General features: G+C 46.7%; 3 protein-coding genes and 1 long non-coding RNA gene across 6 annotated transcripts; 3 read left to right on the top strand and 1 right to left on the bottom strand.

The window, feature by feature from the left end:
- Positions 1 to 24,197: 24,197 nt before the first annotated feature.
- On the top strand, positions 24,198 to 67,828 carry RIMS3 (regulating synaptic membrane exocytosis 3). The gene is made up of 7 exons (XM_029571616.1): positions 24,198 to 24,247; positions 37,399 to 37,647; positions 54,840 to 54,981; positions 57,957 to 58,069; positions 65,180 to 65,281; positions 65,527 to 65,666; positions 66,065 to 67,828. Exons 2-7 carry the CDS (start codon positions 37,434 to 37,436, stop codon positions 66,275 to 66,277), a joined length of 924 nt encoding a protein of 307 aa, XP_029427476.1. The 5' UTR covers positions 24,198 to 24,247; positions 37,399 to 37,433; the 3' UTR covers positions 66,278 to 67,828.
- A 6,619-nt stretch (positions 67,829 to 74,447) lies between these two features.
- On the bottom strand, positions 74,448 to 87,807 carry SMAP2 (small ArfGAP2). The gene is made up of 10 exons (XM_029571203.1): positions 87,538 to 87,807; positions 78,840 to 78,973; positions 78,635 to 78,720; positions 78,145 to 78,223; positions 77,888 to 77,962; positions 77,217 to 77,298; positions 77,012 to 77,121; positions 76,503 to 76,659; positions 76,101 to 76,375; positions 74,448 to 75,879 (listed from the first exon to the last, which is right to left on the bottom strand). Exons 1-10 carry the CDS (start codon positions 87,638 to 87,640, stop codon positions 75,751 to 75,753), a joined length of 1,230 nt encoding a protein of 409 aa, XP_029427063.1. The 5' UTR covers positions 87,641 to 87,807; the 3' UTR covers positions 74,448 to 75,750.
- A 4,081-nt stretch (positions 87,808 to 91,888) lies between these two features.
- Positions 91,889 to 146,142, top strand: COL9A2 (collagen type IX alpha 2 chain). 3 transcript variants are annotated; one of them, XM_029571539.1, is made up of 32 exons: positions 91,889 to 92,010; positions 93,126 to 93,191; positions 95,977 to 96,012; positions 96,105 to 96,167; positions 96,546 to 96,599; positions 104,129 to 104,164; positions 104,260 to 104,283; positions 108,196 to 108,249; positions 110,332 to 110,385; positions 112,895 to 112,942; positions 113,773 to 113,829; positions 114,804 to 114,857; positions 115,419 to 115,472; positions 118,265 to 118,318; positions 118,750 to 118,803; positions 122,984 to 123,037; positions 123,136 to 123,189; positions 123,842 to 123,895; positions 124,526 to 124,579; positions 126,704 to 126,748; positions 127,066 to 127,119; positions 127,604 to 127,657; positions 127,757 to 127,810; positions 128,639 to 128,710; positions 129,291 to 129,326; positions 129,477 to 129,521; positions 129,624 to 129,656; positions 131,325 to 131,471; positions 140,681 to 140,735; positions 141,260 to 141,448; positions 141,582 to 141,659; positions 145,378 to 146,142. In XM_029571539.1, the coding sequence occupies exons 1-32, from the start codon at positions 91,939 to 91,941 to the stop codon at positions 145,575 to 145,577; spliced, it is 2,058 nt and encodes a 685-aa protein (XP_029427399.1). In that variant the 5' UTR covers positions 91,889 to 91,938; the 3' UTR covers positions 145,578 to 146,142. The 3 variants fall into 3 exon arrangements, with proteins under 3 accessions (XP_029427399.1, XP_029427401.1, XP_029427400.1); XM_029571541.1 differs by lacking the exons at positions 141,260 to 141,448; positions 141,582 to 141,659; positions 145,378 to 146,142 and adding an exon at positions 140,820 to 141,253; XM_029571540.1 differs by lacking the exons at positions 95,977 to 96,012; positions 96,105 to 96,167; positions 96,546 to 96,599.
- Positions 146,143 to 166,717: 20,575 nt separating this feature from the next.
- LOC115073326 lies at positions 166,718 to 183,960 on the top strand. The gene is made up of 4 exons (XR_003851985.1): positions 166,718 to 167,179; positions 182,301 to 182,486; positions 182,929 to 183,114; positions 183,542 to 183,960. It is a non-coding gene; the product is annotated as an uncharacterized LOC115073326 (long non-coding RNA).
- Positions 183,961 to 264,576: the final 80,616 nt, after the last annotated feature.

The raw sequence follows: 264,576 nt of genomic DNA, 5'->3' as shown, positions 1-264,576 counted from the left end.
TGCGCAAGGAGGGAATCAGGAGTCCGTCCCTATCTAGATGACTGATTGATAAGGGCAGTCTCAAGGCAAGAAGGGGTTTAGGCAACAGAGAGAGTTATACAATGACTGGAAAGCCTGGGGTGGATAGTGAACAGACTCGAGCATCATTTAGACCCATCACAGATGTTAAAGTATCTGGGGGTCCTCTTCAATACATGCAGGGGACACTAATCCTTCTGGAAGAGAGAATAGCCAAATTGCAGCAGCTGGTGGAAAGTGTACTATCCTCCAGAAAGCCCAAGGCAAGGGCTTATCTACAAGTGCTGGAATCAATGGCGGTGTCCACCGTGGCTGTGCCCTGGGCAAAAGCACCCATGAGACTGCCGCAGGAATACCTACTGGCCAGCAGAGCTCTGCAGAAGCTGGAAATCAGATTGGCAGCTTTTCCCTCCGCCACACATAAAAGAAAGCTTCCAGTGGTGGTTGAACAAAGGCTGAAGCTTGGACCCTCCCTCAGTGGGCCCTGCTGATGACAGATGCTAGCAACAAGGGCTGAGGGGTACACTAGGAGGGACATCTGGTCCCGGCAGGAGATAAAATTATCCATAAACAGGGGGTAGGGCAGCTCACCTAGCCCGAATCAGTTTCAGAGCAAGGCTGGAAGGCCGCCCAGTCAGGGTCCTCTCAGACATCAACAGGCAGGGAGGAACCAGGAGCCCACAGATGCACTGGAGATTGCACGGCTCTTGGCATGGGCAGAGGGGCCACCTCCAAGACATCTCAGCAACTCATATTTCTGCAGTGGAAAATATACAAGCAGACTTCCTAAGCCCACAAAAGATGAACCCAGGAGAGTGGGAACTGTTGGAGGAGGCGTTTCAGCAAATAGTGTCCCGATGGGGATGCTCCGAGTGGGATCTGATGACCAAAGAAGAAACATCAAGACAGCCAATGCAAGACAGCCAATGCAAGACAGCTAATGCATTGATTCCAAAGGAATCAATGCATTAGCACTGAAGTCCTTCTACATGTGTTTTCCACGTGGCCTATGATAGGAAGAGTCCTGTTGAGAATTGGGTATCAGCAAATAATTATACTGGGCAATAACAGTTTCACAAACAAAATGATTTTTTATTCTGTTTGTGCACACATCGATTGTGCACAAGTGTTCAATACCACAATAGACCAATGTTTATAATTGGGAGACCCCACACTTGTGCACAATCGTGCTAAACTTTCAAAAGGGAAACTTTGATAAAATGAGAAAAATAGTTAGAAAAAACTGAAAGGAGCAGCTACAAAAGTAAAAAGTGGTCATTGTTAAAAAATACCATCCTAGAAGCACAATCCAGATGTATTCCACACATTAGGAAAGGTGGAAAGCAGGCAAAATGATTACCGGCATGGTTAAAAGGGGAGGTGAAAGAAGCTATTTTAGCCAAAAGATCTTCATTCAAAAACTGGAAGAAGGATCCAACAGAAGAAAATAGGATAATGCATAAGCTTTGGCAAGTTAAATGTAAGACATTGATAAGACAGGCTAAGAGAGAATTTGAAAAGAAGTTGGCCGTAGAGGCAAAAGCTCACAGTAAAAACTTTTTAAAATATATCCGAAGCAGAAAGCCTGTGAGGGAGTCAGTTGGACCGTTAGATGATCGAGGGGTTAAAGGGGCACTTAGAGAAGATAAGGCCATCGCAGAAAGATTAAATGAGTTCTTTTCTTCAGAGTTTACTGAAGAGGATGTTGGGGAGGTACCCGTACTGGAGAAGGTTTTCATGGGTAATGATTCAGATGGACTGAACCAAATCACGGTGAACCTAGAAGATGTGGTAGACCTGATTGATAAACTGAAGAGTAGTAAATCACCTGGACCGGATGGTATACACCCCAGGGTTCTGAAGGAACTAAAAAATGAAATTTCAGATCTATTAGTAAAAATTTGTAACCTATCATTAAAATCATCCATTGTACCTGAAAACTGGAGGATAGCTAATGTAACCCCCATCTTTAAAAAGGGCTCCAGGGGAGATCCGGGAAATTACAGACCGGTTAGCCTGACTTCAGTGCCAGGAAAAATAGTGGAAAGTGTCCTAAACATCAAAATCACAGAACATATAGAAAGACATGGTTTAATGGAACAAAGTCAGCATGGCTTTTCCCAAGGCAAGTCTTGCCTCACAAATCTGCTTCACTTTTTTGAAGGAGTTAATAAACCTGTGGATAAAGGTGAACCGATAGATGTAGTGTACTTGGATTTTCAGAAGGCATTTGACAAAGTTCCTCATGAGAGCCTTCTAGGAAAAGTAAAAAGTCATGGGATAGGTGGCGATGTCCTTTCATGGATTACAAACTGGCTAAAAGACAGGAAACAGAGAGTAGGATTAAATGGACAGTTTTCTCAGTGGAAGGGTGTGGACAGTGGAGTGCCTCAGGGATCTGTACTGGGACCCTTACTTTTCAATATATTTATAAATGATCTGGAAAGAAATACGACGAGTGAGGTAATCAAATTTGCAGATGACACAAAATTGTTCAGAGTAGTTAAATCACAAGCAGATTGTGATAAATTGCAGGAAGACCTTGTGAGACTGGAAAATTGGGCATCCAAATGGCAGATGAAATTTAATGTGGATAAGTGTAAGGTGATGCATATAGGGAAAAATAACCCATGCTATAATTACACAATGTTGGGTTCCATATTAGGTGCTACAACCCAAGAAAGAGATCTAGGCGTCATAGTGGACAACACATTGAAATCATCGGTTCAATGTGCTGCGGCAGTCAAAAAAGCAAACAGAATGTTGGGAATTATTAGAAAGGGAATGGTGAATAAAACGGAAAATGTCATAATGCCTCTGTATCGCTCCATGGTCAATACTGTGAATACTGTGTACAATTCTGGTCGCCGCATCTCAAAAAAGATATAGTTGCGATGGAGAAGGTACAAAGAAGGGCAACCAAAATGATAAAGGGGATGGAACAGCTCCCCTATGAGGAAAGGCTGAAGAGGTTAGGGCTGTTCAGCTTGGAGAAGAGACGGCTGAGGGGGGATATGATAGAGGTGTTTAAAATCATGAGAGGTCTAGAACGGGTAGATGTGAATCGGTTATTTACTCTTTCGGATAGTAGAAAGACTAGGGGGCACTCCATGAAGTTAGCATGTGGCACATTTAAAACTAATCGGAGAAAGTTCTTTTTTACTCAACGCACAATTAAACTCTGGAATTTGTTGCCAGAGGATGTGGTTAGTGCAGTTAATATAGCTGTGTTTAAAAAAAGATTGGATAAGTTCTTGGACAAGAAGTCCATTACCTGCTATTAATTAAGTTGACTTTTATAAAAAACCACCGCTATTATTAGCAATGGTAACATGGACTTAGTTTTTGGGTACTTGCCAGGTTCATGGCCTGGATTGGCCACTGTTGGAAACAGGATACTGGGCTTGATGGACCCTTGGTCTGACCCAGTATGACATATTCTTATGTTCTTATGTTCTTATGATGTGTGCACAAACAGAATAAAAAATCATTTTGTTTGTGAAACTGTTATTGCCCAGTATAATTATTTGCCGCACATTATTTTGTTGCTAATTACCTAAATGTGTGTGCTTTCTACTCTGCTCTCTCTTTGAGAACTGGGTATCACCAGGGATGGGTGATCCTGGTAGCAAAAGACTGGCTATGGCCAATGGCCATGGTATGCAGACCTAAGGAGATGGGAATAACCTTTAATTCACATATTCCCACATGAAAGCTTAGATCTATGAATAAAGGCCTTTTTGAAATCACAACCATAAGAGATTCTCATCTAACTCAAACTAGAGACAGAACTGGCCCAAAGCTTTGGAACTCTGCCAGAGAAACTTCGAACAGCAGCAGATATTACCTGAAAACTTGGCTATTCGATTGTGCCTACTGTTTGACTGGTACATCTAATCCGCCTGGACTCCGATGACCAAAATATGTCCTGATCTTTAACCCCTTATCCTCAACCCTCCCTATAATCTGGTACACCCAATTCCCCGATGACCAAAATATGTCCTGATCTTTAACCCCTTATCCTCAACCCTCCCTATAATCTAGTGCACCCAATTCCCCGATGACCAAAATATGTCCTGAATACCCAATTACTGTCAACCCTCCCTATAATCTGGTTACGTTTGCTCTGCATGTGTCTATCTTTATAGTATTCCCCTAGTTTTAGATTGTTTTCCCAGTTCATCTCTGAAGTGTATGCCTACCTCTGTTGCTACAGTTTATTTTCCCTGCCCACTTCCATAACTCATCGTCTGTGAGTGTCAAACCTGTACACCATTGTGAACTAGTGATTCTCACATGGAATGACAGTACATAAAATTCTCAAATAAATTAATTAAATAAATAAGAATAGAGGAGCCAACAGGTTTTACCCAGTGCCAGACCTTCTACAGCAAGGACCAATCAAGATGGAAGATCCAGCTACGTTCTCACGCCATGGCTATTGAGAGGGATAGGTTTGAGAAGAGGGGGTATTTCGCAAGGGTAATCACCACGCTCCTTACGGCAAGAAAAAGATCAACTTTGGTAGCCTATGCACGGACCTGGAGAATATTCACGTGCTGGTGTGCCCAAAGAAGCCTCAGCCCAGGGAAAGCTGACACAGCAGCAATACTACAGGACGGCCTGGATAAGGGATGGCAATCAGCTCCCTGGGAGTCCAGGTGGCAGCTATTTCTTGTTACAGAGGGCGGATCAGAGGCCCCTCCATTGCCGCACTCCCGGAGATCGCTCTGTTCTTCCGAGGAATGAAACACATACGGTCAGCATGGGAATTGAACTTGGTGCTCAGGACGCTGGCTAAGGCTCCCTAGGAGCCACTTAGGATTATCCAACTAAGAGACCTGGCCTGGAAATCAGCCTTCTTGGTAGCAGTCTGCTTGGCAAGAAGGATATCGGAGGTCCAAGCCCTGCCATGCTAGGAGCCACATCTTTCCTTTTCAAAGGAGAAGGTGATAATTAGGCCAGTCCCATCCTTCCTCCCTTAACCAACCAATCACCCTGCCAGGATTCAGGAGGGTGGAGTATTCACAGAAGAGGAAGGGCTTGCACTTTCTGGATGTCAGAAAGATCCTCCTGAACTGCGTCTAAAAACTTTCAAAGCTGTTTAAGTAAGCTTTTCACTAAACTATTACGAGCATCTCCTGATTCGGCTGCTGTCTGCCCACGTTCAAGTACATTTGCTGATATATGTATGTAAGGTGTATTTATTATTTTATGTATGTTTTATGCTGTACATCGCCTAGATTTTTCTAGGCGATTACTACGTTTAAATAAAAGATAGAAAAAGATTTAAAGTCTACAAACAGGTTTAGAAGGTCAGACAGGCTGTTTGTTGAGGAGAGGCAGTGTCCAAACCCTCTATTGCAAGATGGATCAGGGAAGCTATCACTTCAGCTTATATAGTAAATGGCAAGGAAGTGCCACAAGGCCTGAAGGTACCATCAACAAGGGCACAAGCCTCCTCCTGGGCAGAATACAGGTCAGTAACGCCCATTGGCATTTGCAGGGCAGCCACAAGGGCCTCAGTGCACATATTTACGAAACATTATAGTCTGCATCTCCACGAAAGGAAGGAACACGAGATTCTCACTGGGGGTCCTGCAAGCAGCCCTAGCACGTTCCCACCTGGGATGACAGTAGCTTAGGCACTTCCCACCGTGAAGACTGGTCTGGCAGGATGACGAGGAAGGTACAATTAGAGCTTACCTTGCTAATTTTCTTTCAAGTCCTAACAGACCAGTCCGAATTCCCACCCTTAAAAGGGAAAAAATAAATAAATAAAGAGGAGAACCTGAATAGAAGATGGAGAAGGAATAATATCCCTCCCAAGGTGACCAGCGGGGGCAGGGAGAAGCTGCCCCTCCCCACAAGTGAATGGCTCTCTCAGGGTGAGGGGCAAGGGCCAACCAGGGCCGTCCCTGCCTCTTTCGTTCATTGGCCAGGAAGCAGGCCATGTTTTAATTTCTTATTATTTATTCAGGCTACCTCAGGGCACAGGAGCCAAGATATTAGTGGTAAATGTCAATGGGAGAGGGGAGGAGGCGAGTAGGTGGCTTGCACCCCTAGGAGATCCCTCTGATCATTACAGTCCGGCTTGCCCCTTCTTGGCTGGGTGACCAGGGGGAAGAGAAGGGCAGCTTTCAGGATACAGCAAGGAGTGGACGGCAGATATGAAAGAAATAGCACCAGCTTGGGCAAGAACCTACCGACACCTTCCCTGCTGACCAGCCTATAAAGGAGAGGGCCTCAGGGAGGAGGTCTGGAACTCTACCGCCATCTGCTGGTAGGGGGACCAAACCCACTGAGAAGACTGGTCTGGCTGGACTTGAAGAAAGAAAATTAGCAAGGTACGCTCTGATTGCACCTTGATCCATCTCTTTCTGCTGCTGTTTTATCCTCCACTATCAGTTGTTTGATATTCCTCATTAGATCTTGTTGCTGCCATATCGTGCTTCTTGTTCCTTTGTTCTCCTACCTGGATTACTGTGGTAGCTTGCCATTTATTTAAAAAAATGTGTAACCTGCACACTCCACTGTTTGCAACAGGTTACATAAACACCCAGAGCCAAAACTCTGATACACAAAGCCACTCTCTGCGTATCGGTCTAAATGCCACCAGCTTTAGGAAATCTTATATTGGTTTTTTCAGAACAGAATTAAGAATAATTTTACTAGAAAACGAGGCCTTGAAAGGTTTTTAGATTTTGCAGCAAGGGCAAAGAGAAGCCTGCTGCTCAGGTCAGGGCAGGTGATTTCTCAGTCAAAAACAAACAAAATTGTTCATTTTTCTTTTGTTTCATTTTCGAAATGAAATGTAAAAATGTCCTGTTTCATTTCAAATGAAAGCACATTTATTTATTTATTTATTTAAGGTTTTTTCTTAACCGACATTCATCAAGAGACATCCTACCGGTTTACATATAACAAGGGTAACATGGAAAAGAATAATAGTTACACATAACAGGGGTGCGAGGAACTGGGAGTAACCTGCGTGATAAAGGAGGAAAGGCAGGAGAACTGGAGGATCAAGGCTGGTAAAGGGAGGAGTTACCAGTGGACTTTAACAACAGTACAACGAGAGTGATAACTGAACTTTATACATCTAGGATAGCGAGTTAACCTTAGTTAGAAAGCATTTCTACTAAACAATAGTCTGAGCAGAGTTAAGGAGACTATACTGAGCTGCAATGATTTTGCCCACAATTTCAAACTAAAAACTGGCAGGATTTGAGAGGGTCTGGACTCTCAGTCTTGTTTTTGAGGGATTATTGAAGCCTGTGGTCAGGGCCGGCGGAAGCACTAGGCGAACTAGGCGGTCGCCTAGGGCGCCAGCTTCCCGGGGGCGGCACTGCCCCGGTAAAATTAAGAGAGCCGCGCTTTCAAGCATGTGAGTCCTTTGCTGTCAGCCCGGGCGGAACGCGGCAGGACAGCCGGAGTCAGCGGCACCGGGCGTGCTCTCTTCTTCCCGCCCCCCCGCGGTCCGGAAGAGGAAGTGGAGAGCATCGGGTGCCTGTGTGGGAAGAAGAGACCACGCTAGTGTGGTCTCTTCTTCCGTGCAGGCACCCGATGCTCTCCACTTCCTCTTCCGGGCCGCGGGGGGGAGGAGAAGAGAGCACGCCGGGCACGACTGGAGTCAGCCGGGTGCCAGCGCTGGAGTCATCGGGTGCCTGCGCGGGAGTCTTCCCGCGCAGGCACCCGATGCTCTCCACTTCCACCGGGCCGCGGGAAGAAGAGAGCACGCCGGTGCCGCTGAGTTAGCGGCACCGGCGTGCTCTCTTCTTCCCGCGGCCCGGAAGAGGAAGTGGAGAGCATCGGGTGCCTGCGCGGGAAGAAGAGGCCACGCTAGTGTCCGACGGGAAGAAGACTGCAGCGAGGCTCGGAGGAAAATGGAGTTTCAACCGCGGCCGATGGGACTCCGCCTCCGCGAGGGCTGAAAATGAAGAGGTTAGCGTTGGGAGGAGGCTGCTGCTGCCGCGAGTTCCCGGGGTGGGGGAGAGAGAGAGTGAATGAATGAGCAAGCATGTGTGTTTGAGATCCTGTGTGTGTGAGTGAGAGATTGCATGTATGTGAATGATTGAGAGCCTGTGTATGTGAAAGAGAGTATGTCTGTGATTGAGAGCCTGCCTGTGAGAGAGAGAGCATGAATGTAAGTTTACCATTGGGAACCTGTATGTGTAAGTTTGTGTGAAAGAGTATGTGTGTATGATTGAGATCCTTTGTGTGTGAGAGAAATCATGTGTATGTATGATTAAGAGCCTGTGTGTATAAGTAAGAGAGAGATCATGTGTGTCTGTGTCTGATTGACAGCTGGTTTAGGTGATGGAGCATGTGAGTATGTGATTGAGAGCATGTGTTTAAATGAGAGAGAGAGATCATGTGTGTCTGTGTGTGATTGAGAGCTGATTTAGGTGACGGAGCATGTGAGTATGTGATTGAGAGCCTGTGTGTAAATGAGAGAAAGAGAGGACATGTTTGTAAGCATGTGAATGAGAGTCTGTGTGTGAGAGAAAAAGACAGCATGTATTTATGTGATTGAAAGCCTGTGTGTGTGTAAGCGTGAAAAGATAGACAGCATGTGTGTAAATGTGTAATTAAGAGCCTATATGAGAGAGAAAAAACATGTGTATATGTGAGTACTGAGAGCATGTGTGTATAGGTGTGTCATTGAGAGCCAGTGTGAGAGAGAGCGCTGGTATGTGACTGAGAGAGGAGAAAGTTCCAAGCAAACCACCCCACCTCCTGCTAATTCAGAACAATCTCAGGACACCTGGATATCAAATGTTCCCAGGTATGCAGAGCAAAAAAATTTTTGTATCCTTATTATTTTTCATTACTGGGTCTTTGTGTCTGCTATTTTTAAATATTTTGTTGGTATCTGGAAATGTTTTATATGAGTTTTTAATTATTGGATATTCCACTCAGCTGTTTCGAAATATGTTCTTTTTGTTAGTACAGTTTTACTGCTGATGATTTTATATTTCTTGATTTGTTTTATAAGGATGGGTGATGTTTCTTTTTTCCTTTGTTACACTGCATACAGAGACTCTGGCTTGTTGCAGTTTCCAATTCAGTTTTTTCTGCATGCTTCTTGTTATGCGTTTTGGTCTCTTTATTCTATGTTAGGTGAGGGACAGCACGTGATTCAGGTGAGGTTTTCTGCTGGTGTGTTGTTTCTGTGTAGGACTCTATAGCAGCCTGACTTGGTCCGTTTTCCTAATAGGAGATGTATTGGTGTCTTAAGGCCTGGTGTAATATTTTCAGAGACTTATTGTACTTTAAAAGTGTGATCTTACATAAAATGCACACATTTACTTGTATTTAGTTTTAAACATATTGTATGGCTCTCATGGAATTACTTTTTAAAATATGTGGCGATTATGGCTCTCTCAGCCAAAAAGGTTCCTGACCCCTGGTATAGAGCTTAGCCACTACTGCTGCTTCTGGTGTGTACTACAGCCTGCATGGAAGAAGAGTAAGAGAGCTGCTGGAGGGGGTAAGTAAAGATGGCTTTTTAAGTTCATTTTTCTTGATTGACTGCCATTTTAATTATTTAATATTATGTGATGTGTCTGCTTTTTTTGTTTGAGCAACAAGTATAGCTTTGGTTTATGTTTATTTTATATATTTTTATTTATTTATTTATAAAAGAGTTTCTATACCGTCGATAAGACAAATCATCTCAATGGTTTACATGGCATAAAAATGTCAAATAAGTGTTCTGTTATAAATACAGACTTCGTTATTTTCATTAATGCACAATGTAAGTTAATTGTGTGTGGAGGCGAGGGGGGGGGGCGGCATAGCTGACGTTTCGCCTAGGGCACCTAATACCCTTGCACCGGCCCTGGTTGTACCTGCTGGTGTTAGTGTTTATTTATTTGATTTATATTCAGAGCAGATTATATTCAGGTTCTGTAGGTGTTTCCCTGTCCCCAGAGGGCTCCTAAACCTGTAGCTGCTCCCTGGGTCCTGCTAAGTGTAGTTAGGGAAATAAACTTACAGCAGCCTCATTTATCTGTTTCAAAACATAAATTCCTTTTTGGAACAAGAAACTTCCAGAGGAATTGAAAAAGGCAGTTATTTAGCCTTTAAGAAAACAAAAACATCTAATTCTAACACAGATTGTACCGAGAGTTACCGCCCAATTTTGAATTTGCCTTTTTTGAGCAAATTAGTAGAAAGCGTGGCTGCCTGTCAATTATTTCAACTTGTAGACATATTTATAACTATCCTGGAAATGCAAATAATGAGGGAGGTGATCACATTTGCATAGGTCCTGCAATAAAAAAAGTTTACCAAGGACACAGAGGACAACATAGACAGTGTATTTCTTATGAATAATAGCCTTTATTTCTGTTCATTATTTATTTCTTATGCATAAGGAAGTCAGGTCTCGTAGGCAGACAGTCCCTATGATACTATATATATGTTTGTATTGTGATTCAAAATAACCCCTCAGTGAACTGATTACGGTCTTGTTTCAGGAGGAAATCCATGCAGAAATGAGCTAGAATGTTTTTTAGGTAAGAGATGGCCGGCGCTGGAGTCAGTAGTACCACTTCTCGCCTCCTGAGGGAAGCCTGCCGCTGTTTTAGGTCTGGCTCCTTTGTAAATCCGTCTCCGCACTCACCTTTCCTGCCTCCTTTTCTCATGCCACTTGTAGTCTGTATGACAAATTGCAGGTGTCCATGCAGCCCTGATCACCACTGCTACATCTCATGAAATGAACGGCTTTGATAAGTACTGTATTATAATACAGTGACATTTGCTGCCATGAATAAACAGCAGATTAGTTGGACTTTATAGCTGTTTCAGTACCAGCACCACATCCATTCCTGTCCTGTAGCACCTCCTTCTACTACAGACACACACACAGCTCTGCCAATGCACCTCACTCCTGCCCTGCAGCACCCCCTGCTATTCCAATACTGAGACCCTCACACACAGCTCTGCCAATGCACCTCAGTCCTGCCCTGCAGCACCCCCTGCTATTCCAGTACTGAGACCCTCACACACAGCTCTGCCAATGCACCTCACTCCTGCCCTGCAGCACCCCCCTGCTATTCCAGTACTGAAACCCTCACACAGCTCTGCCAATGCACCTCGCTCCTGCCCTGCAGCACCCCCTGCTATTCCAGTACTGAGACCCTCACACACAGCTCTGCCAATGCACCTCACTCCTGCCCTGCAGCACCCCCTGCTATTCCAGTACTGAGACCCCACACACAGCTCTGCCAATGCTCCTCACTCCTGCCCTGCAGCACCCCCTGCTATTCCAGTACTGAGACCCTCACACACAGCTCTGCCAATGCACCTCATTCCTGCCCTGCAGCACCCCCTGCTATTCCAGTACTGAGACCCTCACACACAGCTCTGCTAATGCACCTCACTCCTGCCCTGCAGCACCCCCCTGCTATTCCAGTACTGAGACCCTCACACACAGCTCTGCTAATGCACCTCACTCCTGCCCTGCAGCACCCCCTGCTATTCCAGTACTGAGACCCCCCACACAACTCTGCCAATGCACCTCACTCCTGCCCTGCAGCACCCCCTGCTATTCCATTACAGTGACCCTGACACACTGCTCTGCCAATGCACCTCACTCCTGCCCTGCAGCACCCCCCGCTATTCCAGTACTGAGACCCCCCACACACAGCTCTGCTAATGCACCTCACTCCTGCCCTAAGGCACCCCCTATTATCCCTGTACGGGATGCTTAGTGAGTAACTGAATGAAACTATTCATATTCTCATTCAGACAGGAATATTTTGATTTGTATTTATTTAGCTGTATTTTGCCTCTCTGCTGACTGTGTACACTGATCTCACTTTATACATATTATTATTAGACAGAACAGATATGTGTTATGGAAAAATGCCTGCTATGACCTTGGTTGAGCAACCTCCAAATTCATATCTTTGACCGGAGTCACTGAGATCATCACAGGGGATAGGCTGGTGTCCAGGATTGCCAATTCAGGAACAAATGTTTTTTTCTAACTAATTTCTTTGCAGACATATGTTACTGTCATTTTGTGCACAACTGGACTTACCAAGCCGAGATGGACCCTCCTTATGTACTGAAACGTAGTACTGCATCCTGGCAGAGCCTGAGCCCTCACAGCACAGAAACAGACCCCTCACGCATGATGTTTTTACCCTTCTCCATCCCGCCCTTGGTTTGTTAAATAATGCTACACAAAACAAGAGAAGCAAAGGTCACAGTCAGGAGGTGATCAGCTGAGACAAAGTCCCAGAGTGTACAGTGCCTGTTGAGCTCTGACTGTGCCGATTAGACCAGAGTGGAGAAAAATACTCAGACCACAGGACTGTGCGGTCCTCTTATGAGTGTTAAGGGCACAATCTGATTTAAATGAAGGTGCTACTTTTGCATCAAAGCAAAGCACATACAGACATATACAACATAACACAAGCAACACACCCACACACTCGACAAAGGGCACTCTACCAGCATCTACAGAACAGCATCTATTCTGTACCCAACTAAAGGTCTATCATCTAATTATTATTTCAGACATTGATTACTGGAGCTGGAAAGCTTCAGAGCCAGAGAGGATCTTTGCATGGGTTTTTAAGACTCGGGTCATGTCTGAGCCTTCTCATTTACTGCTTGTGCTAAGTGCCCTGGGTCCCGTCCTGACACCCTGTGATTGCCCCACAGGTGCTCAGGTTGGGGTCGGTCAGCTCCATGTTAAAGAGGTCTCCGCGGTGAGATGCGGAAGCTTAAATACTGCATGAGGTGTCAGTTTGGTCAACGCTGTGCCCAGAGTCAGGTCAGGCAGAATGGTACAAGGAGCAAGACCTTATTTTGGTGCCACTCCAGTTCTCTAATTCTTAGAGCCGCAGGCTTCTAATCCCACCGCTGTTCACTGGGACCTTCACCCTCCTGTGCCTCAAGGCCTGATTTATTAAGGCTCTTTTCCCATTCTGCGTCTAAGGGAAAATGTTGAGCAAATTGGAAGCGTTCTGGGGTCAGGGAAATACCTGAGCGGCGGCTGAAGAGTCAGGAAAGGTGGAACATAAATGAAATATCTCTCCGGGAGAAGTGGGCAGGCTCCATGCCCCTTGTGCTATTTCCTCAGCAGGCACACAATCCCTCCATCCCTAAAGAAAGGTTTGGCTGCAGTCCCCGCTGCCTGGGTCAGACCTGCAGGCAGGGAGCGGGGGCAGGGCCGCCCAGGCTGAGAGTGGGCTGAGCCGAGCTGCCGGGCCCAGCAGCTGCCATCCCTGCACCGGCAGCAGAAAGGCTTCCCGGTAAGCGGCCACCTCGTGTGCGACCACAGAAAGCGGAAATGTTTTCCCCTGTGAAAGATGAAACATTTCAAATGAATGGCCTCTTCCAAAAAAGGAGTTTTTCCCATCTTATGACTATGATACAGTCTTTATGGACTAAGCCCTGTAATGCCTAGAGGGGCGTGGAGAGAGAAGTGTGTGGGAGGGCTGTGTGGAGAGTGAGAGAGGAGAATGTGGGAGGGCTGTGTGGAGAGTGAGAGAGGAGAATGTGGGAGGGCTGTGTGCAGAGTGAGAGAGGAGAATGTGGGAGGGCTGTGTGGAGAGTGAGAGAGGAGAATGTGGGAGGGCTGTGTGGAGAGTGGAGAGAGGAGAATGTGGGAGGGCTGTGTGCAGAGTGAGAGAGGAGAATGTGGGAGGGCTGTGTGGAGAGTGAGAGAGGAGAATGTGGGAGGGCTGTGTGGAGAGTGAGAGAGGAGAATGTGGGAGGGCTGTGTGCAGAGTGAGAGAGGAGAATGTGGGAGGGGCTGTGTGGAGAGTGAGAGAGGAGAATGTGGGAGGGCTGTGTGGAGAGTGAGAGAGGAGAATGTGGGAGGGCTGTGTGCAGAGTGAGAGAGGAGAATGTGGGAGGGCTTTGTGGAGAGTGAGAGAGGAGAATGTGGGAGGGCTGTGTGGAGAGTGAGAGAGGAGAATGTGGAGGCTCCATGTCCTCCCTGCTCCCACTGCAGTGCGGGCCAGAGCTGGGAGTCCCGTTCCTGGATAGGGTCAGGGTCCAGGGACCGGATTTCCCGACAGCCCACAGGCCGCCTGTGAAGGGCTGGCATGGGCCAGGACTGTGGGTCCCGGTGCCACGTGCGAGAGAGAGGCAGGGGGCGGGGCCGAATGCAGGGAATCAGTCCTTGCGCGTCTTACTGATCCGCTCCAGGTACAAAGGCAGAGGAGGGATTCGGCCTCCGTCCATCCGAAACGAACAGATTTCCCAGCCTTCGGGAGCCCTGTCCCCTCTGCCTCTCACCGGTTTGGGGTTTGCTGCTCTGACTCGGTGCTTTCCAGGAGGATTGTGGGGGAGCTGACTGGGAACAACGCACTCCCATTATTGGCTTCCTTTTCTGATTTTAAACTAATAATTCTCTAGTGCTTAAACATCTCAAACCTTCCAAAATGCGCAAATACTGCTGCTTCCTTCACGCTGATTTTACTTAACAGTTTTGGTCTGGTTTAGTGCCTCTCTTGCTGAATCTTGCAGGGCAGCAACGGCAGGCAGAGGAGCCAATACAATAAAATGCGCTCAGCCTAGCGCACAGCTTCAGGAGAGGTTGGATGGGCGTTTTGTGAGCGCCAGACTAGCACCTGATGCAAGACAGAGAAGATTAGCATGTCCAAAGAACTGCGTGGCTGATAGCGCTCATTATATGTAAATTCCATGTAGATGAAGCTATTACCCCCCATGCAGAAAATCACTGGGTGCCCAACACGCACTTTTTAATGTGGCAAATTTAACTCCAGCCCCAGAGCTGGCATTAAACCAATCCACGAGTCAAGGGCTCAGGAGAAATTTAAAAAATATACTGTCCTGTGTGGTTCCTACCTTTACTGCGTGTGGTGTTTAAGAATAAAGGTACAATGTAAAGAAATCCTGGATGCATAATATCCACACGCACAATGGACAGGTTCCAGGCTGATTTTGCCCCTTGCTATTGTGCCTGTATATTGTGCATCCAGAAGTGGGATAAAACGGACGCTTGTATTGAGCACCACAGCCACATCTTCTGGGCAGCTGATGCATTTCAGGGCTAGGGAGGCACAATGTTTCTCTAGGGTGTCCCTTTTAATGTAGCAGCTCATTTTACTATTGCATCAGGCGCCCAGGAGAGGTGGCTGTCCGTGTGTTAGGAATGTGGGTGATCAATACCAGTGCCCGTTTTAACACACATCTCATTGCATCAGGCACCCAGGAGGGGTGGCTGTGCGTGTGTTAGGAATGTGGGTGATCAATACGAGTGCCCGTTTTAACACACATCTCATTGCATCAGGCGCCCAGGAGGGGTGGCTGTGCGAGTGTTAGGAATGTGGGTGATCAATACCAGTGCCCGTTTTAACACACATCTCATTGCATCAGGAGCCCAGGGGAGGTGGCTGTGCGGGTGTTAGGAATGTGGGTGATCAATACGAGTGCCGTTTTAACACACATCTCATTGCATCAGGCGCCCAGGAGAGGTGGCTGTGCGGGTGTTAGGAATGTGGGTGATCAATACGAGTGCCCGTTTTAACACACATCTTATTGCATCAGGAGCCCAGGGGAGGTGGCTGTGCGGGTGTTAGGAATGTGGGTGATCAATACGAGTGCCATTTTAACACACATCTCATTGCATCAGGCGCCCAGGAGAGGTGGCTGTGCGAGTGTTAGGAATGTGGGTGATCAATACGAGTGCCCGTTTTAAAACACATCTTATTGCATCAGGCGCCCAGGAGAGGTGGCTGTGCGTGTGTTAGGAATGTGGGTGATCAATACGAGTGCCCGTTTTAACGCACATCTCATTGCATCAGGCGCCCAGGAGAGGTGGCTGTGCGAGTGTTAGGAATGTGGGTGATCAATACGAGTGCCCGTTTTAACACACATCTCATTGCATCAGGCGCCCAGGAGAGGTGACTGTGCGTGTGTTAGGAATGTGGGTGATCAATACGAGTGCCCGTTTTAACACACATCTCATTGCATCAGGAGCCCAGGGGAGGTGGCTGTGCGAGTGTTAGGAATGTGGGTGATCAATACGAGTGCCCGTTTTAACACACATCTCATTGCATCAGGCGCCCAGGAGAGGTGGCTGTGCCTGTGTTAGGAATGTGGGTGCTCAATACGAGTGCCCGTTTTAACACACATCTTATTGCATCAGGCGCCCAGGAGAGGTGGCTGTGCGTGTGTTAGGAATGTGAGTGATCAATACCAGTGCCCGTTTTAACACACATCTCATTGCATCAGGCGCCCAGGAGAGGTGCCTGTGCGTGTGTTAGGAATGTGGGTGATCAATACGAGTGCCCGATCTTATTGCATCGGCCTAGAAGTGTGAAGGAAGCTGGAGCTGTTTTCCCGTCAGGGACAGACAAGGGAGTTTTGGTGCTTTTACCTCCAACCTCCTGTAAGGGCCTGTACAGAGTAGCAGAGGGCTGAATGAGATTGAAAGCAGTAAATCTTCGCCATCCTGCTGCCCCCTAAATGTGTGCCACCCTAGGCACAGACGCAATGGGTGCCTATTGACAAATCCAGGACTGGAGCTGCTGCTACTGCGCTGTCTGCTCTCCCGCGTATTCTCAGCACTGGGTTAAATGCAGATTTCACAATCCTTGCAAGCAGTAATTTCATTTTGACACATAACATACATGGCAGAGCCAGGGAAAATAATCCACCCCTTCTTCTCTGCCACCCCAGGTCCATCCCATTCTCTTCCCTCAGGAAATCCTCCAATGAATGGAGACAAGCTGTGTGCACGTCAATCTTTATTTCTTAAGCTCTATTGTGCTCCAAGCACTGTTGGCACTTCACACACTATTTACTCAAGTTTTCCTCCTGGGATAACAGACGATTCATAAAAATAATATTTGATTTGTGTGTGTACGTGCGCGTGCGTGTGTGCGTGTGTGTGTGCGTGCGTGTGAGCGCGCACATGAGTGTGCGTGCGTGCATGTGTGTGCGTGCGTGTGTGTGTGCGTGTGTGCGTATGTGTGTGCGTGCGTGTGTGTGTGCGTGTGTGTGCGAGTGTGTGTGTGTGCGTGCGTGTGTGCGTGTGTGTGCGTGCGTGCATGTGTGTGTGCGTGTGTGCATGCGTGTGTGTGTGCGTGTGTGTGTGTTTGCGTGTGTGTGTGTTTGCGTGTGTGCGTGCATGTGTGTGTGCGTGTGTTTGTGTGTGTGTGTGTGAGTGCATGTGTGTGTGTGCATGTATGTGTGTGTGCGTGCGTGTGTGTGTGTGTGTGTGTGTGTGTGTGAGTGAAGGGCAGAGGCAGGTGTTTTTCCTTTATTACTCCCTCACATGAACAGAGTTGATCCGGCTCTCTGTACTGGTTCTTGCTATGGCACCTTGACATGATCAGACAGCTCTTGATTATCTGATAAAATCAAAATCATGATTATACAGCATCAGAGTCCTGCTCAAGATCTTTTCCATGGATGCCACATTCCTGTCCCAGAGAGCTTACAAGCTAAGTCTGACTGCAGGGGCCTGAGCCACATGACGGGGGCCACATATTCTGCCTATTTTCCTCGTGCTGCAGAAACCATGTAGGGGTTGGATTGGAGGATACTTGACTCTATCCCAGGAGATTTACTTTTGGGCACACTTTTTGCATAGTTCTGAGTTTCAGAGACTAGAGGCCAGGGAGATTGTGAGAGGATCACAGTTATACAGGGAGTGCTGCAGATGAGACTTGAATTGGGAGTTTATCATGTCTTTGTACTTGACTCACGAGTCGCAATGCTGGTCCAAGACCAGAAGGTACGTACACAGCCTACTGTTCATCAGCTGCATCCTGAGGCAGACCTTATTGTACTACAGCTGCCTCTGCAGGAAGATCACCTGAAATCTCCCCAAATCCACAATCAGAGGATTTGGGACCAGGACGAGTCGGACAATAACTGGTAAGTCGCACATTGCCAGCAATAAAGAGACCAAAATTCACAAGTGTGTTCATAGTAATCCTCACAGGATACCCTCCTGATTTTGTCTCCATGCATGCTGGATCCCTAGCAATTACAGGAGCAGTTCCTGCCCTGCTGGGCCTGGTGTGCTCAGCATAGAGACTTTTCCAGAACCAGAGACAGAGAAACACTTGTAGTCTTTCAAAAGCACCAAACAGAATAACAAATAAATCCCGACAGCAGTGCTCTGTGATACATTACCTAGGATATCCCATACTGAATACAACATTTAAAAGAAGGATGAAGCCCTGAGCCTCACAACAGACACAAGGAGCCTGGGGCACAATAAGTCCCCAGCACGGTGGGGTGTGTCAGAGTGTGAGGGGCGCTGACACTGACTCCTGTCTGAGAGCAAAAGGAGCACCACTTCCTCTCTCACTGCCTCAATAATCAGATCAGACCCTTAATCAGCAATTTGATCAAAAGCATCCTCCACCAGCAGCAAACAGACGGGTTCCAGTCCCCCGCTGTCACCCTCCAATGTCGGGGCAAGGATTCAGGGGACCTGTCTGTAATGAGTTAGAATAGGGAGGAGGGAGAATCAGAATTACAGCAGATGCTCCCATTTGTTCTCCGCAGGAACCCCTAAATTTCAGACTTTTTCCTACAGGTGGTTGGTTTTACAGCCTTTGAAGTGGTGCCAGGCATCCCGGTCACTCCTTTCTTCTTGGGACCTGGGTCCAGTGTGCTGAATGCTGTGTTGCGTAGACTCGGTGGCAGCTGGAATGCACAAATCATTTTGGATTTTCAAATAAGGAAACTGCAATCATGTAGTCATTGCTGGGTTACATTTGGCTGGCAATATCTGTGTTTTATTTGCTGGTTTAACAATTTTCCCCTAATATTCTCTAAAGTGGTTTGTTTACAATTGCAGAGAACTGGAAGCTAGCTCTGAAATGCTGCCTTAAGAGCACCACTCACCCTGCTGGCTGATTTTCTGTACAGACTGTTGTGCAGAGAATTTAATATATTGATCCCTGCTGAATTCTGGGAGATTACAAGGAACATAAGATCACCTTAAGTCAACACCATTTCTTCTTCTCTTTGCTTCCTAATGACTCTGTTTCACTGAAAATGTTTATTTGCCTTGTCTGTGTTGACGACCAGATTGTAAGCTCCTGGAGTGGGGAATATCTCCTACATGGGTCTGTATAGTACTGCAGTGCATACAAAGTGTAGCACTGTATAAATAATTCATGGAAGCAGTAGTGAAGCATCCTGGGTTAGGGGGCTTTATAAAAGGAGAGCTGTGTCCTCTCTGCTCTTCTCACATTAAGGAGTGGGCAGTAGTGGGTGAGTGGCTGCAGTTCCTCTTAAGTGAATGAGACTGGCAGATACTCTGAACCCACTGCTGCACAAATCCTCAGACTACTTATATGCAGGGTCAGATTTACGATTTGGGCACCCATAGGCAGGATTAGAGAGTGAGGGATGGGAGACTCTGGAGATCACATATGGGTGCAATCCCCTCCAAAACCAGAGTGCCATGGCAGTGCCCCTTTGATTGCTGGATCAGTCTCCTCCATGGCACACTGCACTCCTCTTTGGTCTGTGGATTTGGTGCCTTCAAAATTTGGCATTCGAGGCAATTGCCTGTGTTGCCTGTTCCTAAATCTAGGACTAGTTCTTTGTAAGGTGCTTAGTCAGCTAAACATCTTCATCAGAACACAGTACTTACCTGTGTCCCTTTCCTTAACATTTTGTGACCTATTCTTGGAACTTGTTACCCTCCTAACCACATCATTCACCTCCATACTCTTCAATGGCATCCCTTTCCTAACCATATCACTCACCTTCATAGACTCCAATGGGATCTCCCCCCTAACCATGTCACTCACCTTCATAGACTCCAATGGGATCTCCCCACTAACCATGTCACTCACCTTCATAGACTCCAATGGGATCTACCCACTAACCATGTCACTCACCTTCATAGACTCCAATGGGATCTCCCTCCTAACCATGTCACTCACCTTCATAGACTCCAGTGGCATCTCCCTCCTAACCATATCACTCACCTTCATAGATTCCAATGGGATCTCCCTCCTAACCATGTCACTCACCTTCATAGACTCCAATGGGATGTCCCCACTAACCATGTCACTCACCTTCATAGACTCCAGTGGGATGTCCCCACTAACCATGTCATTCACTTTCATAGACTCCAATGGAATCTCCCCACTAACCATGTCACTCACCTTCATAGACTCCAATGGGATGTCCCCACTAACCATGTCATTCACTTTCATAGACTCCAATGGAATCTCCCCACTAACCATGTCACTCACCTTCATAGACTCCAATGGGATGTCCCCACTAACCATGTCATTCACCTTCATAGACTCCAATGGCATCTCCCTCCTAACCATGTCACTCACCTTCATAGACTCCAATGGGATCTCCACCCTAACCATGTCACTCACCTTCATAGACTCCAATGGGATCTCCCCACTAACCATGTCACTCACCTTCGTAGACTCCAATGGGATCTCCCCACTAACTATGTCACTCACCTTCGTAGACTCCAATGGGATCTCCCCACTAATCATGTCACTCACCTTCATAGACTCCAATGGAATCTCCCCACTAACCATGTCATTCACTTTCATAGACTCCAATGGAATCTCCCCACTAACCATGTCACTCACCTTCATAGACTCCAATGGGATGTCCCCACTAACCATGTCATTCACCTTCATAGACTCCAATGGCATCTCCCTCCTAACCATGTCACTCACCTTCATTGATTCCAATGGGATCTCCCCACTAACCATGTCACTCACCTTCATAGATTCCAATGGGATCTCCCCACTAACCATGTCACTCACCTTCATAGATTCCAATGGCATCTCCCTCCTAACCATGTGACTCAAGTTCATAGACTCCAGTGGTATCTCCCTCCTAACCTTCTCACTCACCTTCATAGTCTCCAATAGGATCTGCCTCTTAACCATTCACCTCCATAGATTCCAATGGCAACATCATCTTGTTAATATCAGAGTTACTGAATTTTAATTATAAAAACAGAAGCCTAGTCTTCTCTAAATTATTTTTATTAGCATTTTGAGAGCAATTGGCTGGACACAGCTCGTTTAGAAACTGCTTTGGCTGACATGGAGATTACCACTTCACCCCAGGTCAACCAAACAGGCTGATCCAGTTCTGGTTTTACCCCACTGCATGCAAAATGAAACTCACACACAAATGAAACCAAAAATATAAGCCAAGACCTAGCCATGTTCTTAAAAAACAAAATAAGCAAAATAACTGGAGCCATCAACAAATCCTCAATCACAGAAAACCAACTATCCATCACAAATATAATACCATGGTCTAATTTCAAACCAATATCAATCACTGAAACAGAAAAAATGATAAGAAAAATAAACCCAGCACGCCATGACCTAGACATAATACCAACACGTGAGCTAAAGGAAATAGCCCATATCATAGCCCCAACCATAGTAGCTATTATAAACAAATCTCTTGAGGAAGGTGAACTACCAGTCAAATTAAAAACCGCAATGATCAAACCAATATTAAAGAAAAAGAACCTAGATCCAGACGATCTGAACAACTATCGTCCAATCTCAAATCTACCCCTGCTTGCAAAACTAACAGAGAAAGTGGCCCTGAAATAGCTCAATGAACACCTCGAATCCAACAACATACTACATCCCACCCAACATGGTTTTAGGACAAACCGCTCCACTGAAACCCTGCTACTCAACTTATCAAACAATATTTTAAGAGGCTTCGATAACAAACTAAGCCATTTACTAATCCTACTTGACCTCTCCGCTGCATTCGACACTGTAGACCACAAAACCTAATATCAAGATTAGCAAACATCTGTCTCTCTGGCAAAACTCTAGACTGGTTCACATCCTTCCTCAACAACAGATATTTCAAAGTCAACTTCAACAACAACTCATCTGAAGCCATCCCCCTTGAAACAGAAGTGCCACACTCTTTAATATTTACCTACTCCCTCTCTGCCATCTCATCTCTGGTCTAGGCATAACATACTATATGTACGCTGACGATATACAACTCCTTATACCAATAACTTCTTCCATCAAAGATGCAATGATACTAGCAGCCTCTCACCTTGATGCAATTAGAAACATGCTAATCCACCTAAAGCTATGCCTCAACATGAACAAAACAGAATGCATTCTGATAGAAAGAAAAAATACAGGATCAAAAACCAAACATTCCATACAAATAGACAACATCTGTATCCAACTAAAGGACAACGTAAAAGACCTCGGTATATGGATTGACAATGAACTAAACTACAAAAAACACGTCGCAATGAAAACCAAAGAAGGCTTTCACAAACTTCAAATTCTTAAACACCTAAAACCGCTGCTCCACCACCAAGATTTCAGAACAGTCTTACAATCTCTCATTTTCACTAGCCTCGACTACTGCAACTCCCTCCTGATTGGACTCCCAAAAACGGCCCTGAGACCCCTACAGCTACTGCAGAACGCTGCAGCTAGAGTACTGTCCAGCAAAAAAGAAAATCAGACCACATCACCCCTGTACTCAACAGGCTACACTGGCTACCGGTAGAAAAAAGAATTGAATTCAAAATCCTGACAATCTTACACAATGCAATTTTCAAAGCAGATAACAACGCCCTCAATAACGTCATACAGATACACAGATCCCAACGCACGACAAGATCCACAAGTAAAATACATCTAGCCGTACCTTCACTTCTTATAGCTAAGCTATCCAACACTAGAAACAGAGCCATTTCTATTGCAGGTCCGAAATTATGGACCACACTACCAGATCACCTGAGCTCTCAAAGTAACATCAAAACATTTAAAAAAGAGCTCAAAACATGGATCTTCAGTCAAACTTTCAAAGATGGTATAGGTTAACCAAACATAAAGTATCTATGCAAGAACAATCTAAAGACTATGTCAGAGAACATTTAAGCTTGATAGTTCACCACCAGGATCTATACTACATACTCACTTTTCCCAGTTTATATCAGTTATCCCTGTTTATATCAGTCATTGCCAAAATGTATTAGTTGGTGACCATCTTCCGGTCTAATTACAGTTATAACTCGTTTGTATCAGTTTCTGTCAGAATGTATTAAGTTGTTGTATCTGTAAACCGGAGTGAAGGCAGATAGCTAAATTTCGGTATAGAAAAACATATAAATAAATAAATAAATAAATAAATAAATAATCAGTGGGAAGATGTGAATTACAAGTCCATGCATGCAGTGGGGCAAAAGCAAGACTGGATCAGACTCTTCGGTTGACCTGGTATGAGTGGACTGTCCATAGACTCATCATTGACCTGGGACAGCAGTTTAAGCTGTGGCCTGCTACATTAGGACCCCCAGAGTCCTGTTAGAGCCTCCTCTCACCCTTCAGGCAGGTTGGGAGAGGGAAAAGTTCTTTGCAGTTTTTCCTGCTACTGCTATATAGGGCTGTATGAAAAATACAAAACCCATGCAGAATTCCCAGACTTCCCCTTTCCTGTTCCAGGAAGCATTACATAGATGCCTGGAAATGCTTTGAGTATGATTTGCATCAGGTGGTGTCGAATACAAACATATAAGGAGGTCTTTAAAAGATGCATAACAATAATGCTTTTGATTTTTACCTAATGCTCAAGGCGATTTACAATATCATTAGAGTACTCAGGTATAGTAAGCCCCTGCCCCAAGGAGCTTACAATCTAAGCAACGGGGGACATGGGATTTAAACCCTGGTTTCCCTGGCTCTCTAATCTCTAGGGCCACTCCTTCCTACATTTTTGGGGATACTGGAGACTAAGCACAGTAAAAGACGCAGGATGATGGGGTCCATGGCCATACTCTGAAAACTCAGAAAGACTCCATGACAGCAACTCCATTGTTAGCTTAGATTTGTGGGGCTGGGAATGGCTGACACTGGGGCATTCTGCATCTTTTCTATTTAACCAGGACGAGAGAGAGAGGGAGAGGGAGTGACGAGAATAGGCGAGGAAGGGGGGAGAGAGGGAGGAGGGAAGACGGAGGAACTCGAACATCTCAGCAATAAGAAGCAGCGCAGCCTCAGCCCAGCCCAGCCCGCCTGGCAGCTTCCTTTCTGCTTTGGGCTGGCAGCAGAAGTGGGTCAGGGAGGGAGTAACCATGGAGATGCTCTAGCAGAGCCTGCAAGCAGGGAGGGGAGTGGGGGGCCGGGGGTCCTGGATCATGTCTGAGAGCCCTGCTGCTGCTGCTGCTGCCTTCTATGTGTGACAGGACAGGAGAGCATCGGACGCTGCTGCATTACAGGTATTTTTAACGATTCAGACGTCTTACGGTGCTGCTGCTCGGTCACATTGTGCAGTGCAGACAGGGTAGCCTGCTTTCCAGAGAAGCTGTGCAGCCAGATTTCTGTTCCCTTTTGCTGGATAAGACGATGGCTGCTGGGTGGGGTAATGACGATCTGCAGGAGCTTTGGGTCTCTCTGGATGAGCAGCCATACCATGCAATGGGACTGGCAGACCCGCTGCACTTACACTCCCTCCCCAGGCACAATTGGCATTGCTCATACCCACCTCCCATTCTTCTCTTCATTCGCATGCTGTTCATTTTTCTCAGCTCTCATCTTTCCCTCTTATGCTCCGTCTAGGAGGGCAGAGAATACAAAGGGGGAGGGAGTAAGGGTGTGGCAGTTGCTTCTTCCTGTCACAGTTAATGCCAACCGGTTGGTATTACTGCCTGCTGGTACTGCCTGTGGCTCTCTGCTTTGTGTTCATCCTGTGGGGAGAGAGTTAAATAGCAAGCGTGTCCCTCACTAGCTGTCTGATACAAGTCTCTAATCTAGACAGAGAACCTATTTGCTAGCTGCTGGCTGTGAAGGTTTCTGCAAGACTTAGTATTCTAAGGCAAGCTTTAGCTGCATATTCTCAGAATTTCAGCTGGTGAGGTGCTACCACTGCTACCACCTACTACAGTACAGGGAATGGCTCACATCCCCACAGATTGGGCAGATAAAGCTGACAATGGCTTTTTAGGATTAAGAATGGAGTACTCTGTATGAATCCTGCCATGGGTAGAGCATGGCAGGATTCATGTGGTTAAGGATGTCACAGGTGTGAAGTATTTACTAGATTTCCAGGGATCACCAGTGCACACTGAAGGAGCTTCAATCACTTCCTGACAACAGTGCACTCTGTCAGACACTAGCACAGACTGAGAGAGTATAACAACTTTTTATCCACACAGACAGAGATCATATATGGTATAATATCCATGTATTATGTTATATTTGCATGCAGGAATGCTGTGCTCTATGCGTAAGTACTGTAATGTTATCAGATACCCCATTCCTTACATTATACAGACAGTGAAAATGTATACAGCTAATACCCAAGGATTTCACATTGGGAAAATGTATTCTCCCAACAAAGGAGCTAAGGAAGATAATTCTATATTACGACCTTGATTGCTGACTGTAATGAATTGGTTTGAGCTCTCTAGACATGTGCTAATACTGCCTGTTAGTGTATGGGTGTGTACTCTCTAAACATGTGCTAATACTGCCTCTTAGTGTATGGGTGTGTACTCTCTAAACATGTGCTAATACTGCCTCTGTAGTGTATGGGTGTGTACTCTCTAAACATGTGCTAACACTGCCTCTGTAGTGTATGGGTGTGTGCTCTCTAGACATGTTCTAACACTGCCTCTTAGTGTATGGGTGTGTGCTCTCTAGACATGTGCTAACACTGCCTCATAATGTATGGGTGTGTGCTCTCTAGACATGTGCTAACACTGCCTCTTAGTGTATGGGTGTGTGCTCTCTAGACATGTGCTAATACTGCCTCTGTAGTGTATGGGTGTGTGCTTTCTAGACATGTGCTAATACTGCCTCTGTAGTGTATGGGTGTGTGCTCTCTAGACATGTGCTAATACTGCCTCTGTAGTGTATGGGTGTGTGCTCTCTAGACATGTGCTAATACTGCCTCTGTAGTGTATGGGTGTGTGCTCTCTAGACATGTGCTAATACTGCCTCTGTAGTGTATGGGTGTGTGCTTTCTAGACATGTGCTAATACTGCCTCTGTAGTGTATGGGTGTGTGCTCTCTAGACATGTGCTAATACTGCCTCTGTAGTGTATGGGTGTGTGCTCTCTAGACATGTGCTAATACTGCCTCTGTAGTGTATGGGTGTGTGCTCTCTAGACATGTGCTAATACTGCCTCTGTAGTGTATGGGTGTGTGCTCTCTAGACATGTGCTAATACTGCCTCTGTAGTGTATGGGTGTGTGCTTTCTAGACATGTGCTAATACTGCCTCTGTAGTGTATGGGTGTGTGCTCTCTAGACATGTGCTAATACTGCCTCTGTAGTGTATGGGTGTGTGCTCTCTAGACATGTGCTAATACTGCCTCTGTAGTGTATGGGTGTGTGCTCTCTAGACATGTGCTAATACTGCCTCTGTAGTGTATGGGTGTGTGCTCTCTAGACATGTGCTAATACTGCCTCTGTAGTGTATGGGTGTGTGCTCTCTAGACATGTGCTAATACTGCCTCTGTAGTGTATGGGTATGTGCTTTCTAGACATGTGCTAATACTGCCTCTGTAGTGTATGGGTGTGTGCTCTCTAGACATGTGCTAATACTGCCTCTTAGTGTATGGTTGTGTGCTCTCTAGACATGTGCTAATACTGCCTCTGTAGTGTATGGGTGTGTGCTCTCTAGACATGTGCTAATACTGCCTCTGTAGTGTATGGGTGTGTGCTCTCTAGACATGTGCTAATACTGCCTCTTAGTGTATGGGTGTGTGCTTTCTAGACATGTGCTAACACTGCCTCTGTAGTGTATGGGTGTGTGCTCTCTAGACATGTGCTAATACTGCCTCTTAGTGTATGGGTGTGTGCTTTCTAGACATGTTCTAACACTGTCTCTGTAGTGTATGGGTGTGTACTCTCTAAACATGTGCTAACACTGCCTCTGTAGTGTACGGGTGTGTGCTCTTTAGACATGTTCTAACACTGCCTCTTAGTGTATGGGTGTATGCTGTCTAGACATAATGCTAACACTGCCTCTGTAGTGTATGGGTGTGTGCTTTCTAGACATGTGCTAATACTGCCTCTTAGTGTATGGGTGTGTGCTCTTTAGACATGTTCTAACACTGCCTCTTAGTGTATGGGTGTATGCTGTCTAGACATGTGCTAATACTGCCTCTGTAGTGTACAGGTGTGTGCTCTTTAGACATGTGCTAACACTGCCTCTTAGTATATGGGTGTATGCTGTCTAGACATAATGCTAACACTGCCTCTGTAGTGTATGGGTGTGTGCTCTTTAGACATGTTCTAACACTGCCTCTTAGTGTATGGGTGTGTGCTCTTTAGACATGTTCTAACACTGCCTCTTAGTGTATGGGTGTGTGCTCTTTAGACATGTTCTAACACTGCCTCTTAGTGTATGGGTGTGTGCTCTTTAGACATGTTCTAACACTGCCTCTTAGTGTATGGGTGTATTCTGTCTAGATGTGCTAACACTGCCTCTTAGTGTATGGGTGTATGCTGTCTAGACATAATGCTAACACTGCCTCTGTAGTGTATGGGTGTGTGCTCTTTAGACATGTTCTAACACTGCCTCTTAGTGTATGGGTGTATGCTCTCTAGACATGTGTTAATACTGCCTCTTAGTGTATGGGTGTGTGCTCTCTAGACATGTTCTAACACTGCCTCTGTAGTGTACAGGTATGCACTCTCTAAACATGTGCTAACACTGCCTAAGAACATAAGAAGTTGCCATACTGGATCAGACCAAGGCTCCATCAAGCCTAGCATACTGTTTCCCACAGTGGCCAATCCAGGCTACAAATACCTGGCAAATACCCAAAAACTAAGTATTTCCCATGCTAATGATGCTAGTAATAGCAGTGGCTATTTTCTAAGTCAACCTGATTAATAACAGGTAATGGACTTCTCCTCCAAGAATTTATCCAATCCTTTTTTAAACACAGCTATACTAACTGCACTAACCACATCCTCTGGCAACAAATTCAAAAGTTTAATTGTGCATTGAGTGAAAAATAATTTTCTCTGATTAGTTTTAAATGTGCTACATGCTAACTTCATGGAGTGCCCCCTAGTCCTACTATTATCCGAAAGTGTAAATAACCGATTCACATTTACCCATTCTAGACCTCAGATGATTTTAAAGACTTCTATCATATCTCCCCTCAGCCATCTCTTCTCCAAGCTGAACAGCCCTAACCTCTTTAGTCTTTCCTCATAGGGGAGCGGTTCCATCCCCTTTATCATTTTGGTTGCCCTTCTCTGTACCTTCTCCATCACAACTATATCTTTTTTGAGATGCGGCGACCAGAATTGTACACAGTATTCAAGGTGTGGTCTCACCATGGAGCGATACAGAGGCATTATGACATTTTCTATTCTATTAATCATTCCCTTCCTAATAATTCCTAACATTCTATTTGCTTTTTTGACTGCTGCAGCACACTGAGCTGACGATTTCAATGCGTTATCCACTATGATGCCTAGATCTCTTTCCTGAGTGGTAGCTCCTAATACCTCTTAGTGTATGGGTGTATGCTCTCCAGACGTGCTAATACTGACTCTGTAGTGTATGGGTGTGTGCTCTGTAGACATGTGCTAATACTGCCTCTTAGTGTATGGGTGTGTGCTCTCTAGACATGTGCTAACACTGCCTCTGTAGTGTATGGGTGTGTTCTCTCTAGACATGTGCTAATACTGCCTCTTAGTGTATGGGTGTGTGCTCTCTAGACATGTGCTAACACTGCCTCTGTAGTGTATGGGTGTGTTCTCTCTAGACATGTGCTAATACTGCCTCTTAGTGTATGGGTGTGTGCTCTCTAGACATGTGCTAACACTGCCTCTGTAGTGTATGGGTGTGTGCTCTCTAGACATGTGCTAATACTGCCTCTGTAGTGTATGGGTGTGTGCTCTCTAGACATGTGCTAATACTGCCTCTGTAGTGTATGGGTGTGTGCTCTCTAGACATGTGTTAATACTGCCTCTGTAGTGTATGGGTGTGTGCTCTCTAGACATGTGCTAACACTGCCTCTGTAGTGTATGGGTGTGTGCTCTCTAGACATGTGCTAACACTGTCTCTGTAGTGTATGGGTGTGTGCTCTCTAGACATGTGCTAATACTGCCTCTGTAGTGTATGGGTGTGTGCTCTCTAGACATGTGCTAACACTGTCTCTGTAGTGTATGGGTGTGTGCTCTCTAGACATGTGCTAACACTGCCTCATAATGTATGGGTGTATGCTCTCTAGACATGTGTTAATACTGCCTCTGTAGTGTATGGGTGTGTGCTCTCTAGACATGTGCTAACACTGTCTCTGTAGTGTATGGGTGTGTGCTCTCTAGATATGTGCTAATACTGCCTCTGTAGTGTATGGGTGTGTGCTCTCTAGACATGTGCTAACATTGCCTCTGTAGTGTATGGGTGTGTGCTCTCTAGACATGTGCTAATACTGCCTCTGTAGTGTATGGATGTATGCTCTCTAGACATGTGCTAACATTGCCTCTGTAGTGTATGGGTGTGTGCTCTCTAGACATGTGCTAACACTGTCTCTGTAGTGTATGGGTGTGTGCTCTCTAGACATGTGCTAACACTGCCTCATAATGTATGGGTGTATGCTCTCTAGACATGTGTTAATACTGCCTCTGTAGTGTATGGGTGTGTGCTCTCTAGACATGTGCTAATACTGCCTCTGTAGTGTATGGGTGTGTGCTCTCTAGACATGTGCTAACATTGCCTCTGTAGTGTATGGATGTATGCTCTCTAGACATGTGCTAACATTGCCTCTGTAGTGTATGGATGTGTGCTCTCTAGACATGTGCTAACACTGTCTCTGTAGTGTATGGGTGTGTGCTCTCTAGACATGTGCTAACACTGCCTCATAATGTATGGGTGTATGCTCTCTAGACATGTGTTAATACTGCCTCTGTAGTGTATGGGTGTGTGCTCTCTAGACATGTGCTAATACTGCCTCTGTAGTGTATGGGTGTGTGCTCTCTAGACATGTGCTAACACTGCCTCTAGTGTATAGGCATGTGCTCTCTAAACTTGTGTTAACACTGCTTCTTTAATGTATGGCTGTGTACTCTCTAGATGTGTGCTAATACTGCCTCTGTAGTGCATAGTTGTGTGCTCTCTACAGAGCATGCCATCAGTATGGGTGTAGGTGTGTGTATTCATGAGGGTGTTACAAACCACTCTACAGAGCATGTCTTCAGAACATTAAATCATTTAAAAAAGAACTCAAAACATGGCTATTCAGTCAAACATTCAAAGATGGTATTGGTTAATACCACAGAACATAGCCAATACATACCCTTTTCGGGCATGTAATATCACTACGAAGTCTTTATCACTGATTCACAGAAACCTTATTGATCACCACCCAGACTTAATTCAATCCCCATATATGATGTGAGCACAGATATTTACCTCGTTATATATGTAGATGTTGATTGTAATAAGTTGTTGTACGGATCCAGTTTCAGTTACTGTTAAATGCTTTGGATGTAACAAGTTGTTGTATATGTAAACTGGAGTGAAGGCAGCTTGCTTTACCTCAGTATATAAAAAACTTTTAAATACATTTTTTAAATAAATGTGTGGACATGTATCCATGTGAGTGTGCTATGCACCCCTCTACAAAGCAGGTCTTCAGTATATGTGGAGGTGTGTGTATTCATATGAGTGTTTACACACCCCTCTATAGAGCTTGTCTTTAATATGTATGTGTGTATGTGAGTGTTGCACACCTCTCTACAGAGCATGCCTTCAGTATGTATGTAGGTGTGTGTGTGTGAATGTATGTGAGTGTGTGATCACATCTCTATAGATCATGTCTTCAAAGTGTGTGTGTGTGTCTGTGTTATGCAGGTGTGTTACAAACCCCGCTACAGATCATATCTTCAGTGTGTGTGTGTGTATGCATGTTGTTACACACCCTCTACAGATCATGTCTTCAGTCTGTGTGTATGCATGAGAGTATGTTACACACCCCTCTACAGAGCATGTCTTTAGTGTGTGTGCTTGTGTGTATCCATGTGACTGCTAGACACCCCTCTACAGAGCATGTCTTCAGTGAGTATGCATGTGTGTATGCATGTGACTGTTACACACCCCTCTACAGAGCATGTCTTCAATGTGTGTGCATGTGTGTATGCATGTGACTGTTACACACCCCTCTACAGAGCATGTCTTCAGTGTGTGTGCATGGGTGTATGCATGGGTGTGTTACATGCCTCTCTATAGAGCATGTCATCAGTGTTTGTATGTGTGTGTGTATGCATGAATGTTACACACCTCTCTACAGAGCATCTCTTCAGTGTGTGTATGCATGTGACTGTTACACACCCCTCTACAGAGCATTTCTTCAGTGTGTGTGCGTGTGTGTATGCATGTGACTGTTACAATACACACCCCTCTACAGAGCATGTCTTCAGTGAGTGTGCATGTGTGTATGCATGTGACTGTTACACACCCCTCTACAGAGCATGTCTTCAGTGAGTGTGCCTGTGTGTATGCATGTGACTGTTAGACACCCCTCTACAGAGCATGTCTTCAGTGAGTGTGTGTATGCATGTGACTGTTACACACCCCTCTACAGAGCATGTTTTCAGTGAGTGTGCATGTGTGCATGCATGTGACTGTTACACACCCCTCTACAGAGCATGTCTTCAGTGTGTGTGCATGTGTGTATGCATGTCACTGTTACACACCCCTCTACAGAGCATGTCTTCAGTGTGTGTGCGTGTGTGTATGCATGTGACTGTTACACACCCCTCTTCAGAGTATGTCTTCAGTGTGTGTGCGTGTGTGTATGCATGTGACTGCTACACACCCCTCTACAGAGCATGTCTTCAGTGTGTGTGCGTGTGTGCATGCATGTGACTGTTACACACCCCTCTACAAAGCATGTCTTCAGTGTGTGTGTGTGTGTGTGTGTGTGTATGCATGTAACTGTTACACACCCCTCTTCAGAGTATGTCTTCAGTGTGTGTGCGTGTGTGTATGCATGTGACTGTTAGACACCCCTCTACAGAGCATGTCTTCAGTGTGTGTGCGTGTGTGTATGCATGTGACTGTTACACACCCCTCTTCAGAGTATGTCTTCAGTGTGTGTGCGTGTGTGTATGCATGTGACTGTTAGACACCCCTCTACAGAGCATGTCTACAGTGTGTGTGCATGCATGTGACTGTTACACACCCCTCTACAGAGCATGTCTTCAGTGTGTGTGCGTGTGTGCATGCATGTGACTGTTACACACCCCTCTACAAAGCATGTCTTCAGTGTGTGTGTGTGTGTGTGTGTGTGTGTATGCATGTGACTGTTACACACCCCTCTTCAGAGTATGTCTTCAGTGTGTGTGCGTGTGTGTATGCATGTGACTGTTAGACACCCCTCTACAGAGCATGTCTTCAGTGTGTGTGCGTGTGTGTATGCATGTGACTGTTACACACCCCTCTTCAGAGTATGTCTTCAGTGTGTGTGCGTGTGTGTATGCATGTGACTGTTAGACACCCCTCTACAGAGCATGTCTTCAGTGTGTGTGCATGCATGTGACTGTTACACACCCCTCTACAGAGCATGTCTTCAGTGTGTGTGCGTGTGTGTATGCATGTGACTGTTACACACCCCTCTACAGAGTATGTCTTCAGTGTGTGTGCATGTGTTTATGCATGTGACTGTTACACACCCCTCTACAGAGCATGTCTTCAGTGTGTGTGTGCATGCATGTGACTGTTACACACCCCTCTACAGAGCATGTCTTCAGTGTGTGTGCGTATGTGTATGCATGTGACTGTTACACACCCCTCTACAGAGTATGTCTTCAGTGTGTGTGCGTGTGTGCATGCATGTGACTGTTACACACCCCTCTACAGAGCATGTCTTCAGTGTGTGTGCATGTGTTTATGCATGTGACTGTTACACACCCCTCTACAGAGCATGTCTTCAGTGAGTGTGCGTGTGTGTATGCATGTGACTGTTACACACCCCTCTTCAGAGTATGTCTTCAGTGTGTGTGCGTGTGTGTATGCATGTGACTGTTACACACCCCTCTACAGAGCATGTCTTCAGTGTGTGTGCGTGTGTGTATGCATGTGACTGTTACACACCCCTCTTCAGAGTATGTCTTCAGTGAGTGTGCGTGTGTGTATGCATGTGACTGTTACACACCCCTCTACAGAGCATGTCTTCAGTGAGTGTGCGTGTGTGTATGCATGTGACTGTTACACACCCCTCTACAAAGCATGTCTTCAGTGTGTGTGTGTGTGTGTGTGTGTGTGTATGCATGTGACTGTTACACACCCCTCTTCAGAGTATGTCTTCAGTGTGTGTGCGTGTGTGTATGCATGTGACTGTTAGACACCCCTCTACAGAGCATGTCTTCAGTGTGTGTGCGTGTGTGTATGCATGTGACTGTTACACACCCCTCTTCAGAGTATGTCTTCAGTGTGTGTGCGTGTGTGTATGCATGTGACTGTTAGACACCCCTCTACAGAGCATGTCTTCAGTGTGTGTGCATGCATGTGACTGTTACACACCCCTCTACAGAGCATGTCTTCAGTGTGTGTGCATGTGTTTATGCATGTGACTGTTACACACCCCTCTACAGAGCATGTCTTCAGTGTGTGTGTGCATGCATGTGACTGTTACACACCCCTCTACAGAGCATGTCTTCAGTGTGTGTGCGTATGTGTATGCATGTGACTGTTACACACCCCTCTACAGAGTATGTCTTCAGTGTGTGTGCGTGTGTGCATGCATGTGACTGTTAGACACCCCTCTACAGAGCATGTCTTCAGTGTGTGTGCGTGTGTGTATGCATGTGACTGTTACACACCCCTCTTCAGAGTATGTCTTCAGTGTGTGTGCGTGTGTGTATGCATGTGACTGTTAGACACCCCTCTACAGAGCATGTCTTCAGTGTGTGTGCATGCATGTGACTGTTACACACCCCTCTACAGAGCATGTCTTCAGTGTGTGTGCGTGTGTGTATGCATGTGACTGTTACACACCCCTCTACAGAGTATGTCTTCAGTGTGTGTGCGTGTGTGCATGCATGTGACTGTTACACACCCCTCTACAGAGCATGTCTTCAGTGAGTGTGCGTGTGTGTATGCATGTGACTGTTACACACCCCTCTTCAGAGTATGTCTTCAGTGTGTGTGCGTGTGTGTATGCATGTGACTGTTACACACCCCTCTACAGAGCATGTCTTCAGTGTGTGTGCGTGTGTGTATGCATGTGACTGTTACACACCCCTCTTCAGAGTATGTCTTCAGTGAGTGTGCGTGTGGTATGCATGTGACTGTTACACACCCCTCTACAGAGCATGTCTTCAGTGAGTGTGCGTGTGTGTATGCATGTGACTGTTATACACCCCTCTACAGAGCATGTCTTCAGTGTGTGTGCGTGTGTGTATGCATGTGACTGTTACACACCCCTCTACAGAGTATGTCTTCAGTGTGTGTGTGCATGCATGTGACTGTTACACACCCCTCTACAGAGCATGTCTTCAGTGTGTGTGCGTATGTGTATGCATGTGACTGTTTCATACCCCTCTACAGAGCATGTCTTTAGTGTGTGTGCGTGTGTGTATGCATGTGACTGTTACACACTCTTTTTCAGAGTATGTCTTCAGTGAGTGTGCATGTGTGTATGCATGTGACTGTTATACACTCTTCTTCAGAGTATGTCTTCAGTGTGTGTGCGTGTGTGTATGCATGTGACTGTTACACACCCCTCTACAGAGCATGTCTTCAGTGAGTGTGAGTGTGCGTGTGTGTATTCATGTGACTGTTACACCCCCCCTTCAGAGTATGTCTTCAGTGTGTGTGCGTGTGTGTATTCATGTGACTGTTAGACACGCCTCTACAGAGCATGTCTTCAGTGTGTGTGCGTGTGTGTATGCATGTGACTGTTACACACCCCTCTACAGAGCATGTCTTCAGTGTGTGTGCGTGTGAGCATGCATGTGACTGTTACACACCCCTCTACAGAGCATGTCTTCAGTGAGTGTGCGTGTGTGCATGCATGTGACTGTTACACACCCTTCTACAGAGCATGTCTTCAGTGAGTATGCGTGTGTGCATGCATGTGATTGTTACACACCCCTCTACAGAGCATGTCTTCAGTGTGTGTGCGTGTGTGCATGCATGTGACTGTTACACACCCCTCTTCAAAGCATGTCTTCAGTGAGTGTGCGTGTGTGTATGCATGTGACTGTTACACACCCCTCTTCAGAGCATGTCTTCAGTGTGTGTGCGTGTGTGTATGCATGTGACTGTTACACACCCCTCTACAGAGCATGACTTCAGTGTGTGTGCGTGTGTGTATGCATGTGACTGTTACACACCCCTCTACAGAGCATGTCTTCAGTGTGTGTGCGTGTGTGCATGCATGTGACTGTTACACACCCCTCTACAGATCATGTCTTCAGTGTGTGTGCGTGTGTGTATGCATGTGACTGTTTCACACCCCTCTTCAGAACATGTCTTCAGTGAGTGTGCATGTGTGTATGCATGTGACTGTTACACACCCCTCTTCAGAGCATGTCTTCAATGAGTGTGCATGTGTGTGTTACACACCCCTCTACAGAGCATGTCTTCAGTGTGTGTGTGTGTGTGTATGCATGTGACTGTTACACACCCCTCTTCAGAGCATGTCTTCAGTGAGTGTGCGTGTGTGTGTGTTACACACCCCTCTACAGAGCATGTCTTCAGTGTGTGTGTGTGTGTGTATGCATGTGACTGTTAGACACCCCTCTACAGAGCATGTCTTCAGTGTGTGTGCGTGTGTGTATGCATGTGACTGTTACACACCCCTCTTCAGAGCATGTCTTTAGTGTGTGTTTGTGTGTGTATGCACATGACTGTTACACACCCCTCTTCAGAGCATGTCTTCAGTGTGTGTGCGTGTGTGCATGCATGTGACTGTTACACACCCCTCTACAAAGCATGTCTTCAGTGTGTGTGTTAGCTGCAGTCTTCATTTTTAGCCTCATCAGCTGATCTGAAATTTTAAAAAAATTTACTTTTTTTGACTATTAATTCTGTTTTTTCCTGGAAAATAGTTGAAAGCATTATTTGAAATGTTTGTGACTTGAATTTGAAATATAAAGCTTATCTTAGCTCTAGATTTGTAGGATATATTCTATTAAATATGAGGAGCCTCTCTAGGGAGCTGAAACCCCCAAACCACTAATCAGCTGTAGAGAGCTGACCCACACTGAATTCCACCTTTGACGAGACAGCAGGAAGTAAATATTTAAAGTATAGACTGATGTTTAAGAAATATTTAATAACAGTATGACTAATTACACTACTAAAGTCTCCTTACTGATTTATCTATGCCTATGATTGCAAGCGATCTATTACTGGGCTAAATCTGGCTTTTCTTGTTCAGCTGACAGATAGAAGAACCTGATGGGGCTGTCAGGTAGGCAGACAGACAGACAGACAGAGAAAGTGCCATTCTGCTTAGCTACATAATTGTCTCCTACGCAGCATGGTGATATTGTGGCTGATGATTAAATGATACTAATTTTATGCAAGGAAAAGAAAACATCGTTTGTCTGCCGTGTGCTTAGAATTAGGACTTTCATTTCCTCCAATTAAATACAATTATCTCTCTATGTAAATGTGCAGGGCTTACATGTGTGCTATACACAATTGTATAGGGGCCACAGACAAACTGGGAAGTATACTTCATAGGAAGGGAAATTTAGATGCCAAGAGTCAATTATCAGACATTTTGCTTTGGGACATTTTGCAAAGATATGTGCATACTCTCTGTTTTTACCCGGGTACTATAAAGTCCATGAGGTATGCGGATGTAATGAATGCACATCCTTAAAAGTATTGAAAATACAGTTTCTGTGTTTTATTTCCTGATCCTGCCTTCCTAAATGCAGCCGATAAGGTACCGTGGCAGGTTCACACACGTCTAAAGGAGTAGTGCCTAAATGAAGAGGCCTGGATGAGAGAATCAATGCAATGAAGTGGCTGAAACAGAAAGAAACGCAAGCATTCACTGGAGAGAAAAACCCAATTAGCCAACTAGCTTGCTCTATGTCTATCTACTCTGTATGTTAAATGAAAGCAATCATTACTGGAAACATTTTGGACTGATCAAACTATATTTTTATTTCGTTAATAACTGTGAGGGGAAGTGCAATTGAAATGAAAAGGACTTTTATTTATTTATTTTGATTTAAGACTTGTTTCAGTCATATTCAATGTACTCAAAGTGATTTATAGCAAGAACATATAACATAATTGCAATAAAATCATCAATATGAATCACAAGCACTGACAAACAGACACAATGGTGTGGAATTGATTCTGGGCTGAATTCTCTCTGCTTCCATGCTGTAATAATTTGGAAATTCTTACACACTCCTCTTCTGCTCCTTTCCTGCAGCTGCGATTTGCACAAGGCTGGTGATTTGTCTCATCATGTTGAACGGGGACTCCAGCTCCTCAGCCAGGAACGTGGTGCGTAGCTCCAGCATCAGCGGGGAGATGTACAACATGGAGAAAAGTGCTGGGGCCCCTCCTGATGCTGCCAACATCAGCACCAAGAAGAGACGTTCTAGTTTAGGGGCCAAAATGGTAGCCATCGTGGGATTGTCCCAGTGGAGCAAAAGCACACTACAGCTTAACCAGCCTGGTAAGAGCAGCAGCTGGCTCTTTTCTAAACTTACTTGCAGATTGCTTCTTGAAAGTGTGAAAAACACAACCAGGCAGGAGGTAGAATTTACTCTTCTAGATAAGAGCTCCTAGTCCTTGCCAGTAAGCTGATGAGCTGCTTTTTCATGACTCTGAAAGGAAGATTTAGACATGTTCCTATAGAGAAGGGAGATCAGTGCTTGGCATCCCATTGCAAACCCAGATAGGGCATGGGAATTCCCCTATACACCCTGTGGATAAGCAATGAATGCCCTCAACATTAATTTCTAAGACCCTGGGCTCCAACACTGACTACTTTTGTCCTCTGTGGGTCTCTGTAGTCTGTTATCCTTGGGGAAGGTAGACCGCCATGTTTAATCAGCCTATTAATTCCTTGGCATTAATTTGCAGGCTGTGCTTTGTTCTTAGTTCTAGAGAACAGCCAGCAGCAGAAGATGAACCCTGTCATTTGGAAAGGTGCCAAATGGTGTTAGCATTTGCAGACATTTGAGAGTCAAACAGGCTATAGCAGGTCCATATGGCAAACCACCTTTCATTGTTGCCTCATTTTCCAGGCTATAGGAATCTGTAGGATGCTGAAGTCTCGTTTTATATATTATTTGAGATGACAGTATTTTGCTAGAGTCATCAGCAGTTTCAGTACCTAAGATATCTGAGTCTTGTGCACTCAGCAGCATACATATTGGGTACAGTTCCTGCGCTTGCCCAGGACAGTTTAGAAAATCCTTAGACGGGAGGAGGCGGTCTGAATATATCCTAGGAGGGGTAGGGTGAGGAGCAGAGGAATACATTGATAACACTCCTGGAGATGTGGTTTAGAAAAGTGCAAGGCACACTGGATTTTTCCTCATAAAATTTCCCCTGTGACCATCTCATTCTGCCTGCTGCTTTTTGAAAGTGCAGCTGGCTTGTGTTTGAAGGCTGAGTAGGGGAGCTGCTGACCTGAAAGCAGATGCAGGACTGATACAGGTTTCTGGGTTCTGTATCCTTATCCACCCACTCTTCTTGGTCCACGTAGGCAGAGTTGAAATAAGGCAGCTTGGCTCGTGATCAGAATCTCACCTGGCTAAAGTTGAAAGCTCTTAAGAGGAAGAAGTATCAAAAGAAAGAAGGTGACATGCATTAGGAAAAGGAAAATTTTAGGGGTAGAAAAATGCTATTTTTTAGTCATATAAGAATTCTCCTCTTAAATGAGAGCTGTCATCCTTTTACGGTCTGGGGAAACTGATGAGCATGGGGGTAAACTGCATGGCTGGGCAGATAGTACCTTAAGCTTGCTGGGTCGACTGAGTGGATCATTTGGTCCTTTTCTGCCATCATTTCTATGTTTCTATTAAACCCATTATAAAATACAATTGATTGATATTCTTATCAAATAATTCTTAAGAGGCCAGAGGCAATGCCCAGTAGAAGTCTGTTATGGGGCTGCATGCCCAGCACTCCCACCAAGTGTCCTGTTATGCAAATAGTTCTGGAGATCAAATGCAAAAAAGAAAATCCATCACATCTGCATCATAATGAAATGAGACAGATGTGCTAGCAGGAACTCTGTCCTTTATTACATGTATCAAGCATTACGTTTCCTCTCATGTTTCTGGGTTTCTCTGGACCGAACAGCTGGAAAGATGATGAACAGAGAGCGGTGAGAGAAGAACAGAGATGTGAAAGGTAAATGTAAGAAACAGAAAGACAACTGGGGGAATAAAGGAGAAAGATTTGGGTGCAGTAGGGCTAGATCTGCCTCCTGCATCATCTCTTCAATCAGCTGGACCCGTGGCAGCCGAGAGGAGAGGAGATTGAAAAGATGGAGCAGCAGGCAGATCTGACCGCTGTCTGATATTGGGGATGAAAGCTCACAGAATAGGCAGCTATGAAGTGGCTTGGGGAAGGAGGAAGAAGAGAAAGTGAATATGCGATCTGTCAGGACAACTTTGTACAGTCCCTGAGAGCTGCCCCTCATTCCCCTACCCACTAGGGAAAATGCAGTGAGCTGGTGATGAAAGAATAATCTGGAGGCTGCCATCTGAAACAGAAAGCTCCCAGGGTGCTATTGAACTGGAAATGTAGCTCCTTCTCTAGAGCTATCTCACCTCTAGGTCTCTGCTGTCCGTCAGGAGCACTATTTCGGATCCATGTTCTTGTTGCTAAGGTGTAACGAGAACACAGTCGTCCCTGCTGGCAGTCGCTGAACACCCGCTCCATTCTGTGCTGCCTGCTGAGGTGATACATGCAGGGGGTAATTGCTCGTTAGGCCAGGGGTTGAAGGGGGAAAAGAGTAAGATGGCTTGTTGAGCACCTTCTGTCCTGATACCTGCATTTTTATTTATTTAATTTATATTCTGCCTTTCAGGCACTTCAAAGCAGATTATATTTCAGGTGCAGTAAGTATTTCCCTATCCCCAGAGGGATCACAATCTTAGGGCCTCACGTACTCAGCATTTTCCCCACAGATACAAAAATGGGAGAAAGGCCTCAGTAAATCAGGCTCTAAGTTTGTCCCTGAGGCAATGGAGGGTGACGTGACTGGCCCAAGGTCACAAGCAGCAGCGGGATTCGAACCCTGGCTGCTAGTCTAATATCTAGGCTTCTACACTAGATGAACTGGTAAATAGTTGGGCTAATCTCACCTGGTGGCAACCAAGTAAGACCACCGTGGGCAGTCATGTTGTGACTTGCCCGGTAACGGTCCATGACTTTTGGAATTTTTTGGATACAGTCTGAATTGAGACCTGAGTTTGGTCCCTTGTTGGCTTCTTGGACGTTAGGGCATACTGCCGGAGTAATCATCCCCAGAAATAGAAGTGCGCTGGACACAGATGAGGCATCTTGAACAGGGGTGGCTATAAGTTATCTTCTGCCACCTACCCCTCGGGTTGAGCCCTCAGGTGCTGGGGACCAGCAGGACTTAAACAGCAGGAAAACTCACCCCACAGGAGCGGGGCTGGATCACTTCAGAAACAGGATACAGGAAGGTGCCCAGTGAAACAAAAGCAAGACCAGGACCAGACAAGAACACAAGACTAGGAGCAGCAAACATGAGCATGTACTGTAAAGAAAAGCACAGGAGGAAATAGGACTCAGGAGGGCCACAAATTAAAGTCATAAGGCCAGAGTCATGAGCAAAACTAGGACAAGAAACAAGAGCATGAGTCAGTGCAGACTGAGAAGCTAGAATATATAATAGAAACAAGAGAGGAACAGCATGGCGGCCAGCAGGAGGTGCAGGCCATAGAGCTGGGAGGTCTAGGCAGATAGACCACCAGACCCACCGAGGCAGCAGGCAAGAACTGCCTAACAGGGCCTCATATTGGCTGAGATTAAGAACCTTACAATAGTGGGGGGGGGTAATGTCGTGTCATCTGACCCCCACTGGGGTCACCATAAAAATAATAGCACTCCTGGAGCTGGGAGGTGAACACAGAGCAGGTCAGCTGGCTGGGTCCTTTGTCACTGGAGAATCCCTGCCAAAGTCCTAAGGAGATGGCATTGAGATGCAGAGGAAGCCTCCTGCTGCTGTGAGAAGTTAGGTACCAACATTATGTAGCACAGCGTAAGGAACAGGAATCTGAGCCTTTCTTCCTGTGAACGCCAAGGGCAGGGTCTGAGGTGCATTATTCTGCCTCTTGGGAGCAGCTGCATTTTTGACACGGGAGTCCTTATGGCTGCTGGATTCAGATCAGGTTTAAAACCTGCAGCCAGCCACACTTCCAGCCATGCTGAAGGTAGAAATCCAACTGGGACTCCTTCAGCAAGCCCACCACATTTTAATCAAGAGACTCCTTCTGTAATGTCCTGATCTTCACTGCATTTTCCTGCTAGCGTCACCGACCTGCTGTCTGCACAGGGTCCCCCATGTTGCCCAGAGCAGTCTCCTGAGGCTGGATTACTGCTTCTGGAGCATGGTCCTGCCTCCATGCGGATTAACTCTCAGCCCGTGCATCATTGTTGCGGCTCCTCTGCTCTTTTCCCTTTCTCAGCGCTTCTCCCCGCACAGCATTGCTCAGGTTTCACTGCTGCTCTCCGTGGGAGCCCTGGGGGGACCTCACATTGCAGCAAAGCCATACAGGACGCAGGGCTTTCAAACGGGAAATGCATCGAAACCTGCTCAGTTCCCAATCCCTTTAAACCCGAGTCTAATCTGTTTTCACTTGGAAAGGGCGGACATCGGGGGGTTTTCCGTCTATGGCGAGTTTGTGGCTGGCAGCAGAACATGATTTTTCTCTGGGGCAATGACTTCAGGTGTTTTTTAATTTGAAACAGAAAGTCCCAAGGTTTCAGAGTTTCAGTGGAAGTGCCATTCCTGCATGGGTTAGGCCCACATTCCTGCTGCCTTAGAGCAATCGCAGAGCCGGCTCACCTCTCAAGAGAGAAGCCTAATTGAAAAGTCAGGCTGGCTTCCCTGAAGAGTTTCCCTCAGCAACAGTCAGATCCATCTTATCCAGGACACCCCCAACGATCACCAAACACTCACCTCCTTAGGGAGAGTAGACCCCCTCCTGTCCATGTCACACCTCCAACAAAAGTGACCTCTAGATGCGGTCACATTCACGTGAATGGATTCAGCAGAGCGAATGGAGGCCATCACTGGGACCCATATCAAAGACATCAGCGGGTAAAGATGTGGGAGGGAGGGGGATTGGTATGGGAGTGCACACGGGAATTTATATGGGCATCTTCCCAAAGGGGATGTCCTTAGCTGCTGCTGCCATTTACCATGTTACTAGTAAAAGATGAAACCGATAATAAAACTGGTAAGCAGGCTGACAGGAAGTCTGAGCAACTGGGGCCTAAGCAGCCCAGTTTCTTACTTCCAGTATTAGAGTCTCATATTCAGATCCTTACCTGACAAGGATTATGGATCTTAAGTTGTCTTTTTTTTTCTGGGCTCATTTGTTCAGCTTTCTGGGATAATTACAGTCCTTCGAAACATGTCAGATGCTAAGGAGCTCCCACTCTGCATTAACGTTTCTTCCCTTGAAGTTCAATGTGAGGAGCAGCACCTTTAGCTTCTTTTCTGGGTGCTGCATGAAAGCTTTAACCCTTTATATCCTGCTACAGCTGTGCATGCAGAACTGGAAAATGCCTCCTGGCATCTTCAGTGCTGACATTCACCCCATGGCCAGCATTATATCAGCCACCGACTGCTTTCACACCTTACCCGTAAGGTTGAATACGTCCCATTTTTGCAAGCAGCTTTACTGGTCATAGCTGAAAAATTAGGCAGCCACGAGCTTTACCTGTGTAGATAAGAAATCCAGTGGTACTTAATTTCATAGTAAAAGCTAAAATGACTCAGATTGCTGTGCTCAGTTTTAAAAGAGCATTGGAGAATGCCAGTAATAAAAATGCTTAGCTTTTGGAATAATCTACATTTTCAGGTCCTCTGGCCCTTGCACAGTCTCAGCGCTGTCACACAGCTGAGGAATACTGCACTTGCACATAGACCCAGTCCCTTTCTGTTCCATTTTAAAAATCCCATGGGGATTCTAGACTGCTGTTTATTTTATATAGGATTTGGGGGGTTTTGTAGCTGTCGACATAAGTTTCTGCTACTCAGTTTTCTTTGATCATTCCTGGTAAAGCAAAACTCTCAAAAGCTGTTCCAATAGCTAACTTATTGATCATTATTTCTACCATTCTAATCACATAATATAGAAACATACAAAGTGACAAGAAAAAAGGACCAATTACTCAACCTATGCTGCCCATTTCTACCTTCCTAATTGATCTGTGGTCATCTTTCTCCCTCCCTCTGCCACTGAGGTCCCTTTGTGTCTGTCCCTTGCAGGCCTGAATTCTGTCACTGTTTCATCTCCTCTGAGCCAGGTATCCACCATCCTCTCAGTAAAAAAGGATTTTCTCATGTTATCTGTGAATTTCCATCCCATCTTCTCTCCTTAGCTTCCTCAGTCTCTCTGTTTATTGCTTACAATGCAGCAGTCTCTGCACCATTTTGGTGATCCTCCTTGGATTGCATCTGTCTTCTCAGTGTCCTTTTGTAGTCTCTCAGTGTGACTTCTCCATGGTGACCCCTGATCCCTCTGGTCACCAGAACCCTTGTTGCACCACTTCCCAAATCCTGTCAGCAGCAGCACAGACACACAGCTGATTCAATCAGAGAGGGGAAGCATTATCTTGTAGCCCACATTAGCTTGTTACTGTGGATAACTCCACATAATAAAATTGTCCTGGGTAGGCTGGGAATGTGCTGGACACCAGGGACATCAATAAGGCAAAAGCAAAAATAAGTCTTGCTCCATGGAGACTGCCCAGGTTTGATGACTTTATTCTTTTAGAAGAGGCTGAATTTCTAACCTGATCACCTGTAAACCCGGAGCTCTGAGTATACCTGAGGCCTCAGAACCATCCCTCTACTGCCTCCGCAGGCTAATGGCTACGTCCGAACCAGTATCTGGGGATCCAGATGTGGTTCACTGAAACAAGATCTTTAACTGCAGAGCTGCTCGAAATACCCAAATCTTCCTCTGCCTGATACAGAAAAAGGATAGGAAGCAAGAATGAATGCACTATGTCACTAGTAGGATATGATTTCCTGGAGGAACAAAATGCAGACGTGAGTACTGATTATAGAAACATAGAAACATAGAAATGACGGCAGAAGAAGACCAAACGGCCCATCCAGTCTGCCCAGCAAGCTTCACATTTTTTTCTCATACTTATCTGTTTCTCTTAGCTCTTTGGTTCTATTTCTCTTCCACCCCCACCATTAATGTAGAGAGCAGTGATGGAGCTGCAACCAAGTGAAATATCAAGCTTGATTAGTTAGGGGTAGTAGGGGTAGTAACCGCCGCAATAAGCAAGCTACACCCATGTTTATTTGTTTTACCCAGACTGTGTTATTCAGCCCTTATTGGTTGTTTTTCTTCTCCCCTGCCGTTGAAGCAGGGAGCTATGCTGGATATGCGTGTAGTATCAGTTTTTCTTCTCCCCTGCCGTTGAAGCAGAGAGCTATGCTGGATATGCGTGAAGTATCAGTTTTTCTTCTCCCCTGCCGTTGAATCAGAGAACTATGCTGTATATGCATTGAAAGTGAAGTATCAGGCTTATTTGGTTTGGGGTAGTAACCGCCGTAACAAGCCAGCTACTCCCCGCTTTGTGAGTGCGAATCCTTTTTTCTAAAGGATTCTAAAGGATTCTGAAGGATTAAGCAGGTGATCATCCTGCCACATGCTGATTGTTTTACCAGATGATTACAAACACCAACAAACCAGTAAGAAGGGAGATCAGCAGCCATTCTGAACCTTATGGATGATGAGAGATGGTTGCATTATGCAAGCAAGCAATGAGATTCCTTCACTGATAAGTCATGCACAGTATCATAAGTCTCGTAGTTATCAGATATCTTTTAAACTATCTTTCCTCAGCCACAGAGACATTCACGGAGCGGGATGCCAGTGGCCAGTGGTAGGTGTCCACCTTCACGGAGCGGAAGGATGGAGGGCTGTCATCTCCCAATTAAATAAATAAGAAAAAAAAAACAGGGATGGGATCCATCAGTTCTAGAGGACGCATATAAAGAGCAGGTAGTAAAACACTGCACGGAGCGGCAGTAGCCACAGAGGCATTCACGGAGCGGGATGCCAGTGGCCAGTGGTAGGTGTCCACCTTCACAGAGTAGAAGGATGAAGGGCATCCATCTCCCAATTAAAAAAAAGAAAAAAACAGGGATGGGTTCATGGGCTATAGGTATTACCAATTATTAGGCTTTTCAATATTTGATGATAGTTAATGTGACTTTCAAGGCATGCTTCACTTTCGGTGCATGTCCGGCATGACTCCCTGCTTCAAGGACAGGGGAAAAGAAAAACTGATACTTCACACATTTCCAGCATTGCCCTCTGCTTCATGGCAGAGAGCTATGCTGCCGCTTACCCAACTAATCAAACTTAATATTTCACGTGGAAGCAGCTCCATCACTGCTCTCTACATTAATAGTGGGGGTGAAAGGGAATTAGAACATAAGGTTACTAAGAGCCAAGAGAAACAGTTAAGTATGAGAAAAATAAGTGTAAGGCTTGCTGGGCAGATTGGATGGACCGGTTGGTCTTCTTCTGCTGTCATTTCTATGTTTCTATGTTTCTATGTATCTGACAGATTCTCAAATTTAGTTGCTTATACATTTTGACAGCTGCAAGTAATGTCTACTTTATCCCAGCTGAGTAGTGGCTGCAGACTCGTAAACTGTGTTTACAAATAATTTCATGGTCCTGCTTGGATGAAAGGCAAATGATGATTATTATTCTAAGATAGATTTAACAGGGAGAAAATATATTTCTACCTGATTCCTGGAATAAAGGCATCCACTAGCCTTTGATGGCTGGTGTAATATTCAGTGTATCTAATTTCTAGAACAGGCATTAGTGGCATCAGGGAGCCTGTGAAGAGATGGAAGGAGAGAGAAAAGCTTGTGTACCGAGAACAGGAATGGTTTCAGATGATTTGTCCTTCTAAAGCTAGCCTAACATTGAGGAAACAATGCATGCAGGAAGGGAGTTTTCTCCCATGACTGAATCCCTGGCTGCTGCTCTAACCCAGCAGGGGGAAGCATGTAAGCTATGCTTTCCCCTGCCCCTTGCTCTATTACAGTCAATACTCCTCCAAGCTACATGGTCAACCCTATTCTTGAGTTCACTTGTTCATTTCTCCCTTTTAGTGGGCAATGTTTTGTACAATCCTTTCCAGAATGCAGATTATATGCAGATGGGGCCCTTGGCCAAGCCTTCCTCAAGAAGCCACATCGGATTCGCATCAAAGCAAGCAAAGGGGAAAAGAGAGCTGGTTGTGCTTGTGAAAAAGGCAGTTGTCATGGTAAAGTTTGACTGAAACAGACAAGGCTAGGAAGCAATGTAGCAGGTGATCACAAATATCTGGATAAGGAATGGGGACAAACGTAGAGGGGGGAGAAACAGGCAGGGGAGTTACAAATAATACGTGAGGATCTTGAAAATGTAATAATGGATTCTGGATTGGAAGAGCAAATCCTCCAGGAACTTCTCCCACAAGTAATAGCAGTAACCAATTTGCTAATTAGGCCATGCATTAGTTGAGTTACTGATTTCCCAGTTAGGCCATCCATTAGATGAGTAACTGGTTTCCCAGTTAGGCCATTCATTAGATGAGTAACTGGTTTCCCAGTTAGGCCATGCATTAGATGAGTTACTGGTTTCCCAGTTAGGCCATGCATTAGATGAGTAACTGGTTTCCCAGTTAGGTCATCCATTAGATGAGTTACTGGTTTCCCAGTTAGGCCATGCATTAGATGAGTATCTGGTTTCCCAGTTAGGCCATGCATTTCCTGAGTAACTGGTTTCCCAGTTAGGCCATGCATTAGATGACTTACTGGTTTCCCAGTTAGGCCATGCATTAGATGAGTATCTGGTTTCCCAGTTAGGCCATGCATTAGATGAGGTACTGGTTTCCAGTTAGTCCATCCATTAGATGAGTAACTGGTTTCCCAGTTAGGCCATGCATTAGATGAGTTACTGGTTTCCCAGTTAGGCCATCCATTAGCTGAGTAACTGGTTTCCCAGTTAGGCCATCCATTGAGTAACTGGTTTCCCAGTTAGGCCATCCATTAGATGAGGTACTGGTTTCCCAGTTAGGCCATCCATTCATTAGATGAGTAACTGATTTCCCAGTTAGGCCATCCATTAGATGAGTATCTGGTTTCCCAGTTAGGCCATGCATTAGATGAGTAACTGGTTTCCCAGTTAGGCCATGCATTACCTGAGTAACTGGTTTCCCAGTTAGGCCATGCATTAGATGAGTTACTGGTTTCCCAGTTAGGCCATCCATTAGATGAGTAACTGGTTTCCCAGTTAGGCCATGCATTACCTGAGTAACTGGTTTCCCAGTTAGGCCATGCATTAGATGAGTAACTGGTTTCCCAGTTAGGCCATGCATTAGATGAGTTACTGGTTTTCCAGTTAGGCCATGCATTAGATGAGTATCTGGTTTCCCAGTTAGGCCATGCATTAGATGAGTTACTGGTTTCCAAGTTAGGCCATCCATTAGATGAGTATCTGGTTTCCCAGTTAGGCCATGCATTAGATGAGTATCTGGTTTCCCAGTTAGGCCGTGCATTAGCTGAGTAACTGGTTTCCCAGTTAGGCCATGCATTAGCTGAGTAACTGGTTTCCCAGTTAGGCCATGCATTAGATGAGTAACTGGTTTCCCAGTTAGGCCATGCATTAGATGAGTAACTGGTTTCCCAGTTAGGCCGTGCATTAGCTGAGTAACTGGTTTCCCAGTTAGGCCATTCATTAGCTGAGTAACTGGTTTCCCAGTTAGGTCATCCATTAGATGAGTTACTGGTTTCCCAGTTAGGCCATGCATTAGATGAGTATCTGGTTTCCCAGTTAGGCCATCCATTAGATGAGTAACTGGTTTCCCAGTTAGGCCATGCATTAGATGAGTTACTGGTTTCCCAGTTAGGCCATGCATTAGATGAGTAACTGGTTTCCCAGTTAGGCCATGCATTAGCTGAGTTACTGGTTTCCCAGGTAGGCCATGCATTAGATGAGTATCTGGTTTCCCAGTTAGGCCATGCATTAGATGAGTTACTGGTTTCCCAGTTAGGCCATCCATTAGATGAGTAACTGGTTTCCCAGTTAGGCCATGCATTAGATGAGTTACTGGTTTCCCAGTTAGGCCATGCATTAGATGAGTTACTGGTTTCCCAGTTAGGCCATGCATTAGCTGAGTTACTGGTTTCCCAGGTAGGCCATGCATTAGATGAATATCTGGTTTCCCAGTTAGGCCGTGCATTAGATGAGTTACTGGTTTCCCAGATAGGCCGTGCATTAGCTGAGTTACTGGTTTCCCAGGTAGGCCATTCATTAGATGAGTTACTGGTTTCCCAGTTAGGCCATGCATTAGCTGAGTTACTGGTTTCCCAGGTAGGCCGTGCATTAGCTGAGCTGCCAGTACAGTGGGTTGAAAAGTCCTGATGCAGCAGTTTTAGTGGCTGGATCCTCCCCTGGGACAGATTCTGTGGCTGGATTCAGGGAGAATTCTTACTAACAGCACTTTACAAGAGATCATTTCTCGTCCCAGGCCCAATCCTCCCACATCTGCTTCTTTCACTCCCACTTTCAGGCTCTCTCTTGAACATGTCGTATGTCTTTCTATCTTTCCTCTCTCTTTCCTTCTGTAATAATGCTTAAAAGAGGCTAGGGAAAATATTTTTTTTAAATCTTTCCTTAAAATGTTGCCACATAAAGGTCACTTGGAGAAAAATATTGTTCCCTTGCACTGGACTGTTAATGAGCAGACATGTTTTTCTTCCTGGATAATTGTGTGTGTGTGTGTGTGTGGAGAGAGGTTGCTGCATGACTGTGTGGGATAATTGTGTGTGTTGGGGGGGGCCTGCTGCATGACTATGTGGGATAATTGTGTGTGTGTGTATGTGTATATGTGTGTGTGTGTGTGTAGACTGTGTGGGGTAATAGTGTGTGTGTGTATGTACAGAATCTGCTGTATGACTGTGTGGGATAATTGTGTGTATGTGTATGTGTATATGTGTGTGTGTGTAGAGAATCTGCTGCATGACTGTGTGGGGTAATAGTGTGTGTGTGTGTGTGTGTGTGTATGTGTGTGTGTCTCTGTGTGTGTGTGTGTAGAGAGAGGCTGCTGCATGACTGTGTGGGATAATTGTGTGTGTGTGTATGTACAGAATCTGCTGCATGACTGTGTGGGGTAATAGTGTGTGTGTGTGTGTGTGTGTGTGTAGATAATCTGCTGTATGACTATGTGGGATAATTGTATGTGTGTGTGTGTGTGTAGAGAAACTGCTGCATGACTGTGTGCGATAATTGTGTGTGTGTGTGTCTGTGTGTGTGTGTCTGTGTGTGTGTGTAGATAATCTGCTGTATGACTATGTGGGATAATTGTGTGTGTGTGTGTGTGTGTGTAAAGAGAGAGGCTGCTGCATGACTGTGTGGGATAATTGTGTGTGTGTGTGTGTGTGTGTGTGTAGAGAGGCTGCTGCATGACTGTGTGGGATAATTGTGTTTGTGTTGGGGGGGGGCCTGCTGCATGACTATGTGGGATAATTGTGTGTGTGTGTGTGTGTGGAGAGAAGCTGCTGCATGACTGTGTGGGGTAATAGTGTTTGTGTTTGTGTGTGTGTGTGTGTGTGGAGAGAAGCTGCTGCATGACTGTGTGGGATAATTGTGTGTGTGTGTGTGTGTGTGTGGAGAGAAGCTGCTGCATGATTGTGTGGGATAATTGTGTGTGTGTGGAGAGAAGCTGCTGCATGACTGTGTGGGATAATTGTGTGTGTGTGTGTGTGTGTGTGTGTGTGTGTGTGTGTGTGGAGAGAAACAGGTGCATGACTGTGTGGGATAATTGTGTGTGTGTGTGGAGAGAAGCTGCTGCATGACTGTGTGGGATAATTGTGTGTGTGTGTGTGTGTGTGTGTGTGTGGAGAGAAACTGGTGCATGACTGTGTGGGATAATTGTGTGTGTTTGTGGAGAGAAGCTGCTGCATGACTGTGTGGGATAATTGTGTGTGTGTGGAGAGAAACTGGTGCATGACTGTCTGGGATAATTGTGTGTGTGTGGAGAGAAGCTGCTGTACGACTGTGTGGGATAATTGTGTGTGTGTGTGTGTGTGTGTGGGTGTGTGGAGAGAAGCTGCTGCATGACTGTGTGGGATAATTGTGTGTGTGTGTGTGTGGAGAGAAGCTGCTGCATGACTGTGTGGGATAATTGTGTGTGTGTGGAGAGAAGCTGCTGTACGACTGTGTGGGATAATTGTGTGTGTGTGTGTGTGTGTGGGTGTGTGGAGAGAAGCTGCTGCATGACTGTGTGGGATAATTGTGTGTGTGTGTGTGTGTGTGTGTGTGTGTGTGTGTGTGTGTGGAGAGAAGCTGCTGCATGACTGTGTGGGATAATTGTGTGTGTGTGGAGAGAAGCTGCTGTACGACTGTTTGGGATAATTGTGTGTGTGTGTGTGGAGAGAAGCTGCTGCATGACTGTGTGGGATAATTGTGTGTGTGTGGAGAGAAACTGGTGCATGACTGTGTGGGATAATTGTGTGTGTGTGTGTGTGTGGAGAGAAACTGGTGCATGACTGTGTGGGATAATTGTGTGTGTTTGTGGAGAGAAGCTGCTGCATGACTGTGTGGGATAATTGTGTGTGTGTGGAGAGAAGCTGCTGTACGACTGTGTGGGATAATTGTGTGTGTGTGTGTGTGTGGGTGTGTGGAGAGAAGCTGCTGCATGACTGTGTGGGATAATTGTGTGTGTGTGTGTGTGTGTGTGTGTGTGTGTGTGTGTGTGGAGAGAAGCTGCTGCATGACTGTGTGGGATAATTGTGTGTGTGTGGAGAGAAGCTGCTGTACGACTGTTTGGGATAATTGTGTGTGTGTGTGTGGAGAGAAGCTGCTGCATGACTGTGTGGGATAATTGTGTGTGTGTGGAGAGAAACTGGTGCATGACTGTGTGGGATAATTGTGTGTGTGTGTGTGTGTGTGTGTGTAGAGAAGCTGCTGCATGACTGTGTGGGATAATTGTGTGTGTGTGTGTGTGTGGAGAGAAGCTGCTGCATGACTGTGTGGGATAATTGTGTGTGTGTGTGGAGAGAAACTGGTGCATGACTGTGTGGGATAATTGTGTGTGTGTATGTGGAGAGAAGCTGCTGTACGACTGTGTGGGATAATTGTGTGTGTGTGTGTGTGTGTGGAGAGAAGCTGCTGTACGACTGTGTGGGATAATTGTGTGTGTGTGTGTGTGGAGAGAAGCTGCTGCATGACTGTGTGGGATAATTGTGTGTGTGTGTGTGTGTGCGTGTGTGTGTGTGGAGAGAAGCTGCTGTATGACCGTGTGGGATAATTGTGTGTGTGTGTGTATGCGTGTGTGTGTGTGGAGAGAAGCTGCTGTATGACCGTGTGGGATAATTGTGTGTGTGTGTGTGTGTGCGTGTGTGTGTGGAGAGAAGCTGCTGCATGACCGTGTGGTATAATTTTGTGTGTGTGTGTGTGTGTGTGTGGAGAGAAGCTGCTGCATGACCGTGTGGTATAATTTTGTGTGTGTGTGTGTGTGGAGAGAAGCTGCTGCATGACCGTGTGGGTATAATTTTGTGTGTGTGTGTGTGTGTTGAGGGGGGGTGGGGGGGCTGCTACATGACTGTGTGAAGGAGGGAGGGGCGCTGTTTTTGCCCCAGCAGCATTGGATTGAGTGGAGGCTCCTTCTTTCCCCAGTCCCTGCAGCTCTCTGCATGATGCAGGGGGCTGGGCTTTCGGCATCACACACGTTTATTACTTTATCCAGCAGTGAGCGCCTGGGAGAAATAATTACCCGAGCTGGAGAGGACCCAGCAGAGGACCGGCAGAGGCTGCGTCTCCATGGAGACGGGATACGGCGCTCCATTGGCTGTTGGTTGCAGGGCAGAGTGAAGATGCTAGCAGAAGCTCCCCGAGTGCAGACCATTTATTTAAAAATCTTCTTTCTTTCTTTATTTGTAGGGGGGAGGGACAGTGAGCTCATCCGAAAGCTATTCTTGGGAAATCTTAGGAACACGTTTATTTTCAGACAAGCAGAAGCTGCTGTAAAACTTCTAACTGCTCACAGGTGAAGTGAGCTTGCTAAGTCTCAACAGCAGAGGCGGGTGGGCAGGCTGCTGCCCATTCCATCCCAGCACACTGCAGGGCTGCAGCTCCCTCCACCGCCAGCCTGCAGGTATCTGCTCCCCCAGGTATCTGATCTAACCAAGGCTTCTGCTACCTGAATTCTCTTTGTACTGCTGCACGCCCAGGACTCTCTGAGAAAAGCTTCCCCTTACCAGTAGAGCACTGGCTCGATTTAAGTGCAGCTGCTTTCACTGAGACTGTTGGATCTCTCCAACACAAAACTCACTGTCACCCTTTGCAGCCATCCCCATCACCCTACACGCTGACTTGGATGCCTGCTGTCTCCCTGGCACTGGCCCATGCACGTGGCTTTGATATTCTCCCACCCAGAGTCTCTCTCACCAGGTGAAAGGCTTCACAAAGCCAAGCACCGAAACATATGAAAGGGGAATCATTTAGCAAAGCTTTCATGCCCAGCAGGGAGTTAGCTTGGGGGATGAAAGCCTGGGAGGCTGATTGCAGCAGCCTGCCTGATCTGCAAGGTCCCACCTGACAGGGACCTGAAGGTTAGACAGAGCTGAGTCAGAGCCATGAAGAGCAGGAAAACAAGAGACCCAAAGGGTTTCTCTATGTGACACCTCCCCAGAGCCCACGTCCCACGCTGAAAATCAAGCCCTCTATTTATTCACACAACAGGTACAGCACAGGCAGCATAGTGCACGCTTCTCAGACATACACACACTGCCCCACCTCAGAACAGGTACAGCACAGGCAGCATAGTGCACGCTTCTCATACACACACACACTGACTCACCTCAGAACAGGTACAGCACAGGCAGCATAGTGAATGCTTCTCATACACACTGCTCCACCTCAGAACAGGTACAGCACAGGCAGCATAGTGCACACTTCTCATACACACTGCCCCACCTCAGAACAGGTACAGCACAGGTAGCATAGTGCAAGCTTCATTGACACACACACACTGCTCCACCTCAGAACAGGTACAGCACAGGCAGCATAGTGCACGCTTCTCATACACACTGCTCCACCTCAGAACAGGTACAGCACAGGCAGCATAGTGCACACTTCTCATACACACTGCCCCACCTCAGAACAGGTACAGCACAGGCAGCATAGTGCAAGCTTCATAGACACACACACACTGCCCCACCTCAGAACAGGTACAGCACAGGCAGCATAGTGCATGCTTCTCATACACACTGCTCCACCTCAGAACAGGTACAGCACAGGCAGCATAGTGCACACTTCTCATACACACTGCCCCACCTCAGAACAGGTACAGCACAGGCAGCATAGTGCAAGCTTCATAGACACACACACACTGCCCCACCTCAGAACAGGTACAGCACAGGCAGCATAGTGCACGCTTCTCATACACACTGCCCCACCTCAGAACAGGTACAGCACAGGCAGCATAGTGCATGCTTCACACACACACACACACACACACTGCCTCATCTCAGAACAGGTACAGTACAGACAGCATAGTGCATGCTTCACACATACACACACACACTGCCTCATCTCAGAACAGGTACAGCACAGGCAGCATAGTGCAAGCTTCTCATATACACTGCCCCACCTCTGAACAGGTACAGCACAGGCAGCATAGTGCAAGCTTCTCATACACACTGCCCCACCTCAGAACAGGTACAGCACAGGCAGCATAGTGCATGCTTCACACACAGACACACACACACACACACACACACACACACTGCCTCATCTCAGAACAGGTACAGCACAGGCAGCATAGTGCAAGCTTCTCATACACACTGCCCCACCTCAGAACAGGTATAGCACAGGCAGCATAGTGCAAGCTTGTAATACACACTGCCCCACCTCAGAACAGGTACAGCACAGGCAGCATAGTGCAAGCTTATAATACACACTGCCCCACCTCAGAACAGGTACAGCACAGGCAGCATAGTGCAAGCTTATAATACACACTGCCCCACCTCAGAACTGGTACAGCACAGGCAGCATAGTGCATGCTTCACACACAGACACACACACACATACACACACTGCCTCACCTCAGAACTGGTACAGCACAGGCAGCATAGTGCAAGCTTATAATACACACTGCCCCACCTCAGAACTGGTACAGCACAGGCAGCATAGTGCATGCTTCACACACAGACACACACACACATACACACACTGCCTCACCTCAGAACAGGTACAGCACAGGCAGTATAGTTCATGCTTCACACACACACACACACACAATTATGTGTATCTGTATGTGTGAAGCTTGCACTACCAGGCTCTGCTCCCCCAGTGTGTGTGTGTGTGTGTGTGTGTGTGTGTGTGAAGCATGCACTATGCTGCCTGTGCTGTACTTGTTCTGAGGGACCTCAGAACAACACAAATTGACCCCACTATGGGGATAGATACAGCACAGGCAGCAGCAGTGCAAGCTTTCCCGAAGCAAACTCTTGGAGTGACAGCAAACTTCAATTGGTGAATACCTTCCATATTCCAGGCCTGTTTCTCTCTCGTGATTTCATAAAACGTAAGCTTCTAATTTTCCTCTTTTTTCTGTTCCCAGACGGTAGCACAAAGAAACTGCGCAGTAATATCCGGAGGAGCACAGAAACAGGCATTGCAGTGGAGATGAGGAACAGAGTCACCCGGCAAGGGAGCCGAGAGTCTACAGATGGAAGCACCAACAGTAACAGCTCCGATGGCACGTAAGCAACCCCTCCAGGACCCATGTCTGCACGGTTTCTGTGCACCCCTCTGTGAGGTGTAGCTGTGCATGTGTTTGCTTTTTCCTGCTTTCTAGGACACCCAAGAATCCTGATCCTGCTGTTGCATTTCTGTGGTCCTGTATCTAGCCAGGGCTGGACTGAGGTCAGGCAGGGATCGTGAATACAGTGCCAACCTCTGCTGTGGAATCCAGGAAGCCTGGCATGCCAGACAGACAGGAATGGATAGCAGAACCATTTATCAGAGCCAGGCCTCTAATGATGCTGACTGCACCTCGAGCACTACTGCCAGTCTCCTCTGAGTAAGGGCGAATGGAGATGCAGGAGCAGAATGAAAAGCCAAGGAGGGGAAAGAGCAGCAGCAGTGACATGCAGAGAGCTAGCCAAAGGCCGAGGCACACGGGAGCTGCGACTCTCACTGGGAGGAGCCCTGGCACACAGTCCACGGCCGACAGCTTTGGAGATTGCTTTCTTCTGAAGTTTCCTCAACTGAAAGGTGCCCACTTGCCCTGCATCACGAGGGCAAGTTCCTTGTGCAAGTTACAAAAGGGGCATTTGTTGCAGAAAGAAGGAACCCAGTCAGATGTCACAAGGTTTTCTTATTTCCGGCCCAGGATCAGTGACTCTGCAGTAACCTGTTTCTTTGCCCCATGCTTGAGGGAAAATTGTTTGCTGCATTTTAATGTCAGTAATAATCTTAGATTCGTTTTTACTGTTCTTTGACGGAATTGTGTATGTAATTGTTTGCTTTTGTTGCTTTCGGTGTTGTAACCACCACTTTGGGTAATCTAATGAGGAGCAGGGAGGTGGCAGATAAATCTTTTTACAGAAATAAATGTCCCTCATTCTCGCTAGGCCCCTTAAATTAACATCTCAAAGTTCACCATTTCTGGAAGCTCAGGCCTGGTCTTGGTCCTATGAATGCTTGGGCATCCCCAATACTGAGAAACCTCTTTCACTGTGACCAGGGAGGGGCCACTTGTGATGAATTTAGTGCCCCGAATCATGCTCCTTTCTCCAGCAAAAACTGAGGGCGAAAAGACCCGCAAAGGCAGGTGACAGAGAAGGGCAATCTGAAGGGGGGGGGGGGGGGGGGTGGACTGCAGAGACCTCGTCCGTCTCTGCTCCACATCAAGAGAATCTATCCCTGCAGTAAGGGCACAGCTTCTGTGGCTGAGCACTAATTAAGGAATCTTTCTCTCTGTTGCCTTAATTGCCTCATTAAATGAATGTACAAGGTCACAGGGCACAACTTATAACAGCAGCGAGGCAAGTCTGACTGTAACAGGTCTCTGCGTAAAGTACTCCATTACCATGTGAATCATGCACAGCACTGCCAGGAAGGAAGGCCTGAGATATGGGGGGAGAAAACCTCTAGTAATAGGCCCCTTACGTTGTGATACGCCTGAAGGTACAAGAGAGATATGGGGGGAGAAAACCTCCAGTAAACAGGCCCCTTACGTTGTGATACGCATGAAGGTACAATAGGGATATGGGGGAGAAAACCTCTAGTAAACAGGCCCCTTACATTGTGATACGCATGAAGGTACAATAGGGATAGGGGGGAGAAAACCTCTAGTAAACAGGCCCCTTACATTGTGATACGCATGAAGGTACAATAGGGATATGGGGGAGAAAACCTCTAGTAAACAGGCCCCTTACATTGTGATACGCATGAAGATACAAGAGGGATAGGGGGGAGAAAACCTCTAGTAAACAGGCCCCTTACGTTGTGATACGCATGAAGGTACAAGAGAGATATGGGGGGAGAAAACCTCCAGTAAACAGGCCCCTTACGTTGTGATACGCATGAAGGTACAATAGGGATATGGGGGAGAAAACCTCTAGTAAACAGGCCCCTTACATTGTGATACGCATGAAGATACAAGAGGGATGGGGGGGAGAAAACCTCTAGTAAACAGGCCCCTTACGTTGTGATACACATGAAGGTACAAGAGGGATATGGGAGGGAAAACATCTAGTAAACAGGCCCCTTACGTTGTGATACGCATGAAGGTACAAGAGGGATATGGGGGGAGAAAACCTCTAGTAAACAGGCCCCTTACGTTGTGATACGCATGAAGGTACAATAGGGATATGGGGGAGAAAACCTCTAGTAAACAGGCCCCTTACATTGTGATACGCATGAAGATACAAGAGGGATAGGGGGGAGAAAACCTCTAGTAAACAGGCCCCTTAAGTTGTGATACGCATGAAGGTACAAGAGGGATATGGGGGGAGAAAACCTCTAGTAAACAGGCCCCTTAAGTTGTGATACGCATGAAGGTACAAGAGGGATATGGGGGGAGAAAACCTCTAGTAAACAGGCCCCTTAAGTTGTGATACGCATGAAGGTACAAGAGGGATATGGGGGAGAAAACCTCTAGCAAACAGGCCCCTTACGTTGTGATACGCATGAAGATACAAGAGGGATAGGGGGGAGAAAACCTCTAGTAACAGGCCCCTTACGTTGTGATACGCATGAAGGTACAAGAGGGATATGGGGGAGAAAACCTCTAGTAAACAGGCCCCTTACGTTGTGATACACATGAAGGTACAAGAGGGATAGGGGGAGAAAACCTCTAGTAAAGGGCCCCTTACGTTGTGATACGCATGAAGGTACAAGAGGGATAGGGGGGAGAAAACCTCTAGTAACGGGCCCCTTACGTTGTGATACGCATGAAGGTACAAAAGGGATAGGGGGGAGAAAACCTCTAGTAACAGGCCCCTTACGTTGTGATACGCATGAAGATACAAGAGGGATAGGGGGGAGAAAACCTCTAGTAACAGGCCCCTTAAGTTGTGATACGCATGAAGGTACAAAAGGTAAATAAAGAGCAGGTGCCTGAGACATGAAGGACATTTTCCAACTCCAACCTTCCAGCAATGTGTCAGAAGATGTCTGCACTATGAAGGAAAGCTCAGGATCCTTTTTTCTTTTTCTCTTTCTGTTGCAGGTTCATTTTCCCCACAGCCAGGTTTGGAGCTGAAAGCCAGTTCAGTGATTTCTTAGATGGTCTTGGGCCAGCACAGATTGTGGGGAGACAGACCCTGGCAACGCCACCAATGGGTGAGTCTTCAAGTACCAGCTCCCCTTCTGCCTCCTGCCTCCGGGATGCCCTTTGCATCTCACAGCAAGCCCAGCGCTGAGGCCTCCAATTTCCCCTACAGCGAAGTTACTGTGTCTTCTCTGATGATAATAAAACTCTCTCTTTTTTAATATTATTCAATTCATTTACAAAACTCATTTGAAACAGAGGCAATAGCAGAAAACCTGAAGACGCTGACTGTTTTGGTGTTTGTGATGCAGTGCTAGTCATCACTTAAACAAAACCCGGCGTGATGTCATTAGCCAGCGATCTGCGGTGTCGGCGCCTCGCTGGCCACATGATATGATGATATTTTCACGAGGACAAGCAATACTTACCGACACCATCCTGCAGAAACTGGGCGTGAAACATTATGAAGCAACTTTCCAGGGAAGATTTCAAGATCACTTAGTGATGACTTTGCAAAGCCGTAGAGGTCGCTTATGGGAGTCAGTGGGTTGCATTCTCTCTGGTTCACAGCTTGTATTATTCAGCACCGCTATACTTACTTTCAGTTATTTAAATTGAGTTTAAAGATTCCAAATTATCCTTGTCGGCTGCTAGGAAACTTGTACATACAGATTAAATACACACCTTTAAATGTCTTTATGCTAATGCCAAAAGACTGAAAAGTAAGATGTGAAAGTTAGAGGTGAATAGCACTGGATGAAGAGGAAGCCCTAAACACTAAACATAGGCAGACAAGGACTATGTCTTTGCTACTTCCCTCCATTCATTTCTAATGTGCTTTGCCTGGATACTGACACTGAAAATGAAGACTGGCTCCCAATTAAGTGGAGGGGTATTTAAACTCATGCATAATCTCTCCCCTTGTATACTACAGGATCTCGTAAGATCTTATATCCCAGCACATGCTTTGAGATCTAATAGCTTACAATTGTTCCGCCAGTCAAGAAGTTTAAATGGGTCGAGGGCGTGTTTTCTCTGCTATTGCACCTAATGAGTGGAATAAACTCCCAGTAGAAGTGAGACAGTTACAGGATTTTAACATTTTTTAGAAAGGCATTGAAGGCAGTATTTTTTGAGGCCACTTTTAGCTGAAGTGAGCTGTTGTACTTTAAAAATCGTTGTAATAACTTAGTATATGTTAGGGATGTGCAGAGGGACGCCATACGTTGCATTCGTGATTCGGATTCGTCGGGGAGCAGATAGGTTACATTCGGCCGTATGGCGCCCTGATGTGTTAATACTGCGATTTCTATTCGTGTCCCAGCTAAAATTAAAATTAACTACAAAAACCCCCCCCCCCCCCAAGCCTTACCAAAACTCCCTGGTGGTCCAGCGGGGAATCCGGGAACCATCCCCTGCACTCTCACACCCCCGATGCCGGTTTCATCATGGCGCCGATAGCCTTTGTCACAGGGGCTACCGGAGCCATTAGTCAGCCCCGTCACATGGTCATCGGCGCCATCTTCTGCTCCTACCATGTGACAGGGACTGACCAATGGCACTGGTAGCCCCTGTGACATAGTATGGACAAAGGCTATCGGCGCCATTTTGAGTACTGGCATCGGACGGCCGGCGTGCAGGAGGTCTCTCCGGGCCCCCTGTTGGATCCACAGGGACTTTTGGCCAGCTTGGGGGGGCCTCCTGACCCCCACAAGACTTGCCAAAAGTCCAGCAGGGGTCCAGGAGCGACCTCCTGCACGCCGGCCGTCCGATGCCAGTACTCAAAATGGCGCCGATCGCCTTTGCCCTCACTATGTCACAGGTACCGACGGTCGGCCCCTGTGACATAGTGAGGGCAAAGGCGATCTGCTGCCAGTATTCAAAATGACTGAAGGAAGGACATTAAGTAAATTTACTGCTCTAGTATTTAACTTTTAAAGGGAAACTTTGATAAAATGAGGAAAATAGTTGGAAAAAAACTAAAAGGTATAGATACAAAGGTAAACAGTTTACATCAGGCATGGACATTATTTAAAAATACCATTTTAGAAGCCCAGACCACATTCATTCCATGCATTAAAAAAGGCGAAAGGAAGGCCAAACAATTATCGACATAGTTAAAAGGTGAGGGGAAAGAGGTTATTTGAAGCCTAGGAACCTCTATCAAAAATTGGATAAAAGGATCCAACTGAAGAAAATAGGAAAAAACATAAGCATTGGCAAGTTAAGTGTAAAACATTGATAAGGCAGGTAAAAAGAGAATGTGAAAAGAAGCTGACTGTAGAGGCAAAATCTCATAATAAAACTTTTTTAAAACATGTAATTTTTAAAAAAATATATCTAAAGTAGGAAGCCTGTTATGCTCGAATTGTTTATTTAAACTAGCTGCTAAATCAGCACCCCAAGTTAGTCAATTGTTTTCTGCTTTTTTGCACTATCCTTTAGTAGCGTTAAGTTAAACTAATTCTCTCTCTCTTAATGGCCCTGTATTGTACACCCTGTTTATTGTAACTTTCTTTCTAGTTAAATGGTTTTCCCCCGGTTATGATGTAAACCGGTACGATAAGACTTCGTCTTGAGCATCGGTATATTAAAAAGAATTTAAATAAATAAATAAATAAAATAAATAAGCCTGTGAGGGAGTTGGTTGGACTGTTAGGTTATTGAAGAGTTAAAGGGGAACTTAGAGAAGACAAGGCTATAGCGGAAAGACTAAGTGAATTATTTGCTTCTGTGTTTACTAAACAGGATGTTGGGGATGTATCATGCTGGAAATGGTATTTAATGGCGATAATTCAGAAAAATTGAAACAAATTGCAGTGAATCTGGATGATGTAATAGGGCAGATTAACAAACTAAAGCGTAGCAAATCACCTGGACCAGATGGTTTACACCCCAGAGTTCTGAAAGAACTAAAAAATGAAATTGCAGATCTATTACTAGTAATTTATAATCTACCATTAAAATAATCTATTGTATTTAAAGACTGGAGGGTGGTCAATGTGACGCTGATCTTTTAAAAGAGCTCCAAGGTGATTCAGAAAACTATAGACTGGTGAGCCTGACTTTAGTGCTGGGTAAAATCGTAGAAACAATTATAAAAAATAAAATCACAAAACATATAGATAGACATGGTTTAATGGGACTCAGACAGCATGGATTTACACAAGGGAAGTCTTGCCTCACAAATCTACTACATTTTTTGAAGGCTTTAATAAACATGTGGATAATGGTGATCTAGTGGATATAGTGCATTTAGATTTTCAGAATGCATTTGACAAAGTTCCTCATGAGAGACACCTGGGAAAAATTAAAAAGTCATGGGATAGGAGACAATGTCCTTTCGTGGATTACAAACTGGTTAAAAGACAGGAAACAGAGAGTAGGATTAAATGGTCACTTTTCTCAGTGAAGAATGGTAAACAGTGGAGTGCCTCAGGGATCTGTTCTGGGAACAGTACTTTTTAATACAGTATATGTATAAATTATCTGGAAAAGGGAACCACGAGTGAATTTGCAAATGACACAAAATTATTCTGCATAGTGAGATCACAAGCGGTGACCTTGCAAGATTGGGAGACTGGGCATTCAAATAACAGATGAAATTTAATGTGTACAAGTGCAAAGTGATGCACATAGGGAAAAGTAACCTACACTGTAGTTACATGATGTTAGGTCCATTTTAGGAATTAAGAACCAGGATCTTGGCGTCATTGTGGGCAATACTTTGAAATCTTCGGTTCAGTGTGCTGCTCTGGTTAAAAAAGCAAACAGAATGTTAGGAATTATTAGGAAGGGAATGGTAAATAAAATGGAAAATGTCATAATGCCTCTGTATCGCTCCATGGTGAGACCGCACCTTGAATACTGTGTACAATTATGGTCGCCACATCTCAAAAAAGATATAATTGTGATGGAGAAGGTACAGAGAAGGGCAACCAAAATGATAAAGGGGATGGAACAGCTCCCCTATGAGGAAAGGCTGAAGAGGTTAGGGGAAGAGACAGCTGCGGGGGGATATGATAGAGGTGTAGAATGGGTAGATGTGAATCGGTTATTTACATTTTCAGATAATACAAGCAGGCTGATGCAATACCGTGTGCTCAGGCTAGCTCACAGGTTAACCCGTGGGTGGACGCGCGCCCATAACCCCTGATGCAATAAACATGCATCCAAACTCCTGCGTAGCTAATAGTGCTCAGCACATGTAAATGCCATGTTGATAAGGCTATTAGCTAGTGCCCCCCCCCGATGTAAAAAATAAATGCACATTTTAACTCTCAAAAATTAGCACCAGCCCTGGCGATATTAAGTCATAGGAACCACAGAAAGCTGCAACGTAAAAAATAAAAATAAATAAATGTCTTGACGGTGGTCAGGTTAGGAAAAGGGATGCTCGTAAAATTGAGCATCTGCTTTCTTATCCTGCGCTAGGGATGCACAGTTTCTCCTAATGCCTCCTTTTTAATGCAGCGGCTTATTAGCCTACTGCACTGCGTACCCGGGAGAGGTGGATAGGCGTGCGTTAGGAAAGCAGGCAGTCATGACTGAGTGCCCGTTTTTCCGTCATGGATATTGCATCGGCCTGAAGGATTGGGAGCCACACCATGAAGTTAGCAAATCAGAGAAAATTATTTTTCACTCAACGCACAATGAAGTTCTGGAATTCATTGCCAGAGAATGTGGTAAAGGCAGAAAGCATAGCTGGGTTTAAAAAGGTTTGGACAAGTTCTTGGAGAAGTCCATAAACTGCTATGAACCAGATGGACTGCTGACCACACAGAGCAGCTGTCTTTGAATTTGAATAAATTCCTCTTAGGTTTCTTGACTTCTACACCCTGGTTTCTGTTTCATTTTGTCACTGATTTTACCAGCTGGCATACTGGTATTCGCGTCACAAAATTAAGGAGCTTGCTTTTTTTTTTCACCCTTTATTTTTGTTTTATAAAACCAACACTGTTCACCCAGATGAGTTGCTGTGGCAGAGAGGGTTCCTGTGCTGCCCCTGGCTGGCAGGTGCTGGGAGTGGCAGGAGAAAGAGACAGTGCAGGGCTCAGGAGCGTCGCAGCCTTTGGAGGCTGCCGCTATTCTCTTGCTTTTTTTTTTTTTATGTTTCTTACATTCTCTTCCCTGTGTCGAAGATCTGTGTTTTGAACAACAGAAAATGTCCATTTTATTCTTTTCTTGAATCTCTCTAGATGGTGTAACAGTTTATGCTGATATAATTATGAAAATGGTAGCCAGAGCTGGAAGCTCCATTTGATGCTGCTGTTATTGTTGTGTCTATGCTGCCCTATGGGCGACTAGGACGGGGGATCCCAGGCATCCAGCAGCAGGGAGGGAGAGTGAACGGGGCACACAAAACCAAGACCCAGTCTTTTTTTTTTCTTTTTATTGCATTTTAAGTTTTACACAAAAAAACCACTGTGAATGAAAAATGAGGTGGTTTACATTGAAATTGTTTCAGTTCAAAAAACAAAATACAGGTAACAATTATATTCTTAAAGCACTCTATAATAATAAGAAATAAGATGAGGGTGGATACAACAAAATCTTAGGAGTGATAATCGAATTTTAAACAATCAGGAAGAAAGAAAGGATGGTGACCGAATGACCAAGCTTAATACTAAGTCACATTGGGGTGCGAGTCTAAAAAGAAACGAAGCTGTGACGGTTCAAAAGATATTTAACTACGCATTTGCAGGGGTAAGGAAGAGTAAAGTTTGAACATACAGTCAAAGCTTCTACTCTCATTTCTATGAATTGTTTCCTTCTCTCCCGTGTTATCCGGGTGATATCAGGAAATAGCCACACGTTTTGGCCATAATACAATTCAGATCTATTACGAAAGAGCAATCTCAATACGTTTTTTTCAGTAATGAAGGCAAAAGTCACAAATATCACTCCTCTTGTTGTAACAGTGCCCTCATGCGACAGCTCCAATAACTCGGTAACGTTTAACTGTAATTGCGGTTCCAAATTCTCTTGGTCACTTTCCCTTTTATTCTGTGGCAGGTAATAGGTCTTGGAGATTAAAGGTAAAGCCTCTGTAGGTATTTTCAGAATTGCATTTAAGTACTTCTTAAACATTTCAAGCGCTGAAATCTGGATAATGACCGGGAAATTGAGAACCCGTATGTTTAAACTTCGAAGTGTGTTCCCTATCTTCTTATTTTGCACAGTCTCATGTTGATTAGCGTGCGGCTAACCTTCCATCACTATAATTTTCCTTTCCATTTCTTTTCCTGATCATCAATCCTTTTTTCATTCTCATTGCTACGTTTATTTGACTCCAGGCGGGTTTTAGACAAATGAATAATCGCTACTTCAATAGCTGCCAATGCTTCCCATATCGAATCCATAGTTATTACCACGGGTTTTATAAGAAAGGAGGTTCATACTTGTGTAGACTCACCCCCTCGCGTGGCTTCAGCTACAGTGTCCAGTGTCGAAATTACAGGATTGATATCTCCCGACATCAAAGGTAAGTATAATCCCAATTGAGGTATCGTCCTCCTTCTGGCCTCCAGGCTCCGTAGGGCTATCCGGGAGGCTTGTCGGTGGGGACGGGACTCAGCGAGATTTCATCTGCCAGTGGCTGAGACGTTCGCTCTGCGTCTCTGTCCAACGCGGCCTTCGCTCCCGGCTCCTTCGGCGTCGAGGTGAAGAGTTTGAATTGTAGTTTGTCTTGCATTGGGAGTTTCGGAAACTGCCTGGCTCTCTCGAAGCCGGCCTTTACATTTGGTATGTGGCATTTTTTAAGACCTTTAGCGAGGGAAATCTGATATTCTAAGAAAACGGTCAGCGGAGCAACCTTCTCCCACTTCTCATTCGGCTGCCATCTTAACTCCATCCTCCACCCAGACCCATTCTAACCAGACAGCCAATTGTCAGCAAGGCTGTGGTAAGACCATCCCAGGTTCAGGAGTAACCTTGCTTCCCCCTATAAGGCAAAACCGCGTGTGTTTAAAACGGTTACAATAATAACCCAAGAGCCCTCTCCTTGGTCAGAGCAGAAAGATTTCTTGTACAGAATGGGAGGAGGACATCCCAGGGGAGGTGGACAGTTCTCTCCGTCTTCCACCACCAACATAAGCTGAAAGCAGGTGCTGTGATGTAGTGAAACAGGCGGCCATGCGCTTATCGGCCTATTTATCCCTTTTGTTTCCAATCCATTCCAGGTGATGTCCACATCGGGATGATTGACAGAAGTGGGCAGCTAGAGGTTGAAGTCATCCAGGCCCGGGGCCTGACTCCGAAGCTGGGCACGAAATCCATCCCTGGTATGTGCTGCGGAAGGACATGGGCAGAGCGGGAACAAAGATTTGTATTATTATTATTATTATTATTATTCCAGCAAAAAGCCCTGATGATTGGGACAGGACAGCACAGGGCCCTCCCCCCCCCCCCCCCCCATGGATCACAACCTAGGGAAAGGATGGAGCCAGCCACTGTCTCCCTTGGGATCTGTAGGGAGCCTCTCACTGGCCTCCTCCTTTGTGACGCTCCTTCTTTTCCTCCTTCCTAGCTCCATATATTAAGGTTTACCTGCTGGAGAATGGAACTTGCTTAGCCAAAAAGAAGACCAAATCCGCCAAGAAGAGCTGGGACCCCCTGTATCAACAAGCGCTCCTGTTTGATGAGGGTCCCCAGGGCAAGGTGCTGCAGGTAACCACGCCCCATGCTGCTCGCCGCTTTGCACGCCTCGTCCTCTTACGTGAAACTTGTATGTTCATCTCTTTATGCGGGATCTGCATGGGATTAAAACACAATCAAACGGGACTAAAAGATTTCCTTTTAGTAAAGACCAGACCACGTCCTTGGAAATGCACATCCACAGTTTTAAAGCAGAGTAACTTAGGTCTTCCATGTTCTTGCTAAAATTAATTTCTGCTGTTGAATGGAAATCCATGGCACACAAAGCAGTCTGAGTGTTGCCTGCACGTTTTGCCGTCTGCTCCATGCATTTGACTTCCCGTTGCACATGGCCATCCCTCTGCTAAGGGATGGTCGTCAAGGCTCGGCGCAGAATAATCTGTCTGCTGTTTTCTTTCCTTCCTCTTTAGGTGATAGTTTGGGGAGACTATGGCCGCATGGATCACAAATCTTTCATGGGGATGGCCCAAATTTTGCTGGAAGAGCTGGACCTGAGCACCATGGTCACAGGCTGGTACAAACTCTTCCCTACTTCTTCCTTGGCAGATTCCAGCATTGCTCCTCTGACGCGCCGCATGTCCCAGTCCTCTCTGGAGAGCTCCACCAGTCCCTCTTGTCCTTAAGATGTCCGAAGAGGGAAGGGGGAAGGGGGCGAGGGAAAGGGCCATTGACTGCAATCCATTCGTGATGGGAACTTTTCAGCAGAACGGCTGTAAATATGTATCCGTGTAGGCCCTGCAACACCACCTGGCCAGGGACCTACCACTCCCGACCCCCTACGCTGAAAGAAGGCTCTTACCTGGGTGCCTCTGGGAACTTTTCATACCCTTCACGTCACGGTGAACTAATGCAGATCTCCGGACTGTTTGAGAATTTTGCCTGCACCGTGAAGAGGGCTCTGTACATGCTGGGCACCCTCTATGCACTTCCGAACTGCTTGCACCTGCTTCTGCTCTCTGAGGACATATTAAGAAATCTATATATACATGCAGAGAAATAAATAGAAATGCATCTCGCACAGAAATGCATTGTGTTTCTCTCTGTTTATATATAGATGTGTGTATGCAGCAACACGCTCATTTTTTATTTTTACTGTCAGGTAAAGCAACATGAGTATCTTTTTTAAGGAACGTAGCATATTATGTAGCTTGCCACATGCTCTCTGTGGCCTGTGTGTGGGACCCTCCACAAAGGAGAGGGCGTGGCCAGCAGCCACGTCCTGCCTTGTAGCTCCCACCACACAGATCTTGCAGCTCTCATAAAGCAATTCCCTCCATAGCATTCAATAAGTAGCATGTAGCCCATGTAGCCCACCGCCGCTGCCTGCCTAAGACAGCAGGGATGCTTTTGACACATTGATTTAAACAGGTGCTTTTAAGTATTCACTTTCTGCACCACCTCAAAACAATATCGTTTTTCTGTACAGCAATGAGAATATTAGCTGGCAGACTAAGGCTGAAAAAGGCAAAGGGTCACCCAGAGGTGGAAAGGCAGCACCTGTCCAGCTGAGTCACCTGGGAATAAGAGCACCTCACTGGCTGAAAGCACTAAAGGTGAGACTTACTGCAGACCCCACTGCTCGGTGCGGAGATCCATCAGAAAGTGACTGATGCAGAGAGAGGAAGGAATTGCTGGAAAACTGGGGGATTAGAGACTTGGGAAAGGAAATGGTTCTTGTAGCAACACAAAGAGGTCTGGAAGCTTTTTGGGTTTTTTTTTAATGAAGGTGCCTATGAATTTTGCTGAAAACTCAGGGGTGATAGCAGCAAAACACTGAAGTTTTATCACCGATGATAGAGCAGCCACTTTGTTGTCGAAGGAGAAAGCGACTTTTGGAGAATGAAAGATTAAAGGAGCTGCGGCTCAGGCTTCACTCCCATGTCCAGCATCTGTGACCCCCAGGCAAAGTGCGCCATGCTAGTGCTCACTGCTTATTGCCAGCCCTGCCCTCGGGGGCACCAGAAACTCTGTTCAATCCCCTCTCATATGGGGACTTGTGTAAAGAGAAACTAAGTCTAGAAACGGTGCAGACTGCTGCCTCCCTTCATCTGCTGTTTCCTGGTAGGGAGTGTGGCAGCGGAAAGAGATGAGAGTGTGGCAGCGGAAAGGGATGAGAGTGTGGCAGCAGAAAGGGATGGGAGTGAGGCAGCGGAAAGGGATGAGAGTGAGGCAGCGGAAAGGGATGGGAGTGTGGCAGCGGAAAGGGATGGGAGTGTGGCAGCGGAAAGGGATGGGAGTGTGGCAGCGGAAAGGGATGGATGCAAGGCTTTGCTCTTGCTGGTCTCTGGGTTGAAATGCCACTGACCAAAATAGCTAGTCCTCCTGGGCTCTCTCAAACCTGCAATAAAAGGTGCCCACAGAGCAAGCTGGCTCCCTCCTCACCTGCACACAGGGATCCTACGGCTCTCTACAAGCAATACACATCCTGCTGAGGGGCGCCCATTACTGCAAATCTGCCAGGCAGCTGCGAGGTGAAGCTCAGAAACGGAGTCCAGGCTTTGCCTGCAGCTAGACGTGGGCTGGGCGTGCCGGAGCCCTCACACTATATCAAGTTTTGGATGTTGACAAGAAGGAGCTGGCGCCTGTGGGACGGAGGCTTTCTTAGATGGACTGAAATCCTTCTCGCTTTCCCCTCTCACCAAGGATGCTCTGAACAACATGGACCACTGAAGATCTGTGCTGATGCGAGAAGGACCTCTATTGTATGGAAGACCATGGGTGCCATTCTTAATTTGTCCACGTGTTTTAATTCTGTTGGGATCTGGTTGGCAGCAGTTCTAGCACCTGAACTCCTACAGGAGCTGCTTTGAGTTTCATGGCCTCTCAGCCACGAGAGAGACACAATATTTCCTTTCAGTAGCTTAGGATATGGATAGAGAGAAGAAGGGCAGACAGCCAATGGCCAGTAGATAGCAGTCCATGGGGGGTGGGGGTGAGCCGAGCAGGATGAGGGGGTTATTACAGTGCTGTGCTAGGAGGGCCTCCGAGAAATGAGCTGAAGAGCACATTCACCCTCTGTAGACACTTCTCAGGGCAGAAGAGGAAAGAGAAATCTGAGCAGGTGAACACTGGGTTCCCCTGCTAATGAGAAAAAAGGTTTCAGCTAAGAGAAAGCAGATTAAAGCAAATTCCTTCTCAGCATTTTATAAACTATAAAGCAATGTCCCTTGGACTTGGATCAAACCCTAGGAAAACAACCTGCAAGGACATTCACTGGACTCTAATGAGCCAAACCCAGGAAGTTAGGTCAAGCCCTGGGCTTCGCTCACCAGGCTGCACGGTGGGACACAGCCCCCGCCATTTTAGTAATGAAAATAAGGCATTTTCTTTTCATTTGCACAAAAAAAACTCAAGTGTGTGTTTACACTGTAAAGTCAGCTGCTTTGCTCTTCTTATGCATGAGAAAGTCCTGAATTGCCTTGGACAAAATCAAACTGATTTTCTATGTACTAGCACAAGAGCAAATGGGGTCGTCTCTGCCTTTTCTCCAAGAAGGGTTTGTCTTCCCAAAAGGAATCTCATGGTCTCTCTCATCCACCGCTGGTAATGCCAACAGAAAAGGAAGTCAGTTACCCTGTCCTAAAATAAAAGCACACCTGCAGGCCCTATTGCAAGATCACTATTTACCTAGGGACTTCTGCCATTTCAGCACACCTGAAAGGGAGGGAGGTGTTAGAAGCAGTGTCCAGAGACCGGCCTTCCAGATATGCCGACCCATCCCTGGCTAGTGCTCTCACGCCCTGCTCCAGGCTGCAGCGAGAAGAGAAAGGAATTAAGCATGGGGTTAGCACCCAAATCAGCCTCAAGATAAGCACACAAACCACCAAAGGCTGAAGGGCGGAGAGCCATGCAGTGGCACCACTGGTAATGCCCTGAGAGGGGGCTCCAGGGTCCCAGCCAGCCCCTGCTCTGCGGCCACTCTCTTTCACTTCATGCCTTGACAAGGAATGCTTTGAGGATTTTCTTGGCTTGTTTTCACTTTGCATGACTTGTACTTTTTGGTGACTTTGAAGTAGGAGCTGCGTGCAAGAGGTACGCCTGCGTTTAATGTACACGTTCCTGTGTCTGGTTTTCTAGTGCATTTGCAAGTAGCTTTGTATTATCAGCTTGGGGATTTTGTAGCAAGGAGCAACCAGAGTGCTTTCTATACATCATAAAAAGCACCTTCCAGCCAAGAAGCACCTGCCTTTGTTTGAGCCTTAAATAGACCAGAGCACCTGCAGCAGACCCCCCCAACACCCCTCGTTCCAGTGAAACCCTGCAGGCCCCAGGTTAGGAAGGGAACATGCAGAGACCTCCCTCCGCACACGGAAGACCTGACTTCTAGCCGATTCCCCATGTCTGCAGGGCCGTGGTGGCTAATAACGGGAGTGCACCTGTGTTGTGGCCCCTATGAGTTGCTGAAAGGCCAGGGCTCTCAGGCACCTTTCCCTACTACCTGCCCTCTTATTAACTACTGCTCTTGGTGCCCCACAAAGCAAGGGATCCTTGCCATAAAAGAGATCCTGCCTGGATGCACTAGGTGTGTAAGTGTTTCCTTTGCATCAATGCATGGCCATTTTGAAATTTTATCCAGAAATGAGACCAGTAGGGGCGGTGATCAGGTAGTAGGTTTACCTGCGCAGATTGTCAAGCCAAGTTACATTTTGAAAGGTGGGTTCTTAAGGTGGGAACTATTCTTGTGTCCACACAAGAAGCAGCGTACCAGGAAAAAGGTCTCACGGCCAGGGCGAGGAGGACATCAGACGCGAGAGATGCCATAGTGATCGAGAGCGCAGGCAGCAGTCCCATGAAGTGTCGCTATCCGTCATGCTTTTCTGAGTGTAGGTGTATGCAACGTTCTTGTAAACTTCGTTCACGTGTCCAGCATGAGCACAAATTGTGGGAAGCAGCCTGTCCTGTCAGCCTCTGCCTCTGCTGAGCTGGCCACCCTCCGCTCAGTGCAGCAGAACCGTACCATGTGCAAGAGGAACCAGAGGACAGCTTTCTCGTTAATGTGGGCACATCAAAATGCTAATGGGCCCTGAAATTTCCAAAGTCAGCACCTGGCCCATAAACTAGTCCTGGCTTTCCAACTCATTTCAAAGTTTCTTTCTATGGAAAGAAAAGTCCCAGTTCCTTATAACCTGGAGGCAGAGAGAGCTTCCCTTTAGCAGTGGGAGAAGCTCCTTTCTGTTTCATTATGGATATATCTCATCGCACACAAAAATGGGGTTTTCTGATCCTTCCCAGGCTGCAGAATCCAAAGGAAACAATTACGCAGTGCTGCAGAGTCAGGGGAACCTGTGAAGGTGCTGGCGGAGGGAAGGTTGAGGTTTCTTTATTCGCTCGCTGGTTTTTACATTCAATCATTTTCAGAGTGACTCATAACAGAGTACATGGAAGGTCAAATTGAATGCCAGTCTCACAGCATAAACTTGCAGAAGTGCTGGGCCCAGTGATCACACACTAAGGAGACACAGGGCCTTTGTGTATAAAGAGAGCACATACGTGTGCGTTAAGTAGCAGAGACGCACACCTTGAGAGCACGTGCATACGTGCAGTATTGCACACACATTTTATCAGGGGAATAAGGAGCTGACGAGGCAGGTTTGCTGTTTTGAGAAGAGTTTACGTGCATGCCAACGTTTTTACACTGCTGATGGATGCGCCTATCTTTTGTCTGCAGTTTTTGGATGGGCGGTTGCAGGTACACGGGTGAGGGTCTGGGTGAATGTTGGCAAGTCCAAGCATGCATGTATTTTCAGAACACTATAAGCACGCATTTACAAAATCAGGCTCGTTAGGTGGACAGATTATTACATTTTTAGGCACGTTCATTGTTCTGGCATTTGAAAGATAAGCATTTACAACACCACACACACACTTTGGTGGCAGGTGCCCCATAGTTTATAAAAGACCGTGTATTTCTGCCCTCAATCTCGGTGCATCCACCTATGCATGCAAACAGTGTACTACAGATAGTTTGACTGTTACGCTGGGAGAATATCCATTACGTGTAGCACAGGCCTTGGCCATATAAAACTTAAAACCTTCCTGGGAACCCCTTCTTCATTAAAAAAATATATACATCAATATCTTAAACAGTGTTTTTAGTCTGTGAATGTGGGGGCCAGGGAGGGAGGCAGTAATGGAGAGAGAAGAAGTGTCCTTCCTCAAATGATCCTGGGCAGCTAGGAAAGGGACAATTTATTGTGCTTTTTGTTGTAATGTGCCAGGATCGATCATTTGGAATGACCTGATGAGAAAAAGAGGAAGTGGAAGCAGATTCCTCCGCCCCCTAGCAGCCGCCCAGCAGTGTCCTGTAGCAGCTTCCCCTGAGAAGCACAACCGTCCCCCTGCTCCCGTGCCCATCGCACTGCGGGCAGACCAGAGCCCACATTCCAGCACATTCCTAGCACCTCCACTGCTGTGGCCTTGCTTTTCTAACAAGGGCTTAAACCTCTGAACCCTACCCCCTTCCCCAGCAGCGTCAGTTTCCTGCCACTCGCGGGCTCAGGACTGAGCGCAGAGCACACTGACAATTCATCACTGGCATGCCTTTAATTGGACCTAAATCATAAATGATAGAGGAGGGGAGAGAGCGCTACAGGTAGGGAAGAGAAAACCAAACCTGCCAGCCAAGCACATCCAGTGAAGACTGTTTGGTTGATTTGGAAAATGAAAAGCTTTAAAAACAAGCAAGCAAAACAAAGAAAAAGATAAAATACGTCTATCCTGTCCAATGCTGTGAGGGCTAGGGCTGGTGCATGTGTTTCCCGTATTGCAGCTCCTACCTTGTACTGTTTCATTGCTTACAGAACACAAACCTAGGAAAACCCTACGTTTTCTACCTATGCTATGTAATGTTTTCTAGGTGTGCTCCTTACCAATGTACAATTCTTGTATTTTTGTGTGGTTTTTATGACCGAGGATGTGTGGGGGTTTGTAAAATACTCTGGCCAGTTTGCAGAGAGGAAAGATGGCACCAGGCAGCCCGTGGCTTGCATTTGCATGGTTTGGGCAGCAAAAAATGGAAGATTATTAAATTCAGTTTGAGAACAGCTCCTGCGTTCCTCTTTATTTCCCTGTCTTACAAGTCCAAGACAAGCAGTCAGTCCCACTGGCTTCAGATTTATAGTCGCTGATTTTGCCTTGAAGGCCAAAATATGAGAAATGGTTAAACGCTCTTCCTCGCGCCTCAGGTACAAACAAAGATGAGAGGGCAATGGCAGTAATGTTTTGGGGTTTTCTGGTGCATTTCCACTTTTCTTTAGGGCATTCACTCAGATTAATTGCTGGAAAACTGCCTTCTCTCACTGCACGAAAAGTTTCATGCAGGGTCCTCGCTGCGCAGACTTCTGGCTGCAGGGGGAGTGCATTTTGGGCAGGATCAGAAGAGATGCACATGGATAGTTCTTTCAGATCCATGCATGCAATTTTCCAGAAAAAAAGGAGGTGCAAGAGCATGCAGAGGTCCTTCTCCGTCTGGCACACGCATATTTTCCCTTTTCAGTCAGGTGCAAATTTGTTCCCACACAGGCCGAGGCAATAAAGTGCAGGTGAAATCTGTGCATCCAAACTGGGCACCTCCACATCTCCCGGGCGCCCAATGCAATGTGTAAATGGGCTGAAACAGACACACTAGGGAGAAATTGGGCAGCCCTAGCACACCCTGGGCGCGGTTTACCAAAACGGACGCTTAATTTCCGAGTGAGCATTTTATCCCGCGGCAGCAAATTTACCAGCACAGTACACGCACCTACGGACACGGCCCGCATATTCCGCATCCAGAAAGTCTTTTTTTTAATCCAGGATTCTGCTTTCTGTAGTTCCTCCTATTTGTATCGCGATGATCGTAGCTAGGAGGAACCACAGAAAAGCAGTCGTTTTTAAGTAAACCTCTCGACATGCAGCAAGACTTATGCCTGCTCCAGGGTGAGCGTGAAATTTTACAGATTGAAAAGTGCACCTCAGGCGCGCGGCCATTTTCTGCATTGTGAGGTAACTGCTAATGGGCTCCTCTACATGGCATTTGCATGTGATTAATGCTATTAGCTACGCCTTGGTTTGGAGGCGCCGAGCCCCTTGTTGCATCGGGCGTTATGGACCTGTGTGCTCGTTAACCGGTGCAGACTTTATTGCGCTGGCCTCACAGAGCACCTCCCACCAAGTTAAGAGTGATCTCAGAGTAGTGCACCTCTCGTCTCTGAGCGGAGCTGGGGTCTAACCTGGTTTCTTTTGTAAGGTTAATCATGGGGAAGGACATTTTCAAAACCATTTGCCTTGGTAAACTGACCAGTCCTTCTTAGAGGAAGACAAAGGTGCATGGAGATTGTATTTTCAAATCACCATGCGTTACTTTCCACTGAAAAAAGCAAATGCAAAGCCTGTGGCTGAATTACCTGCAGGCCCTGCCCCTGGGTGGGGAGCTTGCTTTATAATATGCACCAATGGTGCCCTCTAGTGGGAAGACTGGGGCCACGCGCTCGATGTATAGCGAGGCTGCGTCCTGGGAGCACCATGGGCCGCACACCAGCGCCGGCCTACAACTTCCTGTGGGCTTGGAGGTGCATCCACCACTGCCCCGCGCCCTCCTAAGGGTGTGCGGGAGGCGGAAAGCCTACAGCAGCCTGGACTAGAGGAGACTACAAGATGTAGTTCTGACTGATACCCAAAGACGAGAGAGAGTGGATTTCTTGAGGGCTCAGCTTCTTATTTACTGGTCCTTTAAAAGGTTTTACAGCTTACACAGGCTCCTCCTCTCTCTTTGAAACAGCTAAATGTTAAACAAAAGAAAAGGGGAACTGGAAACAGCAGCAAGGAAAAAGCTTTTATTCTGCCATATACACAGGATTATTTTTCTCACTAATTACATTGTTTCCCCTTTCCATTTCATGCAGATGAAGCGTCTTCACATGGTGATTCCTGCAGGAGAATGAGGCGAGCGCCTGCCTCCGGCCTCACTCAGCCACTGGCAGGATTCGGCTCACACAGCACAACGCGATACAAAACATTATTCCACAAAGTTATAAAAAGGAGGCCACGAGAGCTGCTGCTTCCTAAAACCTCTCCACACTCCCCTGCCTTCCTTCTGCAAAGTGGCCACAGATCAGGCAGAGCTGCAAGGCTCCCATCTGGGTGCTCGCCTGATCCTGCACCTCCTGGTGGCGGCCGTGTACACAGCTCTGTACACATGGTTTCAAGGAGGAGCCTATGGGGGGCGTAAATAACTTTCTGCAGCCAGCAGAAGATGGGGACTTCTTATTCCTTACCTCTCACCTCTCCCCAGTTCACTAGACTCTTGGACCAGTAAAGGAAAAATACTTTTTGAAAGCAGGTTGGTCCCATCCGAAAGAAAAACGCACCGACCTCTGGCTCAGTACTTCACACACACACACACAAGTCTTTTTTGCCAAGGTTTCCCTGAACTATTAGAAAAACATTTTAAAATACAGTTTAAATATAGCCCAGATTCTGTCGCCGCGTGACCACGCGTGACCCTACAGATGCCCTGGGGCAGGAATGAGGAGAGAACCGCAGAAAACCATTCCTGGGACGGGTGCTGCTCCTTCACCCGTTAAGTGGAGCCTGCGGGAGTTGGAAACCGGCAAGAACCTGAGCTTCCCGGGGGGGGGACTCCACCATCAGAAGAGAGTCATCCTCCAAAGCCGCGAAGGGGATTGGGGTCCCCGTGCCTCTCTCAGTGAAACCAGACCCTCCCCCCTTCAGTTAACCTGAGGGCTCTTTCCTGAAACGAGTGAAGCAGGATGCGCAGTCCCCTCGCCGTTTCGGATGGGAGTTGTACAGGAGGGCAACGCTGGATCCCACGAAGCGTGGCAGACACTGCTCAGGATCCAGGAGGTGCCTTCTGCCTGCCGCTCTCCCTCGCTTTCTACAGGCCCTACAACCTAGAAAGTGGCCCTTTCCCGTTCCCAGAGAGACTGTGACGTCCCAGCTCATAAAGTAAGAGGTGGAGTTGAGGTCTGACTTTTTCAGTGATGGGTACAAGGCAAAAATAAAACCACAAAAAATTCCCCACTGTGTAAAAATGAGCAGCCCCCGGAAAGCAGCCCAAAGAGGCTGATGTGCAGATTTACAAGGCGACGGTTACTTTTCATTTCCACATCTGACTCGCTCCGAGGGTCTGGTTACCTCCCGGGGTACTTCCGGCTCCCATCGGCTGTCCATATCCTGCCATTCCAGTGGCACCATAAAAGTTTATCCCGGCCATGTGCTGGGTCATCTGGGGAGCAGTGAGAGAAGAGAGAGAGTCAGCCCAGAGCCTAACGTCTGCCCGGGATCCCCCAATGCTCAAACACTTGCCACGTTCTGGGGGAAGACCTCCAACACCAACCCGCTCTCAGTTACTGAAGCTCGCCACAGAGATCCGACTTTCCACCATGAAGCAAAGGCACGCAGAGCAGGTGCCGGTTTCTCATCCTTCTCACCAGGTGCAGGTCTTACCTGTGCGATGTTCCACTGAAGCTGCTGTGCCGGCTGCACGCCATACATGGGCTGTGGTGCCCCTCCCGTGCCAGCAACGTAAGGCGCCTGCATGCCAGACACGTACCCTGCCGGCACAGTTACTGGAGCTACCATCCCCGCGGCTGTTGGCTGCGTCATCAGACCAAGCGGAGGTGCCATCGTGCCCCCAGCCATGCCGCTGCCCGGTGCTAGTGCTGGGAAGCCGCTATAAGCTGCAGAGTACGCCATGTGTGTGGGAAGGATGAACATAGCACCTGGGAGGAAGCAGAGAGAAAGCCATTTCCTTCCGAGTCCCAGCAATAGTCATGCACATGGGGGGGGGGGGGGGGGGGGGGGGGGGGGGGGGGGGCCAGCGAGAGCCCTGCTCTGCGAGTGATGTACCTTGAGCCGGCGCCTGGGAGCCGTACAGGGAAAGAATGGAGTCTTTGCTCAGCTGCTTCTTCCCAGGGTCCTCAGCTTTGCCGCTGGCTTCAGGAAAGAGGTTGAGATTTTCAGGCACCGAGCTATTGCTTGTTCTCATTGGTGGCGAGTTAATGGCCTGGGTGAGGAAAGGGGACAGAGAAGAAACGTCAAGCTGGGCGCTTTCCCCCCAGACTGACAGACAGAGCTGCAGGCAGGAACCCGCGCTCATCTCCAGCCTTATCCCTTTCCCAGGGGATGTAACTACTTCCTTTCTCGGGCACAATGACAGCTATTGCCTCGCCAGAGAAGGAGCAGAGGGCCTGGACTTAGCGTGGGAGGCCATCGATGCGCAAGGCATCTCTGCTGAATGCAACGGGCCTGGCCTCACAATCAGATATACAAAGAGGATTAGAATAAGGGCCCAGCTGGGAGGCCAGGGGATCCGCAGGAAGGAGGCAGGGCATTAGCAACACAGACCTTCATCTTACCTGGCAGGAACTGGAGAGTGGGATGGGCGCTGTTGGTCCAAATAGATCCAGATCATTCTTTAAAGTGCTACTGGGCTTTCCGTTAGGGATGCTGCTGGCCACAGGGATATCTGACAAACAGAAAGGAACAATCGATCTGCCATGGGGAAACTGCAGGACCAGGCATAAGAGTTTCAGTAGCTTCCAGGGATCCGCGGTGCCTTACCCAGACCCAGCAGGTCCATCACTGGCTCTTCCAGCCTGGGCAGCTTTATCTGGGAGCTCTGCAGCTCCTCCTTCTTTTGTGGCTAAGAGAGATTAAAAACACATTCATTTCATGGTGGTTCATTTTCAAGAAAGCCGCAAACACACAGCAAAACGTTTTACCCTCATAGAAACTGGTTCTGCGGGCGTACGGTTCCTGAAAAGCTCCAGAATTAGGAACCTGGAAGGCTCCTACAGGCTGGGAACGAGCGGCCCGTTGGGGTGAGGCGCTGGCCCGCTGCCTGAACAACTACACGTCTGACAGGACTCTAAGGCTGCTCCGAGGCTTGGTTTAATGTGTAATAGCAGATCACCAGGACTGGCTACAAGAGGGCTCTGTTAGATGCTTGAAATGGCTAGGGTTTCGGGTTATATTTTATCATTGATTTTAGTTGTTTGTTGATTTTTTTTTTTTTTTTTACTCATTTTTATCCCATGTATTCTGATTTAAGGAATTTGTGTTTTATGAGTCATGTTATTTATTTTGATTTTAATTTTATGTTTGATTATATAGAATTGTGAACTGCTTAGATTTTATAAAATGCAGTATAGAAATCATTTTAAATAAAGAAATATCCTTGGATGGGGCATTTCCTGTCCTCGTGCCCATCCCCATCCAGGGCTGGGTCTTACCATTTTCACTTTTTCAAACACAACAGGGGTCTGTCTGTCCTCTGCTGCTGGCTTCCTTTTATCGTCTCTCCCCTTCTGCACAGGATCCAATAAGCAAGTGGGCACGGTGAGTCATGGAAGAGAAACACAAACACAGGCACGGTCGTTATCTGGAGAAATCATTCTGGGCCACCGGTTATTCACTCTGTGGTCACATTTTCATGTATCACACACCACAACTAAATCCAATTAGGGTTGCAGTGTTTCCTAGCTCTCACCCTCAGTGCAGCAACGTCCAGGCTCCTGTCCATGTATTTCTTCTTTTCATACTTATCTCGGATAAACGCTTCCGCTGCTCTGCAAGACCTGATTAAGGATTAATAGGCAGGAAGCACACAGCGGGGAATTGCTTCCGCAGGCCAGCATGCCTGGTTTGAGCTGGGATTCGGGGCAGTTTGTACCCTCTGCAAGGCTCACGAGAGCGGGTCATTCTACCTGGAAGCCGCAGGTCAGTTCTGAACTCAAGGACAACTGCGGTCCCTTAATAGCCTGGCACAGTGCAGTCTTCTGTACTGAAGGTCGCACATTCTGCCAGAACAAATGTGCTACTTTAAAATCCTGTCTCCAGTTCCCCTAATAAAAGGCTACTTCCCAAGCGCTGCCAGCATCACGCCAGCTCAGAACACAAAGGGTTACTCGTGCCACGCACGTTTCTACTGCGAAGCATGCTCAGAAGAACCTCGCATCAGCCAGGGCTGGAAAGGATACTGGTCCATCTGTGGATGGCGGAAGCTCTCGGGCAGATGAGCCTCATACAGCCGGTTTGCCTTCGCATTGCCCATCTCCTGCATGCACTGCAGAGGGAAAACACAGCTGCTAGACACGCACACTAACTGTCTCAGGTTGCAGCAGTGCCCCTCCCAACCTGTGTCCGACACGTGAACAAGACATGCGCACAGCACCGCCAGCTCACCTGGATCTGTTCCTGGGTCCACTGGTCCAGGTTCACAGATTTCACTCTGGAGATGTGAACCCCTAAGTTGCGGTGAATCCCAGCACAGCGGATGCAGACAAACACCCCGATGTTCCACGATGCCCATCTTGGCCCTGGAAAAATAGCAAAAGTGTACACCAGCTGCCTTATCACTCAATAATAGAAAGTATGGAATTATCTCAGGAGGGGACAACTGAAGAGGAACAAGACAAGCCACATTAAAAACACCGAAGTGTTCCGCAAGGTTCAGCTCTTCCCCTGGGCTCTTGGCTCTGACAGCATTGCAGGGGAAAGATGTCCTCCCTGTTCCCCAACGAATCAGTGAATAACCAGCAGTATGGAGATGATCAGCCAAGCCTTCTGAAGGCTGGTGCACCAGTGTTTGCACAACTGCACAGGATCACCAGGTGATGTTCCAAACTCAAAGGGTGCACTGCGTTCCCATCAGTGGAGCTCAGAGGCTTTGCAGTGATCTGGCCCTCAGCATGACTTGTTATGGGCAACCCTGTTATATCTGCCCCACGTTCTGCTGGCAGCAGGGCCGGTGCAAGGCAATCCTTTGGTCAGGCCTTACCCAGCACAGTGGTATCTGGCACAGCACTCACACTGGCAGAGGTTTGGCGCACTAGGCGACCGCCTAATGCAAGCACCGGCCTTGGCTGGCAACAGGGAAGCAAAAGAGAATTTCTCAGTCCGGTCTGATGCTGGCTGCATGGAAAAAGGAGCCCATGCAGCTGCTCCACGACGTCTCCGTTTACAGACAAATACTGCAGAGTGGAAGTGGAGCCCCATGCTCAGGATGTCACTGTCCAGGCATCCAGCCCTTCAAATCACGGCACTCAGGAAACTTGTATTGATTTTACACACAGCAAGAGGGGGAATTATCGGAGAAGATCTTGACTGCTCCAGCCTAGGACATTTACTTCTTTGCCACTTGAGTAGTTCTCCGAATTAAAAGATAAACAAATAAAATGCCAGTAGGCACTCAGGACATGCGCACCACACACTTGGGGGAAGGCGGAAATTAAATGAATGCACGTGTCATGTCATCTCCAAGGCGTGACGTCAGATCGCTGCCTCGCAGCCTTAAAACCTGGCAGTGACGCCTGGGAGTCGATCAGGGCCTGGCAGAGGACAGGGGCACGGAGAAGGCTCAGACCCAGAGAAATCCGCCTGGGATGCTTCTTTCACTCTGCCATGTCTAGGATAGGCCATGCTCAGATACTCCTTGCTGACAGTCCCGAGTTCTAATCCCGGCTTTAGCACTGCCAGGTTACTTTACCTGAATGGCTGACATCTTGTGCCTCCACCTTATAAACTGGGGCCCAGACTAGAGTATTTCCGTACTCTAGTCCAGGGTTAAAGTTACAGGCGGGAGCCTCTCCTCTACGTGCATGAGGGTAGGGCGTGACATCGCCCTACCCTCCTGACCTCTGTTGCTGGCAGGATACAGGGAGCTGCACCCAAGGACTGGAGTATTGGCAGAGAATGATTTGGCCCATGGAGATGCAGCGAGCCTGCTGTGGCTCTGTGTGTGTGGTGCCGGGGGGTGCACAAGAGGAAAACCCCACCTACGGTTTCTAAGAGAGAGCAGTGAAAGGCGGGATCCTCGCTGCCCAAGGACACCGGGGGAGAGGAACGCTGAAAGAGAAGAGGATTGGACGATGCACATCAAGGAACGCGGGAACCTAAATTCAGTTTAAAAAGTCCAATATTCTCCTTGAAGTACTGGAATTTCCCCTCCCCTCAGTGTTTCCGATTTAATTCCCCCACTATCTCCAAACTGCGTCAGCTTCTGCATACAGCTTCCTGTTTTAGGGCTCTGCTCGGTTTCCTTTCACAATCTGCATGAGGAAGCTTCAGGGCAGGCCAGCGTCTGCTGGGGCTACAGGGCCCTTCCCCGTCTGGTCCAGTTATCCTCCGGCTGGGAGGAAGGGAGGCTGAGATAGGAAAGGGCAGGCCAGAGTCTGCTGGGGCTACAGGGCCCTTCCCCGTCTGGTCCAGTTATCCTCCGGCTGGGAGGAAGGGAGGCTGAGATAGGAAAGGGCAGGCCAGCGTCTGCTGAGCCTACAGGGCCCTTCCCCGTCTGGTCCAGTTATCCTCCGGCTGGGAGGAAGGGAGGCTGAGATAGGAAAGGGCAGGCCAGCGTCTGCTGGGGCTACAGGGCCCTTCCCCGTCTGGTCCAGTTATCCTCCGGCTGGGAGGAAGGGAGGCTGAGATAGGAAAGGGCAGGCCAGCGTCTGCTGGAGCTACAGGGCCCTTCCCCGTCTGGTCCAGTTATCCTCCGGCTGGGAGGAAGGGAGGCTGAGATAGGAAAGGGCAGGCCAGAGTCTGCTGGGGCTACAGGGCCCTTCGCCGTCTGGTCCAGTTATCCTCCGGCTGGGAGGAAGGGAGGCTGAGATAGGAAAGGGCAGGCCAGAGTCTGCTGGGGCTACAGGGCCCTTCCCCGTCTGGTCCAGTTATCCTCCGGGTGGGAGGAAGGGAGGCTGAGATAGGCAAGGGCAGGCCAGCGTCTGCTGGGGCTACAGGGCCCTTCCCCGTCTGGTCCAGTTATCCTCCAGCTGGGAGGAAGGGAGGCTGAGATAGGAAAGGGCAGGCCAGCGTCTGCTGAGCCTACAGGGCCCTTCCCCGTCTGGTCCAGTTATCCTCCGGCTGGGAGGAAGGGAGGCTGAGATAGGAAAGGGCAGGCCAGCGTCTGCTGGGGCTACAGGGCCCTTCCCCATCTGGTCCAGTTATCCTCCAGCTGGGAGGAAGGGAGGCTGAGATAGGAAAGGGCAGGCCAGCGTCTGCTGGAGCTACAGGGCCCTTCCCCGTCTGGTCCAGTTATCCTCCGGCTGGGAGGAAGGGAGGCTGAGATAGGAAAGGGCAGGCCAGCGTCTGCTGAGCCTACAGGGCCCTTCCCCGTCTGGTCCAGTTATCCTCCGGCTGGGAGGAAGGGAGGCTGAGATAGGAAAGGGCAGGCCAGCGTCTGCTGGGGCTACAGGGCCCTTCCCCATCTGGTCCAGTTATCCTCCAGCTGGGAGGAAGGGAGGCTGAGATAGGAAAGGGCAGGCCAGCGTCTGCTGGAGCTACAGGGCCCTTCCCCGTCTGGTCCAGTTATCCTCCGGCTGGGAGGAAGGGAGGCTGAGATAGGAAAGGGCAGGCCAGAGTCTGCTGGGGCTACAGGGCCCTTCCCCGTCTGGTCCAGTTATCCTCCGGCTGGGAGGAAGGGAGGCTGAGATAGGAAAGGGCAGGCCAGCGTCTGCTGGGGCTACAGGGCCCTTCCCCGTCTGGTCCAGTTATCCTCCGGCTGGGAGGCTTAGTAGGTCTTTCTGGGTTGGTCAGTAATTTTTAGCTCTCAGCTCTTCAGCTTTGCAGAAAAAGACAAACCAACTGCTGTGCCTCTCTGGGATTTGAATTTGTAAGATAAACGCAAATCTTCCCAGGAATCAGGCACAGAGCAGCGATAGATACTCTGCCTCCAGAGACCGCTCATGTTTATGCACGAAGTCAGGAGATGCTGCAGTGTCGGCAGCTTCAGAGCATGGACTCTCCGAGGCCTCCCACATGAATCAGGCTGAACATCCAGAGGGTCTCCACATACCCGGGCTGTCCTGAGGCTGTGGGAAACCTGTCACTTACAGCCGACATCATCTGCCATTTCAGACGGAGTAAAAAATTCCACTCACCACCGTAGGACGATACATTTTTCTGCTACTGGCTTCAACCGAAAGGGCGGAGGGGAATCAGCAGAGTTAAAGTTTAAGTTCCCTCACAGTGGTACAGAACATAAGTTACGGGTCTCATAAGAAGTGCCGTGCTGGGTCAGACCAAGGTGCATCGAGCCCAGCATCCTGTCTCCGACAGTGACCAGTCCAGGTCCATAAAGGAAATGTAATCCTGCTACTCACTCCCAGGACAGTCTACCTACAGGGTGGAGTGGGACGGAGAGGGTAACCTGCACAGAGTGGCAATTACAACCTTGACCATCACGCTGGATGGACCATTTTGGTCTTATCTGTACCTGGGCTAATAACGCGTCGTGGATCATCATCACCTCCCGGTCCCATCTGAGATACAAAACTATTTGGACTTATCAAATTGTGAGGATTAAACCTTCATAGAGAAGATTTTGTATGTAATAAAATGATTTGAAAAGCTTCCTGTGCGAGATCGTGGTTCTGTCAATGTTTAACGTGCACATTGTAACCTTCACCCTTCGCCAAAATCCCTCCCCAAGGGAGGTGGGGCTACGCACATCACCTCCATCCAACGCATCCGTCCCCAGAGACGGAGAGCAAGCTTGCAGTCCAGATCAGAGACGTTACAGATTCCCAGGCATCTGATTTATAATTCACCCCCTAATGACTGAGAACGCCAGTGCCAACACTCCTCCTAAAACCCTGGTCCTGAGAATGGATCCGCTAAGCCCCCCACCCGTAAATACACATCCAGGGGGCTGCTAGCCGTTGCCTGTGATTTTCCACATAGCACTTCACTGCAAGACGTGAGTCATCTGGAGGGACAGCTGCAATGATTCAGTACAGAAACGTACTCTGAGCATCAGAGATGTGTGTGCAAAGGGTCACCAGACACGAGGCAGCAAATAAAACCAGCAGAGGCTGGAAGGGTTGCAGGGACTGTAACACCGCCCCCCAGGCAGCGTCTCTGGGGACCTCAGCTCTTCCGTCAGCAGATGATCCAGCAACACTGCCGTAGTGCCCGAGCGCCAGTATTCAGCGAAGATGCTCTACAGGTAGAGGAAAACCCATTCAAACACCACCCCACGCTTGGCGGGAAACGTACTTCAGTTTAGACTGATTATCACCATGGTTTAAGATGCAGCACTACTGGAAGTCCGTGCAGAGCGAAGCGTGCGCTACGTTTCAAATCCTGCCTCAACCAGTGAACGTGCTCACCCTTCCGGGCAGCCACAGTGCCCGCTGTCCGGTTCTGCCGACGCCACCCACCAGAAGCACTGCCTGCTGCAGACAGGAGGGAGGGGCAGCCCAGGGCTAGGCAGGGGATGCGTGGGAGAATCTGCTTAATATCGTTTTACTGTCCTGGCTTCTGTTCACCAAAATAAAGTCCGATACTTATCTGGAAAAATCATGGGCCCTGATAAAAAATGAAGGTCCCAGGTTATGTTAAAATGTATCCCATCTGCCACCGTGAGCAATAAACTGATTTCACCCTAATGTAGGCAGCAAGATCTGTGTATTCGTCACCTGCAGGGACAGATCGTGTCAGGTGCACACTCCCTGCCCTCCTGCTCCAGACCCACTTTCCACCGCCACCCCTCCACCATTAGCGGAGGACAGAGATCAAAGCAGAAGTTCACTCCCCGCTCCAGATCGGACATGACCAGAACTGGAAGGATCTCTTGAATAATACAAATATTAATTACCCATCAAACCAATGTAGATTATTTTTCGTGCCCATATTTATGCTGATCATCTGCCTGGTGCATCCTCAACGGCTGCTCTGCCATCCTAATCCGTTTTAGCTGCCGAGAGATAGCACACGTCTCCCTCCATACACGCCGGCTACCCCCACTGATACAGTAACACCCAAAACTCAAGCACTGAGCCAGGACAGGGGAATCATCTGTAATATTCAGTGTCAGTTTTAAGGAGAAACATGGAAGTGCAATGTCTTGCTCAAGCAGAGGAAGGGCAGGTCTGAGCACAGGGCGCTGCGACCATCGATACCGGCTCAGGTAGGACAACACCTCGTTTGTTCATGCAGCCTACGCACAGTCCCATTTTTATCCAGCACCAATACAGCCACTGAACCTTTCGATTCAAGAAATGAATAATTCACCTCTTTGAAAGGAAGGGCAGGCTCTGAGACTGTGCAAGGTCTTGGCAGAAGTGTGGCACTGCTCAGGAAGTAAAGATCAGGAGGAAACTAAACTCTGCTACCGCGATCCCAGATTCTCCTGGGGAAGAGAGAATCAGTAACCAAAGCATAGGGGGCATGAATACTGGCAGGATGGTCAGCCCGCTGGTTCCCTTATTCTTGGCTGTACTGATGAGCAGAATGATTGGTCAGCTGGCAGGACGGTTACATGGGAAGAATATCTGGCTGCCTATCGCTTGCTAACCTAGATACGAAAACCATAGGTGATCGCTTTGCCTAGTTAATTATTTGGCTGTTGGGCACTAAGGGAGTCATTTACTAAAGGTTTTCTCCCATTTTATGTCTATAAATGACCCCCTTAGTTTCCTAGCAATGACAGATGGCTGTCTTGATTGGAAGGGCATATGTTGCTGACTGGATAAAATAAAAAGGAGTTAGTCAGTCAGCTGGATTAGCAGATGGAGTCTGTGAGCAGAGTGGATTGGTTGCAAAGAGGGTTGGAAGGTTTATTACCTGGTTGGCTTAGTTACTGCAAGTGGTGAGCAGGTTGGGTTGCCTACTGGGAGGACTGGTGAACCAGTTTGGCTGCTTGCTGGCATGATCGGTTAGTTACTGGGGGAGCTGTTGAGCTGGTTGAATTGGTTGCTGGGACAATTAGTGAGCTGGTTGGGTTAATTATTGAGAGAGCTAGTGGCTTAGTTACTGGGTGGGTTGGTGAGATGGTTACTGGGAGGGCTGGTGAGCTGGTTGAGTTGATTGCTGGCACAGTTGATGACCTGATTTGGTTAGTAACTGGGAGAGATGTTGAGATGAGAGGCCTGGTGAGCTGTTCAGGTTAGTTATTGGCTGTACTGGTGAGCGGGTCAGGGGATTTACTGGGAGCACTGGTGATTGGGTCAGGTTAGTTACTGGGAGCACTGGCGAGGTCAGGTTAGTTATCAGGGAGCACTGGCAAGCAGGTCAGGTTAGTTACCAGGGAGGGGTGGTGAGCTGGTCAGATTGATTAATGGGTATACTGGTGAGCGGATCGGGTTACCGGGGGCACTGGTGAGCAGATCGGGTTAGTTACCGGGGGCACTGTTGAGCACGGATCAGGTTAGTTACACCGGGGGCACTGGTGAGCGGATCGGGGGACTTACTGGAAAGGGTGATTAGCTGGTCAGATTGATTAATGGGTATACTGGTGAGCGGATCGGGATAGTTACCGGGGGCACTGGTGAGCGGATCGGGGGACTTACTGGAAAGGGTGGTGAGCTGATCAGATTGATTAATGGGTATACTGGTGAGCGGATCGGGATAGTTACCGGGGGCACTGGTGAGCGGATCGGGGGACTTACTGGAAAGGGTGGTGAGCTGGTCAGATTGATTAATGGGTATACTGGTGAGTGGATCGGGTTATCGGGGGCACTGGTGAGCGGCACGGGTTAGTTACCGGGGGCACTGGTGAGCGGATCGGGTTAGTTACTGGAAAGGGTGGTTAGCTGGTCAGATTGATTAATGGGTATACTGGTGAGCGGCACGGGTTAGTTACCGGGGGCACTGGTGAGCGGCACGGGTTAGTTACCGGGGGTGAGCTGGTCAGATTGATTAATGGGTATACTGGTGAGTGGATCGGGTTATCGGGGGCACTGGTGAGCGGCACGGGTTAGTTACCGGGGGCACTGGTGAGCGGCACGGGTTAGTTACTGGAAAGGGTGGTTAGCTGGTCAGATTGATTAATGGGTATACTGGTGAGCGGCACGGGTTAGTTACCGGGGGCACTGGTGAGCGGCACGGGTTAGTTACCGGGGGTGAGCTGGTCAGATTGATTAATGGGTATACTGGTGAGTGGATCGGGTTATCGGGGGCACTGGTGAGCGGCACGGGTTGGTTACCGGGGGCACTGGTGAGCGGCACGGGTTAGTTACCGGGGGCACTGGTGAGCGGATCGGGTTAGTTACTGGAAAGGGTGGTTAGCTGGTCAGATTGATTAATGGGTATACTGGTGAGCGGCACGGGTTAGTTACCGGGGGCACTGGTGAGCGGCACGGGTTAGTTACCGGGGGTGAGCTGGTCAGATTGATTAATGGGTATACTGGTGAGTGGATCGGGTTATCGGGGGCACTGGTGAGCGGCACGGGTTAGTTACCGGGGGCACTGGTGAGTGGCACGGGTTAGTTACTGGAAAGGGTGGTTAGCTGGTCAGATTGATTAATGGGTATACTGGTGAGTGGATCGGGTTATCGGGGGCACTGGTGAGCGGCACGGGTTAGTTACCGGGGGCACTGGTGAGCGGCACGGGTTAGTTACCGGGGGTGAGCTGGTCAGATTGATTAATGGGTATACTGGTGAGTGGATCGGGTTATCGGGGGCACTGGTGAGCGGCACGGGTTAGTTACCGGGGGCACTGGTGAGCGGCACGGGTTAGTTACCGGGGGCACTGGTGAGCGGATCGGGTTAGTTACTGGAAAGGGTGGTTAGCTGGTCAGATTGATTAATGGGTATACTGGTGAGCGGCACGGGTTAGTTACCGGGGGCACTGGTGAGCGGCACGGGTTAGTTACCGGGGGTGAGCTGGTCAGATTGATTAATGGGTATACTGGTGAGTGGATCGGGTTATCGGGGGCACTGGTGAGCGGCACGGGTTAGTTACCGGGGGCACTGGTGAGCGGCACGGGTTAGTTACTGGAAAGGGTGGTTAGCTGGTCAGATTGATTAATGGGTATACTGGTGAGTGGATCGGGTTATCGGGGGCACTGGTGAGCGGCACGGGTTAGTTACCGGGGGCACTGGTGAGCGGCTCGGGTTAGTTACCGGGGGTGAGCGGCTCGGGGGTCTTATTGGGAGGGCTGCTTACCCTTTGCCCGGCAGTCGGCGCAGTACTTGTTCTCCTCTTGCTGCAGCAGGCTGGACAGCACGGCCTGGTACCGGTCCACATCCCGCACCGACTTCCCGGTCATGGCTGGAAGGCGCCCGGGGGCCGCGGCTCCGTGTCGCACCGGCAGGGAGGCCGCGCTCGCGCTCCGTCTCCAGGCAGCGGCGGCTTCGGGCCCCTCCGGCTTCCGGCTTCTTCCTTCCTCCAAGCCCAAACCGCGGCACCCGAGTTTCCGCGTCCGGAGGCCCCGCCTCTCAGGAACCAAACGTCACTGCCCCGCCACCAATCGGAGGAGAGGGAGGCGGGGCGCCGTCCGGCTGCACAAGCATGAATGGAAGGTCACGTGGGGCGCTGGTCAAGACGGGGTTGGCTCGTGGCAGGGTGTGCGCACATCTTCGCCGTGGGGTGGTGCTGCTGTGCGGATCGTCCGCAGCTACCTCTCGCCCCGCCCCGTGCAGGCAGTGCTCTGATTCGTGCAGCAGCGCTGTATGTGAGGAAAGCACGAACGGTGACCTCGGGAACGGTGATCTCTAAAATGCGGCAAGCTTTTTATTTACTTATTTATTTGGATTTATTACCTGCCTTTCTGCATACAAATGTCATCCAGGCAAGGGGGTACAACATATCAGAATAGTAACATATACTAAGGAACTGATAGATGTAGCAGATTACCAGCTCTAGTCTGAAGAGCAGGATGTCCAGGAGGACTAAACTCAGTAGAAGAATAATGTGAGCAGCTCTTTTCTGCCATCGGATCTGTATCCTATCTCCCCTGCACCTCCTCCCTTTCAAGTATACATATTCACATCCTTCAGCCTCTCCTCCTAAGTCTTCTCATACAGACCGCTCACCATTTGGTCGCCCTTCTCTGTCCTTTTTGAGAAATGGTCTCCAGAACTGAACAGAATACTCCTGGTGAGGCCTCACCAAGGGCTTGTACAAAGGGATTATCACCTTCTTTTTCTTACTGGTTATTCCTCTCTCTATGCAGCCCAGCATTCTTCTAGCTTTAGCTATTGCCTTGTTACACTGCTTCGCCATCTTCAGATAGCCAGACTCTTATCATCACCCCAAGATCCCTCTCTTGGTCTGTGAACATCAGTGTTTCACGTCCCATTATATACAGCTATTTCAGATTACCACAGCCCAGATGCATGACTCTCTGCTTTTTGGTGTTCCCTTTTCCATATCATTTATAAATATATTAAAAAGCACCAGTTCCAGTACAGATCCTTAAGGCACTTCACTGTTTACCATTCTCTGCTGTGAAAATTCCTACTCTCTGGTTTTCAATCTTTTAACCAGTTTTCAATCCATAAAAGGACACTGCCCCCATCCCATGAATTTTTTAAATTTTCTTCAGAAGCCTCTTATGGGGGACTTTGTCAAACACTTTCTGAAAATCCAAGTACACTGCATCTACCAGTTCCCCTTTTATCCACCTGTTTAGGTAGAAAGCTGAAATCCAGAACCTCCAGGGTAGCATTCTCTGAAATGCTCCCTGTTCCACGCGCAGGTCCCCAGAGGCAGGCAGAGCTCCGGAGTCTCAATGCGTGGATGAGACGATGGTGCAAGGAGAGGGATTTAGTTTGTAAGGAACTGGGGAACCTTTTGGGGAAGGGGAACATATTCTGAAAGAATGGGCTCCACCTTAACCTGAATGGATCCAGGCTGCTGGGGCAAATATTTTAAAAGGAGAAAGAGCAGCTTTTAAACATCTAGTTGGGGGGAAGTTGAGAGTCGCTCAGCAGTTCATGGTTCAGAGGGCGGTATCTTCAAAGGAGCTAGGGCCAGGGGCGGATTCCTGATGACGACCGGCCCAGGGATTCGCCGCACCTGAAAATTGGAGGGTGGCTGTATGACGCTGATCTTTAAAAAGGCTCCAGAGGTGATCTGATAAACTATTGACCAATGAGTCTGACTTCAGTGGCGGGAAAAATCATAGAAACTATTCTAAAGAATAAAATCACAGAACATATAGATAGACATGATTTAATGGGACACAGCCAGCATGGATTTACACAAGGGAAGTCTTGCCTCACCAGTCTGCTACTTCAGTTTGTTTAAACTCAAAAAATTCTGGGGCGGCTTACTTGCATTGAAGTGAAAGAACGCAGCGCTAAGTTTGCTTCTTACAAATGTTAAATCCTGTTTGACAAATACAGCAATAATGCAACCTCATAAAACCCATGCCTAGCATGGTGAGGGTTAATGCGCTGCCTGCACATCACCTCTAACCCAGTGTGGGAACAGAGAGATAAGACTGTTTACACATTCTGTGACAACACTAATTTCCATGGATTTATAAGGAGGCTGAGAAAAACTGCATGATGTCACTACATGTCACTCATGAGACAATCAATGATGGACAACATCGCCATGTCTTCTATCCCACAAAACATTCACCCAGTAACAACAAAACATATCAATTTGGTTTAATTGTGAAAAGCTAAATGTAAGAAGTTATGGAGGAATGGGTGCAGCCACTTCTGGGGTGTGCAGTACTGTGCACAATAGTTTCTAAAGAGAAGAAAGAAAAGGAGAAAAACAGAAGAATGGCTCAGCACCAAGCTGCTATTCTGTACAAGATATAGAGAAATAGAAGATCCTTAAGTAACAAAAAGTACAATCAGAGACCAAGAAAATGTAAAACGTAAGATTAATTCACTCATTTACAGTTTGATTGTATTTCTCTCCAACTTTTATTATTATTTTCTTATTTTTGTTTTTAGGTATTTATTTATTTTCATGCAAAGATTTGACATTTAAATTATGCTATTTTATTACTTTTCTATTATTATTTTTCATTATATTGTAAACCATTTTGGTCAATACATATTGTTAAGACGGTATAGAAATATTTTTAAATAAATAAAGAACTAGTCCCAGTTCCAGGTGCTCCTGAGGTGCTACCTGGACATATTACATCCTGGGAACTCTATTTTTCTACTTTTTCTCCTTGGCATAATGCAAGTATTAGGAAGATTGTACCCAGCAGCCCTGGCTTATGAATGAGGTTCATGCCTGCCATGGTCTGCACAAGATAAACCTATCTGCTGTTACTCATTCACATATGAGGAAATGAGGCAGAGCTGGGATTAGAACCTGTGCTCAGAGCACTGTCCCCCGCCAGCGGTCCTAATTGCATTTGTAAACAGAAGCATTTGGCTTCCAGCTGAGCCACAGCCATGATCTCCTTCCTTCTGGCAGTATTGCAGTGCACTCTAGAGGTATAGAGCATGCACAGGGAACAGAAAATACAGGAAAGTCTGCACATTGGGGTAAGCCTAGTAATATAGTGAATGAAGGCAGATAAAGACCAAGTGGGCCATCCAGTCTGCCCAGCTGAGATTCTTCCTCTCGCTCCCCCAACCCCTAACCCACCCCAGGATTTAACTGATCTCTCGGCCTTCAAGTATGTGCAAACCTTTACAGAGCTGGCCTAGCAGGGCATCTCAGGCCTTGCTGTATTCCAATACGTAACGCAGCACCCAGAGGCCCCTTTCTGTATCTTCTTACCAAATTTTGTAAGAGTTCCCTCAGCCACTAAGATGACCGAGGCTGGTGTCTGGCCTTCGCATGCTGACTGATGTTTGGGTGCAGGTTACCCCGGTCGCTGCAGCTGAGCCTCTGCTGGTTAGCGTTATAACAGAGCCATTGTTTTTTTCCTAATTTCCACATTTCATATGCCATTATATCAAAAGTCATGTGACCAAATAAGGAATTAGAGTCTTTGGTGGAATTTGCATGCACAGAATGTAGTAAATGTGATGTCATTTCCAGCTGTGATCCAGCGGTGTGCTGCTGATGGCAGCCCTAATGCAGGCAGCAGTGAAGCCAGAGCTTGTCATCAGTGGCCGGAGGTTACTCTTTGGCAGGATCCTGAGTAAATACCCCCACGGTGTCCATGCACAGGAGGGGAGCCTTTTTAATGGAAAGGAGGCTGTAGAACGAGGGGTGGAAGGGGGTAGACTCGGGAGTAATCTTAGGAAATATTTCTTTACAGAGAGGGTGGTGGATGCATGGAAGTGATGGAGACAAGGACAGGATCTGAGTTCAGGAATAAAGAGAGGGGATCTCCGAGGGAGAGGAGGAGATGGGAATGGGCCGTGTGGTCTTTAATCTGCCACGGTGATCCATGTTTCTGTAATAAAGAGGGCTTTTGTGCTAAGCCCTGCCTTCCTAGCCCCCAGGGGCTCTGTGCTGTACTGAGAGAGCTGCTGCATATTCATGAGCTGGGCCTGCCTCCTGCCTGGCTCTGGCAGGGAGTTCTCCTTGGGGGTCTTTGTGTTAGGGGGCAGGGCTGATCCTTCCTGCAAGCCAGGCTTGGATTGCCAGGGCTGAGCAGAGCAGACGGCCTCCGGCTGGCAAGGCATCCTCAGCATGGCTTGCTCATCCTGCATCCTCAGGCTGACTCTGCTTGCACAGCTCGCCTGCCTCTCACTGCCTCAGATTGTAAGTTTGCACCTCCTCTGTTTCTGCTGGAAGTGTAGCTTGGTCTCTATCCTTGTTAAATCTCAGGACACGGCTCCTCAGGTTTCTGGGTGCAGAGGGGCCACTTCTGATCCTCCACTCTCTACTGACTCTTGCTTTTTTTTCAGGTATCTCTGAAATAAGTCATTTTGCTGCAGTTTCAGCCACCCTTTCACAGCAGCCCTGTGCTGGCTGGAGCTGACCCCGCTTTATGCTTGGTGCAGTGGGAGACGATTGCTCTGCACTGTAGGAGGGCACCGTGCTTTGTGTCCGGGAGCAGTGAGGAAAGGCTGGGGCAGGACCCTGCACTGTGAGGCTGCTGGTGTCTCACCTGGGCTACACTGCAATTTGGGGCTTCCCTAAGATTGATGGAGGTCGGCTGTGATGCCCCCCTTCCCCTCCCCCACCGCGGGGCACTCACTGACCCACATAGAAACCCCACCTGGGAAGTACAAAGGCCGCTCTGTTCCTGGTCCCTGCCGAAGCAGGAAATCTGGTTTTACAAGCCACTGCAGTCTGGCTGTCAAGGGCTGAATGTCTATAAATTGACAAAAGTTTCTATGAAGCCTGCTTTGTTGGGCTTCTCTTCCTGAATGGACAGGAAAGGCAGCTCCTTAGATGTCTCTGGATCAGGAATTTGCCCTCGGCCCCTCATGGCACTGTTCTGTGCAGAAGGGCGGCCTGCACCGGGTGCTTTCTGCTGTTCCCTCTTTACAACTTCAAATGCCTCCGGGAAGGAGCTCTGCCAGTGCTGTCTGTCCTTCCCTACACCACTGGCTTTCCCCCTCTCATTCATAGAAGATTAGCATGAGGGGTGGACGCAGCAGCAATTCTTCACGGAAAGAATAGTGGATGCATGGAACGACCTAGAGAGTTCCAGGAAGCACAGGATCAGCACAGAGGATCCCTAGTGGCCAGGAAGACAGGGAACGCCAGAGAGCAACTGAGGGGTCCCAACAAGCAAAGTGAGCAAACTGATCCTTTTCAGCCCCCAGATCCCTGGAGAAGCCTCGTGCAGAGTCTGAGGGATGCTAGAAAGTTGCCAGGCAGGTCCTGCACGTTCCCCTCACTTATCTTTTCCCTTCTTCTCTCCTTAGACAGGTCCACCAGGTGAACCAGGACCACCGGGTCCCCCAGGAGTTCCAGGGTCCGATGGCATTGACGTGAGTACACAGTGAGCTTGGACAAAGAGCGTCTTTGTGTGGGTCGCTGCCCGCCCCTTCGGGATGGCAGGGACAAGGCCTCAGTTTCCTGCTACAGCCAGCAGGGGGCGCTGGTCCGCAGTCTGCTGGCATTGCAAGCCTCCAGCACGGACCAGCAGTGGCCACTGGCCAGCAGGTAGCCAGAGCCCAAGCCCAGCCAGCGTGAGTCAGACTTCAGAACAATGGCAAAAGGAAATGAAAAGCAAAGCACAAAAACAGCCCATGATAGGAAGGGGCAGGGACGTCCAGAGCTTTCCTTACTGGGGGCAGCTTTAAGATGAAAACAGACGGTTCCAAACTTTATTTGTTTTATTTATTTAACGTCTTTTGTATACCGTCATTCGGTTTCGCCATCAGAACGGTTTATACAAGGGGTAAATTATTGTATTACTGAGCAGAGAATGGGGGGAGGAGGGGGTGGATATTTTCACCTGGAGTGGACGCAGTGAGACAGAAGAGAGCTCATTTGCATGTCTGGGCACTGGCCAATGGATGTAGCAGTATCCGATGACATCACAAAGCCACCATCCTGTCATTCAATAAGGCAAGCCGCGACCCCTGAGTGGCAGCGAGGGTTGACTAAACTACGTATCCCATGCACGGGCACAGCTGCGTCTGGCGCTGTCTGCTGCTCTTGTGCACGTTCTTATTACAGCAGCTGCTTTGTTGAAGGCTCCCCGTTCTTTCCCACTGTTCCCATCTGGGCAGATGTGCAGGTAGCCCTCTGCGTGTCTCTGGGAGCTGCTGTGGCAGATGTGCAGGTAGCCCTCTGCGTGTCTCTGAGAGCTGCTGTGGCAGATGTGCAGGTAGCTCTCTGCGTGTCTCTGAGAGCTGCTGTGGCAGATGTGCAGGTAGCCCTCTGCGTGTCTCTGGGAGCTGCTGTGGCAGATGTGCAGGTAGCCCTCTGCGTGTCTCTGAGAGCTGCTGTGGCAGATGTGCAGGTAGCCCTCTGCGTGTCTCTGGGAGCTGCTGTGGCAGATGTGCAGGGAGCCCTCTGCGTGTCTCTGAGAGCTGCTGTGGCAGATGTGCAGGTAGCCCTCTGCGTGTCTCTGGGAGCTGCTGTGGCAGATGTGCAGGGAGCCCTCTGCGTGTCTCTGGGAGCTGCTGTGGCTAAGGGCTGTCCAATATTTTCCCTTCTGTCTGTGACCTTCAGCATGAACTCTGTTCTCAAATCCCAGCCTTTTCACTCCAGGTCGCCCAGTCTGGAATTCATTTTTTAAATGCCTGCCCCACAGGATCATGGTACCTGTAGTTTGTCACAGTGTTGGCCCTTTCTCAACATTAAAGGATGCATTTCTTACCTTTTTTTTCCCAGCGTCTTTTCATCTGCTTGTCACCTTTAGGGATGGTGCTTTCGTTTTGAAACAACAAGAAAACATCAGTGAAGTAAATTATTTCATTTCGTGTTGTTTCAAAACAAAACAAAAATCCTCTAACGATATTTCATTTTGTTTTCTTTCGGTTTTGCATTTTTAGAGTGCACAGTTTGCAAACAACTCACACTAAAAATGCAAAACAAAGCAAAATGACATATTAGCCCACACAGAAAAGAGAAACTAACCCCCTCCCCTCTGAATGACATGAACAGATGTTGGTGAGCCAGCCCAGCCCCCTGTACACAGGGCTGCAGAATGATGCAGGCAGAGCTCATTTAACACCAAAAGGGACTGCAATAGCACACGTTTGAAACCGCCGGTCATCAAGACTTCAACCATGTCTTCTGTGCATCTTTCGCCTACATTCATAATTCATTCTTCTTTTTAAAATCTACCCAGCGTATAACATTTAATTAGTAAATGAGTGCTAAAGCCGAGGAACCCCACAACGGATCCTATACACACAAGCAATGTGCCAGTGCGTCTGAGCATGGTAACAGGAGCGGGATCACTCCCTGACCCACCCAGACGGACGGAGGGACAGCGCTCACTTTCGCACTGCTATTATGGCTGCAGTCAGAGATCCTCCGCTTGTCCCAGCGCTTCACTTCCAAGTTGCATCCCTGCGTTACTCCACAGTCCCCCTCTCTCTCACCCGATGTCCTTCCCTGGGCCAAAATGCATGCTGATCTCTCTACCCACAGCTGGGCTTTTTGGAGTAAATTTTATGGACCTTTCTTTCACTTTATTCTGTTTTCTAAATGTGTTTGTTGCCTTCTCTGAGCCTTTCTATTGGTTAGGACCCAATGGCGTTTACATTAGGGTTAGGTTCAGGGCTGAAATTCTCACAGACTATATCCAGGAACCCCTCTCTCCCCCTGCAGCAGCCCCACACAGACCCTCTGAAGCTGTCTGCTGCTCCTGTGCTCTGCCAGGCACGGGGCCACTGCTTGCTCTCCCGGTTCTGGCCCTGCCTAGCCTGTCTGATGGTGCTACCCAGGCTCCGACAGGCTGTCTTTGCTTCTGGGCTGGCACTGCCCACTATTTTCCAAAGGAATTGTCCCTGACTAGATCCCCCAGGAGAAATGTTTACTTCTGGGATGCAGAGGTGCACTTCAGCCCTGTTCCTTCACAGCTGTGCATCCTTGGAGGTGAGAAGAAGCTCTCGCCAGGATTCTGGTGCAGCGCTGCTTTTGTTACTCAGCAAAATTCCTGCAAATGTTTCCATATAGTTTTTATATACCGATGTTCCTGTATAATATAGGACACTGTATAGGACACTGTATGCTTCCAGCTCAGATTAATTATGTAACTTGACCCACGTTAGTGCTGAACACCAAATCCTAATTTTCCCTTCTTCTCTCCTGCAGGGTGAGAGTGGCCCTCTCGGGCCTCCCGGTCCAGCAGTAAGTACTCTGCTTCTTTGACCCTCCAGAACCTTTCCTCTTCCATGCTTGTATAGCTTACATCTGTTTCTCTTTGCAATGTCTCTTGAAAGGGTCCAAGGGGAGAGCCGGGCCAGCCAGGCCCTGACGGAGCTGCTGGGAAGCCAGGACTGGAAGTAAGACACAAGCTCTTCTTTAATGTAAAATGTTCTCCTGCTTAGCACAGCTCTCAGAGACAGAGGCCGATAGCTTTGCACTGCGACTCAGACCAGGACATCACCAGCGTCTCTCTCATTTCCTGGAGTAGCCTGGGATTTGGGACTAGCAATCCCAGAATGCTTTGGGGTGGGAGTTGGGCCACGTGGCTGCAGTCCAGCACATGTGAAGTGGCACAGGATATTTCCTTTGCACACGGAGGGCTGGAGAGGACTGGGCCAGGCTTGTAAGTTCTGATGAGAACGTGCAGCCCAGAGACCCAGCACCTTCCTTCCTATCTGTGAGCTCCTCGCATGCAGTTGTAGCTGAAAGAAATCATCTTTCTCTTCTCCCCGCAGGGTTTGATCGGGGCAAAGGGGGACCCAGGTCCTGCTGGACGCCCAGGACCCAAAGTAAGTAAAATGGTTTCCCTGTACGAACCCAGATCAGTCCAGACGCCTGGGTTTTGCCTCCCTGCCAGCAGATGGAGACAGAGAGTCTCACAGACACTGCTATATTACCCGAGGTGCCACCTGCAGCCCCTCAGTATTTCTCTGTCTCCAGCAGACGGAGACAGAGAGAGTCTCACAGACACTGCTATATTACCCGAGGTGCCACCTGCAGCCCCTCAGTATTTCTCTGTCTCCAGCAGACGGAGACAGAGAGAGTCTCACAGACACTGCTATATTACCCGAGGTGCCACCTGCAGCCCCTCAGTATTTCTCTGTCTCCAGCAGACGGAGACAGAGAGAGTCTCACAGACACTGCTATATTACCCGAGGTGCCACCTGCAGCCCCTCAGTATTTCTCTGTCTCCAGCAGATGGAGACAGAGAGAGTCTCACAGACACTGCTATATTACCCGAGGTGCCACCTGCAGCCCCTCAGTATTTCTCTGTCTCCAGCAGACGGAGACAGAGAGAGTCTCACAGACACTGCTATGTTACCCGAGGTGCCACCTGCAGCCCCTCAGTATTTCTCTGTCTCCAGCAGACGGAGACAGAGAGAGTCTCACAGACACTGCTATATTACCCGAGGTGCCACCTGCAGCCCCTCAGTATTTCTCTGTCTCCAGCAGACGGAGACAGAGAGAGTCTCACAGACACTGCTATATTACCCGAGGTGCCACCTGCAGCCCCTCAGTATTTCTCTTTCTCCAGCAGACGGAGACAGAGAGAGTCTCACAGACACTGCTATATTACCCGAGGTGCCACCTGCAGCCCCTCAGTATTTCTCTGTCTCCAGCAGATGGAGACAGAGAGAGTCTCACAGACACTGCTATATTACCCGAGGTGCCACCTGCAGCCCCTCAGTATTTCTCTGTCTCCAGCAGACGGTAGTCGGTGCAGTTCTGCAGTCTGGCAATGTTTTTCTTTTTCCCAGAGGGTTTTTGGATCCTGGCGGGTCCTTCCCTGTCTGGTTGAGGTGGACGAGCTGGGGGTTGGGGACCCTTTAGTACGCTCGATATTTGCACCCTTGGGGCCAGATTTTAAAACATACGCGCGCGGCCTACATGTGCGCGCACTACCCCCGGCACGCATGTTATAAAATCTGGGGTCGGCGTGCGCAAGGGGTGCACAATTGTCCAAGCCCCGCTGCCTTCCCCTTACCCCACCTTCCCTACCTTTTTTGCTTTCTTTTTTTTGTTTTAAAACTTACTTCAGCCCTGGCCACGCCCCGCCCCGCCCCTGGGCTGGCCCCGCCCCTGGGCCGGCCCCGCCCCTGGGCCGGCCTATCCCTGGACCGCCTCTTTTGACTTACACACGTCCCGGGGCTTTACGAGCGTCGCCGGGCCTTTTGAAAATAGGCCCGGCGGGTGTAACCTTTTGAAAATCCGGCCCGTGGGGTGTAACTCTGGTGGTCCCGATCCTGCCCCCTTCACGAGGCTGCTCAGGCGGCTGCAGGCTCGGGGTAATTTTATTCTATTTTTGTGTTCTTGGAGGAAGTTTGAATAAAGTTTAAAAACAAATGCTGCCCTTCCCTGGTCCCTCTCCTGCTGGGGCTGGGGTTTCTAAGCTGTTTTCGGCTGACTTTGTGTTGCTGCTGCATGAGGCCTGTTTGGCGAAGCAGCAAGCAGATTGTTCTGGCGTGGATTCCCGGTGGTGGTTGCAGCAGCTTTGTGTCAGGAAGGTGTTCTGGTGCATCCTTATCTGGGCAAAGTCGGAGGTTCTTTGTCACCAATCGGTTCAGAAGGTGATTGGTATTCTCCAGTCGCTCGGCTGGGTAGAACATTTGCTGAAGAGTCTCATGCAGCCATCACAGTCCCTAGAGTATCTGGGAGCCCGATTCGACACTCTGGAAGGCAAAGTGTATCTCATGGAGGAGCGTATTCAGAAGCTGCAGGGACAGATTCGGCGCTTGTTAGGGTTACCAGTGCCCAAGTTCTGGGACTATTTGCAAGTTCTGGGCTCTGTGGCTGCAACTCTGGAATTGATATTGTGGGCGTTTGCTCATATGAGCCCCTTACAGAGGGTGGAGCCCAGTCTCGGAGGAGTTTGATCTTCAGAAGGTCGGATCATCTCTTTGTTCTGTGGCGTGGTTTGAAGGCATCTAAGGCTACTATTGCGCGTTGGATCCACTAAGGGCGGGCCGGTTCCTGAGGGCTTGCGGGCTCATTCTGCTCATTCTCAGGCAGCCTCGCGGGCAGAGGCGCATTTAGTTTCTCCACTGGAGATTCGCAGAGCAGCGACGTGGAAAATGCTACAAACTTTTGTAATAGAATAAAAAAACTGGCAATTATATAAATATATCACACTGCTAATCAACCAATATAATATAGTGACATATACATTTATTTTAACAATCTTTATTTTATAGAAAAACTAGCGGTACCCGGCCACGCGTTGCAGTGTAGAGTCAGGTTCTTTACCCTCCCGCCCCCTTCCTCATTTACCTCAGTTACTCATCCTCCTCCCCCTTGGTCACTCACCCACCCCCCTTCCCTCCCCTCTCCCCACTCCAACTCTCTCCCCTCACACTCACCTCTCTCCTCATTCTCCCTCCCCTGACACTCACCTCCCCCCCTCATTCTCCCTCCCCTCACTGTCACCTCCCCCGCCTACTGCCTACCCTTCAGATCAGAAAACCTTTGTCTTTCTATTTCTGTGGGAAGCCCCCCCCCCAATCCCAACCCTTTAAATCAAATAATAACCCCCCACCCTCCTGCCCCCTCCCAAGACCTGGGAAATTAAAATTGTTGGTGCTACATGTGGTCTGTCCCTGGGCATCTGTGCGCGTTATGTAGCCAAATAGGGGAGTGCCTAACCAAATTTGCACTTCCAAATTTGTTTTGTGGTCTGGGGAGGGCTATTTTGGTGCGTTCCCGAATCGTACAAGTTTAGTGTATGTATTTGTGTGTGAACCTCCCCCTTCCCCCAAAAAACAACCCTATGAGAAACGTTCTCTTAAACTAACCACCCCACACTCTCCTGCCCCCCTCCCCCAGCGCTGCAAAAAACAGTAGCCCACCCCCTGCCCCCCCAGAGTTGCCGAATGAATGAAACCTGCCCCCCCTCGTGACCCCTCCCCAAGATGTTTGCAATAAATTCATTACCACCCCCCACCCTCCAGACCCCCCGAGACCTGATAAAAATGTCAGTCGGTGGAGCGGGCGTTCAGGAGCGGTCCGGGAGCGATGTATTGGCGTTGGTCGTCGGCTGCGAGCACTGAAACGGGTTCTGACGGCCCTTTGCCCTTACTATGTCAGTGGGGTGGAGCAATGGCAGCGGTAGGTCCTCTGACATAGTAAGGGCAAAGGTCCGCCGGCTGCCAGTCCTGAAAATGGCACCGAGGGGCCCTCGCCCTTACTATGTCACATGGGCTATTGCCGCCATTGGTGTCCCTGAGTGGCATAGTAAGGGAAAGGGCCGTCGGCGCCTTGTTGATTGCTGGCAGCCGACGGCCGTAGTGCAGGAGATGTGTCCCGGACCGGTCCTGGCCCCCCGCTGGAGCCTCCCGGACTTCTGTCAGGTTTTGTGTGTGTTGTGAGGGCCTGGGAAGTAAATAAATTTGGCATGTGTGTGGGGGATGTGAGGAGCGCGGTGGGTGTATTTTATCTGTAAAGGAAATAGTTATCTTCCGGCGAAAAAAGTGTGCGAATGTGTTAAAATGGAAGTGAACCGTGGACCTGGACTGGCGAAATGATTAGTGTAGCGTGCGTTAGTGTAAGGTGTAACAGATGGTGCTTACGTCCAGCAGATGTCGCTGTTTTCTGGAAAAAATCTTTAAACCTATTTTACCTGTCACAGGTGTGACATATCTGTAATGTAAGTACAGAAGAACCTTCCTGTATGCGAAATGAAGGTTGTGTCCAAATTTGAAAGCAATCGGTTCAGTGGTTTCTGAGATTAGTGATTTTGTCCAAACTATTTAACAATTTTATTTATATAGAATTATAAAAGACATTTTACATCTTCTTCTTCCTTCTTTGGATACACACAAGAAATATATATTCAGGAACAACATATCACTTACAACAATCATTCATACACTCATTCACACATATATTTCTAAAAGGTTCCCGCCCTGTAGTGAAACTTCTTTTTCGTCTTTTGTTGAATATTGACACTCCCTTCCTTTATTACTGTCTTTGTAACACTGCCAACATGTTTCGCCTTAACAAGCTTCTTCAGGGGAGCAACTGTGGTGTGTGTAACTTGTCACTGACGGTAAAAACTTTTGTCCATCCTATCACTGGACAAAATATTTCTTTGAAATCATTAACTATATGCCAGTCTACGGCAGTAGTTTATATTGTTAAATGTCCGTGCAACTTATTTTATGTAGGGAAGACCTCTAGAAAGATTAAGATACGTCTAGCGGAACACTGCAGTCGGATTCGGACGGGAGTAGAGAGAGCCCCGTTGGTGGAACACTGGCGGGAGTGCAAACATTTGGTAGAAAATCTGTATTTTTTGGTTATTCAGGAGATTGATAGCAGGAGAGGTGGGGATGTGAATAAGATGTTGTTGCGGGCAGTGCCGACAGGTTTGAACGAAAAAGTTGATTGGGTGGCTTGTTTTTGAATCAGAATGAATCGGAGTGAATCGATTGGCTCGGGTGCCCTTTAAAGTGTGCTATGGGGAGTGGGTGTAGTCACCTGATTCAAACAGCTGAAAGGCGTGACGTGATGGACGCTGAAGGATTGTGAGCGTCTTCCTTGTGTTTGTGGTAAGATTTTCAACTTCTCAAACGCAGTTCTCAAAAACATTTTGGGTAGAGTTAAGCATTAAAAAAGCGGACATTTGTTTAATCGTTTCAAGAAAGAAAAAAACATGTGAGAATTGAAGAATAATATTTTCTCCGTGGACTTACTTGATGTTTTTGAAGTTGGGAATGGAGGTTTGTACTTTTATATGTGCATCTATGGGATATTTGATGCATATTTATTTATTTATTTATTTAACATTTTTCTATACCGACCTTCAAGGTTGAATACCATATCAGGTCGGTTTACATATATAGTTGTAAAGAATATTTCAAAAGAAAAAATGTTGTTAAATAGAAATATTAAGTGGAAATTTTGTTATTTGGATGTATTATTGCTGTAGAAAGGATACCCATGGGTGTAACTGGGAAGGTCACATAGAAGATCCGGGAAGAGTAGTAGATTGGATTATGCTCCCCTGAAGAAGCTTGTTAAGGCGAAACATGTTGGCAGTGTTACAAAGACAGTAATAAAGGAAGGGAGTGTCAATATTCAACAAAAGACGAAAAAGAAGTTTCACTACAGGGCGGGAACCTTTTAGAAATATATGTGTGAATGAGTGTATGAATGATTGTTGTAAGTGATAGGTTGTTCCTGAATATATATTTCTTGTGTGTATCCAAAGAAGGAAGAAGATGATGTAAAATGTCTTTTATAAATTTTTGTATAAAATAAAGATTGTTAAAACATACTTTTGCAAGGCACTGTCGGCTGGATGTGGGGGATACGGATTCCCCATCTTTTGGTGAAAGTGTCCTGCGAGCGGGACTCTCCAGGTACCACCCTGAGTAGGGAGCTTGGGTCATCTCAGGAGTCTGGACTGATCTGGGTACGTACAGGGAAAGGAAAATTGGTTCTTACCTGCTAATTTTCATTCCTGTAGTACCACAGATCAGTCCAGAACCTGCCCAGTCTGTAAAGGGGGAGAGTCATTTGCTCATTCTGTTCTTATAATATTGAATTCAGACTTGTTTTAAAAAAAAAAAAAAGGAAAGAAATGTTTTTAAGGTTTTGAAAGTTTTGGAAAGATGTTTTGATTGCCTAGTTTTTTGCTTGGGTATAGTTAAATACTGAGGAACTTCAGGTGGCACAAGTGGTTAAGTAGCAGTGTCAGTAAAACTTTCTCTGTCTCCATCTGCTGGAAGGGAGGCAAAACGCAGGAGTCTGGACTGATCTGTGGTACTACAGGAACGAAAATTAGCAGATAAGAACCAATTTTCCATTTCCACTCAGTTCTGAACTGTTCACCCTTGATAAAATGTAGAGATGTGTATTTGTTGCATCCGTTTCAGAAGTTCCTGTCTACCTTGCCGATTTTGTAGTGTACGTGAAAAAACAGATGTTATGTGCATAACTCATTATTAAAAATACACGCATTATATCCGAATATCGCTTGTAGCAGAACGTTGGTGAGGTACACATGTACCCGCCGAAATGGAAGAAGCAAATGCACATCCCTAATAAAATGATGGTCTGGTCATATCAATGAGCATCTTGCCTGTTGCCACTGTTGTAATTTGTCGTAACTCAGTTAGGCTCATGAAGGGCAGATCAGGTGAAGGAAAATCCACGCATTGACTTTCACATGGTCCATTCAGGCTGGAGTGACAAGACTGGGCAATGACTTACATCTGTCACCTAGAAAATATTGGCAATATGAAAACTGTCTCCCATTCCTATCCCTTCGTGATGGACAGGAATTACAGGGACAGGCCATTCTTTGACTGAGATCCATCTCAAGCTATCTCTGTGGGTCCCGTTGTTGAGTAGGCCCAGTGTTGCTAAGATTGAGTGGCCCATAAATTCTTAATTAATGTCCAAGTTGCGAGCCCTGGTTGCAAAACAACTAGGAGGGAACTAGAGGCCCAGTGAACTTCTGCTGGGACCACCTCCTGTCTTCTTCTTTGTGTGGTCACAGAGGTCAAGGAGCATCCGTAGACCTCAGCCACAGGTCTGTTTGCAAGCGCTTACTCTCTGACCAGTGCCCATAGAAAGTGGAAGCTACTGCTTGTAGGTCCAGTGCTTCTCTTTGGCTGCTTAAAATGCAGCTCCTTCCAGAGTGGCTGGTGACTGAATGGCCCAAAGATCCTCACACACAAACTCCCGGTGGCTGCTATTTCTCAGGGCAACTTTTGGTAACATATTAATATTTATGTTAAATTATATTTGCAACCGAGGTGGTGAGTGAAATTAATTGCCACAAGCTGTGGTGCATTGGTCTGGAAGGGGTCACATTCCAGGGGTCAGTAGGTTGCCGAAGCTTGACCTCCACAGCTCTACCAGTTGTGTGTGGGCACCGTTTCCTAGCACGCCAGCTCTTCAGATCTCACGGGTTCTTTCTGATGTTGGTCCTTGGGCCGTTCAGTCTAAGTTTGTGGTTTTTGAAATGCCATTCCATTGCATTCTGGGGCTTGTCACCCATATTCTCTATGTAGACAGCAAACGGACATGGTGTGGAGTTTCAGAACTACAGCACTGCGTTTGGGCCTGGGTCAGCAGAAGGCACTTTTTTGGAAGACTTTAATGTTGTGCATAGTATGATCCTAGGAACTGGTATATTAACCCACTGAGTGCCAGATTCCAGCAGATTGTGACAGAGAATTCATCTAATGCTTAGGGCCATAGAAGACACTTGTGACGGTGTCACTGCAAGACTGACGTACACGCACGTGAAACAAAGTGTAGGATCTGCAAGTTGCTCCTTATACACTGATAAACATTTGGCTCTTGCTCGCAGGGTCAGCTTGGCTTGTCCGGACCTCCTGGATCCTCTGTAAGTACTTAAGCACCCAATGCGCAGAAGCAACCCTAATTTTACCAATACGATTTCAGCTCAGTTCTGCAATTCATGATTTATTTACCTTTTAGGGGCCTGGACTGCCAGGGCTACCAGTAAGTAATGAATTAATTCTCTGTCTGTTTTAGCCAGTGTTAGGGTCATCAGCTGGCTGTATGTGACCTGAGCAGGCTGAGCCCATGCTGGCTCTGCTGTGCTGAATCTATAGATTTCTACCTCCAGCTTGGCTCTGCATGGTACTGACCATGAAATCCCCACCCCCTCCCCCCTATATAACACTGGTCATGGGATCCTTCATCCTGCTCTCCCCCCTGGTCACTCACTGAGGTACTGACCATGAAATCCCCACCCCCTCCCCCCTATATAACACTGGTCATGGGATCCTTCATCCTGCTCTTCCCCCTGGTCACTCACTGAGGTACTGACCATGAAATCCCCCTCCCCCTCCTCCCTATATAACACTGGTCATGGGATCCTTCATCCTGCTCTTCCCCCTGGTCACTCACTGAGGTACTGACCATGAAATCCCCCTCCCCCTCCCCCCTATATAAAACTGGTCATGGGATCCTTCATCCTGCTCTCCCCCCTGGTCACTCACTGAGGTACTGACCATGAAATCCCCCTCCCCTCCTCCCCCTATATAACACTGGTCATGGGATCCTTCATCCTGCTCTTCCCCCTGGTCACCCACTGAGGTACTGACCATGAAATCCCCCCCTCCCCCCTATATAACACTGGTCATGGGATCCTTCATCCTGCTCTTCCCCCTGGTCACTCACTGAGGTACTGACCATGAAATCCCCCCCCCTCCCCCTATATAACACTGGTCATGGGATCCTTCATCCTGCTCTTCCCCCTGGTCACTCACTGAGGTACTGACCATGAAATCCCCCTCCCCTCCCCCCTACATAACACTGGTCATGGGATCCTTCATCCTGCTCTTCCCCCTGGTCACCAACTGAGGTACTGACCATGAAATCCCCCTCCCCTCCCCTCTATATAACACTGGTCATGGGATCCTTCATCCTGCTCTTCCCCCTGGTCACCCACTGAGGTACTGACCATGAAATCCCCCTCCCCTCCTCCCCCTATATAACACTGGTCATGGGATCCTTCATCCTGCTCTTCCCCCTGGTCACCCACTGAGGTACTGACCATGAAATCCCCCTCCCCTCCTCCCCCTATATAACACTGATCATGGGATCCTTCATCCTGCTCTTCCCTCTGGTCACCCACTGAGGTACTGACCATGAAATACCCCCCTCCCCCCTATATAACACTGGTCATGGGATCCTTCATCCTGCTCTCCCCCCTGGTCACCCACTGAGGTACTGACCATGAAATCCCCCCCCCTCCCCCCTATATAACACTGGTCATGGGATCCTTCATCCTGCTCTTCCCCCTGGTCACCCACTGAGGTACTGACCATGAAATCCCCCTCCCCCCCCTATATAACACTGGTCATGGGATCCTTCATCCTGCTCTTCCCCCTGGTCACCCACTGAGGTACTGACCATGAAATCCCCCCCCCCTCCCCCCTATATAACACTGGTCATGGGATCCTTCATCCTGCTCTTCCCCCTGGTCACCCACTGAGGTACTGACCCTGAAATCCCCCTCCCCTCCCCCCTATATAACACTGGTCATGGGATCCTTCATCCTGCTCTTCCCCCTGGTCACCCACTGAGGTACTGACCATGAAATCCCCCTCCCCCCCTATATAACACTGGTCATGGGATCCTTCATCCTGCTCTTCCCCCTGGTCACCCACTGAGGTACTGACCATGAAATCCCCCTCCCCCCCCCTATATAACACTGGTCATGGGATCCTTCATCCTGCTCTTCCCCCTGGTCACCCACTGAGGTACTGACCATGAAATCCCCCTCCCCTCCCCCCCTATATAACACTGGTCATGGGATCCTTCATCCTGCTCTTCCCCCTGGTCACCCACTGAGGTACTGACCATGAAATCCCCCTCCCCCCCCTATATAACACTGGTCATGGGATCCTTCATCCTGCTCTTCCCCCTGGTCACCCACTGAGGTACTGACCCTGAAATCCCCCTCCCCTCCCCCCTATATAACACTGGTCATGGGATCCTTCATCCTGCTCTTCCCCCTGGTCACCCACTGAGGTACTGACCCTGAAATCCCCCTCCCCTCCCCCCTATATAACACTGGTCATGGGATCCTTCATCCTGCTCTTCCCTCTGGTCACCCACTGAGGTACTGACCATGAAATCCCCCTCCCCTCCCCCCTATATAACACTGGTCATGGGATCCTTCATCCTGCTCTTCCCCTGGTCACCCACTGAGGTACTGACCATGAAATCCCCCTCCCCCTCCTCCCCCTATATAACACTGGTCATGGGATCCTTCATCCTGCTCTTCCCCCTGGTCACCCACTGAGGTACTGACCATGAAATCCCCTCCCCTCCCCCCTATATAACACTGGTCATGGGATCCTTCATCCTGCTCTTCCCCCTGGTCACCCACTGAGGTACTGACCATGAAATCCCCCTCCCCTCCTCCCCCTATATAACACTGGTCATGGGATCCTTCATCCTGCTCTTCCCCCTGGTCACCCACTGAGGTACTGACCATGAAATCCCCCTCCCCTCCTCCCCCTATATAACACTGGTCATGGGATCCTTCATCCTGCTCTTCCCCCTGGTCACCCACTGAGGTACTGACCATGAAATCCCCCTCCCCTCCTCCCCCTATATAACACTGGTCATGGGATCCTTCATCCTGCTCTTCCCCCTGGTCACCCACTGAGGTACTGACCATGAAATCCCCCTCCCCTCCTCCCCCTATATAACACTGGTCATGGGATCCTTCATCCTGCTCTTCCCCCTGGTCACCCACTGAGGTACTGACCATGAAATCCCCCTCCCTCCCCCCTATATAACACTGGTCATGGGATCCTTCATCCTGCTCCTCCCCCTGGTCACCCACTGAGGTACTGACCATGAAATCCCCCTCCCTCCCCCCTATATAACACTGGTCATGGGATCCTTCATCCTGCTCTTCCCCCTGGTCACCCACTGAGGTACTGACCATGAAATCCCCCTCCCTCCCCCCTATATAACACTGGTCATGGGATCCTTCATCCTGCTCTTCCCCCTGGTCACCCACTGAGGTACTGACCATGAAATCCCCCTCCCTCCCCCCCTATATAACACTGGTCATGGGATCCTTCATCCTGCTCTTCCCCCTGGTCACCCACTGAGGTACTGACCATGAAATCCCCTCCCCCCCTCCCCCCTATATAACACTGGTCATGGGATCCTTCATCCTGCTCTTCCCCCTGGTCACCCACTGAGGTACTGACCATGAAATCCCCCTCCCCTCCTCCCCCTATATAACACTGGTCATGGGATCCTTCATCCTGCTCTTCCCCCTGGTCACCCACTGAGGTACTGACCATGAAATCCCCCTCCCCTCCCCCCTATATAACACTGGTCATGGGATCCTTCATCCTGCTCTTCCCCCTGGTCACCCACTGAGGTACTGACCATGAAATCCCCCCCCCCCCCTATATAACACTGGTCATGGGATCCTTCATCCTGCTCCTCCCCCTGGTCACCCACTGAGGTACTGACCATGAAATCCCCCTCCCTCCCCCCTATATAACACTGGTCATGGGATCCTTCATCCTGCTCCTCCCCCTGGTCACCCACTGAGGTACTGACCATGAAATCCCCCTCCCTCCCCCCTATATAACACTGGTCATGGGATCCTTCATCCTGCTCCTCCCCCTGGTCACCCACTGAGGTACTGACCATGAAATCCCCCTCCCTCCCCCCTATATAACACTGGTCATGGGATCCTTCATCCTGCTCCTCCCCCTGGTCACCCACTGAGGTACTGACCATGAAATCCCCCCCCCCTATATAACACTGGTCACTGCTCTTCCCTCTGGACCACACGCTGGTCACCCACTGAGGTACTGAACGGGCCACGTTATGGACATTTGCTGAATGGGTTTTCTTCCTTCTTCCCAGGGTCCTCCTGGTCCTGTAGGGCTGCCGGGAAAAATCGGAGTTACAGGCCCTAAGGTAAGAAACCTTCTTTCTACTGTTCAGTAACCAAAAGAGGCAGCAATTCCTTTCTGCCAGTGACAGAGAAATGCAGTCAGTGAAAGAGCTCCATTGTCAAAGGGTTAAGCACCTAACTTTGTGACTGGGGCTGCCAGCGCGCAGCACAAGGATCACGTGTCAAAGGTGAATGGGCATCCCTGACCCCGGCCATTACGCTGTCTGCAGGGAAACGGGGGGTATTAGGGATTTTGATGAAGATTTTGGTTTTCTCTATATCTTGCTGGCCTCTCAGGAAAACCTCCTGCTGCTACTGATAGGCATTGGTGGTTCTCCTTTACAAACATCAGGGCATTGTTACCACAGGAGCTGGAGGCCTTTTAATGTGCAGGAGGGGCTTTCCAAATTAAAGCCTATGGCTCCCTGTGCTGGAGGTGTGCCGAATGCATAGAGTTATGGTCGGATGTGTTCAGCAGAGACAAATTGTTGGCTGCCCGTGTTCTCTGGCTGGGTTCTCCATGCCACTAAAAACCAGAGTAGTGTCCCCATTTTCACTGCTCTGTGTTATGTAACCAAGCTTCAGGCTCTGCCTAGACCCCCGTAGGTGATGTATTTCCCTGCATGGCTGCAGCGCTGGCCTCTGATGGCATTGGCCTGTGTACATAGCGTGGCTAAAGCACAGTCCTGTCCTCCTGCTGCAGGGCTACTGATTTCACCCATGGCGAGCCTGTCCCGGCTTTGTCGTCCAGCCACGGGTCCTCACCAAGGACCTTATACAGGTCCTTGGTGAGGCCTCACCTGGAGTACTGTGTTCAGTTCTGGAGACCGTATCTTCAAAAGGACAAAGACAAGATGGAGGCGGTACAGAGAAGGGTGACCAGGAAGGTGGAGGATCTTCATCGGATGACGTACGAGGAGAGATTGAAGAATCTAAATATGTACACCCTGGAGGAAAGGAGGAGCAGAGGTGATATGATACAGACTTTCAGATACTTGAAAGGTGTTAATGATCCAAAGACAACGACAAACCTTTTCCGTAGGAAAAAAATCAGCAGAACCAGGGGTCACGATTTGAAGCTCCAGGGAGGAAGATTCAGAACCAATGTCAGGAAGTATTTCTTCACGGAGAGGGTGGTGGATGCCTGGAACGCCCTTCCGGAGGATGTGGTGAAGACCAGAACTGTGAAGGACTTCAAAGGGGCGTGGGATAAACACTGTGGATCCATAAAGTCAAGAGGCCGCCAATGAAGAGTGGGTGACTCGCCAGAATGATGGCTACTGCCTGGAGACAATACCCTTAGTCAATAAACATACACATGGTTACTGTGACTCCAACATCGCTCTAAGCTTCAACAGCAAGAGGAAATGTGGAATAAAGGATCTGCACTCACAAAGACAGGAGTAGCTGGCTTGTTACGGCGGTTACTACCCCAAACCAAATGTGCCTGATACTTCACTTTCAATGTATATACAGCATAGTTCTCTGCTTCAATGGCAGGGGAGAAGAAAAACTGATACTTCACACATCCAGCAGAGCTCTCTGCTTCAACGGCAGGGGAGAAGAAAAGAGGGTTCGCACTCACAAAGCGGGGAGTAGCTGGCTTGTTACGGCGGTTACTACCCCAATCCAAATGTGCCTGATACTTCACTTTCGATGCATATCCAGCATGGCTCTCTGCTTCAACAGCATGGGAGAAGAATAAACTGATACTTCACGCATATCCAGCATAGCTCCCTGCTTCAACGGCAGGGGAGAAGAATAACAACCAATAAGGACTGTATAACATAGTCTGGGTAAAACAAATAAGCATGGGTGTAGCTTGCTTATTGTGGCGGTTACTACCCCTACTACCCCTAACTAATCAAGCTAGATATTTCAGTGGTGGGGGTGGAAGGGAAATAGAACCAAGAGCTAAGAGAAACAGATAAGTATGAGAGAAAAAAATGTGTGAAGCTTGCTGGGCAGACTGGATGGGCCATTTGGTCTTCTTCTGCTGTCATTTCTATGTTTCTATGTTTCTATCATGTGCAGACCCAGTTAAGGCCTCTTCTGCTCACTCGCATGTTTAAGTAATATGTACTTTTCGGTGTTGCTCATTGTAGGGTATCCGAGGACCTGTTGGCCCTGCAGGACCTCCCGGTTTACCAGGGAAGGCAGTGAGTATTTTCCTCGAGGTGATCGATCTGACCAGCTGGACACGTGACTTGGCCCGGAGTTGGTGCATGACTAGGAGCATTCTCTGAGTGGGACTGTGACCCTCCTGCTCAGCAGATAGAGGGCTCAGATGGTGGGACAGACCTGTCTGATTGGCACCTCCTCAGGTCTGACATAGGCCTAGGGTATTGGTCTTTATCGGCCTGAGTTTACTTTTAAACTAGAAAAAAGGAAAGCAAGGCTTTCTCCCTCCGCAGGCATGACTGACTCTTACCGTCCTCATTAATGCTGGAATTAGTCCACGAGAGCTTAAACACTGTCAGCTTTCTGTCTGAGAAAATGCAAAATCAGCCTGATTAGGGAGCCAGTAGGTTGGAACCTCTGGCAAAAGAGCAGGCACAGCACCTGCAGCTTTGGCGGCTGCTGGAGAGTGGCCAGACCTCCATCTGCACGTTCAGATGAAGTAAAAAAACTCTTCCGCCCACCTGTATGAATTCTTTCTACCGAACCTCCCAGGGACACTGCACACCAGCAGCAATGACTAAACAGTGACCCCGTACACCAGCACCACACAGGGACACTGCACACCAGCACCACACAGGAACACTGCACACCAGCACCACACAGGGACACTGCACACCAGCACCACACAGGGACACTGCACACCAGCAGCAATGACTAAACAGTGATCCCGTACACCAGCACCACACAGGGACACTGCACACCAGCACCACACAGGGACACTGCACACCAGCAGCAATGACTAAACAGTGACCCCGCACACCAGCACCACACAGGAACACTGCACACCAGCAGCAATGACTAAACAGTGACCCCGTACACCAGCACCACACAGGGACACCACACCAGCACCAATGACTAAACAGTGACCCCGTACACCAGCACCAGACAGGGACACTGCACACCAGCACCACACAGGAACACTGCACACCAGCACCACACAATGACTATACAGTGATCCCATACACCAGCACCACACAGGGACACTGCACACCAGCACCACACAATGACTATACAGTGATCCCATACACCAGCACCAGACAGGGACACTGCACACCAGCACCACACAATGACTATACAGTGATCCCATACACCAGCACCACACAGGGACACTGCACACCAGCACCACACAATGACTATACAGTAATCCCATACACCAGCACCAGACAGGGACACTGCACACCAGCACCACACAGGAACACTGCACACCAGCACCAATGACTATACAGTGACCCCGTACCCCAGCACCAGACAGGGACACTGCACACCAGCACCACACAATGACTATACAGTGACCCCGTACACCAGCACCACACAGGGACACTGCACACCAGCACCACACAATGACTATACAGTGATCCCATACACCAGCACCACACAGGGACACTGCACACCAGCACCACACAATGACTATACAGTGATCCCGTACACCAGCACCACACAGGGACACTGCACACCAGCACCACACAATGACTATACAGTGATCCCGTACACCAGCACCACACAGGGACACTGCACACCAGCACCACACAATGACTATACAGTGATCCCGTACACCAGCACCACACAGGGACACTGCACACCAGCACCACACAGGGACACTGCACACCAGCACCACACAATGACTATACAGTGACCCCGTACACCAGCACCATACAGGAACACTGCACACCAGCACCACACAATGACTATACAGTGATCCCATACACCAGCACCATACAGGAACACTGCACACCAGCACCACACAATGACTATACAGTGATTCCATACACCAGCACCACACAGGGCCACTGCACACCAGCACCACACAATGACTATACAGTGATCCCGTACACCAGCACCACACAGGGACACTGCACACCAGCACCACACAGGGACACTGCACACCAGCACCACACAATGACTATACAGTGACCCCGTACACCAGCACCACACAGGGACACTGCACACCAGCACCACACAATGACTATACAGGGACACTGCACACCAGCACCACACAATGACTATACAGTGATCCCGTACACCAGCACCACACAGGGACACTGCACACCAGCACCACACAATGACTATACAGTGACCCCGTACACCAGCACCACACAGGGACACTGCACACCAACACTATACAATAACTATACAGTGACCCCGTACACCAGCACCACACAGGGACACTGCACACCAGCACCACACAGGGACACCAGTCAGTGACCTGTACACAGTGAAATTGTCCTGTAGCAGATATTTCCAGTCCAGCCATAGATTAGAAGTTCTCAGCTAGTCAGTGGAGTGAGCATCTTCCTGAATTGCTGATCTGGAGAGGAGTCTGGCTGTGGAACTGATGTCCCCGGTGGGTCACAGGGCCAAAAACTGGGGGCACATCATAGAATGATGATTCTTTCTGTGCACAGATTGCTGTCTTTGATTTGTTCATCCCTGATACAGCTTGTATATAGACCATATGAAAATGCTGACTACCGCTCTACCTTATTTCAGGGTCCTCCAGGAAACATCCAGGGCCTGGAAGGCAGTGCAGACATCTCGGTAAACACTACAATTACTTTCTACTTTTGGAAAATGCTCCTGATACAGGATGGAGTTGTGGGGACAGACCCCACACCCTGGCAGTGAATGGACCCCACACCCCAGCTGCCAGCAACATGGAGCCAGAATGGCCGCAGTTTATGAAATACCGTCTAAGGAGGGATCGCAGGGCCCATGTCGTGATGATGGCACCTGTCATTTATTCAGACATTTTATTTACCGTCGTTCCATGTAATGGTCACAAAATTAATATTCATAGCTAAAATCAGCAAATAATGCAGGGTTACAAATGTAGTGTTCATAAAGAGGCATTCACATCTCTCGAGTGAAATGGTCCAATGCAATCTCCTATAAGGTGACCTGATGGTTCTGTTTTATGTGGGACCAGGTTTTACCTCACTGCATCTGTGGGCTCGTACCTTCGACTTCTGTAAAGCCAAGAGCTACAACTGCAGAAGTGCACTGGGGTTAGACTCGGACCGGCTCACTGTGTTCTTTGTGACCCAGTTTTACCTATTCAGGCCTGTTTCCTCCCGCTTTTGTATTCCCTGCGGAGGGCGCAGCGTGAGAGTGACGCACAGCTCCTGACAGCCCCCCTGGTTCTGCTGCTGGGTTTTACGCAGCTCTGACATCAGAGCAGCGCCTCTCTGCTCCCCCCTTCCCCAGCCAGGACTGAAAGATAAATCTCCTGCGCTGCTGGGATCGCGGACAGACAGGAGCTGCTGACTCGGCACTGCTTCCTCCTAAGCAGCTTCATTACCAGGACACACGGCAGCTTCTTTTCTGAACCATCTTCCGTTCAATGCTGTTTCTTCATCTTTTTGTTGCAGTGTCCAACCAGCTGCCCTACTGGACTAAAGGGACCCCAAGGACTACATGGACTGAAAGTAAGCAGCACTCAGCCAGGCACTGCTCTGGTCAATATAGCCAGACCCCCATCAGATATCATCGGTCCATACAGCCAGATCCCTATCAGATATCACCAGTCCTTACAGCAAGACCCCATCAGACCCCCATCAGATATCACCAGTCCTTACAGCTAGACCCCCATCACATATCATCGGTCCATAAGACCAGACCCCTATCAGATATCTCCAGTCCTTACAGCTAGACCCCCATCATACCCCCATCAGATATTACCAGTCCTTACAGCAAAACCCCCATCAGATATCATCAGTCCATACAGCCAGACCCCCATCAGATATCATCGGTCCATAATGCCAGACCCCAACAGATATCACCAGTCCTTACAGCAAGACCCCATCAGACCCCCATCAGATATCATCTCTCCATAAGACCAGACTCCTGTCAGATAGCACAAGTCCTTACAGCCAGACCCCCATCAGATATCATCAGACCCCCATCAGATACCACCAGTTCATACTGCCAGGCTTTGTCAGATACCACCAGTCAATATTGTCAGATTCAATCAAATATTACCAGTCCATACTGCCAGACCACCCTCAGATATCACCAATCCATACTGCCAAAACTTGTCAGATACCACCAGTCTATAATTCCAGCCCCCATCAGATATTACCAGTCCATACTGGCAGACCTTGTCAGATATCACTAGTCAATACTGTCACACTCTGTCAGATATCACCAGTCCATACTGGCAGACCTTGTCATGTACCACCAGTCCATACTACCAGACCCCTATCAGATATCCCCAGTCCATACTACCAGGACTTGTCATATACCACCAGTTCATACTGTCAGACCCCATCAATATCACCAGTCCTTAGGGTCAGACTCTATCAGAAATCACCAGTCTGTACTGGTACATATGTGGAATGGATGTGATTGGTGTAGGATTGAGGTAGCTCTAACTTCTTTCCTGCCTTGTTTTTCTCCTCAGGGGCACAAAGGTCGTCCTGGAGCTCTGGGTGAGCCTGGCAGACTGGGGAAGACTGTGAGTGTGCACTTTTATCCCTAAGACCGCAGTTCTACCATGCGAAGTCTCTGATCCCTCAGGACTCTGTGCCCCACCCTACTGGGAGGCTCCTCCACGGTGCAGGTCCCAGAGCTGCCCGACAATGCCCGTAAATCCTGCCAATCTGAGGCAGTTCTTGCCCAGCTCCCAGGAATTTCCACTTCTAGAAACCAGAAACATGTGACAGTAGAAGAATGAAAACTTCTGCACTGGTTTGTTTTAGCTCTTAAAACCAGAGTCTTATGTTTATTACGACTCAAGATACTGCCACAGGTAGCGAATTTTCAATAAGGCGCAGAGAGCCCAACTGAGCCGGCTAGCTTTTAGGGAGCCAAGTAAAATACTTTTTAGCTATAACCCGGCTGGCCTGATTCAGGCCAGCAATGATGGTGCTCGGGGTTCAGCTGCAGGTTGTTGGGAAGCAGGAGACTGCTGTGATTGTGTCTTCCATCTGACATGTCTGACGATGTTACTGGAGATGAGATTTCCCCAGAAAGCTGCAGGTTAAAGCTTCCCCTTTCTTCTTCCTTTCCACCACAGGGTCCGAAGGGAGATGTGGGCATTTCAGGTGAACAAGGCATCCCAGGACCTCCAGTAATGTATTCACTTCTAATGTTTTCATTATTGCTTTCTTCTGATTGTAACCTGGGATGATCTTTATTCTCTGCACCATGTGATACAGGGATAGAGGGGATAGAAACACCTGGGATGATCTTTATTCCTTGCACCATGTGATAAGTGATAGAGGGGATAGAAACACCTGGGATGATCTTTATTCCTTGCACCATGTGATAAGTGATAGAGGGGATAGAAACACATGAGGATGGTCTTTATTCCTTGCACCATGTGATACAGGGATAGAGGGGATAGAAACACCGGGGATGATCTTTATTCCTTGCACCATGTGATACAATGATAGAGGGGATAGAAACACCTGGGATGGTCTTTATTCCTTGCACCATGTGATAAGTGATAGAGGGGATAGAAACACCTGGGATGATCTTTATTCCTTGCACCATGTGATACAGTCATAGAGGGGATAGAAACACCTGGGATGATATTTTTTTCATTGCACCATGTGATAAGTGATAGAGGAGATAGAAACACCTGGGATGATCTTTATTCCTTGCACCATGTGATACAGAGATAGAGGGGATAGAAACACCTGGGATGATCTTTATTCCTTGCACCATGTGATACAGGGATAGAGGGGATAGAAACACCGGGGATGATCTTTATTCCTTGCACCATGTGATACACTGATAGATGGCAGATGAAATTTAATGTGGATAAGTGCAAGGTGATGCATATAGGGAAAAATAACCCATGCTATAATTACACGATGTTGGGTTCCATATTAGGTGCTACAACCCAAGAAAGAGATCTAGGTGTCATAGTGGATAACACATTGAAATCGTCGGTTCAGTGTGCTGCGGCAGTCAAAAAAGCAAACAGAATGTTGGGAATTATTAGAAAAGGAATGATGAATAAAACGGAAAATGTCATAATGCCTCTGTATCGCTCCATGGTGAGACCGCACCTTGAATACTGTGTACAATTCTGGTCGCCGCATCTCAAAAAAGATATAATTGTGATGGAGAAGGTACAGAGAAGGGCTACCAAAATGATAAGGGGAATGGAACAACTCCCCTATGAGGAAAGGCTAAAGAGGTTAGGACTTTTCAGCTTGGAGAAGAGACGACTGAGGGGGGATATGATAGAGGTGTTTAAAATCATGAGAGGTCTAGAACGGGTAGATGTGAATCGGTTATTTACTCTTTCGGATAGTAGAAAGACTAGGGGACACTCCATGAAGTTAGCATGGGGCACATTTAAAACTAATCGGAGAAAGTTTTTTTTTACTCAACGCACAATTAATCTCTGGAATTTGTTGCCAGAGAATGTGGTTCATGCAGTTAGTATAGCTGTGTTTAAAAAAGGATTGGATAAGTTCTTGGAGGAGAAGTCCATTACCTGCTATTAAGTTCACTTAGAGAATAGCCACTGCCATTAGCAATGGTTACATGGAATAGACTTAGTTTTTGGGTACTTGCCAGGTTCTTATGGCCTGGATTGGCCACTGTTGGAAACAGGATGCTGGGCTTGATGGACCCTTGGTCTGACCCAGTATGGCATTTTCTTATGTTCTTGTGTTCTTATAGAGGGGATAGAAACACCGGGGATGATCTTTATTCCTTGCACCATGTGATACAGTGATTGAGGGGATAGAAACACCTGGGGATGATCTTTATTCCTTGCACCATGTGATACACTGATAGAGGGGATAGAAACACCAGGGATGATCTTTATTCCTTGCACCATGTGATACAGTGACTGAGGGGATAGAAACACCTGGGATGATCTTTATTCCTTGCACCATGTGATACAGTGATAGAGGGGATAGAAACACCTGGGATGATCTTTATTCCTTGCACCATGTGATACAGTGATAGAGGGGATAGAAACACCTGGGATGATCTTTATTCCTTGCACCATGTGATACAGTGATAGAGGGGATAGAAACACCTGGGATGATCTTTATTCCTTGCACCATGTGATACAGTGATAGAGGGGATAGAAACACCTGAGGATGGTCTTTATTCCTTGCTCCGTGTGATAAGTGATAGAGGGGATAGAAACACCTGGGATGATCTTTATTCCTTGCACCATGTGATAAGTGATAGAGGGGATAGAAACACCTGGGATGATCTTTATTCCTTGCAACATGTGATAAGTGATAGAGGGGATAGAAACACCTGGGATGATCTTTATTCCTTGCACCATGTGATACAGGGATAGAGGGGCTAGAAACACCTGGGATGATCTTTATTCCTTGCACCGTGTGATAAGTGATAGAGGGGATAGAAACACCTGGGATGATCTTTATTCCTTGCACCATGTGATAAGTGATAGAGGGGATAGAAACACCTGGGGATGGTCTTTATTCCTTGCTCCGTGTAATAAGTGATAGAGGGGATAGAAACACCTGGGGATGGTCTTTATTCCTTGCACCATGTGATAAGTGATAGAGGGGATAGAAACACCTGGGATGATCTTTATTCTCTGCACCATGTGATAAGTGATAGAGGGGATAGAAACACCTGGGATGATCTTTATTCTCTGCACCATGTGATAAGTGATAGAGGGGATAGAAACACCTGGGATGATCTTTATTCCTTGCACCATGTGATAAGTGATAGAGGGGATAGAAACACCTGGGATGATCTTTATTCCTTGTAGTGTATATATTGGCTTGTTTTCCCCTTATTTTTGTCATAGATGCAGACATCTTCCCTGTTGGCCACACTCGGACACGCAGTCTCTACTGATTGCCTTCTTAATATCTGCCATTTATCTTGCGTCTTTCTTTGATTTTTCACTGACAGGGACCACAGGGTCTCAGGGGGTACCCTGGCATGGCAGGACCCAAAGGAGAGATGGTACGTACAGGGGAGCAGGGATTTCTTAGGCAGTGTTTCTGACACCGGACTCTTGTGACTTTGCATCCATGGCATTGTTTCCTTATGCCACCACTCACTTATTCTTCTATTATTTTATTTGTAAACCTCTTTGGGTCAAACCTTTCTTTGAGAAAGACACTATATAAGTGAAACATAGCATAAGGAGGGCTGTAACATTTTTGGGAAGGGTCTGAAGAGGTTGGTGGCTCAGAGTATAGAGGGAGATGAATGGCTGATGGCTTCCTGTGTTGTGGAACCAATACTTAAATGTGCAGTGAACGGCCGTAAATATGGCAGGGGTCCATTCACCCACCCATCCCTGTGCACAGAATATAGAGCCTGGTGAGAGGGGTGAAGGGCGGGACGGGAGTGGCAGTGCTGGATTCACTCTGCAACCATCACTTTCTCAGGGTCCCAGGGGCTATAAAGGAATGATAGGATCCAACGGCGCCACCGGGAAGCTGGTAAGTTTTTTCCTCCTTGTGATATTTATTTAGTTTTTATTTATTTATCGAGTTTTATATACCGTCATTTGGTTTCGCCATCATAACGGTTTACAATATTAGATGGCATAGAGTATGTTAATGGTTAGCGTATACATTGAGGTTAAAAAACAGTTAAATTATTGAAAAGGTTAGTCATATAAATATATATAAAAGTTCTTGAGGTTAAGATACAGTTAAATTATTGAGGTTAAAAAACAGTTAAATTATTGAAAAGGTTAGTCATATAAATATATATAAAAGTTCTTGAGGTTAAGATACAGTTAAATTATTGAGGTTAAGATACAGTTAAATTATTGAAAAGGTTCTTCTGGCTGTGAGAGCCGGGGGTGTGAGGTTCATATGGTGAGGGTTAGGTTGTCAAGGTTCTTCTGGGTGAGAGAGGTGGGTGTCTCGAAGTCGAGTTGTCAGAGTATGTTTTGATAGGCTCTGGTGAATAGCCAGGTTTTCAGTTGCTTCTTGAAGGCTTTTAGGTCAGATTGTGTTCTGATTTCAGTTGGAAGAGTGTTCCAAAGTTTGGGGCTACCGATGGATATCGCTCTTTTGCGAGTTATGGTTAGTTGTGTGGTTCGAGCGGGTGGAATTTTCAGAAGGCCTTTGTTGGAAGATCGGAGATCTCGATTTGGAGCGTGGAGTTCAATTGATTTGTGTAGCCAGTCCATTTGGTGTCCAAGGATTCATTTGTGTAGAATGGTTAGTATTTTGTATTCTATATGATATTTTATTGGGAGCCAGTGTAGGGATATGAGAGTTGGGGTAATATGGTCATGTTTTTTCATTCCTGTTAGGATTCTGGCGGCTGCATTTTGTAGGATTTGGAGCGGACGGATAGTGGTGAGTGGTAGGCCCAATAGTAAGGAGTTGCAGAAGTCAAGGTTGGAGAAGATGAGTAGTTGTAATATTGTTCTGAAGTCATCTGGGGAAAGGAAGGGTTTAAGTCGTCTAAATGTAAGTAATTTGTGGTATCCTTCCTTGATTTTGTTAGTGATGTGGATCTTGTAGGATAGTTCACCGTGCATGATGATTCCTAGGTTGAGAGCATGCATGACTGGGGAGATTGTTGCATTTTGGTTCTTAATTTTGAGTGGTGGTGGGGGTGAGGTACTGTTTTTTCTGTCTAGGATTATTATTTCTGTTTTGCTGATGTTTATTATGAGTTTCAAATTGGTTAGTAACTGTTTAATTTCGGCTAGATACGCGGCTGTTTTTTTGTATGTTTCTTCAAGGGTATTATGAATTGGGATTAGTATTTGTATGTCGTCAGCGTATAGGAAGTGGGTCAGGCCAAGGTTATCTAGCAGGTGGCAGATTGGGAGGAGGTAAATATTGAAGAGTGTTGCCGATAGTGCTGATAACTCCTGTGTTGAGGTTTATTTTCTTCGAGAGGGTGTTGTTGAATAGTACTTGGTAGCTTCTGAGTGAAAGGTAAGATGAGACGAGTGAGGTTATCAAATTTGCGGATGACACAAAATTATTCAGATTAGTTGAATCACAAGCAGACTGTGATACATTACATTACAGTCTGCTTGTGAACCTCGGTATATAAAAGTTATAAATAAATAAATAAATACACTGTGTAAATTGTATATAATTACTACCATGTAAGCAATTACTCTATGCTTACATGCTCTGCTCTTCATTTAGAAATTGTTAATCTATCGTTTTTTTCCAACACCCCAGTTTCACACTCCCTGTTGTAATGTAATTTTCGCTTTCAATGTTAACTGGTTTACCCCCCTAGTTTATTGTAAACTGGTACGATAAGACCTGGTCTTGAGCATCGGTATATTAAAAGAATTTAAATAAAATAAATACAGGAGGACCTTGCAAGACTGGAAGATTGGGCATCCAAATGGCAGATGAAATTTAATGTGGACAAGTGCAAGGTGTTGCATATAGGGAAAAATAACCCTTGCTGTAGTTACACGATGTTAGGTTCCACATTAGGAGCTACCACCTAGGAAAAAGATCTAGGCGTCCTAATGGATAATACTTTAAAATCGTCGGCTCAGTGTGCTGCGGCAGTCAAAAAAGCAAATAGAATGTTAGGAATTATTAGGAAGGGAATGGTTAATAGAACGGAAAATGTCATAATGCCTCTGTATCGCTCCATGGTGAGACTGCACCTTGAATACTGTGTACAATTCTGGTCACCGCATCTCAAAAAAGATATAGTTGTGATGGAGAAGGTACAGAGAAGGGCAACCAAAATGATAAAGGGGATGGAACAGCTCCCCTATGAGGAAAGGCTGAAGAGGTTAGGGCTGTTCAGCTTGGAGAAGAGACGGCTGAGGGGGGATATGATAGAGGTCTTTAAGATCATGAGAGGTCTTGAACGAGTAAATGTGAATCAGTTATTTACACTTATTTATATACCGACATTCTCGATATACATATCGAATCAAGTCGGTTTCCATAGAACAAAACTGTCGCTGGTAAGGCGTTACATTAAACAAAGAACAGGGTATTGAACAAAAAACGTACGGCGTTACATTAAACAATAAACAAAGAATTTATGAATAATAGAAGGACTAGGGGGCATTCCATGAAGTTAGCAAGTAGCACATTTAAGACTAACCGGAGAAAGTTCTTTTTCACTCAACGCACAATAAAGCTCTGGAATTTGTTGCCAGAGGATGTGGTTAGTGCAGTTAGTATAGCTGGGTTGAAAAAAATGTTTGGATAAGTTCTTGGAGGAGAAGTCCATTAACTGCTATTAATCAAGTTTACTTAGGGAATAGCCACTGCTATTAATTGCATCAGTAGCATGGGATCTTCTTAGTGTTTGGGTAATTGCCAGGTCCTTGTGGCCTGGTTTGGCCTCTGTTGGAAACAGGATGCTGGGCTTGATGGACCCTTGGTCTGACCCAGCATGGCAATTTCTTATGTTCTTATGAGAACTATTGTAAGTTTTTTTCAGTTGCTCCTATTTCAGCTAGCCATTCGAGAAGGATTGAGTGGTTTACTGTATCGAATGCTGCTGATAAATCCAGGAGAATCAGCAAGTAGCATTGGCCGCTGTCGAAACCTCTGAGTACGGTGTCAGTTAGTGAGAGGAGTAGTGTTTCAGTGCTTAGGTTTTTCCTGAAACCAAATTGTGTATGGTGTAGGATGTTGTTCCTTTCTAGGTGGTCGGTGAGTTTTGAGTGGACGATTTTCTCGATTTTTGTGACGAAAGGTAGGTTGGATATGGGTCGATAGTTTAGTAGGTTTTCTGGGTCAAGGTTGTTCTTTTTTAATATGGGTTTAATTATTGCTGATCTTAAACATTCAGGGTAGTTTCCTTCAGAGAGGGATAGGTTTACAATGTCAGTTATTATTTTGGTTACAGAGGGCTCTGTTGATTTTATTGTTGGTATGGGAATGCTGTCGATGGGGTGATTTGCTTGATGCATTCTTTTGATGATTGATTGGACTTCCATTGAGGAAGCTGGGTCAAAGTTTGACCAGATTGTTTTTAGTTTGGGTAATAATTTTGTGTTTTGAGTGTTTCCACTGAGATTGTTATTTATTAGGTTCCTGATTTTTTCACTAAAGAAGTCTGCAAATTCGTTGCTTTTATTAATGTTGGGTGGTGTTCTCGGCTCATTAGAGGCTTTGGTGAGAATTTTCACAATGGAGAATAGCATTCTGGGGTTATGTTGGTATTTATTTATTTTGTTTGAGTAGAATTCTCTCTTTGCATTGTGGATTAGTTTTTTGTAGTAGGCTAGGTGAGTTCGATAGGCAGTGAGGAGTGGGGTTGTTTTGTTCTTGCGCCAGGTTTTCTCTTTTTTTCTGAGTTCAAGTTTGGCTGTTCTTATGCTGTTGTTGGACCATTGATTTTGATGTTTTGGGTTGTTTATTGTCTTTATTAATGTGGGGTTTATGTTATCTGCGATAGATTTGGTGATATTGATCCAAGAAGTTGTGGCTGTGTCAGAGTTCGTTAGGTCTATGCTTGTTAGTTCTAATTGTAGTTTTTGTTGACGTGTTTCAATATCAAATAGCATTGAGGTTACGCACACGCCTTTTGGTATAAGCCTTTGCTAACCCCATTCTGCTTTTATCCTTTCTCCCTTGTGAATGTGCTGCCACCCTGCCCCCGTGGGCACATGTGGCACACTGGTGTGACTGCGTATTTACCTTCTTTCTCTTGCAGGGTGAAGAAGGTCCCCGAGGACCTCCTGGTGAAGCTGGGGTAAAGGGAAATGCTGTAAGTAATTCTGTGGCATAGAGAAGAGGAGGAGCCAGCCCTCTCCTCCCAGCTCCGGTGCAGGAGTCTGAAACATCTTAAGTGTCCTTGTCTTTCAGGGAGCCAGAGGCACTGCAGGTCTCCAAGGAGCAATGGGTCCAAAGGGAAAGAATGTAAGTTCTGCACAGCCTTCCCACTCTCTCAGACAGAGTCAGAACTCATTATCAATGCCCCACTGGGCCCTTTATGCCTTTTGCCAAGTCTGATTGTGCTAAGTCAGGGATAGGGAGGGACACTTTTTACTTCCTGGGTCAGAGAGGGGGATCCCTCCTTACTTCCTGGATCAGAGATGGGGTTCCCTCCTTACTTCCTGTGGTCAGGGATGGGGTTCCCTCCTTACTTCCTGTGTCAGAGATGGGGTTCCCTCCTTACTTCCTGTGGTCAGGGATGGGGTTCCCTCCTTACTTCCTGTGGTCAGAGATGGGGTTCCCTCCTTACTTCCTGTGGTCAGGGATGGGGATCCCTCCTTACTTCCTGTGTCAGAGATGGGGTTCCCTCCTTACTTCCTGTGGTCAGGGATGGGGTTCCCTCCTTACTTCCTGTGGTCAGAGATGGGGTTCCCTTCTTACTTCCTGTGGTTAAGGATGGGATCCCTCCTTACTTCCTGTGATCAGGGATGGGATCTCTCCTTACTACACGGGTCAGAGAGGGGGATCCCTCCTTACTTCCTGGATCAGAGAGGGGGAAGTTCCTTGTTGCTTTTTGGTTCAGCTGTTAATGTGGTCTCTGGTAACTATCTGATGAAGTATTGGGCTCTCCCTTTAGGGTCTCCCAGGGATCGATGGGAAGGATGGCACCCCTGGTATCCCTGGCACAAAGGTGAGTTACCAGTGGTGCGCTGAGTGACTCAGCGTTTCATGGATCCCTTAGTATTGGTATCTAGCATCATCTCTCCCTCTTCTCCCTGTCTCTCTTTGCCTCCCTGCTTTCAGGGCTGGTGTGTCGCCTAGGGCGCCAGCCGTTGGGGGCGGCAAAGAGCAGCCACGTGGGGCCACGAGCTTACGGCTGAGAGAAGCAGAGACTCGGCGGGCCGCAAGCAGTGCCTGTTTGTGTGTGTGTGTGTGTGTGTGAGAGAGGGATTGTGTGTGTATGAGAGAGCAATGGTGTTAGTGAGAGAGAGGGAGGGAGCCTGTGTAAGGAACCTAAGAGTGTGTGTCTGAGTGAATGAGGCCAGGGACGAAACCGGGGGTGGGGAGGGGGGACCAGGCAGAAGGTTCGCCTAGGACGCCTGCACTGGCCCTGCCTGCTCTGGCCCTGCCTGCTCTGTGTGTATTGATCTGCTCTCTCGTCTTCTCTTCCTTGTGGCTGCCGCTTCTTGGCAGAGTAATTAATAACATGGGAATTCCCTCCTCAGCTCAGAAATATCAAGATGTCTTTCATGATAACATTTCACCCCAGACGGGCATTACTGCACTTGGGTTTTCCTAATTTCTGTTCTTGCCTTTGCAGGGGAGTCTGGGCCAAGCTGGAATCCCAGGCCAGTCAGGCCATCCAGGGTCAGTGGTACGTACCAGGACAAAACCTGCAGGCCACTCAGCCACCATCAGCAGAACCAATGCACCAGCATCTTTATCACCTCCCAGTACCTCACACCTCCTCGTCTCATCCTCTTCTCACACTCACACACAAAGGCACACTCCCTCACCCTCACAACTACATTATCTCATTCACTCTCCTCCATATACACACAGACACACTCACAGTCATATTCCCTTGTGCACACTCACATTCCTCCATACACACATGGACACACTCACAGTCATATTCCCTTGTGCACACTCACATTCCTCCATACACACATGGACACACTCACAGTCATATTCCCTTGTGCAAACTCACATTCCTCCATACACACATGGACACACTCACAGTCATAGTCCCTTGTGCAAACTCACATTCCTCCATACACACATGGACACACTCACAATCATATTCCCTTGTGCACACTCACATTCCTCCATACACACATGGACACAGTCATAGTCCCTTGTGCACACTCACATTCCTCCATACACACATGGACACACTCACAGTCATATTCCCTTGTGCACACTCACATTCCTCCATACACACATGGACACCCTCACAGTCATATTCCCTTGTGCACACTCACATTCCTCCATACACACATGGACACACTCACAGTCATATTCCCTTGTGCACACTCACATTCTTCCATACACACATGGACACACTCACAGTCATATTCCCTTGTGCAAACTCACATTCCTCCATACACACATGGACACACTCACAGTCATAGTCCCTTGTGCACACTCACATTCCTCCATACACACATGGACACACTCACAGTCATAGTCCCTTGTGCACACTCACATTCCTCCATACACACATGGACACACTCACAGTCATAGTCCCTTGTGCACACTCACATTCCTCCATACACACATGGACACACTCAGAGTCATAGTCCCTTGTGCACACTCACATTCCTCCATACACACATGGACACACTCAGAGTCATAGTCCCTTGTGCACACTCACATTCCTCCATACACACATGGACACACTCAGAGTCATAGTCCCTTGTGCACACTCACATTCCTCCATACACACATGGACACACTCACAGTCATAGTCCCTTGTGCACACTCACATTCCTCCATACACACATGGACACACTCACAGTCATAGTCCCTTGTGCACACTCACATTCCTCCATACACACATGGACACACTCACAGTCATATTCCCTTGTGCACACTCACATTCCTCCATACACACATGGACACACTCACAGTCATAGTCCCTTGTGCACACTCACATTCCTCCATACACACATGGACACACTCACAGTCATAGTCCCTTGTGCACACTCACATTCCTCCATACACACATGGACACACTCACAGTCATATTCCCTTGTGCACACTCACATTCCTCCATACACACATGGACACACTCACAGTCATAGTCCCTTGTGCACACTCACATTCCTCCATACACACATGGACACACTCACAGTCATAGTCCCTTGTGCACACTCACATTCCTCCATACACACATGGACACACTCACAGTCATAGTCCCTTGTGCACACTCACATTCCTCCATACACACATGGACACACTCACAGTCATATTCCCTTGTGCAAACTCACATTCCTCCATACACACATGGACACCCTCACAGTCATATTCCCTCATGCACATTCACTCACATTCCTTTATACACAAATAGACACACTCACAGTCATATTCCCTCTTGCACACTCACTCACATTCCTCCATACACACATGGACACACTCACAGTCATATTCCCTCATACACAATCACTCACATTCCTTTATACACAAATGGACACACTCACAGTCATATTCCCTCTTGCACACTCACTCACATTCCTCCATACATACACACACTCACAGTCACATTCCCTTGCGCACACTCACATTCCTCCATACTCACACACACAGACACAATGACAGTCACATTCCCTTGTGCACATTCAATCACATTCCTCCTCACACACACAGACACACTCACACTCTCTTCCTCTCCCTCACAAGTACATTTGTTCACTCACACTGACACATTTCCTCATATTCACTCACCCACTCTCTTGCTTACGTTTCTTCACTCAGCTATCTTGTTCTCTTTTGGTAGGGTTTGCTTGGCCAGCCGGGAACCAAAGGAGGTCCTGGTGAGAAGGTGAGGAGATGGATTTTTACCTGCTTTCTGAATTATAGGGGCAATTCTTAAAGTGCACATGCAGCTTGCAAGTCCCTGCACAGAGCCTTTTGTCTCTGTATTGATGGCACTCAGACTAGGTTTCTGACTCCCCGTTGATGCTGACTCTCAAAGCTGAGTTTTTACCTTCCTGGCAGCCACGTCCATCCCACATTGCCAGGGCTTTGCACCTCCTCCTCTGTGATTACAGTGCCCTCAGCCTGCTCCCTCTCACTGCTCCAGGACAAGAGATACCTTCGGCCACCTCTGCACTGCTCACTTTGCACCTTGCTTTACAGGGTGAGCCAGGGATACAAGGGCTGGCTGGATTCCAAGGAACACCAGGAAAAATTGTAAGGAAAAATATTTGTATTGCTAAAAAGTGACTATTGAATCTGGCAGGATAGAAATGTGAGCAGGCCCGGCTCTCGGCTAACTGGTGCCCTGTGCAAAAAACTGAAATTACCCTCTCCTCTCCCCCACAACTGGCCCAGTATGCCCATCCTCTGTCTAGCAGCAGTATCCCTTCTCTTTCCCTCCCCCTCCCCTGCACCCTCCACCACGTACAGAGCGTCTTTCCTCCTGCTCGGGGTCGGGGGCACGGGGCAGCGGCACCCTGTGACTTGCCTCTTTCTCTGGGCACCACATTCCTCTGTTTCACTGGCTCCTCGCAGCAGAATAAAGGAGGAAAGGAAAGCTTTCTGTCAGTCTGACTGGGGTATGATGAGAAGAGCCCAGAGCTGAGCCTCTCCGGCTGCTTCCCTTACATCATAAAGCAGATGTGTGATGTGGCAGAACGAGTCCGGGGCTGGCAGTAACCTGTGCCTGCATTTTCAGGGAGACAGAGGCCCCCCGGGCGAAGCTGGACCGCAGGGGATTGTGGGTCTGAAGGTAAATGTTTTCATTTGTGTAGTGTCCTGGGCAGCAGAAGGGTCAGTCAGGGCAGCAGGTTCACGAGCACGTCGTGTGCTGCTTTTTGTCTCACTTCAGGGGGATCGAGGTGAAAGAGGTCCAGTTGGTGCCATTGGATTACAAGGCAAGATTGTGAGTAGCAATTCTGAACAGAAATTTTCATCTTTGTACGTAGCTGGAATCATTCTCCTTTACCTCTCGGCCGCTCGTGGCACTGCCTCTGGATTTCCAGCCCTTGGACCTCCCTGGGGTGTCTGATGTGTGAAGGTTGTCAGGGTAATACCAGGCTCGGTCTCAGCTCTGTTTTCCATTGGTCAAAAATATTCAAAGCTAAGAAACCATCCCCCCCAGCCTAACGATGCCCTAATGGGGAAGAGTCTCAGATCTTCCCAGGTGCACCCGGGCCTTGATGATGAAAACGAGAGGAACTCTACCCTAAAATCCCACCTCTCAGCCGGCTGCAGCCCTGTGCACAGTCCTTGCTCCAGGAAGCCCGCAGCACAGACTGTTTGCGTCTGGCGATGCTGGTGGAGTCCGGGGTTAGACGGGAGGGACCGTTGCAGGCCACGCAGGACGCTGAGAGGGGACAGGGGCGGCAGGGTGCTGGGGTCCTCTGGCAGTAAGGATGCATTCAGAGGTTTGCTGGAGCTGAGAGTTTTCTCAGGTTCTGCCTTTGGGTTATAAAGCGTAAAACTGGCCGAGCGGTGACTCTGCAGTCCTGGATGCCAGGCTATGAACAGCCACAGATGCTTCCCGCCAGTACGTTCTAGAAATCAGCAGAACCTGTTCACCTGTGGCGCTGCCATCCTGCCAGGGCCCCTTCCCTGAGTCTCCGATGGGAGAGAGGAGCTGACCAGCAAGCCTTTGGCAGTAGTGGCCTGAGGCCTGGTGAGACTGACTCAGTGGGAGGGGACTTTAGTGCAGGCTCTGCTGGTAATTTCCTTTCATCTCGATTTCTAGGGTACGAAGGGGGAGCAGGGGCCCCCAGGAATTCCAGGTCCTCAGGGCATTCCAGGAGTGAAAGGTGACAAGGTGAGCGCTTCCAATGTGACCTGCCCCTGCTGCAGGCAGAACCGGGTGTGGGAGCCTGCAGAGGGGGGGCTCAGGGAGAAAGCAAGGAAAGGGGGGGTCGTCCCCGAGTGTGTGTGTGGGGGAGGGGCGACCGCCCCGGGCCCAGTCCCGGGAACCTCCTGCATTCCAGGGCGGGCAGGGGGAGGCGGCAGAAAAATGCCCCTCTGAGAACAGCAGCGCGGCGTCCGCCTCACCCAGCCTGGCCCTGCCGCGGTGGGGGCAGGAAAGAGGAGGGTCGCAGCTGCGGGAGCCTCCGCCGGGGGCCAGGGGGCGCCATCCCGTCCCTCGCCTCAGGTGGCAGGGTTTGAGGGTCCTGAGGGGGGGCAAGGGGACGGGCTCAGAGCACATCAGGAAGCTTCCTCTCTCGTGGGGCCGTGCGGGAGGAAGGCTGAATCTGCTGCATGGATCTCAGGGTCTCCTCACCCTCAAGAAAGTGACCCATCCCTCGGGAATGACCCCTGATTGGGTGCGTCTCCCACAGCCGCCCTGCTCCCCAGAGGGCACACGACTGCTCACCCAGCTCTGCTGTTTCCTTCCCCAGGGATTCCCCGGCAAGACTGGATCCAAAGGTGACGTGGTAAGGAGAGACTCTGAGTCCCGCGCCAGAGCGCTGCCGAGCTAAGCAAAGCCCCTGCTCAGGAGTGAGAGAGCGTCAAGCAAACTCTCCTCCAGAGCGAGTGCTTCTGCGGGGGCTTTCCTTCTCCCTGACTCTCTCCTCTCTCCTCAGGGCCATCCTGGTGTGGAGGGCTTGGGCGGTGAGAAAGGCCAGAAGGTGAGAGAGCTTATCCTGCAAACATCTCTAAAGCCTCCACATGCAGGTGGAAATCTTAACCCCGTGCGTTCTGAATATTACTGCGCCTTCTCTGCTTTTTAGGGCGAGTCTGGGGAGCCCGGAATAAAGGGTGAGGTAAGTGACTGAGATTGAGTGGGTGGGGAGAGCTCAGACACTGCTGGGCTGCCTCTCTCCATGACCTGGAGAGTCTGAGGGTGACCTTAACTTCCTCCCTCCCAACCCTCCTTCCAAAAATAATTATGTAAAGAATGAGAGTCCGAGAGAGAGAGAGAGAGAAGAGGAGTGCAGAGAGAGGCTGCTTTCTAGTGTAACGGGGGGTACAAGGAAGGAGTTAGGGGCAGAGCGGGGGACTTAGTGAGCAGCAGTCTGACAATGCAGGCCGCGGCGAGGAAGGACGCCCACCATGCCAGAGAAGGTCTTCGCTGCACGCCACAACCGTTCCCCATACATTGGGCCCAAGTTTGCAGGCCGCAGCCTCGGGCTCATCCCGCGGTTTCCAGACAGTGCCAGAAGGCCCGGGGGGACCAAGGAGATTGGGCTTAGGCATGGACCAGGAATTTGGCAAGGATCAGCAGTGAGGCATAGATCAGGAATGCAGCATTTCCACAGACAAGGCCTCAGCAGACTGGACCAGCAGTCCAGTGTACGGAGGGCTTCTTCTGTCCAGCCCTCAGTCTGGGGATACACCTGGGATCTTCCCAGGGCATGCAGGTCTCCCCAAGAGGATTGAAATCTGTTGGTCTAGTGATGAAACCCAAAGATCTGTGAGATGCACCGTTCCGGACGTATATTCCCCATGCTTTCCCGAATTCAGATTCTGTTCTTGTCTCCACCACCCCCAGTGGGAGGACATTCCTTGCATCCACCACTGTCTCTGCAAAGAAAGATTTCCTTACATTACCCCCTTTCACCCTCATCGCATAACCCCGCATTCGAAAGCCTCATTGCCTTTGAAAGAAAGCCACCTCTTGTGCATTTATTCTTTGGAGGTTTTTAAGTATCTCTGTCATATCTCCCCTATCTCGCCTTTCCTCTGTTTAGATCTTTAAGTCTGACCCATATACTTTATAATGAAGATCACTGGCCATGTTAGTAGCCTCCCTCTGGCCCGACTCCATCCTGTTTCTATCCTTTTGAAGGTGGGGTCTCAGTATTCCAGGTGAGGTCTCACCGGAGACCTATACAGGGGCAGCACCAGCTCTCCTTCCCTCTCCCTGTGCACTCATTCAGGCCGATGCAGTGACCTGTGCGGGAAGAGCCCGTGCACAGCTTTAACACACATTACTTTGTTTAAACCCCCGGCGCACTATGCTAAGGCACTGGGCGTTCATCCCAGGCTGACTGCACATTTTAAGTTGGGAGGATGGTGGCTGAACGGGAGCAGCAGATCTTTCCTTGTGCTCCTAGATACCCACGGTACCGAATGTAATGCACTTCAAAGTGCCAGAAAGCAGAGAATAAATCTAATCAAGATCAAATCAAATAGATTGAGAAAAGAAATGCACCGTGGAGCCTCTGCCGCTTGTCGTCGCGGGTGGGGGAGGGGCCCCGGCTGCAGATCCAGACCTCGGACCAGGAGTTTCGTTTCTAGCGCTAAGAATTTGGAAGGAATGCTTAATGCCCCCGTTTGCATGGAGTGAGCTCAGGTTGTGTGCAGGTGAAACTGCTCCCTGCGTCGGGGGTAATGTGCAGCAGCTGCACAGGAGGTGCGTACACGAGGGGGTCTGGGGTGACGTTTTGCATCCTTTCCATTGCTCACCTGGTTTCTCTCCTCCCTTACAGCAAGGCATCAGAGGCGACCCTGGCTTGGCCGGCCCCACTGGTGATGCAGGCCAGCCAGGAATTCAGGGGCCCAGGGGCCTCCCAGGTGCTCGAGGGCTGAATGGAGAGAGAGGTGTGCCCGGCATGCCCGGACCCCGAGGAATACCAGTAAGTGAATGCATCCAGTGCTTGGGTGATGGCTGGGGATCTCCTACGGGGGGACAGTCCTGGGGTTTGCAGTTGGATTGCAGCTTTGTGCAGGTGCCTCGCCTCACCTCAGGGTAGGCACGCGTATGGCAGGCTTTTCCCTTGAAGAGATGAGGGCTTATGTCTGTAAGAAAGGAACTCGGAGAGCGGCAGAGCCCCCTGCTGGCCATTCCTGAGCTCTGCAAGGCTGAAGGAAGTTATTAATCATCTGCGGCCGGGCAGGGTTGCTGAGAAGGACATCTTACAAATTCAAATTACTTCAGACTCATTCTTCTCTTCTCTCTTAAAGACCTGCAGCCATGGAGCTGCTCTGGCTTTGCTGGTTTCTGCTTGCTTTTAAGTTTGGTACTTGATCTTTTCTTCTGGCTCCTGGATTTCTTGACAGATCAATTCATTGATAGATTGATTAATTAATTAACTTTTTACATTTATTTTCAATTCCACAATAATCAAACAAGTTGTTCTCTGCAGATTGCAATAAAAAGCATTGAACAATATTACACAAACATAACCATACAAGATGTAAAATCAGATGTCATATAAAACAGGTCACACTGGCTAACATCAAAGGCTGGCCTGCTTCTGGGAATCTTTGCCCGCAGAGGTCCGGGCTGCGTCAGGAGTCTCTTTCCTCCATTTAGGGCGGATTCTGATCACAGAAGAACATCTTATTCTTCAAAGAGATACTCTGCCATAAGTTAAGAACATAAGAAATTGCCATGCTGGGTCAGACCAAGGGTCCATCAAGCCCAGCATCCTGTTTCCAACAGAGGCCAAAACCAGGCCACAAGAACCTGGCAATTACCCAAACACTAAGAAGATCCCATGCTACTGATGCAATTAGTAGCAGTGGCTATTCCCTAAGTAAAACTGATTAATAGCCATTAATGGACTTCTCCTCCAAGAACTTAACCAAACCTTTTTTGAACCCAGCTACACTAACTGCACTAACCACATCCTCTGGCAACAAATTCCAGAGCTTTATTGTGCGTTGAGTGAAAAAGAATTTTCTCCGATTAGTCTTAAATGTGCCCCATGCTAACTTCATGGAGTGCCCCCTAGTCCTTCTATTATTCGAAAGTGAAAATAACCGAGTCACATCTACTCGTTCAAGACCTCTCATGATCTTAAAGACCTCTATCATATCCCCCCTCAGCCGTGTCTTCTCCAAGCTAGTGATTCTACAGTGGGGGATTTCAGAAGTTAGAAAAAGGTTTTATTTGTTTTAAAAGATTTATAATCTGCTCAATCCTGCATTCTGGCCGGAATGAAGAAAGAAAGGAAAAGATGTGAAATACCTGCAGAATGAGCTCCTTGTCTTCTGACTTGGCTTTGGTCTTAGGTGAGCTGTTGCTGTGCTGTGTGGCTTGCAGAGTCTTAAATCGCGGAATTCATCATGGGGAATAGAGGGGAGCAATGTGTTGCTGTTATAAATATTTATAAATGATCTGGAAAGGGATATGATGAGTGAGGTGATCAGATTTGCAGATGACACTAAATTATGCAGAGTAGTTAAATCTCAAGGGGATTGTGATAAACTGCAGGAGACTGGAAGATTGGCCTTCCAAATGGCAGATGAAATTTACTGTGGACAAGTGCAAGGTGATGCATATAGGGAAAAATAACCCTTGCTGCAGTTCCTATACATGCCTAGATCAGTCCAGACGAGTGGGTTTTGCATCCCTACCAGCAGGTGGAGGCAGAGAACAGTTAGGGGCACTGCTACATAAGAGAGAGCGCCACCTGCAGTCCCTCAGTATTTCTCTGACTCCAGCAGATGGTAGAGGTGCAAACCTGCAGTCCTGACTGAGAGTGTGGTTTTTCATCGTTGGTACTTGGAGCAGCTCCTCGAGGTGTTAGGTTCCTTTATGGGCCAACCCTCGAGTGCAGCCGGGCGATCGGGGCTTGGATACCCTTGGCTGTGCTAGCCCGAGGTACTGGGGACCGAATCTCTGTGCTCTCCTCCTGCCCACCGCTGCCTCAGTAAAGGAAAGTACCCTTTTGTGTTTCTCTGTTTAGTTGGATTGTTTGTTTAAAAAAAAAACCCACCACAAGAATTAAGAGAGCGGAGAAGAAGGGTCGGTCAGAGATTTGTGCAGCCAGGAGCTTTGGCCGTCGGCGCACATCGGGGTGGTTAGACAGCCGGGGCTGCCTTAGTCCACCCGGGGAGGAGAGGCAAGTGCCGCGATTTGGTGTTGGGTTTCCATGGCAGGGAAACCTTGGCGGGGCGGCTGTAATTTGGCGCTTGCCCTGGTCTGCCACGGCTCTGACGTGCGCATTTTTGGAGCGCGCAGGCCCGACCGGCTCCCTCGTGGTGCGACCTGCTTGTTGGAAGCGCTTCCTTAACTGCGCGGAGGGGCGACCGCGTGGTGCCGTGGCAGTGAAACTGTGGGCGGGGGCGTACAGGGCCTGCGGGCGCTGGTCAGCCCTCCTCGAATCCTGCTCCCTATGCACTGGAGGTGCTTCGGGAGCGGCGGGGTTGAAGGCGCGAAAGGCTTCCCACGCTTCGGCAGCTGCGACTGTGGTGCAAGGGGGAACCTCCCGCCCCGCTGGGACTGCGGAGGATCGTCTTCTGGGGGCTCTTCCGAGCTGGGGCACCGGCTCCTCCCCCTCCTCTTTCTCCTGCAGTGCAGGTGCTGAGGCGGACAATGAGGAGGGAGTGGATTCTGGGGACAGGGGGACGAGCCGAGGGATTTCTCTTCAGAATTTGTCCTGCTTCTCCATAGACCCTTCCTGGCTAGGAAGGCAGTGGGAGTTAAAAGATCCAGAGGGCAGCGCTCCATTTCGCCCAAACAACTGAGGATGGCTTCAGTGGGCAGTTTGGGAGATGTCTTGCAGCACCAGGGGGTGGCGCTGGGCCGGAGCGAGTGAACTTGCCAGGAACATGGATGCCAGATCCGGCATCGCCTCAGGGGGGCAGATCCTTGGCTGCCGGATTCTGGTTTGCATAAGGAAGATCTGAATCTCGATGAGGCTGTTCTGGAAGGGATGACCCTCGGGTGGTCCAGCTGTTTAAGAAAGAAGAACTGCGGCTCTCATTCCTCAAGTGTTGGAGGAACTGGGGGTTAAAAGGACTCAGGAGGAGTCGGATAATGAAGGGGTCAATCTGGTCCTGGATGGATTGCGGGGCCCGCCTACAGCCTTTCCATTGCCTAAGGAGATACAGAAGCTGATCTGCCAGGAATGGGATTTCCCTGCGGCAGGCTTGGGAGGAGCATTTGGAGCACTTAAAGATTCCTAAGGTAGCTGCGGCGATCTCGCTGGTGACCAAGAAGACCAAAATTCCAGTTGCAGGATCAGATGCACTTAAGGATGTGTAGGACTGCAAGTTGGAGATCCAGTTGAAGTGCATGTTCGAGCTGTCTGCCTTAAGCCTTCAAGCCGCAGTGTGTGGTAGTATGATGCAGCGAGCCTGGTGGGACGTTCAGCCCTGTTCAAGCAGCTTGGCTGGAAACTGGTGTGGCTTATGTGGCTGATGCATTGTATGATTTGGTTCGAACCTTCGCCAGGAGTATGGTCTCGGTGGTGTCGGTGCGCCGGCTTCTTTGGTTGCGCAATTGGTCAGTGCATTTGTCATCCAAGGCCCAGCTGTGTAATCTCCCCTTTAAGAGAAAGTTGCTGTTTGCAGAGGAGCTGGATCAGCTGATGAAGTCCCTTGGGGAATCGGTTGCCCAAGGATAAGAAGAGTTCTAGGAAGGTATTTTTACCCTGATCCCAGTTTCGGGATTCAAGGAAGTTTCGTCCTGGAAGAGGGGCCGCAGCCTCAGGGTCAAGGCAGTCGTCAAGTTGTCAGCAGCCCTTTTGGGGCACTGGCAGATCCTCCAGAGGCACCTCCAGTCAGGGATCCGGAGGCGGAAAGGCCTCACAGTGAAGCCAGGCCCATCCATTCCTCGCTGGAAGCGGTAGGGGGCCGATTGTCCCGCTTTTATGAGGAGTGGTCCAAGATCACTACAGACCTGTGGGTGCTAGAGGTCGTAAAACAGGGTTACGCCTTAGAATTTTCGCACCCAGTCAGAGAGACCTTTCTGGAGTCCCACTGTTTGTCTCATAGAAATAGGGCCCCAGTGGAACAGACTATGCAAAGGTTGTTAAGCTTAGAGGCCATGACTCCGGTTCCGCTGAACGAACAGGGACGGGGAAGGTACTCCATTTATTTCCTGGTGCCAAAGAAGGAGGGCACTTTCCGTCCCATTTTGTATTTACAAAAGATAAATGTAGCCTTGTGAGTACCACGTTTCTGGATGAAGATACTACATACTGTAATAGCAGCGGTCCAAAAAGGAGAATTCCTTGCATCCCTGGATCTGACCAACTCCTCTCTGTGTATTCCCATTCGGGAAGACCATCAGAAGTTTCTCTGTTTCATGGTGTTGGGACGAAACTTCCAGTTTCGGGCTCTGCCCTTCAGTTTGGCTATGGCTTCCCGAAGCTTCACAAAGGTGATTATAGTCGTGGTGGCGGCCCTGAGACGGGAAGGGATTCTGGTACACCCATACCTGGATGATTGGCTTATTTGGGCAAAGACAGAGGAAGAGTGCAATCGGTCAGTACAGCGTGTAATGCACACCCTCAGTTCTCTGGGGTGGGTGAACAATGTGGCAAAGAATCACCTGATCCCATCCCAATCTTTGGAGTATCTAGGCACACGTTTTGATACCCATCAAGGCAGGGTGTTCCTGACGGCGGACAGGTTGACGAAGTTGCAAGTGCAGGTGCAGCGGCTCTTGAGTCTGTCAGTGCCGAAGGTTTGGAATTACCTACAGGTTTCGGGTTTTTTTTTAATTTACATTTTTTATTAAGGTTTGAACATATAAAATATCACATCCAATACAAGCCATTATGTATGATATACAGTGCAGTGATCACCCCTCAGATCCCCCCTACCTACAGGTTTTGGGCTCCATGGCCTCCATGCTGGATTTGGTTCTGTGGGCCTTTGCTCACATGCAGCCTTTGCAAAGAGCACTGTTGTTCAAGTGGAACCCCTTGGCGAAGTATCACCTGCTGTTGCCTCTGCAAGGAGAATCCAGATCCAGTCTTTCGTGGTGGCTATTGAGGAGCAATCTGGAGAAAGGTGTGGACCTGGAGCCTCTGAACTGGGTGGTGATCACCACAGATGCCAGTCTCAAGGGCTGGGGAGCGGTGTGCTTGGGTCGGTCTGCCCAGGGGCTTTGGTCAACGGTGGAAGTGTCCTGGTCAATCAGTCATTTGGAGATGAGGGTGGTATCCAGATCACTGGAGGCTTTTGCTGATAGTCCAGAGATGGATGGTGCGAGTGTTCTCCAACAATGCCAATTGATGTATGGAGGAACGAAATGTCGTGCTGTTGCTCAGGAGACTCAACTTTTGTTTGTGTGGGCAGAGCGGCATCTCGAGGGGATTGCGGCCTCACATGTTGCAGGAGTGGACAATGAGCAGGTGGATTTCCTCAGCAGGCAACAGTTAGATCCCGGGGAGTGGGAGCTGTCCCCGGAAGCTTGGAATCACATTTGCGCCAGGTGGGGTCACCCTCAGTTGGATCTCATGGCAATGCGAACCAATGCAAAGACGGCAAGATTCTTCAGTCGTCGAAGGGAGCCCAGATTGGTAGGCCTCGATGCCCTATTATGCCCGTGGCCAACCGGGTTTCTGCTGAATGTGTTCCCTCCATGGCTGCTTATTGGTCGAGTGTTAAGGTGCATAGAGGCGCATCCAGGGACTGTAGGTGCTAGTGGCGCAGGACTGGCCTCGTAGTCCTTGGTTTGTGGACCTGGTGTATCTGGCGATTGATGGGCCTCTGCGATTGGCTCATCTGCCAGACATGCTGCCCCAAGGTCCCATATTTTCGGATCAGGAGAATCACTTTTGTCTCATGGCTTGGGTTTTGAGAGGCGGCGATTGCGCCTGAAGAGATATTCTGAATCAGTTATCTCCACTATGCTTCAGGCTAGGAGGCCTTCTACATCTTTGGTGTATGGTAGAGTTTGGAAGGTTTTTGAGTCCTGGTGTCTTCAACAGGATCTGGACTCGCTGTCGGTGGGAGTTCTGCCCATTTTGTCCTTTATTCAGCAAGGCTTGTCCAAAGGCTTAGCCTATAGCTCATTTGCATTCAGGTGTTGGCCTTGGGTTGTCTTCGAAGCAAATTCCAGGGTCAGACTTTGGCTGCTCATCCCAATGTCGTGCATTTTCTGAAGGGGCTAAGCATTTGCGGCCTCTGGTTCGGAAGAAGGGTCCGAATTGGAACCTCAATATGGTTTTGCGGGTTCTCTGCAGCACACCCTTTGAGCCCTTAGAACGGTCCTCAGTGAAGGATTTGACATTGAAGTCTGTTTTCCTAGTGGCTCTTTGCTTGGCCCGGTGGATTTCCGAACTTTAGGCGCTTTCTTGTCGGGATCCGTTTCTGAGTATTGCAGAGGACAGGGTAACCTTACGTATAGTTCCCTCCTTTTTGCAGAAAGTGGTGTCTTCCTTTCATGTGAATCAGACGGTTGAGCTGCTGGCCTTTCCAGATTGGTCACATGGATTTCTGCAGGATAGGGATCTGCATCTTCTGGGTGTGCATCGCACGCTGTTGCGTTATTTGAAAGTCACTAATAGTTTTCGGAGGTCGGATCACCTGTTTGTATTGTTTGGAGGAGCCAGAAGAGGGAAGAAAGCCTCTAAGGCTACAATTTCTAGGTGGCTAAAGGAGACCATTTGTTTAGCCTACATCTGTAAAGGTCGTGAAGTGTCGGCTGGTCTCAAGGTGCATTCGAATCGGGCACAAGCGACATCCTGGGCGGAGTGTCAGTTGGTGTCTCCTCAGAAGATATGTAGGGCCGCAGTGCGGTCTTCGTTACATACTTTCACTAAGTATTATCGTTTGGATGTTCGAGCGTATGAGGATGCATCTTTTGGTGAGAGTGTGTTACGAGCAGGTCTTTCGGATGCCCACTTGTCTGGACTGATCTGGGTAAGTACAGGAAAGGAAAACTTGTTCTTACCTGCTAATTTTTGTTCCTGTAATACCACAGATCAGTCCAGAGACCTGCCTGTTGTTGCGGCCGAAAGACTAAATTTCTTGGTGAAGGTTAGCCAGTGTGCATCAGCTGCTTTTATTGCCACAATTAAAAAAAAAACTTTTTGGTATTTCCTTTTCTGAGCAAGCGGTTTGCAGGAATTTGCATGGTATTGTTTGGCTTTTCGGTTCAAGGGTTTCCAACCCTATGTTCGATTTTGCCCCAGTTGCCTTAAAGAGGGGGGAATGCAGTCTATTCTTGACTTGGGTTCAGGTCAATACTGAGGGACTGCAGGTGCAACTCTCGGTTATGTAGTAGGGCCTCAAAGTTTTGCTCTCTGTCTCCATCTGCTGGTGGGGATGCATAAACCCCCTAATCTGGACTGATCCTGGGTACTTCAGAAATGAAAATTAGCAGGTAAGAACCAATTTTCCTTTACGTGATGTTAAGTTCCATAAGGAGTTACCACCCAGGAAACAGATCTAAGCATCATAGTGGATAATATATGGAAATCGTCAGCTCAGTGTGATGCGGCAATCAAAGAAACAAACAGAATGTTAAGAACTATTAGGAAAGGAATGACAAACAAAAGAATGGATATCATAATGCTTCTGTATCACTCCATGCTGAAACCGCACCTTGAATACTGTGTTCAATTCTGGTCGGCGCATCTCAAAAAAGATATAATTGCGATGGAGAAGGTACAGAGAAGGGCAACCAAAATGATAAGGGGAATGGAACAACTCCCCTATGAGGAAAGGCTGAAGAGGTTAGGGCTGTTCAGCTTGGAGAAGAGATGACTGAGGGGGGATATGATAGAGGTGTTTAAAATCATGAAAGGTCTAGAAGGGGTAGATGTGAATCGGTTATTTACTCTTTCAGATAATAGAAAGACTAGGGGGCACTCCATGAAGTTAGCATGGGGCACATTTAAAACTAATCAGAGAAAGTTCTTTTTTACTCAACGCACAATTAAACTCTGGAATTTGTTGCCAGAGGATGTGGTTAGTGCAGTTAGTATAGCTGTGTTTAAAAAAGGATTGGATAAGTTCTTGGAGGAGAAGTCCATTACCTGCTATTAAGTTCACTTAGAGAATAGTCACTGCCATTAGCAATGGTTACATGGAATAGACTTAGTTTTTGGGTAATTGGCAGGTTCTTATGGCCTGGATTGGCCACTGTTGGAAACAGGATGCTGGGCTTGATGGATCCTTGGTCTGACCCAGTATCGCATGTTCTTATGTTCTTATGTAAAGGCTAAAGAGGTTAGGACTCTTCAGTTTGGAGAAGAGATGGCTGAGAGGGGATATGATAGAGGTCTACAAAATCATGAGAGGACTAGAACAGGTAAATGTGAATCAGTTATTTACTCTTTCAGATAATAATAATGCAAGGATTAAAGTTCACTCCATGAAATTAGCAAGTATCACATTTAAAACAAATCAGAGAAAATTCTATTTTGTTCAGCACATAATTAAGCTCTGGTATTCATTGCTGTAGGATGTTGTTAAGGCAGTTAATGTAGCTGGGTTTAAAAAAAGTATTGGAAAAGTTCCTGTAAGAGAAGCCCATAAACTGGTATTAGTCAAGCTGACTTAGGGAATAGCCACTGCTTATTACTGGCATTAGTAGCATGGGATTTATTCAATATGTGGGTACTTGCCAGGTACTGGTGTCCTGGATTGGCCAGTGTTGGAAACAGGATGCTGGGTTTGATGGTCTGACTCAGTAAGGCAACTTAAGATGGTCATTATATTGCTGTGGGATTGTACTTGGGGTGGGATGGGGGATTGTTGGGATTATTTTATAAGGCACTTTGATTCTGAGGGGAAGGCAGTGTATTAAATGAAATAAGTAAAAGCTCCCCTGATACATGGGATGACGCTTATCTAACACCTTCACAAACACATGGAAATGATGGAAGAAAAGGACCGAATGGTCCACCCAGACTGCCCAGTAAGCTTTGTAGGTAGTACCTGCCGCTTTGTGCAGTTATCCCCAAACCTTATGATAACCTATACAAATTGCAGCTGGTAACATGTGTTACTGGGTGATGAGCTTCGCTTCTTTATATCTGAGAAGCAGCTCGGCACAATCAGGCTGTCTAGTGCTGCTGCTGGGTGGATGGTGGAGGTGGGACCTGCTTCTTGTTGCACTACGGTAATGATTGCGTCCTCTCTCTCCTGTGCACAGGGCAGGGATGCTGGCGAGCAGCACATTGTCGATGTGGTTCTAAAGATAATTCAAGGTTGGTATCTGCCTCCTCCACTGCTGGATGTCTCCGAGACTTCACTTTTGACACAGCTTTGACCTTTAGCTCTGTTATTTTTAGGGGACCCTGAGAGTTCTATAGAGTTCCATGTGACTCCCAAATCTCAGGATAACTTCGAGGACCCAAAGCCTGGTGTCAAACAGTATCAACTTTTTATTATTTTTTTTTCATCTAAAATGAGAATAAATTTTTGCTGGAAATGTTTCAAAGCTGCAAAAACAAATCCACTTGAAAGCCTTTTCCTGCTCTGAAGCAGGATTAGATGCATGGAGAGGCCCAAGCTTTGAAAGAGATCTCCATACGATTAAAGGAAATCAGCATCTCCAGACCACCCACCCACTCAGTCAGTCCTCCAAAGTCAGACCCTGAGACGCACAGCAGGGGAAGACTGAACAGGCCTTAGACACATAACTAATTTCAATGCAGCCTCAGTGCTGAATGCTCCTGTGGTGGCCATCTCGGCAGCCTCAAACCTTCATATGCACGGTCATTCATTACAGAGCAGCTGGCTGAAGTGGCAGTGAGCTCAAAGAGAGCGGCTCTCGGGGGCAGCGGCATGATGGGACCACCTGGACCTCCTGGACCCCCGGGACCCCCTGGTGGTCAGGGCCTGCATGGTCATCCTGGTCCACGCGGTATTCCTGGAATTGTGGGGGCCGCAGGGCAGACCGGAAACACAGGCCCGAAAGGTAAGGCCTTGCTTTGCCTCTCCAATGGCTCTGATGAGGAAAGACTTAGGTTCCCAACCTCTTTGAGTGGAAAGTAGGAAGATAACAAAGGTTGCTCTGCATCAGGATGAGCGGGACACTTCTTTTATTGCAGGTAAACATGGAGAGAAAGGGGAGCAAGGAGAGATAGGACATGGGCACCAGGGTCTGCCAGGACCACCAGGGATCCCAGGTAAGTGCACCCAACCATGTCCAGGCCAAGTCCAGCTTTACATGCAGAGAGCCAGCATTGTGACACACAGCACCTCTCAGACCTGGCCAGGACAGCTTTACATGCAGAGAGCCAGCATTGTGACACACAGCACCTCTCAGACCTGGCCAGGACAGCTTAACATGCAGAGAGCCAGCATTGTGACACACAGCACCTCTCAGACCTGGCCAGGACAGCTTTACATGCAGAGAGCCGGCATTGTGACACACAGCACCTCTCAGACCTGGCCAGGACAGCTTTACACCCAGAGAGCCAGCATTGTGACACACAGCACCTCTCAGACCTGGCCAGGACAGCTTAACATGCAGAGAGCCGGCATTGTGACACACAGCACCTCTCAGACCTGGCCAGGACAGCTTTACATGCAGAGAGCCGGCATTGTGACACACAGCACCTCTCCGACCTGGCCAGGACAGCTTTACACGCAGAGAGCCAGCATTGTGACACACAGCACCTCTCCGACCTGGCCAGGACAGCTTAACATGCAGAGAGCCAGCATTGTGACACACAGCACCTCTCCGACCTGGCCAGGACAGCTTAACATGCAGAGAGCCAGCATTGTGACACACAGCACCTCTCCGACCTGGCCAGGACAGCTTAACATGCAGAGAGCCAGCATTGTGACACACAGCACCTCTCCGACCTGGCCAGGACAGCTTAACATGCAGAGAGCCAGCATTGTGACACACAGCACCTCTCAGACCTGGCCAGGACAGCTTAACATGCAGAGAGCCAGCATTGTGACACACAGCACCTCTCCGACCTGGCCAGGACAGCTTTACACACAGAGAGCCGGCATTGTGACACACAGCACCTCTCCGACCTGGCCAGGACAGCTTAACATGCAGAGAGCCGGCATTGTGACACACAGCACCTCTCCGACCTGGCCAGGACAGCTTTACATGCAGAGAGCCGGCATTGTGACACACAGCACCTCTCAGACCTGGCCAGGACAGCTTTACATGCAGAGAGCCGGCATTGTGACACACAGCACCTCTCAGACCTGGCCAGGACAGCTTTACATGCAGAGAGCCAGCATTGTGACACACAGCACCTCTCCGACCTGGCCAGGACAGCTTAACATGCAGAGAGCCAGCATTGTGACACACAGCACCTCTCCGACCTGGCCAGGACAGCTTTACACACAGAGAGCCAGCATTGTGACACACAGCACCTCTCCGACCTGGCCAGGACAGCTTAACATGCAGAGAGCCGGCATTGTGACACACAGCACCTCTCAGATCTGGCCAGGACAGCTTAACATGCAGAGAGCCAGCATTGTGACACACAGCACCTCTCCGACCTGGCCAGGACAGCTTTACATGCAGAGAGCCGGCATTGTGACACACAGCACCTCTCAGATCTGGCCAGGACAGCTTAACATGCAGAGAGCCAGCATTGTGACACACAGCACCTCTCTGACCTGGCCAGGACAGCTTAACATGCAGAGAGCCGGCATTGTGACACACAGCACCTCTCAGATCTGGCCAGGACAGCTTAACATGCAGAGAGCCAGCATTGTGACACACAGCACCTCTCAGACCTGGCCAGGACAGCTTTACATGCAGAGAGCCGGCATTGTGACACACAGCACCTCTCAGATCTGGCCAGGACAGCTTTACATGCAGAGAGCCAGCATTGTGACACACAGCACCTCTCAGACCTGGCCAGGACAGCTTTACATGCAGAGAGCCAGCATTGTGACACACAGCACCTCTCAGACCTGGCCAGGACAGCTTAACATGCAGAGAGCCGGCATTGTGACACACAGCACCTCTCAGACCTGGCCAGGACAGCTTAACATGCAGAGAGCCGGCATTGTGACACACAGCACCTCTCAGACCTGGCCAGGACAGCTTTACATGCAGAGAGCCGGCATTGTGACACACAGCACCTCTCAGATCTGGCCAGGACAGCTTTACATGCAGAGAGCCGGCATTGTGACACACAGCACCTCTCAGATCTGGCCAGGACAGCTTTACATGCAGAGAGCCGGCATTGTGACACACAGCACCTCTCAGATCTGGCCAGGACAGCTTAACACGCAGAGAGCCAGCATTGTGACACACAGCACCTCTCCGACCTGGCCAGGACAGCTTAACATGCAGAGAGCCGGCATTGTGACACACAGCACCTCTCAGATCTGGCCAGGACAGCTTTACACGCAGAGAGCCAGCATTGTGACACACAGCACCTCTCAGACCTGGCCAGGACAGCTTTACATGCAGAGAGCCAGCATTGTGACACACAGCACCTCTCAGACCTGGCCAGGACAGCTTTACATGCAGAGAGCCAGCATTGTGACACACAGCACCTGCCAGCATTGTGACACACAGCACCTCTCAGACCTGGCCAGGACAGCTTAACATGCAGAGAGCCAGCATTGTGACACACAGCACCTCTCCGACCTGGCCAGGACAGCTTTACATGCAGAGAGCCGGCATTGTGACACACAGCACCTCTCCGACCTGGCCAGGACAGCTTTACATGCAGAGAGCCGGCATTGTGACACACAGCACCTCTCCGACCTGGCCAGGACAGCTTAACATGCAGAGAGCCAGCATTGTGACACACAGCACCTCTCCGACCTGGCCAGGACAGCTTAACATGCAGAGAGCCAGCATTGTGACACACAGCACCTCTCAGACCTGGCCAGGACAGCTTAACATGCAGAGAGCCAGCATTGTGACACACAGCACCTCTCCGACCTGGCCAGGACAGCTTAACATGCAGAGAGCCGGCATTGTGACACACAGCACCTCTCAGACCTGGCCAGGACAGCTTAACATGCAGAGAGCCGGCATTGTGACACACAGCACCTCTCAGACCTGGCCAGGACAGCTTAACATGCAGAGAGCCAGCATTGTGACACACAGCACCTCTCCGACCTGGCCAGGACAGCTTAACATGCAGAGAGCCAGCATTGTGACACACAGCACCTCTCAGACCTGGCCAGGACAGCTTTACATGCAGAGAGCCAGCATTGTGACACACAGCACCTCTCAGACCTGGCCAGGACAGCTTTACATGCAGAGAGCCAGCATTGTGACACACAGCACCTCTCAGACCTGGCCAGGACAGCTTTACATGCAGAGAGCCAGCATTGTGACACACAGCACCTCTCCGACCTGGCCAGGACAGCTTTACATGCAGAGAGCCGGCATTGTGACACACAGCACCTCTCAGATCTGGCCAGGACAGCTTAACATGCAGAGAGCCAGCATTGTGACACACAGCACCTCTCAGACCTGGCCAGGACAGCTTAACATGAAAATTACCCATTCATTCAGGCTCTGGTTCATCCCTGTGGAACCACATCAGCTCGTGAGAAACTACTGAGCGTAAAGTGTTCGGTAATAGTCAATAACACGACTGTGCTGAAAGAGCAGATAACAGCACAGCGCCCCTGGGCTAGAGTCAGAGCAGAGCAGGCAACAAACCAGTGAGGAGGGCTGCACCGGCTCTAGAAACCACAATATTTTATCAATAGGGATTCCTAGCTGCGCAATAACTGTGCTCCCTTGGGTGACAGAAGGCACGACACTCCCTGTAGTTTCCGGAAATGACCAAATCTCTTCCATACACAGCACTCGCACCTTGTCCTGTCTAACTCGGTATTACCTACCCCCCTGTGTGTAAGAGGCCTGTTGTTAACTGCCTGTGTTTCTCCCCTCTCTAGGCCGGCCGGGCATTCCCGGTCTCGCCATTAATGGTAAAGATGGTGAAGGTGGTCCCCAGGGTGCCCCTGGAGAGCGTGGTCACTCAGGACCGCCCGGGCCCGCTGGCCTCCCTGGATTCTGTGAGGCGGCTGCGTGTTTGGGAGCCTCTGCCTACGCACCCACGTCCCTGACGGATTCTGGCTTTGTAAAGGGACCCTGAGTTTATTTAAATAGAAATAAAGGAATCAAAAAAAGTAAATATTGTTACATGAAACAAGTAAGCAAGCAAAAAAAAAAACCAAACAGCGAACTTTGGTGAAGTCGCCGGTGACGACGACTGCTGGAGATCTGTAAAGGAGAAACTTGGAGAGGAAGAGAATTTGAAAAGTATGAGAGCGAAGGGCCTTTTGCATCCTGCGTCTGTGGGGGCAGGCGAGGGCCCACTGGGTGCTGTCTGATCCTGTGGGGGTGACAGAGCCAGGTGCAAGGAAGGCAGGGCTGTGGCTCCTCCCGGACCCCCCGGGCTGTGAGAAGGTGAAGAGACAAGGAGGGACATTCGGCTCAAGGTTTGATCACAAACTCAATTCCTAAGCAGATCTGTCAGTGGCCAGGGCCTCCTTCCCACCTCTCGGCTTCCTTTCTTCTGGTAGATAATAAGGCCCAGTCTCCTTCCCTTCCACGCTGCCTCTCTTTGGGTTGTTTTTACTATTTAAGGGTTCTCCAGTGCTGTAAATCTTGTAAATGTTTTATAAATAAGGAGGAAAACAATAAAGAAATGAAATACACTTTTCAGAAAAATGGTCAATAAAAGCCCCAGGCTGGAATGAGCGGGGACTTTGAATTCTTGTTGTAATTCTCTGGCACAGAGCAGGAGGCCCTGGTTCCCCGGGTGCTGCGAGAGATGGCAGGTGTGATGTGCAGGTACCCGAGACGGGAAACGCCAGGGACAAGCCCACAGCGCAGAAAACCAGCTTCACGAACAGCAGGGGCCACCGATGCAAAGGTCACTAATGTCTGCTGACTGGTCAGGGGCCTGGGAGCCTCGGGGGGAGGGAGGGCAGGTGTCTAATCCCCCCACAGGACATGGTTTGGAGAAGCTCAGGCCTCAGCGGGCAGCTTAGCCTGCGAGTCTGTGCCTCCAGCTCACACTTCAGAGCTATGGCCTGTGCACGAGGGAAGCCGGCACTGCTGCTGTTCTGTGCTACCTGCAGGACGCTGCCAGTCTGATCCTTTTCACCAGCAGTAAAAATTCACCAAAATGTTAAATCTTACATGGAACTTTTGCTGAGTAAAGTGCTTGGTGCTAAGCTCTCTGCAGACTCAGTTCTGACTCCAGAGCCCACTTGGTGGAGCTGTGTGCCTTCCAAACTTCCAGGGCAAGATGATATTAATCTCTGTTTTTCACTCACAAAATCAATTTCTCCCCACTGCAAACCTTTTTAAATGTAGTTTTGTCAGTGCTGTGGCCTAACTCCTGCCATCCATTACCAGGCCTTTCACAGTCACTTTCCTGGCCTGTTTCACTCAGCCCTAGGCATAGAAATCGGATTTGTTCAGGATAACTAAGTATGTTTTGGGAGAAAGCTATATTGCTATCTTCTGCCACGCTGGCGTCGAAGGCCAATTGCAGTAGAATGAAATCCTCAAATGGGATGAATCACTGCCGCCATCACCAGCCTGGCATTACCCTCTCCCTCACCAGCCTAGCACTGCCTGTACCCTCACCAGCCTGGCACTGCCTGTACCCTCATCAGCCTAGCACTGCCTGTACCCTCACCAGCCTGGCACTGTCCTCTTCCTCACCAGTCTGGCATCCTCTCCCTCACCAGCCTAGCACTGCCTGTATCCTCATCAGCCTAGCACTGTCCTCTTCCTCACCAGCCTGGCATCCTCTCCCTCACCAGCCTGGCATCCTCTTCTTCATCAGCCTGGCACAGCCCTTTCCCTCACCAGCTTGGCACTGTCCTCTCTCTCATCAGCCTGGCACAGCCCTTCCCTCACCAGCTTGGCACTGTCCTCCTTCATCAGCCTGGCAAAGCCCTTCCCTCACCAGCTTGGCAGTGTCTGCTCCTCATCAGCCTGGCACAGCCCTTCCCTCACCAGCTTGGCAGTGTCTGCTCCTCATCAGCCTGGCACAGCCCTTCCCTCACCAGCTTGGCACTGTCTGCTCCTCATCAGCCTGGCACAGCCCTTCCCTCACCAGCTTGGCACTGTCTGCTCCTCACCAGCCTGGCACAGCCCTTCCCTCACCAGCTTGACACTGTCCTCCCTCACCAGCCTGGCACAGCCCTTCCCTCACCAGCTTGGCACTGTCTGCTCCATCAGCCTGGCACAGCCCTTCCCTCACCAGCTTGGCACTCTCTTCTCCCTCATCAGCCTGGCACAGCCCTTCCCTCACCATCCTGGCACAGCCCTTCCCTCACCAGCTTGGCACTCTCTTCTCCCTCATCAGCCTGGCACAGCCCTTCCCTCACCAGCTTGGCACTCTTCTCCCTCATCAGCCTGGCACAGCCCTTCCCTCACCAGCTTGGCACTCTCTTCTCCCTCATCAGCCTGGCACAGCCCTTCCCTCACCATCCTGGCACAGCCCTTCCCTCACCAGCCTGGCATTAATCCTAGGTATATGGAAGTGCAGTCTGATTAACAAGCACTTGTTGATCTGTTGACTTCCTGCATGCACAAACGAGCGGAGGATTTTCGGTATTCAGCCAGACCTTTGGTCTCTGTGAATTCAGGTGTGGGTGGGAGGGGGGTCCTTTGCTTTGTGAATATCCCCCAGGTGTTAGCCTGAGATGCTGTTGCTCTGGCCATGGAGGCCTTGTGTCTTTTTCTGCTTTTTACCTTTACTGGAGACAATGAAAGGAGACAATCACTTTAACTTTAAGCTGGCCTCTTTCCCACATTTTCCTTGGTTGTGCAGGTAGGAGAAGGAATCCACGGCCGTTGTTAGCTAACGTCTAGAAGAGGGGTCCAGAGCAGGCTGAAGGATTAGCGCCAGAGCAAGGGATTCTTCACTTAAAAGGTGGTAAAATTATGCTAGCGGAGATTGACAAATGAAAACTGGACATCCCTTTGGAGGAATAAGGAATCCTGGATAAGGTGTAGCACTAGATTTGGATAAAGTGCTGTGTCTTCATGGTGCTGCAGAATTGCTATAGGTTCACAGTACTTTATTCATCTCCTAGGGTACCACATATAGAGATAGCCGTGAAGCCATTAAAAGGATGCTAGAACGTGAACCGCTGGTGTCCTTTTCAGGCTGACCTGCTGCTTTGTGCTTATCCTTACCTGAAAGCTGGGAGAATTTTACAGGCTTCTCCCATGTGTACCTTTCCTTTATAACCCAGCAGCACAGGAGATGTCCTGCTTCGATATCTACCCGGCTGAAGGTGCAACTCCTGTTGGCCAAAGTCTACATCAGCCACCTTCTAGGAAGCAGTGCCAGAGCTTTGCAACAGCCGAGTACAGCCTGGGAGAGATTGGAGAGCGATAACTTAGTAAAAGCATTGCGCAGCTCCTTAATGAATTATCATCCCAAAGCATTCTGGGAATAGAAAAGAAGAGGACGTCCCAAAAGTGTCGACCTGGTTACCTTAACAGCGCAGCCATTTCCCTCACCGTGCACACAAGGTGCGTTTACCTTTCTGACTGAAGGAATTCCCAGCCCCTGTGTGGAGCTGCCCCAGAACCAGCAGTCACTCTTGGCAGAAGCTGAGCCCTCTCTTAATATTTATTTAAACATTTTATATATTGCTTTCCCCAAGAGCAAACAGTCCAAAGCAGTGAACAATTTTTCTGTTAACTGGTATTAAAAACCAGATTAACATAAAACCAAAGCAAAATATCCAGTAAAAAAAAAAAAAAGGGGATATTAAACAAATTAGTCAAATAATATTAACATTCTATGAAAAAAACTAACTGTCCAATACTTAAAACTCCACACCCTTCTCTCACAGCAGAAAACACATAGGAATTGCATAGCTACTGCTACAAAGCAACAAGAAAAACCTTATTGCAAGAGATGAATATGAAAACTTCCTGAATCCAGCATCTATTAAGAAGGCTTTGTTTTGTGTAAATGTTATGCGCTTTCCTGGTGTAATTTTATGATTATGCACATTCTACTGTAACCTGCCGAGCACTGTGGATAGAGTTAAATGAATCACATCCAGCAAGGTAGTGTCCATCCGCATGGTCGAGGGCAGACCATTGCACTGAAAAGGCCTGGGCGCATTTTGCACAAAGAGGGTGTTCCTTAACAGAGCAGTCTGGCTCACCCGTAACTCACAATCAGGCACATAGCACTTCACGGTTCTAGCCAAATATGCTGGGCACGAAATGTCAACGTCAGAAGCTTACATTTTGCCCTTGCCAAAATCAAGAGCTAGTGTAGCTTCCGGGATAGGGAACAGCACTTGCTTGTTGAGGATTCCCCATTTTGTTATATGTTCACTGCATTCTGCTGAGGGGTTTATTATCAGTGCATTATAAGTATTTTAAATATAGAAAGAAACCAACTACCCTGCCAGCAATGTTTTGCAATAACTGAAACTTCTGAATAATCCAGAAAGGGATAGCCACATATAAGGCATTGCAGTAATCAATCTGAAGTTAAATCAACAGATAAATCACAGATTTCAATGCCTCCCTGAATATCCCCTAGGTTTTCAGTCTAATGATCTATCTTACTCCCCCCCATCACTGGTGAAATCTGCGGTGCAGTAGGATCTAAATTGCCTATTTTCAAGATTTCAGTTTTGTAGCCATTTAACACCAGCTCGTTAACCAACAGCCAATCCGCAATGGCAGCCAGACACTGGGATTTTCTGCTGGTGGGGCAAGCAGCTGGATATCGTGGGCTACATTGGCTCATACAGTTGGGAGTGTGTGCCCACTTTTCCCTGGAACAGGCACCTCTGCAGAGCTGTGTGTGCCAGACCACTGCAGCAGTCTGTGCAGGTACAGCAACACCAACACGATGGCAGACACAGACCGCCCGGCCCATCCACACCGTTCCATGCATCCACCACCTTCTCCGCAAGGAAATATTTCCTACGATTTCTCCTGCGTCTTTCACCTTTCACCCTCATCCTATAAGCCTTGTTCCAAAGCCTCCTTTCCCTTGAAAGAGGCTCGCCTGCTGTGCATTTAAATGTCTCTATCCTATCTCCTCTTTAAAGCAATGTGTGTGTGTGTGTGTGTGTGTGTGTGTGTGTGTGTGTGGCTGCGAGGCATCAAGATGAAGGGGAGTGCTGGGTGTAAAGGGATTAGGAAGATAGGAACAGGAATACAGAAATGCACATGGCAGGAGATTCATGTGATCAGTTTAATCACAGAATAAATAATGCAGAGAGCGCTTCCTACATGCATATATCAGGCAGCATTTCTTTCCCTGGAGGAGGGAGGAAAGAGCTAATCACAGCCTGCTCCCTCTGACACATGATTAACCTCATATTAGAATCTTAAACAGAGGGCTCCAGTGAGGGGAATTAATGGCTGAGAACTAACACAATTATCGGAGGAATCATAAAACTTTATTTTTTCCCTTAATCTAGAGTTATTATTCCGCATTGCACTCTCCTTCCACAGTGTGCCAGCCCTGAGGGATATATTCTGACAGTCCCTTCCCCCGGAAATAAATGTGGCCTATTCCCTTCTCCGGGTATTTTTTTTGAATGGCATCCCTCCCATTTAGGAGACAGACCCCCCCATCCCCCTGACTCAAGGTGGGTACATTGCTGACCCTCCAAACCTCTCTCAGTCTATGGCCCTGCTAGGTTTTTATCAAATTACTTGTTTAATAATTCAGTTACTTCCTCCAGAAAACATACGCAGAAGGGGAATTTCACCTGCTCGTATGATACAGGGACTTCATCGCTACGTCCTCCTGCCAGAAGCAGAAACCTTCAGAGTTGCTTTCTTATTATCATCCCTACATAAGAACATGCCATACTGGGTCAGGCCAAGGGTCCATCAAGCCCAGCATCCTGTTTCCAACAGTGGCCAATCCAGGCCATAAGAACCTGGCAAGTACCCAAAAACTAAGTCTATTCCATGCTACTGTTGCTAGTAATAGCAGTGGTTATTTTCAAAGTCAACTTGATTAGAACAGATAATGGACTTCTCCTCCAAGAACTTATCCAATCCCTTTTAAACTCAGCTACACTAACTGCACTAAACACATCCTCTGGCAACAAATTCCAGAGTTTAATTGCGCATTGAGTGAAAAAGAATTTTCTCCGATTAGTCTTAAGAACATAAGAACATAAGAAATTGCCATGCTGGGTCAGACCAAGGGTCCATCAAGCCCAGTATCCTGTTTCCAACAGAGGTCAATCCAGGCCACAAGAACCTGGCAATTACCCAAATACTAAGAAGATCCCATGCTACTGATGCAATTAATAGCAGTGGCTATTCCCTAAGTAAACTTGATTAATAGCCGTTAATGGGCTTCTTCTCCAAGAACTTATCCAAACCTTTTTTGAACCCAGCTACACTAACTGCACTAACCACATCCTCTAGCAACAAATTCCAGAGCTTTATTGTGAGTTGAGTGAAAAAGAATTTTCTCCGATTAGTCTTAAATGTGCTACTTGCTAACTTCATGAAATGCCCCCTAATCCTTCTATTATTCAAAAGTGTAAATAACTGATTCACATTTATTCATTCAAGACCTCTCATGATCTTAAAGACCTCTATCATATCCCCCCCTCAGCCGTCTCTTCTCCAAGCTGAACAGCCCTAACCTCTTCAGCCTTTCCTCATAGGGGAGCTGTTCCATCCCCTTTATCATTTTGTTCGCCCTTCTCTGTACCTTCTCCATCGCAACTATATCTTTTTTTTGATGCGGCGACCAGAATTGTACACAGTATTCAAGGTGCGGTCTCACCATGCAAGGTCCTCCTGTAATATATCACAGTCTGCTTGTGATTTAACTACTCTGAATAATTTTGTATCATCTGCAAATTTGATAACCTCACTCGTCGTATTCCTTTCCAGATCATTTATATATATATTGAAAAGCACCGGTCCAAGTACAGATCCCTGAGGCACTCCACTGTTTATACTTTTCCACTGAGAAAATTGACCATTTAATCCTACTCTCTGTTTCCTGTCCTTTAACCAGTTTATAATCTATGAAAGGACATCGCCACCTATCCCATGACTTTTTACTTTTCCTAGAAGCCTCTTATGAGGGACTTTTTCAAACACCTTCTGAAAATCTAAATACACTACATCTACCGGTTCACTTTTAGCCACATGTTTATTAACCCCTTCAGGCTCACTGGTCTATAGTTTCCCAGATCACCCCGGGAGCCCTTTTTAAATATTGGGGTTACATTGGCCACCCTCCAGTCTTCAGGTACAATAGATGATTTTAATGAAAGGTTACACATTTTAACTAATAGATCAGAAATTTCATTTTTTAGTTCCTTCAGTACCCTAGGATACATACCATTTGGTCCAGGTGATTTGCTACTCTTTAATTTGTCAATCTGGCCTACTATATCTTCCAGGTTCACAATGAATTGGTTCAGTTCGTCTGACTCATCACCATTGCAAACCATCTCTGGAACTGGTATCTCCCCAACATCCTCATTAGTAAACATAGAAGCAAAGAATGAATTTAGTCTTTCTGCAATGGCCTTATCTTCCCTAAGAGCCCCTTTAACCCCTCGGTCATCTAATGGTCCAACCGACTCTCTCACAGGTTTCTTGCTTTGGATATATTTAAAACATTTTTATTATGAGTTTTTGCCTCTATGGCCAACTTCATTTCAAATTCTCTCTTAGCCTGCCTTATCAATATTTTACACTTAACTTGACAATGCTTATGCTTTTTCCTATTTTCTTCAGATGGATCCTTCTTCCAATTTTTGAAGGATTTTTTTGGCTAAAATAGCCTCTTTCACCTCACCTTTTAACCATGATGGTAATCGTTTTGCCTTTCTTCCACCTTTCTTAATGCGTGGAATACATATGGACTGCGCCTCTAGGATTGTATTTTTAAACAATGTCCATGCCTGTTGAACACTTTTAACCTTTGCAGCTGCACCTTTCAGTTTTTTTCTATTTTCCTCATTTTATCAGTTTCCCTTTTGAAAGTTTAGTGTTAGAGCTGCAGATTTACTTATTGTCCCCCTTCCAGTTATTAGTTTAAATTTGATCATGTTATGATCATTGTTGCCAAGTGGCCCCACCACCATTACCTCTCTCACCAAATCCCGCGTTCCACTAAGAATTAAATCTAAAATAGCTCCCTCTCTTGTTGGTTCCTGAACCAATTGCTCCATGAAGCAGTCGTTTATTCCATCCAGGAATTTTATGTCTCTAGCAAGTCCTGATGTTACATTTACCCAGTCAATATTGGGGTAATTGAAATCTCCCATTATTACTGCACTACCAATTTGATTAGCTTCCCTGATTTCTCTTAGCATTTCATCATCTATCTGACCATTTTGGCCAGGTGGACAGTAGTATACTCCTCTCACTATACTCTTACCCAACACACAAGGGATTTCTACCCATATAGATTCTACTGAGCATTTAGTCTCTTGTATGATCTTCATCCTGTTGGACTCTATACCCTCCCGAACATAAAGTGCCACACCCCCACCAAGTTGATCCTCCCTATCATTGCGATATAATTTGTACCCTGATATAGCACTGTCCCATTGGTCATCCTCCTTCCACCAAGTCTCTGTGATGCCAATTATGTCAATCTCATCATTTGCTGCTATACACTCTAACTCTCCCATCTTACTTCTTACACTTCTGGCATTGGCATACAGACATTTCAAAGTGCGTCTTTGTTTGTATTAACAACCTGCTTTTCAGTTGATAGGGATAATTTGGAATTCTTTAGCTCAGGTGATTCTTTACTTATAGGCACATGGATTACGTTTGCTTTTGATGGAACCTCACTGTCGGGATGCCCTAATTCTAATGCATCATTAGTATCCTTTGAAGATACCTCTCTCCGAACCATGTGCTGCTGAGCGACTGTCGGCTTTCCCCTTTGTTCTAGTTTAAAAGCTGCTCTATCTCATTTTTTAAAGTTAGCGCCATGTAGTAATGGCATCCCTCTTCGACTGCAAGCTTCATCTCATGAGTTGAGAAACTTTTATAAATGCCTGAGAATAGAGGGTTCATCTGGAATAATATTAGTTAAATGAAGGGCTCATCTTCCAGCAGATAAATTGGGATTTTGAGGAATAGGAGTCCAAGATATTTTCCTACCCCTACCTTCTGCCTTGAGAGGACTCTGTGCAGGGGGAATGGTGGAAGATTTTAGTTCTAATTATGCCATGGCAGCAGAGCTAGAGAGCCAGTTCAGAAGATATGAACTGAGTAATGCTTCCCACCTCACGATATTAATATTCAGCTTCAGTCCCAGGAGAAGCTGAGCTGCAGACAAAGCAGGTTTGTTTTCTGTGAATGGGAAGCAGTAGCTTCTGTCAGCCTTTATGTCACAGAGAAAGCAATGGCCTGTATGTGTTCTGGCTTCCTTGTCCTTAGCAATGTACATCCTTCCGGGCCATGGACAAGCAATGTGGGATTCTATGTGGAAGGGAGCCTGGGCACTGCAAACATTTTCTGTTGCCACATGGCCTGGGTACACAGAGCTGCCACAAATGAACCGGCAGTGTCAGCATGAGTATCCACATTTCATACTACACTAGGTGCCACACTGTATCTGACAGTCTCAGTGAGAGATGAAAGGTTTCAGGGATAGTGAAATTCAGTTCCTCTATCAGCCCTGGAAAGGCTGAGCTATTGCCGCCCCTGTGGATAAATCAGGGTCTTCAACGGCAGCTTGAATGAGTACTAAAAATCAAAGAGAAGAGTGTGCAATGCATGGTGGCATCCTGTCTACAATGTGACTTGCATCAGACAGAGGTGTGCAGAAGGGGTCCAGGTCCCCCCTGTGCCTCTTCTGCTGTGACTGGCAGCTGGCGTGCTCGGGCACATTCACTCTCTTTCACCAAACAGGGCAACTGGAAGCAATCTCTGTATCCTACCAACAATAAACGGAAAAATATGCTGACAAAGGGACTGATTTAATTACCAGAACTCTTCTGATTACAGGCTGCAAACACTGTTATCTTGTAATTATTGCCAAGAACATGCCATTACTACATGATTAAGTGCACTGACTGGTGGCTGGTGGCTGATTGTTTGAAGCTTTGTGATCTTAATTAGTTTGCAAGGATAAGATGTGACTCAGAGCAAGCGTGTGGCAAAGAAATTACATCTACATCTGTGTCTACCTCTTTACTGTGCTGTATCTGGATCCCCCAGAGAACCCTGGGAACCTTTACATGGGAGCAAGACCAGCGACAAAGATCCCGAAGAACTGAACCCTTATGGGAAGGAATCCTTGCACTATGTGTGGCAGAGCTGGATAGGGTTGAGGACTGAGAGGTCGGAGACAGTATCAGTAGCTCCGTTTCTATTACTTTGGGTAACAGCCCCCATTTATGGCTGCTGGAATCTTGCATCCAGAATGAGGGAAGGTCTCCCGCTCCCCTGGGGGATGAACCAGAGGTTCACATGCACTGAAGTAGCTCGGGCAGGTGGGCCAGGAACTAGAAAGCTGTGAGGACATGGCTAGGAAGTGATAACATCTGGCAGACCAGCAAGCACAAGGCTGCTTGGAAATGCGGCTGGCAGACTTTTTGCAGCCTTCTGGGCGGGCAGAATGCAAACTTGTAAACCATTGAGAACCAGTGATGATCATGCGGGAATGCAGTATTATTTATTTGTTTAAAAGGTCTTCTAACCCGCATGTTCCCTTACGAAGGCAAAGAATTAGGTACACAATCTTTAAAACAAATAATTATATCTGTTACAGCACTTTAAGCTAAAAACAAAATAAATACATAGTCTTTTCCCATTTCTCTGCCTCCTTGAGTGGTGCAGAGCTGCTCCTGGCAGCTCAGGAGGGAAACTGATAGCAGATTGTAGTCCTGGTGCACATCTTGCCCTCTGGTTCTTCATTATGTGTTATTCTGGTTTTTGGCACTTCAGGTACTGTAGGAAAGGGCTCACAATCTAAGGGGCCAATGCAATAAAATCTGCACGGAAAACGGGCGCCAGCCACCTCTCCTGGCCTCCATCGAATATTTAAATGAGGGGTCATGCTGCCAAGGAGGCGCTAAGGACAAATGTGTGCCCCTAGCACCCAGGAAAGGCGGCTGTCAGCAGGTCAGGAAGATGGACGCTCAGCCACGGGTTAGGAAGACGGACGCTCAGCCACGGGTTAGGAAGATGGACGCTCAGCCACGGGTTAGGAAGATGGACGCTCAGCCACGGGTTAGGAAGGCGGACGCTCAGCCACGGGTTAGGAAGACGACGCTCAGCCACGGGTTAGGAAGATGGACGCTCAGCCACGGGTTAGGAAGACGGACTCTCAGTCACGGGTTAGGAAGACGGACGCTCAGCCACGGGTTAGGAAGATGGATGCTCAGCCACGGGTCAGGAAGACAGACGCTCAGCCACGGGTTAGGAAGACGGACGCTCAGCCACGGGTTAGGAAGATGGATGCTCAGCCACGGGTTAGGAAGGCGGACGCTCAGCCACGGGTTAGGAAGATGGACGCTTGTTAATTGAGTCTCCCTTTTCCTAACCTGAGCGCTGACACACTTTGGTTTTTTTAAATATTGTGGACCTTGTAGTTCCTTGGACTTAATATCGCCATGTTTTGGACGTGCTAATCCTCTTACAGAATAAGGGGTTGTGAATGTGTGTCCAAAACCTGTGTCCAACGGTGCACTCAGCATTGCATCGGCCCCTCAGTTTGTAGCTGAGGCAATGGAGGGTAAAGTGAGTTTTGCCAGGTCACAAGGAGCAGCAGTAGGATTTGAGCCCTGGTTTCCCTGGTTCTCAGGCTGCTGCTCCTCCTTGCCACTTCCATCCTCTCAGGCTAATTTTGAAAGGAGCTCACTTGCACCCATACACGCTTACCGGTATATCAGCGCGTGAGTGGAGATACACTGTCATTTTAAATCTTGTGTGTTTTAAAATACACCTCCCACATGAAGGTGTGTTCTGAATCTTAAGAGACCGCTCGAGAAAATGTACTTTGTGTATCTTTCCTAGGACTTTGCCGGCTTTTACTTATGCAGGGGGATTTTAAAGCCTGCTTGAGCGAGGGACAACTTAGTTTTTCCAATCAGTCCACCAGTTTGCCCTGTTAATACTGAGGTCTGGTTCATCATCTTGCATGCCCCCCAGTTCCCTCACCCTGTCCTGTAAGCTCTAAAACTCGAGACTTGCTTCTCTTCTGGAGCAGCGGTAAAGTTGCATGGATAATAAGTCGGTGCACACGGCCGTCTCCGGTTTTAAAATACGGAGTTATGTGCACGACTGCTGGACCGGCCCTGCCCTGGAATGTCCGTGCTCTGCTCATACCCTGCTCCTTTTCACCCTCCTATCTCTGACTCACACTCGGGTATATATATATATATATATATATATGCAGATACTTTGAGGCTTTTCACAATCTGCATTGCTCGTACGCAGCCCACGTACATGTTGTGTATGTGGCCATTTTTGCACGAGCAACGCTTCTAAAATCGACCTCTAGTCTCTATCATTATCCCATGCCCTTTTGAATTCCTTTACTGTTCTTGTTTTCTCCACCTCTTCTGGGAGGCCATAACATTAATTTATTGCTTTCCAATTTTTAGGAAAGCAAACAGTAAATGCATCTATAGCTTTTGCTGTTTCTGTCTGTCTCTACGCATTTATCTGGCACACATGGGGATGGACAGATGCAGGCTGGTTAGTACTACTGAAGATGGGGCAGGAACACTGTCTCTGTGACCTCCATGGGTGGAAAGGACTGGCAGGAGGGCAGGTACCTGCTGATAGGGCCTCAGGACCCGATGAAATGCATCTCATTTGTGCTACTCAGATAGCATACACTCCCCAACGTATTAATTCCCAGATGTGTTTGTTTTCTTGTTGGTTTTGGGCTCTGGGATTTTCCTTGTATATGATTCAGTTTCTGTTTGGCTGCTGCTGTTAGATGTACCAGGCTGTCCTAAGCCCAGCTATACTTGTTACCATCCCTGGGTTTCCAACCAGCTCTTCCTTCCCTGAACCTGTCTTCTTCATACATGTTGTATAAGGGCAGTTCCCTGTGCTCTCTGACAAGAGCATAAGAAGTGCCATGCTGGCTCAAATCAAAGGTCCATCGTGTCCAGCATCCTGTCTCAGAGCGGCCAGTCTGTATCACTGCCAAAGGGGAGATCCTCATTCCCAGAAGTAATAGGAGGCAAGCCACACGTCTACCTGGCCAATAACTGTTAGGAGATCTGTGCTCCAGGAACTTATCTAAACTACTGGTAGCCTCTAACAACAAATTCCACAGCTCAATTGTGCACCCACTGAGAAAAATACTTTATTAAATTTGTTTTAAATCTGCTACCTGTTAGTTATATGGAGTATATCCTGGTCCTGATAGATTAAATAACCATCCCCTATTAACTTGTTCCACACCGCTCATGACCTATCCCATCCCACAGACCCCAATCCCAGGAGCTCCTTCCCTGACATCTGCATTTCCAAAAACCTTACACCATGTAATTTTGTTGTGGAAGGGAGCTGATACCATCAAACTGATGTTTTCTGGCCTCAGAATTCTGGCAGGTTTACGTAGTCAATAATTATAGATTTCCCAGCTGCGCTTGGGGGTAAGAGAGGGGACAGCTATTATAATGTTATTTCTGTTTCATTAAACTGACTGTATAGACCCTTTCACAGGAGCCAGCCAAAGCATGCAGTGGCACCATGTCTTCTGTCCAGTGCCTTGCTAGCAGATCTCCTGTTCCCTGGCAGGGGAGAATACAGGGGCACTGCCTCAGTTAATGGGCGGGTTGTGTGGAGGAAGGCGCATCACAACATCCACTCTTTACTGTTATTACTGGCGGTGGGGGAGTCGCTGAAGGCACTGCTGGCTTTCAAGGTTCGGCAATTCCTGCCTGTGCAGCTTGAAAGGGAAGAAGCTTTTTATTTACAAACAACTCCTCTTGCAATGATCATTAAACTCTCTCTAATCAGAAGGATGCAATCAGAGCTCCACTTCTGAAGTCAGAACTGCAGTCTCTTACAGGAGAAGCCTATAGGGGCCGATGCAGTACTTTGGCGCGGGCGCTGAACGGTTAGTGCCCGCTTTCTTAACGCGCCCCCCTGGGGGCGCCATGCAATGTTTAAATTAGGGGGTCACGTTAGCAAGGAGGCGCTAGAGTCTCTTGCGTGCCCCTAGCGCATCCTTTCTAAGGAGAGCCCGAGTGCGTCAGCCCGCCGCCGGTTAGGAAAACCCACACCGGGTTTATCAGCATCGGTTTTCCTAAACGCTGCACAGCCAGGGATACAGGAAATGGACTTCTCAATTGAGCATCCGTTTCCTGCACCCGACTGCCGGCATTTTGTTTTTCTTGTTTAAAATTTGTTTACTTTTTCCTCCTACTTAATATCGCAATGATATTAAGTAGGAGGCAGTACAGAAAAGCATTTTTTTCTGCTTTTCTGTACTGCTTTAAGGAGCACTCAGCTATTAATGCCTGCTCCAGGCAGGCGTTAATTTCTGAACGCTAAATGTGCGTCCTAGATGTACATTTTCTTTTTTGCATCGGGAGTGAATGCTAATAGCCTCATTTACATGTATTTGCATGTGATGAGCGCTATTAGATTCACTCCGTGTTGGACGTGCGTTGTAGAGGCACGAGTCCCCTTATTTATCGCATAAGGGGATTAATTAGTGCCTATATAACCCGCGTCCAACTGCGGGTTATACAGTGCGGGTTATAGAGTGCATGCGGCTGGGTGCATTGTATTGCATCAGCCCCATGGTGTTTAAAAAAAACCCAACCTCTTTCTTCTAAGCTTTAGCCTTGCTGGAATGTGCAGGCTGCATCCCTGCTCACACAGATACCTAACAAGAAGGCTGTGCTTGGCCCTTCCCTTCCACTTGCTAGCAGCATGGGGGAGAGGAAGGAGATGGCAGGGGGGGATCATGAAATATCCAGAGGTTGTTCACAATCACAGCAGCTCTTATATAACGGCAGAATGCTGCCAGACTTTTTCTGCATGGCAGCTTCAAAGGACCTTAATCAATATCTTATTTTATAGCTTTAAAGTGCCGCTCTGCCTCTGGCAGCAATAGACCTCGTCTGCCCTGCATGACTCCCAGCTCCTGTGCACAGATGGGGAAGGGAGGGCAGTGTTTAAAAGGGGATGGATCTAAAGGGGCAGAATTTTCAAGGGGCTAGATGAAGAAAAATACATTTACCCTAGAAAACATTTTCACCACCATCTTTCATATCTAGCCCTTGTAAACCAGAAGGGCTCCTAGGAGATTTACAGCTCTGGTTTGTGATGCATCCAGTCCACAACTGGCTGGTGATGAACCTCTGGAGGAAAAAGTCAGGGAACCTGATGATATCCCAGGACAGCTCAAGTTCACAGCACTTGTTAGTTAGTAGTAAACTGTGCCAGCTCGGATCAGATCACCCGCGGAAGATTGGAAAACACTATATCTGGCAGGGTCCTGTAGATATCTCTGACACAGGAACCATAACAGAGGATCAGAACAGACCAAGCAGCAATGCCAACCCCGCCAGCACCATCTGTGTGAGAAGGCACTGGGTCAAGCCTCAGAAAACCCGGCAGCTGTGCTCCTGGAGAGCTTGCACGGGGGTTTCAGTGGTCCTTTGCCTTGTAGCCATTAATCCACTGAAGCCCCTGTCCATGCTCTTTCCAAGGCAGAGGATGCTGCAACGAGAACTGGTGTGACACAATCCACCAAACTGTCTGTCAAACCACCAGTGACCGCTGTTAGCCGTAATTCAGATTGATGTGTCCCTCTCCTCTTATAAAGCAAAGGACAGCATTACTGCACAGAAAGCTGCCACCCTTCCCTTCATGAATTTAAAGTCTGTGATGGCTTAATAAACCAGAGTCTCTGGGTGCAAATTAGTAACAACAAGGGCCCTGAACTTGGTGGTTGGTGAAACAGATACATTTGGGAAAATAAATGTGGGAGCTTGCTGGGCAGACTGGATGGGCCGATTGGTCGTTTTCTGACGTCATTTCTATGTTTCTATGTAAGTAACTGTCTTTCTCTGTCTGTCTTTGCCTGCCAGATTCATGTATAAAGTGCTGGAAATCCATGTGTTTGGCACAATATTAAAAGCTGCATATGGAATGAATCTGAGGATCTCCTTTTCAGCGGAATAAAAACCTCCTTCCAGGAAGCATGGATTAGACAGAACAAAGTGGCCAGCTTTGTGCCTCCATGGAGCTGTGAGAGAGCAGGATAAGGCTCACAGTGCAACGAGGCCAGTAACAGTGCTGTTACTTCACAAGAATAATTCTACCTTTTCACTTTGTACAAAGATAAAAGCTTGAACAGCTCAGGAGATCCCAGAAAGAGATCAGTAAATGCTGCCCTAGTAGGTGAATGTAATTTCTATTCCCAGTAAGTGATGCCCATGGAGTGTAGGGTGCTTGGGCTAAAGATCATGAATTTCTGTTTACATTATATCCAGGGATGGAGCTGGTCTTCAGGGCACCTGCAACCAGTCATAAGGTCCATTCCCAGACGGATGCGTCCTCCCTTCAATGTTTGCACATTTTCTGTGTACCTGGAATATCTTTCCAATAGCTGGAATTTCCCAGAACCAATCTGCAATCACAGCTTCTTTGTCTCCTCCCTCTCTCCATCCTTTCAGCAGTCACCCGCACTCCTTCATCTTCTCCAGCACGGCTCCACAGCCACTCCATCAGCTTCAGGCACGGCAATGGGTAAGAAGACAGAGCAGAAAGGCTCTCCATGGGGAAATTACTATCCCCGTGCAAAGTATAGTGCCCTTGTGGTCACTGACTGAAACCCCTAACACAGATTTAAAGAATCTCAGTCCCTGCCTTTCTTGTTCAGAGGATTCATACTTGGGGCTGGTGCCAGACACCTGGGCAAAAGTCAAAACATCTGCATCTGTATTTATAGCCATAAAGCTGAAGCTGAAGATCTAGTTTCCAGAATCTGTAATTCAACACACGAGGTCTCCCCACATTAATGGGCGCCCAAAAGCAGGCAGGCAGGCTTCAATTACACTGCACAACAAAGCTCCATTTTATGACCATCACTAATCGCTTTTATCCCCTTTCAAAGCATTGCAGACAGTTTAATGATTTTATAGCAGAACATTAGAAGTCTGACAGGAGATGAATAGATCAGAAATAATATTGCACCTTTATGCTTGGAGACGAAAAGGAGGCCTGGAGGGGACCAGAGGGAAGAAGGATCTGAGGGACCTGCTGCAGAACCTTTGCAGCTAATCTGTTCCGAAGCTCAGATGCCCACCTGGCTCCAGCTGAATAATTCTGGGATTTTTCAATCCCCATTTTGGAGAAAGGAGTGTTTTGGAAGTTTCTCAAGAATGTATCCTTAAAGAGGAAGTTAATTAGGTAAACAAGATTGGCCTTGAGATCCTTATCTGCCATCACATTCTTTGTTTCCATGTAACAAGAAACATTTTAGAAAAGGAAATGAAAAGCCAAGACATCCTTGTATAATAGTGACAAAAGCGCATACTACACAAATACAGCCTGGGAAGTTAATAAGAACAGAATTTTCTAGAACAGAAGCTTCTTGGAAAACTGCAGGGCAGGAGTGAGGTGCATTGGCAGAGCTATGTGAGGGTCTCAGTACTGGAATAGCAGGGGGTGCTGCAGGGCAGGAGTGAGGTGCATTGGCATAACTGCGTTTGGGGTCTCAGTATTGGAATAGCAGAGGGTGCTGCAGGGCAGGAGAGAGGTGCATTGGCAGAGCTGTGTGAGGGTCTCAGTACTGGAATAGCAGGGGGTGCTGCAGGGCAGGAGTGAGGTGCATTGGCATAACTGCGTTTGGGGTCTCAGTATTGGAATAGCAGAGGGTGCTGCAGGGCAGGAGTGAGGTGCATTGGCAGAGCTGTGTGAGGGTCTCAGTACTGGAATAGCAGGGGTGTTGCAAGGTAGGAGTGAGGTGCATTGGTAGAGCTGTGTGGGCAGGAGTGAGGTGCATTGGCAGAGCTATGTGAGGGTCTCAGAACTGGAATAGCAGGGGGTGCTGCAGGGCAGGCGTGAGGTGCATTGGTAGAGCTGTACAAAATGTAATGAAACTCATGTCTACTAGCTTTGCATTAGCCAGTAGCCACTGCATCAGCCTCTCATGTTCTATGCACTTAAATTTGATCTAAGAAATAAAGCAGGCACAAGGAAGCAGAGAAGGCTGAACTTGGAAGCAGAATCTGCCTTAGGATACCTTTGACCCTGGCAAAACTGAACATTAACTTACGCAGCATTTACAATTCCATGTGAGAATTTGTATGTGCATCTACCAAAGTGAACTAATTGCAACATGGCAGACAGGATGGACCATTTTGCTCTTTATCTGCCTTCATTTACTATGCCGCTATGCACGATGAATTCCATCTTTGTCATGACATATTTTAAAGACATAGAGTGAAAGCGCCTAACTCAATGAGTGCCAGCATCCATCAGTGTCAGGCTGCATTTATTATTTATTATTTTAGCCCCAAGAAGAAGATTCTGCCTCTGACAGATAGCAAAGAACAGTTGCATTTTGAATGACATTGGGGAAATGGAAGCTTTGTGCAGGTTACCCCATGTCTTGTAGGAAGCACAGTGCTGTCATATCACTGTTGTTTTGGGCTGGAACTGCAGCTCCATGCAAGTTATCCCACAGCTTCATTACCATTCTCTCGTCACTAGGGATTGTATGTGTTTATACAATTGCTGACTTCAGTATCTAATGCAGAGGTCACAACAGGTGTGTCGGGAAGACCCGGAAGGTGCGTCGCAGAGCCAGCAGAAGGCTGATCTTTCCTCATCAGTCCGGGCAGGAGACGGCTGACTTCTCTTGTATTGGGTCTGACAGAAGCTGCTCTTGCTTCCTTCTCCTCTTTCTGGCCAGTGGGAGGTTGTTCCTCCTCCTTCACCCAGATCAGAGCACGATATCACCAACTCCTGTTCATACAAGCCCAGCAGGACACCAGTTTTATCTTCCTCTGCCTGTCCTAGCAGTGAGGCTGCTGATGCTCTAGTCACCTCATGGAGCCTGGATGTGAAAGCAGGAGCACGAGGGAGAAAGGTCTGTGCTCTGTAGATCCACTGCTGCTGCCTCCTCATCTTCCTCTCCTCAATGCTTCTTGCCCTCATCTGCTGCTGATAAAGAAGGAGGGAAACTCTGGATTGGACTGAAGTCTTTTCTGCTGGCTGGGAGCCAGGAGGAGGGGAGAAATGTGCTGGGCAAGTAGGCATGGGAAGATAGGAGTTCAAGAGTCTGCTGGGGAGATACGCAGCCAGGAGGAGGGGGAAATGTACTGGGCAGGAAGGCGTGGGGAGATAGGGAGTCAGGCGTCTGCTGGATAGGAAGGGGTGGGGGAAAGGAGGTTGGGGTTGCTGGGTAGGGAGAGGTGGAAGATGGAGCGGTTGGGGGCCACTGGACAGGGAAGAGAGATGGAAGTGGAGAGAGAGAGATGGAGGTGTGGGGCTGCTGGGTGGGGGGGAGGGGAGTGGGGGATGTTGAGCAGGAAGGTGTAGGAAAGAGGTGGTCAGAGGTATACCGGGTAGGGAAAAGGAGAGGGAAGAGCAGAAAGAGTTGAGCATGAGAGAGAGGGAGCATGGGGAAGAGAATGTGGGGTGGGGGGTGTCGGGAATGATGGACAGGGATATGAGCATGTGAAGGGATGATTGAGTAGTTGGGAGAAGTGAGGGGTAATGGGGGCATGGAGGGCAGTGACGGGGTACAAGGGCCATCCTATGTCAGTTTTGAGAATATGCATTCCTTCTAACTTTGAACTTTCCTTAGTGTAGGAGGAAATATATTTCTGTTTCCAGTCTCCAGTTTTGCACTGCATGCAGAAGGTGGTCTTGGGGTTTCCATTCCAGGTTTTGTTTCCACATTTGTAATTTGTGGTCTCTTATTCTGTATTTGGTGAAGACAGATCTGTCTCTGTTCTGTGTGTAAGTGACTGAGATGAGGTTCTTTACTAGAGGTTTATATCAGCCTTATTTGTAATATTTTCACATTCCTGAACATATCCAGATCAGTCCAGACCAGTGGTCGGCCCATTCTCGATTTGCAGAAAGCAAATTGGTTCCTTCAGGTTCCGCGTTTTTGTATGGAAACGCTGCGCATAGTAGTAGTATTGGTTTGCAAGGGAGAGTTTTTGGTCTCCCTGGATCTTATGGAGGCGTATCTGCACATTCCTATTCAACAGGACCATCAAACTTTCTTTGTTTCATGGTGATGGGCCAGCATTTCCAGTTCCGTGCAGAAAACATTGGGAACATGGTACAAGTTTAACAACTGCAGCTTCTCAGGCACCTCAGGAAGTGCGTTTCCTTTGCTTCAGAGCCCCACCTAAGCAGGCCGATGAAGTGCGCTCAGCTGGGCGCACTGTTTAACACGCTGCTGGATGCGCGGCCACAACCCTTTAAACAATAAGGGGTTTGGCGTGTCCATAACGTGCGTCCAAACCCCCTGAAACTAATAGCGCACATCACATGAAGATCCATGTTAACGAGGCTGCTAGCAATTTGCCCCTGATATCGAGAAAAAATGTGCGCCTGATCTGCACATTTTATGCTTAGAAATCAGCGTCTGCCGAAGGGCGGGCATTAACTTCTGAGCAGCCCAGAAAGTGCACAGAAAAGCAGGAAATACTGATTTTCTATACATCCTCAGACTTAATTTTCTAGTGATATTAAGTTGGAGGAACCCCAAAGATTAAAATGTAAAAAAATGTGCCAGCAGGTCAGGTTAGCAAAAGGGACGCTCAATTTTACCAGCGTCTGCGACTGTCAGTGGGTTTGGAAAATGGAAGCTGGTAAAACTGGGCCACCGCTCCTGGGTTTCCGCTGCTATGGTCCCTAGTGCCTCCTTTTTAGCGCGACCCCTCATTTAAACACAGAATCGCACGCCCAGGAGAGGTGGTTGGGCGTGTGTTGGGAGAGAAGACGCTCGACGCTGCGCGCCCGTTTTCCCGCGCCCTTTACAATATCGGTCTGATGACTTCCACATGAACGCCCTTCCCAACCGGAAGTGGAAGTTATTTGTCTGCAGCTGCAGCAGCTTGGGAAAGGCCAGAACCGTTACCACAGCGCAGCAGCAGCGCGGGAACACGCGCGCATGCTCCGAAAGCTTTTCTAGCAAATTGGCAGCCGGAAGCGGGGCTCGATTCCAACGCTGCTCCCTTGAATGACGTCAGTCTCACGTGACCACGAAGACCCGCCCCCCCCGATAGTGGCGAGGGAGACCATTCGCTCCACCCCCTCACTGAACTCCTGCTCTCCTCGTACCGTCCTGGCTCGCGCACACACTCCGGGCCCGCCTTCCTCTGGTTCTCGCGCAGGGGGGCGGAGCTCGTGCTAGCGCACTCTGGTTCCGCGCGCTTTAATTCTGCGCCGTTGCCCGCGTCGCGTGTCGGAATCGGCCTGGGGCCGGAACGGGTAGTGAGCTGGACTGACTGGAGTTATAGAGCGGAGAGGCGGGCGGCTGTGCTTTTAAGGGTGTCCCTGGGGAGCCGCAGCCCTTGCTTCCGGTAGTGAGCCGGACCTGCCTTTAGCGAGAAAAGAAGCCACACCCTGTCCAAATTAGAAGGCTGCGCCCTCCCTTCTCATTTTATTTCCTGGGATGTAGTTTTTGAGTGAAAGCTCTGAGTACTGCACGAGGTGAGGAAGAAAGGTTGCAGGCCCTGACTGTTCAGTTTGTTTAAAATTCATGTGCAACACCCAGTAACGCATAAACAGGTATGAAAAAAGCCATCCAGCCCTTGAGAGGAAACGATCTCACAAAAAGGCTGCTGCAAAAAATTCCTTTTAGATTTGTATCTGCTAAGCTAGTGTTTGTAATTAGAAATCCTTTTTAAAGTGCGCATGGATCAACCTTATTTTCTTTTGAATATCTTTGTAAACATCTCTTAATTACTCATAGGTAGGTGCATGAGCCTGAGGCAAGGACAGACTGATAGTGATCTGGGTCCCTGGGCAATAAGGACTATTGGCCCTAACAACCCGTCTAAGCCTAGGGGAAGTGCTATGGGCCCTCGGGCACTGTCCTATTGCATGAATGGTCAGTCTGGCCCTGATCTCAGGCAACTCACATTTCTACTTGGAAGAAATCTGTGCCAAGGGCATCAGATCATTTTTCTGCATCCAGATGCAACTGGCTAGTGACTGGGTTATGGGAGTTGTAACTGGGATTCCATTCAGAGGCCTGCCCATTCAACACCTTCCAGTGGTTCTTCCCAAAAGGGATAGCAAGAAGGGATTCAATCATTACTGTTCAATGTTTCAAAAATATTTTCTATTTAATATACTTCAAATATCACCAAATGTTTCATTGGTACGTTTTACTAAGTGATTTTTTGATAACAAGGATAACCTGCCCAAATCTATGCCATGATCCCCTCATTTCCTGCCCTCACCTTCTAACACACTGAATGTTTTCCTAAACACTGCCAGTACGGTGAACATGAGGAGTAGATTGATTTGGCATGCAGGGACTGGGATTGTTGAACGAATCAAGTGTACCTAAAGAAATGGTGTTTGTTACCTGGGGGTAACCTGCACAGAGCGGCAGTTACTACCCTTAACATAAGGCATGGGGGTAACCTGCACGGAGCGGCAGTTACTACCCTTAACAGAAACATGGGGGTAACCTGCACGGAGCAGCAGTTACTGCCCTTAACATAAGGCATGGGGGTAACCTGCACAGAGCGGCAGTTACTGCCCTTAACATAAGGCATGGGGGTAACCTGCACAGAGCGGCAGTTACTATCCTAAACAACCCTGGCTGGGCAGACTGGATGGACCACTTGGGTCTTTTTCTGCCATCATTTATTATGTTCCTATGTTCTATTGAGGACAGTGAGCTTTTTACAGTAACCCAGCACAGGAAGCCAAGCATGGAAATATGGAGCATCCAGTTTATCACCCCCATTCCTGATGGTATTATAAGCTGGGGTGATATCCATTGAGAACGGTTTCTGCTCTGGCATGTCCCGAGAACTGGCATAGTGTCACAGCTCTGGGGCTGGGTATACCTGGTCTTACTTTATTTTCTGTGCTATGCCCTTCTTTGGTTTTGCCTCAGATTTAATTGACTTAATGGGGCAATGCATCTTCAAGAAGCCAGACATCCTGTAATCTTTAATAATTCAGCCTCCCCTTGGGATTGCGGGCAGTGCTGTGCCAGGCAGTGTAAACACCTTCTCCTTGCAGAGCTATGAAAGGGTCACAGAGAAACATATTTTGCTTTTAATCTTTTCGTGTTCAACCAGCCGGCTCCCTCCCTGCTGTCAGTGCGTTTCCACAGCTGCAAATCTAAAATGTGATAATGCAGAAGAGATTGCAGCTTCCATTTCCAGCTACCTTGCAGATGGAGTTCACCTAACTGGTCCCAGCACCCTCTGGCTCTTATTGTGCTTCATTCAAGGAGACTGAGACAAATGTATTGAGCTTTTTTTCCCTATAGGCACAAAATGTGGAAAATCCTTTACTACAGTTGACCCTTGAGCGCTTTGCTCAGAGTGCGTCACTATAGCTATGAAGCCCAAGTGGTGGTCTGCCTTTTGGTTTCTTGACCTGCATCACAGAGCACATTTCCTCCTCCTATGTCGCGTCTCTCCTTTTGCAGGCTTCCTTCTTGACCTCCTCTGCCTTCCCATCATTCTTTCTCTCTCCCCTCCTATCCTGTCTGTGGAGATTCTGCCCTGAAAGTTTTATTTATTTGAGCACAATCTATAGTCCTTGGCAGGTAACACAGTTGACACACATAATGAAAACAAACAACTAATGAAAGCATACAGCAAAACCTCCAGTTCAATACACACTAAAGATCATGCTTGCCACAGTACTGAACTTAGTAAAATAACTGACCAGAACAAGCACCCCTACACAGTGTCACAGAGGGAGCCTCTAAGCCCAGACACCTGACTAATAAAATAAGGTCTTCAGATATTTATGAAAAGTACAAAGACATGGCTCAGCAGCAAACACAAACATCCATTTAGCGGACTGTCATTCTGGTGTGTGGATCTGTTCTAGCTGTGTCCTGACTCCATACTTCTTAGGTATCCTTCCATCACTTCCATCCTAAATGTCTTGTAGGCAAAAGTATATTTGTTTAGTAAAATCTGCCCTGTTGAAACAGGAGATGTCCTTCCCTCATCATTTGTACATTCAGCATCCGAGGAAGCACAAGGCAGTGGGAATAATTACCAAATTATCCATACTGCCCAGCAAGATTTCGGATGCCACATTAAACTGACATTGGGTTTTGATGAAAACCTGATACAGGAAAGGTCTGAACTCAAACAGATCTCACGTTCTCTCCCCTGGCACGTGTCTGCCTTCAGTTTTCTTGAACTTCCCTTCTCTTTAACTGGCCAGTTTTCAGTGCTACAGTGCGGTAGATGATTCCTATGTGAATAAATGCTGCTGAATTCTGACAGACGTCTTTTTGATATGCAGCTGTATTTTCCATATTTATATGGGACCTTGCCATGCCTAATTAAATGCAAACCAAAGTAAAACTAAAAAACAGCAAAAAAAATCCCATGAAAGAACATCAGAGCTAGAAAACAGAACAAACTGACACAGGGCTCAAAAGAGGGGTCAGGTTAAGCATGGGAAAGACAGCGGCTGCCTGGAAAACGCAGGGACGCTCACAGCACGGAGCAAAGGAGCTTAAAGATACCAGGTAAAAAGCAATGTGATAAAAATTTCCTTCTTGAGAATGCCCAAAAGAGATGGGAGCAGCTAATGTTTAAAAAGGGCTCCAGGTGTGAGCCGAAAAACTATAGACCAGTGAGCCTGCTGCTGGTGCCAGCCAAAATGGAAGAAAGCCATTCTTAAAAACTAAATAATTTATTCATCTTCAGTCCCTTCCTTTACCCAGGTTATCCTTGGAACAAGAGCAATTACTCAATGTTCCCTAAAATAGGAAGAGCATAAATTGGCTATTAAATCAACTAAGTTATATAAGACCCCAGGCCTTGATGGATTTCCTGGCAAGTCTTAAAGGATCTTGTAGGTACAGCTGTGTCCATCTTCAGGCCATATCTTTAAAGCAGCACTAGAAGCAGGCCAGTCTGTATCAGCAGGTTCCTATAGTCCTATCTCATTATTAAACTTTGACGTTAAACTACTAGCAAAAACTATGGCAGCTTGCCCCTCAGGTTATACCGACTTTGGTGTCACTAGAACAGGTGGGTTTGTCAAAGATAGGCAGGTAGTATGAAACATGCATCGAATTATAGCTTCCCTGGCAAGGTCCCTAGTAGCGTAAATGCAAGTCCTTAATAGTGAATTTTGATACAGGAAAGGCCTTGGATAAGAGTGACTTGGTCTTTTTTTGTTTTGTAAGTTAAAGCGAAATGGGTTTACCAGCAGATTCTTAGCATTCATACAGACCCTTTATAATAACCCATGGCAGTTATGGTGAATGGGATTTTTTCTGAGAAATTTAATTTGCAAAGAGGTTCATGGTAGGGGTGCCCTCTATTCCTATTGCTGTTTATACTTTCTTTAGGTCCTCTCCTTTGTGGAGAATCAGTACTGTGGAAAATTTCAAGAATTCAAGCTTTGAATTCCTTTGTTAATTGTGCAGGCACTTGTCATAAGGTTTGAGACTGCGCTATTTAAGCTAGGAAATAAAGTAGAAGCTGCTTGGATCTGGACATGTGAGAGGCTGAAAAACGAACACACGTGGATCCAAAATGGCGGCACTCTAGATGCAGTGTTCAGCAGCTCGCTTCTCCTTCGACATTACCTTACTTTCTTCCTGTGTAATGCCTTATAACAGGAAGGGCAGGGTGAGAGATCCCCCCGCCCCCCCGAAGCCCTCTTCTCTTATGCCAGCAGCTGATCACCAACTTTATTGCCTCACCAGAGACTGTTTTCAGGGGTGACGATTCAGATGATGAACTGAACCAACTCACGGTGAATCAGGAAGATCTGGTAGGCCAGATTGACAAATTGAAGAGTAGTAAATCACCTGGACTGGATGGTGTACACTCCAGGGTTCTGAAAGAACTAAAAAAAATGAAATTTCAGACCTATTTCAATTAATTTGTAACATGATTAAAATCATCTGATATACCTGAAGACTGGAAGATGGCCAATGTAACCCCAATATTTAAAAATGGCTCCAGGAAACTATAGACCAGTGAGCCTGACTTCAGTGCTGGGAAAAATCGTGAAAACTGTTATAAAGAATAAAATCACTAAACATTTAGATAGACATGGTTTAATGGGACACAGCCAGCATGGATTTAACCAAGGGAAGTCTTAACTCACAAATCTGATACATTTTTGTTTGAAGGGGTTAATAAACCTGGACAAAGGTAAACTAGTAGATGTAGTGTATTTGGATTTTCAGAAGGTGATCGACAAAGTCCCGCATGGCTTCTAAGAAAACTAAAAAGTCATGGGATAGGAGGTGATGTCCTTTTGTGGATTGCAAACTGGTTAAAACAGAGAGTAGGATTAAATGGTCAGTTTTTCACCATGGAAAAAGGTAAACAGTGGAGTGCCTCAGGGATCTGTACTTGGACCGGTGCTTTTTAATATATATATAAATGATCTGGAAAAGGGTATAACAAGTGAGGTGATTACATTTGCGGATGACACAAAATTATTCAGAGTAGTTAAATCACAAGCAGATTGTGATAAATTGCAGAAGGACCATGTGAGACTGGAAGATTGGGCTTCCAAATGGCAGATGAAATTTAATGTGGACAAGTGCAAGGTGTTGCATATAGGGAAAAATAACCCTTGCTGTAATTACACGATGTTAGGTTCCATATTAGGAGCTACCACCCAGGAAAGAGATCTAGGCATCCTAGTGGATAACACATTGAAATCGTCAGCTCAGTGTGCTGCGGCAGTCAAAAAAGCAAACAATGTTTGTATTAGGAAGGGAGTGACAAAAAAAATGGTGGATGTCATAATGCCTCTGTATCGCTCCATGGAGAAACTGCACTTTGAATACTGTGTGCAGTTCTGGTCGCCACATTTCAATAAAGATATAGTTGCACTGGAGAAAGTGCAGAGAAGAGTGACCAAAATAAGGGGCATGGAACAGCTCCCCTATGAGGAATGGCTGAAGAAATTAGGACCATTCAGTTTGGAGAAGAGACAACTGAGGGGAGATATGATAGAGATCTACAAAATCATGAAAGGACTTGAACAGTTTAATGTAAATTGGTTATTTACTGTCTCATAATAAAACTAGGGGGCATTCCATAAAGTTAACAAATAGCTCATTTAAAACAAATCAAAAAAATTCATTTTCATTCAGCACACAATTAAGCTCTTGAATTTATTGCCAGAGGATGTGGTTATGGCAGTTAATGTAACTGGTTTTAAAAAAGGTTTGGCTAAGTTCCTAATAAGCAATAGTAGCTTGAGATCTATTTAATGTTTGGGTCCTTGCCAGGTACTTGTGACTTGGATTGGCCACTGTTGGAAACAGGATACTGGGCTTGATGGACCCTTGGTATGACCCAGTATGGCATGTTCTTATGAGTTGAGGATCCTGATGGCGCCTGCATAGAAGGAGCATTGCTGTCATCTGCAGCGGAGGCATCTCCCAGCCCACTTGACCAACGGCGTCCCCTGGCACAGCAATCTCCCTTGTCTCTCAATACTACGGCGCCCAGCTATGACATTGCTGGAGCGACCGCATTGGAGGGGGCTTGTGAGATGTCGGAGATGGTATTGTAGGGAGTGGAGCTGCTTTTGGGCGATTATGGGGGTGAGTTTTTCAAATCACTCAACCCCCATTTCCGATATCTTTTGCCGCAGATGGGAATGACTGTGGCGGTGATCCCCCCTTTTCTACTTGGGAGTGATGATTTACCATCTAGTGGTGGGCTCTTTGTATCCCTGCTTGACCTGAGGTGATGATGCTGGATTCATTATGGGGGATGATTGCTGGCCTGGATAATTATCTAAGTGCATATTCTTCTAAGATTGATTCTCTTTCCTTAAAAATGGAACAGATGGGGGACAAACATGATGGTAATGTGATATACCTTACAAAATCTCCAAATTGGAAGCAGATTTCAAAGATATACAAGCTCTTCAACTTGCTTCAGTGAAGGACCGAAACTTTTTGTCAAGAAGGATTGAACAATTGGAAAATTACTCAAGGCATTTGAATCTTCATTTATTAAATTTCCCCAAGATTTTTGGGGAAACTCCTGATGTTACTTTAAAAAAATATTCCTTGAAGTTATAAAATTTGACTTTGAGCATTTGCCTTCTATTAGTAAATTATCTTTCCTTTCTATGACTTCCGCTGGTAATGCTAATAATGTTCAATTTCAGTCTGATTTTCCTAATTTGACAAATTTCTTAGAGTTCCTCACCTGATGTTTTGGAACGTGCTACTTTGTTGGTTACATTTGTTCATTGCAAGATGTCAGCAGTGTTATGCGTTGATACTTTAGGAATGTAGCCTCACCTTTTTTATGGCCAATTGTTGCGCGTATTTACTGATATTTCACGTGTAACACGAGAGAAGAATGTTACTTTCATATCGGCAGGAGGCTATTTCTTTAGGTTGTTCCTTCTCTCTCCGCTATCCTTGCAAATGTTTTATCAAAGATGATTCTTTGTATGAATATATGAAAATCTATAAAGAAAAAGTTAAAAAAGAAAAGAAAAACACCAGTAGTTTAGAGGTATTCTCTGGTTAGAATCCTACCTGTGCTGGTGCATTGTAGCTAGAAAAAGACATTTCCTCCTTTACTCATATAAGGCAAGATAGCCGTGGCAGCTAAAGGCCAGAGAACCAGAGATGACGTATGGTTATTGCATGCTAGGGTTTAATTAAATATATATTTATTAGGAGCTAAAGTTGTACCTTCTGTACAAATAATTGAGAGTGCTTACTGGTTAAATTGACCATTAAAAATGTAGACAAATTGTACGCTTATGCATAGGTATTAGTTACAAGAATTAAGCATAAATCTAACAGATATTGAGATATTTGATTGCTGATTGATTGAAAGCTTGTTATCAGTGTTTCTGGATCATATTTAAAGTGTTAATTTCATCTGCGACACTCGGAGATGACTGTATCCTGTTTATTACTTTGCATGCACATTGAAAAAATCAATAAAAGAGGAACCTTAACTGGCCTCAGCTGATTGCATGGTATTACACATATTTCTTGAAGTTTTTAACATAGACTTCAGCTGAGGTGTACAAAGCCAGTTTAGAAGTCTCCAGGAAATCCCCTGAGGGTCTTTCACTTGGGATTTTCCACAGTTTTGGTGCCTTGGCCCAGCTGGGTAGAAAAATATTCTTTCTCCACAGAACTTGTTGGCTTGGTGGCAGTTTTACTCCCTCAGAGTCTTTCTTTTTTTCTGTTTTTTTCCTTTCTTCATGGCAGGTGAATCACAGGATTTATGAGGTTTTGACTGAATGGTCGTAACTTGCTGCCTTTTATTTTATTTTGTGCTCTTGTGGTGGATGAGCTTTGGTTTTGCCCATGGAGCTTTTTCTCCTTCTCCCTGGCTGATTAAATAGCTTTCTGTGGAAAGTGGTTGGTATTTATTTCTTCTTTTACTTTTCTTCTTGTGTAGTACAGGGTCTGTTTTACTGCCCCACTGAGTCACAAGAAATAAGGGGGATTATGGTATAGGTTTAGGTTGTGGTATAGATTACGGTTTTATATTGGTATCTCTGCCTTTTGGCGTATAGATTTTTACGGTTGTGCTTTGCATACAAGCACTGGATCAGCCGTTGCACCAACTGGGTTTTTTTTTAACTGTTTATGTTAAGAGACAGTACAACAGGCCAAACAGTTGAAAGCATTGTAAGGCTAACATTCCTTCTACATTAGTTCCCAACACCCAGAGACACAGATAAGCAGTTCCCGACCTACCTGATCTCATAGGTCACCTCTAACCACTCCCTTTCCCTTTGCCACCTCTTTACTTTTGCAGATAATCCCAAAGCTTGCTCCATGTCTGTCATACTGTTTCACTTTGCCCTTTCAATGGTGGCCACCTCCATCATTTGGGAGTACCACTGAGATATGTTAGGCGCGCTCTTCCAGTGTAGAGTAATGGTGTACCTGGTGGCGAGAAGACACTGATTGATAAGGAGTCGATCCAAATTTGAAACATTTTCAATAGTGTCCCTCAATACACCAAAAGCCCCACACATAGAGTTAAAGAAAAATGATTATTACACATTAATCTAACCTCCTTTTCTTTTTTTTTTAATTAAAGCTTTATTGATTTTTCATGTATACAGCTTTTCATAAACAATAATAAACAAACAATAAAGGATTGGCAAAACTTGCACATGAGTTGTCATACATTTTTAACAATCACAGCAACAAAGACTGAGAAATTAAGCCATAACTTTAACTCACAAGATGAAAAAGAATTAAGTCATAAGAAACACTCATTACCAACACTGAATTTTCCTACTAAGTGTGCGCCGTTTAACCTCCTTTTCTATATCCTCCCAGAAGGTGGATATTTGTCCACATGTGGTGGACATGATCACTACATGTGAAAATAAGTACCATTGAGTCCACAGTCCCTCCAACACAATGGGGATGTTAACCCAGAAAAAACTGTAAAGAACGTAGGATAGCGATACACACGATGTAACAATTTAATCACAAGATCGACTCACTACATATAGAAATGGAATGTGCTTCCTGCCATATCTTGTCCCAGTCAATATCATCCAGTAAAATTTGTAAGTCGTCATTCGACTATTGAATCACAGATGCAGTTCTGTCTGGGATTTCATCCAGATCAGTCATAGAATGGTACATGCAGGAAATAGCCTTTCCCTCCAATGTATGACCGCTAAGGAAGCGTTCAAAATTGCACGGAACCCAAGGGTTCTATCCCCTACCCCTGAGCCATGTCAGAGCGTCCCTCATCTGTAGATAAAAGGGCCGAGTATTGTCCACTATCTTAAATTGACTGACCAAATCTGCAAATGGTTCCATATTATCCCCTCTCCATAACTGCCAGAGACATTTGAGGCCACATTTCTGCCAGTTGGCCATGGCTAGGAAATAGTATGATAAAAATGGATTTTTAGCTGACAGCATCACTGGTAAACATTCCCCTTTCAGAACCCCCATGTGCATGCAGACCTTCCTCCATATATGCACTGTGTGTGCGATCAGGGGATTACTCCTTAGGATCCTGTTTGCCATCTCCGAAAGAGAAGGCAAAGTCAGGAGTAAGGGTAATTCTATACCTTCTGTGTGGGCCCTTTCCATTTGAAACCACCTACTTGAGGCATCAGGTTTAAGCCACTCTGCACGCACACCAACAGTGCTGCCCAATAATAGCACTGGAAATTTAGTAATGCCATGCCCCCCCCTGTGATTTGTCCATGCATAACACCTTTCTTTTAATGTGTGCAACCTTGTTGTGCCATATAAAACTCCCCACCAGCCCACTGAAAGACGTAAAGACAGACTGGGGCACATTACACGGGATATGCTGAAACCATACATGAATTTGGGAAAAATACACATCTAAACCAAATTTATCTGCCCTGATCAAGAAATATGAAAGTTGGACCAATCCTTAAGATTCTTCTTCACAGTCGCTAGGAGTGGTGAATAGTTTAGAGAAAATTCATCTCTAAAACTCAGAGCCGCCCAAATAAGGAAACCCATGAAATACCCACTTGAACTGCCTCAGACTTCTAGGTTTCCAAGTCCTGCCATCAAAGAGGAAAAGCTCAGATTTCGTAAAATTAATTTGGTATCCCATTAGTGTGCCATATTCCACCAAAAGTCTGATTAGGGCAGGACCAGACCCAATTATACATTGTCCATGTATAATGACACCTTATGTTGAACCCCATCAACCTTAGCCCCCTGTATCTTCGGATGTTCATGAATAGCCTGGGCAAATGGCTCAATGGCTATGTCAAATAAGAGAGGTGATAACGGGCAACCCTGTCAAGTATCGCTAGCCATTGAAATAGGGGATGTAAACCGCCCATTGACACAAATATATGCCCTAGGCGCAGTATATAATGCTTGCACCAATTTATTAAATTCCTCTGGAAACCCAAATCTTTCAAGAGTTTGAAACAAATATGACCACTGAATCCTATCGAATGCCTTATTGGCGTCCAGCGCTAAAATAGTCTCCTCCCTTGTACGCATTCTGACCAAATGTAGAATATTGAAGAGTCTAGTATTATCTACCGACCTTTAATAAATCCTGTTTGATTCCTATGAATTATATGTAGCATTAAACCCTCCAAGCGCAGTTGCAATATTTTAGCCAATATTTTAATATCTGCATTAAGCAATGAAATAGGACTGTAAGAATCCACCTCCAACTCATCATCTTTCTTTTTGTATAGCAAGGTTATAAGGGTGTCATTTAACTCTTTAATGGACTCTGGAGAATTCCTTACGAAATTAAAAAGATCTGTTAATCTAGCCAGCGTCAGCTCTCCAATAGCCCTCTGCACCTCAAACACGGTGATGGGCATCTTAAGGCTATCCACCATAGGATGTGACAGAGCAGGAAGTTGAAGGCCACTAAGAAGGGCCCTTGCTTCCCCAGTACTATCGCAGTCAGGTCCCTGATATAATTTGGTATAGTTGGCCAAATCACCTCTCTCAGTGCCTTATCAGAGACTCTCTGTCCTGCTGAGGATGTAAACTTATATATTTGAGTCCGTGCCTACCTCCTCTTAATCACCTGAGCCAACAATGAACCAGTCTTATTGCCATGCTCGTAATGTTTTTGTCTAGTATATCTGAGCACTCTTTCAGTCTTTCCCTCCTGCAGGAGTTTCAACTGGTCCTGCAACCCAACCAGCTGATATGTTTTAACCAAGCATGTGATATTATGATCCCTTTCCAAGGCTGAGATCTCAGCCTCCAACTGCACCTGCTTCGCTAGAGTCATCTTCTTCAAGTGATTAGCATAACTGATTATGATTCCTTTCAGTATTGCCTTTAATGTCTTCCACCTCAATGCTGGGTCATATTCAGCAGGGTTATGATGATAATTGAAATCCGCTTTATTCTTTTCTACCAATTCCCTGAAGTCCTGTCTGCCCAACAAAGAAAGATTAAAACACCATCTTCCCACCCAGGCCTCTCCTCCCACCAAGTCCACAGTAAGGGAAGCCGGGTTATGATCAGACAGATTTTGTGAATGTCGCAATCAACCACTCTGGACAACCAAGTTTCAGAGCACAAAAAAAGTCAATGTGACTGTATGTATTATGTCTGGGAGAGAAACATGTATAGTTGCGAGATGACGGATATTTATGCCTTCAAACATCTACCAGACTATACATCTGAACCAAAGCTGTCAAATACCCCAGGGTTTTCCAATACAAGCTAGCAGAGGAACTGTCCATTCTTGGGGCCAAACATGCATTCCAGTCGCCACCTACCAACAAGAGAATACCAGACAAGAATCCCATCTGGACTATGAGATCTGAGTAAAAGTCATTAGAATCATCATTAGGGCCATAGACCTTAACCACCCCAAATTCCAACCTTTGAAAGCAACATCGCAGAAAAATATATCACCCCTCCATGTCAATTTAGAATCAATAACTTGTAGTAGGAGAGACTTATGCACCAAAATACAAACTCCCCTGCTCTGAGATGTGTAGGGGGCTGCCCACACCTGACCCACACAGTCTGTCTTCAATTTATCATGCTCTGCATGCGTTAAGTGGCTCTGCAGAAGTACAATTTGAGCCTGAAATCTCTTGAGAAATTGCAATAGTCGCTTTCTCTTGATTGGGTGAGAAATACCGCTTATATTCAGGGAAACTACCTTGAGATGCCCCATTTGGTCCTCAAATAAAATTCCCCAACACCTATCCCTGAGAATCCGCTTCCATCTTTAGCCTCATATACATAAAGCACCCAAAGCAGACCATGAACCTGTATAACCTTTCCCTCCACCTCCTAATACCCCTCCCAACTCCCTGCCTCAACACCCCCATTAACAATGTTTTCAATATAACACCCAGCAGCCCCCTCACACCAATCATGTACATATTGAGCAATCCAAGGTAACCCATCCCCCCTCCCAATCTTCCCAACCCCATAACCTCATCCCTAATTCCTTTACCTGACAACCTGCTCCCCCTTCCATGAATCCCTTTCCCCCACAGACCTTGCCATCCCATCCAGAAACGCCCATCCCCTAACCCATAGGCAAACCTCATCCCTCTCAATGTAATAAAGTCACCAAACATGTTAATTGTCCTTAGGCTAATTTTCCTTGGAGATTGTTACTGCCATGTCCACAGAAAAGAGACTTCATATATGTCTTCAGGTTAAGATCTTTTCTGGATCCATCCTTTGAAGCTGTTGCCCCACTGATACACAATCTAGCCTTCCATCCACACTCCAGTGACGATCATCCGCTTCACCTCCATACCATCAGGAAAACACTTGCATGCAAGCGGGACAGCTCGAGACACAAACATAGATTGACTGACAATTAAAAACAGACTACCGAAACTCCTTTCTCCCCTTCCAACACTAGCAATTCTTCTACCTTTACCCCTGCTCCCTCCCTGGACACTAGGCTCCATTGTTATGCAATCATCCCTAATCTCCCATCCCCCAACCTCCTATATCACTGCCCTGTAGAGAAAACCCCAAAGGTAATGCATTCTCCATTGAAAATCACAAAGGATATTGGGCATCCCAAGAAGACATCGGGCCGAGGGCAAGTCCTCTAGTTTCAGATACTATCGAGATGAAAAAGCTCCCTGACATTGAATGGGCAGTCCACATTCCGATTGTGGAGATCTTTGTGAGATGGGATCTCCTGCTGCTCCTGTGCGCTGTTCACCACGTGTCGTGGTCAACGCAGCTGTAAATGATTCTTTGCAAGCTGACAGGCTAGGCCACTCAGATGTATCATGCACTGCCGGTATTTGCCAGTTTTCCCTACCCCTACCCCCTGGAGAGGATTTCAACTGTCTCGCTCCCGGACTTCCCTGAGCATCTTTTCCTGGGCTATTTCGCCATGCAGCACTATTGGTAGGCTCGTTATGAGGTGGAACAGTGCTATCTTGGCCACATGTCAATGCAAAGGCCAGCGCCGCACTTGGTGAGTCAAAACTCTTCCACACCTCGTTAACTAGAACCATCAATTTGGCAGGGTACATGAGCCTAAACTGAATCTTGCGTTCCTGCAGAGCATTTTTCGCTGGCATGTATTCAGTGTGTCTTTTCTTTATCGCAGTACTGTAGTCCAGGAAGGTCACTATTCATTTGCCCTTGTATTATAGAGGGGCCTATCTCCCGTGCCTTTTTCAGCACCCACTTCTTAGTCTGAAATCGATGAAATTTAATTCTGAACGCCTGTGGATAGTTGCTACCAGGGCAACTGGCTCCCAGTACACGATGCCCTCTTGCAATCACCATTTGGGAATCCCTCTCTCCCAGGCACAGCACTGTACGCAGGAGCTGCACTCAAAATTTGCAATCCCGCTACTCTTCCAGTTTTTCAGGGACTCCCACCAGTTGCACATTGAAGCACTTGGACTGGTCCTCCAAGTGAATTACATTTTCCTCCAGGCTTTGTAGCTATTTATTTCAGAGTCACCAGGGAGTTAGCAGCACAGGACGCCAATCTTCAATAGCAGAGGACTCCCAGTCTTCAACAGCAGAAACACGATTTTCCAGCTCATCAGCCCGTGGCGCAATGTTATCAATGTGTTCTTTGATCTCATCTGTCATTGATTTGACCAAGCCAAGCTCTTGAGTAAAATCTGCTCTAAAACTCCGAATTTCTCCTAAAATCTGGGCCATGATCCTGTAGGCCTTCAGTTCCCCTCAGTTTCTCTTCACTGTTCGCGCTCAGAAAAAGGTCTTAAAATCTTTGGCATCTGACTCACAAATTGTCAAATCAGCTGATAAAGGTGGCTCTATAGTCGTTCTAGATGGCTCTCAATGTTGTATGGAAATTCAGAAACAAGTCAATGATTTAGTATATTACACTCGGTTGAGCATTGATCCTACTTTTGAAATTCTGGAATGTATTTGAGATTTAACATCTCATGATGCAGTACCTTTTTTGACTAATAAGGAACGGTTGTTTTTAGTCATAAAATGCCCTAGGATTCCTGTCATTTATGGACTACCTAAGGTACATAAAACATTAATCAGCCTTCCTCTAAGACCTATTGTGTTGAGTAATGGTTCTGTTTTGGAACCTTTGGTTATCTTTCTAGATAAAGTTTTGCATCCACATTTTGTCTCTGACCATTGTAAATATTATTAATCTGTTTATTTAGAAGTTTGCTGTTCCTTAGTTCACAGTTACCGTTCCATGTAAAGGCAATGCCTAAAAGTTTTTAAGTTATCTGTAAACCGATACGATGTGCAAACGGTTGTCGGTATATAAAAGTTTCTAAATAAGTAAATCAATAAATCCACATGTTTGCCAGATGAAGTCCTATGTTCAAGATTATACTCAGGTACTTGGGAAACTTCAGAGTTTAACTCCATTGCCTTCTGATTCCTTATTGGTTTCCCTTGATGTGGTTTCTCTGTACACCAGTGTTTCTTATTCTCATGCTTTGGATGTCATTTCAAAAATTTTGGATATTCATTCTGGCCCATGTCTATTTCCTAAATCCTTTTTATATGCTGTTGCTGAATTGGAACATTAAAAATAAATATTTTTCATTTCAAGATATACTATTTTTACAAAAACATGGTATTGCCATGGGCTCTGCTGTTGCTCCATCCACAGCCAACCTGGTTATGGATGATTTTGAATCCAGATATATTTATCCATCTGAATATTTTAAAAATAAGATAGTCACGTGGATGAGGTATATTGACAATCTATTTTTTATTTGGAAGTCTTCTATTTCAGAACTTCTTGAATTCCATCGATGTATTAATTCTTCAAATTCTTGGCTTCAATTTACCATCTCTTATGATATTCGAAGATTACCTTTTTTGGATATTGAAATCATTAAAGATGGTGATTCCATCCAGACGAATGTATACAGAAAATCCACTGGGGGTTTCAAAGCTGGTTTACCAGTAAGTAAATTTTTTAGGATTCACCGGATATGTTCTACTTTCGCTGATTTCAAGTGACAGGCATATTTATTGGCTATGCGTTTTTTGGAAAGGGGATATCCTTTCACCATAGTTTAAAGTGCATATTGGAGTGCTCTACATTCAGACCAGGGTTCCCTGTTACAATACAATGAAAAACGAAAGGATAGTCCTAAGGTAGATGTTGTGCCTTTTTCTAACAAAGCTTCATGTTCTATGGATTGCATTAAATGACATTGGCATGTTCTTTCGTTGCACCACATTTTTCAAGATTTTCCTTTGATCTTATATACTTGTGGAATGAATATTAAGAACTCTGTAGTTCACGCGGCTCTTCCGGATGCCGATGATACATCTATGGAGATTTTGAACTTTGGACATTATCCTTGTTGTAAGTGTGATTTATGTACACTGTCATTTACAGGTAATACTTGGATATATCCTCTATCAAAAATTGTCATTCATTTGACATTTCACTCTACTTGTGAATCAAGCAAAGTCATCTACATTATCCACTGCCCTTGTCCTTTTGTTTGTTGGAAGAACCAAGTGCTGAATTCGAATTTGCATCTGCGAACATCATTGCTGTATTAAGACCAAGAAGTTACAGGTGCCCATAGTATCTCATTGTATTGCTCAAAATCATATTTTTGCAGATCAGCGATGGGGAATCATTGACATGGTCTATCCTTCCAAACGTGGAGGGGATAATTCCTCTTTGCTTAATCATAAGGAACAACGTTGGATTTTTTCTTAAATACCATTTCTCCATTTGGGCTGAACGAAGAAATTGATTGGCACTCTTTTGTGGCTGACATTACTACATTTGATGACCATTTTGATTCATGATGTATTTTGGTCATGTGATTCAGCTGAAGGTTTTTTTAAACTGACATACGTCTTACATCAATAAGAAGTGGGATGGTGCTTTGATCAAGAGGTTAGCAGTTGGCTTTAGGTAATTTGTGTGCAAGTATATTTTAAGCTTTTTACGAAAAAAATATCATGCTCTAATTCATTTTTTTGATTTTTTTCAGAAACGCACATTTTTTGGCTTATAGTTTCCTGGCCCCTGCGGAAGGTGCAGAAAATGCGAGTCGTGTCTGGCTGGATGTTTCTTGGATATAGCGTTTTTAAGTGAATCCCCAAGCTAAGATAAGTTAAAGAAGTTTTTTGTAATCACTATTTGGATATTATTGGATGTGCTCTTGCATATAAAAACTTAAAAAAAAATGGTTATGTGTTATTGAAACCTATAATTAAAATTATCGGATGAGTACCGATAGTGACTTCCTATGGAAAAGTTTACAGTGCCATTTCGGGTACGTTCTGCTATGATCTTATGAAGGTCTCTTAAGTTATCTTATTTGCTAAATTAATTTGGTGTTTATTTTTTTGATTTATGTTTACCTCCAGTACTGTTTTGTTTTTGTTTTGATTTTCTCTAAAATATTTGCCTGTGGATCTGTCTAAGCTTTATAGATCGACAGTCTCTAGCTTACCTATTCAAATGGGTGTCTTTTCCACTTTCTGTGTTGGGTAGAATAAATTTGTTCAAGATGATGATCCTTCCTAAATGGAATTATGTTTTTTGGGCTTCTCCCAATATCTTTAACATGTAAGGATTTGGATTCTTAAAAAAAAAAATGTTTGAGGAAATTTCTTTGGAGGGGGGGACAGGGCTGATCTTACTCTTTCACTTACTGAGGTCCCAGACCCTTTTGGCTCTCCCGCGGTTTTTACTGTATCGGCCCATATGGCAGCTAATTTTCAACATACAGGGGATTGGTGCTGGGAAGCCCTCTTTATTTCACCTTGGAGATAAAAGCTGCTTGACCTTGGCTGTGTTTTGCTCTGTCTCAAAGACTGCAGCTTATGGAAAACTTGCAGATGGCTGGGTACAGTTACTGTTGAACCCTCAAATTTCCCCTGCTCCTCCCTCCTTTTTTTTTTAAATTTATTTTGAGAAATACGGATTTTTTTTAGCTTGGGAAGCATTCCAAGACATTTGCTGATTGGTCTTTGTTTCAATTTGAATGTCCTAGCAGGCCCAAGCTGTCACTATTGCATAAAACATCGTTATTCCTAGGAAAGAAATTGGACTACAACATTTGAGAGAAATTGATATATGAGTTTTGAGTTTCTTTGCCATTAGATACATTTATTAAATGTTTCAAGCAGATCAACAAAATAACAGCTAATTTTGAGTCAAGGTAGTTGCAGTTTAAGTTTCTGACCAGGTTTTATTTCTCTCAAAGACAAAGCATTTGCTGGTGAAAATTGCCCAGTCACAGATGTTTTAAATGTAACGAGGAGATGAGTACCTTGGCTGACAGCAAACACACAACAAGGTGGAATCGGTAAAATGGATTTTATTGACTCTTTATTGACTCTTGTCTGCCCGACTCTGGCCGAGTTTCGCTATACAGTGTCTATGTAGCGAACGTGGGAGTGCCGTATCTACAAATGTCAGTTCGCTGTTTGATTTTTTGAGATCACAGTGCATGTGACGTCAATGCTCATTTGAACCTATCCGAGCGACTTTAAAGCCCCTGAAGCAGCTTGTATAGCGAAACTCGGCCAGAGTCGGGCAGACAAGAGTCAATAAAGTCCATTTTACCGATTCCACCTTGTTGTGTGTTTGCTGTCAGCCATCTTGGATCAGTTACCAGTTTGTTTTCTTGGACCATCCCGATGAGTACCTTGGGGCACTCTTATAGCGGTTTTGAAAAGGAGCGTTCTATTTTGTACAAGTAATTGGTTATAGGGTTAACTTTATGGCAAAGTTGGCTTTATTTGGAATTCACTCACATTTTCTATTTTCCTCCTGGCTCCAAACTTAAGATGTTATGGTTACAGAAAACTTTTTTTTACTTGCAAGGAGCAACTGGCAGTCAACAGATGCTCTATCGGTGACAAAATGGAAGAATGCTGTACACTATGATGGTAATTTTTAAAGGCAAGCGAGTGCACATGTGTGCGCATTCGCCCGCACCCATGCCTATATGCGTTCATGTTATAAAATACCCTGACCGTACACACGTGTGCGTGTAATTTTAAGTGGACATGCGCCAATGTGTGCAAATGCCGCTTTTACCACGTAACTGGGGAAACCTTAAAAGACACGCGCATTGACGCCATTACTAGTTTTCACAGTTTGTTCCTAGTTCGCCCAGGTTAATAATAAGACTTTCAAACCACCTTCATTTAATAACCTCCCTTTTCGAGACCCTATTAGACCTGACCTTTAAAGCCCCTAGAATTGTTTTTTTTTAAAGTTACATGGCAGGAAGCCTGGCATGCGCTAGTGCGCGCAAGTCTTTATGCGCACATTTCAAATTTGAATCCAGGAATGCCTATGCCCCACCCAGATACCACCCTTGTTTTTGAACTTTTCATGTTTGCTCACATTAGCAAGTACGTGAGTATCTGGGCAGCTTTTAAAATTCACTCTGCGTATGTGAGCCCATCTTCTGCGTGAAACTCCTGGTTTTGGCATGCATCGGGCTTTTAAAATTCACCTTAATCTTCTTCTCAAGAAAATACTGGCTGGTCAGACTGGACCTCCTAGAAGGAACAAATTGGTATTTGAGCTATGGAAGCCCTATATTCAAGCCTTGCCCCATCGGTGAAAAGTTGAGTTCTTAATTCTTTCTAATCCTTATTCATAGTATAGTGGAATTCATTTTAATTAATTGGCATTTATTCTTGTTTCCGATGGAGGAGGGCTGTGGGGTTTGACAGGATGTTGATTTGGATCTTATTGTATCTATCAGAGTGTCAGCAGCATGGTGTGTATGAGGGTGAATGAAAACCGCCATCACAGTTGACTGGATAGACCAACTGATCCTTCCTTATCTGCTGTTTTCTACTCTTGTGTGTTTGTGTTTTACAGAAGATTTGGGCATTTGTCTTCTGAAACAGGCATGAAATTATGGAATCAAATCAAGTTGGTCACCAAATACCAAATGACAAACAACCTGATGCGGGTCCATGCTGGTGCGGGTCTCCCAATCCAGAAGCCTGTTTGTTATTTAAAAAAATCAACCACATATAGCTAGCATCACATGAAGAGTTGAAGAAGATTTAGGGCATGATTCGCCAGGGCTTTCTTCCCATTCTGTGAATCAGCTCCTTAGTTTGGAATTACCTATTTCTAGATGATTACAAGCACAAGGGTTTGAGCTGATTTTGTCAACAATATATAGTGAATTCCAGCAAGAAATGATCTTCTTCAAAGCTTAACAACCATTCTATGAAAAAGACAATTGTCTGTTTCACATTTTGCTCCTTGTCTTTACAAGGTGCACACTTGCCTTTTGTAGTTTTGATTGCCTTCGCTCTGGATGTGACTTGTCTGTTTGCCAGTCTCCCCAGTGATGATAGACTGCAAGGGCACCTTTTCAGGGACATTCAATCAAGGGCTGGTGATAATGTGCATGCTACGAAAGCAGATGCTGCAACCTGGAACATTATACAAAGAAAATCAGCCTTTGAAGCAGAACAGATGACGTTTATCCATTCCGAGTAACCTAGGACCAGTCTTTTTCTCAGGCTCTCAATTTCTAATCAGGTTTCTACATCTTCTCTTCAGTGAGCAAGACTGGGCAATATTTCACCCTGGCTGGGAGGCAGCAGCAGTTTACTTTTTACATCCATTTTCTTTTGCACCTGCCACTCATGGAGAATGGGTGGAGGAAAGGTGGCTTTATGTAGATCTGGCTACCTTTTGTACCATGTACAAAGAAAGTCTTGCCAGTTTACTTTGACTAGTACAAATTACAGTAGGTGGCCTGGCTTGGTAGACAGGACATATGGGAGCAGAGCATTGGTTAAGTAATGAGATCTAATTTATATTTCTGGAGAATATGCAGCACTATGGAGGCGTGTTTCCTTCTGCCCTGTCCTGCTCTTCCTTCTCCCCTTAGACATATCCATCCAAGCTGCAGTAGGTGCCAAGTTGGGATGTAACACCCTGAGTGGTAAGTGGGGAGTGAGCATCATCATCAAAGTCCTTATTTCAGTAAAATAAAATTAAATGATTGGTGGTTGATGAGACAAGTCATTGAAGAAGATGAGAATGAGCTGTCAAAACAATCTTAGTGCCTGCTATTGTTCTGTCCATTTAGAGGGGGGACAGTTTTCTTAATTATGTAGACTATTGGTCAATTATCCTTTCTGTGAAGCTTATAGTGTTAAGGTCACAATTATCTCTTTGCTAACACTGCACAGGATCTAGAGGGTACAGGGCCCAATGTAGCAAATTTGTTCTCTAATGCAAAAATACTTTAGATTTAATCTTCCGACAATGGAGATAAATGTGAACCAAAATAGAAGCGAAGCACAGTTCCTTTGCCCCAAAGTGTGGATAGGGGGTATTTATCAAAATGTTGCAATGCACAGATTGCTACTGACTTAACAAGAAAAATTATTCCATTATTTTCAGTGGAGGCAAAACACTATAACATGAAAGAGAAGTAATTTTTCCATTGGAGCAAAACTTAGATATAAGTTGGTGGCATGCTGGGCCCAGCAATCTCCAGTTTGAGATCCTTCCAGTAACTTCAGTACTCTCAAGCAGTCTTGAGCTATTCCTTTGAAGATAGAGTGTAAAGTTTCTAAATGTTGTACTTAACATACTTCAGTAACTCCAGACACCTGAGAGAGTTTTATTCTCATGAACCTAAAATATATCAAACCCTTCTATCTTCCATTTACAGGTGACCTAAATGAAGACAGTATAAAAAAATACCATTTAGGGCTATCAAGAGTCTTCTGCAGAACTCAAACAACCATGAAAATAAGTCAGATGATAGGCTGCTTCCTTTAGAAAAGAAAGTGGAGGCTTCCTAAGGCATTAGTTACTCACTCTAGAAAGAGATGGGCACCTTTAATGCATGAGTGCAGCTTCCCTGCAGAGACTTCCCATCCATGCATGGCACAGTTAGAGAAGAAAGACAATTAAAGAGCAAAGTGTGCACAGGCCAGTACTACACTCAACATGTTTCTGGGGAGTTCTGTGAGGTGAGGAGAGTGCAGGCTCGACAGGTTGAGCAGCCATTTGCCTAAGCTCTGCTTCTAGGCTTCTATTTTGGTGCCTGGTAGACTGCAGGGTAGTTTCGCGTGCTTTTTGATGCAGGCTGTCTGTGCACGCTTGCGTGTCCATGTGGGCATCTGTTCTCGACTGTGCGTCCAATTTGGGTATTATTTCTTCTGGATATATATCTTGTGCATCCAGTTTAAGTATCTGTACTGGATGTCCAGTTTGGATGTCCGGTTGGACGAGCAGCTTGGACGCGCTTATACGCGTGGTTAAGCTAGGCATGAGCTTACGGCATGGCGCCTGTGGTGAAGAAATCTAAACGCCTATCTATCTGTGCTGCATGCCACATCAGGGCCATTCAGCGGGAGCTTTCTTTAAGCCTGTGTCAGCACTGCCTGGAATTTCGGGGAGATTTGCCTCCTTCTGATTTTTCTAGTGATGGTCCATCTCTTCAGTTTGAGGGGATTGGGACTGAAGAAGACATGGCAGGGGTGTCCCCTGCCTTGATTGATCCATGGGTCAAGTCCTCAGGGGACACTGGCTCACAGGAACATCAGGTTCAGGCCTAATGGGCCTTTTTCTGGGTAGAATTCTTCCAGGGATTGCAGACATTTCTACAGGGCTGGTCTTCTGAAGTGGTAGTACCTACTGAGGTAGCTCCATGCGCTTCAAGTGCTCCTCCGTTTGTCTCCATTGTCAAGTGCCGTGGCACAGTGCAGTCTGACAGAGCTTGGAAGTAGGTGGATCAGGATGATACAGAGGATGATGGGGGTGGCTCTCCTGGTGAGGAAGGGGATGTTCCCCCAGATTTGGAGCCATATCGAACTCTTCTACGTTTCTTTCAGAGAGCTGAAGACCCTCGGAACCTGAAGACCCTTGGAATGGCTGGGCCTGTCTCCTTGGGGGATGCAGAAGAAGGATCCTTTGTTGGTCACTTTGTGCAAGGCTTCTTGTTTCTTTCCCCTCTTGGATGCAATCCAGGAGTTGATTGATCTGGAATGGAATACTCCAGAGGCTTCTTTTAAAGGAGGACGCGTCTTGGCAGGTTTATTCCCCTTGGATCCACAAGCCAGAGAGCAATTGCGTTTCCCTAGGTTGGATGCTTTAATGTGTTCTGCACGAAACATACCACCATCCTGGTAGAGGGAGATGCAGCACTGAAGGATGCTCAGGATAGGAGGATTGAGGCTCTTTTGAAGCAAGCCTTTGATAGTGACAATGAACTTGCAAATTGCTTCATGTTGTGCCTTGGTAGCTCGGGCTACCTTGCGTCTTTGTCAAAAATCTGGTGGCGCAGGGTCTGATCTTGGACCTATGCTTGGACTGTGACTTGGTATGCATAGCCACCAGAGGAGCTAAGCTGTCCTTCAAAGGCTCACTTTTGTTTAGCAGTGAATTGGAAAAAATGGCAAGTAAATGAGGAGAAACCCAGGTCACTCGTTTGCCAGAAGACAAGAAACCCATTGCCTGGTGTTTTCGGGCGATTGGCCACTCTCAAGACTACTGGCATTTTCGGTCTTATAGGGGAGGTTCTTCCCAGAGATCCTGTCCCTTCCATAGGTCTCAATCCTTTCGCCCTTGAGGACCTTGAAAGGATGAGGGCTCCTGAGGTGGAGCTTCCAGGTCTTCCCAATGAAAGTTTGCTTGCTCACCTGGTGATGCAGGAGGTAGGTAGTAGCCTATCTATTTATATCAGGTGGGTCAAGATTACTTCGGATCAATGAGTTTTTGAATTGAATGGGTATGTTCTAGAATTTCTTTGCATTCCTTCGGATGCGTTCATGGTCTCTCTTAGCAACTCCCCTCAGAAGAGGGTAGAAGTAGAAGTGACATACAATGGCTGTTAAATCTGAAAGTGATAATTCCCATTCTCGAATCGCAGCAAAATATGGGCTGATATTCCATTTATTTTGTTGTGCCCAAGAAGGAAGAGTCATTTTAGCCCATACTTGCTCAAGGGCGTTAACCACATTTCAGGATGGAACTGGTGCACTCTGTCATAATGACTGTCCAAGCTAGGGAGTACCTCACGTCTCTGGATCTGACGGAGGCATATCTGCATATTCTCATCCGGCAGCAACATCAGCGATTCCTCCGATTTTTGCTATCCTGGATCGTCATTACCAATTTCAGGCCTTGCCTTTTGGACTAGCCAAGGCGCCCAGGACCTTTTCCAAGGTCATGAGGGTAGTCTAGTTCACTTGTATCTGGATGACTGATTGATTCGAGCCAAGATATTGGAAGAAAGTTTTTGTGCTTCCCGCAGGGTGGTTTCCTTGCTATAGGAACTAGGCTAGGTGGTGAATCTGGCCAAGAGCAATTTGCAGCCATCTCAGACCGTAGAGTATCTCTGGGTTCGATTTGAAACAAAGCAGGGCAGAGTTTTTCTGCCGGAATCTCGAATCCACCCGTTGATGCTGTTCGTCTGACCATGTGGTTTTATCTACAGGTCCTGGGGTTGATGTCTGCTGGATTAGACGTGGTTCCCTGGGTGAGGGCACATATGCACCCTCTTCAGTGCACCTTGCTCTCCTGATGGAGTCCTCATTCACAGAACTATGCAGTGAGGCTGCTCCTTCTGTTAGAAGTGAGATCCCAGTTGGACTGGTGGTTACATGTGGGCCATCTCAGGAAGGGAATTTCCCTGATGCCGCTGGATTGGTTGGTACTCACGACAGATGTGAGCCTCCGGAGCTGGGGAGATCACTATCAGGAGTTGGTGGTGCAAGGACACTGAATGCAGCAGAGTGGCAGTGGAACATCAACAGAGTGGAGGCACGAGCAATTTGGTTGGTGTGCCTGTGGTTTGCTAAGCGGCTAGAGGCTCGAGTGGTCCAGATAATATCCGACAATGCGACAGCAGTGGCTTACATCAATCATCAGGGTGGAACCATGAGTCAAAGGAGACATAGATGCACTCATGGTGTGGGCAGAGCAGGATCTAAGTATATCCGCCTCTCATATTGCCAGAAAGGACAATATCAGAGCCGATTTCCTCAGGTAGGAGAAACTTGGACCCAGGAGAATGGGAACTGGCAGATGAGGCCTTTCTGCTTCTGGTGAACTGCTAGGGCCTACTGATCTAAACCTGATGGCAACCGTCAACAACGCAAAGGTTCCATGCTTCTTCAGTCGCAGGCGGAACCCAAAAGCGATGGGCATAGACGCTTTTGTTCAGGAGTGGCCACACGGTGCCCTTCTCTATGTGTTTCTACCTTGGCCTCTGATAGGCAGGCTGGTTCAGAAATTTGCAAATCAAGCCAACACCATCCTTTTAGTGGCTCCGGATTGGGCTTGAAGGCCATGGTACGCTAATCTCCAGAGTCTTCTGGTGGGTAGTCCCCTCAGGCTATCGACTCGGACGGATCTATTACATCAGGGGCCCATTCTACATGAGGATCCGGGTCGATTCTGTCTTACAGTTTGGCCATAGAAAGGGCTCGGTTGTTGAGAGGGGTTTTTCACCTTCGGTAATTTCCACTCTTCTTCAGGCCCGGGAATTTTCTACTACTCTAGCCTATTTTAGAGTTTGGAGGGTCTTTGAGGCCTGGTGTTCTGAGAGAGGTACGCAACTGCTCAACGTGGATATTCTGTTGATTTTGGAATTTTTATGAGATGACTTGATAAGGGTTTGGCCCTTAATACCTTGAAGGTTTAAGTTGTAGCCCTGGCTTGTTAAAGAGGAAGAGTCAACGGAAGGTCTTTATCGTCCAGTCTGGATGTGTCCTGTTTTCTGCAGGGAGTTAAGCATCTTCGCTCCCCGTTTGGCTTCTGGTGCCACTGTGGGACCTTAACTTGGTCCTTGAGGTTTTGGTAGGTCTGTCCATTCGACTGCTGCGTACTCTTTCCTTGCAGCTGCATACCTTGAAGACAAGTTTTTCTGGTAGCAGTCTGTGTTTGGCACGTTGGGTCTCTGAGCTGCAGGCTTTTTCTTACCATGAGCCTTTTCTACATATGACTCTGGGTACGGTTCAACTTTGGACTGTGCCCTCCTTTTTGCCCCAAATGGTTTTGGAATTTCATTTGATTGTCCATTTCTCTGCCTGCTTTGGACAGGGACAAAGATGAAGCTGAGTACTGCCTTTTGTGTTCCTTGGACGTCAAGTGTCATTTGCTGCAGAGCCTTGAACATGACTAAGGCTGTTTGCCTGTCTGATCATCTGTGTTTGCTCCATGGTGGAGGTAAGCAGGGAGCACCAGCAACACAGGCAACGATTGCCCATTGGGTTAAGGAAGCCATTATAGCAGCCTGTGTGGCTGCTGAATTTGCCTTACCGAAACAGATTAAACTGGTTTCCACAAGGTCTTGGGCGATCTCGGGCGATCTCGTGGACGGAACTTCATTTGTTATCGCCTGCTGAAATTTTCTGAGCGGGAACATGGTGATTTTTGCACACCTTTTCCAAGCATTACCGCTTGGATGCTAGGACTAGGGAGGATGCCGCGTTTACACGAGTGGTATTGACTGGACAGCTGGCAGCCTTTTCGAGATTAACATAAGAACATAAGACATACCATACTGGGTCAGACCAAGGGTCCATCAAGCCAAGCATCCTGTTACCAACAGTGGCCAATCGAAGTCATATGAACTTGGCAAGTACCCAAACATTAAATAGATCCCAAGCTACTAATCCTTATTGATAAATAGTAGTTTATGGATTTCTCCTTTAGGAACTTATCCAAACCTTTTTTAAACCCACTTGCATTAACTGCTGCCACCACATCCTCTGGCAATGAAATTCAGAGCTTAATTATGCATTGAGTGAAAGACTTTTCTCTGATTTGTTTTAAATGAGCTACTTTCTAACTTGATGGAGTGCCCCCTAGTCCTTATATTGTCTGAGATAGTAAATATCTGATTTACATTTACCTGTTCAAGTCCTTTCATGATTTTGTAGACATCTGTCATATCCCTCCTCAGCTGTCTTCTTCAAGCAGACTAGTCCTAAGCTCTTTAGCCTTTCTTCATAGGGGAGCCATTCCATACTCTCTGTCATTTTGGTCGTCCTTCTCTGTACTTTCTCCAATGCAACTATATCTTTTTTTGTGTTCCCACCCCCAATGTGATGATCAGAATTGCACATAGTATTCAAGGTGCGGTCTCACCATGGAGCAATACAGAGGCATTATGACATCCACTGTTTTATTTGCTATTCCCTTCCTAATAATTACTAATATTGTTTGCTTTTTTGACTGCCACACACATTGAGACGATGATTTCAATGTATTATCTACTAGGATGCCTAGATCTCTTTCCCAGGTGGTAACTCCTAATATGGAACCTAACATTGTGTAACTATAGCAAGGGTTATTTTTCCCTATATGCATCAACTTGCATTTGTCTACATTATATTTCATCTGCCATTTGGACGCCCAGTCTTCCAGTCTCTCAAGATCCTCCTGCGGTTTATCACAATCTGCTTGAGATTTAACTATTCTGCATAATTTTGTGTCATCCACAAATTTGATCGCCTCACTCATTGTACCCCTTTGCAGGTCATTTATAAATGTTAAACACCAGTCCAAGTACAGATCCCTGAGGCTCTCCACTGTTTACCTTTTTCCAAGGTGAAAACATACCATTTAATCCTACTCTTTTCCTATCTTTTAATCAGTTTGCAATCCACAAAAGGATTTCGCCTCCTATCCCATGACTGTTTAGTTTTCTTAGAAGCCCCACATGACGGACTTTGTCGAACGCCTTCTGAAAAACCAAATACACCACATCTGCCGGTTCACCTTTGTCCACTTGTTTATTCACCCCTTCAAAAAAATGTAGGAGATTTGTGAGGCAGGACTTCCCTTGGGTAAATCCATGCTGGCTGTGTCCCATTAAACCATGTCTATCTAAACGTTCTGTGATTTTATTCTTTATAACAGTTTCCACGATTTTTCCCTGCATGGATGTCAGACTTACCAGTCTGTAGTTTCCCTGATCACTCCGGGAGCCCTTTTTAAATATTGGTGTTACATTGGCCACCTTTCAGTCTTCAGGTACAACAGATGATTTTAATGATAAGTTATAAATTAATTGTAATAGGTTTGAAATTTCATTTTTTAGTTCCTTTAGTACCCTAGGATGCATACCATCCAGACCAGGTGATTTGCTACTCTTTAGTTTGTCAATCTGGCCTTCTACATTTTCCAGGTTTACCGTGATTTGGTTCGCTTCATCTGAATCGTCACTCTTGAAAACTGTCTCTGGATTGACCTGCCCGAACGCTAAGGAAGGAGAAATTACTACTCACGTGATGATAATTTCCTTTCCTTTAGTAAGGGAAGATCAATCTTAGAGCCGCCCTCTGCTGCCGATGTTTGAATTATGGTTAGCCTTTCTTCAGGCGAGCTATGAAGTATATGTTTCCTGCTCGTTGTTGAAGATTGGTAAGTGGCTTCTCTAGCCCTAAGTTTGCTAGATATGTCCCTTCTTTTGGCTGAGCTCAGTGTTCCTGTTGGTTGAGAAACATGAATGCTTGGCTTTTGATAATAATGTTCAAGTATAATCAGTTTGTCCACAGTTTGGCTTTTCCAGAGAATACTGGTGGGCTGATGTTGGCGTGGGACTGTAAAGCCGTGATGTCAACATTTGCTCCATCTCCATCTGCTGGCAAGAGGTGCATAGCCTGCTCATTGGGATTGACCTGCCCTTACCTGATAATTACTTTTCCTTTAGTAAGTAGTAATTTCTCCTTTCAATAGCTTGTTTTGCATTGTGTAATGAATTGCCAAAAGAACTGAGATCACTTTCTGATTACAAGTTTTCTGAAAAGTTGAAGGCATTCTTTTTCCAAGAAGCATTTAGTGATATCGTTAAATGAATATGTTTTCTTGTGAATTTTATGAGTGGTATGTATTGCTTATAAGTGTTATTGTTGGTTGTAAAAAAGTTTTTATTCTGTACTTCACCTAACATAATTCTTTTTCACTATAGGCAGATTATAATTATTTTAAATAAATAAAATACACTGCAACCCTGCCCCCACGTTCCCCTCCAGGAGCACTGCATTGCAGACACCCTACAGGTCCCTTCCCATGATTGGTATTTGGGGATACAATCCTCACTACCACAAGTATTCATCTGTCACCTCCCCTCAGGGCTCCCTAAGGGTTCCAAAGGCTCCTCCTGAGCTTTCTTTGCAGGGTCCCTAGCACATGGGAGAGGAGGTCACTGAGACCCTGGAGGCATGTTATAGTCAGCAGAGACACCCACCTATTACAATGATGGAGCGGCAGCCTGCCTCTGCACATCCCTGTAGATAGCTGCTGAGTGCTCCAGGGCTCATGACTATAGTCTCTATTGTAGCTTCCCGCCTAGAGGGTTTTATTTTCCTAAATACCATTCTGAAAACTCCAAATAATATCCACCAATATACCAAGCTAGGCAGTTTATTCCCAGTGTATCCTCTGTACAATCTACCTTCTGGTAAGGGGTTAATGCATTTTTAAATGACTTCGCTGTGCAAAAAGGGGACAGCTGTTTCTTGTTTATCAATGGAATAATGTTGATTGGGTATCCTAATGTCTATTCACTGTAGAACTAATTAGATAACAGAAGCTGAACAGCAGCAGATGTCATGAATCTGTTCTCATCAAGACAAGGAGAGCCACTGTCAGAGGCAGAGTGAGAGGGAGGCAGGCAGAGGGAGAGTGATGGGGATGGAGGAGTAATTTTGTGCCCATCATACCAGCTTAGATCAGTGATGACCAGGAGGGAGATGGAGAGAGAGGGGCAAGTAATTGGATAATGGGAGAAGAGCAACGAGGGGTGAATTAGGGAGGCATAGGGAGAGAAGGAATGTATTTGATGGGAAAGGGGGTGAGAAATGGAGAGTAGGACTCTAGCAGGTTCTGAATCAGCCTGGCAAGTTCTTTTTAAGCTGAGTGGAGGGGTTTTTTTTAAAATTCTCTTCTATTGTTATGCCTTTGTCCAAAGTGATTACCAGAGAGGAGAGTTAGATGGTCTCTTAGCAGAAGAAAATGTCAGCTACAAAGTCTGATTGTGCAGTGGAGAGACCGAGGCTGGAAATACGGAGGATGAGGATCTGAGAGTTCATGACTGGCAATTTTTCCATTTCATGACCTGAATTGCTTGCGTTGTAGGTCAGTCTTTTGTTGTGAAGGCAAGATGTAACTCTTCACAGGCATGAGAAGCGATCCTTCTCTGTTACAGCTGTGGAATTTCCACTATAAATGATTTAAGAGTTCCAGGCTTCCTATAGGAATCTGCATCCTGGGCTAACAATCATCTTCTCCTGCAGCTTCTCTAGTCCTGTAGCTAGGACTCCACTTTTGGGAGTGGCTCACTGGTTCACTAAAGTGTATTTGTCTGCTTTTGGCCATAGGTGGAACAAGGGGATGATTTCTCAGGCCAGAGCTTGTCCATGGAGGAAAAGGTGGGAAGCTTGTATGAAAGGCTGGGCTGCTCCCTGTGTATATGTGAATGGAATTTGGAGAGATTCATGGTGGATTTCATTCTTTAGCAGTAGTATATAATCCCCCTTTGCCTTGAAATCCTTCAGCAGCTAGATTATCCACTCATGTCATGGGAAGGGCCCTGACATGTATTGTGTGCCAGTGTGAGAGGTGTCCACCTGAGCATGAAGAAAGTGTGCAGGATGTTTGTTATCCTCTTTATCTGTGGCAGATTGCTGGAGCCCTGGCAGTGAGAGCAGCTGACGAGTCGACAGTGGTTGAAGAGGTACACAAAGACCAAATGTCTGTGAGAATGGATTGGAGATGAGACCCACGTGGTGCTGGAGATAACCGTGTGCAGGGGTTATCCTGTCACTGTGCTTGCACAATGGTCTTAAGGACTCTGCAGCCTGGTCCCTGTGCTCTGATGTGGGTAATCCATATTCAGCAGGAGAGTCACTGTGATGTCCACTGCCCAAGGTCTCAATAATTAGCAATATACAATTCCCCAGGCTATGATTTGCTACTAATTGTACTATGTTTCTCAAGCCCTTATCACATCATTAAATGAAATTTATGGATCAATTAAGAATGTTCTGGATGTCTGAGACTTCAGATGCCTGAACGTGTTTGCAGTCTCCCAGGGATGTACATACAAGATAAATTCTGCCAGTAAGGTAACCTCTGGCCTGGGCATATTCAGCACTTATTCCCCACAGAAATCGGCAGCATTCTGGAGGCTGGCACTGTTCGCAGGTGAGACTCTGCCTATAAGCACCTGGGATCCTCTTCTTGTGGCGGCACACACTTCTCTAAGCATTTATTTTCTCTCGGATGTAAGACTCCTTGATCTTGCCACAAAAGTGTTGGGAAACAATGAAAGCGGTCATTAAATAAACTTCTAGGAAACCTCGAGTACATGTTCTTAATTTTAGTATTTCAGCCCTCCTCTTTATAAATTGTTAATCCCTGCACCATCAATAAGTTGAGAACTTTTGCCCCATATTCAGTCATTCTGCCTTCTCGACTTGTTCTCTAATACAGAATTCGAAGAGCCATATCGGTTCTGGAGAAAAGTGGACTGTTTGCAGGTTGTGATTCCTCTTATTGGTCCAACATAAGAACTATACAAAGATAAAAGAAAGAGTAGCATAGCAACATGATATTGTCGTAGATGATGGCAGAAAAAGATTTATAGGCCTTGCCGGTTTTCATAGCTATTCCCATCCACATTGCTAAGAATATGACCCAGCTGCCAGCCATAGATCATGACTGCCTGTAGGGTATCACTTCTTATCTAAGAAAACATCTGTTGTCTTTCTCCTTTCTCCTTTCTCCTTCATACTCTTGACCATGCAAGATCCCCTATTTAGTTCACATCCTTCATCCTTCTCTTACCATGTCTAATTGCAAAGCTTTGTAATGATCTAATTAGCTATCAATATTAGCATGGCTGTTGCTCAGACATCTGGTGTTCCAGGTCCACTTGGTATTTCTGGATAACTCTCTACCACTTCCAATCTATTGCACCAGCCCACTTGACACAAGGAGCATGTAGCCTGCCAAATAAATCTGGCTACGTGAGTGCCTGCATTTCTGCTAGGACTTCCAATTCTTATTATACTTGCAGCCTGCCACACGGACCCAGTTGCAAGTTAAATCTGTCATCACATACCCAGCTGCATGGATGCTTATGTTTCTGCTAGGAATTCTAGCAGTAGATATTGCCCGGTTTGACATTCTTTCTGGCAGTCTCAACATTCATTGTTAAATTATTCTAGTAGGGCACTTTAAACACTAAAAAGCATACTGCTAGATTGTGCTTCTATTATCTTTTCACTTTTTGTTAATTAAGCATTCTCTATGCTTATCCCATGCCTTCTTGAAGTCCAATACCGATTTTGCCTCCATCACCTGCTCCTGGAGGGTGTTCTACAAATCAACCGCTCTGTCCATGGAAAAATATTTCCTGACATTGCTCCTTGGAGTTTCCTATTTAATGTAATTAAAGCTCATCTTTCCAATGGTTGAAAACCCATTCGAGGTGAGTGGTAGTCATATGATATGTTACAGTCAAATTGCAGTCAACTTGTGGTCACAATTAATGTATATATTGCAATGAACTTACAGTCAATGATTAATGTACAGACAGCTTACAGTCAAAGATGAATGTGACCAATGTGTTTAAAAGCATTCTGGGGCATGCTGTTTAGCCTACAGTACTATCTGAAACATATGATAATGAGGGGAGATTTGAGGTCTGGATAGAGTTTATAGGCCTTTGCAAACAGTGGCATGCTGGGGAAGCCTTGTTCTTAGCAGTAGATTATAAGTTACAACATTGGAAAATGGGCTCTCTATAATTGTTTATATTTCTAATGGCTACTGTGGCAGGATTTGTGCCTACTTGTTTTTTCTGGTGACCTGTTTCAATGAATCATGGTAAAGAGACTCATTTTTAGCCTTTGCAGAATCCTGATAGGCATTGAGAGTCTCTGCTGCGGGCCTGTGATCTCTGACCAGAGGGTCAGGAACAACTTGCTGACGTGCCGTGTACTAGGGAGAATCCCTTCAGAAGTAGGGTGAGGGGTGCTGTGGCCCACTTTTGGGACCATCATGAAACTCTCAAACTCTGCAATCCAGACACTCCTCTCCTAGGAAGTACTATCCTCCGCCCCCTCACCATCAGGGCTCCCGCGGCCATCCTAGGCAGCAGAGAGCCCTCAAACCCCAGCTGGGTCCTCAGTTAACTCTGGGGATGTGGTTTTGACTGGGTTGTAGGGAGTGTTTGTTATAATTAGTGAGGTTTGGGTGGACCCTTGGACACTGTGGCAGCTGACCACGCCCACGGGGGGAAGTCCCGTGAGGGGCCACAGGTCAGGCTCAGCCTAGGACACACAAACACAGAGATTGATCTATTATTAGACAATGTGATGAAGCCACCAGAGGTGGCAGTGGTGAGCAGCAGAAGTAGCACAGCTGGACTAGAATCCCTCAGGCGCTGGAACAGCGACTCCTCCGGTAGCAGGGCTGTAGTGGAAAGAACTGAGAATAATGAGTTCAGCGGAATATGACAAGTCCTTGATTAGGTGTTTAACAACATCAAAGAGTAATTTGGAGTTAAAAATCACTCCCATGAATCTGTTTAGCATGGTATTCCTTCTTCGTTTTGTTGATAGAAGCCTGGTATTGAGAAAGAAGTGATCTGTATTTTCCAAGTGATTCTGATGTCTGGCTTTTCTGCCAAAGTTTCTCAGATTTTCTCAAGCCAAAGTTTCTCAGATTTTCTCAACAGTCGTTTTGCGCGTCGTAGTTCTTCATTCTACCAAGGTTTCTTTTGTTTCGAGGAATGCTGATAGGGTTGGATTGATTTTGTTTGGAATAGGCTAAGGTTGTCTGCTATTTCCTTAACCATGATATCCCATGCATCAAATAATGCAGAGGCATTAGGGAAGTTGAGAGCAATTAATTTATCTTTTATAGTATTAGCGAGTAAATCTGGTGAATGTCTGTTTGATGTTTGGCTTAAGTATTGATGTGTTGAGGAGATTTGGATTTGAGGATGGAAAATATGAGGGTTCTTGGGGATGAGAGGGTTAGTATTCTAGTTAGATGTACGCAGGGATCCCTGCACAGTTTTGATCAGTTATCTTTGGGTGAGATGTAAGAGGTATCTCCGCCAGGTGAGAACTACAGTGGAGATATAGGATCCCTGTCCATCATATTTGATTTTTGTGTTAGCAGATCTGTGTTCATGTAGTTTTTCTCAGTTTTGAACAAATCTTTAATAGAGGGTATAATGCCTACTCCCCTTAAGCAGTCAATTATTACTAGAGTTTTATAAAACATGAATCTGGACCCTTTTCTCTGCTGTAATTATCATCCTGTATCTGGCCTTCCTTATCTTGCTAAAGTAATTGAGAAGGTGTTCACAATGCTGATAACTGAATTCCTTGAGGAGTGTAAGGTTTGGACTGGAGCCAGGAAGGCTGAAACAGTATTGGTGTTTATATTGGATGATAGAGATGTGCATTTGTTTTTTCTGTTTCGGTGGTTTCGCACGTACTTCACAGGCTTTCTAGTACATGCGGGAAAACCGATATTATGCAAGTAACTCATTATAAATATACGCTTACTCTCCACTTCCTGGGTGTACTATAAAGTCTGTGAGGATGTGACGCGTTGATGTGGGTTGATGCATTGGCCTTATTTAATATTTAGTGCATGTTATGTATTTTTCTATTTTATTTTGTTTGTACTATGAATTAATTTTTTATATATAAATATTTTATGTATTACTTTTTTTCATAAATGTTTGTATTATTTTGCTAATATTGTAATCAGTCTAGCACATTTTTGTTACAGAGAGAATAGAAACATTTTTAAATAAATAAATAAAATAAATTAGATCATAGAGAATCAGCCCTGCTCGTCTCTTGGATCTTGCAAATGCATTCGATCTGGTAGTTCACTTATGGTTCTTGTCCAGTGTTGGATGCTTGGCTGGGGGGAGGGGAATCAGTTAGCTATCATATCTCTTGGATAGAATGCAGTCAGTCTGTTTTGCTGATGACATTGCAGGGCCAGAGAGTTTAGGTGTGGATGGTCTCCACATTCATCCCTATCTAACTTCAAGTTTAATATCTATCTGCAGTCGAGTAAATTGATATCATATGGAGGCATGTCGGGGAGTCGATGCTGGAATAGCAGGGGGTGCCGCAGGGCAGGAGTTGGGTGCATTAGCAGAGCTGTGTGTGAGGCTCTCAGTACTGGAATAGGAGGAGGTGCTGCAGGGCAGGAGTGAGGTGCACTGGCAGAGCTTTGTGTCAGGCTCTCAGTACTGGAATAGCAGAGGGTGCTGCAGGGCAGGAGTGAGGTGCACTGGCAGAGCTTTGTGTCAGGCTCTCAGTACTGGAATAGCAGAGGGTGCTGCAGGGCAGGAGTGAGGTGCACTGGCAGAGCTTTGTGTCAGGCTCTCAGTACTGGAATAGCAGGGGGTGCTGCAGGGCAGGAGTGAGGTGCACTGGCAGAGCTTTGTGTCAGGCTCTCAGTACTGGAATAGCAGAGGGTGCTGCAGGGCAGGAGTGAGGTGCATTGGCAGAGCTTGTGAGGGTCTCAGTTCTGGAATAGCAGGGGGTGCCGCAGGGCAGGAGTGGGGTGCATTAGCAGAGCTGTGTGTCAGGGTCACTGTAATGGAATAGCAGGGGGTGCTGCAGGGCAGGAGTGAGGAGCATTGGCAGAGCTGTGGGGGGTCTCAGTATTGGAATAGCAGGGGGTGCTGCAGGGCAGGAGTGAGGTGCATTGGCAGAGCTGTGTGTGAGGGTCTTAGTACTGGAATAGCAGGGGGTGCTGCAGGGCAGGAGTGAGGTGCATTAGCAGAGCTGTGTGTGAGGGTCTTAGTACTGGAATAGCAGGGGGTGCTGCAGGGCAGGAGTGAGGAGCATTGGCAGAGCTGTGTGTGACGGTCTCAGTACTGGAATAGCAGGGGGTGCTGCAGGGCAGGAGTGAGGAGCATTGGCAGAGCTGAGTGTGAGGGTCTCAGTATTGGAATAGCAGGAGGTGCTGCAGGGCAGGAGTGAGGTGCATTGGCAGAGCTGTGTGTGAGGGTCTCAGTACTGGAATAGCAGGGGGTGCTGCAGGGCAGGAGTGAGATGCATTGGTAGAGCTGTGTGTGAGGGTCTCAGTACTGGAATAGCAGGGGGTGTTGCAGGCAGGAGTGAGGTGCATTGGCAGAGCTTGTGAGGGTCTCAGTACTGGAATAGCAGGAGGTGCCGCAGGGCAGGAGTGGGGTGGATTGATAGAGCTGTGTATGGGTGTCAGTACTGGAATGGAGGAGGGTGCTGCAGGGCAGGAATGAGGTGCATTGGCAGAGCTGTGTGGGGGTGCCAGTACTGGAATAGTAGCAAGTGTGTGTGAGGTGGAAGCTACAAGGAAGGATTGGAGTGCTATGGAAGAACTGTGTCCAAGTGCTTGATACTTGACTAGCAGAGGGTATAGATGTTGCAGATCAGGAATGAGGTGACTCTTAAGCTTCTAGAATACCCCAGTTCAGTTTAGGGCTAGATTAACTAATAGGCTGATGCAATATAGTGCTCTCATCTGAGCACACAGCTTTATATGCGCTTGGATGCACGTTTTGGTCGAGTGTCCAAAACCTCTCATGCAATAAGGGGATCAGTGCATCCAAAACGCATGAACAAACCAGCGCGAAGCTAATAGCGCTCATCACATGCAAATTCATGTTGATGAGGCTATTACACCCTGATGCAAAAAATAGCCATGTGGCCACATTTTAACATTTCAAATTTAATGCCTGCCTGGGCATAGTAATCCTGCTTTCTGTGATTCCTCATATTAGTGTCCCAGCCATACTAATCCTGCTTTCTGTGATTCCTCATATTAGTGTCCCAGCCATACTAATCCTGCTTTCTGTGACTCCTCCTATTAGTATCCTAGGAATACTAATCCTGCTTTCTGTGATTCCTCCTATTAGTGTCCCAGCCATACTAATCCTGCTTTCTGTGATTCCTCATATTAGTGTCCCAGCCATACTAATCCTGCTTTCTGTGATTCCTCCTATTAGTGTCCCAGCCATACTAATCCTGCTTTCTGTGATTCCTCCTATTAGTGTCCCAGCCATACTAATCCTGCTTTCTGTGATTCCTCATATTAGTGTCCCAGCCATACTAATCCTGCTTTCTGTGACTCCTCCTATTAGTATCCTAGGAATACTAATCCTGCTTTCTGTGATTCCTCCTATTAGTGTCCCAGCCATACTAATCCTGCTTTCTGTGATTCCTCATATTAGTGTCCCAGCCATACTAATCCTGCTTTCTGTGATTCCTCCTATTAGTGTCCCAGCCATACTAATCCTGCTTTCTGTGATTCCTCCTATTAGTGTCCCAGCCATACTAATCCTGCTTTCTGTGATTCCTCATATTAGTGTCCCAGCCATACTAATTCTGCTTTCTGTGATTCCTCCTATTAGTATCCTAGCCTTGGTAATCCTGCTTTCTGTGATTCCTCCTATTAGTATCCTAGCCTTGGTAATCCTGCTTTCTGTGATTCCTCCTATTAGTGTCCTAGCCTTGGTAATCCTGCTTTCGATGACTCCTCCTATTAGTATCCTAGGAATACTAATCCTGCTTTCGATGACTCCTCCTATTAGTATCCTAGGAATACTAATCCTGCTTTCTGTGATTCCTCCTATTAGTATCCTAGCCTTGGTAATCCTGCTTTCTGTGATTCCTCCTATTAGTGTCCTAGCCTTGGTAATCCTGCTTTCTGTGATTCCTCATATTAGTGTCCCAGCCATACTAATCCTGCTTTCTGTGATTCCTCCTATTAGTATCCTAGCCTTGGTAATCCTGCTTTCTGTGATTCCTCCTATTAGTATCCTAGCCTTGGTAATCCTGCTTTCGATGATTCCTCCTTAGTATCCTAGCCTTGGTAATCCTGCTTTCGATGATTCCTCCTATTAGTATCCTAGCCTTGGTAATCCTGCTTTCTGTGATTCCTCCTATTAGTATCCTAGGAATACTAATCCTGCTTTCTGTGATTCCTCATATTAGTGTCCCAGCCATACTAATCCTGCTTTCTGTGATTCCTCCTATTAGTATCCTAGCCTTGGTAATCCTGCTTTCTGTGATTCCTCCTATTAGTATCCTAGGAATACTAATCCTGCTTTCTGTGATTCCTCATATTAGTGTCCCAGCCATACTAATCCTGCTTTCGATGATTCCTCCTATTAGTATCCTAGCCTTGGTAATCCTGCTTTCTGTGATTCCTCCTATTAGTATCCTAGGAATACTAATCCTGCTTTCTGTGATTCCTCATATTAGTGTCCCAGCCATACTAATCCTGCTTTCTGTGATTCCTCCTATTAGTATCCTAGCCTTGGTAATCCTGCTTTCTGTGATTCCTCCTATTAGTATCCTAGCCTTGGTAATCCTGCTTTCTGTGATTCCTCCTATTAGTATCCTAGGAATACTAATCCTGCTTTCTGTGATTCCTCCTATTAGTATCCTAGCCTTGGTAATCCTGCTTTCTGTGATTCCTCCTATTAGTATCCTAGGAATACTAATCCTGCTTTCTGTGATTCCTCATATTAGTGTCCCAGCCATACTAATCCTGCTTTCGATGATTCCTCCTATTAGTATCCTAGCCTTGGTAATCCTGCTTTCTGTGACTCCTCCTATTAGTATCCTAGGAATACTAATCCTGCTTTCTGTGATTCCTCATATTAGTGTCCCAGCCATACTAATCCTGCTTTCTGTGATTCCTCCTATTAGTGTCCTAGCCTTGGTAATCCTGCTTTCGATGATTCCTCCTATTAGTATCCTAGCCTTGGTAATCCTGCTTTCTGTGATTCCTCCTATTAGTGTCCTAGCCTTGGTAATCCTGCTTTCGATGACTCCTCCTATTAGTATCCTAGGAATACTAATCCTGCTTTCTGTGATTCCTCCTATTAGTATCCTAGCCATAGTAATCCTGCTTTCTGTGATTCCTCCTATTAATATCCTAGGCATACTAATTCTGCTTTCTGTGATTCCTCCTATTAGTATCCTAGCCTTGGTAATCCTGCTTTCGATAATTCCTCCTATTAGAATCCTAGCCTTAGTAATCCTGCTTTCTGTGATTCCTCCTGTTAGTATCCTAGGCATACTAATTCTGCTTTCTGTGATTCCTCCTGTTAGTATCCTAAGCATACTAATTCTGCTTTCTGTGAGTCCTCCTATTAGTATCCTAGCCTTAGTAATCCTGTTTTCAGTGATTCCTCCTATTAGTATCCTAGGCATACTAATTTTGCTTTCGGTGATTCCTCCTATTAGTATCCTAGGCATACTAATCCTGCTTTCTGTGATTCCTCCTATTAGTATCCTAGGCATACTAATTCTGCTTTCTGTGATTCCTCCTATTAGTATTCTAGGCATACAAATTCTGCTTTCTGTGATTCCTCCTGTTAGTATCCTAGGCATACTAATTCTGATTTCTGTGATTCCTCCTGTTAGTATCCTAGGTATACTAATTCTGCTTTCTGTGATTTCTCCTATTAGTGTCCTAGGCATTCTAATTCTGCTTTCTGTGATTCCTCCTATTAGTATCCTAGCCTTAGTAATCCTGCTTTCGGTGATTCCTCCTGTTAGTATCCTAGGCATACTAATTCTGCTTTCTGTGATTCCTCCTGTTAGTATCCTAGGCATACTAATTTTACTTTCAGTGATTCCTCCTATTAGTATCCTAGGCATACTAATTCTGCTTTCTGTGATTCCTCCTATTAGTATCCTAGCCTTAGTAATCCTGCTTTCGGTGATTCCTCCTATTAGTATCCTAGGCATTCTAATTCTGCTTTCTGTGATTCCTCCTGTTAGTATCCTAGGCATATTAATCCTGCTTTCTGTGATTCCTCCTGTTAGTATCCTAGGCATACTAATTCTGCTTTCTGTGATTCCTCCTGTTAGTATCCTAGGCATACTAATTCTGCTTTCTGTGATTCCTCCTATTAGTATCCTAGCCTTAGTAATCCTGCTTTCGGTGATTCCTCCTATTAGTATCCTAGGCATTCTAATTCTGCTTTCTGTGATTCTTCCTGTTAGTATCCTAGGCATACTAATTCTGCTTTCTGTGATTCCTCCTGTTAGTATCCTAGGCATACTAATTCTGCTTTCTGTGATTCCTCCTATTAGTATCCTAGCCTTAGTAATCCTGCTTTCGGTGATTCCTCCTATTAGTATCCTAGGCATTCTAATTCTGCTTTCTGTGATTCCTCCTGTTAGTATCCTAGGCATACTAATTCTGCTTTCTGTGATTCCTCCTATTAGTATCCTAGCCTTAGTAATCCTGCTTTCGGTGATTCCTCCTATAAGTATCCTAGGCATACTAATTCTGCTTTCTGTGATTCCTCCTGTTAGTATCCTAGGCATACTAATTTTGCTTTCTGTGATTCCTCCTATTAATATCCTAGCCTTAGTAATCCTGCTTTCGGTGATTCCTCCTATTAGTATCCTAGGCATTCTAATTCTGCTTTCTGTGATTCCTCCTGTTAGTATCCTAAGCATACTAATTCTGCTTTCTGTGATTCCTCCTATTAGTATCCTAGCCTTAGTAATCCTGCTTTCAGTGATTCCTCCTATTAGTATCCTAGGCATACTAATTCTGCTTTCTGTGATTCCTCCTGTTAGTATCCTAAGCATACTAATTCTGCTTTCTGTGATTCCTCCTGTTAGTATCCTAAGCATACTAATTCTGCTTTCAGTGATTCCTCCTATTAGTAACCTAGGCATACTAATGCTGCTTTTAATTTATTCACTCCTTCACGTCCTTTTCTTATGTTCTTATGCCGATTGGTCCATTCAGTGTCACATGTCAGTGAAAGGACCGTCCCCTTTCAGAAGGCTGTCCTGAAAGTGAATTGGTCGTTTTCACTGACAATCAGGAATAGCCCTGCTGGGGGTTGGGGGAGGGAGCTGTGTCCAGGCTGTTATGGATGCACAGGCACTTCTCCTGGGCGCCCGTTGCAGAGCGCTAGGGACGCACAAATTACCCAGTGCGCGTCCCTTTTAGCGCGGCAGCTCATTTGCCTATTGCACTGAGTACCCAGGACAGGTGGATGTGTGCGTGCTCCAGAAATGTGCACCCAGTTTGGATGCACGGCTTTTGACACGCTGATGTTGCATCGGCCTGTTTAGCTTCTTTTCCAGTACAAATAGAATGGGAGAAAAGCTTTAGTGAATCGGCCGTTAATCCCCTTCGAAGCAGCTAATACTAGGAGTAGGTTCCCTTGAAATCTCTTGCATGAATTAGAAGGGTGTCTGCTTCACTTCTGCCCTGCTGTGTTTGCAGGCTTCTGGGTGAGGTGGGCCAGGCGGCTGTTGTGTTATTGGTGCTGGTGTGCGACTCCTTCCCAGACCTAGGTTCGGCTAGCTCACGACCGTCTGGACTCTGCTGTGATTACAGGCAGTTTTCTCAGAAACATGTTGAGTAGGCTTCAGCTCACAGACTTTAAATAACGTGCAGGTAGCTTCTGTTTCTTTTCCTCACTTAAGTCCAGTAATGTTCAGGCCATGAAACCCTTTCCTCTGGCCTCAGCTAAGGGAGGCTGCGGCAGACAGCCTGGGAACTGCTTTGAGAGGGTCGTTCATGCTTTTATCAAGAGTTCCCCCTCCTTTTTCCTCCTTTTGCAGTCACGTCAGTTTTCAGATTAATAGCAAGAAGCCTTTTACCGTTTCATTAAGGAATTTATGCAGATAAATCCCTAGAGCAGAGCAAATCCGATGAGAACAATGAGATTAGAATTCTTAAAATTAAAATGAATTATTTAAAACTGCAAAACGCACATTTCAGGCTATTAAAGAATGTCATTCCCCTTACTGGCAAATTCTTTTTGTTGCAATCGTTCCATTTTTGTATTGTTTTTCTGTTTCTTTATTTATGCTTTCCTCTTGCTGTACATTAAATGTTTACTTTCTCTCCACTGCCGTATTCTCCTGGGCCCTTCTTGCAGCGTTCCCCAGTCATATAAATGGCCGAACATCTGCAGATGCTTTGCCCTGTGGAAATGTTTCTGTTGCGGTTGTCAGCTAGGAAGATGCTGTGCTCTGTCCCATGGAGAATAGCTTCCTTGCATGCCTTCATATTCACCTTCCTCTCTCTCAGACTGGAGGCCCTGCTGAGGTGAGCACAAGCTTTAGCAGCCTCTGCCTCTCATGGAGAATAGCTTCCTTGCATGCCTTCATATTCACCTTCCTCTCTCTCAGACTGGAGGCCCTGCTGAGGTGAGCACAAGCTTTAGCAGCCTCTGCCTCTCATGGAGAATAGCTTCCTTGCATGCCTTCATATTCACCTTCCTCTCTCTCAGACTGGAGGTCCTGCTGAGGTGAGCACAAGCTTTAGCAGCCTCTGCCTCTCATGGAGAATAGCTTCCTTGCATGCCTTCATATTCATCTTCCTCTCTCACAGACTGGAGGCCCTGCTGAGGTGAGCACAAGCTTTAGCAGCCTCTGCCTCTCATGGAGAATAGCTTCCTTGCATGCCTTCATATTCATCTTCCTCTCTCTCAGACTGGAGGCCCTGCTGAGGTGAGCGCAAGCTTTAGCAGCCTCTGCCTCTCATGGAGAATAGCTTCCTTGCATGCCTTCATATTCACCTTCCTCTCTCTCAGACTGGAGGTCCTGCTGAGGTGAGCACAAGCTTTAGCAGCCTCTGCCTCTCATGGAGAATAGCTTCCTTGCATGCCTTCATATTCATCTTCCTCTCTCACAGACTGGAGGCCCTGCTGAGGTGAGCACAAGCTTTAGCAGCCTCTGCCTCTCATGGAGAATAGCTTCCTTGCATGCCTTCATATTCACCTTCCTCTCTCTCAGACTGGAGGTCCTGCTGAGGTGAGCACAAGCTTTAGCAGCCTCTGCCTCTCATGGAGAATAGCTTCCTTGCATGCCTTCATATTCATCTTCCTCTCTCACAGACTGGAGGCCCTGCTGAGGTGAGCACAAGCTTTAGCAGCCTCTGCCCCTCTTGGAGAATAGCTTCCTTGCATGCCTTCATATTCATCTTCCTCTCTCTCAGACTGGAGGCCCTGCTGAGGTGAGCACAAGCTTTAGCAGCCTCTGCCTCTCATGGAGAATAGCTTCCTTGCATGCCTTCATATTCATCTTCCTCTCTCACAGACTGGAGGCCCTGCTGAGGTGAGCACAAGCTTTAGCAGCCTCTGCCTCTCATGGAGAATAGCTTCCTTGCATGCCTTCATATTCATTTTCCTCTCTCACAGACTGGAGGCCCTGCTGAGGTGAGCACAAGCTTTAGCAGCCTCTGCCTCTCATGGAGAATAGCTTCCTTGCATGCCTTCATATTCACCTTCCTCTCTCTCAGACTGGAGGTCCTGCTGAGGTGAGCACAAGCTTTAGCAGCCTCTGCCTCTCATGGAGAATAGCTTCCTTGCATGCCTTCATATTCACCTTCCTCTCTCACAGACTGGAGGCCCTGCTGAGGTGAGCACAAGCTTTAGCAGCCTCTGCCTCTCATGGAGAATAGCTTCCTTGCATGCCTTCATATTCACCTTCCTCTCTCTCAGACTGGAGGCCCTGCTGAGGTGAGCACAAGCTTTAGCAGCCTCTGCCTCTCATGGAGAATAGCTTCCTTGCATGCCTTCATATTCACCTTCCTCTCTCTCAGACTGGAGGCGCTGCTGAGGTGAGCACAAGCTTTAGCAGCCTCTGCCTCTCATGGAGAATAGCTTCCTTGCATGCCTTCATATTCACCTTCCTCTCTCACAGACTGGAGGCCCTGCTGAGGTGAGCACAAGCTTTAGCAGCCTCTGCCTCTCATGGAGAATAGCTTCCTTGCATGCCTTCATGGACACCTTCCTCTCTCTCAGACTGGAGGCCCTGCTGAGGTGAGCACAAGCTTTAGCAGCCTCTGCCTCTCATGGAGAATAGCTTCCTTGCATGCCTTCATATTCACCTTCCTCTCTCACAGACTGGAGGCCCTGCTGAGGTGAGCACAAGCTTTAGCAGCCTCTGCCTCTCATGGAGAATAGCTTCCTTGCATGCCTTCATATTCACCTTCCTCTCTCACAGACTGGAGGCCCTGCTGAGGTGAGCACAAGCTTTAGCAGCCTCTGCCTCTCATGGAGAATAGCTTCCTTGCATGCCTTCATATTCATCTTCCTCTCTCTCAGACTGGAGGCCCTGCTGAGGTGAGCACAAGCTTTAGCAGCCTCTGCCTCTCATGGAGAATAGCTTCCTTGCATGCCTTCATATTCACCTTCCTCTCTCACAGACTGGAGGCCCTGCTGAGGTGAGCACAAGCTTTAGCAGCCTCTGCCTCTCATGGAGAATAGCTTCCTTGCATGCCTTCATATTCACCTTCCTCTCTCTCAGACTGGAGGCCCTGCTGAGGTGAGCACAAGCTTTAGCAGCCTCTGCCTCTCATGGAGAATAGCTTCCTTGCATGCCTTCATATTCACCTTCCACTCTCTCAGACTGGAGGCCCTGCTGAGGTGAGCACAAGCTTTAGCAGCCTCTGCCTCTCATGGAGAATAGCTTCCTTGCATGCCTTCATATTCACCTTCCTCTCTCACAGACTGGAGGCCCTGCTGAGGTGAGCACAAGCTTTAGCAGCCTCTGCCTCTCATGGAGAATAGCTTCCTTGCATGCCTTCATATTCATCTTCCTCTCTCACAGACTGGAGGCCCTGCTGAGGTGAGCACAAGCTTTAGCAGCCTCTCATGGAGAATAGCTTCCTTGCATGCCTTCATATTCACCTTCCTCTCTCTCAGACTGGAGGCCCTGCTGAGGTGAGCACAAGCTTTAGCAGCCTCTCATGGAGAATAGCTTCCTTGCATGCCTTCATATTCATCTTCCTCTCTCACAGACTGGAGGCCCTGCTGAGGTGAGCACAAGCTTTAGCAGCCTCTGCCTCTCATGGAGAATAGCTTCCTTGCATGCCTTCATGGACACCTTCCTCTCTCTCAGACTGGAGGCCCTGCTGAGGTGAGCACAAGCTTTAGCAGCCTCTGCCTCTCATGGAGAATAGCTTCCTTGCATGCCTTCATATTCACCTTCCTCTCTCACAGACTGGAGGCCCTGCTGAGGTGAGCACAAGCTTTAGCAGCCTCTCATGGAGAATAGCTTCCTTGCATGCCTTCATATTCATCTTCCACTCTCTCAGACTGGAGGCCCTGCTGAGGTGAGCGCAAGCTTTAGCAGCCTCTGCCTCTCATGGAGAATAGCTTCCTTGCATGCCTTCATATTCACCTTCCTCTCTCACAGACTGGAGGCCCTGCAGAGGTGAGCACAAGCTTTAGCAGCCTCTGCCTCTCATGGAGAATAGCTTCCTTGCATGCCTTCATATTCACCTTCCTCTCTCACAGACTGGAGGCCCTGCTGAGGTGAGCACAAGCTTTAGCAGCCTCTCATGGAGAATAGCTTCCTTGCATGCCTTCATATTCATCTTCCACTCTCTCAGACTGGAGGCCCTGCTGAGGTGAGCGCAAGCTTTAGCAGCCTCTGCCTCTCATGGAGAATAGCTTCCTTGCATGCCTTCATATTCACCTTCCTCTCTCACAGACTGGAGGCCCTGCTGAGGTGAGCACAAGCTTTAGCAGCCTCTGCCTCTCATGGAGAATAGCTTTCCTTGCATGCCTTCATATTCACCTTCCTCTCTCACAGACTGGAGGCCCTGCTGAGGTGAGCACAAGCTTTAGCAGCCTCTGCCTCTCATGGAGAATAGCTTCCTTGCATGCCTTCATATTCATCTTCCTCTCTCTCAGACTGGAGGGCCCTGCTGAGGTGAGCACAAGCTTTAGCAGCCTCTGCCTCTCATGGAGAATAGCTTCCTTGCATGCCTTCATATTCACCTTCCTCTCTCACAGACTGGAGGCCCTGCTGAGGTGAGCACAAGCTTTAGCAGCCTCTGCCTCTCATGGAGATAGCTTCCTTGCATGCCTTCATATTCACCTTCCTCTCTCTCAGACTGGAGGCCCTGCTGAGGTGAGCACAAGCTTTAGCAGCCTCTGCCTCTCATGGAGAATAGCTTCCTTGCATGCCTTCATATTCATCTTCCTCTCTCACAGACTGGAGGCCCTGCTGAGGTGAGCACAAGCTTTAGCAGCCTCTGCCTCTCATGGAGAATAGCTTCCTTGCATGCCTTCATATTCATCTTCCTCTCTCACAGACTGGAGGCCCTGCTGAGGTGAGCACAAGCTTTAGCAGCCTCTGCCTCTCATGGAGAATAGCTTCCTTGCATGCCTTCATATTCACCTTCCTCTCTCACAGACTGGAGGCCCTGCTGAGGTGAGCACAAGCTTTAGCAGCCTCTGCCTCTCATGGAGAATAGCTTCCTTGCATGCCTTCATGGACACCTTCCTCTCTCTCAGACTGGAGGCGCTGCTGAGGTGAGCACAAGCTTTAGCAGCCTCTGCCTCTCATGGAGAATAGCTTCCTTGCATGCCTTCATATTCACCTTCCTCTCTCTCAGACTGGAGGCCCTGCTGAGGTGAGCACAAGCTTTAGCAGCCTCTGCCTCTCATGGAGAATAGCTTCCTTGCATGCCTTCATATTCACCTTCCTCTCTCACAGACTGGAGGCCCTGCTGAGGTGAGCACAAGCTTTAGCAGCCTCTGCCTCTCATGGAGAATAGCTTCCTTGCATGCCTTCATATTCACCTTCCTCTCTCTCAGACTGGAGGTCCTGCTGAGGTGAGCACAAGCTTTAGCAGCCTCTGCCTCTCATGGAGAATAGCTTCCTTGCATGCCTTCATATTCACCTTCCTCTCTCACAGACTGGAGGTCCTGCTGAGGTAAGCACAAGCTTTAGCAGCCTCTGCCTCTCGTTTCGTCCCACTTTTCCAAGGATGCTGTTACTTAGTGGTTCTGAGCCGTTGTTTCCCACACACTCTTCCTCTTTTCTTTGGGTTTTTCTGTCTCCTGAATGCTGGTAAAGCCGCATAGCTTAAGCCCATGATTTCTCTGTTGTAAGAGAAGGCAGTGTCTTCCTATTGGGGTCATATCTAGGTTGGAATTGGTTGGCGTCTTGGAGCAAATATGAGCTGGTTCTTGCTGGTTACTTATCGCATGTCTAATCGCTTCCATCTTTTTCTGTTAAGAAAGAAATACTTCAAGAGTTAAGTGGACTTTGTTGTGCCACACCGTTCCAGCTCTGCTTATCCCCTTTCCTGGTCTTTATCACCCCCATCTGTTTCTAAAGAGCTCTCCCAAGTGTCAGCCATGCAAGCTTGATTGCCTACGAGAGAGGTTGCTGTTTATCTTTTTAGCTGCTAGGTGACCTGCTGGCACCTCCTGAGAACGGGAGATAGCACACGAGCTTGCATTCTGGGGAAGAGACGGCAGCTCACCAGACTGGCCCATTTAGTGTGCCCAGCATGTGTGTGGCGTTACAACTGCTGTTGTCCCCATGCCTCCTTGGAAGGAAGATGCAGTCCTTCACAGCTGTTTTGGGCTGAACTCTCACTCTGTGCCTGTTGCACCGTCCTGCTGTGCTCCCCTCTTCCAGGAATCTCAGTGTAGCCAGAGTGTGCCTCCGTGTGACCTTCTCACCCCCTCACACCCTTACCACTGACCTCTGTATGTGCTGGATTTACAGTTATCTGCAGAGCACTTACTGTACCGATAACCCAAGTCTTCAGCAGGCAGCAAGCAGCATGCACTTAGCAATTCATCTTAATCCTGTGCGGAAACACAACTCAAAGTACCAGGCAACACTGGGGTGGGAACTGGAAAAAAGATCGCTAGCTGGGCAGGGATTTGTTTAGCAACTGGGCAGTAAGCAATTTGTAAAGCAATTTTGTTTCCCTGAAATGTTTAACTGGATTTCCTAGGAGCAGGTTGTGAAGCATGAATGGCCCAGTGTTAAACTGGATGCAGAACTGCTTAAATTAGGGCATCTATAGAATTAATTTGTGTGCATCGGGCTCCACTTCTGGCACTGCCCTGTGCCCCTACCAACACAGCCTGCTGCTTGGAGGTTGTTAATTAAAGCAGGAAAGAGAAACCATGCCGAATATTATTTAAAGAAGTCAGAAAAGACAGACTTGTCATATGCATTTTAAATTGCCCTAAAAATGACTTGGCTGCAGATTTAATGAAGTGTTAATCTATGAAATATTTCTCATTAAAAAGCAAAACAGAGAAGGCTTTTGATGTCTGGGTGGCTGGAACTCTGAACTGAGACCAATTAGCTATGCAGACTTTCCTTTATCTTTGCATCAGGCAGAGTCTTCGCAGGACACATTTTCCCTCTTTGTTTTCTGTTGCGCCTCGAGGAGACCTCTGCATGGCTCGCCACCACGCATTTCCTTACAAGTCACAGGGGCATCTTAGCAGCTGATAGGTTTCTCACCCTGGCATAACTGCACTGGGCTGTCATGTTATCATGGTCGGAGCGTCAGCCCTCTACCATGAGAATAGCAGGGCCTATAAAAGGCCCATGACCACCGCAGCCTGAGTCTTACCATAGGGAAGGGTGAATGATGAGTGCCAGACCCCCCCTTTTCCCCTCCCCCTTCCTGCACGAGTGGTGGTGACGTCTGTAACCATGACAGTGTAGAAACTGTTCCCCATGGAGTTACTAAGACTGGGCCAGACCAATGTCCATCGAGCCCAGCATCCTGTCTCTGACAGTGGACAGCATATAACAAAAATAGAGAGACATTTAACATCAATATAATATTTTATTAATATAGAAAAAACCCCCTTTCTATAACCCTACATAGACAAATTAAAACTAAGCTAGCACATTCATCCACATACAACACAATAAAAACATTGCATGAAGTTTGAAAAATTAATGCATAAATGTTTCTTTCATATTCACCTAATCTTTCATATTCACCTAATCTTCGACGCTAAAGCCCTCTTTAGCTACGTCTCTAACCTCACTCAATTAAACCCATCAGAAATCGCTCTCAACCAAGCCGAATCTAAAGCGGAAGAACTAGCGCTATTTTTCAATAACAAAATCAACAAACTTCTAACTCAGCTGCCCCCTAACACCGCATCTACTTCAACACCACCTCAGACCGCCTTCAAAAATACCCGCTTAGAAGAACTGGAACTCACTTCTTCCATTGAGATCCAAGGCATTCTACGGAAAATGAAACCATCTTCTCACCCTTCGGACCACATCCCCTCGAAATTGCTTCTATCAATTCCTGACTCCATCTCCAAATCCCTGTCAGACATCATAAATTGCTCAATAACACAAGGATCTTACCCAGATGACCTAAAATTGGCCTCTCTCAAACCATTACTCAAGAAACCTAATCTAGATCCTAATGACCCAAACAACTACCGACCGATCGCCAACCTCCCCTTCATAGCTAAGATTATGGAGAAACTGGTAAACACCCGACTCTCAAACTACATTGAAGAAAACAACCTCCTATTCCCATCACAATACGGTTTCCGCAAAACACTAAGCACGGAGTCCCTCCTCATTTCCTTAACAGATCACCTCATCCTGGGCCTCGATAAAGGTCAAGCCTTCTTACTGATCCTACTGGACCTATCTTCCGCCTTTGACACCGTCAATCATTCCTTACTCATACACCAGTTAGCCTCCATAGGTATCTTATATGTAATTAGCTGGTTTTCCTTTCCTTTTTCCTTCTCACTCCAAGTTCTATTTTTCCTTGTTACATGTAACTGCTTTTCCGCACTATTGTTCAAGTTTAAGTTTATTTTGCACTCCTGTTTCATGTGAACCAGCATGATGGGACTTTTGTCTTGAATGTTGGTATATAAAAAACTTAAATAAATAAAATAAATCTCAGGCACAGCACTATCTTGGTTCATATCATTTCTCAGCAATAGAGGATACAAGGTCAAGATACAGAACAAAGAATCCTCTCAACATCCGTTGTCAGTAGGAGTCCCACAGGGGTCCTCCCTGTCTCCTACTTTATTTAACATTTACCTTATACCGTTATGCCAACTTCTCACCGACCTTAACCTCAAACACTTCCTTTATGCGGACGATATACAGGTCCTGATACCCATTAAGGATTCCTTCGCAAAAACTCTGGCTTACTGGGATACATGCCTTCAAAAAATTAAACTCCTCCTCACCAGCCTAAACCTGGTATTAAAATTCCAGCAAAACTGAACTCCTGCTCATCGCCTCAGAAAATAGCACCATCACCTCTGCACAACAAGCCACGCCAACAATCACACAAGTGAGAGACCTAGGAGTCCTAATTGATAATCGCCTGAATTTCAAAGCCACCATTAACAAAACCACCAAAGACTGTTTCTACCAACTACAAGTGCTGAAAAGAATTAGACCTCTTTTCCATGCCCAAGATTTCAGAACCATTCTACAAGCAATCATTTTTTCAAAATTAGACTATTGTAACACCATCCTACTCGGCCTTCCCGCTTCATACACCAAACCACTTCAGATGGTGCAAAATGCAGCTGCACGAATTCTGACAAATACCAGGAGAAGGGACCACATAACCCCGATTCTAAAGAGCCTCCATTGGCTACCTATACACTTTAGAATAATATACAAGGCCATTCTTACCACATACAAAATCATCCACCAACTGGCTCCCATTGACCTACAGATCCCTCTCCGACTACACAATTCGTCAAGACCGACAAGAGATGCATACAAGGGATCGCTACAGGTACCACCGTCCAAATCTACTAGACACTGCACACTAAGAGACCGGGCTTTCTCTACAGCCATTCCTCCGTTATGGAACTCCATCCCCTCAAATCTCAGAACAGAACCATGCATTTCAACCTTCAAAAAAAAGACTAAAGACCTGGATATTCATACAAGCTTTCCCGGACGCCAACATGGTCAACTAATCTCCAACTACACCTTGTTTAACCATATCTTCTATCGTTTACCTGTGTGAATTAATAACCTGTCCTTTCTCTTCCTTCTCAGCCAAGTTCTTATCACCCTGTTATATGTAACTGCCTTTTCAGCACCATTGTTATAGTTATGTTTACTATGCACCCCTGTTCTATGTGAACCAGCATGATGTGACTGCTGTCTCGAATGCCAGTATATAAAAATCTGAAATAAATAAATAAATAAATAATATTGGTATGATTATACATTCAATTCTATAAGTACAAATATGCAGAAATCACACATACGATAATTCAACAATTTTCATAAATTTAGAATCCATCTGTAATAGGTCCGACAAAAGATATCTTCGTTTCGCCTCTGTTATCTTGAGGCTTCCTCAGGGACTATTTTAATAGCGTTATACTTGCAGTCATGCACTGCAAAAAATAACAAAGCCATTATAAATCTTAATGGATAATATATCATAATGTATTAACTCACACCTGAATGTTCCAATCGCGTATCAACATAATATTTCCCACCAATGTTTAAAGATCCTTTTTTAATTAACGTTTTATAGTGAAATTTTTAATAAATGTAATAAATCAACAGTGGACAGTGCAGCCCGAGTACCCGTCACATCCCCAGTAGTTGATCTGTTTTTTGGATCTCGCTCCAGGGATAGGTGCTGGCCGGGAGCATTGCCATGAGTCGCACACAATCTTCATAGGATGGGTGTAGTGTGCCTCCTGCTTTTGGCTTCCCGGCAGAAGCGTCTGATTAGTATAATTAATGTGTAATAAATTACTGTAGTTCATTAGCGTCAGACCTCAGGTTCTGTAAAGGGAGGGCGACCCGAGCAGGCTGCATGCTTTGCGTCCTGTTCATCTGCAGGTCTTGGGTTCAGAGGCCTTCCTTTAGTTTCCAGGTTTCGGCTGGCGCTGTGGTTGGGGGATTAGTTTAGGGTGTGGGTACCTGTAGGAACAGTCTGGGTTCTTGCTGCAGGTGCAGGTTTCTGGCTCTCATTACTTATAGAAGTCCCTTCTGACGCCACACCCTCTCCAGCATTGGCATGAAGGGGCTTTATGCAGGTGATGCAGCTTATCAGAAGGTCCACTTTACAAGGGTCCACGTTTCTAGCTTTGCGAATTAGGAGCTTGAATTGTCCCCATTTGAAAATTGGCTAGGGCTGAGTGTCTATTTAAAAAAGAAAGAGAGGGACTGAGGGTAGAGTTAGTGTGGGGAAACATAAGGTGCATGGAACTGATTTTCAGCAGTAAGGCATCTAATTAGGTGGCTAAATCTAGGGAAATAAATTGCAGGAATAATTAAGGATCCCTAAGTTCAGCTGGTAATGTTCCTAAATTTATGCACCTTATTTACATATTCAGCATTGTTAAACATTGCTCTCTTCCCCAAAGAGTTGAGTACTGTTGGAAAGCTGCTCTTGTACTGGGTCCCCTGCCTTTCATTTCGGGGTGTTCAGAGATGGCCTCATATTTGTTTTGTTAAAGGAGGAAGTGTTTGAAGGCTGGCACATGCTGGAAACAGAAAGGGAGCCCAGGGGAGGGGAGGGATCTTGTACAGTGCAGTCATTTAATGTATGGCATGGACTTCAAACGGCATTTACTGTGCATGAAAACCTCCCTGCAGGGGTGGCCAGTGTTGCAGAGGCAATGTGTGTGTGTGTGTGTGTGTGTGTGTGTATGTGTGTGTGTGTTTGGGAGGAGTGGGAAGAAGAATAAAGTTTGTGCCACTGCTGCCTGTGCTAGGCCAGGTGTCTGTGTGTGTGTGTGTACCTGTGTGTGTGTGTGTATATCTGTGTGTCTGGTGTGTGTACCTGTGTGTGTGTGTGTGTGTGTGTGTGTGTTTGGGAGGAGTGGGAAGAAGAATAAAGTTTGTGCCACTGCTGCCTGTGCTAGGCCAGGTGTGTGTGTGTATGTGTGTCTGGTGTGTGTATATGTGTGTCTGGTGTGTGTACCTGTGTGTGTGTATGTGTACCTGTGTGTGTGTGTGTGTGTGTGTATGTGTGTCTGCTGTGTGTGTGTGTGTCTGTATATCTGTGTGTGTGTGTGTGTGAGGTTTGCCCTACCTCTGCTTGTTGTGGGACAGTGTGTATGTGCGTATTTATTTACAGCAGAACAAGGCACGGGGGTAACCTGCATGGATTGGCAGCCATTGCGCTCTGTCGTCATTTTCTGGGTTACTGTGTATGTGCTGGAAGTTTGCCCTGCTGCTTGCTGTGATGGAGGAGTGTGTGGGGGAGGGAAGCTTACACTGCTGAGGATTTCAGCTTCCTGTGTTGTCAGTCTAATCCCTTTCCAAATCATTAATATTTATTTTTACTGCATATATTAAGCGAGATTATAATTCTTCCTATACTTTGGAGAATCTGAACATAAATTGATGAGAAGTGCTTCATCCTCTGCAGAGGGCATGAATACATTTTCCCCACTAATGGTTCTTTAAATAGATCTCATTTCTATAATTTGTGTTCCCTCCCTCCAGTGACGGCAGATCCCCCACAGATCTTAGAGCTCGGCACACCGGCCTGGCCACGGCCCGTGGAAGACCACTGTGGCCCTTGCCTGTGACAGGGGCTGTGATTCATTTACAGCTTAAATTATTCAGAAGTACTGGAGGGAGGGAACGGGAGAAGCAGGACAGCTTTATCATTCTCGCCACACCATCACTCTTTCAATTTGACTGATTGGGTCCCCATTGGGAGGGGGCAGGTCAGACTATTGCTGCCTGTGGTGCGGTTTTGCTGAATTTATTCCTTTATTTATCGAGTTTTATATACTGTCATTCACTCACATAACCCAGGCAGAATGCTTTATTAAAATATAGTCCTTGTATAGTTCCCATAAAGTGCAGAGAGTGGGGAAGTTGTCCCTATCTAGTCCCGATTGACCTTAATGGACATAGAAGGTGCAACTCCTGAGTTACCAAGTGACGCCAGCAGATGGCAGCAGAAATGCACTGTTCCTGCGGAATCTTTCTTTCTGGCATGACCGGTACTTGCTAAAGCATTAAAGATTTCCATACATCCTGTGGTGTATATTCAGGTTTATTTCATACATCTCTTACGATAAATTCAGGCATTTTTCAAAGGCTTGGAATATTTTTCCTAGAAGTCTGTCTTTTCTGTGGCAGCATGAAAAGACAAATAGTTTCACCCTAGCACACATAATTGTAAAGCAAGACCTACACCACATGTTTAACAGAGCAGAAACCCAAACCAGGCACACAGAGTGCCAGAGGCGCCAGCTGATCTCTGCCTTTCCTTTCACTACTTTGAATCTTGGGCTTTCTTTATGCAAATATTTGTCTCTCTTTATCCCTAATAACATCTATGGAATCTGACATGCAAATAAAATAAAGAGTGCATTGATATTTAATGTCACAGCTGCTAAAGGCCAAGGCTCCATCTGGTCTGCCCAGCAAGGTGTTCAGGGTTGTGACTGCCGCTGTGTGCCGCTTGCCCGCATTCAGAAAAGTGACCACTGCTTCATAAAATGTGCTCACTTTTCCGAATGCGGGTCCCAGGTAGTGGGTAAGTCAGTGCCTCTGCAATTGTTGTCACAGCTTTATGGCACAGTGATGTCTCGCCTCTCTGGACTGCAGGGTAAAGCGTAGCCCCAGCCATACAATGCTGTTCCCTCGTGAATCGGCAGGCTGCAAACTCGGCTTTATTAATCGTGTCACCTACAGCAGGCAAAGAAATTGCATTTTCTGTAGCTCAAGAGCAAGATGACTTAAAATGCTACAAGAAGGATAAAGCAGTTTTATTTACACAGCATTTTTTGGGGCAGGTTTTAATAGCTTGCTTGTTTTATTGTATATATAATACTTGTTTTTATTATGTTATTGGATTGTGTGCGTTTTATCTTTGTGTATGTGAAGTTGTAATCTCTGCTGAACGTGTTAAGGATTCATGCAATGTAAACTCTGTAACTAAAGGTTTTGTGGGCTGTGGCCTTTAATCTTTCCCACCAGCCGGACTGCAAAGAAGGCAGAGAACAACTGCAATGAATGCAACATTTTGGATGTTTCTCTCTCTGAAAAGATTTCAGGAAGGCCATTACCTTTATCTGCCACTGAAAGAGATATACTCCAGGTTTTAGGCAGGATATAGCCAGGAGAATCAAATTAAGGAGCGTTATCGATGGGCAGGTCGCTTACAGCCTGATTCAATTAACTTTTTTTCTGCTTTTTACTGCTTAAATGTGTAGAAAAACCTTGGCCAGAAATTAACAAAGCAACAACGTGGACTGTAAGGCAGAGATAAAGTGGCAGGTCTGGCTGTCTGGCTGTCTGTGTGTCTGGCCTTCAGTAACCTCTTCTGTGCCAAGGTGTTCCCCTTCAGGACTCGCTCTCGTCCAGCTTTTATTTTCATGTAGCACTTGATAAGCAGAATCCCCAATGGGCTAACGGTGGTTGAATAATTTAGAAGAATGAAAGAATCATTGGGACCTCTGCCGCCGTGGGTAAGGGAATGAATGATTTGTTTTCCAGGGAAGGGATGGGATGGGGATGGGAATGAGACGTTGTGCTTGTGTGCAGCTGTGTGTGTGTGTGTGTGTGTGCTGTAAGTAGCAGGCAGAGCACTTCATAACCAGAGTTTAAAATGTCATTCTTATTAAGTTATTTTTCTCCCTCTAATAAAATACACAGGGAATCACTTTTTCTTGTTAACATGTCGGCTGTGTCAGGGGATTCACTGTAACAAGATTTCATTCTATGTATTTTCTGGACAAAGTCTTTATCTGGCATTAAAACTGTTACACCCAGGCCCCCTGGAATCCTGTGGGTACGAGAAAATTAAACTTTTTTACTTTTATTTTTTAAAATTTATGTCATTGCAGTCAATTTTTTTCTTTCCTTGTATTTTTTTTTTTTTTTTGCTTTTTAAAACCTTTCCCCCCTATTGTTGTCATGTTTGTTTATTTTTTTATTTGCCATCCTTTCCTTTGCAGGCTGTGTAATTGTCCCTTTTCTATTAGGGAGATCCCTTCCTTACTGTGCCCAGTGAAGGCAGCAGGCTCTGTGCAGGACACTAGGGGCCCCACCACACTGGTAGCTCTTATTGTAATATTGAGGGACCCCCCCCTACCTGTAAGACTGCAGGGACCTGCTAGGGCATTTATTAGCTAAGCTGCTGGTTTCTGTCTGGTAACTGCTCATATGCCATGGCATTAGGCTCTCCCAGCATGCTGCTCAGTGGAGTTCTTCTATTCAGCTGTCATGATATATTGTGATCTCACGATAATACCACGGCAGCAGATTTCGAGGAAGGTTAGTTGCTCCCACAGGATTTGCTTATCTGTTAGTTGGTGTCAATGTGGCTAGCAGCACTCTGGAAATGGCACACCTTACTTGCATATGGAAAGTGAACACGATTCCCAGTATTTTGTGGATACAGAGAGAGTTTTTCTTACAAGAGGACATGCATCGCATGAGTTATAGTGTTATATCCATTTCTGACATTTTTCTTTTTATGTATGTGTTATTTTCTGTCACCCTTTTGTCAAGGGATTCCCAGTTTAGGTATCCATATTTGACTCCAGAAAAAGATTCCCTATTGGCACCATAACAGAGCCGGGAAAAGTTGAGCCTTCACTGTACCAAAGCTGAGGCAATTCAAGTCATAGAAGCATAATTTGCCATTCCTTCTTTTCTTGGGTAGTTTTCCTTTGGTCTTTGGATGGATGTCTCTGGTACCTTACCAGCACAGTCTGAAATATGGGGAACCTCTGTCTTGAGAAGCTACTCAGCTTGTAATGCGTGTGAGTGCTGATGTCCTCCCAACATCCACGGCAGCTAAGGCACCGGTTCTGTGGTACTGGGGAGAGCTCAGCTCAGGTAGGGCAGCGAGAGTAGGACCAGTGAGGCTGCAGTACTGGGGGAGAGCTCAGCTCAGGTAGAGCAGTGAGAGTAGGACCAGTGAGGCTGCAGTACTGGGGAGAGCTCAGCTCAGGTAGGGCAGTGAGAGTAGGACCAGTGAGGCTGCAGTACTGGGGAGGGTTCAGCTCAGGTTGGGCAGTGAGAGTAGGACCAGTGAGGCTGCAGTACTGGGGAGAGCTCAGCTCAGGTAGGGCAATGAGAGTAGGACCAGTGAGGGCTGCAGTACTGGGGAGGGTTCAGCTCAGGTAGGGCAGCGAGAGTAGGACCAGTGAGGCTGCAGTACTGGGGGAGGGTTCAGCTCAGGTAGGGCAATGAGAGTAGGACCAGTGAGGCTGCAGTACTGGGGAGGGTTCAGCTCAGGTAGGGCAGTGAGAGTAGGACCAGTGAGGCTGCAGTACTGGGGAGGGTTCAGCTCAGGTTGGGCAGTGAGAGTAGGACCAGTGAGGCTGCAGTACTGGGGGAGGATTCAGCTCAGGTAGGGCAGTGAGAGTAGGACCAGTGAGGCTGCAGTACTGGGGAGGGTTCAGCTCAGGTAGGGCAGTGAGAGTAGGACCAGTGAGGCTGCAGTACTGGGGAGGGTTCAGCTCAGGTAGGGCAGTGAGAGTAGGACCAGTGAGGCTGCAGTACTGGGGAGGGCTCAGCTCAGGTAGGGCAGTGAGAGTAGGACCAGTGAGGCTGCAGTACTGGGGAGGGTTCAGCTCAGGTAGGGCAGTGAGAGTAGGACCAGTGAGGCTGCAGTACTGGGAAGGGATCAGCTCAGGTAGGGCAGTGAGAGTAGGACCAGTGAGGCTGCAGTACTGGGGAGGGTTCAGCTCAGGTAGGGCAGCGAGAGAAGGACCAGTGAGGCTGCAGTACTGGGGAGGGTTCAGCTCAGGTAGGGCAATGAGAGTAGGACCAGTGAGGCTGCAGTACTGGGGAGGGTTCAGCTCAGCTCAGGGCAGCGAGAGTAGGACCAGTGAGGCTGCAGTACTGGGGAGGGTTCAGCTCAGCTCAGGTAGAGCAGTGAGAGTAGGACCAGTGAGGCTGCAGTACTGGGGAGAGCTCAGCTCAGGTAGGGCAGCGAGAGTAGGACCAGTGAGGCTGCAGTACTGGGGAGAGCTCAGCTCAGGTAGGGCAGTGAGAGTAGGACCAGTGAGGCTGCAGTACTGGGAAGGGATCAGCTCAGGTAGGGCAGTGAGAGTAGGACCAGTGAGGCTGCAGTACTGGGGAGGGTTCAGCTCAGGTAGGGCAGTGAGAGTAGGACCAGTGAGGCTGCAGTACTGGGGAGGGATCAGCTCAGCTCAGGGCAGCGAGAGTAGGACCAGTGAGGCTGCAGTACTGGGGAGGGTTCAGCTCAGCTCAGGGCAGCGAGAGTAGGACCAGTGAGGCTGCAGTACTGGGGAGAGCTCAGCTCAGGTAGGGCAGTGAGAGTAGGACCAGTGAGGCTGCAGTACTGGGGAGGGTTCAGCTCAGGTAGGGCAGTGAGAGTAGGACCAGTGAGGCTGCAGTACTGGGGAGGGTTCAGCTCAGGTAGGGCAGTGAGAGTAGGACCAGTGAGGCTGCAGTACTGGGGAGGGTTCAGCTCAGGTAGGGCAGCGAGAGAAGGACCAGTGAGGCTGCAGTACTGGGGAGAGCTCAGCTCAGGTAGGGCAGTGAGAGTAGGACCAGTGAGGCTGCAGTACTGGGGAGGGTTCAGCTCAGGTAGGGCAGTGAGAGTAGGACCAGGGAGGCTGCAGTACTGGGGAGGGTTCAGCTCAGGTAGGGCAGTGAGAGTAGGACCAGTGAGGCTGCAGTACTGGGGAGGGTTCAGCTCAGGTAGGGCAGTGAGAGTAGGACCAGTGAGGCTGCAGTACTGGGGAGGGTTCAGCTCAGGTAGGGCAGTGAGAGTAGGACCAGTGAGGCTGCAGTACTGGGGAGGGTTCAGCTCAGGTAGGGCAATGAGAGTAGGACCAGTGAGGCTGCAGTACTGGGGAGGGTTCAGCTCAGGTAGGGCAGTGAGAGTAGGACCAGTGAGGCTGCAGTACTGGGGAGGGTTCAGCTCAGGTAGGGCAGTGAGAGTAGGACCAGTGAGGCTGCAGTACTGGGGAAGGCTTTGTTTGGGGGACAGCAGCTTCAGGAGTAATAAATCAGTCTAGAGAAGAAATAAAATGTTACTGTCATCCTCTTACTTAACAAAGATTCTTAGCTGCACCATAAATCTTTATTAATTGATCTGATTTCTTCCCCTAAAATGATCTGTAGTTCTCAGAACTGCATGTGTAGGTCTCTTATGGGACGCACATTACCCATCCAGTGCAGGGTCAGATTACATATAACAGATTAACACTTGGGGTACTCAGCCACACAAACAGATTAACACTTGGGGGTGCTCAGCCACACAAACAGATTAACACTTGGGGGTGCTCAGCCACACAAATCTCAGTTTTCCTAGCGTGTAGAGATGGACTCAGGACCAGTGGGTTTATGCCCCCCTGCCAGCAGATGGAGATGGAGCAAGATGACGTCACAGTATACATAACCCTGCAGTGACCCCCAACCTGCCAGTATTCTCCGTCTCCAGCAGATGGTGGACGTGCATCTCCCTATGGGGATTGCTTTGAACTTTTTGGAAAGAGAAATTTGAAATTCTAAATTCAGGAAAAGAAAGCCCCATTCTCCTGCGTTGATACTAAAGGTCCCTCCTCCAGTTGAGAATTCCTGAGGTGATTTCTGTGCCCCCTCAGAGGTGTGCCTTGGTCCGGTAGCTGGGTTTTCTCGGCTTGGCCTTAGCTGCTAGTTCAGCTGAATGGCAGTGGGTGCAGGAAGCTGAGAGCGGTGGTGACGGTAGATGCCCTCTCCCTCCACAGCTGGAGTCCATCTCTTTACTCAGCCGGTAAGCGCTGAGCTCAGTTAAGGTTTAAAAAATAAAAAAAGAAAGTTTAACCTGAATCAGAGACAGAGGGGCTTCAGGTCTTCCTCCAGTCTCCATTCTTGGCGCGCCGTACTAATGTTCGTTCCCGCTCCCTTTGGGGTTGGGGAACTAGGCAGCCCGGCAGGTTGAGTGGCCTCTGGTGGGCTAGGCCCCACACTTAGGCTTTTTTCTTGCATGCCGAGTGGTAAGCCGCAGGGGCTGTTTTCGCGCGATCTTGGGCGTATTCTCCTGCCCTCTATAGGCCATTGGTGTACACAGTGTGTCGGCTCTGTGCAAGCATTGTACGCTCGGTTTTTGGGTGCGCTTTTTATGCGCACAAACTTTTTTTTTATGTGCGTAAACTTTATGTGCTTAACTTGGTGCACAGGTTGTGCGTATGCCTTGCCGTGCTTATTTGTGGGCGCATTTAATTTTTGAGCGCGAGCCATTCTGATGCATGTTTACTGCATTGATGGCGCCAGTAAGCAAGAAGCCTAAGTGACTTCCTATTTGTGTTGCCTGTCATATTAGTGCTTCTCAGCCTGACCTGGCTTCTAATCTGTGTCAGCACTGCTCAGATGCTCAGGGAGAGTTGTCTTCCTTGGATTTGCTAAGCCTGGCTTCTCTCATTCTGATGATGGGTTGGTCATGTCCTTGACTGGGAGGATGCCAAATCTTGGTTCTCCCTTGACCGGCTCCTCCACAGGCGAGGGCAGTTCTGTGGGACCAGCTTCAGTTCCTTCTGAGCTTGGTCTGGATCCGGCTGCTTCTTCTTGGGTGGAATTTTTTCAAGGCTCACAAGCCTTTCTTCAGGCACAGTCCTCCGCTTCACCCATTCCTGTCCGGTTGGACCCTCAGCCGGTGGCTTCTCCCTCTTCCAGTCCTATGCTTACGCGTCTGAGCTTGCCTCTGTTCCCTGCAGGTGTTCCCGAAAGGAATCTGGATGGCACTGATGATGAGGTTGATCCTGAGTCCCTGGAAGATGGGGAAATTCCTCCAGGACTGCAACCATATTGAACCATGTTGCGGCTCTTTCACAGAGATGAACTGCCGGCCCTGATTTCCCAGACCTTGAAACAGCTGGGTGTTCCTGGTTCAGATGCTATGTCTAAGCCGAGGAAGAATCCCATTTTGGTTTCCTTACGTAAAGCCTCGTTTTCCCCCCGGTGATGAATGCCATCCAGGAATTGATCGATCTGGAATGGGATGCCCCAGAGGCAACTTTTAAAGGAGGTTAGACATCAGAAGGCCTGTACCCCCTGGATCCGGCTGTGAGAGAGTTTTTCCCCAAAGTAGATGCTCTGGTATGTGCCGTGTATAAGCAGAGGGAGGAGCAGCCTTGAATGATATACATGACAGAAGGACTGAGGCTATTCTTGAGCAAGCCTTTGAGGCAGTGGTGATGAATTTACCTGTTATGCCCTAGTGGTGAGATCTTGTCTGCTCCTCTCAGGAGGTGGATGAGTCTGGAGGGAATTCCAGACTGGTTATGCAGCCTGCTGCCGCCTTTTTTAGCAGACGCAGGCTGTGATTTGGTCCGGACCTCAGCCAGAGGATTGGCTTTGGTGATGGTGGCCTGGCGTCAACTCTGGTTGTGAAATTGGTCAGCTGACACAGCTTCCAAAGCCAATCTTACCAAGATGCCCTTTAGAAGCTTGCTCTTGTTTGGGAGCGAGTTGGAGAAACTGGCCAGTAAGTGGGGCGAGTCTCTGGTGCCTCGGTTGCCAAAAGATAAGAAACAGTTACAGCACCCCTTTGGTATGAGTGGTCGTCTCCGGGGTTCCAGGCGTTTTCGTCCCTACAGAGGGATGACCTTTCAGCAGACTTGGCCTTTTGGTAGGTCTCAGTCCTTTTGTCCCCGGCAGCCCAAGAGAGCAGCGGGCTCGGATGGTGGACCTTCCCAAGCTTCCCAATGAAGGTTTGCCGACCCACCTTCCAGAACAGGAAATAGGGGACGTCTCTCTTTTATCGGAGGTGGGTCGAGATCTCGTCAGACCAGTGGGTCCTGGAGGTGATACGAGAAGGGTATTACTGGAATTTCGCAGTATTCCTCGGGACGTATCATGGTGTCCCCTTGCCACTCCCCGCAGAAGAAGCAGGCAGTGGAGTTCACGCTTCAAAGGCTCCTCTGACTGAGGGCTGTGGTTTCAGTGGCCATGTCTCAAGAAAGTATGGGGCGATATTCCATTTCTTTTGTTGTGCAAGCCTTGCCTTGTCTTGCCGGGAGCTGTTCCTTCGAGTGACTCTGGGTGCGTTACAGCTGCATATTGTTCCATCCTTCTTGCCCAAGGTAGTCTGAGACTTTCATTTGAATCAGGCCATCTCCTTGCCATCCCTGGATAAGGTCAGGGATGCGGAGGAGTTTCGGCTTTTGCACTTCTTGGATGTTAAATGTCTTGTTGTGTGGTATCTGGAGGTCTCTGAATCTTTTTGAAAGACAGGTCGCCTGTTGGTTCTCTATGGCAGGAGTAAGCAGGGCACTCCGGCTTCGCGGGCTACCATAGCTTGTTGGATTAAGAAGGTGGTCACGGTCGTGTATGTGGATGCTGGAAAGCCATTGTCTACTCAGGTTAGGGCTCAGGCAGTGTCATGGGCGGAAGTTAGTCTGTTGTCTCCTGTCGATATCTTCCAAGCTGTGAGGTGGTCTTCCTTACACACTTTTTCCAGGTTTTATCGTCTGGATGTGCAGGCCCGGGAGGATGCAGCCTTTGCCCGTGCAGTGTTGACTGGACTGTGGGCAGCCTCCCACCCTGTTGGGGACTAGCTTTGGTACATCCCACTGATCCTGAGTCCATCTGTCTACACGCTAGGAAATGGAGAAATTACTTACCTGATAATTTCGTTTTCCTTAGTGTAGACAGATGGACTCAGCTTCCCGCTCTTGGCTGCCGCATGAGTGTGTCAATAGTCCTCCTGTGGGACTCTGGGTCCCAAGGGATTACTGGTAAGTGTTCATCCAGCCCCTAGAATATTATGTGAGTTCACTGCTTAAGGTTGGTTAAGTACAGTTCTGGTTACCTGTTTTTAATTCGTTTTTAATCAAGTTTATTGCTACTCTGTCCACATTTGGCCTTTGAAGAGAATACTGGCAGGCTGGGGCCACTGTGACGTCAGCTTGTGCCATCTCCATCTGCTGGCAGGGGAGCATAAACCCACTGCTCCTGAGTCCATCTGTTTACACTAAGGAAATCGAAATGATCAGGTGAGTAATTTCTCCAATTGGTTACACATTCCAGTTAAAGAAGGCTGAATCAGTGCACATTTAGAGTGTGAAATATAGTAAAGCATCAAAATCGATTCCTGCCATCATTAGGAGCTGAAGCTGGTGTGCAGCAGAGGTCAAATCGTAAGACCGAGGGGTGTGCCTTATGCGCACAGACCCTGGTGATTGAGCTGAAACCAAATCCCCACTAATTCTGCAGGGTAATATTGATGCTTTCTATTGCCACTTTTGCTGGGTGTTACTGAGCTCAGGCAATACTAAAACATATGTCTCCTAACAAGCAGCTAAGCCTCCAGCACCGCCTTTCTAAATGAAACATGCATGCTTGGATACAAGCTGAATGGCCAGAAAATAACCTTTTATGTAGCTTTCACGGTGTTTTTGGCTGTAGGTCTGTGGTTCTGCTATAACAACCCTAGGTGCATTGTCTGCTGGTGCCCCTTAAATAACCAGAAACCGATACGGAAACCTAAGGTGCCAAACTGTCAAATGCCTTTCCTTGCTCTCTCTCATTTCCCCATCTCCAGTCGCTTTAAAAACCAGAGCCTGCTTCTCATGCTGTAAATATTTTTTCTTCTGTGACGCTGCTATCGTGTTCAATTAGTTTCTTAATCAAAGTAGAGTTTTATAAGAAAACTAATTTGCATTTTTCCCATTCTGCAAGACCAAGAAAAAGAGATGAAGTTCTGATTGTGTAATGTTTATGGCTGGTGGGGACCTAAGAAGGAGGAAAGAGAATTTGCCCAGCTGGATGGGAACCCTCCTCCAGGCCTTGGCAGGACCATCAGGCTAGGCTGCCACCCCCTGCGTGGCCGCCTCTGAGCAGCACAGGGCTGAGAGGAATTGCAAAGAATCGTCTTTTCTTGGCATATTGTAATTCTGCTATTTTTAAACCGTTTCCTAACCGCAATGTCTTATTGTTTATGTAGCAATGTGAATATACACAGCCCTGTACTAAATAAATCACACTGTTGTGTTTTGCTGCCTGCAGCCCAAGAAGCTCCCCAGTGTGTCTTATATTACTTTAGCAGAGAGGTTCGGTGATTTACTAAACTCAGATAATACAAGATTATGGTGCTCTCGCTAGTACAGCATTTCTCAGCCGCTGTGCTGCGACACACTAGTGCTTCGAAGCTGTATCTCTGGTGTGCCGCGGCAGTCTTTACTTCTTCTTTCTCCTGCCGCCAGCAGGGGGAGTCGGAGAGCAGGCTTATCTGCTGCTGCTTCCGCTTTCCCCTCTGCCCGCTCTCCTCTCCTCTGCAGTGGAAACGGCATGAGGGTGACGGACCAGATTGGTGCTGCTGGAAGAGGTAGCTGAATTTGCAAGGAAGCTGGGGTGTTGGTAGAGGAAAGGGAAGGAAAGAAGATACTGATGCCAAGGAGGGGAGAGGGTAGGAAAGGGAAAGTGATTGGCATGAGAGGGTAGGAGGGAGGTTGTTGGAGATTATATTGAAGGAGAGGGTAGGAAAGTGATGGACATGATTTCAGAGGGTGGGGGTGGAGGGTAGTAAGGGCAAGGTGATAATACCAGGGGGGTAGAGAGAAGAGAAGGTGATGATGCTGGGGGATGGGGGAGTGGGATGGGATGGTAGAAGAAGGTAATGATACTGGAGGAGGTAGGGGAGAGCGGGAAGGGAAGAGAAGGTGATGATCCTGGGGGATAGGGGGAGTGGGATGGGATGAGATGGGAGAAGAAGGTAATGATACTGGAGGTGGTAGGGGAGAGCTGGAAGGGAAGAGAAGGTGATGATGCTGGGGGATAGGGGGAGAGGGATGGGATGGGATGGGATGGGAGAAGAAGTTAATGATACTGGAGGTGGTAGGGGAGAGTGGGAAGGGAAGAGAAGGTGATGATGCTGGGGAAAAGGGGGATGGGATGGGAGAAGAAGTTAATGATACTGGAGGTGGTAGGGGAGAGTGGGAAGAGAAGAGAAGGTGATGATGCTGGGGGATAGGGGGAGTGGGATGGGTTGGGAGAAGAAGGTAATGATACTGGAGGTGATAGGGAGTGGGATGGGATGAGATGGGAGAAGAAGGTAATGATACTGGAGGTGGTAGGGGAGAGCTGTTCCCTCCCCCATACCCTTCCCCTGCACCCCATAGCCTCCCCTCCACCCCGCCCCTCACCCCTCTAGCTACCTTTGCCTGAAAGTACATTGTCATTTTGTTTCCTTTCCCCCTCCCCCCCTCCTTTCCCCCCCTCGCTCCCTCCCTCTTCCCCCTGGATATAACTGTACATAAGTGCACATGCCTCCTTTTATACTGTAAATAAGTTCATATACTAAGTCTATAAGTGCACACACATGCCTCCTTTAACATTACTTATACATATTTAATCTTTGCTTATGCATATTTATCTTAACATGGATAAGTAATCTCCATGTCGTTCAACAATGTTGTATCCCTGCTCGTTGACTCTCTCTCCTATACTTTCATATGTTATCCAGTTTCGTATATTATCCAATTTTTTCCCAGTTAGCCCTCCATCCCCGTTCATTGTAATTTCCTTTCTCAGTTACTTGTGAACCGACATGATGTGTCCTACGAATGCCGGTATATAAAAAATGTTAAATAAATAAATAAATAGGGGAGAGTGGGAAGAGAAGGTGATGATGCTGGGGGATAGGGGGAGAGGGATGGGATGGGAGAAGGAGGTAGGGGACAGTGGGAAGGGAAGAGAAGGTGATGATGCTGGGGGATAGGGGGAGAGGGATGGGATGGGAGAAGGAGGTAGGGGACAGTGGGAAGGGAAGAGAAGGTGATGATGCTGGGGGATGGGGGGAGTGGGATGGGATGGGAGAAGAAGGTAATGATACTGGAGGTGGTAGGGGAGAGCTGGAAGGGAAGAGAAGGTGATGATGCTGGGGGATAGGGGGGAGTGGGATGGGATGGGAGAAGGAGGTAGGGGACAGTGGGAAGGGAAGAGAAGGTGATGATGCTGGGGGATAGGGGGAGAGGGATGGGATGGGAGAAGGAGGTAGGGGACAGTGGGAAGGGAAGAGAAGGTGATGATGCTGGGGGATGGGGGGAGTGGGATGGGATGGGAGAAGAAGGTAATGATACTGGAGGTGGTAGGGGAGAGCTGGAAGGGAAGAGAAGGTGATGATGCTGGGGGATAGGGGGAGAGGGATGGGATGGGAGAAGGAGGTAGGGGACAGTGGGAAGGGAAGAGAAGGTGATGATGCTGGGGGATAGGGGGAGAGGGATGGGATGGGAGAAGGAGGTAGGGGACAGTGGGAAGGGAAGAGAAGGTGATGATGCTGGGGGATGGGGGGGAGTGGGATGGGATGGGAGAAGAAGGTAATGATACTGGAGGTGGTAGGGGAGAGCTGGAAGGGAAGAGAAGGTGATGATGCTGGGGGATAGGGGGAGTGGGATGGGATGGGAGAAGAAGGTAATGATACTGGAGGAGGTAGGGAAGAGCAGGAAGGGAAGAGAAGGTGATGATGCTGGGGGAATGGGGAGTGGGATGGGATGGGAGAAGAAGGTAATGATACTGGAGGAGGTAGGGGAGAGCTGGAAGGGAAGAGAAGGTGATGATGCTGGGGGATAGGGGGAGTGGGATGGGATGGGAGAAGAAGGTAATGATACTGGAGGTGGTAGGGGAGAGCAGGAAGGGAAGAGAAGGTGATGATGCTGGGGGAATGGGGAGTGGGATGGGATGGGAGAAGAAGGTAATGATACTGGAGGAGGTAGGGGAGAGCTGGAAGGGAAGAGAAGGTGATGATGCTGGGGGATAGGGGGAGTGGGATGGGATGGGAGAAGAAGGTAGTGATACTGGAGGAGGTAGGGGAGAGCAGGAAGGGAAGAGAAGGTGATGATGCTGGGGGATAGGGGGAGTGGGATGGGATGGGAGAAGGAGGGTAGGGGACAGTGGGAAGGGAAGAGAAGGTGATGATGCTGGGGGATAGGGGGAGTGAGATGGGATGGGAGAAGAAGGTAATGATACTGGAGGAGGTAGGGAAGAGCAGGAAGGGAAGAGAAGGTGATGTTGCCAAGGGTGGTGGAAAGGAGATGAATGCAGTAGAGTGAAGGGAGAGGGGAAAAGATGGTGATGTGAGGGGGTGGGAGATGGGAGAAAGGCTGATATATATCGCCCTCCCACCCCAGTCAGGGAGGTTTACAGCTGCTACTTACTAATGTCTTGCGTACAAGGAAACCTACAGTACATGTGTAGCAGACCATGCTCCTAACTGCTGCCTCAGACCTTAAAGGACCATTTCCAAAACCCATGAATAAGCTGTGTCCATGACACTGCCCAACGCAATGTGCAGCCTGTGTGCTGCTACCATCGTGTGGGGATGTTGTGTGCACAGATTGTAGCCAGTGTGTGTGTGGATAGATGTGCAGCCTGTGTGGTGCTACCATCGTGTGGGGATGTTGTGTGCACAGATTGTAGCCAGTGTGTGTGTGGATAGATGTGCAGCCTGTGTGCTGCTACCATCGTGTGGGGATGTTGTGTGCACAGATTGTAGCCAGTGTGTGTGTGGATAGATGTGCAGCCTGTGTGGTGCTACCATCGTGTGGGGATGTTGTGTGCACAGATTGTAGCCAGTGTGTGTGTGGATAGATGTGCAGCCTGTGTGCTGCTACCATCGTGTGGGGATGTTGTGTGCACAGATTGTAGCCAGTGTGTGTGTGGATAGATGTGCAGCCTGTGTGCTGCTACCATCGTGTGGGGATGTTGTGTGCACAGATTGTAGCCAGTGTGTGTGTGGATAGATGTGCAGCCTGTGTGGTGCTACCATCGTGTGGGGATGTTGTGTGCACAGATTGTAGCCAGTGTGTGTGTGGATAGATGTGCAGGAAGGTGCTCAGGAGCAGGTGTAACTTTTTCTTTTCTTTGCTCATAAACGCTTCCCCCACCCAATTTTGCGTCTTAGGATGTCTAGCAAGACTGCGGGGCAAAGGTTTGTGCAAAATCCTCTGCCCCACACAACCCACCCAGCTGATTTGCAGAAGGCAAGTTGTGTGCATAAAAACTATTTAAATTCACAAATCCTGGGAAGAAGGCAGAGCCCGGGATCAGTATCTTGCTCAGGCTTAGTACGGTGTTGTGAGGAGCTGTGGTTGGCGGAGCTATCAAGTTTGCTTCATTGGATTCCCGGCTGACCCATCCCTGACTGATAGACTGAACTTCATTAGCATAGCCGGTAACGTTTCTAGTGCAATAGGACAGCTTTCTGGATTTTTTGGCCCAGAAGTTTCCCCACATACCCTGCTAGAGTCAGGGCTATAATTGCTGGTTGGTTTAATTGTTACCTTTGGTTAGCATGGGAGCTGTAGCCTGAGTGTGTTTGTACTGTTCAGCTTTCCATGTTGGGTAACAGCTTTTGTACTTTAATTTGCATTTCGCATCAATCAAAATCAGTAATTGAATAGGGCAGTGTTCCTGGTATTGGATTTTTCCACAGAGACTGTCAGAAAATCCCTAGCAACAGGATGCAGGTCATAACTTACATTTGTAAATCTAAAGCTGTGATGACTCGAAAATGAAAGAATGGGGTAATCTTTGTTAAACCCAAAGTTTACATTTCCTCATGAGGTAATTTGCACAGATTGGCAGTTACTGCCCTTAACAGAAGGCATAGGGGTAACCTGCATGGAGCGGCAGTTACTGCCCTTAACAGAAACATGGGGGTAACCTGCATGGAGCGGCAGTTACTACCCTTAACAGAAACATGGGGGTAACCTGCACAGAGCGGCAGTTACTACCCTTAACAGAAGGCATGGGGTAACCTGCATGGAGCGACAGTTACTGCCCTTAACAGAAATATGGGGGTAACCTGCACAGAGCGGCAGTTACTGCCCTTAACAGAAGGCATGGGGTAACCTGCATGGAGCGACAGTTACTGCCCTTAACAGAAATATGGGGGTAACCTGCACAGAGCGGCAGTTACTGCCCTTAACAGAAATATGGGTGTAACCTGCACGGAGCGGCAGTTACTGCCCTTAACAGAAATATGGGGGTAACCTGCACAGAGCGGCAGTTACTACCCTTAACAGAAACATGGGGGTAACCTGCACAGAGCAGCAATTACTACCCTTAACAGAAACATGGGTGCACGAAGTGGCAGTTACTGCCCTTGAGAGAAACATGGGGGTAACCTGCAAGGAGCAGCAATTACTGCCCTTAATGGAAGGCATGGGGGTAACCTGCACAGAGCGGCAGTTACTGTCCTTGAGAGAAACACAGGGGTAACCTGCACGGAGCGGCAGAAACATGGGGGTAACCTGCACGGAGCGGCAGTTACTGCCCTTGAGAGAAACACGAGGAAAACCTGCACGGAGCGGCAGTTACTACCCCCGAGAGAAACACGGGGGTAACCCGCACAGAGCGGCAGTTATTACCCCTGAGAGAAACACGGGGGCAACCTGCATGGAGTGGCAGAAACATGGGGGTAACCTGCACGGAGTGGCAGTTACTGCCCTTGAGAGAAGCACGGGGGTAACCTGCATGGAGCGGCAATTACTGCCCTTAATGGAAGGCATGGGGGTAACCTGCATGGAGCGGCAGTTACTGCCCCTGAGAGAAACACGGGGATAACCTGCACGGAGCAGCAATTACCACCCTTAACGGAAGGCATGTGGGTAACCTGCATGGAGCGGTAGTTACGGCCCCTGAGAGAAACTCAGGGGTAACCTGTACGGAGCGGCAGTTATTGCCCCTGAGAGAAACACGGGGGTAACCTGCACGGAGCAGCAGTTACTGCCCCTGAGAGAAACACGTGGTAACCTGCACGGAGCGGCAGCTACTACCCTTAACAGAAACATGGGGGTAACCTGCATGGAGAGGCAGTTACTGCCCCTGAGAGAAACAAGGGGGTAACCTGCATGGAGCGGCAGTTACTACCCTAAGCAAGGCAGACTGGATGGACTATGTTGGTCTTTTTCTGCCATTAACTATGGCAATAAGTTAGGGAACGTGGAGGCTCTAAATCTTTAATCTGTTTCTTGCTATTGCAGCAGTATTTTCAAGCTGCAGGGAGTTGGCTCTGGCATTTTAACAGCCACACACTTGATGTTTTTCTTTAGATTGTGTGGTGCTGTCCATAGTGCTGATCTTGTGGGCCAGGTTAGAGGTCTTTTGGTGCCATTGATTCTTCTTGGCTTCTTCTAAGAGGAGCCATTTTGGAACAGGTTCTTTCCATCCCCCATTCTCACCCTGCCGCCAAAAAATATTCCTACTATTTTCTAAATCTTAAACCATGAAAGTAAGTTGATGATCTACCCAGATATTTAGCTATTTTACTTGAATTCTTTGGTTGAATTTTCTAGTCAAGGGTAAACCTCATGCCCAACCAGCAGGTCTTCTGGAAATCACTTATTTCAATGTGTGATTCATTGGGCTTGCAAGGACTGTGACACACAAACATTCCTGATATGACAGCTCTGATAGTGCTCAGAATAGCCAGACATGTTCTTACAGGTTTGTAACCTTGTTAGGTTTATCTGGAAGCCTTTTAATCTCGTTGGCACATCAGTGTGAAGGAAACAGATCTGACGGAGAAAACTAATGCAGTCTGAATGTTGTCTTGCTGAAGGAAACACATGGACACATGAGTCCATCCAGGCCAGCCTCCTGTTGCAGAGGTCATCTGTGTGATCGTAAACCAACTCCAGTTGTATATAAACAATTTGAGATAAATAAATAAATCTAATAGACACAGAACCTGGAAAAGCCCCTAAGGCTTCTTGGTTTTTGCAGTAAAATACTCTGCAGCTGTGGCTATAAGGAATAGCTGAGACTGTTAAAGTCTCTGTTCTCATCAGTTCTGAACAAGAATAAACATTTATTTTAAAATGTGATTTGCTTCTGTCTTGCTACAAAAATGTTTTCTTTCCATTTCATGACACTAGTATGATTCACAGTCATTTGTGTTTGTGTTTGTGTAATAACAATTGATAAGGGAGATTGGGGGAAGGGAAGCAGGGATAATACTGTCAGGGATGTAATTAGTTTTTATTACTGTAATAACTCACTGTTCAGACTTGATGCTATTAAAAATAATGAAAGCTTTATCTCGGAGATTATTTCTTCTAAAGCATGAATAAATGCGTGCACACACGCACGCACATATATATATATATGCACATATTTAGTCATGATTTAAAGGGAAAAGTAACATGTATGTATGATTGTATGTAGTCTTGGAATAAAATGATAAATGCTTGCCGCATAACTTCAGTTAATGACTAGTAGAATTGCTATTTTCAGATTTTACTTGCTTTTCTGAATGAGCCAAATGTATATTGTTATAGCTCATTTCTAGGAACTTTCATTTTCAGTTTTTACTTATTTTTCCCATGGAATTTATCATTTTATTGTAACAAAAATTGGAGAAAATCAGTTGAAAAAGAATGCAGTTTTTCCTTCCTGATTCTCTTCCATTTGTATTCATTATTATAAACACTGATAGATTCTCAGGAAAATACAATGAAAACTGAAAATGAAAGTCTCTACGCATTTCCGACTTTCGTGAAGCCTTAAGGGGTAACTTTCAGAAGGATTTACATGCTTAAAGCAAATGCACTTTACCCGTGTAAGTGAAAGTTGCTAGAATGGTAAGTTCCTTTTGCAAATGAGCCGCTCAGTGTTTGGCTGTTGCATCCTTGGAGTCTGTTGCTGCTAGCCATGGCAGGAAGCAGTCTTGCACATCTAGCAAGCTGGAAAGCAAAACTCCTTTCTGCTATTTTAAGTCTCCTAAGTACAAAATTGCTGGCAGTCCTGGAAGTATGGGTGGTGTTTATTGGTTTGGTGCTGGGGTGGAGAGAGATGCTTAGCAGTTTACATTACAGAATCTATGGAAAAACTCATTTTTTTTGGGTGGTGCAGGAATGGGGAAGAGGATACACTGTACTTACCCAGTCAGAATTCTTGGATATTAAATTTTCTTATAAAAGGGGTGTGTGCTGCTTTGGATTTCCATTCCTCTTTTTTTTTTTTCTTTAATGTCTCCAATTCTCTTGCGTGATTCTTGCCTTCTGTCCATGACCATGGAGACAGAGACTTGGGAGCATTGTGTGTGATCGCTGTCTGAGGAAACCTCTGGGAAGCTTTGCACCGGTTTTCATATTTGCTTTTCTGTATCATCAGTGTTCTGCAATCGGCTGCGTAAGGTTGCCTGCTCTGAGCAGTGGGCCATGAGAGATAGCACAGTGGCGGATGACACAAAGGGTGTTTTGAAAGCTACAGTCCAGGAACCACATGAGAAGTTAATGTAATGTGTGATTCATGAACAAATGCACAACGGATGTGAGATTTTTCTCACCATTGATGCATCACAGGAGGGATTTCCATGACGAACTGACAAGTTACTGAATGCAGCCCCTCACTCAGGAGCGGTCAGGATGCCTCCTTTGTCTGACGGGCAAACATGCATTCTGTGGACCTGATTTTCAGAGACTTACCTGTAGGGTTTACGCCTGTCAGTGTGTGTGTAAATCTTATCAAGGGGCATTGCAGGGCGGGGTACAGAGCTCTCCGCACAAGTTCCTATTTTCTAAGTGGTATACGGCATTCATTGATGAATTTGTTCATACACTTACACCTGCTGATTAAATCACACAAGTGAAATTGCTCACCTTTTGGCTGCAGGACCGGGCGAACTGGTAGAGGTGTTAGTGGATGGCGATTGCAAGTCCTTGCACAGGGAAATATTTTCAGATGCAGAGGGCAAATGCTTTTATAAAACTACCTCTGCCTCTGCATAGAACTCAGGGTTGTTACACATGTGAAATAGATGCAGGGATTTTTATAAAACCTGTAGGGAAACTGCCTTTTCCTGCATAACAAATATATGCATGTCATTTCATGGCAGAACTGGTATTTTATAAACTGTGCAGCTCCTGCCACACGGTTCGCGGGCCCAGTTACGCATGCATTTTGTGCCTTATGCAGACTGTTGAAAATTGGATTCCCTATGGAGTAAATTTTCAAAGGGGTTTCGCACATAAAATTAGCTTACATGTGTGTAAGCATGTATGCATATACAGTATATGCATGTAAGTAACATGTACACAGATATTCTCTCGACACTTATAAATTAGCATATATTTTCCATTTCACGTGTACGTTTTACTGGTGGAGAAAAGGACGGGGTTCAGCGCTATGCGTGGTAGGTTTGTTTTATAACAGATATCTGTGTGTACTTATTTGTACACTTTTACACCTCTACTCATTGATTGGTGCAAGTGAAATCAAACTTATCTGCAGTGTTTGACTAGGATATCTGGGTAAACTGGTGGCTGTTCAGGGTGAAGTGCTAGAGAGTCAAAGTGAATTGGAGACTAACTGGGTGAACTGGCAGAGCTTTCGGCAAACTGGTGATTTCAAGTACACAAGGCAAATATGTTTTTTTCACAGTGGAATACGCCGTGCATATAAATCGAGGTTATTACGTGTACATGTAATAATTTTTTTACACACTCAATATATGCACACATGTTTATGAAATAGAGAAAGTATGTGCTTTATTGCATTGGAAATATTCATGTGATATCTATGCGATATTTTATAACCTGTGCAGCAGCCGCCGTACAGTTTATAAAATGCTAGTGGATAGGTTTGAAAGTTAGGCTCCCTATATTTAATTCTTCCTGTAAGGATATATAATGGTTTCGCTGTAATAATTATTCAGTCTGTCTGTGTCTGTCTCTCTTTCTTGATATGCATATGTCAGATGCTATTAAATGTAGCATTCTGGTCCTTCCCCTCCCCACCATCCCCCATTGCACAAATACCTGGAGTCAATTTCCCACTTTTTTCTGGCAACATATAAAAGCTGAAAATATTAGCACTGATTGCAATTCAAAAAACCGTAACAAACACCCAAGTGCAGAAAAAGCTTTATTTTATCAAACCGATTAGGCGAGAGAAAAGAGACAGTTATCCAGTTCACCCAAAGTAAAAGATACATTTCCCCCGCTAAACAGAGCTGGGTATGTAAGCACGCTGTGTGCTTATAAGAGGAAGCTGTGAACTGTAGCGCCTCCGCTCATTACTCTGAATACTTACAAAGGGAGCTGGACCGTCTTCCTTTACAGCAGCGAATCTATAGTCATGGATGGCAGAACTTGGAGCCGATTTGGTTTTCTGTAACTTCTAGAATGTGCTAAACAAAAGAGAGAGAAGGGATGAGAGAATATGCAACACCGAGAGGGACAGATCACAAGCTTGCTGTTCACTTCTATAAATTACAGTTCTAGGAAAAACTTTTCTTCGCCCCCAAAAAATAGTCAAAAGAAACTCAACATTACCTGAATCGAATAAACCCCCCCCAAAGTCTTCTGCTGTCTTTCTGGATATTACGGGCAGAAGGCAGAGGCTCCCTCCGGCACACGCTTGCCGGTGGTCATTGCTGTGTGTGGTGGATGATCAATCACGCTGCTGAGACCACCAATACTATCAATAAATAGGGACGCACCTTCCAAGCTCACTATGTATCTCATGCCATCAAATCCTTTTGGGTCGCTGAAACTGCAGCTCCGAAGTCCATGTGTGGATTTACCGATAAGAACCCCACTAAATTTACAGGTTAATGTAATCCTTCAGTGTCAAGAAATGGGCAGAGGGAGTGCTGACGCCATTGATGTGGGAGGGAGGTGATGCTGTTTCTTGGCTGCTATTCTAATGCTGTAAACTGCCTTGGGTAATAAATCCAGATAAGTAAATAAAGTTACATTAAGGAGGAGGTCTGGGGTCCCATGTCCTGAGGGTCCCCGTAGGAGGGGCTTAGCACAACAGGAAGCGATTGGCGTCCAGGAGTTACACCTTTCTTGCATTTCCCTTCTCATTCTTTCACAATTTTTTCTCTGAACTTTGTTTTGTATGTGCATGGAAAGATGGATAGATAGATATTGGATGGATAGCTAGGTATTGCAAGTGTATTCCAGAGGTCACGTCACAGCGTCTGATGAGTATGTCATCTCTGATTTTTGGAGGTTATTTCAATGATTGGCTGATCCCTTAGCTCCCTTCTGAGCAACACCTGTCAATGGGGTATGATAGAGGTCTACAAAATCATGAAAGGACTTGAACAGGCAATGTAAATTGGTTATTTACTCTCTCAGATAATAGAAGGACTAGGGGGCACTCCATGAAGTTAGCAAGTAGCTCATTTAAAACTAATCAGAGAAAATTCTTTTTCACTCAATGTACAATAAAGCTCTGGAATTTGTTGCCAGAGGATGTGGTTAGTGCAGTTAGTGTAGCTTGGTTTAAAAAAGGTTTGGATAAGTTCCTAGAGGAGAAGTCCATAAACTGCTATTAATCAATAAGAAATAGCTTGGGATCTATTTAATGTTTGGGTACTTGCCAGGTACTTATGGCTTGGATTGGCCTCTGTTGGAAACAGGATGCTGGGCTTGATGGACTCTTGTTCTGACCCAGTATGGCATATCTTGTGTTCTCTTATGTTCTTACACTTGTCTTTGAGCTGACATAAAGGAGGCATTTCAGCACATAAACTTATTTTAATTGGAACAAAGGGAGGTTTCAGACCTGGATATTCTGACAGCTATGTGCATCTTCTGGAAAATGAATTGTAAGGTAATTAAGTGCACAGTATAGTGGAAGGGGTGTTGGTGAGAGGGTGTGAGGTGACAACAGGGTAGGGGCAACTTGGTCTTTACTTGTCATTTTGTCTTCTCTATTGCAACTCATTACCTGATATTAAAATCTTGTTAGAGAGGAAGGGCTCAGTTTTGAAACAGCAATACCCTAAGTGGACTCCTGCTAAGATAGAGAATTATGAGCATCAGTCAGTGAGAGGATGCTGCACCCTTTTGCACTCTTGTGAGAGGCTGGTGTAAGATCAATGCATCCCTTCAAGCCTTATGATGTGATTGGGTTTCCTGCCCTTTCATGGCCTGTCCCCATTCAGCTTTAACCAGCAACGACTGAACAGAAAATTAGAGGCAGGAGAGAGAGCCATGTGGAGCTGTCTGCTCTTTGAAACGAATGGGGTTATTATTCTTTGGTCTGGCCTTTCTTGGGTTGCAGCCTACCTTAACATGCTGAAAACAAAGTGTGTGTGTGTGTGTGTGGGGGGGGGGGGCGGGCAGGAGATAGGGGAACGACTGTATTGCAGTCAATCACCTTAGAAAAGTGAAGAATTTTTTGCAATGCGGCTGTTGAGCTGCTGTTACGGAGCAGTCGCTTGTAGTTTCTGAAAGGCAGAGTCAGAGGTTTTCACATCGTAAAGAACAGGCTGAGTTATACCTTCAGGGATGGTAACTTTCAAACTGGCATGTGGGTGTATGTTGGCCTACGCCCAGGGACGTGACCATTTTATAACTTGTGCATGTATATGCTCACATATAATCAAATAGCCTGGCCGCATACAAGTGTGCCAAATTTTAAGTGGATGCACACAAATCCTGCTTCTACCATGCCATTGCCAGTGTACCAGTAGGTCCACCAGTTTGCCCAGTTAACTGCTAGATCCTCCAATCCCCCCTAGTTGCCCCAGACCCTTTAAATCCCTCAGAAATAGCTTGACTCTTTTATTTTATAACTTATATGTCCTCCGTAGCAGAAGTAAAGTTACACAACAGGGGACCTTGGCGCATCAGTATTTACACGCACATCTCTTGGCCAGATCCTGAAATGCCTATGCTCTGCCCAGTCCATGCCCTGCCCCTTTTTGGAAACTTTTCAGATGTGCGCGCAATGGGTTTTGTGTGCGTATCTGGGCGCTTTATAAAATATGGTCAGTGTACGCAAGCCCGACTTCTTCGTGCATCGAGGCAGGTTGCGACGGCCCTGTCGCTCATAGCCTGGATGTTGAGAAGTTAATTCTGCAACTACTTGATCTCTCAGAGGATGTGTCCTGGGTCTTGGTGGCTTCTAGAAAGCCTTCCAGTAGAAAGTGCTATGGACTGAAGTGGACGAGGTTTTCTGTGTGATGTGAGCAGAAGGCCCTAGATCCATTCTGCTGCCCCACACAAAAACTGCTTGATTACCTTTTACACCTATTGGAAGCTGGCTTAAAAAACAACTCCATTAGCGTTTATCTCAGTGCAATTGGCGCATACCATCATGGTGTAGATGGTATGCCTATCTCTGTACAGCCCATAGTTGTATGATTCGTGTGGAGCCTGCTTCAATTGAAGCCTCCCGTAAAGTCTCCCGCTATGTCTTGGGACCTCAACATGGTATTAGCTCAGCTGATGAAAGGTCCTTTTGAGTTGCTGTGCTCCTGTGAACTCCTGATTTGGTCATATTTTTGGTGGCTGTCTTTTCAACGTGCAGGGTCAATGAATTCCAGGCCTTAGTGACTTATCCACTTTATCATGACAGGGAGGTCCTGCGCCCATACCCTAAGTTCCTGCCTAAGGTGGTGACTGACTTCCATCTTACCCAATTCATCATCCTGCCAAGGTTCTTTCCCAGGCCCCATTCACACAAAGGCAAACAAGTACTGCACTGTTTGGACTGCAAGCGAGCCTTAGCCTTCTGTCTGGAGCGGACAGAAGCCCATAGACAGTCCACCAAACTTTTTATTTCTTTTGATAGGAATAGGTTGGGCATTGCTGTTGCCAAACAGCAACTATCCATTTGGCTAGCAGATTGCATCTCCTTCTGTTATGCCCAGGTGGGACTGCATCTTGGGGGTCATGTCAAGGCTCACTCTGTCAGAGTTATAGAAGCACCGGTGGCCCACTTGCAAGCAATTCCTGTGGAGGAGATCTGCAGGGCTGCAACATGGAGTTCTCTCTACACATTCACATCTCACTATTGCTTGGATAGGGATGGCCGACGCAACAATAGGTTTATCCAACCTGTCCATTGGAATATGAGGTGTAGAAGCCAACTCTCTCCCGCCTAGGGCTCAGTATTTGAACTCAGGCTGTCTCCTCCTCTGTTACCAACAGCACCATTGTTGTGCCTATAGGCACCTGTTTGGGTGTCTGTTGGTCCCCTTTTATGTTGGTTTCACCCATCCTGCCTGTCCTCGGAGAAAGCAGAGTTGCTTACCTGTAATAGCTGTTCTCAGAGGACAGCAGGGTGTTAGTCCTCACGAAACCCACCTGTCACCCTGCGGAGTTGGGTTTCTCTAATTTTTGTTTTTTCCCTGCGTGGATGCATGGTATAGGGCATGCTGGGCATGCTCAGTGTGTCAAGTCAAAATTCTAGAAACTTTGACATAATTTTACTGTGTCGAGGCTCCATTTGATGTCACCCATGTGTGAGGACTGACATCCTGCTGTACCGTGAGTACACACCTGTTACAGATAAGCAACTCTGCTTTATTCCTTGCTCTGGCTAAACGATGCAGAATCAGCCCGAGAACTTATTCAAATCAACAGTAATCCAGATCTGAGTAGTGCAAGGGTGACTGCACATTTCAGCTTTTTTCTAATCTGCTGCCTTTACAGCCCCTAGCAGTCGTGCTGTTGGAATTCCCCTCTCCCCCAGCTGAATTCTGCTTCCTACGTTGGTCCCTGGAAGTTATGAAACCATCAACTGGACCAAGCAAAAGGGATTCTGCAAAGATGTTTTTCAGGTCTATAGCTGATGCAAACGCACACATACATGCTCCCTCACGCTTGCTGCCTTTCTCGCTGACCATGTCTGTTCTGCGTCATTCTTGCAAATAGTTCTTTGCTGCTGTTACCTTGCTTCTTGTTGAATTTCTGAGTTCCATTTTTTCCTGGTGAAGGTAACAGTGATAAATGGTTTGTAGTTGTAATAATTCAGTGGCGGCTGCCTTTGGAAAGTATTCTCAGTCCTGCCTAGGCCTAGATTTCTAGCCAAAGCAATTAACTGCAGAAATGAACTGAGAAAGATCAGCACCTTGGAAGGAGGAAGGGCCAGGGAGCAGCAGGAGCTGAGGAGCAAGGAAGGGTTTTGCTATTATGGAGACAGGACAGTTTGTAACAAGAAGTTACACGTAGAATTAATGGAGCTTACTCTCTGGGATGTGTGCGTCTGTGCAGCCATAAATACTGCTGTCAGGATCCCCTTGGACTCCTGACATCCTGAAAATTTGGTGTGGATAGCACACACGGACTCATATATGTTAATCTCAGTTATTTATTTATACAGCTTATATTTTCTTTAGAAGGTAGGATAAATACAGAGACAGTCTGACAAAGACTAAGCACAATTTGTTTAGATTTATCTTTGTATTAATAAATACTGGGGACTGTCATGTACAACTGTAGTAGAAGCTACATGACTATGATGATAGCCAGTCTAACATTGGTGAGTATTTATTTGTTTTAATGTGATTGTTTATTTATGATATTTATGAATGTATTTATAAATTTTGATTTGCAGTCTACAAAGTTAAAAAATAAATAAATAACTGCACTTGGGAGCAGGGAGAGAAACAGAAGGGGGATGCGCAGGTTAGAGTGAAAGGTCGCTGTGGAAACCTGCAGTCTTCAGGTTTGCTGCTGTCTGTCTGCTCCCATCTGAAGATCAGATCTGTTGAGCTTACTGAGTTGCATCTTTCTTTGAGCATTAAGCAGCATGAAATTGTCTGATAAAGCTGTCTCCTCTTCTAAGCTGACCCCTTCACCTGAGATCGCCTTTTTGGCAGATCACCAAGACTCACTTTAAACTTTGGTACTTGCCATAGGGATGTGAATCGGATCCGATATCGGATCCGATTCTGGTTCCGATTCACATCTCTATAGATGTGAATCGGATCCGATATCGGATGTGAATCGGATCCAATATCGGATCCGATTCACATCCCTACGCCAATCCTAGCCCTGCCATCTATCGACAGAGGTCAGTGTGGCTTTTGGATTCTTGCTGGCCCTTGCCTGTAATGTCCAAGGAATGTGGTAATGAATTGGCAGCTTCAGCCCCAGAATTGCTTGTGCTGTTACTCATGCCCAGCAGTGATGAATGTGATCGTCTTTTCAGAGCATGCAGATAGCCTTACTGCTCCTGCTGCAGCTGGGCTGGCCCGATCTGACTGATTGACAAATAGTGGCTGAGTGCTACTGAACCCAGAGCACTACCAAGTACAGTCTCGCTGCTGAGAGATACCAAAGCCTTGCAGCATTTATCCTGCAGGGTTTTCTCCCTTTCCTTCTACACACAGAGACTGAGCCATCTCAGAGCAGCAGATGGGATGTGGAGTCCTGCCTGAGCCCCACATCAGTGGAGGAGGCAGAGAATCTGGCACAGAGACCGTCGTCATCTCAGAGTCACTGGGATGTGGTAATCACCTTAAAAGTAAAGCCAAGAACAAAATGTCCTGCGCTTCCTAAATACTGACATTTTCCAAAGAAGAGACAGCACGATGCAAGGACGGGATTCACAGCAAGTGAACACGACTAGTTTATAGGAGCTCTAAACTGCTTCCTTCTCTCCAGAATTGGCACAGATCTGGTGCACAGTAGCTGCTGGTGCATTCTTGTGCCCTGTGACCTGATGCCAATTGATTCTGAGTTTCAAAGAAATACTGCATTCAGTAAACCTTCCTGGCAGCTGGATGGGCACCTGATGGCCTGTCGTCTGACCTTGGATGGGTGGTGCACGGAAGTCTGTTAAAGCCTCTGGCATGAGCTTTCCTGTTTCCACGGACTGGTATATTGACTCCGCACGACAGAAAACAGTTTGGTTCTTAGCTCCCATTCCGGTGCATTCTAGTACAGGTGCACTGTAGGTCTTTACAGAAAACAGATCAAAGTTGTTTTTCTGCACAATATACCTTGAATCTAAAAGGGACTCTTCCCTGCCACATGCACAGCAGTGCAATCCCTTCCTTATGATTCAGGAGGAGGAAGTAACCAGCCTCCCGTACAGCTGCAGATACAAGACGGGTAAATGACTAAAAACATAGTGAGGTGACAATTAAACCTCCAGGACTGGGTTATAAAGATGACCATGACAGGGGTTCCCTGTCACACATAAGAACATGCTGTCATTTTAAAATAGGGAAATAATGACATTTGTTTGACTTTGAGTCATTTCTCATCTGACGTAGAGCAAAAAAATCAAGAAAATGATCTTTCTGTTTTAGTGCAGGCTAAAGCAACAGAAACGAAAAAGAAAACAAAGCAAAACTATTTTCAATGCACATCCCCCACCCTCAGTCACAAAGTGGGACATCTTATTACTACCTTGGGAAGCTTGCTGGGCAGATTAGATGGACCATTTTGGTCTTTTTCTGCCGTCGTTACTATGTAATTCTACAGATCACAATGCAATGTTAATTGCAAAATTCTGATGTGATTGTAAGTTGTTCTAGTACCTCTGTTCATTTCAATTTATTGTAGTCCGCCTTGAGACCAACTTTCTGAAAAGGCGGAATATCAAATGTTGGTAAATAGAGATGCAAAACCACAGGGGTACAAACAGGGAAGGTACAAACAGGGAAGGCCATCTAGAGCAAATGCTCTAGATGGCCTTCATAATAGGCATTTCCGGCTAAATATCCACCTTCATTGCCTTATATTTAATCATCGGTCAAAGATATACACATTTTTGTAAATTTTCTATGCATATAAAACTTAACTCAGTCTAAATGAGATGCAAGCTCCCCGATATGGGTCCGTGTTTCATAATACTGCGTCAGGGGGATCTTCTTGTAACCTATTAGCTGCCAACAAATTTCAGGCAGTCATGTCTCAAACTGTTGCCTTCTCCACCATAGCGTCTTTCTTCAATGGAGAACTGAGCAGCTGGCTCAGTTTGAGCCACCTTGGGTTCTGGCGTCCAGCTGGACTCAAGGTGTAGGCTAGAACTTGGAGTCTAAGACTAGGCAGGGCTGGAGCTGCGTGAAGGTAAGAGTGAACTGGAACTCAGAAATAGGAAGAGGCCTAGGGAGGGCACAGAGGTAAGCAAGGCCTAAATAGGCCAGAGGTCAAGAATAAGGTAAGAAAGGCCCAAGGGCCTCAAGGCAAGGAACGAGCCAAACAGCACTAAGGTCACAGAGCATAGAGAAGGCCCAAAGGTCACAAGGCAAGGCTAAAACAGAGGGCCTGAGAGGCCATAAGAGTATGGCTAAGCCTATGGCAACTAAGGCTAAGGCTATGGCAGCTATGGCAAGGCTGAGACTATGGTTATGGCAATAGCTAAGGCTAAGCGAGACGGTGCTGAAAGGTCAACGTGAGATACAAAGAAGAAAGGAGCTGAATAGACTTGATGACAAAGCACTGGGTTTAGCAAGATGCAGGGTTAAGTAGACTGAGCCGTGCTGAGTCATAGGGTCATGGAAACTGACTGGAGCGAGTGTAGATGTAGCTCCATGGGGACCTCTGGTGATTGGAAGGCTACATAACTGGCAGAATCCTACCAATAGTACATGGGTAAACACAGACAGTATGCACAAAGCTCATTATTAAAAATACATGCATACTGTCTGTGTTTACCCATGTACTATAAAGTGCGTGAGATATGTGATCTAACGAATCAACATCCCTAGTCATCGTAGGCTCAGTAGCGGTTGCCTTCGTGTCTTCTGTATGTAAATGGTTTAATCAAGTGAGCCCTCTGGGGATAGGGAAATACCTACAGTACCTGAATGTTTTTCACTTTGAAGTGCTGAAAAAAGTGTGAAAAGCGGAATATAAAAATCTAAATAAATAAAAAAACCAAACCTTCCTTTGTGTTGCACATGGCACGTTGCCCACTAGAGTCTCTGAATTTGTGTCCATTAGACAGTGGAACCCTACGCAGATTATCCCTCTTTCTCTGGTATTGTTTTCTTAACATTTCATTTACTCTTGAAGTTTTTTGTTGGACACGGGATAGGAGGTGAAAGGTTGGAGCTTCCAAAATTCTGAGCTCCCCCATCTGTTTTATAATCTCTTTCCTAACAGGAGATTGTTTCCTGCTGCAGATTTTGTTTAAACATCTGCAGTTACCAATGGCCCAATATGGTGATGGGGGGGGGGGGGGGGGGTAGAGGGCATGGTAGGAGGGGGCTCCTGCTTCATTAATTCATGCAGGCTTTTTAACTTTTCCCAAAACTGCTGGAGCTTATCAAGAGATGAGCGATTGAAGGGCATGCATAATTAATGGCCTGGCTTTATTTAAATAATTTCATTTTGCCATCACATCTGCATTCTCCAGGTAGTACTGTAATTTTTTTAATTACAGTGTATCATGGCATGGCACTTTGCTTGATTAAGCGTTGGAAATGGAGACAGGAAGGGATGTGTGTTTGCGAGGCAGAGGACATTGAAGCAGAATAATAAGATGTGCAAAAAAAAAAAGCTTGTACAAATGGTATGTGACCTGGCGAGAAGACATTTCTTTGGTCCACGTGAATGACCTGAAATGTTCTTTTTGGGACAGGTTGTGAGCTAGTGGCATGCTGAAACCTTTTTGGTATCAGGAAGCTTTAATTCAATCAAGTTGGATAAATTTGGGGATCTTTTGAGCACAAGCTCATTACCGACGCAGCAGTGAGGAAGGCAGACAGGCGAGACCCAGCTAGCATGGGCTGCCAGCTATAAAAACATTACAGTGATGAATATGTTAACCCTGCACAATGCCAGCCTTCCTCTGACTTGGTTGTCACAGGATGTCTGTCCCATCCCACCTGTGCTGTGTTCATTCCCTAGCAACCTTCATGACTCCTTTTCTTGGCTATTGTTCCTTTCTTATGGCAACCACCCATCAGAGAGAGCGAGAGAACTGCCACCCACTGTGTAGCATTTTGAGTCCTTACAGCAGTGGTGAGCAAGCTGCAGCCCATACAACCTGTGCACAGATCTGACCATTTGTCACAGTGGCAACATTATAGGAGCAAAGCTTCCTGCTTCAGTCTGCTAAGCACAGTTTTACAAGATATGATAAGATGGCTGCCATTGTCAATACTGTCAGAAGCTGTGGTAAAGTGTAAAACTGCTTCCTGGCACTTCTGATGACTATCAAGTAGTTTCTTGCTGAGAAATGTTAAATGTGTCCAGCCCTCAACTACTACAGCCTGAGGAGAGCTAAGGGAAATATTGCAGACATTCGTAGTCCCAGAATAATATCGTGCAGGGTAATATTTTGGCTCATTGCTAAAGTGTTACGGTTTACCATCAGAAGAGCTTAGGTTGATAGCATACCTTCCACTCTAAATGCATGTTGCGCATTATGCTGGAGTATTTAAAGCAAAGTACTTCTGTGTAAACAATTAATACTTTCATTCTTGTGGTGTGATGCTCCGGTTCCTCGATTACCAGAGTATAAGAAGCAGATGCCACACCCCTTAGTATGAGAGGTCGTGCTAGGGGGATCCAAGTATTTTCGACCCTATAGAGGAGCGACCTTTCAGAAGACTTGACCTTTTGATAGGTCTCAACCCTTTCATCCCAGACAGCCCAGAAAGGGCGTGTTCTCGGGAAATGGATCCTCCCGAGCCTCCCAATGAAGGTTTGCCAACTAACCCCCGGGAGCATGAGATAGGGGGATGCTCTCTTTCTTCTAACAGAGGTGGGTTGAGATCACATCGGCTCAATGGGTCCTGGAGGTGATACGAGAAGGATATGCACTGGGGTTTCGCAGTATTCCTTGGCACGTATTCATGGTCTCTCCTTGCCACTCCACACAGAAGTAGGCAGGCAGTGGAGGATATATTGGCAAGGCTCCTCAGTCTAAGGGCTGTGGTTCCAGTGCCCACGTCTCAAGAAAATACAGGTTGATATTCTATTTATTTCATTGTGCCTAAGAAAGAGGGATCCTTTTGTCCCATCCTGGATCTCAAAGGTGTTAATAGTCATCTGTAGTGACGCATTTTTGCAATGGATACCTTGCGCTTGGTGATAATGGCCGTGTAGTCAGGGGAATTTCTGACCTCTTTGGACCTGTCTGAAGCTTATCTTCACATTCCCATTCGACTAGAGAATCAATGCTTTCTACGGTTTGCAGTTCTGGGATGCAGTTATCAGTTTTGGGGCACTGCCTTTTGGACTGGCCACCCCTTCCAGGACCTTTTCCAAGGTAATGGTGGTAGTTGCTGCAGAATTGAGAAAGAATGGGATATTAGCACACCCGTATTGGACAACTGGCTGATTCGAGCCAAGTCATTGAAGAGAGCCACCTGGTAACCCGCAAGGTGATCTCCTGTTGCAGGAGCTCAACTGGGTAGAGAACCTGGCCAAGAGCAGTCTTCAGCCTGCTCAGTTGTTGGAATACCTTGGGGTTCGGGTTGACATGAAGCAGGGCAAGGTTTTCCTGCCGCAAGCTCGTATTTTAGAAGTTGATGGCACAGCTATGTCTATTGATGAACACTCTGTGCCTGACTGTATGGTCCTACCTGCATAGTTTAATGTCGGCAACCCTGGAAGTGGTTGAGAGTGCATATGCGTCCTCTTCAGTGTTCCCTTTGTCTCGGTGAAACCCGCAGTCTCTGGAGTTTTTGGTTCGGCTCCATCTCCTGATGGAGATCTCCTCCCGACCTCAGTGATGGCTATAGTCGGGTCATTTAAGGAAGGGAATTTCCCTAGATCACCAGACTGGGCTAGTACTAATGACAGATGCGAGCCTCCATGGTTGGGGAGCTCAGTGTCAGGAGCTAACAGCGCAAGGGCGCTGGGATGCAGAAGAGTCTTTCTGGAACATCAATCGTTTGGAAGCCAGGGCAGTCCGGCTTACATGTTTGCAGTTCAGCGACAGGCTGCAGGGTCGAGTGGTCCGGATAATGTTGGACAAACGCAACAACTGTGGCTTACATAAATTGGCAGGGTGGAGTCAAGAGCCAACAAGTTGTTGCTGGAGATAGATTAACTTGTGGAATGGGTTGAACTGCATCTCCAGATGATCTCAATCTTGCATATAGCAGCAAAATACAAGAGTAATCTTTCTCAGCTGGGAAAGTCTGGACCCAGGAGAATGGGTGGCTATCAAAACAAGGCGTTTCAGCTGAATTCTGGATCGCTGGGGTCTCCTGTTCTAGACCTGCTGGCAACTTCTCACAGTGTGAAAGTTCCACAATTTTTCAGTTGCAGGAGAGATCCAAAGTCGTTGGGGATTGATGCCTTGGTGCAAGAGAGACTAGAAGACAAGATGCTGTACACCTTTCCTCCATGGCCCATGTTGGACAGATTAGTCCGAAGGATCTAGTGCCACAGAAGGATGGTGCTCTTGTTGCTCCACATTGGCACAGGAACCGTGGTATGTGGATCTGCGGCAGCTTCTGGCGGAATCGCCCCTTCTGCTTCCAGCACACAGGGATCTGTTGTGGCAGAGTCCTATTTTTCATGAAGAGCCGACTTGATTTTGTCTTATGATATGGCCCTTGAAAGGGCTCACTTGCTGAAACATGGATACTCTGTGGCAGTGATTTCCAACTTGCTAAGCGTTAGAAAGTTCTTCACTTCCTTGGCCTATGTGCGGGTTTGGCGAGTGTTTGAGGCCTGGTGTGAGGATCAAGGTACTCTTCCTTGCTTGGTCAAGATCCCGCTCATTTTGGAATTTTTGCAGGATGGCTTGAATAAAGGCTTGCACTTAATTCCTTAAAGGTACAAGTAGCGGCTCTCACCTGTTTCAGAGGTCAGGTGTGTATGGTGGATCCTTGACGGCTCATCCTGTTGTTTCCCTGAAATGAGTGAAACATCTTCATCCTCCTTTGTGGTTTCCGGTGCCCGTATGGAGTCTTAATTTGGTATTGGATTTCTTAGCAGGTCCTATGTTTAGACCAATGCATAACTGACCTTGAAAATGGTGTTTCTTGTAGCAATATGTTTTGCATGTAGAGCTTTCCCAAACCGGCAGGCCTTGTCTTTCCGGGAGCCATTTCCTTCCGGGTGTACTCCAGGGGGCGGATACAGCTGCGTACAGTTCATTCCTTTCTACCAAAGGTGGTCACTGACTTGTCACTTGAACCAGTCCATCATCCTGCCATCTTCCTGGACAGAGAATGAGAGACAGAGATGTAGAGGACGCCCCCCCACTATTGCCGGCCCTTGTCATGGTCAAGAAGACTATATTGGTCCGGTATCCTGGTAGGTTACTAAGACTTTACAGAAAGCGGATTGCCTGTTTGTCCTTCACGGCAGTACTAAGCAGGGAGAGCTGGCCTCATGGGCTAACATAGCTGGCTGGAATTAAGGAGGGTAGTCATGGCTACATACATGGTGCTGGGAAGCCGTTACCTACTCAGGTCAGGGTTCATTCCACTAGAGCTCAAGCAGTGTCATGGGCGGAAGTGAAATTGTTGTCTCCCATCGACATTTGCCGAGTTTTTGACATGTGGGTCCTCCTTACCAACCTTTTCCAGGGTAGTATTGTCTGGATGTGTCAGGGCCGGAAGGACGCGGGCCTTTGCACATGCGGTTTTGACTGGACCGCAGGGCAGCTCCTGCCCTAATCGGTCCCCCTTGTTCTGGATTCATCTTGACTGGAAGCCTAATAAATGAAAATTACTCCTTACCTTGATCATTTCCTTTTCTTTAGGACAAGTCCGATGAATCCAGCCTCCCTTCCTTGACTGCTGAATGGTTGCATTAGGTCCTTCTACATGGCTACGTATTACAGGGATTACTGGTAAGTGTTTGTCCAGTCCCTAGACTAGTGTTAATACATTCTTGTCTGAGCTCAGTGTTGCCTGTTGGCTGAGTACTGAAATGGTTATCTGTTAATAATCAAGTTTTGCTAGTCTGTCCACAGTTGCTTTTGCAGAGAATACTGGTAGGCTGATGTCACTGCAGGAGTATGTGTAATGTGACTTCAGTTTACTCAGTCTCCATCTGCTGGTAGAGGTGCATAACCCACTTGTTCTGGATTCATCTGACTGTCCTAAAGAAAAGGAAATTATCAGGTAAGGAGTAATTTCTCGTTCTTGTTTCACTAGACCTGCCTAGTAACCTGCAGTATCCTGCCTCTATTGCTAATGAAGGAGAAATGAAGATACAGTGAGAGAGAGGGCTAAATTATTAACAAGGCTCAGAAACAGTGCCTTCTTTATTCTTATTGTGTCCAGCTCGCATCAATGATTCATGGAGATGAACCCAGACACCTGGGTAGTGCAGCTCATGTTCTGTGATTGAAATATGTTCACATCAGATTTCCTCTGCTTCACAGTGACTGCTGCTGATCAATAATTGCTCCATGGCTTGCTCTGTCTCATCCTGGATCACCGCTTCAAGGATTTTTGTTATTCCTAGGGCCAGCTTGACCTTTTCTTAGCTGACTGCATGTGAATCAGGCGTAAGTGCGGGTCGTGTGTCCTGGAGAATCCAGGAAGACTGTCAGCGGGAGGAACATGGCACTTTGTAGGCCTGAGTACACTGGTGAGGGTTGTGAGGACACACCTTGAGATGAAATTAAACATCGAGCCAGGGCTCGTTCACAGCTCATCCTTTCTTGCGTCTCATCCCAACTAATTTGCCTCCACAGTTCCTCATTAGTCTCCTTAATTGGCTTTTTTGTCCTTCAATAATTAATGAATTTCAGGAACACACTGTCCAGGTTTTGCTATATATGTGATCAGTCAAAACTTTGGCACTTCAGTAATTAACTTTGCAAACAGGAATAGCACAAAGTGAGGAGTGGAGCAGGTATCACCTGTAGCAAGCTGGAAGCTGAGGCTTCTTCAGCAGAGGTCAGACACATAGCTGACAATTCCACTTTCTGAATTTTATGCCTGTTTACTTTCTAGTGCTAAGGCTTTGGTTCTGGTTGCAGAATGGTTTAAATTTTAGTTTCTGTTTCTGTGACCTTATTCCACAATACAGTCAATGAAGGTAGCGCTAAGTGGGGAAATGTGAGACTCTGAGAAAGGGAGGACAGCAGCAGAACTACATTCCTGGAGCGAAGAAAGAGAGTGACCTGCTGAGCTTCAGGCGCTGCTTGCTGGGCTGAGCCTGCCTTTCATGGGCTTGCAGAATCTGAGGAACTAGAGGCACTGCCCATTTTAATGCTGACTAATAGTCAATTATGGTATTTTGGAAATTAGCAGTAAATTGAATGACTTTCCATTTCAGTTTATCCTCACTTTTGGTTTGTCTAGAATTGATTGTTTACTTTCAGTTCAGTAAAACTGCAACTGGCACATGTGGTCTATATGACTGATTTTTTCCTGAATGGCTGTGGTGATTATCCCTCCTAGGTTTGTGTAATTTTGCTACTTTCCTAAGTAAATTAATAGTGTCAGTCAATACTGTCTGTTACATTTAGTATCATAAGAAACATCTCCAAACAGCACATATAAAAGGAGAATACTCCCAAGGTGGCAGGCATCACTTTATTTTCTGGGTGATGAGTGACTGGAGCAGTCCGTGAGACCTGCTTCATGAGAGGGGAAGTGTAAGCCAGGCTTAGGGGAGATGCAAGTGGACGGAGGTCACCAGTATAGTATGTATATTGTTAAATAGTCATATCACGTGAGAAAAATACCCAGCTTTAGGATAATAGAAAGACTAGAAAGATTTAATTTGCTGTGAATCAGTTGTTCATTGTAAATGAAATGTATTTAAATTGGTCTATCGGTTTTGGGGCAGTCTGTAAGGAGAATAAAGGCAGGATATGAAGTGCTTCCTTCATATGTAACTAAATCCTGTCAGAAGTTGCTTTAACTATGGTAGAAGATTGCTCCATTAGTATCCAAAGACACTGACGTGAGGACAGATGTCTAATTCTTTTGTAAGCACTGCTGACCTTGGCTAATACTGGCATCTGCTAAGATGCTTGGACGTAGCTTTTCTTCAGATGGATTTGGGGGAAAGGCGGGTGCTTGTTCGCAGGTAGGAGGGGTTTGTGCTTTCGCTTCCTTTGGTGCTCCCCCACCCCTCTCGTTGCTGAAGGGGACGTCTGCGTGTGTTGCAGTGGCACCAATGAATGGGCTCGCTTGTGAAAATTGGCAAGTGAATAGGTAGGGAGGGAATGCAGAATCAAAAGGAGATATAAAAGACTCTGCTATGATTTTGAAAGGCACTTAAAGTAAGCAGGGAATAGAAGACAGTTTGTCTAATGAAAACAATTAGTGAGAGAGACGCAGCAGTAATGGTGGAAATGTCTATAGAAACTAGGCGAGAGGGAGTGCTATTACTGAGTGTGCTGCTGTTGCACCTCCAGAGGTTAAAGCTCATTACTAGGGCTGATATAAATTAGTGTTAATTAGCTCCATAAATACTTATTGTTTCTGCTAAATTAAAAACTGCGGGAGAGTGCCTGCAAGCCAAAATATTTCCTAAAAGAATTACAAAGAAAAAAATTGAGAACTAGAATGACAGATTTATCTCTGCAGCAAAGGCTGAATGCTGATGCTCAGCCATTTATTTGTGCTGTTGCGGTTGTCCACCAAGTCATCTTTGGGGAGCTGGGTGGCACACAATCCCTGTCGAGCTGAGTGATGGATGGTGACTCTTTACAGAGGGCCATCCAAAGGTTCAGAGAAAACGGCTAGTTGGCGCCTTGGGTCGAGGTGACACACTTCAGTGTTATATATTTCAACTAGAAAAGGCTAATCTGAAAATTAGTTGAAAGCAATCTGTGGATGACAAGAAATTAACATAGCTGTATGGAGGTGGTCCAGTTCGTGGAGCAAAGCAGACTATTTGGCTCCTAGTGGACACAAAGGGGCGTTGCAGGGCAATGAGGGTTGGGGTGTGTGTGTAGGATGCTTTTCAATGAACATTTTGGAAAACTACAAGAGGTCCACTCAGCACGATCTCGTAAGCCTTCTCTTCCTTTAGAAAGCAGGCTAAATTCCAGGGAGACGGGTTATCTACACAGAGAGGGAACCATTAGATTTCGGGTAGCTTAAGGCAGGCTGGTCTGAGTTTATCAGGAGCTCGACCTCACCGGGGGTCATCTTGCACTACTCACTGCTCGTTCCTCCTCTTTTAATAAAATAAAACCCCTGTAGGACCAAGCAGCTCTTCAGCACAACATGGCACAGGGGGCTGTTTATACATGAAAGCAGAGCTCGGTTACACATTCAGGCACATAAGCGGGTGACGTTCTCATATGATGCTGACACTGAGCGCTCTCAGACCTCAGAAAGACCTACCAGTCTTTCCAAGTATCTGTACCTATTGCTATGCAGTGGCAGTGCGCAGATTTCATCAAGGCTTTTTTTCTTCTGCCAAAGTTGTAAGGACAAGTTTGCGCGCGCTCTGGCTGCTGCTGGGTTTTGGGATTTATTCCTTGAAAACTTCTCATATATTCGTGTATTTTCCATTTTTTTTTAAATCAAATTTCCTAAAAGAATATGTATGGATATAAACGAGAACATGCATTTGCTGTTGAGTTGATTTAGAATATGTATGGATATGAACGAGAACATGCATTGCTGTTGTGTTGACGTAGAATATGTATGGATCTGAACGAGAACATGCATTTGCTGTTGTGTTGACGTAGAATATGTATGGATATGAACGAGAACATGCATTTGCTGTTGTGTTGACGTAGAATATGTATGGATATGAACGAGACACATGCATTTGCTGTTGTGTTGATTATAGAATATGTATGGATTTGAACGAGAACATGCATTTGCTGTTGTGTTGACGTAGAATATGTATGGATATGAACGAGAACATGCATTTGCTGTTGTGTTGATTATAGAATATGTATGGATTTGAACCGAGAACATGTATTTGCTGTTGTGTTCATATAGAATATGTATGGATATGAACGAGAACATGCATTTGCTGTTGTGTTGACCTAGAATATGTATGGATATGACGAGAACATGGCATTTGCTGTTGTGTTGATATAGAATATGAAAGCTGACAAAGTTTGTGAATGTCGACCAAAGAATTTTAAAGCTGACTTGTAAACCATTGTGATCTTTCTTTTGGAACGACGGTATATAAAACACCTAAATAAATAAATAAATAAATAAAAATATTTTCTCTTCTAAATTTCTTTTTTGTTCCTCCCCCCTGTTGGAAGTCCTTGGGGTCCTGTAAGAAACCATTTAAGTTTAGTACCAAATAAGGGCACAGGCTGGCCAGCTTCAAGCTGCATAAAACCTGTGTCCGTTGTCTGCGGCCTCCTCACATGATATGTGCAATTGCGCAGATCCCGTAAGGATGTATCAGCGAGCACAAGATAAATAGGGACCTTCATTTTCAGTTTTTATTTTTTTCTGGAGTTTATCAAGGTTACTTACAGCAAAAGCAAAAATGGGAGAAATCTGTGGAAAAATTACTCTGCATGGTTCCCGATTAATAAAAGTTTATTCTTGTTGTAATAAAAGTATAAATTCACAGGAAAATAAAATAAAAATGAAAAACAAAGTGTCCCTTAAGATAAAGTACAGTTGTCCTGCCGTCACACAGGAAGAAAGATCAGAGTGACCAGTTCCTAAAACCAAGAGGTTAGAATCTCTGAACGCCAGGCTGCAAGGACTCTTCCTCCTGCCAGCGTTAGACACTGCCTCTGTAACTCTTTAACCAGCTCTTCCTGGCAGAAAGGAGTCTTCCCTTGGAGCTCACTCTGTTTCATCTATTCCACCTTATTAGTCACAAGAAGAGAGAAAACCTCACTTCTCTATCTTTGAAAGACAAACATTTACTGAGGAAGCCTCCCGTTCTCATTTCATCTTTGGAGTCTCACTCGTTCCAGTCTTTAGAGGAATCCGCAGGCTCTCCTCCAACCCTTCACTGGCGCCAACTAGTAGAGGTTCTACCCCACTGGAAGACGTCCTACCCTGCCTTCCTATAAAATATTGGCAGAGGAGGAAGCACAGACAACAGAACACTTCCCAGGCATCTTAAACTTTATCCAAGTGCCTGAGCAAGCAAAGGCTGAACCTACCCATTCCTAAGGTTTTACAAGACCTCGTTCCACACTGCCAGTTGCCAGAAACATAGATTTAAAATACAAGATTTAGCCATGTCCATGACATAAAACAAATCCAGAGTCCTCATTATTATTAATAACTTAATATATTGTTAAGTAATCATCAGAGCAGTGCATAGTCAAATCTCTCTCTTGGAAAGGATTATAGTAACCTCAGTAACAGTGCGGGGGGGGGGGGGGGGGCGGCGGAACGTTTAGCAAAATGCATGCGGCGACGCAATCGGGCCTCCCTCAGTTTCTTCCCAGTCCGCTGCAATTAAGGAGCAGGCTGGGAGGGAACTTGCCTATCCCTAACCTTTCTACCACTTCCCCTCTCCTCCCCGACTTCTAACCTAACCCTACCTCTCCCTAATTTTTTAATTTTAATACTTACTGCTTCCCGGGAGCAGAGGTTTTTCGGCTTCTTCGTGCCTTCTGGCTGTCTCTTGTTTTTAGTAGTTTCAAGTATAGGGAGTATAGTTTATGGCATAGTAAGTTGCTAAAAGAAAGTTTAGGGTCTTATCATATAAGTTGTTTTTTCTCCTATTGTTATTTATTTTATTTTATTTAAATTTATTTATTTTTATTTTTCTTAGTTTAGTTTATATTTTAGTTTTATTTTAATACCATTGTAAACCGTTTTGGTCAATTTTATATTGGTAAAGACGGTATAGAAATGTCTTAAATAAAATAAATAAATAAATAAATAAGTAATCTCTGCATGTCGGACAGGGGCTAATGGTGCCAACCAGACCACAAACTCCAGCCCGCCCCTTTTGCAGGGCCCGGCACTTTGGCGCGTAATGGAGGTTATGCGCTTGGCCAACCCATTCTAAAATGCTCACAGGGCGTGCAAGGCCCGGCCATACCCGAAACCCCCGTTTTATACATTCGTTGCCCGATTAAAATTGGGCCATACGTCCACACTTGTCTTCTGTCTATTGCTTGGATGCAGCAGAACCAGAGAAGGGCAGAAAAGAATTCCCCTTCCCTTTTTAGCATCCAATAATTATGGAAAAAATCTTGGTTTGCTAGTGCAGTGTGCGAGGTGACCCCCAAGAGACTGGAGCGGTCTGTCCATGATCTGAAATTGGAGGGAGGAGAGAGAGAGAGAGATGAGAGAACAGAGAGAGTAGGAAGGGACGGTGCTTTTAAAGCTATAGTTACACAATGCTATAGTTACGCAATGTCAGGTTCCATATTAGGAGCTTCTACCCAAGAAAGAGATCTAGGCGTCATAGTGGATAACACATTGAATTCGTCGGCTCAGTGTGCTGCAGCAGTCAAAAAAGCAAACAGAATGTTGAGAATTATTAGAAAGGGAATGGTGAATAAAACAGAAAATGTCATAATGCCTCTATATCGCTCCATGGTGAGACTGCAACTTGAATACTGTGTACAATTCTGGTTGCCGCATCTCAAAAAAGATATAGTTGTGATGGAGATGGTACAGAGAAGGGCAACCAAAATGATAAAGGGGATGGAACAGCTCCCCTATGAGGAAAGACTAAAGAGGTTAGGGCTGTTCAGCTTGGAGAAGAGACGACTGAGAGGGGATATGAGAGGTCTTTAAAATCATGAGAGGTCTAGAACGGGTAGATGTGAATCAGTTTTTTACTCTTTCGAATAATAGAAGGACTAGGGGGCACTCCATGAAGTTAGCATGTGGCACATTTAAAACTAATTGGAGAAAGTTCTTTTTTACTCGGCGCACAATTAAATTCTGGAATTTGTTGCCAGAGAATGTGGTTAGTGCAGTTAGTATAGCTGTGTTTAGAAAAGGATTGGATAAGTTCTTGGAGGAGAAGTCCATTACCTGCTATTAATTAAGTTGACTTAGATAATAACCACTGCTATTACTAGCAACAGTAACATGGAATAGACTTAGTTTTTGGGATCCTGCCAGGTACTTGTAGCCTGGATTGGCCACTGTTGGAAACAGGATGCTGGGCTTGATGGACCCTTGGTCTGACCCAGTATGGCATGTTCTTATGTTCTTAAAGCAAATCTATCAATTCCCCATGTATTTCAGCTTCTTGCTGTGAACCTGTTTTCAAACGGTCTCCCTACATGGGTTATTTTGACTTTCCCTGAACTCTTGTAAATCTAATTTACAGTATTTTTAATTAATAATCTCCAGCATAGGAATCCCCATGTCCTCTCCTACTCCCAATAAAAGTTAGTTTTACCTAATAGTGACATTAGTTTGAAGGGATAAAACCTGATACAGAGCAAAGTGGGACAGCTCAGCTGTGAGTGTGCTCCTCACATGTGCACACATGCAGAGATCCAGGAGGAGACTGGGAGTCCGTGGAGGCTAAACGCACCCCAGTAGCTGGTGCAGAGATCCTTTATCCTTGCTCCTCTACCAGGCATCGCCTGCTTAGAAAATAACAGCTTGGCATCTTAATATTATTACAGCTGTTTTTTTAACCGCAGTGCTAGAAGGGGCAATTATGATAATTTGTTCCCAAATCCTTCCTCCTACTTTTTTTTTTCCAGGTGTGAACTCATGTATTGAAGACTCTGTAATTGTGCAAACTGCATAATTAGTAGATTATTTGAATAATAAATCTTAAGAAAGTAGGAACATTTAAGCAATTATCACTGATAGGCAGAAGCCATGAGCCTCAGGCAAATCCAGAATCCCTTACCTCTGGCCTGCAGGGATTATTAGTGCTCTGAAAATTACCTAGCCAGGTGGAGTTTACAAAGAGGAAAGCCTGATTTGTTTGTCTGTTGGGTCTGTAATGTTACAGTTTATTTGAAACAGATTTAATCCACAATGCTACTAGAAACGCATGTTTAGGTAATTCACTTGGCAGCTAAACAATTTCGGAGTTCTCCTTGGCTGGGGATCCACAGTATTTAATTTATATATTATTTGCATTCCTTGATCACTAACTGCCTAAGCTCTAAGTGATTTACAATTTTCAGACGTACCCTTGGATATAAACCAAAGGAAGTCATAAAACCAAAAACAAAATTTTGACATGACATAGGATAAAAATGTTAGAAAACAATAAAAAGATAAAAACTCATAAATCATTAAGACAAAGCAAATTAAAGCAATGCGGTCAAATGGATCAGAAAGTCCTTACCCTGCTAGAAACCCTCCACAGCGTAAATACTCAGATTTATCGATCAGCCATCATAATAGGCACTACCAGTGTAAAACTCCTTTGGCTTCATCTAGGAATGTCCACAGATACTTTCTCTGTTTTTTCATATATTAAAGACTCTAACATATGTTAAACATCCTACAATCTGTCAAAATGCTGAGTTCAGGATTTATTATGGTGTCTTTCAGTATGTGCTCCTTGTACACTAATGTTCACCAACAACAATAGAACGGGTGCTGTCACAAAGAGCAAGACCACAATGCATTCCTTTGGGATTTACTTTGAGAATGGCCGAAATTGCAATGTGTCAACTTATTTCTGCTTCTCACAAGAATGTTATTTACAACATCATGGTACTGCAATGGGGGCCACAGTGGCCTCTAGTGTGGCTAACTTGTATGTGGCACAATTTGAAAAATAGGCTTTGTATTGTTCTCCAACTTTTTGGACACAGTAAGTCTTGGTCCAGATTTATAGGTGAGATTTCCTTTCTTTGGACATCTTCAGTAGGACAACTATAGTCATTTGTGGATTGGCTCAATGCTTTTGATTCTAATTTACAATTTATATTAACATTTGATGAACACAAGATTTATTTTTTGGACATTTTGGTCTACAGGGATCATAATCATTTAGACGCATCACTGTATCGTAAGCCGATGAGAGGAACACATTGCTGACCTTTACAAGTTTCCATCCTTAGAGGTTTCAATTCCAGCTGCCAATAGGCCAGGTTTTATGCATGCACCGTACTTGCTCTTGTAAGGAAGAGTTTTTCACTTGAGCTCGTGATTTGAGTACTTGCCTTATTGCCAGAGGCTAACCGTTTGCGGCAATTAGGGTGGCATATAAGAGAGCTTATAATGCTGAACGTGAGTGGTTATTATGCAATCAGGAACAGCTATCTAATATTAGAATGGTCTGTGTGCTTGGATTCTCCCATATAGTCAACAAGTTAGTCTTGTTGACTATATGGGACCCATTATTTCAACAAGTTGAAATAATGGGTCATTTTGAAGCTGCATCCTGGTTTCTCACAACCTCCTATGGTGGCCTGTACTAAGGAGAAAGATATCAAAGATTTTGTTGTACATTCTTATGTCTCTCCTGAACAAGGACATGCCATCTAATTCACTGACGAGACATAATTCCTGCTGCAATTGTTCTTTTGATGACAAATTGGCAGGATCCTCAATCAGGCCACTGCCTGAATTTGACAGTATCTATGAATTGTATATCATCCTTTGAGGATGGTATGTCACTGTCAAAAAGTGTATGTGGGGAGAACAAAAAAGCAAGTTTGCTTACCGTAAATGGTGTTTTCTGTAGATAGTGGGATGAATTAACCATGCTGTCTGGACGTCCCTCCAGGATGGCTAGGCGGAGCTTTTTTTTTTTTTTTAACTTTTTATTTATGCATTTATACAATTTACAAGCATCCACTTGTTAATAAAATTTCCTACAATACAGGAATAGTAATAAATCTATATGGGAAAATAATTACTTATAATTGGACTTCTGTATTATAGTCAAATAGAAGAAATAATGGGAGAGCTTATAATTAGAGCAATAACAAGTAGAAAAAAAAAGTCAGCCTGAACAGTCGTTCCCCCCACTATATTAATACATCAAACAGCAGGCCTATGTGGGGCTAGAGTGAGTGTCCAGAAACGCTTTCATTTGTATTGGATCAAAAAACACATAGAGCTGTCCCTGATACAACAGGCAACACTTGCATGGAAATTGCAGTTTGAAGGTAGCACCTTTCTGCACTGCTTCTCCCCTTAAATCAAGAACATTTTTTCTTCTCAGTTGTGTCTGCTTCACCAAGTCTTGATAGCACCAGACATTTTGTCCAAAAATAAAACTTGGTTGTTCCTGAAATATTGTTTGAAAATATTATTCTTATCCATCAAGAATGTAGATGTAACCAGGAGGGGTCTACGATAAGATACTATCAGGTCTTGTGATGAATTCAGCAAAGTTGTTAAATCTGGGATGTCTTGTTCTACTGTAGTTTAACGATTATTTTCAGTGGAGTATTAATAATAGGCCTTTGAGACAACTGGCTTAAGTTCTTCCGGAACCTTTAGAATTTGAGTAACATACAACTTAAATAGATCAATAGGGGAAATATTTCTCAATACAGGGAAATTTAGAAATCTTAAGTTGTGTGCTCTTAAGTTATTCTCAACCTTTTCAAGCCTTTTATTTACTTCAATGTCATTTAAGACCGTTGCTGAGTGAATTTTCTCCACTTCTGTTACTCGTTTTTCCATTTTATTATTTTGTATAATTATCTCAGTAGCATTATTCTTAACTTGTTGTTTTACTTCAATAACCTCCTTAATCAAACCCAGTATCGCTTTCTCTAGCGATTGGAGAGCTTTCCAAATAGAATGAAGTGTTATCTCCGAATCAGGTAACAGTTTCTTTTGCAATGAGAGTTCCTGGCTCACTTCTTTGCCCACGCCCACTGCTAG

Source organism: Rhinatrema bivittatum, chromosome 11 (genome assembly GCF_901001135.1).
Source record: "Rhinatrema bivittatum chromosome 11, aRhiBiv1.1, whole genome shotgun sequence".
NCBI lineage: Eukaryota > Metazoa > Chordata > Amphibia > Gymnophiona > Rhinatrematidae > Rhinatrema > Rhinatrema bivittatum.
Note: the sequence above shows the minus strand (reverse complement) of the source record. Positions and strands in the feature narration are given on the sequence as shown.

Coding starts and splice junctions, on each gene's coding strand:
- RIMS3 (XM_029571616.1), top strand. CDS start 37,434: ATGTTGAACGGGGACTCCAGCTCCTCAGCCAGGAACGTGGTGCGTAGC. Junction 37,648..54,839: donor ACTACAGCTTAACCAGCCTG/GTAAGAGCAGCA, acceptor TTCTGTTCCCAG/ACGGTAGCACAAAGAAACTG. Junction 65,282..65,526: donor GGGCACGAAATCCATCCCTG/GTATGTGCTGCG, acceptor CCTCCTTCCTAG/CTCCATATATTAAGGTTTAC.
- COL9A2 (XM_029571539.1), top strand. CDS start 91,939: ATGGCTTGCTCATCCTGCATCCTCAGGCTGACTCTGCTTGCACAGCTC. Junction 96,168..96,545: donor CTGGGAAGCCAGGACTGGAA/GTAAGACACAAG, acceptor TTCTCCCCGCAG/GGTTTGATCGGGGCAAAGGG. Junction 140,736..141,259: donor GGTTCTAAAGATAATTCAAG/GTTGGTATCTGC, acceptor CATTCATTACAG/AGCAGCTGGCTGAAGTGGCA.
- SMAP2 (XM_029571203.1), bottom strand. CDS start 87,640: ATGACCGGGAAGTCGGTGCGGGATGTGGACCGGTACCAGGCCGTGCTG. Junction 78,224..78,634: donor CGCCATCCACAGATGGACCA/GTATCCTTTCCA, acceptor CAGGTCTTGCAG/AGCAGCGGAAGCGTTTATCC. Junction 76,376..76,502: donor CTCCCAGGCGCCGGCTCAAG/GTACATCACTCG, acceptor GCTTCCTCCCAG/GTGCTATGTTCATCCTTCCC.